General features: G+C 39.4%; 4 protein-coding genes and 1 non-coding gene across 9 annotated transcripts; 2 read left to right on the forward strand and 3 right to left on the reverse strand.

The window, feature by feature from the left end:
- Positions 1 to 409: 409 nt before the first annotated feature.
- SYNPO2 (synaptopodin 2) lies at positions 410 to 91849 on the reverse strand. 2 transcript variants are annotated; one of them, XM_063335308.1, is made up of 5 exons: positions 91679 to 91849; positions 30184 to 30335; positions 25044 to 25837; positions 19482 to 21661; positions 410 to 4767 (listed from the first exon to the last, which is right to left on the reverse strand). In XM_063335308.1, exons 1-5 carry the CDS (start codon positions 91805 to 91807, stop codon positions 4201 to 4203), a joined length of 3822 nt encoding a protein of 1273 aa, XP_063191378.1. In that variant the 5' UTR covers positions 91808 to 91849; the 3' UTR covers positions 410 to 4200. The 2 variants fall into 2 exon arrangements, with proteins under 2 accessions (XP_063191378.1, XP_063191379.1); XM_063335309.1 differs by lacking the exon at positions 410 to 4767 and adding an exon at positions 13902 to 13990.
- Positions 91850 to 91920: 71 nt separating this feature from the next.
- SEC24D (SEC24 homolog D, COPII coat complex component) lies at positions 91921 to 159429 on the forward strand. Of its 3 annotated transcripts, none has more exons than XM_063335312.1 (23): positions 91921 to 92028; positions 109348 to 109542; positions 111510 to 111636; positions 113735 to 113883; positions 115957 to 116226; positions 117013 to 117134; positions 120692 to 120803; positions 122162 to 122289; positions 139374 to 139512; positions 141228 to 141343; positions 144183 to 144307; positions 148019 to 148210; positions 148847 to 148940; positions 150947 to 151063; positions 151505 to 151675; positions 152433 to 152529; positions 153153 to 153298; positions 154179 to 154317; positions 154778 to 154896; positions 155876 to 156055; positions 156560 to 156751; positions 157259 to 157348; positions 157749 to 159429. In XM_063335312.1, the coding sequence occupies exons 2-23, from the start codon at positions 109392 to 109394 to the stop codon at positions 157887 to 157889; spliced, it is 3117 nt and encodes a 1038-aa protein (XP_063191382.1). In that variant the 5' UTR covers positions 91921 to 92028; positions 109348 to 109391; the 3' UTR covers positions 157890 to 159429. The 3 variants fall into 3 exon arrangements, with proteins under 3 accessions (XP_063191382.1, XP_063191383.1, XP_063191381.1); XM_063335313.1 differs by lacking the exon at positions 91921 to 92028 and adding an exon at positions 106605 to 106624; XM_063335311.1 differs by lacking the exon at positions 91921 to 92028 and adding an exon at positions 106640 to 106776.
- Positions 159430 to 163362: 3933 nt separating this feature from the next.
- On the reverse strand, positions 163363 to 187140 carry METTL14 (methyltransferase 14, N6-adenosine-methyltransferase subunit). Of its 2 annotated transcripts, none has more exons than XM_063335315.1 (11): positions 183885 to 187140; positions 183347 to 183435; positions 182563 to 182650; positions 178074 to 178154; positions 177590 to 177677; positions 175024 to 175114; positions 173274 to 173415; positions 170693 to 170785; positions 169150 to 169266; positions 166261 to 166471; positions 163363 to 164177 (listed from the first exon to the last, which is right to left on the reverse strand). In XM_063335315.1, exons 1-11 carry the CDS (start codon positions 183948 to 183950, stop codon positions 163936 to 163938), a joined length of 1308 nt encoding a protein of 435 aa, XP_063191385.1. In that variant the 5' UTR covers positions 183951 to 187140; the 3' UTR covers positions 163363 to 163935. The 2 variants fall into 2 exon arrangements, with proteins under 2 accessions (XP_063191385.1, XP_063191384.1); XM_063335314.1 differs by having other exon boundaries at positions 163363 to 164249; positions 183885 to 186371.
- A 10326-nt stretch (positions 187141 to 197466) lies between these two features.
- Positions 197467 to 241701, forward strand: PRSS12 (serine protease 12). The gene is made up of 13 exons (XM_063336497.1): positions 197467 to 197991; positions 206470 to 206608; positions 208787 to 208965; positions 211105 to 211255; positions 215793 to 215971; positions 216623 to 216764; positions 217730 to 217926; positions 221019 to 221160; positions 227172 to 227377; positions 228041 to 228119; positions 230038 to 230160; positions 236857 to 237137; positions 238797 to 241701. The coding sequence occupies exons 1-13, from the start codon at positions 197685 to 197687 to the stop codon at positions 239102 to 239104; spliced, it is 2433 nt and encodes an 810-aa protein (XP_063192567.1). The 5' UTR covers positions 197467 to 197684; the 3' UTR covers positions 239105 to 241701.
- Positions 241702 to 245393: 3692 nt separating this feature from the next.
- LOC134516779 (small nucleolar RNA SNORA24) lies at positions 245394 to 245524 on the reverse strand. Its single transcript, XR_010071434.1, has one exon. It is a non-coding gene; the product is annotated as a small nucleolar RNA SNORA24 (small nucleolar RNA).
- Positions 245525 to 247925: the final 2401 nt, after the last annotated feature.

Raw genomic sequence — 247925 nt, forward strand, 5'->3', positions numbered from 1 at the left:
TGCAGTCCTTATGAACAAATCTACAGGAACTAAACAGAGGTTAAGTGTAAGGTAGACAAGTAATTATAATACGTAGATGTTAATTGCACATTTTTACAGTGGGGATAAAAATGTTCAAACAATAAAAACTCCTCTGACCATGTTACTTTCCCTGGGTAGATCGTGCTTCACTGCATTTCCTTCCTCTGCTTAGTCAGTATGAAAATGAAATTCTACTGAATTTGACAAGTTGCCATTTGACCTGATGTTGATTTAAGCTTCCAGAAGCTCATATCAGCACGAGGTCACCGACAGGCAAAGTCAGTGAATCTAAAAATGGTACAGAAAAAAGAGATTAGGCTTTACTTGGGTTCAGATTATTTAAACAAACAGACAAGAATTTAGGGAAAACAAAATTATGTTTCTCATCTGATTGGTCAAATCACTTTATTAAATGATACAATTTACATCTCTGGCATGCGCTTTCCAATAAAGTGTCCTCTGCGGTGAGCAAAAAGTCTTTAGAAGTGAAAAGCCTTTTATAAAGATAATACAGCCTTTTGCGACTAGGCAGAAATGCAACGTGAATAGGTATTTGGTTGTGTTACAGCAAACCAAAAGGAAAACAAAATAGGAACAAGAGTTGTGAACATCATCATCTAACATAACTAAAGAAGCAAAATTTTCAGTTATATTGTGTATTCAAATACTCTGCATATTAACAAAGGCATCTCTGAGGTTGAACACAAACCCAACGTATTTAAAATATCAAGAGAATTTTTTCCTCACATTTACTGAGCAAATCTGTGCATTCAAAAACAAACATAAGAAATACTTGCATTTATATATTCAGAACTTACACATGACAGTCACAACTATTTGATAGAAAGATGCTTTGCTAGCGGAGTAACGGAATGAAGAACAGAAAGTGAACAATGCTGTGTGGTTCTTCATAAAGCTCTGTATGCATTAGTATTTCATTTAGTAGTCTGGGCCTGCTGCTTCCATTGAAACCGGTACATTGTCTCAGTCTGGTTTTAGCCTGATTTCCTTTGGAAACAAGGCTATATGATCTGTCTGCATGCCTGTGTGTGTAGCTGTTCTCCCATTAATAACTTTGAAAATGTTTATTTTGTTTCATTTCTACGTAGCAGTGGAATAGATCTCAAAGATAATCCATTGCCCACAGACTTTGTAAAAATAGACGGCTGGGTGGAGGACGGCTACGCTTACTAGTGTTGCTATTGAGGGAAATGCTGCAGTGTGAACTCATTCCTTATTAGATTTGAGAGAATCCATATGGGAAAGAGAGCCAGTAAATCCTCAGCAGGAGGAAAAAAAACCCTGTAGTCGATCATGTTGAACACCCAAATTAATCTATGATAAGATACAGAGCCACATGAAACTCAATGTCAGTAATTCTTATGTTCACAGAAGTGCTTAATGATGAATTCCTTCTTGTTATTAGAAAAAGAATTAAAAAGCTACACTATTTTTTTTTCTTGGGACATTGACAGAAAGTCAGTGATTCTGTCTGGAACTCTGATTCTGCCATTCTTACATGTTTCTTGCATATTTGGGAGGGGTGTTAAAGGTTGATCCTAGAGTATGTTTGTCTGTATCGTTATGTGATCACAGCTTTAAATCCTCTTTAATATCACTTTGTATCATAACTTTTTTTGTGATATCAAAATTTGAAAATACTTTTGGCAATTTTGAATTGCATCTACCTTAAAATTAAGCACACATTTCCTTCTGGTAGATGTACGACCTTAGAATTCACAACATTGGTTTCAATTAGAATTCAGAAGTTAGGTATCTGATTCTGAGAATTAAAATAATTGTATCGGGTAAAAACATGCCTTACTGCAAACTCATTAAGCTGGTTTCCTCTTTAACAATGTAAAGGATACAGTTCAAAACAGAAACCTGAACTTGGATACAGGGAATCGTTTTATTATGGTAATATGGACCACAGTTCAGCAAAATATGTAAGCCTTATATAATTTACAGAATATAGGTCTTCTGAGAAGTTCACGTGCACTAGTATTTATTGAATAGTTAAGGCCTTAATGACTTTGAATTATAAATTTCACTGAATTTCACTTTGAATTATAATTTCAATGAAATTAAGTGAAAAATTGACGCGTACTTCCAGGGAGATAGGCCTGAATCCAAAGACAAGCCCTTAAGGCTAATGGGACTACCACAGTCCCATTGGTTTCAGTGGGAATGTTCCCAGTCATGATAAAAGGGGACATTATGGGACTCTGCAGAAAAAAATGTATTTTTGCCTGTATGGTGGGAAAATTTGCTCTTGATTATGCGTGTGTATGACTCTGAGGTGCAAAGCTCATTTTCAGGCACATCATGGCAGCCTCGTTCATGTAATTTTTCTAAATCATCTTTTCTTTGCAACTTCATATTTTGTGAAATAAATTTGTAAGGTGCTATAGCAATATGATCCTAGTTTAAAGGTTTACAACTCCTGTGTCTTCATTTCCTGCTTGGTCAAAAGGATCAGTTGATTTCAGGGAGACTTCTGTTTGACTAGAGAATTACTGCCAACTAAAACTCATTAAAGGGAATATTTTTCATGTAATTATTTGCTCTTACGGGAAGTTCCATCTCAACTGAAATGGGGTTTAATTCTTCTCTTTCCTTTATTCCAATTATATTTTATAACTGCTATAGTGGAAAATTCTTTGCAGATGGGAATGTTTTTTAGTACATTCTTTCTTACTGCATATATGTTTTAGTTCTTTCTAATCTAATCACTTTACTCACAGCTGGCAACCTTACTGAAACTAAGGATAGTTAACAGTGCTTCTGCAGTAATCGTAGGGCTTGACAGATCCTTAAAGAACGCCCCACAAAATGAGCAGGATGCAGAGCACTTTGTAAAACTTGGGGTATTCATTTAATGCCTTAACAACATCTAAGCTACCCATAAGCTTGGAATACATATATTTTTAGCCACATATTTCTATTGTTTAAATAAGCTGTAAATGCAAGATATGTATCACCAGCAAAAATTATTTACCATCTCTTCAGATCCACCAAGACAGTTTGTTACCAACCGTCCAAATATTTGCTACTTGTACTAGACTCATACCATGTAACACATGTCATAAACCCTCTTTCACATACCAGTTTCTATGTAGAACAGGTATTGTTCTTGATAAACAACTTGTCTATGTCTTCCAAACTGAGAATACAAATCAAAAGCTTTCTAAACATGGAGCTACCTAGATACTAAGAAGAACTGCCCAGCCAGTCAGATTACCAGACACTGTAGCAGTAAATGTTCAACAAGTAGTGCATTTCACAGAGAAATAAAGGCTGTTCAGCCTCTGTCTTGTTTGATAGTTTATTACAAAATTAACTTGCAATCCAGTTTAAGTACACTCTAAATACTTTCCTCATCCATTTTGTTGTTCAGCTGTCATGGTCCTGATCTCTATTAATAACACCTTTCTTCCTGTTGTGTTCAGATTATGTGATTAATTACAATAGGTAAAACTTCTTCGAAACTGTCTTGAAATCCATCTGAAATGGATGGCTGCACAAGATGGCATATATCTACACATTGGAGGGATTCAGGTACCATGAGCACAGATGTATTTTAACTGTTGCCACAGTAAACATGTATATTGATTTACTTTGCTTAGCTCATTTTAAAAATGCAGTAAAGAAAACACATGGCAAATAAGCCAGTACTTCCAAGTGTTCCACTGCCATTGGAACTTTCCCAAGTCTGGTTATATCTAGTACCTTGGAACTCAGTTGTCAAACATACCCAGAAAACCTACAAGATCATGTAAAATACTTCTTGCCTTTAAAATGCCCTTATTTTACTTTTCCTTTTTTTTTTTTTTTCACATTAACTTAACTGCAAGCACTTGTGCTGTCTCTGTCTACATCCTTCCTAGATTTTCTATTGAGCACATTGGTTGCCCCACTTTCATCCCACCCCTCACCCGAAGAAATGTGTGGTTTTGCCTTTTGACGAACAGAACAATCTTAGGTTAAGCGTAAAACTGAGTCTATTCTAGAGGCTGCTAGCCCTGCAATCATGTGAAAACTGTGCTCCATTCAATTTTGCCTCCTCGTTTCTTTAGTTCAGAGGTGGTCAGGCCAGCAAGAAACTTTCCTTCCCCAACTCAAATCTAAGGCTTGTAAAGCTGGAAGAAGGGAAAATATTCCAGGCCCTTCAGCTGCTCATGTTGGACGCCTCCATCCCCTTGGCTGTGGGTTGTAGTTTGAATCAGCTGTTGACAAGCAATAGTCAGACCTGGAATCCACGGACATTATATCAGGATCTGTTCTGGACCGCTGACTGCAGTAAGGAGACTTCAGCTGAGAGCCAGCCCGTGTGGTGGCACCTGGGGCAGACAGGGAGCTTTTGGGGGGTGATACAATACCCGATTGCTTCCCTCCTAATAAGGCTACACTACCACTTGGGGCTGGAGGCTCATAAGAAACTTTTTGTTTCCATCCATCTGGTGGCTCAGGAAGGGTTTTCCTGCGAGCAGCTGATACTATGTTAGCAGCAATGGATTCCTGGATATTTTGGGGCCCAAAAGCTTCATCCACTAGGCCAAGAGGGGATCTTGCTGCTGCTTCCCAGGGAGTCGGTCTCTTGCCAGGCCTGTCGGCTGCTGTGTCTGGCTTGCTAAAGTAATCAGGAGCAGGCTGAAATATAAGAGGAGAAGTAGGAGACATGGCTCGAGAAATGAATGAAGAAGGTCTCCCAGGAAGTGATAATGAGCGTCCACTGCTTCTTTCCTAGGAAAACAAAATATGAAATACAGTTACAGTTATTAAACAACAAAAAAGGAAGCTCCTTCACTTCCAAACTGGAACACCAGACCCTGAAAACACGTGACATCCTGGCAATCCCTTTTTATGTGTATGGGTACTCTTTAGTACTTTAATTTAGTGGAAAGACAGGAAGTATTAAAAAGGAGACGGAGAAAGGAACAGGAACAAAGACAGAGCAAATTGAATTTTTAAGGAAAGTAAATAGACCAAAGGCAGGCTTTTACTGAAAAGGTACAATTGCGTCAGCAGTTGCGTGGCTTTTCCGCTACTTAGCTAGTGTGCCTTGTTCTGAAAAGACTGTTCTTAATAATGAAAAAGGAAGTCATGTTGTGACAGTTCTGTGTGTGTTTACAAGATTCTTTCTAACGTGCAGGCACAGCCTTATTTATTTGATAACAGGTTCTGTCTGGGACATCTGTCTGAGAATTTATCTTTGGCAATCTTGTTCTAAGAAAGGCATTTCTTACTCTAATATTATTAGACTTTTCCTAGGTTTTACTTTTCAGAGCACAAAAATGAAAACAAAAAATTGAAGAAGTTAGTGCAATCATTCACTTCGTACCCTTACAGGACACTACTTAACCTGACTTCTTTAAAAGGCAATGCCCCCAAAATTTCAGTACATTCCGACCCATTTATGGGAGCAATCCATTCATATTTGACAAATCCTAATCTTCTTAGTAATGCAGCACTTTGAAACAGAAACTGTGTTCATGACAAGGTTCTGCTGCAACAGTTGTTTGGCAGCATACGAAACAGGTACAGTATTTTTCCCAAGCCAGACATGTTCTTTGTGTTACACAGATAAATTACATTGTTCTTACCAAGTAGTCTCTATACATGTGGTTCCTAAACTCAGTGATTTACACCCACTCAGATCCTGAGGTTTAAATGCCTTTAAATCTGAAATCCGGTGTGAAATTCCAGGCTCTTTTGCCAGAGGCTTTGCTAGAATTTCATTCAAACAACATTGGCCTATGTTAGTTTTTCTAATTAGCTTCCAAAACTTAAAATACTGTGAACATGATCTAGATACCAACCAACAGGTATCTGATCATACAAGGAATAGCTTCTCTAGCAAGGATTCACATAGAAATGTTTTATAGTCTTTTCCATCACAGGATCTTGACACATTTAAGAAACTTAAAAGAGCTCTGCTTCACATACACTTTTAAGTTGTGTTTTAATGTCAGCCTTGTATATGAGAGATGGAAACTGAGAAGGAGACTGCCAAGTTCATTAGTTTCAGTCAGTTTGGTGGTGCTCAGTCTGAATCTCTTAAAAAGGTTTAGAGTGACACACAGAGGTCATGTGATGAGAGTTTTGACAGGTTTCACAACTAATGCTTTATAACAGGACTATCCTTTCACCTCTTAGCTATGACCAGCTATTCCCAGTTTGCAGTTCCAGATAGGAAACTCCCTACCATAATTAATCCTACCCCCACATACTTACGCCAAATTTTCATGAGGTTCTACTTCTATCCAGAAAAAAAGAATTCATTTTGGGCAACTTAGCTCAGTTAATTTTCAAGATTCCTCACTTAAACCTTGAGATGATCAAACATTAAAATGTGACTCATCAGAGCATCACATATAGACAGATCCCAACTGAGTACTCTAAGATGGTAGCATATAAAGTGAAAGAATTTTTTGGAAGGCCAGTGAATAAAAGAAAATATAGAACTTTTTGCCCATAGATGAAGTTAAATACTTTCAAGAATGGATTAAAGTTTCTTCATATTTTCACTGAATGGGCGGGATTTCTTTTTCTTACCTGGAAAATAACAGTCCAGGTAATAGATGATGCTTGGGGTCAATGAATGGCAGACCCAGATAGGCTGGTCAGAATACTGCTTCTTCCTCTAATGTGTTACAATTTCTTTCTTCACTGAATCCACAGAAAAGAGCTTATTCAGCAAGCCTGGTTAGTGCATTTTGTGTAAATTATTGGCAAGAATAATTTTTTTAAAAGTGCAAAATCAAAAGAGGTATGCAAAATGAGATGCAGTTTCCATTAGAAATTAATCTGATAACCTGAACCATGAAACTAAGAAGATAAGGTTTTACTGACGGATGAGAAAGTAGATCAAACAGTTTCACCTAGTTAGCCTACCTGTGGTAACTGCTCTCAGGAAGGTTCTAGAACATTGTCTGTGCTGAGTAGACAGAAGATTTCCCTTTTATTTAATGGAGATTCCAGTTCCAATCCCTGTGAGTACTTTGTAGGATTCCAGAGACACAGAGGGAAATGATACTGTTGAAAGAAGTGTCGTATAAAATATCTGATTTTTCAAGACAGTTGGATAAAGATACTGTTTAGTCTGTCGCATTTAGAGAAAAACTCCAGAGTTCATCAAGTTGCAGAGTTTAATCAGAGAATTATGAGTTATCAAGTGTATTTCACTATTCGTCTAACAAAATGGGCCATTCTACTATGTTACAAAGGCAGAAGTTTAACTTGTAAAAGCAGAAATAGTGTAGACAAAATTAAATCTTCACATTGTAGTGCATTCTACATTTTTTTTAGTACAGGTATTAGGTCAGACTCAACAGAAAATCAAGATCATTAATGGAAAATAAGATATTATTCTGTGATGATGGAAACTATTCTACCGATAGCTTTGTTATCATATAAGGCAAAGAAGGGGAACTGGCAGAAGAGAGCTAAAATGACCTCATAGAAAACAACCTCTCTATGAATCAAACAATGCGGTATACAGGAACTAGCACCGAGTTTTGACAACCAGATTTGGGGATGAGTGTTTTACTGGCTTAGAGAATCTCCTATGTCCTTAATTTGGAAGACCTCAATGAACAAGTGTTTGTACTTCAAATCTTATCTATCCACAGCACCTCTAATGCCGTGTAAATCATAAATTCAGCATGTAAGGGTTGTTGTAGAAAAAGGAGGATCTCAAATACTGATAATCTGGAGACTATTATTACACCTTCTGAACTGGTCCTTATGGGAAAAAATGCAATAATGCAAAATACTTTGGATATGGAAGATTTTAGTCTCACAGGCAACTAAAAATCTTTTCTCCATTTTGGTATGAGATTCTGCTCAGTTTATTAGCTTTTGTGCAGCACGGGTCTGTATTTGGCTAGAATGTTAGGCCTTGCAGGAAGATAGGCAGTCAGCAAACTGGAATATCAGTAGTGCCTTGGGAATGAGCTTTGTTATGCTAAAATTCCTTGTATTCATTTTTTGTTTTGTTTTTAACTTTAGTCAGGCTCTCAGGGATAAAATGACTAAGTTAGGAATCCGAATCGTTCATAATGTCTCATGAGGTGAAGAATGTTTCATTATGTAAGGATGGCTTTCCTTGGCTCTGAACAGGATTGCTCAGTGATCACTCTATTAGATGAAAACAGCTGTGTTAGATTTTTTCAGTGGAATTCAATTTGTGGACTGCCAGGTAACCTCCAGCAACTGTCACAATTTACCTGGCCAGGGAGAGATTGTACCAATTTATCTGGAAAAAAATATTGCCTTGAAAGTTGGTAAATATTATCCTTTTCTACCTCAGAACGCCAACGTAAGAATAGTTATTTCAAGTCTTGTCCATTTTGCCAAAGTACTATTTGAAAGCACTGGCTTTCAATTTGCCAGAGTAGCTTTTGCATTTTTTTTCATTGGTCTCCTGGATCATGCATATTTATGTACATTTCTAGACTTCATCTTAACAGCCATCATCTGAGAGACTTCATTCTAACAGAAGAACAGACTAGTTTATCCAGAGAATACCCCAGTGGACAGCTTTGTTAGGTGCTAAGTATCTTGTTTGGAGACTAGGTACATTGGGTACAGTGAACACATTCCGTAAGATCTGTATCACTGAAGATAATCAATGATTATTTCCTTCTGGATGATTGTTCAATCCACATTCAAATCACAGCAACAAAGTTCCTGCTGCAAGATCAAACTGTCGGCTGGATGATTTTCATTTCTAGGCAGTTCTTTAGCATACTTGGTCCTGTTTTGATATTCCAGGAGCAGTCAAATTCTTCTCCTTTTCCATTTGGTAGCTTGTATTTAGATACAATTATGATGATAGGCTGGTTTTTAACTTTAAAATTCTGAAATGTGAAATTGCATATCTATTTCCTCTAGATTTGGTAAAGCAAGGATTAGTCTCTCCTTCCATGAAGGAAGGGCTGAACAATCTTGTGTTTTTAACTAATTTTGGATTGTGAGAGGACAAAATTTACTACGGCAAATAGTGTTCCAGATGATTTACTTTGAAAAAGGCTGAAGTACTTTGTCCTTTCCATAAGGGTCTGAAGGAATTTGAGAAAAAAGTTAAGAGAGAGCCCCACTTACTTACTAATTTCCAGTTACAACGTTGTGTGTGGCTGTGCGACTTTTGACAATAAAGGCCTTTCTACTTGTCAAGTACTGGTAGAAGAGAAAAGTAAGATATTAGAATTAGGCCTTCGCTACTGCAAAATGACTATGTGGAAAAGTAACATAAGAATGCTGATAACCTGTCAGAAATTCAGTTAGCTCAGTTTGGAGCTGCATAAATGAGTGAAAATGAGTGTTTTCCATTATCATTTAATCTTTATCCGTATATGATTATCAAAATACAATACAGTTATGCCTATAAAAAGCAAATGGCTGAAACTGTTGGCCACAGGCACGTTACCTTTCTTTGGAATAGGCAGTGTATTTCTTCTGAGCAAGAATATTTGCTGCCACCTTCTGGACTTTCATATTGCACAGCTTGGAGGAAGGTCTTAGATGATGAAGCCTGGTGAGTGAACATTTGAAAAGCAAGTGCAAAGCTGGTCCTGGTTTCTGATCTTGCTATTTTGTATGAACAATGAACGGGTTTTAAATTGAGGCTTTACTTGAGAAAGTAAAGGTTAATGATATTTTTTCTAAAATTAAAGAAAATAAATATTAATTATATTGTAATACTTGAAGGTGGTGGCACTATTGTTGCTGAACATATCCAAACTAAAAGATAAATTATCCAGTTCCTTATAATTTTCTTATCAAATCTTTCGAACTGACATTTTCAGTCCTAGTTGTTTGGGGTATTTTATTTACTTAATCTCAAATGATCCAACCATTTCAGATGCATTTCAGCCAAATGAACCTGTATAGTTCAACCGTTTTAAAGTCAGATTACGGAAAAATAAATGTCAATGACAAACATTTCTAGCATCCTTTTCCATGAAAAGTGGTACCACTACATGCTTTAGAACTGGTTTGAGACTAGTCTTTGTATCCGAAGTGTCTCATATTTCCATGCAAACTTGCCTATGTATATTCAAGCTGAGAGCCTTAGACAGGCTCAATGAGAGCACCTTGCTTTTTACAGCTAGTTCCTGAGAACTCTGTTAGCAGCGATAATATTCTGTTAGGCAGGAGGATTTTATTCATTATTGCGGGTCTAAACTGCTGTAGGCTGTGATGTCTTTGGGCAGCACACAGGAAAACAAAGAGACTGTCCTTGTCCTTTCTCTGCCTGTGTAAACTGAGGCTATGTGTACCCCCATGGGCTGGAGAAGTCACTGGGGTGTTCCACAGCTGGGTGCACAGCTGGGTTTTCATTCACAAAAAAGTCGTGCATGCAGGCCTATGGTGCATACCCGTGTCTCTTCCCACCATCAGGTCCGGACCTGAGGCTGCGCACTCACTGATCAGGACTGAGATGCCCTGCAGAGCACAGCTTTCCCTTGGCAGAGGCCAAGACCTCCTGTCTGTGCCCAAGCGGCCTCAAAGGGAATGTCTGATTTGAATGCAGGGAGGCAAGAAGCAGACTTTCAACAGGGTAGAAGAAACAGACAAGGGAAGGACAGAGAAGAGACTGGACCAGAAAGCAAAACCAGAAGCTGGTAATGCTTGATACAGAAGGAAAATCTGTATTCAACACTGTCTTGGAGAGTGATGAGGCTGGGACCTGATGGCCAAGGCTCCTCAGCTTGGAGGAGAAGCTTAAGGAATGGAAAATTGACCTGTATTGCTCTCAATGAGGCTACGATGAAGAGACAAGGAAAAGAAAAAGATTAATAAATGGGGCAAGAAAAGTACGCTTAGGGAAGAGAACCTGTGCACACTACTGTGTACTTTTCTCCAGAGTTCCAGGGAAGTTTCTTCCCCAGAGAAATGGAGTTTGTCCTTCCTTGGAGTCCCTGCTGTCAGAAAAGACTGTGAATCCCTGTTGGAAACCCGTGTCATCCTCCCGGTGCTGATTTACAGGTGGGGTGTCAACATGTGTTTGCTGCCACTTACTGTAGCAACATGACAGCAGTTGTCTATTGTGGTTCAAGCCATGCTGGAGGAACCTCTTGGTTACAGTATGCTATATGATAGTATTCTGGTGTTTGGTTTGTTGTTCTTAGAAAGCCCTTGGGTCTGAAACACACAAAGCTACCTTGAAGCAATATTAGTGAAGTTGGAAGCTGAAGTATTCCAAAACTATGAAATGCAAGCCTTATTGCCCAGTGCATATGCATTTTGATTAAATTTCACAGCTTCTGCCCCATCCAATGCTGTTTTGGGGCTTCATTTAGGAAGTACTAGGATGATAGAGCAAAGGAGTATATTGTGCAAAAGGTGCTTTCACTGGATGGATTTCATAGCTCGTCAATGAGGATTCCCTTTCTGGGCTTCCAACTGGAGACCTGTGATCTGCTAACACTCACAGACTGATGTTAAGGACCACATGCTTTGATATGGTAACTAGTTCATGTGCTACCGGACTCAGGATTCTAAGTGTCTTGAACTGGATACCCAAGGCTACTGAGTGTCCTAAAATCAGTGCTGCACCCTTCATCCCTTATTTACTCATTTGTAGAATGCAATAGTGTCAAAATGAACTGTGGCTTCTGACTGACTTGGATACTAACAAAAAAAATTACGAGGAAATGATTCTGCATGAAGAACACACTTGGAAGAGTGTATATTAAGTAAGGAATAGTGCTAAGCATGGAACAAGGTCAAAACAAAACAGTGAAGAGCTGTTCATCAAGTGAACGGTACCATTCTGTGCCCTGAATTGCGTCCGGAGTTCTACAGAAAAAAAAAAAGAAGATGATGCGATGATTACGGATGTTTTAATCACACAAATGCCCAGGACGGTTGGGTTAACATTCATTCTAGGTGCCTCGTGTTTCAATCTAAGCAGTAGTGTATCATTTTGTTTTTATCATAATTACATAGGGTCAGGTGCTTGCTTCAGTACTGTACCTGTGGCAGTGCCAAGTCTGTCAAGTTTCTCTCCAAAACACCTCTCTGAAAGTAATCTTAGGATGGGAAAAGTTTGTAATTTTGTACGTCTGAAATGCCGACAGCTGTGCAATAGGGTACAGTGCAGGTGGAGATTTACATCACCATAAAAAGTTACGTTGCTGCCTCTCATTTTGTTTAATCTTTTTAATTTTTAATGGAACGCTATAATGAAAATTTTTGTCTCATTTGTCATACCTCTGCACTTTCTGACATCAGCCAAACAAGCAGCAAGGAAGTATGTGGAAACCTTTTCTGAAGAAGCTTAACAGCCCTGTTCGATTCATAAAAGATACTCAGGTAGCATGGCTAGGACTTGCAGAAATATCTGTACATATCTAAACCTGTTTACTTAACTAAAGAAAATTAAACTGCAGGCAGATTTTGAGGTTTTCTGCTCACCTCCTTAGGTTCCACTTTTAAGTTATAGTCCTGATGTGGGAAAATTACCAAGACTAGGAAAAAAACTAAGTGTACCCAGATGCCCATGCTTTGCTTTTGTTCACAGTAATAAAGCCAGGTACCAACAACAACCTGCACAGTGAGAGTATAAGAAGCATTTTTACAGATCGAAGAAAAAATCACTAGTGGTTATTAACTTCTTTTTTTAAAAAAGGGGTGGTCTTGCAAAAAAAAAATCTTTAAAAAATTGAAGATATTTGTCCATAGGTCATTACTGTATGGAAACTTCTGCTTCTAATGTAAATGTATTGAATTCTTTGCTTTGCAATCAGTTAAAGCTCATACTGAAATCAATGAGTGTTGTGATCCGTGTCACTCTTTGTAATCCAACATGTGTTACAGTATTTGGGAGTGAATTTTATTTCTGTAATGTTCCTCCTTTTCTTCTGTTTGTTGTGCATTTCTTAAATCAGTTACAGTCTATTGTTTCAGATATAGGTGGAAACATCAAGAGAAGCACTTCATCTGTTCAACAGTTTAGTCTTTACACCTGTTTAGAAATGACCAGCTTATCTGTGAATTGCCTGGAATTATGAAGGGACTCTGTTTTAAGATATCGGTCTTAAAGGCATACAAAAGAATCAAAGATTCTTCTTGTTTGAAAGCACTTACTATTGTCATATCGATTACCCCACAGGGGCAGCCTTCATCCAGATAGTCAATCTGTAAGCATGATTCAGTTATTTTTCTCATAGCTGAGTTTCCTCAGCCTAACGGAATGTGCAGTTATAACATACTACCACACAGGTTTGTGCAGGTTTCACATGCACTGAAATTAAGAACAGTTTGTCAAGGTCATTACAAACAGGAATAGATTTTTGCCTATTAATACCGCAGAGGATAACAGAGACTTGATTAGCATGCTATATAAAGATAAAGTCTTTTCCTGCCTTACTCAAGGAAGCAAATGTTAAAACCGTGGAACTATCATCATATGGTTAGTCTTAGCTTCTAAAGGAGGAGTTCAAGTCTGCTTCTGTAAAGATATTTCCAACATCGAATTTCACTGAGCTTCAGGATTTTTCCTACTTTTTAAATCATTTGATAAAAAACCTAAGCGCTTCCCGTAGTAAGCAACCGGCCTGAAGTGCTCTTGTAAGAACAGTCATTGTGGAGTTGTGACGGTGGCACCAAGTGTGCTATGAAATTACCAGGCTCATGTGTTTTCCCAAGAAATCTACCAGCAGTGAGTAATTCAGAGCCTCTGAATCCGCAGGTTTTTGAAGATCTTGTCAAGTTTCTTCTTTGTATAATGTTTCTATTGCAAGCTGAGTAGACTCATTATAAAATAACATTATGCCAAGCTGTGTAATTAAGGTTTGCACTTGCCATGCCGAACTGCCAAAGTGATCAGTGGAGTCCTGGGTGTTTGATTTCAGGCAAAGTTGTATCGTGTTTTGTTAAAAAGGCAAGACTGGAAGAGTGGATCTTTTTATAACCAATCGTTTTTTATTCTTAAAGCTACGGAATCTGGAAAAGGATCCTGGAAAAAGAGAGGAGAAAGATTTTGCAAATCGTTAGTTGCGAAGAGTGCTGTCGTTTCACTGGTATTTCCCTACCTCATAGTGAACAGAGGATTCCCTGCAGAAATGCTGGCGCAGCAGAGCATGATGGTAAGGCTGGTCCTTTGTTGAGTTGTCATCCTGGATACTTGATAAACAGTGCTTCTCCCAGATCGCGTCATCTGGTGTCAAGTTCTCTTTCTGATTGCTTATAATCTTCTATCAGAGTTCACCTTAGCATTTTTGACAACTCTTGTGTATAGGAGCTGTCTAGGATAATATGTTTGTAGATCTGCTGTCTCTCAGAGCAATAGTCTCTTGAGAGGGCCTGCTTTTATTTAAAGCTCACTTTTTTCTTTTTGCTGGGTATTAGCATTTCGGTTCTTTCACAATATCTTTTTGTAAATAGTAGAGGAAAAAAGTCAGGCCCAGTGATGTGAGCACTATGTCGTCCTAGAGTAATCTAAACAATTTCAACAAAAGGCTGGAAATAGTCAGCCATCTCTGTGCAGAATAATTAAACCCTTCTTGCTGATTGTTTTCTTTTCTTGTACCTTCAGTATTTCACGATCCTCCAATCGGTGTTTTATCCTGGGCGATCTCTGCTTTTTTGCTGGAGTTTCCTCCCCATTGCTTGGCTCTCTCTAATCCTAGTAGTTTTTTCTCTCAAAATTGCTGCTCTGCCCCTTAGCACTTATTTTCCTATCTGAACCACACACCAGCCCCTCACTTCCTAGCTTTTAGAGCCTGCCGATACCTCAACCTGTTAGTATTTCTTTGCTTCAAATACAAATTCGTGTGAATTCCCAACATTCATTTTAGTGTGAATAATAACAGCACACTGCCAAAACCAAAGGGAACTCATTGCCACACGATAGCTGTGGTGACAGCAAAATGGGTCACTGCAGTTTTAGGGCTGATTTTGTGCTGAGTCTTGAACGTCTCATATGAAATAAAATTAGGTATACAAAATAAAAAAAATAAAACTAGGTGTATAAAATGAGGGTGAGTGCAAGAAGACTTCAGACAAAATTTAACTGGAACCTCCTTCTGATGGCTGATCTCAAAATGGCGTTGGCTTGATCTCAAAGTGAATCGCCAGTGCTTCTAGGAGAGAATTGGGCATTCCCTGCTGCAGGGCTTGAGATGAGTGTGTTATAAAGTCCCACCCCATCAGCCAGGTGCTTTTGGAACCAAGCAGCTTAGTGTCACTGGATATTGTCACATGTCTTAGGACACTGGCAAAATTATTTCTTCCATAAAAGAGCAGAAAGAAAAAAAATTAGGCTTACTTTTCAGAGATGGTAATGTTTACTCTGTAAATTTTCCTGTAGAAAAAGAACATTGAAATATCTTTCTGTTTGTTTCATAATACGTTATTTTTTGCTGAGCAGGAACATTGTAAGAGTGGTTCCTCTAGAGAAGTGGGGAGACGTTAAGCAGTTCTTTGTTCAAGAACTAAATGTTGTCTTTTATTTTTGCAACAGAAATTTTAAATTTTGTCTAAAAGCTACTCATCTCAAAACCAAAACTTTTCAATTTAGGTTTTACAACAAGAGGTTTATAGCTGAATCAGAAATTGGAAGTATATAAACCCTTGATAGAGGTAGCTGTATGAAAAGGCTGTATAGAATGTGAGATCCAAACTGGTGCAGGGTAATACCTCCAGTATGTGCTGTAATTGAAAGTGCTAAAATCAACATAAAGCACTTCAATTTCTCTTTTAACGTGAACATACTGCAAGTATTGTTATTAGGGGTGGCCTAAAATTCACCGTTAAATGTGCTTACATCGTAGGCATAACAGTTGATCTTGGTAGCCTTGTCATATTATATTGAAATAATTCTAATAGCTTTTTCAGAAAACCATTTACAAAAGCTCACTGCCCTTTCAAAGTGAAACTTCAGATGGCTTCTCTCTACACAAACCGTTTATTTTCTTGACATTTCAGTTATGTTTGACACCATCGTTAGCTTTTAATTTGGACCCATGACGTTGAACAGCTCAACTTTCCTCTAAATATCTGCTTCACAAGAGATTACATTTTGGATAAAACTGCTACTTTATGTAGGCTAGCCTTCTGAAAAATTAATAAGAATTACAGACTTACCTGGTTAGTAAAAAGAGTCTTGAAGCCAAGTTGGATCCAAGCACTATGCACGTAGAATGACGTGTATATATGAAATTGAATTCAGAGTTGGACTTTGAATGGGATTTTCAAAAGATCTTAGCTGATTCAAGAGGACTAGTGTCACTGGGGCTTTTGCATTTAACTCTTACTGGTGCTTTCAAAAATCCTTCTGTCATTGCTATGGGCCATATGAAATACTTGTATTTGAATAACAGGAGAAAAATCCAAATGTGATCAAAATCCAAATTTTCAGCATACATGCACTTCCTTTTCCTTTGGATGAAGCAAAGAGAAGATAGGCTAATAGCTATATTTTATATTGCTATCACAGAAGTGGACTTTTTGCTTATTGCTGTAAACAGGCATATGATTTAGTTGAATTCGTAAGTGAATTTTTGGATTGTGCTGAAAATGAAAGAAAGAGCAAATTGATTTTAAAGATGACAATTACGCATTCCTGTCTTTCAGATGAATTTAGTTCTAGACAGATGACTTAGGAAACTGAAATGTTCCATTTCGTTCCGCAGCTCTCCTCTAGCTCCTGTTAACTTGACTTCTGTCTTTCTGGAGAGCTGATTTCCTTTGGATGAGAATGTATCACAGCCTTACCTCTTGTTTCTTCTGCTATAATTAGAATAATAATGCTTGTTATTTCGTTCTTGGGAAGTGGTATGTCATGTAGGCATATATAAACCTGGAAGTTGGATTTCAGTAATTTACGTATTTCGCACAGAATACTCAGTAGCTGGTGATGAATTCCAAAAGTTACTGACCTGAGACTGAAATGACCTAGGGGCCGTGCTGTGTAGGCTGCTTTATCTTGTTAGTAACCACATGCATCAACATCAACGCTTGTTGTACAAGTACAAAACTGCTAAAAATCTCCTCAATTAGGGAAATATTCTTGGGGTGGTAGGGTGAACAAGTGCAGAAGTGTGATTATAATTTAAAGCCATATTTTACAGGAGGAGACTGGCAGTAAAAACATATAAGGCAATGTGAGGCTGATTGGATTTCTGTGTATCTCTCTAGCAGCACTACTAATCTTTGGTAGGGTATCTCTATTCCAAGTAGATACTAGCATCTTAAACTTCTACCTAAAATAGTATAGGTAACTTCAGATAAAACTGAAGGAGGGAGGAAAGGAAAGGAGAAAAGGAAGGGGAAGGAGAAAAGGAAGGGAAAGAGAAGGGGAAAGGGAAGGGGAGGGACAAGATTTCGTATTAATGGGATAGCATAGAAAATAGATTTCCCCTGAAATACACTGTCAGTCTGTACATATAAGTGAAACAAAAAGATAGCAACCAAAGCAAAGAAAAAAAAAACCCAAACAGGCAGAGAAGAAAGGGACAAGTTTAATGATAGAAGAAAAATACAGATATTGACAGTGAAGAACAGATAGAAGGGAGATCTCCAAAGGATTAAAATATTGCTACTTTCTGTTTCCGGGTAAGTGCAGTGTAATTCTTTCTTGAACTTTCCAAACTATTTTTTCTTTCAGAATTTCCCATCATTCTCCTGAATTTTAGGAGGGAGATGGATCACTTGGTCATTTTCTTCTGACTGCAGTCAGTATCCCAATCCAAAATTTAAAGGGGAAAGTAAGATTTTGGAGGTCCAAAATTCAAAGGAGTGATTTTTATTGGCTTGATTAGACTTTGGTTCCGGTCTGCTTTCTGCATGTACAACCAAATGCATTCTTCTCAAGTTTGATTGCAGTTTAAGTTACCATCATGGGACCAAACTAAGGAGACGTTGTTCATTCTTGGGAATGTTTTCTTCATCAAGATAGATAGTTCTGCTAAAACCCCTATGATATAAAAGATCCGTAATCTGGTCTGTAGCTAGCTGGATGGTAGTTTAAACAAATATATTAACAGATTCTACCACCTTTATTCACAGGGTGATGCTTTAATCTTTAGCTTCACACTTGGGATGGATTTTAATACCCTTAGTTGTGTGAAACACCTTGTTTCAGACCTAGCACCACTAATGTTAACAGGACCGCTTACTGAAAAACGTGCTGAACTATTCAAATATAGCTCCTTGATTTCAGCAAGACTGTGTATTCACTGCAATATTGTACAGTAGGTTTCAAGACCACAGTCTCTTAAGAATTTTCTACAGTAGCAGTATTTCAATACGTAGGCCCTAATACGACAAGTAACAGGTGAAAGTATAAGACCAGAGTAAAAAGATTCAAAGTGGGAAAAAGCACTGAAAAGCCCCAAGTGAAAATAATAAAATGGGTACAGAGACCAATAGGAAGACATGGTCATATTTATGTTTTACTGTTAGGCGCTAATTTCTGTGGCATATACTCCTCTGGTTGCAAGATCAGTACTCTTGAATACACGTATCCCTTCAGTTCTCAGTCACTGTGCTTTCACAAGAAACTATTGCATTACCTTGCAGCTGCAAAACCCAGCCCACCTTTCTGACTGTTGAACAATTTTGATTTACTGGCTTCTATCTTACTTGCTGGATTCAAAGCAAACCTTGGCTAAAAATATGACTGCACTTGGGATGTCAAATTTCCCCAAAATGGGAAATCTCTTAACAATTTTTCCGGCTGTCTTAGCATCTCTTCTAGTCTTCAGAACACTCCATCATCTCTTATAGGACATTCTCTGTGAAATCACAGAGGCAATTCATGATTTTGGATCACAGCTGATCCACATAGCTTACAAACTAAGCCCCTGGCCGATCAACCAGATTTCTGTGGAAGGACCTCTGAGCCAGGACAGATTCTGACTGAACTCAGTGGGGCTCTGTGCAGGCCGAAGGTCTATCCGGTTGTATTCTGCTAGTGATCAGTCAGAGCCTAATACTGTATCTATTTTATGCTATGTTAGTAATACATATTACTAGTAATATAATTTAATAAGGCACTTCTTTAAAAAGAAAAAAAAAGTCCTCAAATCCCTAGGTCATTAGAACAAAGTTGGGGAGGGGAGCAGAAAGAAAGGTCTTCTCTATTCATTTGACATACCAGGAATATTGCTTACTGTTGTTTCTGTTGTGGTAGTCCTAAAGCAAAAACCTAGTGTCCTGCTTACGTAATACAATGGTATCTATTCATTTCAGGATGTTACGTGTATAAATCATCTGATAATATGCATAAATGTGCTAAAATTTGTATCTATTTTGATTCCTTAAAAAAGTTAAAATATTTTGGACCCAGATTTGAGGTGATACATCTGACGTTGTTAAGTAAGCTAAGGAATACTATTGGCACTGTTTCCATGCCAGGTTACCACTGCAAACAATTGGTTGCAAGCAAAATGGACACTAAGTTTTGGCTATAAGGTTTACTCTTCAATAATTGATGGCTTCCACACCTGTGCAGTGACGCCAGCTTTCTTTGCTGAAAATTTTGGCCTCGGAGCAGTAAACAAAGAAGATGTGGTGGTTTCTGGCTTAGAAAATGCAGAGTAGCTTGTAGGTGAATATGATTCATTTACTGGGAGAGAGGCATTTGACTGGAACGAAGGTTGCGAACTGTAGGCTGGCACGGAGTACACTGAAGATGCCCGGGCATTAGTAGGAGAGCCAGCACTAGGTGGTCTGAAAGGTAGAGCTTGCTTTGAAGGGGACAACTTCGACGTCTGCTTAATAGCAAGGCTTTCCTTATTACTAGGAGGTTGAAAAGTAAATAAAGATGCATCGAGCTGATAAGGTTGGTGTTTCATAATATCCAAAGCATTGAGACCTTTCTTAGGTTTTCTTTTTGTATTTTTGGTAGCAGCAGTGGACTTAGAGGAAGGCTTGGTAGCAGCAGGAGGATAAGATGGGCAGTGGATGGGATTATAAGCAACAGGTGGAGGTGCTCGGACATTAGATGAGTATTTCCAAGAGGCTGGTAAAGATGGAGTTGGAGATGAGGCTCGTGCCATGTTTGCCTGCACAGTCTCTGAATCTACCACGTACTTCTCCATTCGAGAGTGCCTTCTGGCAAATAACTGTGCTCCTTTTCCACTCATAGCTGGTGGCATCTCAAAGGGTGGCTTTGTTTCTCCAGCACTTGGTGTGACTGGTGTCTTGGGTGTGTGGTTTGGACTCGCTAGGGTTGCCTGAGGCCCTTTGAAAGGACCGGCTAGGTCGAGAGTACTTGGGGGGTGGACAGGAGAATGAGGATACTGTGGAGATTTGGGTGGTGCAGGATATGCTGCCTGAGGTGAGGCTGGTGCTGGGAAAGAAGGAGCCTTGTTAGAAGACACAGCTGGAGGTGACCAGACTGGTGACACTGGAGTACCAGCAGTAGGAGAGACCTTGAGTGAAGGCTTTGGAGCAACAGGGGGAGGGGCCTTTTGCTTAGACGCTTGAGTCTGCATGAAATTGCAAGCTTCTGCTCCCAAACTGAGGTAGTCTTCTTCAGGTCCGGACTCAAAACCAGCTCCAGTACCTTTTTTGCCCTCTGCATTGTGTACAAGGGACAACAGGGCAGGATTAGGACTTACTTTGGGTGCTTCCTTGAAAGTGAACATAGGTTTTGAAGTGCTTCTTCTCTTTGCCTCTTGCAGTATCCCAGTTCTTTTGGCTGGCACCGCAATCCTTTCATCTCTGGATGCTATGTGTTCTGCTGGCTCGGTGGGTGACCACACAGTTGGGGCAGCTCTGTTTGCCACAGGAGCTGAAACAGGTCTGTATAAAGCCTCAAGTGGTGGGCTAATAGAGCAGTAAGAAGGTGGTGCTGGTATATCTGAAAGAGGACTAGTGACATTTCTTACGGGTGAAAATGGTGCAGCTGCCCGGTTTTGAACTCCAGACGGGAAGGGTTTAGCTGTTTTATTCAAAGACGCTGCTTTTTGTCCTGCAGAGGACTGAAAAGAGAGGTTTGTGTCTGGTGCTAAGCCAAAGCCATTTTGTTGTACCATTTTGCTATGATTTTGGCTCACGTCTGTGTAGCTTTTGCTCACACAGGTCTGCTGTCTCGACATTTCTTCCTCTTTTGTTTGATAGACTGAAGAGCTTACTTTCTGGAAGTTCTCTGACATGGTGGCTTCCCTTCGTTCCTCTGTGTGCACTGTGCGTGCCTTCATCTCCTCTTGCTCAGCTGTAATCTGATCCATCCTCTGTCGCCTCTTGGCAAACATGAGTGCCCCTTTACCTGTGCTCTCTGGAAGCGTCTGCATCTCGTCTCCACTTTTTGTCTTCTTTTCAACCTCAAGTAAACCACTGTCCCAGTCAAATGTCACAATCTTACCGTCGTTGTCAATGTCAGAGAAGAAATCTTCATCTATTTCTGACTCACTTGTTGCAAGCAAACTCACTTCAAAAGTGTTTTCTTTGTCCCCCTCTTCACCTTCACCTTCTTCCCCCTCGTCTTCGTCACGTTCTAACTCCCCAGTACCGTAGCTAACTAAAGTATATTTCCTCGCCCTTTGACGACGCTTCTTGAACATCAACACCCCCTTGGAATTGGGATTGGGAGCTGCTGTCAGCAGCAATGCAATACTTTTACATTTAGATTTGGCTTCTTTGACCTGCTTCTCCGACAGACTCTCACTTCGCCGGAGCCCTGTGGAAAGAATTGAAGTGCACACTTAATTGCATGCAGCCCAGAAAAATACAAGGAAACTAATAACAAATAGTTCTGCATTTATCTCTACTGAAATTTACCCACTGTCCCCTTACCCCCTATTAAGACATCTATTTTCTTTTGCACGGAGAGGTCATCATAATTAAACTTTTCCCACAATATCAACCTTGTTGTAAATTCCATACCCAGCATTCCTTAGAGTCACACCCGTGCAAGTTCAAAGGCTACATCACTTTCTTTAGGACTTTCTTAGTTCAACAGGAACATTGCATGTGTCTTTACGTCTAGCGCTCTTGATTTTTATTCCCCTAAGTAATCTCAGCAGCAACAGGCAGATGATACTTTCTCATTTATTGAGTTTCTATGGTCTGGTATTTACCAACTGTTTGCTCACAATTCCTAGGCTTACGGTAGGCATTCCCAGCCAGGCAGGTCCATGACTGCTTAACACCCGAGACCAAATGAAACTGAGTGTGTTCTGTCTGACGGTGGCAGCAGCTCCTGCCATTTTTGCGTTTAGTTTGCTCATATGCATTACAAAATGTGTATAGTTGATAAAAGTCAGTACGTTTCTATGTATTAGCTATTTAAAAGCAAGTATACATCCAAAAAGCCTTACACAGATACCATTAACATTAACTTTCAGCCCCTTGGAAGACATGGGAGTTTGGCCAGGGTACACAATGAAAGCATGTTTCAGTCTTTTAACAAGCAGTACTTAGCAGAAACATAATCCAAAATCGTGTAGGATCTAACAGCTCCAGAATATTTATTTTTAAAATGTGGCAAGAATGAATACACATTTAAGAACTGAATGGAGGAGGCTCAACTAACTTCTCAAGAGTATTCACTAGCATATATCAATAACACATGTTTCTTAAAGCATAAATTACTGGTTTTCATCATGTCATGTGGAACAGGAATAGATGCAGCTGTAAAGCGGATAGATGCGCTGCACATCAGCATGACTGCTTCCTTGTTATGTGACATGGAGCATGTGCCTCATGGGACAACACTAGTCAGGTGGTGTTCCCGTTTCTTTCCCTTCCTTATATTCTACCACCGCATCTCATGAATGACAGCCTCAATAGCTTCTCCCTTTAAAAAAGCTAGAATTTAAAGCTGTTCCTGCCTAAATCAATGGTCCCCTTCCACTTAATTTCAAAAGGAAAAAGTGTGCCTCTCAGATATGAAAATAGAACAGTAAATTATTTAGTATATTTTTCTAGTGTAAGTAAAGCAAACTCATTAAAGAAAGCAATGTGATGTATTTTCTATTAGTGATCCTTTTAGCCATGTCAGTAGGTGGAGTCGGATACTTCTCCTATTAAAGACAATTGGAGTTTTGCCATTATGGCAGATGACAGCATGACTGGACCAATGGTTCTCACAACAACCCATAAAAGAGAAAAGAGCATAGTAACTGAACCAGCAATTTGTAATATTTTATGTTGAGAGGGCCAAATCACAAAATCCTTGGCTCAGTCCTTTGACAATCCAAATGCTTACAATAGTCATTTTCCAAAAGAATGGACTTTAGTGTTAGAGTGTCTCTGCAAACGGAAATGTTCTTTGCTTTCGAATAAGCTACTTGCATCAGCAGTGAGGGTTTTTCTAGGAAAGGGGTTCAGCAGGTACCTATACAGTTCTGTGAAAAGAAAAAATTGAAACTTTTCATTTTGTTAGCATATTTTTTCTTAATTCATCTGAATAGTAACTTAATCAATAGTTTCAGAAGATGGCTGAAGTAACGTTACCTGCTCGGGTAAATATAATCTGATTACTATTTACAGAGAAAATTTCTGCTAAAGAGATCAAACACCTAGAATCAATGTGCTTCTCTAGTTTAGGCTTAAATGCTGCCTTATGAGTTCTTATTTTACAAAAAACATGCATAGTATTTCCTGCGCACAGATTATTGCCCTGTGCTTGGCAATTTGTTTGTTCTAATGTGTAGATTGTGTTTTACAAATAATAATAATAATAATAATAATAATAATAATAATAATAATAGCAAACATTTTTCTAGATTAAATCGGTAGTTTCTAAGGATAATGATCTGCCAGTATATTAGAGGAAACTGAGATTGTCATAGTTGAGATGGGAAAAGGACAGAATCTACATCCTACTTGAAAGCAGAGTTTATCACGGAACACGTGGTTTGTTCTTTGTACTTTTGCCTTATGAGAGAGACACTGCAAGTAATTCCCTAAGAAAGACAGGCACAGTCCCACAGTTGGTTCTAAATTCGCAGCCAAAATGTAAAGCATGTGCACTTTTCTTTTATGCTTCATTTAATATGACAAAAATATGTGGATTGCATACAGACACTTAGGCATAAGTAACTGCTTAATCCACTTGCCAATAAGATACAAATGGTTATCATGCTAAAAATACGCTTACAGAGGAATTAGCAGTGGCTTAGCAGGCTAATTCCAACACTGCATATGAAATAGCTTGTTGCTACAGTATATCACTGCACACATTCAAGCACCTTTGACATACTGCTACTAAATCCCCAGACAGGATTCTTAACATTGTTGGGAAAGAGCAAGCAACCAATAGAAAGGTCCCCAATGAATAAAATAATAAATAAACAAACAAACAAATAAATAAATAGTACATATCTACACTCAATTAATATTGGATCCAGTTGCAAGTTTACTTTCATGTGAACTTCTTGGGCACGTTTTGAGGCTGACCTCTGGGCATGGGAGTCAGAAGAAATAGTGTGTTCACTTTACAGTCTAGAGAAGAGTGACAAAACTGAAAGGATCATGTAACAGTTATACACATGCTAGTGTCTGTCAAAATCTCTTCTGCAGGCAACATCAAGCTTTTCTACTAGGCTTTTTTATTAACTTTTAAGAGCAGTGGCATGGCTTTGATTTTAGATGATTCAAATGGCAATGCAAAATTTTTCCTATAAAAGGAGAAATCCACAGGATTCACTTAGATGTGCGCAAGCAACTTGCTTTTTTGCTTAATATTCTACAGATTGCCTCTGAATATACATTCGAAGACCAGTGGAATTCAGCCCTTTTTGGAGATGTAAGTATTTTTAGTTGGACAAAGTCATGAGTTAATTTCAAAGTAGAAGTCTACTAAGCAAAGTTATTCAGCACAGTGAAGGCATGGGTATATTCTTGGCTCATTACCAGGAGCATTGTATTGCCCTGAAAGAATACATAAAGCAAGAACAGAAACATCGTTTAAAATAAAAAGACGGAGGGAAAGTTAGAAAATTGCAGAAAAAACCTCTAAACATTTTTTTTCTAATGCAGTCTAAATTCTGAAATTATGGTTAAAGTTACAAAAGATACCCTCAGGCAGTGCAAATGAGTAGATGGGAGATACTTACTTGCGTGCCTCGCCCTGTGCTTGAGAGGTCTGTGATCCCTTTCAGAGTGCTGGTCGTCTTCTCCCTGCTCTGTGCCTTCTGATGAGATTGCAAAGGAGAGGAGGGAAGGAGGTGCTTCTGACTGCCCTCCTTCCACTTGAGAATCAACACACCCCCTTTCAGCTAGAGACCTGGGTGCTTCCTTCTCCCTGTCCGAACAGTCTAGGATCACCTCCACCCTGGGGAGCGATGGAGCCGCACCTTGGATCCTCTTGACCTCTTTGCCACTAGAAAACTGGACTACTTTGCTTGACCACTGGATGTTGCCCTCTTTCACACCCAGGGGAATTGCGATTACAGGGCTAGTCCCATCTTGTTGTACACTGGGTCCTCTTCCTGAAGAGGTGCATTTTTCTGCCCCTGAGAGAGTCACAGCAGGAGCACTGATGCCCTTGTGCACTTCATTTGAGAGGGATAACTGCAGCTCGACCATAGTACCTGGCCTTCTTTCTTCTGTCTTCCCTCTGAAAGCTGCCTCATCTGTCACGAGCACTTTGGAGGTGCCTATCACTTTAGGAGTAATTCTGTGGCTTTGTGTGGTCTCTTGTTTCGTTTCAGAAAAGTGTGTGTTGCTTTCTTCTGCTCCGTGGTGAGTCTCACTGTATATCTCTGTGATGCATAGATCTCCATGGGGAATCTCTTTCGCTGTATTAATTTGCAGTGTAGTACTCTCCCTGTAGTCCTCATTTTTTATGTTATCGTGCTTTCCATTTTCTCTTTCAGCGCTCAAGGTTTCATTTATTCCATTGGAGGATCTGCACATACATAAACAAGTAATTCAAGAAATTAAGCTGCTGTAAGCACAGCAATTGTAAGTACAGTTACAAAAGCAATTTCTGGATAGTATTTTTTCCCCTATATTAATTGTGGTACCTGCTAGCAGGTCCATTTAAGTGGAAGAATTTTCACAGAATGTAGAGGTCTTTAATTGAAGCATCTTTGTGTCTTTCAAAATTCTTCAACTTAACAGTTCATTAAGAGGGAAATGACACTACTGTGGTAGAACTATGATCTTACTACCATCCTTCTGCAATGTTGAATTATATCATTCCTAGCATCAGTATGCGATCACAGGCACATTTCTGCTGTAGTGTTTCCAGACAAATGCTGCTGAGACTTCTGGGACAATACTTCTTCATATTTCACATGTGCATGGGAAAATTAACTTTGCATGACACCAGAAGAGTGGTTAATTTTTGCCTCTGTGGCCACTACTGCAACTGTTTTAGGCACCATCCTCATATATAGTTCCTGTCCCAGATAATCTACTCTCTAAGGAATAGATAGTACTGGATGAGGATCAGAGGTGGGGGAATAAATACTTAAAATACACATTTAAAGAATTCCTGGGAGGATCACCATCCTTATATATCATGGAATAATTAAAACATTCTGGGCCTATTCCAGTGATCCAGTGAAAAAGGGTAGCAAACCCGTACATTATTTCCTAGTTATTCAAAAATATATATTTCTAACTGGCAAATGTTACTTTGACTTCCTGAAGCCTTCTGTATACCTCAGTGTAGCTCCCTTTTTTAAACTATTCGTTCCCCTGGTCCAGTTAGGCTGTTTTATTGATGTTAGGACTCCTAGTGTACCCTCTACCTTCTTCTTTCAGTACTCTGGGCCATACTAAGTACTATTAATTCAAGAAGAAACTTTTTCTGTACAGCAGGACTGCAGCATGTTATTTAGGCTTTCTGTTGACTAGAAGGTAGCAAAGCACTTTTTCAAATGAGGGAAGCGGTAGGTACCCTCAATAAAGTATTAATATCAAGTATTGTGGAGATTTCTGAAATCAAAAGCGGGTCCCAGGTATTCTGAAACTTTGGAACCCCCTACAAAGAAAGGCTGGAAGAAGCAACAGAAGAAATAAATCTGTCAGTGCACTGAAGAAACTTCGATATCACTTGCTTTTCTAGCCATGCAGCATACTATTTGTAGCAGTCTGGGTCTCTCTCAAATAGCGCAAATCGTGTAACAGCCATTAAACCACATATGGAGCTACATAAAGGTCAGACAGATTTTAATTTAGGGAGCTCCTTGTGAGTGCTGCCGGATTCCATCGTATTATGCTCTTTGGATGATCAATCGTACTGCTCTTAAGTACAGATAAATTACAGAAATCTGTAAACATTTCCTTCTAAGATATGAGACTAGGGGCTGGGACAGCTAAATGTTAGCCTTTATTGGTAGCTGAGTGATTGTGTGTATGTCTGAGAGAGAAGGATTTCCACCTTAAAAGGCCCTTGCTACTTATGGATATACTTCTACTCTATATAGACATAAATGCGTATCTGGGTGTCAAGAGACAGAGTACTGGGTCTGATCTCTTCTTTGTCATTTAAGATTCTGTTTTGTCAAATTATTATTTTTGTTTCAGGTCTTTCCAGCTCACCACAGGAACAACACCCCTGGTGTAATTCCAGGAAGGAAGCAGAACTCATGGAGTCAGCACGGCAGGGTTTGTCTCAGAGTCATGTTTTACTCCCTACATGGTGCATTTCATTTTGGTATGGGCTGAGCACACTCCCAACTCCCCCCTAGAAATTTTCTTTCTAGACTCAGCAGTAGCCCAAGAGTTGCTAACGCTGACGTGAAAAGGGCAGGCTGGCGTTTCTGTTTCTGTCCCCACTCTCGATGTTTCCTGGATACATCTGTTCAGCATTTGGCGGGAAGGTCAGTAAGATGCTCCCCCACATGGCATCTGGAGAGTGCCTGCCCTGCAGGGTGTCTCTTTCCTCTGATCTTGTAAACCAAAGATTTTGCGGGTAGTGCTGTTCAGTAACTGACTGTGGTTTACAGGGGATTGGGAAAACTTTTTGTAGACATCAAAGGCCAAGCGGCATTTTAAAAACTAATTTAAAAGCCTGTTTTTTCTCCCAGTAAGCTTAGTAAGAGCAAAATTAGGCCAACAATGAACGTCGATGAAAACCTCATCATTGATGCAAGTACTTCAGGAACAGTCAGAAGCTTCAGAAGGAGAAATATTCTTCCCTGCCAGCTTGGATGTAAAGATCACCATTGGAACACCACTTTAATTAGACATTATTCTTTCCTCATAATTTCCACTGCTAACAAGTGGCTACTCAGGAAAAGAAGGATTTGCTTCTCATTGTTCTTGGAGAATGATAAGGCACTTCCTGAAAAGTCCTTCTGGTGATAGTGCTGAGAGGGCTACTAGCCACAGAGGAGGAGGTGGCAGGGAAAGAGAAGTGTTTCGGTTAATTCCCCCATACCCTGGAAAATACTGGCAGCAGGGGCTGGGAGTTGGGGAAGATGAGCTGATGAGAAGAAATTCAAAGATTCTGACGGCGAATTCCTTTAGAACATTTTAGTCATTTTCACTGTTGAGCAACTGCAATTTTCTTAAAATTTCTAACAGACACAGTTTCATTCCATGAAATGCTGAATTACGTGGTCTAAGCACTATTTAGTTCTGATTTTCGGGACATGTCTTGCTGTTCACCATACATTCAGGCGGGGGCAATGGAGTGAATGAAAGATGTGCTTTCACCTTCAGCTAGAGCGTACTGTGGCCTTCAGACCAACTGAAACATCAGTTATAGCGCAGCAACAGGTAGGAGTCAAAGCATAGGGAGCTATTTCTTTGGCTGCAAAGAAGACAGCTGGTCAGCCACAAATATAGTTTTCACAAGTTCCAGTAGTTTCAATTCATGTTATGAATTGAAAACATAAGAATGCAGATGTCACATGAGGAGCATTCACATGGTACGCTGCTGAACCAGAAACAAGAGCTATGCACTATGGAGAAGGTAAGCTGTAATCCTCAGCTATTGCGCTTCCCCCAATCTCATCACATTGATCCATTACTCACCCCAAGACAACAAGCACAGCCAGGCCATGCAAAATGTCTGTTATAAATGAAATTAATACTCCTTGAGAGCATCTTGCTTTGAAGGCAGATTGTAACTTTGAACTACTAGACACTTGAGGAACAGTTCCTTCGCGCAGGTTGCAGAAACCACAGAGGAATTTCACATGCTGTTTAGACATCCCCGTAACCAGAGACAAGTGACTTCTTTGCACCAGAATCCTTTCAGAGTGACAAAGCCTTTCAGAGCCTGTCCAGTGACACTGCTCTGTTAGCTGTTCTGATGAATCCTGGCCCCTTCTGTCCTCCTGCTCCTGCCTGTGGGAGAGCAGACACAGGGAACTGCAGTAGCTCAGGGGGGAGCCATCATTCCTTACAAGGAGAGTGCTCAGGCCTTTTCTTCCTCGGCTTACCCACACTGAAGGCAATTCAGAGTTCATCTTGTCTGAATTCACAAAGTCTGGGGAGAATGTGCTTACTGTAGGTCGTTTTGAACCCAAGATTGTATACGTTACACTGATGACAACTGCAGAACAGTCATTAGAATAGACCGATGTGCAGTGAGCAGTAATACTGGCTTGCTTGCAAATTTACATGAAGATTGTCTACTCTAAGAAGCTCGAAGTATCTTCAAAGAAAACTGAAATTCACTATCGCTGTTTTATAAATGGAGAAGCTGAGACCCAGAGAGCTGTGACTTGCCCCACCTCATCTAGTGAAGCGTTAACAGATACAGAAATAGAATTCATGTTTTCCAGACCCTCTCCCCCTCCTGACTACTAACACATTTTACCACCCAAGAAGACCGTTTGCCATGTCATCGTCAAGGCGTATCTGTGTAACACGCTATCTCCATCTATACAGCCTTTGCTTTTTGTACGCCTCACTTCCCTATCTGTGGGGAATAACGGCACTTCACTACTTCAAAGGGGTGGAAAGAATAACTTAAGACTCTGCAGTATGCAGATATGGACACCTTGTAAGTATTAAGAATACTTAATGAGAAATAAAGTCCTTGCATTTGGAGACTGTACTCTTAATTCTGTGCCTGAACTCCACTGTTTGAATTATATACATTAATTCCTTCGGATCAAATACTCTGTCTTCCCTCCCTTTTCCATACAGACAAGCAGAGTTACAGACATAAGTAAGAGGACTATCAGAAGCTCACAGTGTACGTCTGCAAAATGAATGCATACAAAACCAGCATTTTCCACGTGGTTTACTGATCAGAATTGCGCCAAAGCATTTTGAGCATTCCTGTACCTCTTGACGAGCATCTGCAGGACGTCAGTCAGGCTTTCCATCAGAACGATAACTTCAGCATAGGTTAAGTCTCCACAAGGCTTGCCATTGATAGACACCACCTCATCTCCCTCACACAGTCCAGCCTTAGCTGCTTTGCTCTTGCTGCGAACCTACAAGGAGCCAAAAACAAATTCCAAATTGCACAATTAGCGTTCATTTGAGAACAGCAGCAGCCATGTCTTCAACTTACTTTTGTCTGTGCAAAAGAAAAAGGATCAGTATTACTAATCGTAAATCTCTAGTAACACAAAGTAATAACTTGTCCCAGTTGAGGTTAATGCTGTTCTGGCCAGTATTAACAAATACAAAAACTTCTGCTTCACCGAGCTTGTGAGCTAGATGTCAAACAGGCTGGAATTTGTTTTTAAAAACAAGGGAGACGTAGAAGTTTGGGACAACAATCAACTGATCAGAGTTTAGTAGAAATGCAAAAAATCTTATTAGTTTCTCCCCAAATGAAAGACTATTAGAGCTGAAATCTATGCCAAGATTTTAAAAGAAGAGTGTATATAACTTCAGGTTCCTCTCGGCAGAAGGTCGATACCTACATGCTGTTAGAGCTGTAGGTCTACAGACTGCTGGTATATTGGACACTTTTCCTTTCAGGCCGAGCTGTTGGTTTAGTTGCCAAACTATAAACATCTGAATCACTGGAGATCCTAGATCCATGTTTAGCATCCAAGTGCCCTGATTTATTAAATTTAAGACACGCCTGGTACAGTTTAACCTTCCCCGTTAAGTACTCATTCAAGAATCTTCTGCAGCTTGGTTTTTGGTGTTTCGGTTCTTTTTCCACTGGCAGCATGTTATAACTTATCATAGTCTTTGTATAACAAAACCTAGACAGCTTTAACACCACTCAAGGTATGCCATACAGTGGACTGCTATTTTTAAAGTACATATTTGGCAAACAGTGTGTTATATTAACCAGGATGCTTGCAGGAGTCTATTTTAGAATGACACATACTCATAAAAGGGCTGTCCTTGGGTTCTTTGCTCTCAGTCTTCTACCTGTTGCTGTGGGTGCTTTGGCCTTATAAGATATGCAGTTGGTGGTTGCTATGTTATCCTTATTAGTTCTTGTAGCATTTCCTTGAAAATTTTTAAAGAAGTAGTATAGTTCTACCACACTCGCAGCAGCAGAGTCAGTCCCCACTGACTCTCGGGAAGTTACTCCTGATGTACACCGGATTTGAGGGTGCAGCTGTCCCACAGAGCCACGGAATCACCCGTGATATGCTATCAGGCCACTGGTTTGGTACCTAAGACACATTTCTGGAGGCAATCTCGAAAAGTTTCTTGGAGTCAGGATGATTCATGGAGTAAAGAGTGAGACTGCACGTTTTTCTGTGGCAGGGCCATATATCTTTGTTGTTTCAATGTATACATACCCCTATGTCATATTATGGCTTTTAGGGCAGTGAAGAAACAGAAGCCTGGTGCATACAGAAGCCAGTTTCTACCTTGCAGAGTTAACATTTACAAATATGGAGTGGTATGCTGCTCTGTTTATCTCCCCTTAGGCAAGGGCATAAACATCCTTGTACTTTGGGAAGAAATGACAGTTTAAACAGTGTTTAAGAATGTTTCGCTTCATATATGCGCTAGGATTTGGGTTGAGGTTTTGTTATTGTATTTTTAAATAGGAGGGTATGCTATTAAAATTTTACAAGACATCTTAGGCCTGAATGTAAATATTTAATGTGGATGCTAGGAAGAGATCAGAGTGACTCTTTTTTCAAAAAAAAACATAAACAGCAATTATAGCAACATGTGAACTCGGAAATAGCATAACGTGATACCTTGATTGTGAGAAGAAAACTTGTTTTTCTTTCTTTCTTAAGTGAGAATTTTGAGTCAGTTCTGTCATAGATTACCATTACAGCTGTCTCAGGAGAGCAACTGTTACCCATTCCATAATTTCAGTGATTTCTGTCAAAAAGCAAAAGTCCATTTTGCTGCCTTGTGAACTGTCGAAAGATCACAACTGTGAGATATTTGGACCTTCGTACAAAAACTCAGCCCCAGAAATTACTGTAAGTCGCTATAGCTCACCCTCCGGTAGAATTTCAGTTCATACAGCACATCAGAGCAAATTTCCTCTCAGTATTATATATCCAGGTTTATCCACGTGAATCAAACCTTTAGCATGATTTTGCTATTGCAGGATCACACTGCACATGCTGTACGTATTAATGGTTCTCCTGACTGTATGCCAGCCTTTTTCCCAGCCTCCCCCAGAGGAACCTGTGCCTCCCAAATTTGAACAATGTCTATATAAAATCACCTCAGTATTATCCTTCTTTTTGTGTGTCTTTCTGTTGGGGGAATAAAAGGGAGGAGAGAGCACGGACCAAAAATGAGCAAGGGCAGGTTGTCAAGTAAATTATAGCAGGTTGCTGCTAGGGTAGAAGTAGACCATCATAATTTGTGTTATTTTAGCCGCAGGATATCATCGGGTCACTCAGCAGTATGTAGACTGCCTTGCCAGGCAAGCTGTAATTGTTTCTGGGTTTGTTTATTTGTCCTCACTGGAAACACAGAAAAATGAACAAATCCTTTACTCATGTAAACCAAAACTTTTCAGATTTCTGGGAAAAAAAATCAAGAAGATTTGTGGAAAGCAGGATTTTCCTCGTAAAATATGTGTTTAGTGGACAGTTTTCTCTCAAAGGAAGTTCTGGCTGAAAGCCTTTGACAAGCCCACTGGGAAACAAAAGCTGCCTTTGTTAGCAGAAATACAACTTGGTCACACAAGGGACAGTAAGAAACCTTTATCCAGTTCTTGGGAACTTATGGGCAAGGCATATTTGGTTGTAAAGCAGAAGAGATTCTTCAGAAACTAGCGATTGCTCTTGCCGTATAGCGCAGCCCAGGCCTCCTTGGTGACTCGTTTCTCCTATCTGCTTTGGCCTGGAGCATTCTTTAGAAAGAAAAAAGTGTTTTTTCCCGTAAAATTTGTGAATGGGATCTCATCACTAGAAAAACATGTTTGTAAAGATTTCCTTAGTTTTTCAATGCTTGCAATACCTGTGTAACGCCGCGAAGCTGCGACTGTACTGTTTGTGCTGAACCTGTCAAGACATCTGTCAAGACACCCCCTGCTCCTGGGGCATATTGAAGCGTTTTAGCCCATTTTGCCCTGGTGCTGCCTGTGTCGCTGCCTGTTTTCTGATCCCCCTCAGTCAGGACTCTTCCTTTTTATTCTCCAAGTTGTATATCATGCACTCAATTAGAATGCTTCAGTTTTCTTTCAGCCACAAAATTTCCAATGAAATGGCAATGGAAATATTTACTCTGAATTCCAAAAGTTTTAAGGAAATCATTGTACAAGGTGTACTGGCATTGCAGCAGTACTGACTAGTCAATGCAGTGCATGCTCTGCCCATAAGGAGTTTTAGATTTCTCAGTTCTTAACAGTATTAAAGTGTTGTATATAAATAGTTTTACATAAAGACTTCAGGTTATTCTGAGCCATTTGTTATAATAGTCTCTAATTTCAGTTGTTTAGATCGCTGTTGCTAGAGGGTGTGAAGAACAGTGCTGCATTACTTGGACAATTTACCTGAAGTATGTAATTTCTTTTTGTTCCCAGATTGCTCCTGTGCGCAGAATTTCCCACTGTCAGGAGTGCCCCTTGCTGCTTAAAATGTCAAGTGCTGAGCAATTCCTCGTCTCTACGGAGATGTTAATCTTAGGGGAAACTTCCTTGGTGAAGAACTTAGCCTGGATGCTGGCTGTTATCTGAGCACCACGGAGAAGTCGGGAGCCCTGTAAGCAGTGGAGCATGAGCCCGCACAAGCAGCAGCAGCAGCGCTGCTCCCTGGGACAGAAGGCTGGAGGAGCTGGTGAAGGGCTCCTCACCCCCTTACCTGGCACCTACTCACAAGCAGCTGCTGCAGCCAGGGGCTGGGGGCCGTCCCGAGGCTCTCCAGGAGGGTCTGCGAAGACTTGGGCTGGAAGCTGCGAGTGAGTAAGGTCTGGGTTCTGTGATGCACAAGTTGTGAGATCACATCCCAAAGGCACAGGCATGTGGGGGGAAAAGTGTGGGATAGTAACTCACTGTGGGTCGGTGGTAGCTGTGGGATGCTGCTGGGGCTGGGGTAGTCATGGGTGCCTGCAGCACATGGCAATTTCAGTAGCTTCTTAACCATTGGAAGATGGAATAAATTGAGGGATACACAGTGGCTGTGCTCGTACCCGTGTGGGGCAAAGGAGGGGTTTTGTAGAGAAAGCTAATGCTGGGTGCCCAGCCTTCGTGCTGTGTATGCTGTAGTGGTTTTACTTTAGACTTGCTCTGGTCTCGTTCTGTCAGCTGTGGACTCCTTGCCAGGTAGCAAGTATTAGATCTGCTTCTTGGATTTAATCTGAAAGCAGTTTAGTTTGTACAACATATGGTAAATCAGGATAATAGGGAAACTTGCTTCAAAAATGTAATCCCGATGAAGCTAAAAAGCTGAAGTAGATGCACCTGTTACTTGTTGTGGCTGCAAGTGGATGCACAGACAGCAACTGGGGCTCAGCTTACCACCTCATGATCTTGGTTGTGTGTCTGAGCCCTATAATAAGCAGATCAGAGAGTTGAGGTATGTTGAACCTGATAACAAGGTCAATGAGTTGGAATTTAAAGCCAGGCAAATGGACTTGAGGACGCTCTGCAGTCCTGGTCCTCCAATTGTGCAACTAAGAAATTGTTAGGATGTTTCATAGTCTTGCTTTACCAGTGACTTTTTGGAAGGATGATGTATATCTTATTCTGGTGTGCTGCCAGGAGTACACGCCTGTATCTGGGACATGCGTCTCAGTGAAGTACTTCAGATGTAGCCTGGCTGAGCAACCAGTCTGAGAAAATGAGAACCTGAGCATAAGCACAATCCATTTAGCCTAAACCTCTATGTATTAAACTAAGACTTCTGATGCTTTAAAATACACATATATTTGCACAGCAATATTCTCAATTCAAAGCAAGCTTTCCAAACCATGAGGTATTCTCCGAACTATTTACTGATCCTTTTTCAGTTTGCCAGCAGCTTTTAGGCAACAAAACAGAAAATATTGCCACTGGATGTAGTGGAAATGCACTTTCCTGCTATTTAAGGTCCCTTGCTTATACAGAGAGAGTTGTTTCTTTCATTGAGGGGCCACCTCTGGAAGAGGCTACTGAGTTGAATATCCTACTTGATTCCTGACGACTCCTCTGAAGTGTTGTATGGCCCTCAAGGCCTGAAGCTGGTCTCAGTGAACCTTGTTTACACATGTAAGCCCTCAGTGTTAGTCTTGAGTCTTTGATGGCTGGCCTTGTGTTTTGTTATGATGAAACATGTTGCCCAAAATAACATGGCTTACCAGGCAAACGGGACTTCTGCAGACCGGTTGTCTGCCTTCGTTATTGTTTACTACTTTAGTTATGTCAGCTGCAAACTTTACCAGCAGTGACTTTGTGTTTTCATTCAGACTGATGATTAAACATCAATAACAAAGGGTGAAGGGTGCTTAACAAGGATATGTCCTTTGACTACTGTTATGTCCCTGTAGAATAATGATTTACAGTTTAAGGTTACTTTCTCAGACCCGACAACCAGCCAGCTTTTAAAGCAGTATTTTTTACTGCAATAGCAAACTGTGCCCTTAGATAATCTTGCGGTGACCTGTTTTCTCTTTAGGTAAAAATAATAAGTCTAGGCCTTCCAATTATACAGAAATTGTGTAATACATTTTTATTCTAGAAGCAGCGTCTATTTACCTGCCACTTTACATGACTCTTCTGCATGTAACATTAAGATTTTAGTATCTCTCTTCAGCGATTGTCCACCAGGTAACTGAGTAACCATTAGCGGTTTTTTAGTATCAGGAGGTTTCTAAAGGCTTTTTTTTTTTTTCCTCTCCCCAGGTTATAGCATGTGATCCTTACACCAGCTTGAGGCGTGAATATGCAACTAGATGGTAAGCACCGGTAAAACCTCTCACGTGGTGTCAGTACACTGCTTCACGCTTGTGAGCCCAAGTATGAGTTTGTCTACTTGTGTTGAGAACTGCTTCTGGATACAGAAGTATCTTGTGAATGGAGTGAGTGTTTTAAGGGGGTTTTAGTCTTTCAGAAATAGTGATTCTTTTATTGTTGTAAAAAATACAGGTCTGAGCATAGAACAGGATGTCTGGTTTCTAAGAGACAACTGTTCAATTGTACTGTCAGAGAGATGAAAAGGGGAAAGAAGCAGAGATAATAGGTAACAGTATGTGAGAAAGGGGGAGTGGGGCTAGGAGTGTGGAGACACTGCCTCTTCTTTCTTGTTTCATAATAGCATTAAAGCAACGAGTGTTTGATGTACTCTTTTCATAAGTAATATTTTCCCTAAAAGAAACAACTTAACAGTTCTAATATGTGACACCCTGAATACAGATCTGATGTTTCTGAATCTAAAACGTTTGGGATGCAGTCAGACATTTTCACTTTAACAGAAGGTAAAATTAAAGTTAAAAATCAAAGTTAAATGGATTATATACCAGAAATAACAAGGAAGTCAACTGATGAATATGACTTAGTCTTGGCTGCAAAAGAGGTGGTGATTCAAAGTGATTCAAAACACAGTGGCAGTGATGAAATGATCCAAAATCTAAGCAATTAAACAAAGTTGTGTTCTGCTTGCTGACAAAGTGGCAAATAGTACTACATGTGGAAGTACACAAAGTGTATGTGGAACTCAGCTTTGTCACTTTGCTAAGTACAACGTAGTGTTGCCACAATTAAAGGCCTGCCTTTGTTGCTGCACTAAATTTAGATAGCTAATACGTTTCTTTTAAATATGTTTAAGGCCAGTATAAGTAAGCTAACGTGATCAATAGTTAGTTTAATTATGTCAGCCATTAGCTCATACTTTTCCAGAAGTTACTTTTCTCATTAATTGATTAGCTAGGTGTTAGTCATAAAGTTCGGGATCAGGCATCAGTGTTTCCTGTAGGCGGCATTAAAAGAAAACCAAACAAAAAAAGGCACTTCATCTTTTCTATTATAAACCCTACAGCAAAGGCAGTGGCCAGTAAATGTATTTAAATATATTTAAAAGTTACCTGTCACTCTAGTAAAATTAACAATGTGCAGTGCTTTATTATGGGCAGGAAGCAGAAGCATTGAGTGGCACAATTGTATAATACAAGAGTATTAGTGGTTTTAGTTGTATGAAATTAGGCAATTCAAAATTAAGTTACAAATGAACTGAATTCAGGCACAGTTTGTAAACTGGGACTCTAGGGCTTTTTTTACAATGTTTATGCACGCAGGAGTCCTTCAGACAAAAAAAGCAACCTTCAGTTAGGAAGCTTTTTGGGTTTTAGATATAAACGTCTGTACAGTAAGTTAAACCTACCTCATAATGTGTTTGGGTTTTTTAGGGATGTCTGTAGATACTTTAAGTAACTCAGAGACTTCAGGCTGATAAACGCTGGTATTGCTAAGTCAGAATCCCGGGTCTCAGCTCACAATTTAGTGCAAACCAGCATTTGCCAGTGCTTCTCAGTCCAGAGCACCAGCCCTTCCACCAAAGATGTTCTGAATCTTCCCAGGCAGGTGGTGGGACATGTGCGAGGTAATGGTAATCCATGGTCATGTAATCAAGAGAGGTGACACAGTGACAATCTCACATGCCTTCTTTTTGGTTGTGTTTTTTTTAAACTCAGGTTTACAATATTCTCATTGTTTACAAGGGTTAGGGTGCACAATAAGAACACCCAAATGTATTTCCATCTTAACGCTTTCTTCCGCATCCCCAGGCTTTGCCATCACAAGTTATAGTATGGGCTGTATAAACACAAGTCTTAAGAAAAAAGTGACCTGTTTCTTCTTTGCATATAGATATTAATACCCATCCAAAAATTCAGATATGAATTCTCTGTTCTCTGACTATGTAGCCATCTATTAAAAAATATAATCAGTGACACAAGCCTTTTTTGACCTTTCCAATCCATAAGGATCTAGTCTTTGCCTTCCATCTCTAAACCTGACGCTATTTAAAATTATACTTGTAGTTTTAAATGTCTGTGTTTTGTCAGCTCTGTCTGTAAAGAAACTGTCAGTTTCCAGCTTTAAATCAACACCTCTGGAAACAAAGATATGGCCTGTCAATCAGCCTGTAGATCCTGTTTCGTACAAGGAATCAAGGCCTTTGCTGGAATAACTCTATTTAAGATGCTTTGACCTGCATCATGGTTTGGAAGCTAAGTCATGACTGCAACTTGTAGGCTGTATGCTTAAAATAGTAGGGGAATCCGAAGAAAAAAGGCCAAAAAAACTAAACTCCAAACCTACTAAACCCATAATAAAGTTAGACCACTTATTTTACTGGTTGATAAATCTAGGCTTGAAGTTAGCATATTCTTGTGGATTATTTATGTCTATATACACATGCCATTCAGGTCTTGAGCTCACTCTGGGTTTTCAAGCGCATGGAATTAGTAGCCATACAACAGTTTATCATGCCTGGAATCTGTCTGTACAAGAGATAGCTTTCTGTTACATGGTTAACATGCAGCTCCTATGCTAACTCCAGAATTGGTGTCTTCAGCAAGAAAGCAAAAGTCTTCACAGCTATTACCTTGCCAGCTCTTCCACATACTTTGAGAAAAGTTTCCAACACTTCAGCTAAATTTGTCTAAAATTCATCTCTTTAATACTGTGTTTGTGAGGGTCATTGGTGACACACAGATATTGGAGATCATGACATACTTCAGACAAACAGCTGGGAAAAACCTAAGGTCAGAAAGTGTTTAATTTTCCTGGTCCACATATCAGGGTAACAAAACGGGACAAGCTGCAGCTGGTTGTCAGACCTGAGGAAAACTAAATGACCTTTGCATTCTCAGTTTCCTCTTTGAATATGTATATAAAGAGTAAGTAGTTGCCAGTAGATAGAAAGGTAGCAATGTGCAGACAGGAAAGAGCAATCAGATCTTCAGAAAAGGAATCTGAGCCATTCACAGATTTAACTGAGTAATGGTAGCATAACGTAGGAGTTCCTTGAACCATTTAATTAGGAAATGTTCCTGCCTAGAACTCCAGTCTGGGCTTTGTGTCCACATAAATTCATTGGAAATACCAGGTTCAGGACTAAACTGAAGACCCAGCATTTTTGGCAGGCCAGAGCTCAAGCTTAGGCATTAAATTTTAAGGAAGCTCAAAATCCATGACAGCTGTATATATTTTACTCTTATAAATTCTAGTCTGTTTTCATTAGCCATGCCTAAATTTGAGTATGAATCTGCTTCATTATGTGGTTCAAGCTATTTGCATCTGTGCTGCCTGGAGGTGAGTTAGCATCAAGCTGACACAAGTTCCCATCCTCTCGATACTGAATGTCTCCACCAGAAAAGCTAGTTTCCTTCAGACTCAGTCACATTAAAAGCCACAATATAAAACCTTCAGACAGGGCAGGTTCATCAGAGCGTGAGATCCAGCCCCTCCGTAGCTCCTCTGAATGCATAGGCATTCAGTAAGGAGCCTTGCCCCTAAAGCCTGTTAGATGCTAAAGCTGGAGTGCTGTGACTTTCGCTGGTATAAATATAGATAATATAATTAAAGTATAGTTTTCTGTGTTTTACCCTTAAAGTCTTTATGTCCCATTCTTTGGGGAATGTGTGTCAAATTTGCTCAGTAGGATTAGTGAGACCATCCGAATGACTGTTAATTAGGTGGGTTAAACAAGTATGCTTCTAAGCTATCTGCTGAATGCTTTTCATGAGAGGAAGCTTTGAATAATGAAGTATCTTTGGCTTGCAAAGTAAGAACAGAAATATTTCCTGTCGCCTCTTTGAGGTGACTTCTTCCCAGTAGCAGGATAATGGTATTGGGAATTTGGCAGTTCAGCACACACTTTTCTGCTTCTGGTCTTCAGGGAAGGCTCCTAGACACATCCACTGTTGTAGAGATGGGTTTCATGTCTGCCTGTAAAGCTAATTATATTTCCAAATGGGTTGCACACTACATGTGAAATCACACTTCTTGAGCGCACTGGTTCAGTTTGGTAACTCTTGTCTCCTCCTTCCCATAATGTTCTTTTCATAGTATATTCAACAAATGCAGTTTGGTACCACTTCTTGTACATACAGTTGTGGGAGGGTTAAAGAACATGTTTGACCATTTATATATTGACGGAGCTCTTGTGCCATTTGGAACCGGAGAGCAGACTGAGCTCAGTGAAAAGAAAAGCCTGCTCAAATTCCCAAAAGCTTTGCCTAATGGACTGGTGTATCATCTTGCTCGTGGTTGCCTTTCTCTGGCAGAAATCCAAAGTTAGCAGCTGAAGAAGGGATGAGATAATGACCTCTGAAATATTGATCTGGTATGCTGCAACGCAGCAGATTTCCCAATAGCAAGCTTGGGTACAGCACTTAAAGTTTGTTATTCATTTTGCCCAACACATCTAGCATATAGCCTGGCTACGGATTATTCTTTTTGGGGTGTACTACTGCACACTTGTAGTTGATGTGCCGAAACTAAAACGTTGTGCTGATTTTCTTTTTCACTAGTGCTGCTGGTGAATCGGTGAACATGTGACAAGGAGAGGAATGATGCCGTTGCCTCCCAATAGTGTGGCTATGCATTGACAGCTCTATTTCCATTCCCCTTTTCTCCTTGCCCTGCTTGAATAGTGACCGGCTATGTGCTTCCTGGCTTATTTTTAAATCCTAAGCAACTCTGATCTCTCTGTGAACCTTGTAGCTGCGTTTTCATTTCTTCTTTCCCACCACCCCCTGTGGTAATTACCTGAGGTAATTGAATTGCCAATGCTTCTTTGGGATTGAGAAAACAATTCATCTTTACTGAGTGCTTTAGTATATAGATAGCATCAAAAGTCTTTTAGCTACAGTATAGCTTATAGCCTGAAGAAAAGAATTTCCGTGATGATAAGCTTAAGGGAGAATAATATAGCCTAATACAGAGAAGAAATACAAATGTCTAGAGTAGCTGCTACCGAACAGTTCAAGGCAACGTTGGAAGTACTACAGTAGACAGTCCTTGTGGTAATCACATCCACTGCCTAATCTTGGGCTGAACTCTTGTCACTGATACAGCAGTGGAACTGCTGTATGCTTGCACAGCGTCTTCCCAGGAGAAAAACTGGCACATTTCTTACACCAAAACTGCAGTCAAAGGACAGGTAAATGAAAGGTGAAAAGCAAAAACTGCCATCTGAAAGTACTTATGTTCTGATGGTGCTAAGATAATAATAGGGTATGTGTACTCTGTTACAAAGAGAACAGCATTTCTAGCCTAGACTTGCGGCTGATGGTAGAAAGCAGCAAAGGTATGTGAGAAGTAACTAAAAATTTAAGCACTTTCAGACCTGCAATTCAATTTCTTGTGGAAAAAAAACCCAACAAAACGAAACAACCCCCTGGATTCTTTCTCTCCCCATAAATGAGAAGGAAGGGGGAAAAAGTGGCCATATGCTTCCTCTTTGTTTAACTGTGAGATACATGAGCCATGGTATATTTTAGTCCGTTCTGTTGAGTTTGTATCACATCATGCAGCGCTGTAAAGCAAAGATGTATGGGCTAGGTGCAGAACTCGAAAGTGGGATAACTGTATGAGGAAGATACTGAGCAGATATGCCTGAACCATGCCAGGAACTGCCATCCTCTAGGAAGAGGAGTTGCAGGTCTTTGGAGGCAAATGGAGGCAAAAAGAGAGGAGGCACACAAACAGAGGGGGGGTGCTGGAGTCAGGAGACTGTCTTTAGCTCTAAAATACATTCATATGGCTTTAACTGTAAACAAGAACAAACTGAGTACGTACTGTTAAGTGGTTTAGGAATGAGCTGTTCTCAATTTCTCAGGCAAAATCTGTGTTGCTATGGCAAGTCCTTAGAAAAAGCATGTTACATCAACATGATTACAGGTTTCCCTGACAGAGTTGGGAGAGAACTCGAATACACAATCTTCCATAATCATTAATTGCGTATTCCTGATTCTCTGAGTCACCATACTGACTCTTCCATTAATAGAGTCAGAGCTGATATCAGAACATATAATTCGTCGTGTTTATCCTTTTAAAATATTGATACAACACTTGATTTTTCTAGGCCTCTGACACAGAGCGCCATGTTCTGGCCTAATTAAAATCAACATTAGCTATCCAGAGGCCTGTTGAGACTTCTTTCCAAACTTCCAGATGTAACTTAAAGAGCGAAATCTCTTACTGCTTTTGCGGCATGCTCATGTGTGAAATGTGCTGATGTGGACGCAGTTACAGGTGACAGTGTGGAACTGAGGTTCCAGACTCAGACCAGCATTAGAAGAACAGCCCAAACTTGGGCATTTCTGTTGTGGTGACTAAGGATCAGGTGGCAAATAAGCACCATTCTGGGAGAGGGTTATGCTGGCAGAGCCCTGGGGCCTCGTGTGGGGTTAGTAAGCATGCTTGCTGTTTGCTGCGAGAGCAGCGTTCACGCTGAGCAAGCTTGCATTCAGCTATCATTAAATGGCTTCCAAACTGAATAGGTGCTTCCTTGCTTTGCCTGGACTGCCCTGGGCTTCTGTGAAGTTTGGAGTTGTCCTGAGGTTTGTCTCAGGAGGACTGAGGCGGGCTTATGAGTTTCAGCTGCAGCTAGTTTCCCCTACCTCTGATCTGTAAAATAAACTACATAATCTAGGATTAACTACCTTCTGAGAAGAGGTTTATGAATGAGATTTGAGGCAGATTTGCAAGTCCCAGCTATGACTGATTACAGAGCACGCAGAGCCATTAGGCTGAGTCTGGTAATTCGCAGTTTTCTGCTAGGACAGCTTTTGGCTGCCCTTTAGCACAGGCCTGAGCAATAGTAGAGGGTACATCGTCCCAGGAACATCACTGGGAGCTTCAGACCACTTTTGGCACCTTCCTTGCTGTGGGCCAAAGGTGGCAAGGAAGAAAAGAGAGTCTATTTGAATAAGAGAAAAGACTCTATTACCAGCTGCAAAGTTACCCAGCGCTGCAATAAGAGCAGTGCTGAGATGTGAAAATCTTTTGGTTTCGGTGGGAGAATGGTGAGTTTGGAGCGAAAGAGTTTTCTGGAGGTCTCTGTACTTTTCCTCAGTTTAGCCCAAAGCATGTTAGTGGAATCTGGTGGTTTGTGCTGTTACCTGCCTTTCAGACTAAGCAATGTTTGCAGGGGGACACAGAGGGTGTGTGGGGTTTTTGGGGTGGTGGTGGGGATGACTGGCTTCTTAATTAGTGAGATACAGGCCATAAATCCATCCTACTAGCAGGCAAATGAGCCACTCAGCTGCTAGTGTGCACTTTGTCAAACCCACTCATTCCTAGCTTCATATCCTGTATCAATTACTCTGTCCTGTGTGGCTCCCCGGTCTCATTTTCACTCCACTGGTCATCTGCCCAAATTCTCTTGAAGTGGGGGGACAGGGAACAGGCAGGGAGGGACGGAGGGTTCTCGTTACAGATCTGGATATGAGATGACACATTTAATCCTTAGAGCAAAACTACTCCAGTGACAGTTAAAATGAAATCGTTATTCAGTCTCCTCAGTCCGTTCCCAGAAATGGTATTGTTTATGACAATCCCTTAACGTTATGTCATGAGTTTGCAAATATACAAGCATGGCATATGATCATCCTCCCAAAAGGAATAGCGAAGGCAGCAAGAAGAAGCAAATGCCGTCTTGCAGGTTTCTGTTTCAGCGAGGGCTGTAGCTATCACTGTCAATGATGTCAAGGTTATACTGAAATGTGTGCCCAGGGATGTATTTCTTGCTACTTGCCTCACTGCCGAGGCAGCGGTTCAGTCAACACCAGAAGGATCATGAAGAGGTAACTAGAAGCTTTGCCTCACTTCCAATAGAGAAAGCGGTGGCACTGTGTTTATTATGAGAGCTTTCTGTGCGTACAATGCTCAGCACGGTTGGGCCAGATCTCAAATTACGGGGTAAGGGGGCGTTTGGGACTGCATTAGCACAAACGAATCGGATCGTTCAAAGAAGCCAACTAACACGAGCATCTGGTAAATGCGGCACCTAGATAATATACATCAAACAGTTATTGTATTGTGAACAAATAAAGCGGCCAATGCTGAATCGTCAAAGGAAAGCACAAAGCTCCAAGTCATTGGAGAAGTATGGATCAAAGAGTGGCCCAGGCTCAGCTGAGCGTTCAATACAGGAGCTAAGTTCCAGCTCCCGTTACTTGCAGTCATCTTTAGCTGGACTGCCCATCTAAATAAAACTTACAGTTATGGTAATAGTCCTCTGTGAAAGATGGATTTCACATTAAACTCCACCATGTTGTTCTCTCTTGAGCTATTTTTATTTCTTTCACTTCTCAAAATAATTCAGCTAGACTGAAGCTTCTCTACTTCCCTGGAAAGTTCTCTACTGGCCAAATTTCAGAACTGCCTATTTCACTGTCACCCAAATTTCACTCTTCCCTGACATTTCTCTACTTGCCCAATTCCTCATATCTTAGTTTATGGACAAATTTATATTGGCTAATGGCTTTAGCTATGACAGAGTTTCAGACAAATTTCCCAGGAGTCGCTATTTAAACAAACAAACAAACAAAAAGTATGCAAACTCAGTTATCAGTCTTCTAATTTACTTCGCATCCCTTACACTTAGCGTGTGATGTTTTGAAACAACTTTTTAAAACTGAGGGCAATACCAGCCCAGCCCACCTTGGAGCTTGGAAAGGAAAGCTCTGCCGAACTGGGTGAATGTTTGGTGAATGCCAGTACAATGGTTCATGTAGAGGCCTTCCAGTGTCACCTGGCTGCTGTCCTGGATGGCTCCTTTTTTGTGACTCATGAGGGAATTTGGCTGTTCAGAAGCCTCACCTCTCCCTGGTGGCTCAACTAGGGGTGGCCAGGAAAGCAGAAATAATGGCTGAGAGGGTGAATGCCCGCCAAGGATCTGCATGCTTCCCAGGGGAGGTCAGTGCTCTGCTTCTGGTTTGCTCTACCAACACAGGAGACAAGGTTTCTCTGCTTGTGCTGGAGGCCCTAGTGAGGGGGGAAACGGTGGCTGGAGACTCTCACGAGATGTTTCTGAAGCCTCCAAGGAAACGAGGAGGCAAAAATATTACCTCTGTGGACTTTGCCACTTGCCTGATAACAACACTGAGCAACTTATTTAGACCTGTGCTTTTAACTAAACAATTAATAATCTGCCATGAAGATTTCCCTATCTGGGTCGCAGTTTTTTAGGCTTAGAATATATTCAGAATTTACCTTAATTTAATTTGATCAAGCTTTAAGATAGTCATAGTTGAATTGATGCAAACATCACATAAAGTTCTTCCTTCTTTTTCAGTGGTTTAATCTGAAATGGCTTTAACTCAAAATAATTATAAAAGAAATAGGAATAAGCATGTCTATTGCAAAGACTTACTTTGTTGCCCCCTTAATCCTTTCTTGCGTAGGCAGTCTTTGAACCCATTTATCAATTTGTGCATGTTTCATAAAATTGACATGGGGATTTAGTATTCAGGAGCTGCCTTTCAGCTCTTAAATAAAATACTGTGTAAGGCACTGTATCAGAATTCCACTGTGGGGCCAACCAGAGTAAAAATGAAGTATCTTGCAGGCAGAGCATGAGACTTGCCCTGGAACTGAAGGCTGAAAAATCCTCTCTCAAGGTAGGCTAGAATCATATAGCCATCTCCTCATTCAGATTTTAAGATCAGGACTCACTTGTATTTGTTAATTTGGAAATAACAGCACTTTTTCAGTTTCATGTTAAATATGCTGCCAGGGGAATATTACAGTGATCGAAGCATAACTTTTTTGGCATGGCAAATGGATAGTTGTAGTCAGAACATGGAGGAAATACTGCTTTTCTCAGAGTGTAGCTGTGGAAGCTGAGTCAGATTTCTGGCTCCCACGTCAATAGTCCGTCTGCGGCTGTTGCCCTTGCACAGTCGTGTCTGAGCAAGTCTGATACAGAGGTGCTGAGCTCTGTTTAATACTCCTGGGCTCAGCGCTCTGAAGAATTGGACCGCCTATTCTTACAGTCTCCAATTCAGGCGTGCTGGCAGAGCTGGCTTTTTCTGTCCCTGACTTAATAAGAGTAAGTTGCCAGCATCTTCAAAAGCCGGACCGGGAGGATTTGTGTTCCCCCTGCCCCTTTCCTTTCTGTGTGTTCCCAAGAGGAGTGTCTGCCTGAGAATTGGAAAAACTGCCACACAGATGCGCGAGATTTCTGTTTGCTTGTTTTCATCTGTCCTTCTGTCCTCGGTGCAAGTGTTGGGCTTAACTCAGGGTATCTTGCCCAGTCAGGCCGTCTGGGAGAGGCCAGCCGTTGTGTATGAGGGCGGGGGGGGGGGGAAAGAAAGGGTGTTATTTTTGCAGAGCTGTAAATCCAGCACCTTTTGCCAGTGCTGCATTCTTTTTTTATTGCTTGTTTCTAAGAAACTATTGCTGCAACAGCACTGGCTGCAAACAAAATCTCATTTACTCAAAAGTTCATGACAGGACAGGTTGCGCATTTTGCACATTTGTGGGACACTTGTAAAGGAAATCCAGAGCGCGCTTTCCAAAAGCTTCAGCTTGAAATGCAACAGTTTCCATGCTGCCCGGAGCTTCAATGTCAAAGAGATTTCTATTTTTAGAGAGAGATTCTACTCAAAGAGCTATATAAGGCTGTGCTGGGAGACCATTACATTTTTATAATATATGAGAATGCTTGTTACTTGGTGGGAGAGAAAAATTCTGTGTAAAACTGGAAAACACAAAGATACTCTGGCTTGCATGTCTTCTAGGGGGTGAGGAAGTGAGAGGAGAACTGAAGACGCGGTATTTGGTTTTTAGTATTCCAATTTCTCTCACATTCTTGAAACAATTGCTTTAGCCATTAAAAATCTCAGGGAAGGCTCTTTATCACGAATGATGATCAAGAGGGAAGAGTTAGTTCCAAGCACAGTTTGGTGCCAAAAGACAACTTAGTACGCTAACAGATGACGACACTGGGAAAAACCAACAAATTACTGTCGTGTCCTTCATGGGAAACTAGGTAAAACTTGATGTTACAGGTTCAGTCTTTCCAACTACAGTGTTATTGGTTATCCAGAGTAAAAAGTGCACCTCAACTGATGGGGTGCTGTAGAAAAACAATCAGATAGAGTGGTCAGGTGGGGTAAGAATGGTATTCACAGTTAATGGCAGAAGAATGGAGCAGTGTCTGAAATGCCGGCTTGGTCGGGAACCATCTTCTGAAGCCTATTTTTTCCTCATATAGAATGATCCAGCAAACACGTAACTCTGTTACCCTTGATGCCTATTTTTGTATTAATAGATAGGAAAAAGGTCTGAACAGATTTGGTTAAGCCTGTATTCTCAATTAACTTTCTCAGTGTCATTTCTACTGCAGTTTTAAGAGGAACTGTTTGGCTTCCAGGGAATAATTTGTCTATGAAGCACAGGAGACTTTCTGGTCTGGTCGAACTTTCAGAGGCAGCCCAGGTAACATTGGTTTTAGCAGCTGTTGCCAATGTTAGCACAGCAGTTGGGGCCAATATGGTTTTGCTTGAAAATTGAGGACTAGATGAGGTAACAGAGCTAAATTAAGGACTCTGGGTCCGTTTCTGCTGTAGTCTGACACAGCTCCTGCGATGAATTTTAAATTGGAGGCAGAACTGAACTGATGCTGGTCTAAATTTGCCTTGGGTTTCTACTTCTGTTTTTATATTGTCTAGCTATCTGTGACGTAGCCTGTTTGGCTTCAGGTGAATAAAATTATGAAGAGCTAAACTATCTGAATTAGGGGTGAAAAACCACAGCAACTGGAAGTGATGTCTGCATTCCAGTAACATAAGGAAAGACAGCAGTCTTGTGTCATGCAGAAAATAAGACAGGGCAGACTAGTCGGTGGCAAAGCAAAAGCATCGGCAGCAATTGCTGAATAGTTTGAACTAGGGAAATTCCTTCATCCAGCCAATGCCCTGAAACAGGAATAGCAGGAGAAATAACACTCTCTATTTTGACATTTATTATTCAGAAGAAATATGATTATTGACATTGAAATGTGCATTTGGAATGCTGTGGAATACAGTGACATGCCAGTCCTGGCTTATTATTAAAAGTACGAGAAGCAGTTCAAGTATTTAGGGGAACTGCCCGCTCTAGCCAAACTATCGTGCACACTGGTACCCTTGCAGATTTATTGGTGAAATCAGCTTTATGTACTAACTATATTGCTTTTAAATATAGGGCAGGAACAGAACAGTTGTGGCATTCTGGCATTTTGTTAAGTTGTTAGTACAGGGGATAAATTCGAAAGAGCTGGGTTAGCTGAAGAGGGGGAGGTGAACTGTCCCAGTTCTCCGTGCCTTGCAACAAAGCAACAGTGCCCCGTAGCGGCAAATGGGCACAAATTTGAAGGCTGGTTTTAGTGCAAACGTGCCAGAACTGCGTTCTGTTCCTTTGGCATTAGAACATCTAGCAGCCGGATGCGAGCTATAAAAATTTGAAGATAATTGCAGGAATTGTAAGGGATTAATCATGATAAACTTAAGGAACTTGGTCGTAACTCTACCATATGGTTCTGCTCAAGGCCTTTCGCAATGTCATATTCATCCCTGGAGTAACGCCACAGAAGCCAGCTCCTCATCCTTCCTGGTCTGTGTTGAAGCACCTAACTCTGCTCTGAGTCGAAATTTTCTCCTCCCTCTCTCCTATGAAGTGCCTCTATATACCTGCCCTTGCCTCACTGAGAAAGCACCCGAGAAATCTTCCCATGGCAGTCCCTCTTCCTTCCTAAATGTCATCAGTACTGCTGGCTTACTCTGCAGCAAAGATATGTTCCTAATTTGATCCACTTTGCAGCTGTCTCAGACAGGAATCCCAGGCTGCCTCTCCCCAGTTCCTGAACAGTTTCCTTCTGGGATTAAACAAATCTCTCCACTGTTTCCCAACCAAGTAACTGGTTGAGATTTTAGAGGTTAATTCTGACTTCTGGTGGCCATGCATTCAGATGGTAGTGGACTTTATCCTTGTCATTTTTATTAATAAACCTAGCGATTTTTTGATACCGAAAAGACAGTTGTTAAAATGTTGTACATCTGATCAGTCAGTTGTCTTAATGTATTCTCAATTAACTTTCTCAGTGTGATTTCCACTGGAAGTTTCATGCTCTGCTTGTAAGATACTGTTCTACACTTGCGTTTATTTTCATTCCGTTAGCCGTCACACAGAGGGAGGTTAGAACTGGTAATTGCGAAATAAATAAAAACCTCCATTTGATCAACACTAACTTTTAAATAGTGACATAAATCTATCATATACAGTATTTCCCTTTGTAAAATGTACATACAAACGCATTAATATACAGATTCCTAGACCAAAGCAATAATAAAGGACTATAAGCTCCAAGGTTAACTTTTGGACCAGAGAAAGGGAAATCTTAACTGAGGTAGGCTCTTTTTGTGTTTGTTTACAGCAAGGTATACAAACTTGAATCCCTTGAACTTTTTCCCCTCCATCGGCTGGGTATGTTGAAGAAGAGTCGATAGAGCTGAAAACCGAGCAGACGTGACTTCAGACCTGAAATTTTAGTCATCATCGATTGATCATCTAAAATGGTGAGTGCAACGATACATATTTGATCATTCAAATTGGTTTATCTTTCTATTCTATTTACAAACTCTTATTTTATATTAACTTCAAAATTTGATGGAATGCCATTAGAAACTGACTCTGCAATTTTTTTCGTTAACTTTATTCTAATGTCTACCTCTCACACACCTCTAGGTAAGCACGCTTCTGTTTTCAGTGCCTAGTATTCTCCAGTCATGCCAAACAATAACATATGCTCCAAATTAAAAGGAAAAAAGTCTCTAAAAGGTATAGGGAGGGAGGTGGAAAGCCCAAGCTGTCCTTTAAGACTCTCTAAAAAAAGCAGCATCTTCTTACCGAAATGCTGCTGTAGGAGATAAATAAGATTAAGCAACACCATTATGCTGTAAACAAACACCATCAGTCTGTAAGTCGTGATTGTACAATGATTTCATCAGGCCTCCTCTAAATAGCTGAAGGTTAACTCAGCAGTACAAAATGCAGAATGTTCCAGAAAACAGCTGTGTTGTGTGTGTGTGTTTGTGTAAGCCTGAACTTACTTAAGGATAAAGATTTATTTGAAAAGTCACTAACTTCCAAAATATTTATAAACATATTACTTATCTTGAAGTCCTTTTGTGTAGCTGTTTTAGAAACATATTTGCCATAGTACTTGTTCTGAGAGTCCAGTACGAGAAGTAAAACAAACTGGGTGAAAGAAATGAGGCTGAGGGAAAATGCTAAATAATTATTTTTCCGTTAGGGTACTTCTAAGTTTGGAAAAAGCATCTGTATAGGCAATGCTTGTAATTCTTTTATTATTTATTCAATATTATGAAATTCAAGATACTAGAATGGTGGGAACAATGTAATGAGCATTTTAAAAAAAACACAAAAACAAACCCAAAACCAACCCAACAAGGGCGGTGGTCAATGCACAGTCCCCAGTAGGAGTTGTGTATATCCTGTTGTCTAGAAAGATGAAGCTCAAAACTTTCCGCAGTCACTCTGAATTAACAGCTCCTTTCACTTCTCAAGTATTCACCCTTTCAAAATTCTTGTCTCAGACTAAATAAAGATTTCTGTTAATTTCTTGAATAGTATGAAAATGTCTTTCAAGAAGAGCAGGAGTCTTTTGGGGTTTGTATCCTGGATTTCCCCCCCGCCTCCTCTTCTCTCCAATGCCAGACTTCAGTATTACCTTTAATGACTTCCTTTTGGTAATATGTGTTTGTATGGGATCATATGTGTTTGTCATTAAAACTTTATATGTAAACATATGTGGCGCAATCCTCATGGTGAGGAGTTTCCTCTATGTCTTTGAGAGCACCAAGATAATAATGGTACTAATGATTGCGTGTAGGTGATCATGGCCGTGGTGCCTTTGGCTACAAGAGGGTCACTGTGTATGATAATAATTTTATTTTTTTTTAAAGTGTCAGTATATAGATTTCCATGTTAGAGTTCTGGATGCAAACCACATGTATGCCGTAACTGACAGAGGACAAGAACTGATCTCGACTGGGTTCTTTAGGAGGTCTTGTGTCAAAATAAAAAGTAGTTGAAGTAGCTCATAGTGATGACAAAAAGAGCTGAAACTGTCATTCACCAGCCACATGTACAGCTAAGACACGGAGTAACGTCTAGGGAAGAGGCTGTGCATTTTACTAAAAAAGTAAAAATAGTATCAGGAGAGGGAGGAAAGACTGATAGCTACCTAGCAGGGAATGGGCGGCGTTCAATACGAGTGAGTAAAGACGGTTTTCCAAACGCAGTCTGAACGTGGCTGCTTAAGAAGCAGCATCAGTGAGGACTCTTCTAGAATACAGGGTATGATAGTTGCTTAAAATGAAAACTATTTTTACAAAAAATGCACAAAGCCAACCCTCAGTGTAGAGTACTTCCTGAGGATTAGTAATCAGCTGGTGTTAGCTGCCTCTCTTCCTTATCAGTTTCTCTTGGCAGGTTACGGTGATTCCCCAGAACATCTTAAGCTGCGGTGTGACACTACTTGTATATTTTGAACAGCGTGAGAAGTGCTCAGCAAGCTGTTGAATTGGGATTTGCGTATTGGCAATGTGAAATTACGCCATTGGAATAGGCGTGATGATATTATCACCAGCTGATAACTTGAGATAAAAATGTACTTGCCATTTTCACCTTGTTGCTGCCCTCGTTACTGTTGTTATACTTCTCATGAGTTCTACGACATAAGTACCATTACATTGTGCCGTTACATCTTACATACATGAAATATTTATATACAAGTCACAGGTTTTTTTCAGTAAAGTCCATGCTTTATTGAAAATCACCCTGTACACTAAACACAATTCAAAACCTGCTTGCACTTTTAAAATCTGGATCTATGTATCATGTTGATCGCCACCAGAAGGCCCAAATACCTCTTTGAACAAGCTAGCTTAGGTATTGAAAGTAGGATGGTGGGATTCCATATTGCCATTCAACCTGAAGTTATATTACCTTATAGTAAGGTGAGATGTTACACTATTTTAGTGGGTTTTGAAGAGCTTGTCCAGAGCTGGAAGATGTACTTTTCTTTGTATTATATGGACACACCCAAAGTCTTGGTTTCAGATGTCAACATCTGATTAGTTGTCTAAGTACCCTTATAGTCAAAGATGACTAAATCTCACTTTAAGTAAGCACCCGTGTTTCCTCAAATTATTGTATTGACTAGATCTTCATTTGCTGTTAGGTCTGAAGTCAGAGCGGGGTTTTAAACATAAAATGTTACTGAAGATCCAAGGCTCTACATGTCTCGATTTCTTGGTAATTACTGATTGTTTTACTTCTGTTGCTTGGGTGCACACACATACTGTGCCCTTCGTACAAAGCAGTATAATGCAGTTCAAAGATTTTATTTTAATGAGATAATAACAATCTAATTGCATGTTATTTTAACGGCAAGCTTTACTACTGGTACAAAGTTTAATTTTGCTGAAGAACCAGGTGAGACTACTATTTTCTTATTACAGGTTTTCCAAGTTGGGTTATGTTCCAGTTGCTTGTTGAGAGAAGTGCAGCTGTTCCTTAATGGCTTTGTTCTCATCTTAAGCAGTAGAGGGCAGTGAATCCTCTACACAGAAAAATAAAAATGTCTCATTGTAGGAAAATTATTATTCTCTTTCCTTACAATCACGCTTCCTAGTCATGCCCTATCAGAAATAGGCAGTGTAGGGCACATGCAAAGTACATTACAAATCTGTGCAGGTATCACGATTATTTTTTTTACTTCATAGACCCAATAAAGGCACAATTAGATAAACTGTCATTATTTTTTAAGTAACTTTACTTGCAGACCAGAGTACTGTTTGCTACCCTGCATAAGTAGTTTAAAACTATGAATTTTTAATTTGTGTCTTGATATGTAGCAAAAGGGAACAGAGAAACAAGGCAGAGGGAAAAAGAAAGGGAGATAAGGCCAAAATTAAAACTCAGGGAAAGCAGTACTGAGGACACCAAAAAATATATTATCTGCAGCTACAGTTCTAGGTGGCTTTTTTGTGATTTTCCGTATCTGATTGTTTTTTCACAGAAGTGAAATATGAACACTGCAAGTTGTTCGGTTAGGGTGAGGGGGGCTTAAAAAAAACCAAAACCAAAACCCAATCAATCAAAAAACCCCGAAGGCTTGGGACTTCTCCTCCTGAAAACACAGACATTCTCCCCGAAACTACTGAGTTTAAAAGTCAGTTTTCTAAAGAGGAATGTTTTGAAATATTCAAGCAGATATATTAAAAGCCATCCTAAAATAATTTCTGGTGGAGGTACAGCACATGCATATTGCATATTAAAAATATTGCTACTTATTCAGTCAGTACCATTTTCACATTTCTTAATATGATTTTTACAGTCTCTTTACGCTAACAGTAAGAATCAGAAGTTTGATCCAGCTGAGAGAGGGACATTTTATCTTGTCTTTTTTTTTCTTTTTTTGTCATCACTAAGTCTATTCTGATATGGCACTTTGGGGGCTTCTCTGTCTTCTCACATGTTATTTGATGTGGAGATATAAGGATTTTCACCAAATCTCTCTAAGCAGGAAAAAATCCCCATGAGTTTGAAAATTGGCTATTATCATTAATGACAGATCTCCTGAGAGTTTCTGTATTTCCTTACACAAAGCATACCACACTTTATTGCAACAAGATTCCGTCTTTGATTAGAAAACTATTAATGTTGTGCTCATAGACATCAGGGAAGGATTTTTCTTAGAAGCCCTTCAAGGCATTTGTCATTATTGTCTGGCTGCACTTTGCAAGGTTAGATCCTTTGGAAAACAGTATGGGTTTTTTTTAAAAGTAACATTCTACATTCAAACAGTGTTACAGGCTTATGACATGAATCTTCTTCTATGAGTTTTTTCATTAATTGTTAAGTGAAGCAAGATTATACACCTAAAATTGGCTAATGACAGCCCACGGGGTGTGATTGTTGGCGTTATAAAAGAGCCACGTTCAAAATGATCTGGAAAACGGAAGACAAAAAGTAAAAGGATACAATTCATTCAACTGCTCCACTTGGGAAAGAAAAATGGAATTTTTAAAAACAAGAAGTGTCTTGCTGACACCAGTTAAGCTGCAAAGGTTCCGGAGGACGTTTACTGTGTTTCTAAGCTAAATAAGGGAAGACTGGGGCAGGAGGTAGGTCATAGGGTTTTTTGTTGTGTGTTGGGTTTTTTTCCTTAACTAAAGAGGGAAATATGATCCTGGGCCATATTAATAGGATAACTCAATCTGTAGAACATGGGAGGTAATTATTCATCTTTATTTGGCACTGTGAGTACTCTGTCAAGTTCAGAAAGATGTGGGCAAATTGGAAAGGGTCCAAAGTAGATCAGCAAGTACGCTAAAAGAGTTAGAAAGCATGACCTATGAGGAAGCTGGGGAGGAATTTAGTGTATTCAGTCTTTCTCTTTTGGTAAAAAAAATCAACAAAACCAACTGTAGAGATGGGAGGGAGGACTTAACCTTTTCGTAGCAGGAAACTATTATAAAGAAGGCGATACAATTGTTCGTTCTTGTTTGTAGGCTAAAAACAGCAAGAAATCAACTTTATGGCAAAAAAAAATTAAGTTTACATATTTGATATTTCTGAGGACAATTAAAGACTTTGCTAAATTAGGGGTCCTGGAAACTCCTTCACTGGAGGATTTTAGAAGAGTTTAAGCAAATTTCTGTCAGGAATTGCCTAGGCTTATTTAATCCTCAGGGCTAGAAGCTGGTTTTTGGTGGTCCTCGAGTGAATTTTTACTCTGGCTACAAGTGCTAATTCATGATGACTGAGGTTTTGAGAAAGTCCATTTGCAAGAGGTCATAAGCGTAGTTCGTAGATATGGGGTGGCATCGGCTCAAATCAGTGGAGTATGTAATCTCTGAAGGTGCATGCGGCCCCACACATCTATCAGCAGTGCTGGCAACCAGCTAAATAACCTTATGGGAAAGGGGAAAACACAGCCAGGAAGCCAGGCTGCGGGACCTTAACGGATGCGTACTTGCCACAGTAAGTGAAAGGGCCTATACAAATACGTCTAGAACTGTACTCTAAACACAGCCTTGTTTCATCTTAGGCATATTTTTGAGAGAAAGAGTGCCTATAACATGAATCCTTGCAAACGAGAGCCTAAGCAGGACCACTTTACCTCTGTGTCTGAGAAAACAGCATAATAGAAGATAAACGCGTTCCTTTCTAGAATAATTTAGCACAGAGCTCCTTAGAGTCCACAAGGTCCCAACCGATTTTACAGAAGAGGGCAGCAACCACACAAGAGAGTGCATGATACAATCTCTCCCATTCTTCTGGGGTCAGTGCAGGAAGCTATATTCTGTGCTAGAGAGGATTCTGCCATCATCTTGAAAAGATTACTCCACTTGCATTAGCAAGCCTGTTGGTGACTATTACAAGGTCTGGTTATGAAAAATAATACTCATACAGCTCCCAGTGCCTTTATCAGTACCTTTCATCTAGCCTCATCTGGCAAAATTGATTACAGATCACTTTTTCTATTGGGAATGTAATTACCTTCTAAAGTATGGCTAAGATGAGTTAAGTGGCAGAATGATTCAATGAACAAGTGCTTCGTTGCTTTCCTGACCCAAGTTCATATCTAATATAGAGAATCTGGAGTGATTTTGACGTCAGCCTAATCCTCTGCAGATGCTTGTTCACCTTGCATTTGGAGAGCACTTCAGCATTATGAGTCATCTCTTTTGAAGAGGCCCTACACACTAAAAGCGCAGATCAAGACTGAAATATTGAGGCGAAAACAGGCACACACAAAAAAAACTTTTGGGAACTCTCTTCTTTGTACTGTATTTATGCAGTGAGATGTAAGAAGAAACCACAAACACTTCCTGGCATGGGTGACTCAAGGTCATTAACTGTTTCATTTAGCACTGCTGTCTATTCACGTGGTCAATTACTGCATCAAGACTGAGAAGCGTTGTGTCACAACAGCAGCACTAGCTTCATATTTAGATTGATTAGATTAGATTTCTAAAACACTAATGATACTTGTAGGTAGTCATTGCATATGTACAAACTACAGCTTCAGCTCTGAGGGGTAAGTTTGGGAATGTTATGTACTGCCCCCGCAAGCATATACACATACATGTGGACCATGAAATGCTAAATTCTTTCCCTGCAATTAATTATGACTAATGTAGAGATTTATGCTTCATCCAGCTCTGTTCTCCAGGTTTTCCTTAAACTCCTCTTACAGAAAGGTAACAGAATCTGTGTATTTAGAAGCAGCACAGCATGTAACAACAAGGGAGGGGGAGAATCCACTACGTACAAGATATGTTCTTATAAGGCACCACACTGTCTTTTAGCATTTGCTTGTAGTCCAGCTGGATATTTGTTATTAAAATGTCTTCTCAAAATCTCTTGTAATAAAGCAAGTAGAAATAAATCTTACTTAGATGGCTAACTTATTTAGATGAAGTTGGCTTAATTATGTCAGTTGCCATTACGAAGACGAGCAGTTTCAAACATGATGCATAAAAACTGAAACTGCTAACACTTGAAGATACACCAAAAAAAAGTAGTGGAATGGAAACGCAGTTTCCTGGCCAATTCTGACAGCAATTTTTTTTTAAATTTTTTTTCCCCCTTTCAAGGCAATTTCTTCTGTCCCTCTAGGCGTGATAGTAGCTCTGCATTCAGTGAAATCACCTTCCGAAGACCCTAATTATCTATTCTCATCAGAGAATCCTCTTGCTTTGTGATTATTCTGAATTATTGCTTTACCTTATGGTACATTACAAAAAGAGGAAACACCTGAAAGCATGCCATGTTCTATGGATTACATAGCCTTAATAAGGTTCATCTGCTTAAATTCACAGTCTGAGGAAGTTGAGGAAATCATCAACTAAGTTGAATGCACAGAAGGCACTGGAGCTCGCTATTTCTGACTGTTGCTGTTGATGATCTCCATCAGGTTCAAGGCCCTTAGACTTCTTCCTTCTATACCCCTGCTTCTCCTTTGTCTGTAACTCAGAGTTCATGATGAGTCACGCATCCACCTGACTTTCTGCAAATATCTTAGTTTCTAGACAAGCCTCCCCTTATGTACAAAATGGCAATTACTCAGTCATTTTTCAGTACCTGTTTTTACTCAGCGATATGGGGAGAGGAGGGGGGGCTGCTTTTAACCCAAATTCTAGGCAGAATTATTTAGTTGAGATTTTTCAGCTCCTCTCTTCCCACCCTGTTGGTCAACTTGAGCTCCGAAAATTATTCCAGTCTCAAATGCTGTGTATCAACAAGAAACAAATACCATCTAAAGAGGTTGCCCCTACATCTGTAATTCCGCAGTTCCTAGCATAGTTGTCACTGGAGTTCCTTCTAGAGATGATTTTCCACCACAGAAAAAAAATTGTCAAGGTATAGGAAAGGGTTCTAGCTTTGTTCTTTATTTCTGTGGGAAATGGGGAAGGGCACGAGGATAATGGCATCTCATTTTTTTCTGTCCATGCCTACATGCAACACACATGTATCTTGGACTTGCAGAAGCAAATGAGTAAGTTATGAGAGCAATGCCATGAACACAGTCACCCTATCATCAAATGTAGAATAAATTAGTATGCAGAAACTTTTCCATTCAAAGAACTAAGAATTTTTAATTTTAAATTATTCCAGTAATGTTCAAAGGAAATATGAGAAGTTCAAGCCAGTTTTGACTACTCTACAGTATTGTGCTTAGAAGGGCTGAGAGTGAGTTCTTCAGGTTCTGAACTGAAAAATTATTCCATTTTCTTCTGGAACAACATTTGCTCTCTGCACCTCATTCTTGTCTGTTTTCGCACTCAAATCAGATGAAGTGAGAAACCTTAAACACAGATATTAAGAAGTTTTCTTACATTTAATCACTCTGAATAAGAAGCATCTGGCTCTGAGTGAACTAAATTTATGGGAGAAATCAGAAATGAGATGACATCTTAGAGCAGGGCTATATCTTAACAGAAACAAATAACTCTCGTATTTCTTTTGGAACTCCGCTGTCCCAAGCCAGATATGAGAACAAACAAGACATTAGTTATATTTCCTAGTTTGAAAGTCCCTTAAAGCAGTCTACTGGGAAAAGTGGGTCTGAAAACCACTGGCATTGTCTCAGTCTAAGCTATTGGGGTTGTGATGAATTAAAAACGACAACATTCTAATTTTAGCAGATTTTTAAGTGGACTTGTGAGAACTCAAAAGAGGATCAAGCTTGCTTACTCATACAGAAATGACTATTAGTTGGGGGGGTTTTCCCCTTAGATTAGATGAATATCGATTAGGACACTGGCACACATCCCTTGGTCTTTTCTGCAGATGAGGAGATGATCAAAGAAGGGCAAAAGGTAGGTATTATCCCTTTCTGTCTCGCGGTACAGCCTGAGAGATGAGTTGCAAGTGCAGTTCCGGCAGGGAGCTTGGCAACCGTCATGATGATCCTATGGACAGTTTCCTTGCTACATATTTGTTCCTCCACAGCAGACTGCACCCAATAAGTAAATGAAAGCTCCTGCCCCATTCTCTCATCAGGAATTTATGTCAGAGTGTTAGAATGGAAAGGATAATAAGCTGAATTTGACAGGCAGCTGGAAAAGGCATTGGCTGTGGAAGCTATAAGCAACGCAGAAACCCAAGAAAAGGCAGGGCAAAATATCTTTTCGCTTACTATCTATGTAATGGCAACCATTAACAACTATCTATAGAAAAAAGTCCTTTACGTAGATTTTGCTCGCCAGCTCAAACATTTCCCTTGCTTTCCACTTAAGGCATCTCTAGCTATATTTTGTTGAATCAGCAGTATTTCCTTTGTTTAAAAGAAATGAGTCTACCCCATAACAAAACATTCCTCACTGTTTTTCCTTCTTCTGTTTAGCTGAAGTGTGCAGGCTTCTTCTGCAAGCACAGACTTCAGCATTTCCAAAAGCTAAAGGTCAGCCTGAAATCTCACAGCATACTTACTGTACAAAAGCCAAGCAAGGAAATGTTCAGAAAGTCTTTGGAGAGCGTTATCCTAAAATGTAAACTTACAGTCACTTCAATCCCATGTGTCTCATGGCCTGTATTTTTTTGTTTTTACAAAGGATGTTATTAATATGAATTTCTTCATATCCTGGAATCTCAGAATAAAACAGATTTAAGAAATCATTTTTCCAGTTCTTCCTTTTTCCACAAAGAATGGGAATACCGCTTTTTAGGTGGACATACACTGGCTGTTTTAAACACGTTGGGTTGTTGTTTTTATTTAATTAAGTTAGGTTTTTTTTCCTGAGACTATATTTTGCCCTCAAATGCCTTCTCTTGTGATGTGTTAAGGTAAACAGATGAGGTATTGAATACATCCTTGAATATTCTATAATTACAGTGGATGGTCTTAGCAGTGCTACCTGTCCGATGTAATTCTGTTATCAGGGAACACACTGGGATCTCCCTAGTCTCGAATAGGCGACTTACGCTGACGATAAAGATATTTATCGACTTTTTTGCTTGCTTATCACTGCCTAAAGCCATCGGGGAGAGTTCCTCTCCAAAGTAAGCATAGAAACATGTAACTGCATGGACACCCACACACATTTTCAGATGACTACAATTGTTGCTGAAAAGAAAATGCTTCCAACAAATCTGCTTATAATTGGACCTGAATCAGTGCTGATTCTTCCAAAGCTGGCTATGAAAATAGATACTAATTCCAATCAGAATTGCTCATATTCTGCTGTGAGAGAGTGGGACGTACTCTTACTATCAGTAAGTGGGACTTACTGTTTACTATCTGTAATATTCTCCACAAAAAGTTGAAAATAGTTGTGCAAACTGATAAAAGAAATATATTCCTTCAAGTAGGAAAATTGTACTGAATGCACCTCGGTAGTACTTGGGCAATGTTTGGTGAAATGGGAAACTGAACAAGAGAAAGACCCCCAGGAAAGTCTTGTCTAAATACGTCGCAAACAAATGGGATTCAGTTTGTTTGGAAGCCTTGTTCCTAGTGCTGCACTAAAGCTAAACAGCAGGAGGTGAATCAGTAAATCATGTCAAGGAGTAAAGCAAGTTGGAAAACTTTAAAGTCATTGTGTACAAAAGCCCTCATTAGCTTACTAGCTAATAGGTTTTTTGTTGGGTTTTTTTTTTTTCTCTCCAGATAAATCAGTTGTAAACAGACATGCAATAGGGGGAAAAGCTTGCAATGGCTACAACGGGAACAGAATCCACCCCGTATACAGCAGTTTCGCATTCTGTTTAGAGGCTGTAAACTCTTCTTTCCAAACTTTTGTATAACCTTCCATTCTGATGATTTTCAACGCTAAAACAACTGGAGTTAACATTGCTTCTTGCCTGTGTTTTCATATGTTACTCTGCCTTTTTGGTACTCAACATTAGAAACAGCAGCGCTGTAAGATCCTCTGAAAGGATTTATATCCTCAGCAACGCTCGACAGTTTGTGTGTGCAAAGGGCTGCTGAGCTTCAGCTCAAGCGCCAGGCTTTGGAGTTTCCATCAGTACTACTGTAAAAGATAAACTTACGATTGGCAACCAGACCATGCCGGCCCAGATCTGGGATGTACCGCTCTTGTAAATCCACAAGGAACTAAGACTCAGCCAGACACCAGGCTGCCAGACAGCAGGCCTGATTCTAGTTCACTTTGATGTAAAATCACTAGCTGAACTCTGCAGAAAGTGATACGTGTATAAGATTAAGGCAATAATTTTTAATGCTTTACATCTACATTGCGCTTTTAAAGTTTAACAAGACTCAGGTTTTTTTCTCTCCTTTTTTCAGTGATAGTGAGCCGTAGTTCCCTATGCAAGGCTAAGGTTATTAACTCTTGCCGTTTAAACATCATTCTATCATTTTACCTAGAGTCTCCTGCTGCTAGAAAGTCCTTCACTCAGCTCTATTTTCCTCTTTTTCCATATTTGTCTTTTATGTGGGTACATTCATTCCCAAGGTGTCTTGTTACCTATTTGCATATTCAACAGGATATCTTTTTTTTATTATTTTAACCTATGTCTCCTAGAAACAAAAAAAGAAAACAATCATGTCTACGTGTGGTCTAGAAGATGGGAGAAAATGACTGCGAGGTTTCTGAGCACAGAGTCTCTCGGTAGCTGATTTAGTCTAGCTTGGACTAAGTCTACACCAAAAAAAATGTTGCTGGCATAACTCGTTCGGATAAGATTGTTGAAAAAAAGAGCATGTTTCCTCCATGAGCTAAGAACACTAGGAAACTCCAATATAGATGTCACTATATTGTTCCAAACTTTCGTTCAGTAGCATAGTTTGAGCACTTCACAGAAGGTGCCACTATGCTACAGAGAAACTTGGAGATATCCGCTGGCACAGTTATGCTGAAAGAGCTGTGGGGGCAGAGCTCTTCTGCGTTAGAGACCCTAAATTTAGTGGCTGGTTACTGTCTGCCAGTCCTGGTAAAAGCATCTATCTCCATTTCTAAATCCTATGAATGGAAACCCAAACTCATGGCAGTGGTTACAACGCATCTGTACCTGACTGGCTCCAGATTTTAACTGCAGAAACCCACCTCTTCTGTTGTCAGTGGGACCCAGCATTTCCCCATTGGTCTCTACGAGGCTGCTGTGTGCTTCGTATTCTGCCCTGTTCTTTAGTATATACAGAAGCGTAACACTTGAAATCACTTTAGCAGATTAAATTTAGAATTCAAGTTATGATTTTCTTGCAAAAAGAAAAAAAAAAGGGGGGCCTTGTGTTTCAGATGCTGAGAGGGTGCGCTCTTTGGTATAAGAAATGCCACCGGTGTTCAGTTGTATGGTTTCATGTGGTCATATGAAATCATTCCGTTTTGCAGCAATAGAATCCATATAAAGAACTTTTGACTTCTGTTGGCTCTATTTGATGTTTCATTGTGTTCACCATTGCTGTTGTATACCTGTGCAAAGATGCTTGTTCTATAAACATAACTAATGCTAATGTTTAAGAAATCAAATATTATGATAAATTAATACTAGTAGCTTCATCCTTTACAGATGTTTAGACGAGAAAGATAGATACGATACTTGTCCTTCATTTAGTTACGAACTCTTAAATATGTAGCTTTTGCAGCTTCACATTTCGTAAGCATGGCTGTGAAAACTTAAGTTTTGCCTTCTGTGTATGTGGCCGTGTAAACAGCCTATCTGCTTGGAAATTCACAGTGGATTTCAATGAGCTAAAACAAATCTCCTTGCAAAACTCAATTAAAATTGCTGTGTTTCACTTGGTTCCACATGAAAACTGAAGAAACAACAAAGCAATTTCAGGCTCATTTGAAACCCAGCTAAGGTTCTCCTCGCTTGCTTATTTGTGAAAAGGTTGTGAAAAGCTTATTTGTGAAAAGGTACTATATGAAATGCAGTGCTGAAGTCTATTATGGATATTTGGCATTCCTTCAGGTGATCCCCACAGGAACATTTGCTTCCTACAGAAAGTGAAACCACAGTTTAAAAAACAGTATTAAATTACTTTTCTGTTTTTAAAGTGTTTTTTATATTTTTTTAATCTAGAATTTAATGCTTAGGCAAGGTTACAAGCTCTTTACACTGATGGGAAATTGGTAAGATTTAATTGCTTTCCAGGGCTCTTAGTGGGTTCCTGTCTCATAATTCAATGAAAAGAAGTATTTTTTCAGCTAGAATTTGAACTATTAGAGGATCAACTGATTTTATGCGCTGTATTGTAACTGTAATTATGCTTAGGATTTATTATATGAGGAATTTGCTTTTAGGCTTGGAGATAATTTGCACTTCACAACCACACACTTATGGACAGAAGGTAGATTAGAAAACGTGTTTTGGTTAGTGTTTTATCAGTTGAATCTTCCATCTGCATCTTCCGCTTTAAAGAAAAGACCTCCATGTCTGACAACGTTTTTGGGGGGAGATTAAGATAATTTCTGTGGCCATGCTTAATATATTCACAGCCTGAGATTTTACTCCATGTGCTGTAATTAATATACACCGGTTTGTAAGTGGAATATTATTGCAAGTAATCACCATTAGATATCTACTATGAAAGTCCCAAAAGGACATAACAGTACGTGACGCTCTCAAGTAAGAAAATAGCACTCAGCAGTAGGTTGATAACTGGGGGCCTGAAACAATTATGATAAATTAGGTATGATAAATTATGATAAAATACTGGAGGATCACTTGCACATTATTTCATATGTTTTATACTCACTCTGGATTCTTCTTGAAAGTACTGAACAGTAATGATTCTCTGATGGAGCTGGGGATCTGCTGAGACTTTAAACTTTAGAAATGCTTGATTTCTTTATTTGTTAAAAAGTTATGTGCTAGATAGGACTCTCTTTTTTCCCCAGGATGAGGAAAGATGGATAAAAAGATGTTAGTGTGGATATGGAAAGTAAAGGTAGCATTATTCATCGATTTCCATGAGTATCCCATTGGACTGAGTCACCTCCAGTGGGATTTCAAACACTTGAATCAATACAAGGCCTGTATTTGATCAGAACAGCTGCTTTAGAAGGAAGGAAAAGGGGTTTGGGAATTTGGATGGGAATCACAAAGCTATGATCATTAAAGATCTTGCCAACTTTTAATAAACTGTATGTGAAAGTCTGAGAAAGCAAGACAGGGACCGAACCAACAAGGTTTCTTTTGACCTCTACAGAAAAAGAAAACAGCAGTACTGAAGGTAGAGATGAGCCACAGGGAAAGAGAATTCACAAAGGGTGGTCTTTTGTTCGGGTTTAGGTGCTCTGTATCGCTACGATAATATGGCTAGGGCCATAGTTTGTCTTATGTTGAACAACCCTGTATCATATTTGTTGATCTTGTCTTAAAATGGGTACTAAATCCAGAGTAGTTCCTCATAGTTCCTTTTTAATGATTGTACAGTTACTAGTGGTGGCAGTTGTGTGTTGCCTTCATTTTTTTCTTTCTTTCTTTTTTCTTTTTTTTTATGACTCATCCAATTCCCCAAAGAGCTTTGTGGTTTTGCTCTTGCATTCTCTGTTCCTTTTTTTTCCCCTGCTCTCCCTCCTAGCCAGCTACTTTTGGGAGGGACAGGAATAGCCACTGACTTGAAGTGCATGATTTCATCTCCTTATAACTGCAAGGAAGGAAAAAGGCAGTTTACTTCTGAAGAAGAAGAGAGCAGGAGATCTTGTCTTATATGAAAAGATGGTTTTGGTCTTAGATTTAAAAGGAAAATGACTGCTCCTCATTCAGGAGGAATGCTTGTGATTGTAATAATTGTCCTCCTTGACAGCACATAGTTTTGATGTTGTGGGATAGCACAGAGGAAGATGTCTGCTTTTACAGAGGCAACACTGAAAGGTTCCTTCTTGCCTAACTCACAAGTCAGTAGTCAGACAAATCTTTACACAGGCTCCATGCTGTCTCCCCGGTATGATGGTCTTGTGTACGAAGTAAACCGAGAAAGAGCAAAGTGGACATTCTTTACTCCCGAGATACTGATTCTCACTCTATTTATAAATGCTAGGATTTTTCTGTTTTACTTAAAAATGTAGATAGATAGAATACATATACTATATAGATAGCACAAATGTCTCACAAAAGGGCTCTTTCTTAAAGGAATAAATGTGGCACTCCCTACTTCATTCTTGATTTTTGTCCCTGATCTAGCTGCTAGTGTACTTCACAATTGTGTACCTGGTTTGGGGCTTGAACTGTGATAGAGAGACAAAGTTTAAGAAAATGCGACCAACATAAAGATGAGTTAGTGTAGCCTTAGTAAAGGCTTCTTGTGTGTTTGAGGAAAGCAGGCAATATACTAGTGCAGGGTTACAAAGATGAACTTGTTTCATGTGGCTTTAATCAAATCTGGGATGTCTGGAATTAAGGGTCATCACCCTGCGAGGCACCTTGAGAAGAATTGCTGTTTCAAATAAGGCCATTGCTGACATGAATGTGGACTGAAAGTTATGCTTTGTTAGAAACCAGGCATAACAACCAAACCAAACAAAACCAGAAAGAAAACCCACATATCAACAGAATATCTCAATTTGTATTTTACAGTAATTTATAGTACATTAAAGAAGGAAGATTGTTTCATTGTCCAAGAAAACAAGAACTTTAACTTGTTCAAGAACATCTAATATATTATACAGTAATGATTCCCAACAGTTCGGCAGCCAAGCCATACTTGAAAAAATTGGCAAGATTTGTTCTCTATTATATCCACTTCATTGCAGCATCCTCCTTGCCTCTGCTGACTGCAGCAATAGCACTGAGCTTGGGCTAATAAATCCGCTTCCACCCGCCTGAACGTGTCCCAGTGGCTCCTGTATCCCTCCATTGTGCTCCCCAGTACTCCCAGTTCCAGGACTGTGATACAGGGGCGCATGAACCCTTACACTGAGCCACGCAGCCCGACACGCTTCGCACGGTGGGGCTCCACGGTGTGCCTGGCTTTGTCATATGCTAGACCCCCTGTGCAGAGCCACAGCTCGTCAGGCCCCACAAACTTCCTCGGCCAAAAGCTCGGTTCAGGTGGCTGATAGGCCATGGGTGCATTGCTCTCGATGTATTCGAATGGGGAGTAGATAAAGGTTAATCAAAACCGAATCTTCAGTTGATGGTAAAAGAAGCATGTATGAGTTAGGTATGCCAAGGGTCTGCAGGATTTGGATCAGAAGTTAAAGCTAGCGTTGTTTCTGTCAGTGATACTGGGTGATAGTGGTATTAATTTTTTGAAAAAAGAGATGAAGATAACATTAGAACCCCCAAATTCATATTTTTGGTCTAGATTTTGCATTCAATTTCATCTTCTGAAATAAAAAAAAAAAAAAGTTGGACATGTGCAGCTTAATACAGTGCAGTTTTACCAGGTCATGTCATGGGTAGTCGTTGCCCACTTGTTGCCTAGCTATCCTGAGTGCAATAAACAAACCATTCAAGGTAGGAATAGTTCTCTATGGTGGGAAGGGCGAAATGTTGTTCTGGAGGACTTAAATAAGCAGATGAAAATAGGTTCTGACACATTATACTGGGCTGTTCTGGCACAAAACTAGCCTTGGTTTTTGTCCAAAAAGTATATCAAAACTGTGTTAGGATTGAAAAAATAAAGTCATCCGTGGAAAAAAAAAAAAAAAGCTCAAAGATAAGACTGCAATAACATATGAGAGCCCTTCCATGTAATGCTTCCACCAAGCTCTACGGTGTGCGGTCACTTGTGAAAGAGGACTGTTCTGTGAGCACAGGAGCAGTCTCCCTCACAGTGAGCACAGGAGAACTAACAGCACAGCTACCAGTAGGTCTTTGTAAAGAAACTTCTATATGCTTTACCCGCTGCATCCTTGTGAGATTCAAATGCAAGTTTTACAGAGAACTGGAAGCCTGGAGTTTCCAGTAAACTCTCTTGACGTGAAAGATGTCATAATGAAGGAAGAAGATCAGAAAAAGGGAGGAGGGAAAGCAAATATCTAGATGTGGACAAAAGATAGTTACGCACTTAGGTTCATTTGAATCTGAATCTCTATTAACTTTAAACTGAACATCTAATTTTACCTTTCTGTAATGAGTGACACAGAGAAAATAGAAGGAAAATGGCAAACATCTTCCCAGTGTTTCCACTTATTTCCCATTGTAAGAGAGCTGTCATGCACAGTGTTGAGGAAGTCCCAGCCGTATCTGGGTGTTTGCTGTTTGCTAGGAATGAGGCAGCCGTTGCTGATGTCAGGCAGCTTGTCCAAACTGCTTTCCCTTCAGTGTGCACCACGGATGCTGTGGGCATATGAAAGCCCGTGGCCTGTGTCATGGGATAGCGTAGGCCTGACTTGTACTGAGTAGCGTAATGTTCTTGATACAAGCACAGAAACCAATGCAGAGCACATCTGAGGTCTCTGGCTTTCCACATTTAGCTGCACAGGAGGAACTGTAACTTTTTTTCCCCGAAGCATTGAATACAATCCAGCCCTTCCAAACTGCATGCTTAGAACATTTATGTTGTATGAGAATTTGATACGCTGTCTTGACATTTACGTACATTACTATGTTGTGTACAAATGTAATAAATCAGTAATACTGGCAAATTCTGTCTGAAAGGTAGCTGCCAACAGTCTGCTTTCTGTAACAGTCTAACAGGCCCTTCACAGTCCTCCTTATGGACAAGCAGTGAAGTAGCATCTGTGACTGCATTCTCATCCTGCACTTGCAATGAAGCTTATTGTCACTTTGGATCAGCTTGCAGTTACATTATCGAATACAAAGAAATCTAGACAGAAAAATTTCCTAAATAGGACAAGACGGTTACATCGGTTAATGCTGTAGAATTCAAAGTGCCGTGGATTGCCAGGATAAGAGTATATTTTGGTTTTTACTTCTCCCTGCCAAGCCTAGTTAAATACTGAAGCGTACCGTAATTGGATATTGCTATTTGCAAACAGCTATAGGTGATTTTCACTGGGAATTGGCAACTTTACTTCTGTATTTCATATCAGCACTTTGGAAGATGCGTTTGGCTGATGGTTGTTTGAATGCATAATACGTAAACTAATTCCATCTAATTTTTCATGTGTCTACTGTACTATTTTGTGACTTGAATGGTTCAGCAGTTTATGTGCTGGGCCATAAAAACTCTTACGTGATTTTCTGATGCTGTTTTCATTTGAGGGTGGTTTTTTTTTTTTTTGGTGTGAGGGGTAGAAGTGATATTAAGATTCTTTTAGAAAAGCCTTGAGCTTATTAAAAAAAAAATCCAACAAACCAAATTGGGCATATCTTCAAAGCTATCTCAACTGTACAGATGTGTTCTTGTTATGCAGTCCAAATAGTTTTCTTAGACCCCCCACCCGCTGGCTGAAGTAAACTTGCTCAGCTGCATAAATGAAAAGGAATGTCATACTGAGTATGTTTGAAGGCTTGTGAACCAAGTTTAATCCACTGTCATTATCATTTATATCTTCTTGTGCACCCAGTATTTGTAGCAAAGCAGTTAATACATTTAAATTACTGTTCTTCCGTGTTTGATAATCCTCACAATCCCAGACAGAACTGTAGTCTTCATCGCGTAACCTGGCTTCCCAGTACCTTTACCCCCAACAGCTTCCTTCAAATATGCCTGCTCGATTCTTTTCCTTAAAACACCTGACAGATGAAGGAATGAGAAATGTCAGGAAAGATGTGTATATGCCTGTAAAGTAAACAGAGGGAAGCACAAGAGAGCTGTTTCACGTGGTAAAGATTGCCAAAAAGAGGACCACGGATATTTGATACCTGTGGAGGGATAGAGGAAAAGGACCGAAAAGACAGGGGGAGACCAGAAGAAAGTAGGGGAACACCCAGTTTAGGAGGTACCCGAGCCTAAGCAATACAAGATATTTGAACACAAATTTTTAGGCAGAGTATTTAGAAGTGGCTTATTCAAGGACAGAAGTTGTATGCTCATGTCTCTGTGTGCAGAAGGGAATCAGAGCAGCACGCTGCAGGTGTTAGAGCCTGGGGAGGGATGAGGGAAAGGTGAGAGATTAGATGAGGCTCTGACTGCAAAATGCATTCAGAACTGATCCACTTTGTATCTCAACTATGACGAAAGGCAGGTTTGCATATAAAGAACAGTAGTTGGAAACTATTTCTGGTCATAAATATTTCCAGAAAAACCTGTTATCTGACTCAAGTTTATATCCTGGCCTGTAATGCTAAATGGACTACTCCGTGTGGGCTCTTAACTCATCCCGACCCCTCAGCAGCTCTTTCTATCTGCTGCAACAATCACTGGAACCAGCTCTTCCACTGCAGCTCTTCAGCATAATTCCATTGACATTAATCAGTTCTATTGATGACATTTATACAAAAGCTAAACGTTTTTCTAAAAAGAGTTTGCTGGAACAGTCCTGGGCCCAAGCTGAGAATTTGGTCCTGGCATCCAAACCCCTCAAAATCTCCAAGTGCAAAATTTTACAGCCATCTCACCCACGTTGCAGAAGTCTGAAAGGGGCTGAGATAGGGAACTTGAATATTATTTCTAACTTTTTGGTTTGGATTCCATCTTCAGCTCTTTGGAAGTACACAACTGGTCATACACTTCGATTATTAGTACCTATTGTCACTCTTGTTCTATGCATCGGGCTGGTTTTTGTCAGAAGTAATTACTGCAGTTATACAACAAGGTTTGAATCTAGCTGTGCTTTCTTCTGCAGTTTTAATTTTAGATATTCTAAGAAGCATGCTAAAAAATGGTGGTTTACAGATGTGGCCATATGTTGCATGTGTACTGTCAAAAATGGACTAGATAGATAGCCATGTAGTACTTCAGCTCCTGGCACGAACTAGGTATTTGTCAGCATCACTCGTCCATAACCAAAAAAGGTATTATTTGGGGGGGGGCAGTCTTTCAGACATTTTCAGTTTCTGTTTATCATTGCAAAAAAGCAAGCAAAAGAACATTTTAAATTGTAAGCATGGAAATTTTCCTCCAGCAGAATTAGCTGTTAGGTTTTCAATGATTGGTTTAAATCCTAGTGCTCAGGATGTTAACCTCTGCATAGGAATTCACATTTTAGAATGGAACGTGTTTAAGAGCATGTTTATATTTATTCATTTAAACTAACAGAAGTATTCTCAACTGTATTTTGTTCTCATGCATACTGAAATACATACTGAAAGCCTAGGACCGTTGTCATTGCTTTTCTAAATTGAAGTGTTTGGGCCTCCAAAATACACCAGGTTGGAGATCTGCTGGTGCTATCTGTAATTTTGCATTGCTCCGAGCTGCGGCTGCTAAATAACACATAGGAGAACTCAGAAACCTGTGGAATGGAGCACTAAGAGGAGGCAGCAACAGAGAAGGGACTACAGAATAGAACTTAACTTTCAAACTGGATGTTCAACCTCTGTCAGTCATTTGCTTTGCACTGGGAAAAATATAAACAAAACCACTGGCCTTTTGCAAACTTTGAGAACCTGCTTTGCATAAACTTGACATTTTGAACCTTTGAAGGAAAGGGGAACTCAACTGCAAGTTCCAGAACAGTTTGAGGTAACACTTTTTATAGACTACCACTACACTTTCTTTGGAGTATTTTTGTCTAGATGGAAAATGCATGCTGCTTCCTGCACAAACCTTTTTGAGAAGCTTGTTTCCTTTAGTTCTCTTCATTAACTTGGATTATCTTCATTATTCTTGTTTTTAAGCAGGAAATTATAATTCCAGAATACCACCCAAAAACAAAGATACTTTTTTATCTGACACTAATAAGTATCTGTGTTGTCTCTGTAGAACACTGTATTATTCTCCTGAATATACGACCTAACAATCTCTTGCAATATACGACCTCCTCTTAACTATCCTCACGTATCAATACATTTTTTCACTGCAAAGTCTAAGCAGTAGGAAAATATTCTCCTACATTGTTCAGAAGACCTACTTGTCTCAATTACAGGCAGTACGTTGTCACTTACACCCAGTTTCCGCCCAAATCTCTGGCTTTAGTATGAAGTGCAATGCCTGTTATAAATTAAAATCAGGTATTTGCTTGCTGATGAATACCTATACCACTGCTGAACAAATTAAATCTACAGTCTTCAGGAAATGCTCAGGTTGCTTCCTTTTAAATAAGACAATCTCTCTCAATAATCACGTAGTTGCTGCTTAGAGGAAAAATGATCCGGGGTATCTGAAGATATTAGTAGACTGCTGGGTTATTTCTACTGGATTAGGGTTATATCCTGGCCGATGGTTTGGTCAGGATATTTTAAAAATCTGGAGTCATTCTTCTAGAGCAACTACTGCCCTCTCTGCAGGTGTTCAGCAGGAGTCCTCAGCAGAAGTGGGAAGGAAAGGTTTGCTCACCATCCTGTTCTTCCATGTTGTTGTTTCTGCTTTGCTTTCATCCACAAACTAAGGCAGCAGCTCCTCAGTCTCTGTAGGAAATTAGTGCCTTGCTCCATCACTGCCTGCTATGGATCCTGAAAAATTACCAGTGTCAGGTGGGCCAACGCCACATGTTGCAGCCCTAAACATCATCATGTCCTGAGCATGTCTCCTACTGTGCAACGCAGCAGCTCATGTTAGAGAGCATTAATAACTCAATATACTGTAAAACAAGTCTGTGAAGACTCCAGTTTCTACGGTCATACGCATTTCTGATTTAGGGAGCCTGTTTATTTTAATAGTTCACTTAGTTCTACTGATGCACTCTAATTTAATTCAACTGAATTATTTCCCTGTCTGCTGCCAGCCTTATCCCTCCCGCAGCTCCCTGGCAACAAGGTCCAGGATAGGCCTTTAAAAGAAGCACAGACTCTCTTTTGCAGTCTTCTGCAGTATCACTCCCCTTGCTATCATGCAGAGCACTAGATAGGCAAGGAGGAGTCTCCTGTCCCATCTGGCCTCCCATTTCCAGCAGCAGAACCCCTTGCCCTCACCCCCCACCCCAAATACCAACCTTGCAGGTCCCCGCACTCAACAGCCCTGCGGCACGGTAGTAGCAGTAAAAGTTTCACCCATACATTTATTTAAATGTGAGATCTACAAAATATATATTTTCAAAAACCATTGAAAGTATCCAGATTCTAAAAATCTGTTTGTGCGCAGTCGACTGCAATGGTAAATTATGGCTGCAACCGTAGATCGCTCCTCGTCAAAGGTACCTCACAAAGCATCAGCAGTGCATGTCCTCCTGTACAGTATAGCCTGAGCTACACGGTAAAGCCTGAGCTGTCCTGTATAGCATAGAGTCATCTGAAGTTATGCAAGATTCTTGGGTTTGCAAAAAAACTGAGTGCTTGTGATACATCCATGAAGCTTGTTTGGCCAGGACATTCTCAACTGGCCAAACATTAGTAAGGTAGAAGCGGGATGGAAGGGGCTTTGAAGCATCTTTTCTTTTAAAATTTAGCTTTGAGGACTACAGGATATTCTACTTATATTCAGAAGAAGATTCAAATGCAGTTAGTCTCAGGACAGTTTGAAATGTTCAGCATTTTCCTGTAAACTTCCTAGGAATGGGAATTCAGATGCATGGACAGTCTTGCCAAAACACTGTTCTGGTTTTGCTTTCCGAATGTGAAACTCCCACTGAAATCTCTTGGTCGTTTTCTATTAACTTCAGCCTCAGTTGGAGCAATCTTAGGAGAAACACTCAGGGAAAAATTTCATAGTGCTACAAGCATGAGAAATTAAAAAAAAAAAATCCTAGCACTTTTGGAAACTTTAATTTATATAAATGGCCAACATTGAACATGCAGTTTCACATCAAAATGAAGCCACATAATAGTTTTATCCTTAAGGGAACACAGAATATGCCTTGACTAAAAGTGACGAATGCAGCGAATTCCTTTACAATATATGTGCAATAAGGACAAAATAAATTAAAATCTTGAAAAATATTAATACCTTTGTGTTGTGACTGACAAAGTATTGTCTTTGTTTAGAGTGGAAAAATTTTAAATTATTTATGCGTAGTAGTCTTAGGACTGCGCAGTAAGAAGTGTCTTGATCTGAAGCTGCTGACTTACCCTATGAAGTTTTATTCCTTTAGGGTGGCCTACAACTTTAAGGCAAAATGATGTTTTTCAGTATACTGTATTTCCCTCCAGATGGTTTCTACAGAATTTTGGCAGCCACATGCAACGATTAGCATGGTTGCCCTTCTAATCTCACACACTTTAAATAGACAAACCATATTCTTACAAAAACTATTACAGACTGTTCAGCAGATCCTTAACTATCAAACTGTGTTTGACTATCACAATAAATAGACTGTCCTGACCCTATTGCTTGGGGTTTAGATAAAAACATCTAAGCACTTAACTGTTTAAAGAGAGGATTATATAGCAGACTCTTACAGTTCATGGTACTGTGTACAAACTTCTCTTGCTAGAGTAGCGATATGTGAAGAGCTAGTGCTGAAGCTGAAAAAAACTTGCATTTCTCCATGTCTCACATGGAACGCTTGCGAAAGAGTCAGCATCTCTCACCCAGCTATTGCATCTTGAAAATACGTACACCAGCTAGCATGCACTTTTTTAATGCATACTCCTAGTATTAACAACCACAAATCCTATTAAAACTTAGCTTTTTGAGACATGACACCGGTGTCTCTCCCTTTTGTAAAGGAAATAGAGAATACTGCTGCACAGAAAAGCATAACTTTAAGTGGCACGTTGAAGACCTGATTTCATATATAAAACTGTAAAAACTAAGACAGGGATTGTAATGGAAGGGTAAAATGATGACTTGAGCACTGCCTCCTCCTTCCTGACCAGCCTCCCCTTTGAGCGGCACAGTGAGCAATAGCTAGAAGGTAGGAGACTACCTCTTTCGGGTCCTTATGTTACGCCAAAAGTTTCAAATGCTGAATCGTAAACAATAAGAGACATTTAAGAAGGAAAGGGCCTTTTTCTGTCCTAACTGTACTATTGTGTCCTTAAAGCCATTGGGGGGAAAGTAATGCAGGGAATAATACGATAATACTTACTTGTAACATTTGCAGTCTAATGCCCACAGCATAGCTGCTTATGTAGTTAATGTTTTATTTGAAATAATTTTATTATTGCGAACAGTTTGACTTACAGTGTCGGGGTTTTGAGGAATTTCCAAGTAGCTAAAGTACTCGCGGTGCAGTAGAAAAGTCACGTTGTCTGTGCATAGCTAAAGCAGTGAGGATTCCCGAGTTTGTTGTGTCTTTTTAGCAGTGATTTGCACTGGCGGGTGCAGGAGTTCACTTCCAGGCCAGACCAGAATAAAGTCACGGTAAAGTTTGCTTATGAAAGGTGATTTCTGTCTTATCTACAGAACTGAAACTAGGGGTAAATGTTTTATTCTTTCCTGACCTTTTCCCCCTTCCCTTTAAAACACTACAGTATTATGTTGATTTACAGCATTCTGAAAAAATTGGTATTTTTCTCTTTAAAGCTATCCTTATCGTGCCCAAAACAGAAGATGATTTGGTTTGGTTTTATTAAAATCCTTTCTGAACTTTTTACACTGTAGCTATTCTTCTGAAATGAGTCATACAATAACCATTCCCAGTTTGTAGCCAGTTCTCCAAAGAAGCAGAAGAAAAAAGAAACAACTTCCTTTTAAGGGAATGAGACCTGTTTGTGATGATAAACCTCTTTCCATTTCTATTTGAAGACATTCTCCATAACCCAAGAATTGATAGTTATAAAAACACTACCTACTTTATTTGGATTACAAAAACATTCATAGCTATGGAACATTGTTTAATGTTAGCCTAAAGCATCTGTATATACACTCACACATAGGGGTACTGTTGAAATTACACATGCGACATGTCAAACGAGCGGCTAGTTTACCAGAAATCTGTAAGAAACAGCTTGGAAATTGTTTAATTTCATTTTACTTACTATTTTAAATAAATGAGTTTAAACAAAGAAGTATTTAATATTTATGTGGAAAGAAAACAGTTCAAGAGTATGTAATTGTATAAGTAAGCTAACATAGCAATTTCTATTAAAGTGCTGTGTGATTCCCCAAACTCATCATACTGTTTGAATGCTAGAGTATCCACGTGTTCTTAGATATGGACACCTCCCACCAGACCAGGCTGCTCCAAGCCCTGTCCAGCCTGGCCTTGAACACCTCCAGGGATGGAGCCAGCTTCTCTGGGCAACCTGGGCCAGGGGCTCACCACCCTCACAGGAAAGAATTTCTTCCTTATGTCCAACCTAAACCTTTCCTCTTTCAGTTTAAAACTGTTCCCCCCTCATCCTATCGCTCTACTCCCTGATCCAGAGTCCCTCCCCAGCTTTCCTGTAGCCCCTTGAGGGACTGGAAGGGGCTGGAAGGTCTCCCCGGAGCCTTCTCTTCTCCAGGCTGAACCCCCCCAACTCTCTCAGCCTGTCCTCCCAGCAGAGGGGCTCCAGCCCTCCCAGCATCTTTGTGCCCCTCCTCCGGACCCTCTCCAGCAGGTCCATGTTCTTCCTGTGCTGGGGACTCCAGAGCTGGACACAGAATGAAGATACTCATTTTAAATGTGTAAAATTGGTGTTACTGCATACAAACTAAAATATTTCACTGGATGTGTTACTTAGATGGGAAATAAGAATAGACTTATAAACTAGCTAAGAGTTAAAGGGGGGAAAAAGGCAAAAGCAGAGATGAATTGTTTAAGTTGTATTGCCATCCATTTAGTTCTGAACCCCTGACAGTATAGTTTATTAGAGAGGTGGAGACAACAGAATTCTTTGTAGCACGGAGTTGTATTACCAGAGGAGCTACAGCAGACTACTTCTGTGTTGTTAAAATAAATTAATCAAAACCAGCAGGGGAGCGTCCTTGAATTACAATGGTTGCATTATTCAGAAACTGTAAAGATTGAATTTTCAAGGAAATCCAAATGGCATGTAGCTTGGGAAAGAGCCAGTTGTTTTTTAATGCTGCCATTTTTAACAATTCTTAATAGAAGAAATTGGAGTATTGTTTCAAGCAGATCTTTGGCAGACATTTTCTATGATTTTATTTAATTATATTCCTCTGAAGTATTATTATTATGTACTAACCCGAGCATAATATGGTATCTCTCATCCCAGATAGATTCTGAAGTACTTTAATGACCTTTGGCCAAAATCTGTGCCAGCTTTAAGACATGTTGGCTAAGTCAAGGACACAAGTTATATACACAGAAGGCTGCAGCCCACACATTGATGAAATTCAGCAAGCCTTAGTGGTTTTTATAATGGAAGAGCACATGTAGAAAGCTTTGTGTTTTTTAAAGACATCATAGTTCCTGTGCATTATGATTTAACTCAACTTCCTTGTCAATGTTAAAGCCCATTAGTGGGGACAAAAGCTAGGACAAAATCCTACTTGCTTAATTAGTTTAAATTAAGCCCCAGGTTTTGCTGCTATTGAACAGTCATGTTTTCAAAACGTAAAGATCTGAAAGCTGCAATAAGAGCACGATGGTTCTGAAGAATACCGCGTGACCCCAAATTGCAGTGATATTCTCCCATGTAACCTTTTTCTATTCCCCCTGAGCTTTGCTGAAAATGCACTCCAGTTCTAGCGTGGCTTCATCAGCTGCTGGAGAGTTATGCCACAGAGGTATGGCATTGTCTCTTCTTCCAAAACTATAAGTAATAGAAAGAAGGATTAAGAAAGATAACTGAAAAATGCTATGGGACTAAAATAAAAAAGATTTTCAAATGTTACTCAGATGTTAGAATAACAGTAAGTTTTAAAGAATTTCCTAAAAATAACAACAAAAGAAACAAGCACATGCAAATGAACAGGATAATCTTGGCTGTATCAAACATCTGGAAAATATAAGCTCACATAAAAGAGCTACTCATTTTAAGGATTTAATTTAATAACTCATCCTGTTCAAGAAGATTAACATGTGGCTATGAAATACCTACTTGCCATCAAAATATTTCACCCCAACATAGTCATAGAAACTTTTTGACAGGCCTAGTTAGATTAGTTTAGGACGACAGCGTTCCTTTTCATTTTGTGTGGCTACTGTTGCTCCACCTTTACTAAAAGATATCCTGCATATTTTTGAACTCTTAAATGATGTGTCTAACTCGGTTGCATTGTTATGGCCAAATGGAACCTCCAAGTAACTTTAGTACGTAGAGATCCAAAACTGTGCCAGATTTTCAGGACTTGATTTTCAGAGTGAGCGCTGCCTTTAATACATAAGAAAGCAACAAACTGTATCTTGTACTGAGTTAAGAGGCACTTTTTGCAAGTACTTCTGAAAGTAAGGCTGTGGCAGCTACAAAACAAAAATCCTCCATGTAGTATTCCCTTTTAGATCTATGGAAAGTGCTTCAGCCCCCAAAAAAGGTCAAATACTAGTTTAAAAACATGAGACACAAGCAGAAGAGGAAATGGAAATCACTGTGTCTTCTCCTCTCATACACATTGTGCTGCTTTCAGAGCTTATTCCTGAAAGAAAAAATAATCTGAAGGAACATCTGACAATATGACAGTATGGTATTCCTGAACGATTGCTTGAAAGAGTGTCAGGAAACCAGTGGTAATGGCAAAGTCAGCCCTGATCTGCGGCATTCTTCCAAATGTGAAGCACCAGATAAAGGGAGTGAAGGCTAGGAGGCACAGCTAGGAGCTGAAAAGACATTTATGTGCATCAGTTCTGTATTTTTGTATTCGTATCTTGAGCAAATGCCTCCCTAGGATTCACATTACTATATCCATTGGAAACTGATGGCTGGTGTAGCTCCTTATCTCATGGCGCTGTTTATAGCTGTCTGTTTAAGAAACCTTTATAGTCAGGCACAAATTTCAGCATATTGGTGATGTAAGAAGTCATTTCAAAATTAACTGAAGATCAAGAGTGGCATTTTAAGCAACTGAATAGGAACGTAGAAATCTACAGTGCTCTTTTTCACCTAAAACAAGATAATCTGAGTCAGATTGCCTCAGAAGACTTATAACTTTGCTGACATCTCTCCTGCTAATATAATGTTGAAGGAAAGGACCTGTTATACGAACTGCTAGTATCTTCTCAAGTTTCCTGGGAAGCACACGTTTTCGGGATTGCGTAGTCTTTAAACAGATGTCACAGGTCAGCACCTTCATAAATTAAATTCAGTGTCAGAATCAGTGTCCAGTTTCCTTTTCTCTTTATTATTTTGCCCTGAAACTTACCTTTTTTTTTATTAACTTAAGCCTAGTAATGAATTTAAAGAAAACACACAGCAAGAGCATTTTAATGTCACTGTATCAGAGGGGATTGCTTTCCAGTTCTTTTCTTTTTTGCATAGAAAAAACAGAAATCTGCACATTGAAGTAAACTCATCCTCTGTGCCTGAAGGAAGAAGCCTTGATGACAGAGGTTATTGTAATTTGTGAGAAGAAAGAGAAGACCAAGTCCAACCTCTTCCCCTTACCCCCCACCCCCTATTCCACACAGATTGTATTTTGCTCTGTGAAAGTGTTTATCCATGACTGACACCACAGGAGCGCAGCAAAGCTTTCTGCGTTAGAAAGGAGAGGAGTCCAGAGATGGAAGGGATGTTTCAACAGGGGCAACCTCGGCAGAACTGACAGACACATACTTGCTTCACAATAACTAATATTAGCTGAAGAATGGCGTTGGGGCCTGCTGCTGAGAGGATTTTGCCTTAAATACTCCTTATCTGTGTGCTCAGTCCAAGCAAAGCAGTCGTACAGATGTATTTCTGACCAGTCAAGTGCCGTTGTGGCAGGATCTGTATTGGAGACGCTGGTTTAGATTGTGACTAATTGTGTTAAAATGATGGAGAAACTCGAGGTACGCAAGGCCTGAGGGAGCCAAGTGAAATAGCCAAAATGAAACCTGAGCACATGTAAATAGCGTCTGGCCGGAGAGTATCTTACAAGTGTAACAATAGAGAAATCAAAAAAGTTCAAGGAAGCTTTTAAATGAAACTAAACTCACTTGGGCCGATGTGTAGGTTTTGCTCTAAGTGACATACAGGTATAACATGAGATTACGTGAATCCCTAAGGGAGAACACTGCTTTCCATAATGCTATGAAACCATAAAAACAGAGAGGACTTCGTAGCATATCATTTCCCCTCCCAGTAAAGAGAAATTCCTACAATATAAAAGGGACTGGCAATCACAAAGACACCTAGTCACACAGTGTTTCAACCGTGTGCGGACCAAAGATCTTCTCCAGATATTAAACTCGGTCCTACAATCTGTGGATTACTAAAGATACTATGCTCATTGGAAATCGTTGATGCCAGACAGCACAAGTCTCATTTGAGGGGCTTACTCATAATGATCTGACAGAAACCTGCTGGAAAAAGCTTTTTAGTTGGATAACAGACAAGCAAGAGGCACGGCATAGGACTGAGGCAACAGGCAACTCCTACAGCCATGACTGTCACTGTGTGTACATCTATCATGATTGATCCACTCGCTGAAATAGATTGTCTTCCTTGTTCTTGATGGAAAACACCTGCACATGTTCCATAAACATGGAACAACGGATATTTTCCAGCCTTTAAAAATTATTTGGGTCTAGAGCTGTAAAAAGTTTTCAGGAAAGATTTGATTTCGCTCTCATTTTAGGTGAGCTCAATTACCATCCCGTTGCCTAGAACACCCGAAAAGAAAGTATTTTTCGTCAGAGGAAGGGTTCCTTCCCACCCTTTCCAGTTTCAGCTAAGATTGTGCTAAAACGTGATCCTGTTTCTGCCTCTCTATTTTTATCCCAGGACCCAGCCGCTGATGAACCATGCCAGGCTTTAATTCTTCAGAGCTGGCTGATGCAGGAATCCAGAGGGCCTGAATTCAAGCCTGATTTGAACAGGCCAATGCATCTTCAGTTTTTGCTTGAGTCAATTAGCACCCAAGATCAATTTGTGCAAATTCCCACTCTCTGCAACTTTTCCAGGCCTCTTATGCAAATCAGGCCTGGAAGCAAACAAGTGAATGACCCCGAAGGCTGGTACGGGGCTGGGCACCATTGTTCTCAGGCCATGCAGTTCAGTGCTCCATTTGTTCATGTAGGAACACCAAAAAAAAAAATGACAAGCCACAAAGATAACTATCTCCCCAGGCTTAATTATCGTACCCTTTGTACTGTTCTTGCCAGTGTAGAAAAAGCAGCATTCATGGTCCTCTCACTAGGTTTAGATTCACTGGGCTGTTTTTCACCGTTCTGGTAAATATAAAGGAAGACAACTGTAACACAGAGTTTGTGAAATTTTTGCTTTTGTAGAATGAGAAGAGGTTTTGAAGCCAAATATGTTCTGTAGTCACAAATTGTGCCATGAAATCAGAAATCTTTTGGTAACATTATCCTGGTGATCGGGAAAATGACTTAAAAATGTAATTTAGGAGCTGAATCAGGGCCTTTCGAATAAAGATGGAAAAATGGAAAAATTAGTTGGATCACACCTGTACTCATCTGTTAATTTAAAACTATTTGAGTAAAAATGGGCTCAAGCTGCAAAACTCAGGTGTATTTCCAACACCCTAACTGTTCAAGGATGCATTCTTGGATTTGGTTTTGGTGTACTTCATGGGAGTCTATTCTTCATCAGATTAGTAAAATACCCTGGTTTTAGAAGAGCTAATATTACAGAATGAAGTCATGACTGAAAGTGAGGGCAGAGAAAGAAAAAGCACGATAATGACGAATTTAGAAAAACCACCATTTTAATATAGCTCAAAATTCGGTTTAAATTGGATACAAGACCTGGGAGACTTCTTACATCTCGAGGGCTCCCAGCCCTGTCTGCTCTGGCTGTTGTCAGATTGGGCTGGAAGAAACTGAGGTTTGGTATCATGTTGTTTGATACTCTTTTTTTATTACTATTTCACTACATGTATTCAATAGTTGTGTGTAATATTACTACCAAATGTTGATAATGTGCTGCAAAATAGCTGCAGAAATTTTTTTCTCTTTAAGGGATTATGATTGCCTCTTTCTTAAGGCCTTCTGAAATATTCCTTTTTAGTTAGTTAGTTTTTTAAAGATCAAAATGCGTCCTAATTATAGTGTTATGAAACCACAAATCAAACCCTAGTTCAAATTTATGGAGCCCTCCTTAAGGGGATTACATTATATTTGTATGCAGGGAATAACAAGTAGAAGTGAAAGGAAGATTTGGAGTGATTAATTTGATATTATGGAATTCTTCACTTGTTTTATGTACGTATTTATCTTGAAGACGTTAATTCCATACTTCGAAAGTATTTGAACTGGGAGACACTGAACTGAGAAATACTTAGCAGCTTCAGTAAGAAACCATTACAGCTAGCAACCAAAATTTCTCCAAGGTGTGCCTGTCTTTGCATTCACTTACCTATGATTTTGGGGACTGTGACTAAGAGCACCATCTAGTGAGAATCAATAATACGTCAGTATCATGAAAAGGTGATTATTCAGTCTGGTCATAAAGGCATACTGCTAATTCCCTTAGCAAAGGGATTTGGAGGCTTGAAAGGAAACAGTGTTCGAGTTGTGATTTCCAGCTTGGTTTAATGACTAGGATCTTCCCCTAGATATTCCTAAACATGCACAACGCAGCTAAAGGCTAAGTTTGGCAGACAGTATGGGTACCATGAGATAACGCTATGAAACTAACATTTTGTTTCATAAACCACTGATGTAATTTTATTATGTATTATTGTAACAAAGCCCTCCAAGTTTGTGAATGTCTCATTTTATATTGATCAGCATGACATACTTATTCCACGGACTGATAATTTAGGTGAAACCATTATCATTTCCTAGGTACCAAGTTTTTTGGAAAGCCAACAATTCTGAAACTTTGGGCTTTTTTCAGTTAAGGATGTCAAACAGCTCCTCCTCTGTAACTATCTTAGGCATTAAATAGTATTATATGTTAGAATTTGCTTAAAACATCCGTGCTTAATTATAGTTTTTTTCTAATTTGAAGAATTCTGTAAGTGGGTCTCACACTATCCATTCTGCAAGTATTATTTCACTGTGCGGGAAGATCGTTATGAATATATGATAATACATGAAGTTATTTATCCCTTTCAGATTATTTCCATATGCATCCTCTGTAATTAAATCAGTGGCTTATGGCAGCCAGTCTTTGAAGTGATGTCTGCAAAATAGGAAAATGTAATTTGTGGAACAAAACGCTGATCAGTCTATTCCAGCCACATCTGTTAAGCTGTAGTAGTTCAGAGATTTCTGTGATGAGAGAGTTCATGCAAAGCAGAAAGTTTCCTGGATTTCTTTCAGTCCAAGGAAAGTTCACTGGTAGTGATTGGCACTATTCTAATCAAGTAACAAGGTTTGAAGTCTGAGGCTTCGTTTGCCCACAGTTTTCACTGAATTCACTGAAACTGATGCTTAAGTAAGTAGCTGTACTTGCGGATTTAAATAAAAGTACTACTGAGAGAATGCTAAGAGAAAGCAGAGCAAGAATTTCTGGCAGAGAAGACAAGGATTTAGAGAGATAACGAGAGAGACGATCTCTTCAGGGGCACCAGTGGTGGTGTCTGAGTAAAACTAATGAAACCTGTGACACGATTCCCCTTGATTGCAGTGCACCTGCGGAACACCTGGTATTATACAGGTATAGACAACCATTGTAATTACCGTTGCACAATTCTCCATGTGGAAGAAAAGCAGGTTTTTTGCAGGACCCTTAGAGCCTTTCCAAAGTGGTATCAGTTGAACCGCTGAAGGTGCGCCTACAACAAGATGAGTGTGCCGGCACAAGGAGGTACTGTCTGACGTGTCCAGCCACAGCTGTGCTTGCCGCAGAGGCTGCCACCCGCAGCTGCTTGGCACTCCTCTCTCTTTCCTCCTCCCTGCCCTGGGGCTTTCTGCGCTTCAAATCTTACAGATGAGCTGCTCGTATGATTGTTCCCTGAGCTCTCGGGCAAAATGAGGTGAGTTAGCAAAGCCCTGATATCTAAATTGTTTTAAGAAATACCTGCTGGTTAACAACCAGCACAAGCCTGTCTATTTGCAATGTTGAAGAAAGCAAGAGGGCAGTTACAAGTGGGCTCTGCAAACAGTAAATGTTTGCAACTGAGAGATATGTCCACAGGCTGAATTTTTTCCTTAACTGATGCTGATAAATTATCAGTCCTTTAATAAATGGCCTCTAGTTTCTAGTAATGTCTGTCTAGTACCTATTATTAGCAACCATTTCACTCTCTTATAAATATGCAAACTGAAATGTCCTCAGCTCAAGTGACTACCTTTGTCCTTACAAAGATTTCCAAGACAGCTTGGAAATGAAATGTACAATTACCAAATAACTCGAAAAAAGTTACATTATTTAACAGTGTTGTTGGAATACTCCAAAGTCTAAGGTTTTTTGAAGGGAATGACTTCCGCTAGACACAGAAAATTGTAGTAAGTAGATCCCTAGCAAAAACTGCTACACCCTTCCCAATGAGGATTTTTCTTCATGATATCTGGTTCTAATTAAATAACTGCATTATATTATACACACTAAGGCCCAATCCTTTGCCCTTTGAAGTCAATGGCAAAGCTCCCATTGAGTTCATGGGAAAAAATGTAACTCCTTTGTTAAGGGTTCCTTTACAGCAATTTGAACTGTTAGTTTTTTAAAACAAAGATTCAGCTTTGCCACCTTTGCCTGCAGACAACAAGCAGTTCCTGATATTCCTTGTATTAGGCAGAGTACTGAGAAGGGGAAATTAGGTCTTGCTAAATTATGTTCCCATGTCATTCTATTTGTTTTTCTTTCTGTTACTGTAAAGTGCCACAATGGACATGTGATTGTCTTGCATTATCTTTATTTTAGAAACTTTCTTGAAATTCAATACTGTAGCAATTTATGCCATACGTGGCATGTTTATGCTATAGAGAACTTATCAAACGAAACCAGCAGTATAGAAAACCATAGCTTATCTACTTTCTTCATAGTTTTGACCCATCACCGGTTCATCTGCTAATGAATTGTAATATAAAACATGCTTACAAAAAAAAAAAAGCATCCAGCTTCCTAAATAGGACCATATTTCTAAAATATACTTTAAAAAGGCAAGTTTATAAAATCATGATTCTACAGCTAAGCAGTCCAGGATGACATAACTCTTTTGAAGCAAAAGGTTACCCATGCATTTGATGCCCCATCCCAGATGTAGGAAGGAGATGTCAAACAAAGGGAACTTAAAGAATTCAAAATGCATTTCTGTGGAAGCAGAAGGAAGACTTTTAGACAGTGTTTCCACGCTAAACAAGAAAAGACTATTCTGTGCTGTGCCCAGGACTGCAGCGCATGGTAGAGAGCTCAGCGTATAAGCCCATTGGCTCTGGCGAGCTTACAGCTAGGTTTTTGTTATAATTTACCTTCCCCATCAGCAACAAATAAAGCAGCCACTTCTTCACTGTTCTTAGCACCCCGCTGAGAGCAAGGTGCTGAGGTGTTTTGAAAATTTTGGCTTTCACGCTCAACACTGTATTATATTGGCAGGTAACCAAAAAATAGCACTTTGATTTTGGTGCAAGCTGAAGCGTTTCAGTCTAAATGTGCGTTGGTCTCATCCTAACATCCATGCTGACTATGGACTACAGATTCTAATGAAATGGGACAGATGGGAAAAATTACAGAAAAGGGAAAAGAAATCCACTGTGTAACTTGTGTACATTAGATCTGAAATTTAAAACCTTCAAGCTGATATCCAGGAGGTTTTTTTCCTGCCAGTTTCGTTCCAGCCAACAAACGGTGCTCGTAAGTACTGGTTGCAATCTAAATGTTATCATTTTTGTCCACAGTTAATTCCATCCACAGAATTTTTCCTCTTAAACTTGAAGCTATCTCTGCAAATCAGTCTCATTTTATGGAGTGCTAAGCATTTAACCCATGAAATAAGGTCCCTTACAGCGATTTCTGCTCTAAATATTTCTGTTGTAAACATGAAGAACACTGGGTTCTGTATTTGGAAGGAAGCCCTTCCATGATATGCATAAATTGCTAGCTGTATCCTCTCAAAAAATCTGACACAATCCTAAAGGGCTTTGTAAACAACAGTTCCTGTTGTGATATTTTAATGTGAACTTGGCCAAAAGTCTTACTATTACATTCACATTCACAATAAGAATGCAATGGCAGAAAATACGGAACAATGGACTATAATAATGTCATGCAGTGTATTTTAAACGGTTCCAGCAAAGAAACTAAAAAAATGAAGCAAAACTCTATACAAAGCAGCTAATCTAATTTACTAGGAATACACTGTTTGGTTTTTTTAGTTTGTTTAGTTTAAATCAATGTGAATTATGTTGTTCATTCTATTCCATTGAAAAGTCTCCTAGCATGGCAGTTGGAAAAGTATATATTGGAAACAAGCACGAATGAATACTACCATGTATCCAAAGCATGCTTGTATTTGCCTAAATACTGTGGAAAGCATGCCAAAGCCAGCTTGGTATGTAGTTCTGTGTATCCAAAACAGGGTATACAATCATGTGCTCGTTCGGCCTGCAGTTTTTAAACAACTAGATGGGAGTTTAGTACTAAACATTTCCACTGGCACAACAGCTGGAATGCAAAAGTTTGAAACTAGAAAACGCAGACCCCTAACCTTCGGAAGTACATCCAAAGCTTTGCTGGTAAAGGTGTATGAATTTTTTTTCCTCATTATTTTTCTAACTAGCTATGGCAGATTTTCAGGAACAGAGTTATTTAGCGGTGCTCTGTTTTAGTTAGATTTTGGGAACTTTCATTTGTTCCTTTGTTTTGCAAAATAAATTAACCTAACCTCTGTAAAGCCCAGCTTCTTCCCAGTTTGTCAATGGAAGTTTTGTCATTTACTTAAATAGAAGCTGAACTATGTCATCTAAACACGTGCAAAAATGTATTGGTTATTAAATTGGGTCAAAGCTCATAATGGAGTCAAAATCCTCTCCAGAAAAGATAGAAAAAACCCACAAGTTTCCCCGTAACTCCTTATGTGAACAAATCTGTAAATATGCCTTACAGGGTTTTCTGAATATCAGCCGGTATTTGCTGAACCGGCTGTGTCGGATGGTCTGAAGAGTGCATTTGAGAATAAGAGTTTGTCCAGGCTGCAAAAACAAACTATGTTTGGAAATGTATTAGCTAGCAAATTTAAACAACCAGTTTTAAATACACTCCAAGTAAGGCAAGTTGTGTTTAAAATCATGTGGGTTAACTCTAAACTCCCCTCCTTGGTGCCAAAGTTCAGCTAGCATGTTTTAAACATGGCTTGCTCTGTCTACATTAGCATGAAGTTGTATTCCAATTCTGTTTAACATGTCAATTGATACAAATAAGGAACTGTCAGCAGGGTCATGTTAGCTCCGTACTGAGCCTTTACAGCATGCTGAGCATCTTCATTTCAAACACAGTAGCGTATAGTAAGATCCTACCTGACTATGCATTAACGAGTATATTTTCAGAAGCAGATGGCATCAGAGCACCAACTCCGGCTCCGAGATGACTTGGGGTCATCTGGAGATGATCTGAAGCACAGCGGAGTCTCTTACCTTCATCTTACTAGGAGGATGGTGCTCCTAGGCCATCAGTGCCGAGGCACGCAGGGGAGCAAAAAACCACTGACGGTTTATACTCATCTGTGTGACTTAGCACTGAAATGAGCGAGGAGCACGGGTGTAACACAGCTATATTTATCATGTCTCAGCTAGAACGCAGTGGCCAGAATCTCAGCTTTTTCTAACCTAGATTTTCTGCCTAGAAATGTTAGCGTTTGCCGATGGTAACAATGTAAGAGAATGACAGGAACTTGAAGAAGTTTCCTTAAACCCAGCAGCTTTGAGGTACTTTGTGGATGGAGCATCTGCATGCTAACATACCTGTCCTATATGTGACAGCGACATGCTCTGCCTTACCTCGGGATCAAAAACATAACTGTGCTACCACGACTTATCCATTATTTTTTTTCGACTAGACTAAGTGTAAAGGTCAACTTGATGAAAGCCACTTGGGGTTGTTCTGCATATGTCAAGTATTTCAGATAAATGCAGGGAGAAAGTCAAACTACCAGGACAGAGCCCACCTCTGTACACATCCAGCATTAAGTAATCGTATTCAGACATCAGGTTTTCACACTGCTGGTTCAGGTTGTTCCCGAGCCTTTGAGTTTCACTTTCAGTTTCAGGTTCCAGTGAATCCAAAATGATGAAACTGAGACTTGAATTGAAATCTGAGCATTTTGATGGACAAGCGCGCAAGTCTGAAATGACCAGGCAGCCGGTTGTCACATGTCATTACTGAGCCATAGGTAAAACAGAATGTTTTATGTGCAGAAGCAGCAGAGCTATTTCAGAAACTGGCAAAATAGTCACAAACTGAGTAAGTTTTGCATGAGGCCTCGTTGAGGCCATTGGATTTGAACCCTGAATTACCAAAGTATCTCATAGGATTCATTAGGATTATAGTTAACACTTAACAAGACAATGGAAAATTGCATGATATTTGGCATATTTGGACATAAGAAAATGTCGGTAGTAGAGCAAAGATTTTCAGGGTGCAAAATCACATTGTTAAGAGTTTTAAAATATCCATTAAGTTCTTTCAAATAACTTGAAATTTTAGAGGATAGGCATTATAATTGTAGTTATGCACTGGTAAACTGGTGGGGTAGAAATTACAGGAAGAAAAATTTCTAAAAATTTAGTTGAAAAAAGTTGCTGAAAAAGTACATAAAATCTGTCAGCCCTAAAAAAACCCCACTGTGTGTTTCTCCATATGCAATCAGATGTTGTTCTGCCGCTGATGAATCAGGGAGAGATCAGGACGAATGCTCTCATAGATATAAAATACGACAACATGATCCCCTTTGAAGATATCTTTCTTGTTGAGGTTTATTATGTAGAAATATCTCTGTATATACTACATATAGGCCACGGAACTTGCCGCCCTTGAATACTAGAACTATTTGGTTAAGTTCCCAAACTTAAATTAGCAAGACTTTGACAGATACAAACAATGAGTTCATCAAACTGCTGTTTGGTGGAGGTAACAAATATGCTGAGAATAATGTACTTCTGTTGCAACCAGATAATTTAATGGAGTTACATCAAGGTTGAATTATAAATCTAAATCATCTATAGGACAACTCCAGTAAATTACCCGTTGCAAGAGAGATGCTTCTTAAAGGATATAGCTTTATTATGTATACATATATATGATGTGTGTTTATTTATATACACACATAGCTGGTATTGTTAAGTATTAGTGGAAGAACTCACAGGACTTTCAAATGCTAGTCCAGAAAATCATCCATTATTTTGTACATACGTTTTTTCTATATTTAAAATTAAAAACTGCAAAGAAATTTACAAGGAAAAAAATTATGATATCCATAAAAAAAGCATTCTTTCCTGTATCTCACAGTGGAAACGGAAAGCACATCACGTGTCTCTTTGCTCTTATATATCTTCAGTTCTTAGCCATCTAGGGTCACTGCTGTACTGAGATTTCCCAACCGTCTCCTGCTTCGGGCAAGCTTCCTACAGTACAATACTGACAGGCTTTAGTGTCGTGGCGCATACACAGCACACCTGATACAACCACTGTGTTCCTTAGCTTTGTACTTCCAGTTGTCTTTTTTTCTAAAATAACATTCATTTATTAGATACCTTTCCTACCACAATATGTATTTTGACAGAGTATTTAAAAAGACTTTATGTGGACATAAAGTGGACAGTATCTAGAATATGCAGATTTTTTTAACTGAAAAGAAGTTTTTATGAAGTATTTACAACATTAGTGGACATAACAAAGTAAGTCAACTCCAGGGTAGGGAGTAGGAGGGATGTTAAACAGCTTTTGTGCCTCTACAGAAAATGAGTCAAATGTGTTCAAAATTTGCATTTTGAATAAGAGTTAGAAGTGGATAAGCAAAATGATACTTTGTGATACTTTAAATAATTTGTTCCAATCTCACGTCTAACAAATTACTGATATATCTTGAATCTAATTAAATGGTTGTAAAATTATTTGCTGATTAAAATTGCCTATTTTAGGTGACGGTGAGAAAAAATACCAAGATATTTCTTGGGAAGGTAGAACGTTTGTCTCTAGCTCTCTGTTAACACTTTGCATGCTAATGGAAGACAATACTTTATACCACAGGAAAAACTCTCACTGGTTTTAGCAGGAATGCTACTCGCATATATGCTTTAAGAGCTAAGCAACAAACAACGGGGGGAGGATTTACATAATTTTGGGTAAATGTAATAAAACAATGTTTTAAAAGGCATAAAACAAATTGGGAAAAGTTGCTTGTGGATGTGAAATGCAGTGACTTCTTTCATTAGCTTTAAAACCAGTACGTTTCCTTTATCAAAAGGGTAGATAAATGGGAATTTGTATTTTTGTATCCTGCTGCATTTTCATGGATTATCTCATTTCCCTCCATTTCACATCCCTCTCCCCTTTAGACCTGTATCACAACCACCGCGCTGCTCCTGATGGGGGCCTGAGTGCACTTCCCTCTGCAGCAGTCCAGGGGGACACCGTGCTCCGGTTGTGTCGACAACCAGGCGAGTGACCCCTCTGCAGCTTTCCCAGCTCCTGCTGGGAGCTGAGCCACCGAAACCAGAAATACACACTTCGGACAAAATCTCGGTTAGTGTAAATTGTCAGTGACCCACTGGTTCCGTGGAGCTACATTAGTATGCACCAGTGGAGAAGCTGAACCTTGAACTGAAAAAAAAAAAAAAAAACACCAAAACCAACCAATTTTTTATTGTGTTTAGGAAACACAACCTTTGGATTTTGGAGCTAGTAGGAAAATTACTATGCATTAGTTGGGTAATTCTTTATTCTTTCATGAGTTATCAGATTCAGTTTTCACGGATAACAGAATAAAAGCTGAAAGCACTGCCTCTCCCCAAAAAGGATGACACACAGCGTAGCTGCGGACCCCCCACCGCCCCATGCCTCGACGTGACGGTGGTGCCTGACCTGGATACCCAGATCTGGACACCTCGGAGGGAGCCCGGGCTCCCTGGGGAGGAGGGTGAAGCTGCCGACAGCGTGAGTCCCAGGGCAAGCTGTGGCCTGTCAACTCTTAAGTTTCAGGTTTTCAGCCAGATACTAGCGTCCATTTTCAAATCACACTGATCCCCACCAACTCTTAAGCGCGGAGAAATGAATGATCTGGAACTCATAAAGCACCCAGTCCACCATGCGGGTAACACTTTCGGATGCTGATACGCACGTCCTCTTACAAAGGGAGTTCTGAAGTATTGAATTACATGGCCTTTTGATTGGGTTCATTTGCAAGAAAACAAACTCATGTTTCTTTGATTTTTTTTCTAAAAGCACATATTATTTTTCAAAATTTAGATATATTTTACTGATTGATTTTCTATTGGATGTAAGGCACAACTGTTACCGTGTAGCCAGTTCTCAAATCCCAGATTTTAGTGCTAAAGCAGAACCTAGATTTAAGTGCCACAATTTAGGATGTGAATAGGAAAAAAAAAAATTGGATAGCCCATTTTTATCAGGAAAACTAAAGCTTAATCACAATCTTGGGTTCAAACTACTGCGCTTTTTACTTTTGGTTTTATGTAATCAAGGCCACTTGCCTTTTACCGTTACTTACAATTTTTTAAGTTCTATCTACAAGTTTTCACTAGATGGCAGGGTTCCACTGTCATCTCTTATCAGTGTCTTTACTTGCAAAGCAACAGTTGCCAATCGGTAGGAAAAGAATTTAAACATGTTCAAATTTTGCAAAATATAAAAACAAACAAAAAACTCAACAGTAATGAGAAAAATTATACATGCACTCAATAAATCATAGCTCTGTTACCGAATATGGTTAATAATATGGGCTGGGAATCATTGAAAATAGTAGTGAAAGATGTTCTTTTCCTGACAGAGGAACTAAAAGGACCTTCTGTTATAAAATGAGGTAGACTTACTGTTTCTGCTATTTATGAAAAAGTTAACTGATGCAGTAAATTAAATTTAGCTAATTAATATATTGACAGCTTAAGAAAGTTAGAGCTCAAATAGCTTCACTACCGATCTAAAATACTATATCAAAGTACAAAAACCTTAACGCTTAATGTACTGGATTACCAAGATACTAAAAGGTGATAAGATACATTTTAATCTCTCTCCCTCAATTTAACGAGGCAGAATTGATTGTATGATGATCAGTCCCAGTATCCTTTCAGCCAGTGGTATTTTGCTGACCTCGGAGCTCTGGACAAAATTTGTCCCTCTTGTCTAGGAGAAGAGAATGCAGCTGCATACACTTCTATAAACCTTAATAACCGGGACAAATCTTCATTGTTGCACCAGGGGAGAAGCTGTTGCAATGAAGTGAGCACTGATTTTTAACAAAACTACTTTTTAACTATTGCTTTTGCAACTTGGAGTTACCAGGTCTTATTTTTATTTATTCTGAATTTCTACTGTCTGTTTTGCTCTCATTTTATACATGAAGATAATTTATGAAGTGTTCGGTAATTTTCAGTGTTGCTCATGAAATATAAGAGGAAATGTTTGGCATCTATTAAAGCTGCTTCTAAGACTGGATAACTTTCCAAAACCAGAGATAACTCAGTGTAATGCTTTCCAGGATTCCAAAAATAGTAGGAACATTTTCTCATGATAAAGCTGTATTTATTCTATGCCTAGAGTAGAAAAAGTATCATAAATAGATGACTGAAACAGCATTTCCTAATATGAGATTCAGTTTTGCGATATGCCCAGTGCATTCAAAAATACACAGCGAATCAAACAGGAGCTGAAAAGCATACATCATTTCACAAGCTCAAACCTTTAACATTTAAGAAAACGTTTGCAATATTTGCCAGCTACCAAAAAGTAATCGTTCCTTTTTATTGAAACAAACGTAATCAGCACCTGTAGAATCTCTGCAAAACACGTTAGCAAATTCAAACAAGCATCACACCGACCATTTCACTGGAAGCAGCATATACTTAAACAAACTATTCTCTGCACTCGTGTTCACAAAACACCGATAACATCTTTCTCTCATGATCCTACCTTGGCGATTTGCAAAGGCTGCTTTTGCTCCTTGCCACCTTGCAATCTAAAGCCCCAAGGCGCCCCTCCACTCATAGCAATGCAGAGATAATCCCCTGTGCCCATTTTCCCGGTGCGGTTAGGCAGCATTCATTTACAGAAGAACAAGAGAAATTTGTCTTGCAGATGTTCAGCGAGCCGGAGATTTGGCTGCCAGGCAGAGCTGGAGACCCAGAGCACCACACTGTTGCTGCTGCCGTGTACTGCACTAGCGAATGTAGTCATTCAGAAGAACGTAAGAGCTCCCTCGGATCGAGGGCACAGCCCACTCTTTCGTCAGATTTCTACGCTCGGCCCACCTTCAAAGGCAAGTAAGTAACGTTGAGGAAATGCACACAAAGAGACTCGGCCATGAGGCAGAAAAGGCTGTATTTAAACACGACTCTTGTGACAGCTAAATCAAAACAACGGCAAAAAGAAGTGTACATTTCCCAGTGACAATTTAGGATGTAAGTTTACTTTAGTAAATGGTGCCAGACGTTTTAGACTCTAATTTACCCATTTTTTCGCATTCATACTCCAAACAAAGAGGAAAGCAGAATCATGTACATCCTCTGAATAACTGATACACTTAGGTTGAACTAGGTTTACAACTTTCATCTCTACCCCACGTGCATTTTCTGCAGTACTGCAAGTATGAAAAAAAAAAAAGAAGAAAAACTTTATAATTTCCTTGTCTTGGAATTGTTTCTTTTGCTGGTTCTCTGTAACCTCAGTATAGTTTAACATGCACTGCTATTTAGCAGTGATCTGAATTATTATTGGACCCTAATAATACCTGTTCGTATGCAGCCCGTTGCCTTTCCTGCCAGAGAGGGGAAGAGGATTAGTGCAATGAAGTATCAGATCTCTCTACTGATGCTATCAATGGATGATTTGCATTGTGTCATTAAAGGGGAACCTTACTGTAAGCATGAAAAAAAATGAAGATTCAGCGGGAACATAATTTGCCAGTGCCTTACAAGACCTGGGTTCAATTCTGTTCCCCGTTGCTGACCGGGGGTAATGAGGACTGTAAACAGCTGAGCGCCTGCAGTTGGAGTGGTTTTAGAGGTGACTGCTCTTCAGCAAGGGATGAATATTCCTCTAGCTGAGTGTGAACAACCGACAGTGTAAGCGCTCCTGCTCGCCTCAGCACAAAGTCAGTTAGCTTGGCTTGCATCACGTTGCATTTTGAACGAAGCTGGTTCTAAAGGAGAGCGTTCAGCAGGTGGGCTGGAAGATCTTTAACAGCTAGACTAGTTTCTGAAACAAACACCTCTTGCTTCGAGACCCAGGTTGCTGGGGGTTGATGTCAGACTCCCACAGCCTAAATTCCACCAAGGTCCCTGAATGAAGTGTTTTCAGTTGGCTGGTTCTAGGTCTTCAGAGATGTCAGGGCAACAGGAAACACTCAGCATTTAAGGTACGTGACTGGAGCTGGTAATTGTTGAGGCTTTAAGCCTGTGTGTCTTCAATTTAATGTCCCTGGAGTGGTGCTTCTTTACACTAAGCAATGTTATTTAAAGAACATTAGGCAAAATATCGAGGTAGAGACAGGATCTTCTGTTAAACTGAAATATTAGGGCTGGAAAAAGTAGACAGGCTTTTAGGTGCTTGAGCTCTTCGTCAGGCCTCTGAAGGCACTAAGGTATCCCAAAGACTGAGTGGAGACAAGCTCCTTACTCAAACAGAGGAAAATGTCGACCTCTAAATATCAGGATTTAGTAGGAGGAAGAGTACTTGCTTTATTGACTACAAGTGAGAGGCTCTGGAGAAGCAAAACAAGAACAGCTTGCCATATAATTAAATACTTAAGAAACACACTACCAGAGAAGCCATACTCAGAAAGGGAATGGGCTTTAAAGGAACTTTGCTAGGCCACCTCTGAGTGAAGTCACCTCGTTTAAAATAACTCAGTTCAAGGTGTCTAACTGCTTCTTACTGTATTGTGCAATGTTGAGTTGTTGCTATAGCAGACAGTTTTTTAGTCTTTCCCCAAAAGAATCTTGCTTTAGACAAAATTCTCTCCTTTTTGCTTAATGATGCACATTTTTATAGATACTTTTCTGGCAATAAAATTCTTAAGAATATAGCTGGAAAAAATACCTTATGACACTCTGGTAAATAATAAAGTAAAAAAATATAAGGAAAATTAATCGCATAATTATCAGCCCTTCAAATGTCATAGATTTATGATTAAATTTTTATGTTTAATTACTGTTAGGGTGTTTTGAGCTTCTGTTAGGCTCTCTTTTTTCACTTTGGTAAAAAGGAATAATCACATCTGATCTCTGTTTCCGAACTTCTTCATATACTTAGTCTAGAAAACAAACTAATGAGAAACCCCTCCGCATTTGGACGGTCATATATATTTGATGGGAATTTGTACTAGACGTAGAAGCTTCTATCTCCTTTGACCATATAACAGAACTGTGTAAAATGATAGAACAATCTTATTAGTCATTGCTCAGCTGAAAAAACAACCAGTCAGAACACCAGGATCTATTTAATTTTGTTATATGACACAGATGAAATGTCTCCGTACAACTGCTGAAGTATCAGTAGTTGGTGTTCCTTGAAGTTAATTCCCTACCACCTATTTGATGTCTTAAGGCAAAAAAGCAGAGGGAGGCACTTTAAATTTGATTGTGTCATAGCAAAAGACATAGCAAAATCATGCCAGTGGTTTTGGCTAAAGTCACTGTTTAAAACATTGGAGAAATTTCTTTTAAAAGCAAAATTAACAGTTGTCTACAACATTGTGAGCTAGGTTTTTGTATCCTTAAAGTTGAATACTTTAGTGTTTGTTTAATATTCTCCTGGCTTCTAATCTGTGAAATCTACATGGCCCTCTAGAAGTTAAATCATCTTGTGGAAGTAACGGCAACAATAGATAACATCACTGGTGCTTTTAGATCTCTGCTCTCCAAAGAAATATTTTTTTTGCTGCTGAGTTTGTATATATATCGTGTAGTACTAATTACTCCAGAACAAGTTGTGAAAAGAATGTAATATTTAAGAAAAGAAAAAAAAAAAGAAAAAAAAAACAAACAAAAAAAACCAAAAACAAACAAAAAAGCCAAAAACCTTTACACTAAGAGTAGCCCAGTATAACGAGAAAGCTTTGTGGACATTTAAACCTGGTACGTTTAAAGTGATATAGGACTCTGCTTGGACTGGCAAGAATTGTGGTCCTGACAGGAGAACAAAGGTAGGAAAAATAACTTTTTTCCAGTCAGTATGTTGAAGGGGTCTTATAACAACAATTCCAAACACTGCTGCTTTTTTTCTTCTGAGAGAGAATCTGTTGCTTGTTCCATGGTAAGAAAAACGTTTGAAATCTGTAACTAAACTATTCCCATGATGGGGAGACCCAAAGCTTCCTATGTCCTAATCTAACAAATAATACTCCATAGGCATTAACAACTCCCATTTGCCTTGTATGACTTTCTTAAATGCTTATGCCGCAGTATATCTTGCTTTTTAATACTAGTCTTATCTTGTGGAACATTCTCTGCGTCCTTTGGGATTTCTAAATGCTGGTCAGAAACTGGACATGATGATAAAAGTGGAGTCACTCACGGGGTTTATTACATTTCGGTCTCTGCGGTCTCTATAGCATAAATGCATTGCATAAATTCTGAGATAATTTTGGAAATCCACTGAAAAGTTTAAAGCTAATGGCAAGCACAACCACTTAACCACTGCCACCATCTCCATCATTTCACTGAAACCTAAAGATCCAATTCTAGGCAACAACTGATAAAAATGTTATGTCACAAAAAATAACTTTTTAAACTCAGCGAATGACAAATGCCAGAACGCACCCAAAACCCATCTGTGCCCAAATACAGGTAAAACTTTAACTTGAATCTGATCTTCTATGATGAGATCTGTAGGACAAAAATTTCCAGATCAGACCCCTGCCTGCTCATCTGCTTTCAAGAACTGACAGTTAAAAAATCTAGCATATTAGCCTTGATGAGCTCTGATAAACTAAGAATATATTTAGACCAAAGTGAGGCCATCTACCCTAAAATGTTGTCTTTGATACATTCCAGTGTTGGAAACACCCCATTCCAGGGGGTGGAAAATGGTTGCTTAGGGAAAAGAATAAGAACATGGAAAATGCACACTGCTTTCCTCAGGTGGCCTTCAGTGACTTCCACTCAAAAACTTCCTCGGCTGGATGCAGTTCCTCTGTACTTAGTAACAGTTATGAAGTTCTCTTCCAGAACCTTTCCATGGGGTTTCCTCTTGAGCCCACGGAGATTTTAGTAGCTATAGCTTATCGTAGGAAGTCACCCCTAACTACATTGTGACGTAAAGAATCACCTCTTCTTCTCTGAATCTGGATCCTACAGATTCATTCGATGTCCCCTCCTTCTTGGATCAGAGGAAACTGTGACCAATCAATCCCCAGCCACACATTCCAGGCACTTATTTTACAGACCTCTTACATATCCATCTCAGTCATCTTTTTTCAAGGGAAGAAGAATGGAATAATTAGTCATTCTTTATACAGAAGCTGTCTTGTACCTTCCATTATCCTTGTTGCCTTTCTCTCCATCCTCTGCAGTTCTATACCCTTTTTGAGATGGGGGCCTGGAACGCCACACAGTCTTCAGACTGCAGACAAAGTTGGGATTTATACAGTAACATGATGATACCATCTATTTTGTTCTCTAGTTGCAAGCCCCAACGTTGCTAACCCCTGATTTGCTTTAAAGATGCTGCTGAGTTGGTGTTTTCATGGAACTATCTTTTAAAATCTTAAAATCTTGTCTGATGATAGTTCAAAGCTCATTGTTTTATTTGTGAATTAATGGCTTTTTCCACAATGTGTATCACTTATACTTCTAAGCCACGTTATGGTATGGCTGCTTAGTTTTCTTAAAAGCCTTTGGTGAAGGAATTTGCTGAAAGCCTTTTGTAAATCCAAGATCAATCAGATCACCCTTATCCACGTGTTTTTTGATCCCCTCAAAGGACTGCCTTAGGTCTGTGAGGCAGGACTTCCTTTTATGAAAACCTTTTTAACTCTTCCTGGATAAGTCATATTTATCCAGATGTCCACTGTTCCGTAGTCTAGTTTCCACCTATTTGTTTTGTACAGATATCGGGCTGACAGGCTTGCTGTTTTCTGAATCCCTCTTGGAACACTTTTGATAAAAAATGGCACTCTGTAATCTCAGGTAACAGTTTTAAGTAGGAGTCAGCTATTTTAGCCTTGACTTCCTTTAAAGCTCTATGTGGTCTTGCTGACCACTCAAATTTTATTTGCCTCATCTCCTGTCTGGTCCATATATTTTCTTTTCTTATTGTAATAATAATTTATGATTCTGAACAGTTTTACAGTAAGTCGATTTATCTAAAATCTAATTTAAATCAAGTAGTTCTGTAGCTGAGTTCAGAAGACATTCTACAAATGCGAGAAGAAATAAGAAGTGTGTTTGTCTTTCGTTCAGCAGTAAAAGAAAAGCTGTCATTTCACCTACAGTTTCCTACAATAGTATCCTTGGTCTGTGGATTCTTTAACAATGCAAACCTTTCCACCCATTCCTTAGTAATGAGGAAGAGAGAGAGGGAAAGGGGATATCGTGATCTCTAATTTACGGGCAACATTTTACTGCTGTAAATACCCAGATGCCTGATTTCCTCCTTTTTATGCATTTCATTTTCTTCTCCTATCTGATTTTTTCCACATAAAATCAACATAAGCTAGTTCCCTAAAAATGCCTATTTTAACTGCTTTCTAGTAGATTCCAACTGTATCATCTGTAAACAATTTAATAAACTACCCAATTTATTTTAGGATGTGATTTTAGCCAAATGGGAGAATCAGCAGGGGGGAAAAAAGAGGAAAAAAAATCGACAGTGCTTTTTTGTTTGTTTGTTTATTAATTTCATGGGAAAAAAACCAACACTTGTAAATACATAGTTAGTTTAATGGAACAAAAGATAAAATCACAGCCATGCCACTTAAGTCCTGCTTTGTTTTTTTTCCCCCAACTACAAGACTCCAAATGAGCAGAGAAATGTACTGAATCTGCTTCTGGTGTGCGAAACCACTTTCTCAGAAACATAAAATAAATCCGATCATGTTTTAGAACCTGAGAGAATTCTTTCTCTAAGTGGAAATGCAAAGGGTTGCACTGTCATGTTCTGAAAAACTGGTAAGTCTGCAATCTGCCAAGTGTAAGGGGTAATGCAGGGCAGCGCTCAAGCAAGCTTCTCTTGAAGGGGGAAAATAATTTGCTGTTGTTCTCTGCTGGAAACAAACTACCTCACCTCCATGCCAGCTCAGCGAAGGTTAACAAAGTTTTAGACATTGAGGAAGAGTCCAGCTTTTGCCTGTTCATCTTGCCCCTACCTCTTTGTTCCCTTTGGTTAGTGGGTGTCATCTGAGATGCTTGTAATGGCTTTATCGTTACGGTTTTAGGATCTATTTTGGGGGAAAAGAAAAAAGGAAAAAAAAAAACAGGTGAAAGAAGCCACTTTCCTCCAAAACACAGAAACAACGATATCCTTGAGCATCACTAATTGATAACACAATAAATAGAAATTCATGTAGAGGGAATTCCCCTGTAACTCTACAATTCACCGTGTCAGGATGTAGATTAATGAAGATCTGTTCCTAAGCTTATGCTTATTAGGTGGCAACGTATTACAGGCCCTCTGTAGCCAAAGACCTGTCACCATTAAATACAGTGAGTAAAAATGTATGGGTAACTCGAGTAAGGAGCCAAGAGTTTGGAGAAGAGAATTCTGATGTTTCTTTGGTGTTTGTCCTACCTGTTCCTATCACAGCCAGTCCCAGATACTCAGGAAATACCTTCCCGAACTACTGGCGGAAGAGAAAGAGACTTTGTTTTTTCTTCCTGGACTCTCAAAGTCTTTTGCGAACAGTTTTGAGATTACAGGTGTGCATACATGGCCCCACCACGTCCCAGCTACACACCTCCACAGGAGCTTCCTTTTGTTCTCCCACTCCTTTGTATGGACCAGGCAATTTGGAAGTACAGGTGGTGTGAAAGCACCCGAGGGTCTTGGGAAAGGGGCCAGTAAGATATACGAAAAGACAAGGATTTCAGAATCCTTCATTTCAGAATCCAGTGTCCAAGAATCAATAGCAAAATAGCTACAAAGGCTCCCCAGGATTTCGTTGTGAGGAAAAAGTAAAACACATTCACTGCAAGATTTGTGAACATGCAAAAAATGTTTGTGACGCTGGAATAAATACCTGTTTCTTGTTAACCTTGAAGTAAGGGTTTTGGCTAGAATTCATGTTTCCAGGTGTCATTCCACTGCTGTTTTTACTTATCGCTGTGTTTTAGCAAGCAAGAACTAATTTTTTGTTGGGACTTGGGAGGACTCTTAGGTATCTATCTCCATTTCATTTTGATTCCCAGGAGAGGGGCTGACTACATTTTTGGCTTCAGTTGGGAAAATTCTGATAAAAGCTTCTACAGTACAAAGAAGACTATTTATGTGGTATTTTCTTTCTGGTTTTGGCAGGGAAAGGTTGCATCCCGTTCTTCTTAATAGAGCCTATGGGAATCAAAATTTATCTTCTGTGCAAAAGCTTTTGAGTCTTGAATGGAACATGCATGTAAGCAGGTGTTCTGTGTTCCTCACTTCTGCTGTAATGCTTCACCCTGCTCTTTGAATTGTCATTTAAAGGTGGCACTTAAGTAACACAACACCTTTTCTCTATCTGTTCATCGTAGACGGTCAGCTTTTATGATCTTCCCTCTTCCTACTGAAAGAACCTGGTGCAAACATTTCATGCCTACTTACTGGGCTAAACAAATAGACCATGCTAAACTCTCTTCCGATGTGCTACAGTGAAATGAATCGAGTGACCGTATCATGTTCAGTTAGAAAATATATTTTAATTATAGCTGAGCTATGAACTAGGCCCAAATAGTCTACTAAATTTTGAAATGATGGTTTACTGTGGAACTAAAGATTGAAGGGATCTTGAAGATACAACATTAGTCTGATGAATCCTCACCTGCATCAAATTCCATCTTCTAAATTTTGTTTCCTGTTAGCTAGCATAAAAGTGATTAACTCCCTTTGTCTTGTTGCTTTTAAAGAGCTCAATAGCTGACGACGTGCATGGCTGCAGTCCAGCATAAAAATCAACTATTTTTGCATTGCAGATTGAAGCAGGTATTGGTTGTCACTTGGAAGGCTCATTAAGATTGAATTTATCAGTACTGAAAAACAGAATGGGAGAAGCAGAGGAGCGTTTGAGTTATAAAACAGTGTGGGTCTCTGCGAGCTTGGGTTCTATTTTTACACTCGCAAATCCACATTTAGTTTTTGGTCTGGGCCTGTAAAATGGGGAAAATAGCCACTACACAGTGTAACCTTGAGAAATCTGCTTGAACTTCTGGAAATCTCCGTTTGTAGTTTGATAGTTTGAATCCTCCTGTAGTACCCTGTTCTTCACTCTTTCCTCTGCACTACAAAATAAGCTGTAAGATTTGTAAAGCAGTTTCTAACACTCGCTTCACAAATACAGCGAGTGCCTGCCCCAGTGGGTGCGATGCTGGTGGTTTGAACTACAGCATCCAGCAAAAGGGCAGCGCGTGAAAAGTTGCTATGGCATCGAGTTACCCCTGCGTAAGGCAAAGAGCATTGCTCCCTCTTGGCATCTGGATGGTTCTGTTTAGATTTTTGCCAGAGAAACAGTAACAACAAAGATGATACGACAAGGACCTCCCTGCATGAAATCTTACCCCCCGTGCAAATAACTGCAATAGATTAAAAAGTAATCCAGGTATCTTCACTCCTGGCTACAGGAACAAGAATTCCAACTCTCTGCTTTGGTAACTAATTTCTTTCCAAATGCAGCAGACGGTATTAGAAAAGTCTGCCCTCCAAAACCACCTTGATGTTTAACCCCTGCTGATCCTACATCCTTGCTTGTTGCGCTGCATCTGCTTGCCAGGAGCCAGTTTCCAGACTTCTCAGCTCCTTCTGTCCTTGGTACAGGCTTCTGCTTTTGGCAATAGACTACTGCGTAGCTGGTGTTGGCATGGACCTGCCGGATGTCCAGACAACTGCCAATGTCTGCAAATCCTGAACAAGTGTTTTTTATGCCTCCACAGAGCAACTCGCGTGCTGTGACACCAAGCGTGATGCAGAATTTTGCTCCCGTCCTTTGTTATTTTCATGCCAGCGGCATTTCCAGTCCCTGTGTTGCATGTATCATATACAAGTAATGTGATGGATTTTTAAAAATGTAATTCTGATTTCCTTTGATTTGATTCTGATGTTTATTTTTGTTGATGATGGGGGAAGGCATCAATCAGTTAATACTACAGGCATCCAAATAGCACAAAACCAGTATTTTGAAAAATACTCTTGTAATCAATACTGATATTTTTACAAATGACAGAGATGCTTTACTGGTATGTAGTACCTCTATTATTGCAATAGATTCATTTAACAGTTATGCGTATTTGTCAGTAGAAGCAAACAGAAACCAGCTTACCCTGCTTGTGATATCAACTGATCAGAGAAAGGAAATAATATCATGAGCCGCAGTAGACAATCAATTACGTGGAACAAATATGACTTACTAACAGTAGGACTATAATCACAGTGTGTTGAATGATCACTAGAACTGGCTAAAATACACCTGTATTATTAACTGGACAAACAGAAAAAAACAGACTGTAAATTCATCCCGTGTTTTCCAATGAGAAAACCAAGTAAATCAATCAAACAAACAGGTAGTTTGCTATGAAGAGTTTGCCTGCTTCTTACTCAAACGGTTACTTTTTTTGAATTTAATGATAGTGAGCTTATTTGAGTACTCTTATATAGCAATACTCCACTAACGCATCTGAAATTTTATACATGAGCAGGAAATGTAAAATGAAACCAATGAAAGCAAAGCTACTTCAGATGCTTTTGAATGTAAACGCGAAATATATCTAAGTTTGAGAAATTCCATACATTCAGCAAGCAAACACAGAAAGGATCGCATAACTTTCTGCTGTCCTTTCTCAGACTGATGGCTTAGTGTTTATTCACCACGCTTTATATATCATACATTATTCATCAGATTCTAATGAGACGTTCTCATCTTTGTTTTTATGTTATGGTTTGTTATGTAGCAATTACGGCGGGGTAATCAAGTCTTAGGTTTTTTTCTTTAAGAACTGGTAGTGCAATGTTCACTCTCATGCATCTGAGACAGTAGTAAATTAATTTAAAAAGATAATTGAAATTCCCCAACTGAAACATCACAGCAGTTTTCTCAGAACACCCTATCTGTCTCCTGTAAATGTTCCAGATCGAGTTGCCAGAATGTTGATTTCATTAGAAAACCAAAATAGCAACAATCGGTGAGAGTAAGCAGAGGAGCCCCACAGTTCGCAGAGACTGAAAAATCCAGTGGCTTGAACTAGCTGGAAAGTCTTTTTTAAAGAAAGCAGACACAGTCAGTTTTCTAAAGCACATTCGCTTTTGTAATGCGTGACTTGCACAGAACTTAGCATAGAGCATTTTATAAGAATTCTGTTTTACTGAGTTTCGGGGAAAGAAAAGTAGCTTTGGCTAAAGGGACCAAACGAACAAGAAATAAGGAACCTTGGCTTTAAGGCAAGTGCCCTTCTCACAATTAAATACTCTTTCACTTGCATATAATTTTTTTTCCCTAAATATAATTTTTTTGCTTTGCAAATATGCCAGTAAACTTTACCAACACTCTCCAAGGTAGGCAAGGAATGCCCTCTGTGGCAGCTGATTTTTGCCTTCTATTTGGGGGAGTTAGGGACCATGAAGACAAAAGGGTCTATCGTTGTGGACTTGCCAGTGATGTTAAAAGGGCTGGTGCAGGGAAGGAGTGACACGCTCCCAGTCCTTCTCTCCTCTGCAGGGTATAACAAAACGCAGCCATTTCTAGGGCGGAACAATGCAGCTGGTCAAAAGCTACCAGCAACTGTACAAGTGCAGCAAAATCATCCAGTTCACAGCAGGTAATCGAGAGTAATATTCAGTCTAAATGAATTTGCCGATGAATTCAGACAGACAGACTGTAACTTTATGAATTGAAATTGGACTTACACTCCTCCTCATCTAAAAATATTGGAAACTTTAGTGGGTGCAAGGTGTCCCGACCTCTTTGTGTATGGCATGCCGAAAGCAGCCTGAGAGGGAGAACAGCCTTTACCATCCCTGCGGAGCAGGGGGTCGGTCCTGAGCAGGAAGGAAAACGGAGAATCACTGGCATGATCCGTGTGCTCAGCAATCCCTCATTGCGTCCCAGTGCTCCCTCTGATGGGCCAGGCCCGACGTTGGTTCTGGGTACCCTGACTCGCCACCTGCTCAATTAGTGTCTGATCTCGCAAAAAAAAAAAAAAAAAAGGGTAAGGAATTAATTTTTTCTTTATTGTGGCCGTGTGCCTGAGCTGAAACAGGACTAGGTGATAGTGGATAGTCACTGTAGGAAGTATCTGTTAACACTGATTACTTATGAGAAAATATATGCGCAGGATTTTAACATTCCTGTATTATTTTCCCTGAACAGCAGCTACGTCAGTCTAATATTCTGAAAACCCTTTGCCCTCTGTTTTCATTTTATGTAGGGCAGTGTTTAAAGGGTGCACTCCAATAGTATTTTCTAACTGCCACTGCATTGTTTAATCAAAACATCAGTGTTCGCTTCTGTTGTACCCTTATTTATATTTCTATTGTGCTTAGGTTTTTATATTAGAAATGTAACTGAGTCACGACACTGATGTATTTCTTCTTACAGTAGTGTTCTGTTTCCTGAAATAGTACATCTTTCCTTCTTCTTCATGTAGCATTTCTTCATCTCACCTCACAGTCACACTGCTTTTTTTTCCCCAGAAAAACATAATCCCTTCAAAATTTGATTGCTTCTGTTTTACCAAAGTCTTTGCTTTCATTTTAAATAAATACAACCTTTGTAAATATTAATTTCCATTTTGCTTGTAAGGGCTTTACACTAAACTGTAAACTGTTTTCCATAGATCGTAACTATACAGTAGACAAAACATTAAAGAAGATTTTGGTGATTACATGTAAGCAAGACAGGAAAAGAAAGTAATCTTTTTATGTAAACAGCTTTTAGGACCCTTCTGATGTTGTTCAAAAGCAAACCTGTTGCTTTGTCTGCAGGACATACACATGAAATTAAAAGGAGAAAAACAGTTTCAACAAAAAAAGCCTTTTAAAATGTAGACTCTTTGGAGTTTTATGAGCTATTCCTTGGGATGAAATAGTCTTCTCTTTAAAGAACATACGCAATATTGCCCACATCTTCCCCTAGAGAATGGTTTAGAATATATTTTAATTTTTAAAAAAATCATATAGCACTGAACTACAGATATTTGTCTTGTCACAGCTATGTGTTAAAGCAAGCAATGTGAACTGCTACAAAAGCTGTACTATCACCATGATTGTGAGAAATACGTGCCCGTAGCTCCGATGCGCCGCAGTGTTGTTCTGGCTCTTCCTGGCAGCTTGTGCTAAGGCCGTATTTTAAGGACATCCTCTAAATGAAAAGGTTAGGTTAGGATTTAGGTTTCCCGGAATCACACATTGTCTTAATGCAATGTGCTATGAGATAAAGACATGGAGTTCTGCAGTTTGTCCCTGAGGGGCTTCCAGTAATAACTTCAGGGAACAGGTCAATCTGTTGATTAATTTAAAAATATTATTATTATCATCATCATCATCATTGTCATTATCATCATTATTATTATTATTATCATCATCATTATTAATATTGGTACTTGAAAGATTTGAGTCAGCCTTCTACAGAGCCTGTATTGGTTCTGTATCCAATAATGTCCCAAGCTGATGGATGACTGTGTGTTTTCTTTGTTTCAGAACTAATAGGAAAAATTTGAGGAAGAACTTTAAAAGTGAGATTTTAAAGGCAGAGGATTTGCTATTTTTTACTACAGATGAAAAAAAGCACATAGATTTAGACAAATTCTTCCATTTACTTCACCAGTACTAACTCCAAATTAGGTCTGAAATATATGAAATCACATTAGTTTCCAGCAGCATTGGATAGGTGCAACTTCAGGACAAATTCATTGTTAAGAAAGGTAATTTAACCTACAAGATCTTCATTATTGATAATGATAGAGAAGAACCCAGTCCGATTCTCAGATTTTATGATACAGTTTAGTTAAAATGATTTAATTAAAATGAAGTGACAACAGTTTAGCAATACTGCAATCTCATTTTTATGAAATTACTTTCCAGACCAGGAATGCACTTAAATCTTTAATGATGTTTCCACATTTCTGAAATTGAAAACCTTAAATTACTTTTAATGTTATAGGTAGAAACTGTAGATAAATACTACTTGTAGCTTCAAAACATCCAGACTGTGATTGTCTCTGTTCCAGGCTAACGGACAATGCAAGCGAAGCTGCATCCTCCAAAAAAGAGGCATCTTGATGCATTTCCAGAGCAGGCCTGACGCAGGGGAAGGACTGACACAGCCATAGCTTCTCCTTCCTGTCTTTTGCTGATCTCATCTTTCAGTTTCACTCGAGCTGATTTCAGGGAGGAGAAATCTGATAGCAAGTATTCAGTGGCCAAGTAAGTGCGGGGTTCTTCAGTGCTGAATTATCCACAGCCGCTGACTGTTAATAGCTAGGAGCTAGACACAACAGCACCGGTGGGTCTCCACAACAGAACGGGGAACGTCCAAACGTAAAGCCGTTATTTTCCTCAGTGGCATGGTATTTCAAAAGAGTTTTGCATAACTGAAGGTAATTTTATGTGTGCGTATAACCAGGAAAAGACATGGGGACAGCGGGCGAAACTGCAGCACGGCAACGATGAAAGGCGTCGGTTTGTACCCTGCTTGTGAAAGAGTCGCTGATACTCCGCAGCCAAAACCACAGCCGGTTTAAGTGAGCTTAGTCACCTTGCCGACTAAATTTTCCATTCTGATGAGGCAGTTGGGAGAGATTTGGAAGGTTTTAGATTTTCTCTGACATACCCAACAGCGTTGGCTCCGATAACGTGCAGAAAGCCAGCTTTTATTATTTGGTGGTGAATCCAGCTCTGGATAGCGAGCGTGAAGACAGGTCAGGACTGGTTCTTGCCCCCTCTGTTCTGGGCTGACGCTTATTGCGCGTCCTTCGCATGAAGGATGCCCCTGCGTACCTTCATTTTGACATCTGTTTCAAAGGCACGGGGATTGTTTTCGGAATTATTTTCTACAGGTACAAATGCTTTTGACAGCCTTGAGGTCGCCGTTACAGAGATTTAGCAGCAGGTAAAACCGTTCGCTGCTTTCAAAAGCTTTATTAGTGTTATAGAGCGAACACTCAAAGGCTAAGAAAGCCTGCGGAGCCAGAATTCCAGGTGCATATGGGTCTTTGAGCGATGACTTCTTTTCTTTTTGCTAATCCTCTGCCACTTTATTTATTTTTTTACTATAAGACCAATGACTATTTGTTTTTTGACTGGGAGGAACTCCGTAGCACTTTACCAATCCATCTTTTCTCATGTTACTCCCACGTTTCTACTCGGTTAATTAGGAAAGCATTGGCTATCCTGTAAGCGAGGCGGCGCTTTTAAATGAACAGTAACTAAAACCACAGTGCGCAAAGAGGTAAAGGAACTGCATCCCATTTCACTCTAGATACCCAGATGATATAACTTTACATAAATACAGATGTTGCCACAGATAAAAACGTGTTCTCAAAGCACCTACGAGGAAAAGCACCGCGTTCTCAGGGCGGCGGCTCTTCCCGGCGGCCCGGCCGGGCCTGGCCTCGCTGCCGCCACGGCCTCGGCCTCGCTGCCGCCACTGCGCAGGCGCCGCCGGCGTGGTCCGGGGCGCGCGCTCCCGGCCGGGGGGGGAGCGGGACGCGGTGGCGCGCGGGCAGGCTCAGACGTGGCAGTCGGGTGAGCGCGTGTCCCCGGGCGGAGGCGCGCGCCGCGCCCCCCCCCACCCCCCGGTAACGGTCCTAACGGCCGCCGCGAGCCCCTCGGGCCGCCGCCACAGCCCCGCGGGTGCAGCGGCGGGGATCGGGCACCGGCGGCGGGGCAGCGCCCGGGTGAGCAGCCGCGGAGGTCGGGCGGGGAAAAGCCGGCAGTGGCCGGCGGAGGGGAGGGGGAGCCGCGCCGAGCCGGGGAGCCGGCGCCGGGGGCAGGCACGGGTACTGCCGGCGTGATAGCGCCGACAGAGGGGTGAGACCTGTTGCGGTGTTAGAGCGACTTGAAATTCTTAGTGAGTGGGGACAGAAATGTTAACGCTTCGCAGGTTTTGTACTGAATTGGAGTAAGTTTAAGCTTCTGCTTGCATAGGTTGTTCAAAAATGTGTTCTTAAACAAAAAATACGAAGTGTAACGCGTGTAGCTGTATTCCATTCTGTGTGTATGTGTGTGGAGGGACACTCACACGCACCAAAGATCGTTTGCCGGGTTGAGATTGCAGCGTGCCTCGGGGAGGGACAGCACCTCTTTTGAGGTGGCAGGTTACCTCACACGGTGTCTCTGAAGAAACACACGGTTAATGGTTCGCCCGCAGTTAGCCAAGAACGTGATGATTTTTGATCCCGTTATGCTACTTCTGCATGCACGTCGTGGAGTTTTACATCTTCACAGAGAGATGGGTGCAGTAGAGCATTGCATGGGTATGGAAAAAAGGGTCACAACCTGTTCTGTAATAGCAGTAAATTAAATTGTGGAGAAGTGCTTGTATTAGTGTTTTTCCTGGAGTAATGTTAAGAGAGACAGGGAGAAAAAAGTTTTCATGTCCTTCTGTGTAGTGACATTGTAGTAAAGAATCCCAGGGAAAGGTCTGGGTTTGGGACATCTCTGGTCTTTCTGATGCAATTTCCAGAGTGAATCTGTGTGTCTCTTGTTAGAACCCGACTGCTAAAACCTTAGGTGATTGGTTTCTATTGGTATTTTGTGTGTTGCCTCCAAACTATTTCCATCATCTGTTCATATATGTATACATACCTTGAGAAGGGATTAAACACGCTCAATGTTAACTAGGATCTGTGTTCAGCAAACATATATTATTTTGCTTATGGTTAGAGTTCCTGTCTCTTCAGCACAACCTCTGTGTTTATGCTGTCTGTGGGAAGTTTGACGTGGCAGGATTCTGTGTGAGTGAGTAAGCGGTGGAGGAAGTCGTTTCCCCTGGATGCTGTCGCAGCTAAAGGTGTTGGCTGTTGCAGATGCCTCAAAGTTAAAATCTCTTCCTTTATATATATATATATATATATATATATATATATATATATATGTATAATTTATAGATGTCTGTGCCAGTGTGCAGGTAATTTAGTGCTGACTTACTGTCTTCTGGAGCAATGAAAGTTCACGCTGCCACGTCTTTTCTGATGGGGGCGGGGGAGGGAAGAAAGTACGTCTGGCAGCACGAAGCCTCTCAGTTTAAACATTTTTATTTTTTTTTTCTTCTTCATGTGTTTACCTTGTTATCTAAAAAATAGAAGACAACTCCCTAAGGTTACCTGTCTGAAGCAGTTTAATACTGCAACTGAGAAATCTTCTGGCACAATGAGGAGTGTGGTTTAGAGGGTGGCACAGGTAATGTGTGAGGAGGGCTAGGCCCTGTACCCAGCTCAAAGTGATTTCTTGTCTGATGTGGAAGATTGTGGGTGTTTTTCAGAAAAGTATATTTAATATGAGAAGCCTAGAGAAGTTTTCTGATAGGGATAGCTTTTCTCTTACTGGCATGTGCCAAAGCAGCATGAATTTGTCTGTTGTGATCTTGAAGCTATGTGTAATTTTGAGGTGCCTTTGTGAGTGCACAATTCCTGATTTGCTTTCATCCAGTTTGCGTACTCAAAGATCACTCTATGGCTCAAGCCTAAGAGTTGAAATAAAATGAAAGTTCTTTCAAAAGAACACTTAACATCTAAAATGCAAGTTTGTATCATGTACCGTTAGCGCTTTGGGGATGCCTGACTTGGGACTCTGCAGAAGTAGTAGGTTCTCAATCAGGGTTTGGATCCTCAGCGTTTCTCAAAACAGTTTTAATTTGGGCATGAAGAAATTTGGTGGGATTCTGCTTTTGTTAATGTCAATATGAAGTCAAAATAAAAGATTCTGTCTTACATGGAAAAGAGGAAGCTAGCTATCAAAGCTAAGTGTACAACTTCGATAACTTTTCAAATCTCGTGGCAAGCGCACTGTATCTGAAAACTAGTCTTAGGAAATACAATCGTCTGGTTTAGTAATGCAGAAATTTTCAGATTTTCTGGCTCTGATCTTAGATTATTGCAATTATCAGGATACTCTTTCCTGAAAGTTTCCTAGGAGTTTATTTCATCTTTCTTGACAAAATCTGACTGCAAGAAAGAAATTAAATGTCTTGTGAATGCTCTCATCATTAGAAAACTTTTTTTTGGATTGCATTTAATAAAATTTTGGGGTTTTTTTGGTTTTTGGTGTTGTTTTTTTTTTTTTTCCTTCTTTAACAACAACAGAATCAAGATGTGAAGGCTTAGGAAAAGGTGCCTCATAATAGCAAGGATGACAAGGTCTCTCTTTGTGTCAGATGTGGCTGTCGTCTTTTTGGGAATGCAGTTCACAGCCTTTTAAAACACACAAAGCATGAAGAGTAGTAGCAGGTGTCATTTTCTCTTTTGCAGATTCTTAAAGAGGACGCAATACTTGGAATGAGAATATTGCCATCATGAGTCAACAAGGCTATGTTGCAACTCCTCCATATTCCCAATCCCAGCCAGGAATAGGAGGCTTTTCTGCAGGTTTTGGACCACCTAATTCTTCACTTCATTATGGGCATTACGGGGACCCTAACTCCTCACACTCAGCACCTCAACCAGGTATGAAATTGGCTTAAAATATGTTTTTAGAGTCTGCTTTTCTATGAAGGTCTTTCGCATCTCCTTTTTCTTACTCATGTCACCACAGAATACTCAATTTTACACCGCTACTGCGACAGGATCCTGCACTAGCTTTGTCTGTGTTATTGTTGGTGTAAGATGGGTATCTGACCTTCCTGGGTGAATTCCATTGTCCAGGAAGCAATAAGCACCAGTGCTTAATGCTGTATTATGAGTAACACCTAATACAGACAAATGCAGAAGGGGTGATTTCTGGGAACAGAGAAATATTCTCAACTTGTGTTAATGGCAAGCGAGCTCTCAGAAATTGATTGTATTCTTAACAGTAGGACCCCTGTCCTACTGAATTCTAGAGCTCAAACTTGACTACGAGTGTGAGTCAGTGTTCTGCTTAAGCTTGCTTACCGGGTGATGTATTTGGATAATGAGTGGTAAGCAGAGCCCATCTGCTTTATAGCCACTCAGGAGACAGTTGCTTTCTGTGAGGAGGGGCACCTTGGGTACAAGCAAATTACAAGCAAAAGGGGATATTTGCTTTATTTCTACCCGCATAATCAGCTACAGCTAATGTAATTGACATCCAGCAGATAAACACGACCATCTTTGTCTCTCCTTTGCTTTCTATTAATTTTAACTTACTGATGTGTGGCTTCAGATCTTTCAATAACTATATACTACATGAGTATATGGTGGCTGAAGCCTGAAAAAAAAAAATCATTTGAGAGCATGGAATTCAAGGCTGTTTTGCTGTATGTAAGTTACGCTGGTCCAATTTCAATAGAGTCAAAGTGGGCATGCTAGCCTAGTGAATTGGGGCTGTGGAAAATATCCAAAGAGGAAGGTTTCCTTTTCCCTCTCTAAGTTTACTAATATACATGGCCAAGATAGGGAGACAGGAAGAGGGACCATCTCAGTATTTTGCCTGATATCACAGGGGAAAATCAGGTAAAATAGTAAAGATGTCTGAAGTATCCTCTAAAGCTGCTTAAAAAAGGATTTGTTAAAATTTTAATAACATTTAGGTTATGATAAGCTACATTAAATTTAGTATTTGAGATGATGGAGTAGGGTAATGGCAGAACTAAGTACCCAAGTATATTGAGGTTTTTTAAATAGTCTGGGATGTCCTTGATTTTTTGAGTTATCACAAAAACAGAAAAAATAAGTTGTTTTACCCAGTTTCTCTAAAACTTCTTATAAAGACAGCAGAAGTTGTGTTACCTTAATCAGATGCTGAATAAAGTCAGAAGATAGAACTACCTCTGGTAATTGGCTTATTAGAATACTTGGGAAAAATACCAGTTTTGGTACCAAACAAATTTTTGATGTTAGAGTTATTTAAAGGAAAAGGATTCAAGAAATACAGGTTGAAGGGGTGTTTATTCAGCACTGCTGTTTACATAAATTGTAGTCCCTTCACAGTCACTGTTCTTGATCTGAATTAAGAACCGTTTTTACCCTAGGGTTACAGGTTCTACATATGGAAGTGTGTTTTGGTATTTTTTTTTTAAAGGTTGTTCCAGCTTTTCTTTCTGACTGAAATCAAAGGGACTTCTTGCTTCTACCTGTAAAGATAACTGGGTGACAGGGAATTACCAGCATACCAGGTTGAATTGCAGGGTCTGTTCCTTCTTGCTTCTTTCTTACTGTTCCTTTTGGGTTCTTTTGCTGGAAAGTTACCAGCTACTATTTGCTTCCATTTTACTATCTGTTCTGTTTCGTATCTGCTTCTATAGCTGACCAAAACTTTTTCCTTGCTTATGGAATCACAGACTGACTGAGGTTGGAAGGAACCTCTGCAGGTCATCTAGTTCAACTCCCCTGCTCAAGCAGGGTCACCTAGAGCTGGTGTTCTTATTGCTAGAGCAGGGGTGTACACTTGCATTTCTTGGTGATCTTGTGCTTTCTTACAGGGTTCTTACATAAAACTACTTAATCTTTTGCAGGTGTGTCGAAATCAACTGTGCCTTTTGGAACTCCGGCTCCTGTTGGGCCTCCACCACCTGGTACACATCAATTCAGCCAGACCAACTTGCAAAATGGGCCCAGTACACCAGGGCAGCAGACACACAGGTGACAAGAATTAATACATGAGGTCTAAGCTGTCTGACCTCTGTTACCTCTCTTTGGCTGCTTCACTGACATTTAAGTATGGCATCCCTTCTATCTTCAGCGTTTCTGACTTACTCCAATTCTGAATTGGATCTTCTGGTTCGGTTCCCTGAGGTGTTAAACTGCCAGATCATACAGTGTGATCTATAGTCTCCTTAAGTTCCATTTTATAGCAAGTCAGGTCTTTATCATGTGTTGTTTTGTTTTTAATTATTCTTTCTTCTTGATCTTAGACCCATTGCTTCAAAGCAGCAGTAAGGTGTTGTAAGTGCTGTTTGATATAAAAATAGCTTTCTTTTATTTTTGTTCACTTTCTGATGTCTTAATTCTCCTTTGTTGTGAGGTACCAAGAAGTTGTTATTTACAAACTAATAGTTGGCAGCAAGTTTTGACTAGAAGCTGGTGCATGTCTCTGTATATGTAGTTCCGCAACCACCTTGTTAGAATGTCTTTGCTTGATTGTTGTGGGATCACAGCCAAGGCTCCATAGGGTACTTTAAAGGCATTTTATAATAAAGTTCTGTTATACCCTCTCAGATGGATGACTGCTACTCTTTTGCTTCGATCTGAGACTGACTATGAAGAGTTTATTTGAAGTGCTGTTATGCTGCCTCCAGAGCTCACAGGAAGAAGTGAAGGAGACGGGAGTGGGGAAGGGAGAAAATAGGGACAGGTGGAAGCTGTAAAAAGAACTCTTGGAAAAATGATTGTACAAGGGGACAGACAAGCTTTACACAGTAGTTATATTGCAGGTAGTTATAAGTGGGTAAATATGGTTAGCTCTTTTCTTTAATTCTGTCAAATGTCAATTATTTTCCTCACCTGGCACCATGGCAAAACTAGTTTGTGTACCTGTAGCTGTTTTGGTGAACTTGATGCTGTTTCACAACGTTCTTCATTCTTGTTTTAGTTGTTTAGTCTTCATCTGCTTCTGTGCTTTTTAGTTGCCGCACAGTTATTTGTGTTCAAAAAAAAAAAAAAAAAGTCATGTATATGTTTTATTATGCATCAAAATAGGTAAGCCTGTTTGTCTGTATGCTTTTGCTGTGTAAAGGAGGACCCAAAGAGTCTGGTGATCAATTGTAAAAGACAATGTACTAATGCATAGGGAGAAGTGGTTGTTGTCCTGAAGGTGCAACAACAAGGTGGACAGACTCAAGTTGACATGACCAACCCAGCAAAATACTGATTCTCTTTCCTAGATTCCAGTCATTGCCTGGGCAGCTGCACGTCTACTGTTTTTTACCTGATCTTATTTTATTCCCAAATTACTGAGAGGTGCTGTTCTAGGCGGGGAAATTTTCACATCAAAATTTCAAGGAAAGTGAGTTCTACTTTTGATATAGCTAGGCCCCTCCTCGGTTTTTGAAGTGGTTGTAAGAAAATCAGTGTAGATCTTCTTTGGGAGATAGCCTGAGATCTTATTTTTCCAGAGTGAAATAGTCTGGTAGAAAATACCTTTATAAGCCACATATGTGTTACCTCTTTCTTTTTTTTTAGCTGTTTTTCTTGCATTCATGTTTTTCCATATCTGATAATCATGAAGCAGTTTTTCCCTACCTGCATCTTCTTTTTTCTTCTCCTACAGAAAACTCCTTAATGGTTTCTCACTTAATTTTCTTCTCTTCGCAGAGTTTTCTCCTAATCTTCTTCACCCATCCCTGGTAGGGAATCTTCCTTTACAAGCACAGAAAGGGAATCGAGTGATGTGATATGTTCAAAAGCTTGTGTTTCTTAATCTTCAAGCTTTCATATAATTATTACCACTCTCTCTTTTCCATGGCATACTCCCTCTTCCTTGTTTCTAACAAGTATGCAAGTAAACATCTACTGTCTTCCTTTTTTTTTTTTTTTAAACAAATGCGCATTCTCTCTGTGCTTCATGACTATTTTAACAGAAGTACATGTTTTCTGAGCAGAACATGAACAAACTCTCTTAAGAGAATTTGTCTGTCCCAATTAATTGTTTTGGCACCACCATTGACAAGATATAAGACCTTCTAGAATTGTGATTGGTTGATGTAATTTTTTGTGTAACTGCACGAATTTTTCCCTTTAGGTTTCAAGGCCCTCCACCTCCAAGCAATACAGGACCTTCCTATCCTCCCTACAGTCATCAGTCACAGCCAGCCTACCCAAATACTGCACCCACTTCATCTACAGCACAACTTGCTAACCAGCTCAACAGCATGCAGATAAATAGCTATGGTAATCATTTTTATCTGATCTGATTAACTTTTTCTTGGTTAAAGCTATTAAGACTATGGTAATTAGAAACTTACTGAACTTCTACATAAACAGAAAATGCAATCTTTCACCACTGTCATTTGCTCAAGTTCTTAGATTTTTTTTTTTTCAATCTTATCCTATTCCTTAAATCAATATTCTTGGGTTAATTTTGAACTGATGTTTGATGAACCTTCTGTGAAAGTCAGCTGTCTTCTCAGTCACTTCTCAAATTACTTGTTAATCCCGTTGGTAACAGCCAAGGCGTGAGCAATGATATGCAGACAGGATTTCATTTTTCTTAGCTTTTTAGAGTTTCTCTCCGTTTCGAAACTGTCTTGTTCTTTTTTGTCCAAATCTTATAGTTTAGTTTTTCATCTAAATTTATTTGCATTTATTTTGAAGTTAAAACATCTCAAACCTAAGCCATGAGCTAAAGATGTGATCATGTGATTCTTACATGTAAATTACTTCCCACCAATTTTCTGTTTGCTTATATCTGCCTTTCCTGAGTATTTCCTAGTGAAATTTATGATTTCATTTAAGAGGAGTGGAATTTAGTTAGCATCTTGTTTTGCTGAGGCCAGTGTGTTTAGGAGGATGAGTTTTTTAAATGAGAATCACCCTAGTGGTTGATATCTTCGTAAAATATGTGCAAAGGTGAACCTGCATTGATACTATGTCACTGTTCCTACCCTGGCTTTATGGTTTGCTGATTCGACTTGTATGAAACCTGCATAACTACCGTAGGTCTGACCCTCTGTTTGTACAACCCTTGTGAAAACTTACACCTTCTTCACCTTAGAAAAATTAATTTAGACTCGAATTCGACTTTGAGGTACTGAACTGCAAGTGCACAATTAACTCAGACCTTTTTATACAGGATGATGAGGTGTGGCCCAGCACTTCATGTATAGCAACTCATATTATTTAGAGCAAAAATATTTTTTTCCTTCCTGCCTTCATTATATTGCCTTCAGCAATAATTAAGTAAAATATAATGTTCTTGCTTCTCATGTTACATGCTGGTAGAGATACCCTTCAGACCACTGAAGACATAGATTCTTTACAACTCTGCCTCTGTGTTGTGTATTGTTCTTCTGTTTTTTCCTTAGCTGTAAGTGTAAGTTGGTGGAGCTTGACGGAGTGATGAAATTCACAGCTTGGAAAGCTACTGGGGCAATGTTTGTACCAGATGAGAACCTGAGCTTGTGTTTTGCATGTGAATTTTTTTTTTTTTTTCAGTTAACATGTCTGACAGAAGATGCATTTCAATATTTGTATATTAACACATTGGTCCTTTTGCTCCAAACCCAAGTTTGGTTATTTTTTTTTAGCTTTTTTGAAATTTATTTTGCTGTACGTCTTTGGGGAGAAGTTTGACTAAAAAAAAGTAGGTTTTGTAAAGTAGTAAGTATTTACAGACTGTAAGTTTAAGAAAAAAAAAAAAGTACTTCAAGGGTCCCCTTAATTCTAATTGGAATCTGGATCTTATAAACAACAAACTGTTTTTCACTAGCGTGTACAAAATAATTCCCACATGTTTCATCTTTTAGCATCAAGACCAGAAGATGGTTGTAAACCAGATAAAATGAGTGGATTTATCTTCCATCAAACTTGTCATGGTGAAATGCAAATAGCAGATTAACAAAAACATGCCACATAAGAGGAACTGAATATTAAGCAAAAAGAATGTTGTTTCACATTATGAAATAAAATATTATTTCAAGAGCAAATAGTGAATTATATGTATTCTCATCAAGAACTGTCGAAGGCTGGCTTCCCTCTCTCTTTTCCCATCCGCTCCAGCTGCATGGTTTTATTGAAAATAGAGCCAAAAGAAATAAAATTGAATGTCTGAATCAGTTGAGACTGAAACTATGAGGTCAGATTTATTATGTGAACAGGCATTCAGGATCCCCCTAATGCATCATTGTCAGTATGGGATACAATATTGCAAATATGTTGTAAATGTATTGAACGAAAATAGACTACCTTCCACACAGAGTTAGTAGGTTATCATTTTTGACTCAGCTGACATAATTTCTTAATCAGGTCCTGGCACTACTCCAAGCTCTCGCATGTCTTCTGGGCACCCGGCATCTTTTCAGGGTCCACAACTGCCGCCACCAAACCAGCAGCAAATTGCTTTACCACCTGGATCACAGGTTCCTCCACCAGCAAATAGTGTTAATGGCCTTTGTGCTCAACCGTCATTGCCTCCTATGGCCAGACAAGATGGAATCCCTGGACCTGTCCCCCCAAATCCTAACTTGCAGCAACTTTCAGGACAGCCTCCAGGGCCTGGATATCATCCTCAGCAAAGTAAGGAAGGATCTTTGTTACGTAATTGAAAAGAAAACATGCGCGGAGAGTGACTGGTGGAACTGCGACCATTCGCAGTTGATGTTCTTTCTGCTGACTTGGGAAAAGGAAGTCAGCGGAAAAATCTCGTTTTGTAGAACGGAAAGATTTGCCTTGTCAATCAGTATGCTCAAGGCAGGTCATGCTTTTGCTCAAAAGTTTAGCATTCTATTGAGACTGTAATATGAAAAAGGAGATCAATTTGGATCAGGAACAGAATTATTTATTAGTATATTATTGGTAATGGGTAAAGGCACAACTTACTACAGAAAGGAATTTTTCTTATACTCTGTCAAGGTATAGATTGCTGTCTGTCATAAGCAGCTTTCAAAAATGCTTTACTATAGCAATAAAGAGTTTAACTGAATACAATTAAAACAGTCAGTAAAACAGTTATTTTGACAATGAAAAAGCCAGCTAACTAGACCAGTTTGCATTGACTGATGTTAGGGGAGAGATTCTGACTAATGTAATGGCCTGGTTTGAATAGCTGTGGTAATCTCTACTAACTGTCCTACTTGACGTATGCCTGAAGACTTTGGAGCCAAAGTTGTCACACCTGGTCTCATGCTTACCTTTAAAACACAGACTGCATGAGCCAAAGTAATCCATCTCTCTTACTTGCTGAAAACAGAAGGAGAAGTTGTGTTTAGCTGAGTAAGAATGAGCTGTATGGCAAAAGTTGATGTTAAAACTTGCTAATGCAACTTAAATACTTTAAAGGAATTTTCATTTGTAACTCTGCAGCAAACTATGGCCCTCAGATGGCAGGATCTCAGCTGTCTTATCCTGGTGCTTTTCCTGGGGGTCCAGCACAGCTCGCAGGTCCGCAGCAGAAGAAACTCGATCCTGACTCTATTCCAAGCCCAGTAAGTAATGCGGCACTAATTTTTTATGACAATAAATTTCTGCTCCGTTTAAGATAAAGGATTGGCGATGCTAATATTATATTTATTTTAGTTGGTGGGGTTTTCTTGCAGTGTAAAATTGCACTTACATGACTTGGTTTACATGTTCCAGTTCTTGCAGTTTCTTAATTACGTGCGATTTTGTACTCTGTGCTGTGAGTTTTGGATAAATTAGTGCATAGCATTAGGTTTAGTACTGAAGAGGCTTTATAATTTTACCTAATGTGGGAACTGCCTATGACTCCAAATACTTTAATAGGAATTCTCAACAGGAGTCTTAGTATGACAGTGAGCAGTACGGAAGGATTACTTGCATTCAATGCAGCTTATCACCTTTCCTTTTCACTCTGGAAAGTTTGAAGGCTTAAACTTATCAGCAGATAGACACCTAAAGTAGGATTTGTGTGAACTCTAAAACTGCAATCCTGGAAATGTTGAGAAGTCTGATGCCCAAAAGCCACCTCATTGTTTGATTTCAGGAGTTGCCTAGGCAACTAGAATTGTTTGCCTGAGCATCCTTCCAGTTGCTGCAGCCTTGTAAAGATTTCAGTACCTTGGAATATACTTTAATATTATACTTAATAAGCTTCATAGAGGTTGAAGAGGCTCAGCTGTTGAAGCATACTCAAACATGCACTGGTGGGACAGTGTCCCTTCTTAAAAAGGTGTTAGAGAAAGAGAAAACAAGGTTGTGGTTGTGTCCATGTGTCTTAATTTCTTAAGTAGGCTAAATGTTAAGCAAAGCAATAGCTAGTCAGATGCAGGCTTCATTTAACTTCTTTATTGAGAAGAGCTGATTGAAATAGAGGGAGAAAACGTGCTGAACTCATGGGGAAAACACATTCTGATGCACGCACTTGTACTGGTTCTGGCAATCATCCAAACAGGTCAAAAGGTCCTCAGAGAGTCAGGATTTTCAAAGCAGGCTGTGTCCTGCAGCTTTGATCTGACCTAGAACATAAAAAAAAATATATTAACCGCTACGCTGTAAGCTAGCCTGGGTATAGGACTCTTCCACTTCTCTGCTGAGGCAGTATTGCTGTACAGGAAGGAATTTGTGTTTCACCTCTAGACAAGAGGGAAAAGCATTTGTGTAAAAGCCTGACACTATCTAGTAGGGAGCAGCCCTGCTTCCTTAAATTGGGATATCCTTTTGTCCTTCTAGAAAAGATTATTTGTTTTATGCAGTGATGGTTTTGATGTAAAATCCACAGAGTTTTGGAAAAAATACTTGTTGATAATCACCGAGAGGTTAATATAACAACTGCAGTTGCCTCTGCTAAAGGCAATTTTCAAGTTAAATGTAACTGAAAACTCTTGTGTAAAAAAAAAAAAAAAAAAAAAAAAAAAAAAAACAACCACAAACCACCTGAAGTGAGTGTCTGTATAATTAACAAATGCCCTCAATTGGTCAGTCATTCCTAGTGTTTCAGTATGGTGCTTTCTACATAAGATGGAGAAAATGGTCTTGTCTAATTAAAAAAAAAAAAAAAAAAAAGGGGAGGGGGGAGAAGTAAGTCTTGCATGAAAGCATGGGCTGATGTCTTGTTTCAATTACAGATGTAGAATAAACAGTCTTGACTATGACAACGATGTTAAAATAGGTTAAAAGGTTTGTTTAAGCAGTACAGAGAGGATCAAAATGACATGTTTAAAAGAAACATGATCTGGGTCAACGTCTGTAAAGGGCAAAAAGCTAATTCAGAATGAGGAATAAGTATGACCATGTGTACTTCTCTTGTTATATTTACGTTATATAATTACAGTAGTGTTGCCAGATAAATTTACTTCTTATCTGTAGCCGTTGTTGATTTATATTTTCTTACATATGTTAGAGGTTGATATGTGCTCTGACAACATCTATGAAAACTAGCATCTGGGCTTTGTCAACAATTATTTCCAAGAACAATGATATATTTAGGTCAGTTAACTGCAGAATACCATGGTACGTTGATCCTTTGCAGAGCTAAATCTGAAAGTGGTTTGCTTTCTTCAGCCAGTGGACTTTTTCTAGAGCAAAACCTCTTTCCTTCTAATGCAAGAGTTAGCAATAAGTGTACAAGCCAAGGAGGCAGGGAAAAGTAATCAAGCGGAAGATATAACAAGCTGTCTGAGGAATGTATTGTATATTTAAATTGCAATACAAAAACTTTATTGGGGGAAAAAAAAAAGGTTCCAGGCCCCAGATTATTTCCAGTGTGTTAGGAAATCCCTTTTGGACAACGATCAATAGACTATGCAACTCATTTTGGTTTTCTTCTGTTTGCTTTCCAACAGAGGCTTCTGAACTTCCCTAGCTATTATTAGAAATTCATAGGCAGTGTAAAGATACCATTCCATGGGACACCAACAGCAGTGGCAAAGCCAGGTTCAGAAATTCCCTGTCTCGTTCCTCTTGCCTCTCACAGCTGTTCAGCTGCACTCTAAACCAGATTGCTGAACGGATAGCTGCTTTGTGGGGGGAGGAGGAATAACGCTATTGTTTCAGTGACACTGTTTATGGTGTGGAACAAAATACAACTTCAAGTAACTTCAGTTATATCCTGAAAAGTATCAAACTGAAACAGTGGTGAGGGACTGTGCAGAAGTGACAGGGAAGGAAGCATATGGGAGAGAAATTTGTTCAGTAGTAAAGCCAGCTTCATGAGCATTTCACGACATTACACTGTAAATTGCAATAAACTAGGCTTCAACCAGAGTAAATCTGTACGTGATCAGAGCTGCCTCACTTTAATAAAAGTTTTCTGTGATTGCTCTCCTTTACTTTCTTTCGAGGAGGAAGCTCATGACATAGTCTGACCTAGAGAATGAAAACGCTGAGCTCCAGTGTTGAGATACTACCTAATGGACAGCAAGGCTTTTCTCAGGAATTTAAATTGCTGCTTTCTAAATGGCAGTGCAGAAATATAGCTCAGCTAGGAAGGTCATATACTAATTTTTTTTCTTAACCACCCTGTGCATAGAGCCTAGTCAGGAGGAACGAGGGCTAAACCCTCCCACCATTGCAATCTCATTGCATAATTTATGATGAACAGCAGCTGGCACAGCTGTGGTATTAGAAAAGATAACCTGCTGTGTATGGCATCTGTATAAGGTGATGCAACCGTGCACTTTGGTTTGATCTGGGAGAATGGAACGCCACATTCAGTAACGAGGACTTATTTACACCACCGTTCCCCTGGCTAGCCTCTCTTGAAAAGGTCTGTCCTCCTAGCTGTCAGTATACTTACTCTAAAAAGCTCATTTGTTCACTGAATATAGGTCTTATCCACCCTGACATGTAGCGTTACCCCTGAGTTTCAAGAGGCAACTGCAGTTGTAAAGGAGTTATACTGCTCAGCTGTGTGTAGTTTTCTAGTTAAGTGTCCCAGAAGCCTGGATTATGATAGATTTATAGCACCTCGGTATAAGACAGTGTCAGAAGCTTTATTTGGTGTAGATGTTAGCATAATGGTTTATGAATGGAACTGAATACATGGCTTACCTTTCTCATGCTGTTCTTTCTTCTTATTCATCAGATTCAAGTAATTGAAAATGATAAGGCTTCTAGGGGAGGGCAGATCTACGCTACAAACACAAGAGGACAGGTTCCTCCTCTTGTTACCACAGACTGCGTAATCCAAGACCAAGGTAACTGTCCTTGTTACTGATTTGGGAGTCTTTCTAGGTGAAATCAAATTTAAAAAAAAAAAGAAAAAAAAAAAGACTAAATCCTCAAATTTCTCATCTGAAAATTATGCTCCTTACTCTAAATTAAACATGAAATAGGAAACTCTTTTTAAAGGAAAAAAAAAAAAAAGGGGGCGGGGTGGGGTGTGGCAAGAAGTGAGAGTGGAATTCTTGCACCTTGGGTTGACACCTCTTGTACTCTTCCTGACCTTTAAAATAAATATGAATAGTTGAGACAACTTTTCTTTTTAAATTAATTTTTTTAAATGTCAAGTTGAAAGTTTTAGATTCTGAAATTTTAAAAGATGGACACTAGAAGAAGAATGAGACTAACACTGTTGTGTTTTAAGATATGAATTTTGGAAAATTCTATCCAAGCAATAGGGGCAGCGTACAAGCTGTCTACTTGACTTAGTTTTTTCCTTTGTCCAGTGTATCTGCCTTTGCCTCTGCCTAGAGCCTGAAGGTACAATATTCCATGTGCTGCTCTTGACAGTAGACTTGATATTTTAATACAGGTTAAACTGATGGTATCGCTTAGTCCAGCATCAATTCAGCGGTGCTTGGATAAACTGTAGAAAACGTACAAGCACATCAGGATTTTTTGCCATTATCTGAGAGTGGGGTTGATTATTATTATTCTGATGAACAAAGAAATTCCTTTCAAGAAACTGAGCAGAGCTGCAGCTTGATGGTTAAAAAAGGAGCATAAGTAAGCCGATTTCTGAACTCCTGTTGCCTTTCAGTGCTCTTGTCTACAGTGCACAGCACAGTTTCTCATTGAGGGAACTGATCTCAGTGTGTTACAAGAAGTGTTGTCGTGATTTTAGCACGCTGTATTTCGCAAGGTAAATGAGCATGGTGATTTTAACACAGCTATACTACTTTCTGAATGAGAGCTAGCTCATTAGAGCAGTCTTAACAGTAGGTATCAGTGTGGAGCGTTTCATTATGTACAATGGTGGTATTTCCATTGGGGATTTCATCCATATTATTTTAAGTTCTTAGATACCATAGGTTTCAAACTAATCTCTATTGGGATTCTTATTGCAAATAACTGTGGTGTTTTTCTTGATACGCTTAATCTCTGCTTTAAAGTCAAACAGCAAGAAAAGATTTACCCACAGGGAGGGGCAATGGGCTGACAGATAAAGGTGAAAGATGGTCAGAAGCTTGAATGTGAGGAAAAGAAATGTGTATTTCATTTAGCGTACGCCCTTGTTGCTTCATTTGTTGTCTTGATTTTTCTGGTTTGTGTTTGGGACAAGTGGTTTGCTTTTAACAGTCTTTCATTCGGTATGGTGTGTTGGGTGTTTTAGGCCATGCCAGCCCTCGTTATATCCGATGTACTACCTACTGCTTCCCATCATCTTCAGATATGGCCAAACAGGCTCGCATTCCACTGGCAGCTGTCATCCAGCCTTTTGCTATTGTTCCACCAAATGAGGTAAGGACAAACTGAATGTTAGTGCCATGTGGTTTTGTCTCCTAAATATTACAGACTTGTTCTTGGTTCTTGACTGGGTTGGGATTGGGGGTGTTTTACCTCTTGACTAGGAGGGAATAAGAGAGTAGAGAGGTGGCGAGGTGGCAGAAGACTATGAGATGCACTTGGGTCATGATGCAACTTCAAGGGATAAAAATCTTTGTTTAGAAAAGGTACAAGAGTGATCTGAACCACTAGGTTCCTGGTGTTCCCCCAGCCGCCTTTGGTTTATGCCAGCTTTGTCAGTTGCTTGCTCTGCTGGAGCTCCATAGGTGTAGGCAAAGACATTAAAAGAGGATGACCACAAACTGTATCAAGTTGGTTTTAAGATGTGGATAATTACATTTTAAAAATGGCATTTTTCCATTTAGTTCTTTACAAAATAATTTAATTTCACAGCAGACTGAGAAGATAATGGTATTTTCTACTTGGATGAGCTGAGTCATAGAAAGAAGGCTAATGTAGCCACCCATTTTTGGCACTCATTTGGAGGCACTAACCTAATCAGTTCCTTTTCTCGTATTACCATCTCTAATAGCCCTTCATATTCTGAACGTATCCCTAGTTTGTCTGCAAAGTGTTTCTACAGATTGGCAGTATCGTATCCTGTGGTCTTAAGACAGTTACCCAGATTTCGTGGCATCTCCAAAGGATTGTATTCGTAGCAGGGATAAAACTACTTCTCAAGAGCAGTGTTTAGCTGCATCATTTATCTGTAGGATCATATTTCTTGTTCTTCAGCTCCTGCTTCCTCCATTGCACAGCTTCTAAATTCTGCAGCAAATGTCTGCAGAATGCATTTCCTTTTCATGTGCTGCACTAATTTACTTTCAGAGCACTGTTTGCTGGGAAAAAAACAAGGATTTCATGGAAGTTGTAGTATGTGATTGTGTCTTCAAAAACTCCTCATAAAATGCATGCAGAGAAAAGCCTAATTAAAATTGCAAAGACGTTCAGCACTGGGTTTTGCAATCTTTGGGTTTTCTTTCTTTGTTTTATTACTTGTAAATTCTTAGGGTTTTTTTGAAAAACATGTTGGAAAAAAGCAGATGTTGTTCTTTATCAGGATGGATAACTTCCAATCCAACAGATCTCTGTAGTTTGAATGAGGAGTATTATTTTAGCAGGGTAGGATGCAGTTATCTTCTCTCTGGTCCACAGGGAAATAGGATGTATTACTTATGGTTCTGCAGATACCGAGTCTCACTATTTGTCTGCTAGACAGCAATTTTGGGTTTCATTCCAGTTCTTGAGGAGAATGTGCAGACTTGGCTTGTTGCCCCCTCCCCCCCCCCCCCCCATTTTCTCCTAGGTGAAACTCCTGCTGTTGCTTCTCCACCTCTTCACTTTACCAGCCAACCCTTACCCCTTACTACCCTTTATCCCAGTTTCTGTGCCCACGTAGCACTTATGATTCCGCTTTCATGTCGGCTCTTCATTTGTGCATCTTTCAGTCTGCCTCTAGTTATTTATGTTCCCCATGCATGGCTTCCCTGTCTTCTGCATAGTGTTTGGGTGGGGTGAGCAATGAGTTGCTAAAATCTAAATCTCTTCTGCATATGTAAATTAGCAGTATGTACAAACACTTGTACTTGACCAAGTTCAGGATGGTTTTCCCAGGGTTGGTAAAAAGACGTACTTAGTGACCCACCAGTTCTGAAGTGTTAGTGCTCTCAAGCTGTTGGAAAGGTCAGTGGAATTCATTAATCTGTAGAGAGTAGTGTATTATTCCCTGCCCGCTTTCTTGGAAGAGGCTAAAAAACTCTGAAAAATGTCTCTCAAAATTGGCAAAAGTCCAGCGTGGAAAATTTTAGTATGAACAGTTACAGCTTGGTAAAGTTATAAGAACTGAAGAGATGGTGCTGTAGTAAGAAGTGCTGGGCAGTTATTAGCCGAGGCAGTTTTTCCAAAGCTTGCCTGTGCCCTTTGTCTTTGCTGCTGCTGCCAAAATAAGATCTTGCTCTTAAGATCTTCCAATAAAATGGTCTTCTGTATGGGATTTATAACCACTTTAATTCTGAAAAGCCACTTAATTTGAAAGAACTGTGCTTTTTATAGAGGTGAAATACGTTCAGGGGTTTATTTGTGTTTCTCAGTTTCCTAGTATGGTGCATACTGCCTGGAACTAGCGACTGCAAGGCACAGAATGTTCATTGTTTCAGAATATCTAGCCTATCTTATGGATGCTTTAAAGTGCATTTTAACAATGCCTACAGGTGATGCTCATCACATGTTACAGGGCTCAGTACAAAGTGGGAATCTGTCTAATCACTTTATCTCTTGATAAGCAGCAGGTTGTACCTAGTAACTGTTTAAAATAATGATATTTTTTTCCTGGCCTTTCAATTGAATAGTTTGCCTTCATTCGTCTGTGTTGCAGCTTTAGCTGCAGTTCTCTCTCTGTTTCTGCGGTTTTTAATATACTCAGTGTTAGCGCACGGGGAATTCCAGCTCTGTTTTTTTCTGGTGTTTTTCAAAGGAGGGGGAGGAAGAAAAGCAACGGCTGCAAGGGTTTAGTGGACCATGGATGTGAAATGGCCACAAATGGTTTGTGCAGCTGGTAATATGGTTAGGAACAGCTGAGAAACGGAGCTATCTCACCTGAACTGTAAGGACTTTAGCAAATCTATACAGTATACGTAATCCGTTCTGATGCATATTGTGTAGACCATGCTTTTCTGTGTTAGGAAAGCCCTATGAAAAAAGCTATGGGCTATCGGGGTCATTCAGGTCATTGATAGACTTATGAGTGTTCCATAAATATAATTCTTTATTAATTGGTATTTTGCTTTGATCGTCACTTAGAGTTGAGGATTAACTTAAAATAGTATATAAAATATATTTGTGTTTTCAGTGGTCTTTTGCCATAGGATTCATGCCTGTCTTTTTTTCTTATGCCATTACTGTGCTAATGCAGAAACAAAGGATTTCAGCACGTCTGAAAGGCAGATTTAAGTTCATTAGTCACATTTTTGGGGAAAGTGGAGTGTCTGCACCCAGGAGCTGGTGTCCTGTCTCTGGAAGTGGAAGTGGGAATGTTAGCATACAAAGTGAATAAAAAAGTGTTTTAATTAAGTCTGGCAAAAAAACTGTCAGAAGCTGAGAAATATACAAACTTTTAACAGGGGCATCTTTTGAAGACGCGTACAACAGGTGTCTCCATTTCCAGTAAAGAATGGGATACAAATTCTCCCTATGGGAGAATATAAGAAGACAAAGTAAAATCATCATGGTGCTAGATAAGGATGTTAAATGAAAAGATCTCATGCATGTCCTTGAATAAGTGTAATGTGTCTTGTGGGGGGGAAACCCAAAAACAAAAAAAGTTTGCCCCTGCAGTGAGAAAGAACAAATGTAAAATTACAGAAATGTAGTGGAATGAAAAGATGACGATGCTGTTGCCTTATACCCTGCTAAAAACTTCCCAGGCAATTGAGACCCACTGGACTAATACTGGGTCTGAGAAGTTCCATAGCATCTAGAAGTCTGGTGGAAATTCTGAGTTAAGAGGACACAAAGCCAATATAAGCGAATACAAAAGAAGATATAAAAATACACCTATACCAGTAGGCTGCAATATCAGTCCTCACATCAAGAGAGGAAAGCTCAACTCCACAACAATTTAGGGTTGAAAGGGTAAGAAAGATAAATGCAGGTAAGATGCAGGATTTCAGGTGCTTACACGTAAGCTGGTAAAACTGCACAATGAGAACATTCTAGAGAAACCATTATAAAAATTTAAATAGTAAAACTGGCCACTGAAGAAAAGTTCACAAAGGAGACTTTACTTCAGTAACGTTAAATCACAAGTGAGAGCAGATTAAGGATGTAAGTAGAGACCTTTGAATAGAGATCGTTGTAGGCTTGCGTTTGCTATCCCAAGAGCTGCTAAGTTAGCAACACCTGGCATATATACCGAGCGTCAGAAGAGTGGAGCAAGTGAAATGGGTTTATTCAGAAAAGCTCTCAAGTTAGAGGGGCAAAATCCATGGAGTCTTCCAAAGATTACTGAAAAAAAAAAACCCTACAGCCAATCTAGAAATTTATAAACTAGTGAACATTGTATGTATGCTATATATCATTTGAAACAAAGGCTGTTAAAACATTCATGCCTTACCCCCCCGCAGTGTCTGAACAGCTCTAGACATTTCTGAATCTTATCTTTACCAAGTCCTCATCTATTATTTTTCAAAAGAAACAGTTCATTTTCACTCTCCTGATTTGGATGATCTATGGAAAGTATTTGTTTGTTATAGATTGAGAATACAGTATCATTGTTTGACAGAACTTATTTTTAGTCCACCAGTGCTTTAGCAACAGTCTATAAAAATAAACTCGCTCTCACCGTTATCATCATAGAGCAAGCCCTGCATGAATTTGTTTTGGAGATGTATGAATGTTTCCAGAGCCCGAATAAACCATGTGATCTTCATTTAACATTTCATACTACTTGCTAACAAAAGGTAATTAAAAGAGTATTTCGTGTTGGAAAAGCAAATATAAACAACTCCAAATACTTATCTATAGTTTTAAATATTTAAATATCTAATTACCACCTTCTTTGCTCCTTAGTAGTTTTGTGTCATCATTCTCTACCATGTTCTTTCCTATATATTTGAATTTATTTTTTTTTTTAAATAGTCATGGGTGGGACTTCAGTATTTCACTTCTCACTTTCTCCTCAGTTAATTAACGAGTTAAAAGATAAAAGTGGAATGGAATTTATTTCTCAGAAATGCTGGTGTTCATGAGCTAAAAGCCATTTAGGCTTTTCAGGATAGCAGACTCTGATAATGACCAGTGCAGCTGGGCTATTTGGAAAGCCGTGGCTTTTACCATTTTTTTGTTTTTGTTTTTTTTTTGTTTGTTTGTTTCAAGAACAAAGTCAAGTACCAGAGTGTGAATTTTTCTTTTAGGCCTCAAGTCTCCTCTTTTTGGTTTTAAATAAGTCATTCAAATGTTAAACAAACACGAAGAATTAGGGAAATCCCAACACTCCTGCGATGTCCCCTGGACTCAGTGGGGACTCGGCTTCTGCTGTCCCTATCCTGTAGCTAGTAAGAAGGGTGAGCAGGCTGTAGCTCTAGTTTGAAGAATATTGTTATGTAGACACATGCATTTATTAGTGGTTACGTGTTCACGCAGAACTTTGCTTTGAGGGGAGTGAGGAACGCTTAGTTTGCAGGCAGTAGGAAATAATTCAAATTAAATATCTTACTGGCTGCTCCTTTCTATTAGGGATGTGTTAAAAAGCCCAGACTGTGGAACAGATCCTTGAGGTGCTTGCTGATGGTATCTACCCACTGTAAAAAGCTGTTTTTTTTATTTTACCCTTTGATTTCTTTTATTTAGTTACTTATTTGCATGGGCCCCTCCCCCATATTGCAGGAGAGCTTAGCTAATTTAAGAGCTTTGGATGATGGGTTCTATCAAAAGACTTTTTTCAAAAGGAATACATTATATCAACTAGGTCATGCTTATCTGCATGGGGGCTGACTCTTGACAGAACTCAATAGATCTGTATGTCATGACATCCCTCATCGAAAACGACATCAGCTCTTCCTCTGTATTATCCTATTTATCTGTGTGTCTTTTAATGTTCTCCTCCACTGTAGTATCTACCAATTTGCTTTCTGTGGAAGTGGGACTTGCAGGTCTAGCTGTGAGATCACCCAAAAGTTCTTTGTAAAGTTTGGTTTTATATTGCTGCTTTCTTCCCTTTTGGGTACCGAAGCTTAGGTAAGCAATTGAGGGTTTTGTACAGTTCAGTGATTTTACACTGTGAGTCTTCTTAGTCAGGAATGCATGGTTAGACAGTAAAATTGTCCACACTGCTAGTAAGCTTTTTTTAACTATCAAAAGATTATAATTTTAAGAGAACCTTTTTTTCAAAAAGTTTTGAAAGAGAGATTGGCCACAGTTTTGTCCTGTTGTGTGTTTTGAAATGTCTCACCCGTCTCAATGTTGGCTTGTGACTTTGTAATCCACATACGTACTTGGAACTTGAACTCCTCTTCATATTCCCAACTACTGGAAATGAAATATCAGAGCTCGCTGAACGTTTAACATTTTCCTTTGTGTGGACTTCAGGTGACCCTTTATATCTAGGTTATTCAGAATTGCTTCATGTCTGTTCACAATTCTGGACTTCTCTCCAGTGTAGGTAACAAAAGCTTCCTCATTTCGAATGAGTGCTCCACAGCAAAACCAGCAGGTGTTGACCAGTGAGGAGATAATATTTTGCTATCTCTGAATTGTAAGTGGGATAGATTGTTTTGTATGCTCAGCAGTTCTGGTCTCTGGATTGTCCGAGATCCAGCAGAGACTGATTTTGTCAATGTCTTTGGCACCCACTATCAACGTAATCTATACTATTTGGCATGTTTGTCTGAAACACGGTGAGAGTAGAAGCCCTGGACATGTGATAAACTGAATACTTAGGGCATTTTGTCTGATGGTGTAGAAACGCTTCTTCACCCTCCAGGAAAGAGGTCTGATCACCAAGTCTATTGCCCAGTTTGTACAAAAGAGTTTGTTGCCTCCATTTAAACTTCCACAGATGGAAGCTGGTGGACCAGAAGGAGAGCATGTGTACCACTACCACGCTGCAGATTACAACTAGGCCAGTTAGTTTAGGGATAGGGCCGTGCTACCAGACATTTCCTCCTCGTTCTTAGGACTGTGTTGGTATTCTTGCAACCAATCCATTGTCGAGCTATTTGGAACAATCAATCCATATAGAGATTGTCCAGGTAGCATAAACTTGTATCTTGAACTCATTGCTGTATACCATGCTGGTACGTGTGAGTCAAAGCACTACAGTTTCTTCCATTTTCTAGCTATTAAAATAAAACAAGTTCCAAAGCATCCTTATTGATGCCTTCTTATGGGAGAGAACTGTGAGACTGATCTCACAGTTCAGAGTCTGCCTAGTCTATGGAGCAGGATGGGTATTTGACAATCTATGTTGCCCCGTCAATGCTATTTTATTTTAATTTTTTTTAACTAGCTAGCGCCAGGTTAATGTCTGGGGTTTTTTGCGTAGCTCCTTTCCCATGCGTGGTATGGAGAGCCCAGAACTCTCAAGCGTCTCCAGGTGCCTCACCCAGAAAGTTTTATATCACTCTGGAGGCCAGTGCCTGTAAGCTAGGTTTCACAATGCCTAATTTAGGTGCATAAATCCTGTATTAGATGAGGCTTTCCTTATGGAGCATGCCCTGTGCTAGTCTGCATTTGGTAGTAAAGCATTTGAAATTGGACTGCTTCCCAAGACTTCATCATCTAGGAGAAGGCTTTTTGTTAGCCTGTTGGGCTGTAATTACACTCTGTAACTAGAATGAACTTTCAGAGCCAAATTTAGCAAAGGCTTTGGCAGCAAAGCTTTTCCTAATTCAAGTAAATTTTCCAATTTATTTTTTTTCTGCCTTTTTGCTTTTAGGGTGCATTTCAAAATACTCTTAAAGTGTACTCTTTAGAATACTTCTGTAGTATGTTGTTCCATGCACCATTGTTGTTACAATAAGGAGGTAATTCTGAAAAAAAAATGGTGCCAGTGACTTGGAAACTTGATGGTTTTGTAAATTTTATTCATATTGTAATCAGAGTTCCTGATTAATTATTTACAAATTTGAAATTTAGACTGGTGAAACGCCTTTATAAAGATGTCATTAGTTCCTGATAAATTGGAGACTGTGTCTGCTCTTCAGAATGGTAATAGAAGAAGAAAAACCTGACTAAGCAACAGTACAGGTAGAAGGGAAATAAAAAGTAACGTTCATATGCACTTAATTAGCTGGCCAACAATATTGATAATTTGTTTTGCCAACAGAAATGGCACTCGAGAAAAATTACTTTGGCTATTGCTAGATACCTCTGTAACTCAAAATAGCAGCTTGAATGGCACCTGCTATTCTGCCTGTGTGTTTTCCTCTACAGACTGCGTGTTGCTCTCCCAAAATGGTGTTTGTCTCCTCTTATGCACTGGCCAAAGCTGATCGTAGCAACAGCAGTAAATTAAACATTGTAAGACTGCGCAAGCTCTAACTGTAAGCTGTCAGAGATGTTACTCAGTTACCTTGGAAACTTCAAGAGTCAGAACACGCTGGTATTTAGGAAGTTCAGGAGGAAAAGTTTGTGCTTTGCTTTTTAAACTGAAGTTGGTATTGCATTTTCAGTTTATATATATTTTACTTACCTGTCTGTGTGAGTGCAGTATTTTATTTTGGTTGCAACCATGTAAAGCGTGTAATTATGTAGAAAACCTGTTATTTAAAGTTGAATAGGTAGCTGATGCTGGGTGGGGAGGCTGTGGTTGAATGGTTTGGTTTTGTTTCTTTCGTATCAAACAAACATTGCAACAGGTTATGTCTGGGGCCCAATCACAGCGGGCTCAAATGCTGTCCGCAGAAAAACAGGAGAGACAAAGCCTTCTTTTGCAGAATGTCCCTTCGTTGATTCGGTGGGAGGGGAAGCTCCTCCTCTTGTAGGACAGGAAATAGGTGGAGGGAGCTGCTTTTGCTTACGGTCTCTAGCAGCATTAGGTAATCCATGCGTGCTGAAGAGAGGCATAGATTACCTCCTCAGCCCTAGAGTAAAGGAGCAATAAAACAGGTCTGCGTCCTTTGCAGGTTGCTTAGCTCGTACCTCAGTTCCACACAGCCCCTTACTTGTGACATTCAGCTATAGCTCAGTGTTAATAAAAGAGAGGTGGGTAGTTGCGTACAAACATTATTAATGTTTGGAGGTTCTGGAGTCATCCCAGAAGCATCCCAGTTACTGTAGAAGCAAAAGTATTCATGGAAGAGAGACTTGGAGTATGAACATTCCTGCCTGATGTGGTATTTCTAAAGTAAGAGCTAGTTTTGCTATTGACCTTCAAAACTAACATCATAGAAAGGACTTGGCTTTTAAAAAGTGTATTACACTCATCCCAAATAGCCTTGCTTCAGAGGTGAAGATGTTCAGTGCTGCTTTTTGTTCACGTAACAAAATTTCTCCTAGTACTTTCTAAGTACTCCTGTGGCAATTGGCTAGCTGTAGTTGGCTTGTGAATGCAGCATGACGCTTTAAGTGTGCCCAGTTCTTTCTGATTTCAGTGGAATTAATTAGCCTTAGAGGCATGTTTACTAATAAACATTGTTTAAGAAGGCCTGCAGGTAAGCAGAAGTATCTTATCCACCTCCAATTAAAACAGTCTTAAACTTGTCTATGCCTTTTTTCTAATGAAAGCTTCTTTCTTTAATATGTTTGGCTGTGCAAAAATAGGAACAAAAGAGTTCCTATTGTAGAAAGTTCTCAGGAATGCAACCATGAGTAGTAAGTTTAAAAAGTCACAGTAATGCCTTCTAGCAAAAGAGAAACAACTCCAGGTTTTTGAGAAGGAAGGAAGGAAGCCCTCCGTTGATCAGACTTTCGGGCGTGATCTTAAGTCAGTAATTGCTTTTTTCTCAAATGTTGAAAAATATTGTGTGTATATATATATATCTACACACATGCACACATACAGACACATCTGTCTATCCACCTATATGTGTTTGTGTATGTATAAAAAGAAAAAAACCCACATATTTGGTCTCTAAAGTTGACGATAGCCCAGCAGGCCAGAATGGTCCTGAAATCCAAAGTTTGGTTTTGGTTTTGTTCTTCCTACAATGGCATGAGTAACATCAATAACGTTCTTTGGATGCAGAATTTCATCTAGGAAAAGTGTTGCTTCAGAAATCACTACACTACGTTTAGATTTATTTACAAACTTAAAGATTTATTCCCTAAACCTAGAGCTGCATGTTCCACGAGTACTATTTGGAGTGTTGCTTGATTTGCTATCCTAAGGATATTCTAGAGCATGTTAGACATGGTGGCAGCGTTGGTCTTTGACCTTCTAAAACAGAATTGATAGGCCAGTTTACCCATTATCTGTGTATGTTATAGACTGGGCCCGTGTTTTAAACTGTGGTGTTAGATTTGTCATTTATTTAGTGATCTTGGAAATTTTTGTGAGGGTAAACTAATACGGATGTGACCATACAACGCATGCAAGAGACTGGTCCTGTCAAGAAGTCGTCAGTAGTATTTGGAGCCCAAATTTTGTCTGCTATTTTGAAGATCCTCTAGAGCTCTCCTGCAGTGATCTGCAAAAAATAAAAATGATGCCGGAATGAGGTGTCTTTAAGAGTTCTATTTACTTCTGTAAAATATGTTGCTAAATATCTTTTATTTGGTTCTGTGCGGAATGAATTCAAACCAGACGGAGAACAAATCACTGAAAAAATCACACTTCTATTTTTATTGTGAAACTCCTATGATCAATAAAGCTAGACAACCTTCCTTGTCATTATTACTTAAGCATTTTTGTAAAGAAGCCTCCTAAAACTTGCCTGTCTTATTTTTCAGTGGTTTTACAGCTAGTGTAACAATCATGCCTAAAAATCTCAGCCAAGGACCACAGTGCTGGACCATCTGTGATACAGATACGCGGGAAGTGGAGCTGTAGATTAGTACATGAACCTGAGTCCTTTCATGTGATTGCGTGTGTGCATATCGCCCTCAGGGGTGCTAACAGGAAGGGGGGGGAGAATGATATGACGACGACAGCACTGTCCTAGGGTAGTTCTGTTTGACTCTCACACCTTCCCCAGCTCCCCCAGTTGCTAGGATGAGTACAGGCTGGACTGAGGCAGGTCTTGCTTGAGATCTGATTGTTTTAAAGTGCTAACATTTTGAAAGTCTGTTGTTCAGCACAGTTTCTTGATTATCCAATTTCACGCTCCCGCTTATATCATGAGTTAATCCTGGCTGCTGACCTTCACTTGAGATACAGCATGTCCGTACATCCAAATAACAGTCAGCGCTTCAAAGCTGAGAAGTGCTGGAGAGAGCTGACTTGTTAATGCTTGGTATTCCTGGTCTGGGATCGTGACTGGGAGAACTTATGGTGCCTCTCCTAAACATGGATAGTAAACTTTTTTCCTTTTTTTGCCTTCCCCCTCCCTCTGACCCCTTGCCCCCACCTTTTGTCACCTATATGATACGGAAGTTATAAAGCTAATTAATTTTGGTGTCTCTTTACATCGAAATTTGATCATTATTACATGTTTTTCCCCCATCCTCAAACTTCTTAAAATCCTTCTCATGTTGAATAGAGTAGCCTGTGTTTACGGTCTTCATGCTGCCAACTCTGGTTAGTTGCAATGCTTCCCTTAGAAAGGGAATGCTGAGTAAGGATTTCAAGGACAGCCTGAGGTATGATCCACCGAAATCAGTAACTCATTTTCTGTTTATTTTAATACGCACTGGATCATATCTTATGTGCAGTGTTAACTTGAAATTCAGCTGCCACGCCGTGGTACTTTCCACACTGCTGGGTACGCAGGGAAATACTCAGGCTGGGTCTGAGGGGGCGTTGAGCAAGAAGGTTTGAACATGCTGCTTGTGTTCTCATGTGGCCTGTAAAAATCGGGATAGAGCCAAGAGATACTGCATTATGTGGTTGATGCTTTAGCCGTGCTGCAGTTATGCCGAACAAAGAAAATAGATTAAAAAGGACTGGGTTGCAAAAAATACTTGAACCTGCTGTGAACCCTGCAGAGGAGATAGTCCAAATTGGCTTGAGTCATCAGCTGAGGAGGCTGACAGTGTTCAACATCTAAAAACCAAGAACAGGCAAAATAATTTCTGTCTTCAGAGGGAATGGCTTCTGATAAAAGACAGTAAGAACATCACAAAGGGAAATGCTTTCTTGACATTTTAATGCGAATCAGTAAAGCAACTCTAAACCAAGGGATTATTTGTAGACTGGTTAATCTTTCTCAAAAGCAATCTATGATAGTATAATAAAAGAAAACAAACCCCTTCAATAGTCCTAGGAAACAGAGACAGTTTGGTTCATGACCTAGTTTGTTTTCCAGAAACATCAGTGCTATGTTTCAAAATTCTCTTCGATTATCCAGAGGAGTTTTTTCCTCATCTCTTTACTGTGCTAATTAAACGCAGGATTTACTCTGGGCGGTGGTACCACGCTTGGTCAACAGCCTTCTCCTCTGTTCATTAGAAGGTTCTGTTGTATAGTGTATCTTTAAATTCTCAGGTGAATATTTTAATAATTAGACTTGCAGCAATGTCAGTGTAAATAATGACTGCAGAAACACTGCCTTTCTGAACTTGTTGCCCTGGCAAACTGTACAGCTTGTCTGTTTAATGGACTGTATGGATGAATAGTTGGCAGGTTTTGTGTCTTTTGTTCTGTTAAATCAGCCATGCAAATACAGTGTTCGCTGTAGATCAGAAGTATAAAATATTTTATCTGCTGTAGTACTACTGATCACGGAGTACAATTTTAAGTCATATGGGAAGTCATCAGGAGTTATGTATCTGTGCAGCTCTCCAAACCTGTGAGATATTCTTCTTTTTGAAACGAATAGCTCTCATCGAAACATGTCCTGAAATATTGGATCCCCTAAATCTGGGGGTTTCATACGGTGTGCTTTCAGAATCGTTTGCCCCTGAGATAATTTGTAGTTGAAGAGGCAACTTGTCATGTGTAGTAGGCAGTGTTACATTGTGTAGGGCGACCCTCTGTGTCTTCCAGCAGTAGTGTTCTTCAAAAGCGTATAGAAGAGCTGGTGACAAGTTCCTCTTGTGGGGGTGAGTGCGGGTGTGATAGAGGCACTGACCTAACTGAAAACTGCGCTCATAGAAAGAGGTTTTGTGTTCTTGGATGTAACCAAATTTCACAAGCCGTGTTGGGCCTCTCCAACACGATAGCATTCCTGCTGTTTCAGTGCTGAATGTTAAATGCACCTAAACGATGGTAGAGTCAAATTAAGGGCAAAAACGTAGTTTCTAATGTAGACTTGTCACTGTACTGGTAGGGTCTATGTCAAGGAGTGGATAGGAATCTGCCTTAGATGCGGTAGGTAGGAAAAGGCAAAGATAAGGTGTGATCCCGTCACATGTGGACGTTTGTCTTCAGCACAGGTACAAAATATTTCTTGCAGCCCAGACTGTATGCCAGTCTGGCAATGAAAGCAGGTGCTGTATAGATTTTATTTTGTTGTGCGATAAACGGCTAGTTTTCTTCAGTGTTTGCATATGCCTTGTTCCCCAGAGGTTCTTTCTCTCTTAGGATTTTTCTCTTCAGACACCTTTCCAGAGATGTGCCATGACCATCTTGAGCTTCATCACAGTCCTTACTCCTACACTTATCCTTTCCAGCTGTGGCCCTGATCCTGCAATGTGAATCCAGTGATACTTTGCAGGCATCCCAGGGAACCCTCAGGAGTGTGTCAGGGCTTCAGTTTTATAGCAAGCAATAGTAATTCAGCTTTCTCAGACTTTAAAGCCCAGGTTACAGTCCCTTTGGAAATTTTTATGGATGTATTTCATCTTGGAGCTGTGCCACCAATGTCTATCTATTTCTTTGTGATATTATTCTGACTCCTGAGAGATGTTCTTGCTGAAATATTTCCAAAATAAAACTCTTGCTGTCACAGCTATATTTGGACTAATAGTGGGATAAGTTATGGTTTATCAGATCGGCTTTCAGGACTTGCACTCCAGCAGGGCCCTGAGGTTCCAGAGAAGGGAAAGTTTATGCAGGTCTCCTACAGCATTTCCCATCTCTTCTGCCCAATCCTCCTTTGCTTTAAATTAAAACTATAATATTCTGCCTCTCCACTCTTTCAGCTTACGTAAAAGGAATCACTTTTATGTGTCCCGTTCAGATTTAGGCTGCCAAGTATTAGTTTAGTCATTGGTTTTGAGAAGTATTTATATTTTGATAGTGCTGCAACACCAACAATCAATACCTAAGTGTTCCTTTTGGTGAGGTCCCTCTCTGTTCTCGATTAGGTGGTCCAAATAGGCAAATGGGACAAAGGTTTGTGAAGAGATGAGGGGGAAGAGAAGTGTCAGGCCCGTAACAAGTCCACAAGCGTAGCAAATGTCTAAATAGTTCTGGTAGGTATCTAACTTTATTCACTTATTATTGGTAGAGATTGGAGAAGAGAGAAAGAAAACACCGATACTTTATAGTAGAAAGGCACAAGGAGTATTGCATTTGTTTAAAAAAACAAAACAAAAACAAAAAAAGTTGTGGTTTTGTTTTTGGTTTTTTTTTTTTTTTTGTCTTATTCCCCTCCTATGAGAGTTTGCCACCGACTTCCATGGGACCATGAACAGATCTGTGCTTTATCTTCTGGTGCACAGTGACATCTACAGAGAGTGGAGCACATCAGACAAGGCTTTCCCATTTAGTATTGTGTCTTTTTCTGACTGTTTTTCTTTCATGTATTCATTAGTTTAAACTTATTACTTTCTGTTATGCTTTTAAGTGCATTTACGATATTTTTTATCTTTGTACATTCCCATGGAAACGTACCTATTATTTTAAAAAAACTTGCTTCACCCTGACAGAAGTTATTTTGACCGTTGGAAATGCAATAGCAGTTTACATACCCAAACAGAAATTACTTTCTCGTGATGGGTAGAATGTCTAGTCTTACAGTATAGCGCCCTGGAAAGTTTCAGCTTTTTTGAGGTAAAATTTCTTTCACAACTGTGTTGTTCACATCAAGAAGTGAGTTTTTGATGTTTTCCATCTGGGTGCTTGTTCTGAAACTATCATACAGATAGCTTTATTATTAGGTGTGTTCATTATTGATAATAATGTTTTAAATTATTTAGAGAAAATACTAAAATGTAAATTCCATTTAATTTCAAAAAATTCCAATTGAATAAATCAATAAAGGTAAATGTAGGGCTTTTTTGCAGGATTTTTCTTTGTTAGACAAAGTCCTTAATTCTGTTGTGTGCATTTTTGGTTGGTTTGGCTTCATTAATTTATTTTCCTTCCCTTTAATTTTACTTTTTTTTTAAGTTCCTGCAAGCTTATTAGGAAGGAAAAAATAGCTAGCTTCTGCAGTGTGATTTTATTGGTGTTTCATCCTTTGCTTCTCTGGGCAAAACAAAACAGAATCCAGGCTAGTATACATTTACAGAAGGTGGCCTGTGGATACTGTTTTCCCAAGGCCTGAACACGTGTTTTAACCGCATGCACTGCGGATAGTCTCAGTAGCTTCAAGACAACCGTTTAATGCATAAAGTTGAACATGCATGTAGATCTTTGCAAACATAGCCCTTAGGCTACTGAGGTTCTAACCCCACATTTTAAAAAGGACTGTTTTTTTTAAAAGGAAGTTAAAGGGAGGGGAAAACTAAAATTTCCACTCCAAATATGAAAAGACAAGGCAAAAAGACATTACTTTTATTTCTGCTGTCTTTAAAAAGGTAATTTATTAAGTGTGTGTAAGAATGTAGACACTTAGGCTCTGAGCTTCACGGCATTTATTTTTTGATTGTTCTTGTTCATGTTTTTAATGTAAAGGTCTTAATTTGGTATTTCAAAATATGATCATTTGGGGGTGATTTTTCTTTGCTCTTGGATAATATTAAGTGTTTCAAAACAAGTTTTAATGTATAAATGCACCAGGACTTGTCTCAGTCTTGTTTTTTCCCCTACCGGGTCAGATACTATAATAATAATAATTGCAAACCAGATCCAGGCCTCATTAAACTAATACAGCAGAATGATAATCAGAAAATTGCCAAGTAATGAACAAAACCCAGAAGTTTTAAAACTTATTAAGCGATTGTGGGTGATGAGCGGGTTTTATAGCCAAGGCTTTCAAGTCTGAAAAATGACCCTGATAGTTTGGCAGCTGACATTATTGGTTAATTTGTGTTAAACTCAATTTTCGTAGAAGAAAGAACACAATGTAAAATAGCATCTCAGTGGAGCAGGAGGGAGTACTTAAAACCCATGTAGTAAAAATGTACTCATATGTATAAAAACCTTGGCAAAAAGCATTAAACCCTTTGGAGAAATAAATGAGTAAAATAGCCTCTGTAAAACGTAAACAAACAATAAAATACGTGTAAGCAGTGAATGCTAGAAGGACATGAATGATTTTCTAGGTATTCAAAGGCTCTTATGCTCCAATAAAAGATAAAGCGTATGACAGATAAACTATGTCCATTCCTGAAGGAGAGACAGAATAATTAAAAAAAAAAGTGAATACGTGAGTGGTAAAGTTTTAGCATTCAAAGGCTGTCAGCATTTTTCCTCTTGTAGAGATCTGTTATGTGTCCAAACTCTGGATTTCTCTTCTTATGCTCAGAGTTTTTTCTTTAGGATTGAAGGCAGTAAGAAAAAACGGAAAAATAGAAAACATAGAGTTTCACAAATAATTGAGCGAACTTCCATTTTTATAGTGATTTCAAGTTTGACTTTTCTAACATGAAGTATAATCGCAGGAATCTTTCAATTGCTGCACAGTTATTACTGAAAGAGGCATCTGGACAATGTCTTCCATTAGCCGTGGGTTTTGGCTGAGGCTATAAGCCAGCATGGTCACTGTAATTAAACTGACAAGTGCTTGAGATACTGTATTTGTTTGCTGTATGTACTTCCCTTCAATAAATATCAGTATTTCTTCTGAATCTCTTACTCTAGCTGGTGACCCTGACAACGTTGAAACGGTAGTGTAGCCTGATGCAACATGGCAGCATTGCGGGGGCAGCATTTAGGACAAAATATTCAAAGCTTTCTTAACAAAGACCTATTTGAGAAACCATTTGCAATAGAGGAGCAGAAATAGATTTCTTCAGGAAAAACTCAATCTGACAAGGCAAAATACCTGACTCCAGCAGCTTTCTCTTAATGAGCTGTAAGAACCCTTTGCTGGAGAAAATCAGCCTGGAGCCCTAAATGTCCAATGTTTTCAAACTTTGTAGGCTTTTGGTGTGAATCCTTACTCTCTTTCTGATCAATGGCAGAATATGCCTCTGAACTTGCAAATTTAGCCCCTCAGGGGATCAGTGGGCTTGAGCCAACCGTGCTCCAGATCTTGGGTTAATGCTGAACAACGAATGATGTCTTGATCAGGTCATCTCTAACCGGAGTTAAGTCAGGCAGTAGCTTTCTAGCCCACTTTATTTGGTTTCAAGTTTGCATTGTTTTTTATAACTTCATCTACCTCTTCATCTAGACACCTCTTTATGTTGTAAACCATGGTGAGACTGGACCAATCCGATGCAACCGATGCAAGGCTTATATGTGTCCCTTCATGCAGTTTATTGAAGGTGGAAGAAGATACCAGTGTGGATTTTGCAATTGTATAAATGATGGTGAGTGATGTTTCTCTGATCTGTGATTCATACAAATTCCCTAAAACATAAAAGAAACTATACCCCTAACATTATTTTCTTGACTTGCTGACTTGATGAGAAAATAGTTTAGTGAGGTGCGGTAGCTAAGCCTATTTCACAAGTCAAAAAAATACTACCCAAGAAAAAACAGGTAGAAACACTTGTTCGGTAGAATATAAAAAAAAAAAAGAAATACATGAAAAATAACGCTGACTCATGAAGTCCAGTCTGATACGATGAAAACTTTATTTAAAAATAGTATGTCAACACAGGATACAAAGCGGCTTGTATTGCTAACTGAAAGCAACTTTTGTGTGGAAAAAATTAATTTCTTTAAGAAATCTAAATGTCCAGCAAGAACCAAATATTTAGAACCATGTTAGCCTGGTCCTGTCCATGACTGTGGATGCAATAGTTAAATAACCTATTAATCTTACTGTGACAAGTGTTGGTTTTCACAGAAGATACCATGCCATATTTGTTCAAGCGTGCTGCATGTGACTCATAACTGTTCTTGTGCTCTTGGCTAAATCCCAAATCTTTGCCTGAACTAGCCTTTCTAGACATTTGTATCAAGTTGGATTTCCTCCGCTGGATCACAGCAGTATAGTGCTTTCCCTAATACAGTAATCTCTTCAACTCTGAAACGCGAACCTTTACAGACTCGCTCCAACTTCTTTTCTGCCTGGTGTTCAAACGTCCGTGCAAGCCTAGCAGATAACAGATTTCATCGTTTGTTAGCAATTTAAACTCTCATAAAGAGAAATTTAAATGCGTTGTGAGCGTTTTAAGAAAGACATTTAAGTTGCAGTGTCATTTTAAATCATGCTTTGTATTACTACAGTGTCTTTTATCCAAGTCAGAAAGCACTTAAAAAAAAAAGTCTTAATGAGGACTAAAAATGGCCAGTAGACTAGGTAGCTATTCCACCCACTCACACACACACATACACTTTACAGGCAAAAGTGTGAAAAATAAGCATTCTAAATGTATATTGATTGAGGAAAGAGGACCTAAAATCCAGAGGTGACTCTTCCCCAGGGTGACCCTAAACGTTAGACTAGCTGTATATAAATGGTTGGTGGCAAACCCACTTGATTTCTTAACGCCTTCGAGTTCTGCACCTTTTATCTGTAGCCGCAAAAGGCTCCTGATATAATAGACCCAATGCGCTTTGCTGTACAGTAGGCCGGCATTGGGAACCTTGGAGAACTATTTCCAGTGGAATGGTATCTTTGGATAACGCAGTACAGGACTGAGGAAAAGTGCTGGTTTTACCACTGTCCCTCTGTAGGGTTCTGGCTCCAGTGGTTTGAATTAAGCTGTGAGTAGGCTGCATCCAGTATCCAAATAGTCACTGTTAAGTCTGTATCCTGAGGGTAACAGACTCCTGCGTGTAGAAATGACCTGGGTCAGTTTTACCTACTCAAGCCTGGCAGTGTAGAAGTGGAAGAATATGCTCCAACTACAAAAGGAGCTGGCATTACTGGAATGTTGTGGGTTTTTGTTTGTTTGGCGTTTTTTAAGCCAATGCTGGGGGCAAAAACCCACCATTGCAACCTGGATAAGTGTTTAAACTCTTCCCTTGATCAGTAACAAAGGAGCCTGCACCAGTACATTGAAAGCAGTTGTTGTGTTGTTCCCCTCCTCTCCAAAATATAAATGGTTTTTCCTGCTCTTGTGTTGGCTTTTAGTCCCTCCATTCTTCTTTCAACATCTGGACCACATTGGCCGACGGGTAGACCACTATGAAAGGCCCGAGCTATCTCTGGGATCTTATGAATACGTTGCTACTTTGGATTATTGCCGAGTGAGTATTTCCAGTATGCAAACTAATTTTTTATGTCAAAACAAACAAAATCCTTTTAATACCTACAGTAAACGCGCTTGTAAACTGAATATCAGAGTACAGGAACATTCTAGAAAATGTAGATAGATGTGGAGAATTTGAGCTTACCGTATTTTGTACTTTTGTGCTGCAAGTAAGAGTAACAAATAGCGCCGCAAAGTCATGGATCGTCAGTCTTTAACTGGGGCATTCGTTGGGTCCCATCTAGCATGTTGTGCTGTTTAGAGGATATACTTGGCATTCTGGTGCAGCACTGCATTTTAGATGCGTGTCTTCTGTTGATTTTGAAGACAGACACACGCCTAAATTGCCTTCCCAATAGTGAAAACCTTAACTGGATTCTTGTAATCCTTTCCTGGCAAGAGTGGTTTTAGTATTCTGACCGCTAAGTGATTTACATTGGAGTGGGTTCTCTCTCCTAATATTAACTCACTGAAGAACTCAATCCAAAGCCCACTCAAGCCACTGTAAGTAATTGTAATTGTTTTTATTAGAGAACTGTATTTGATACTTCTGAAAGCTTAAGTTACTTAAACTTCTCAAACTTTAGCTCATTCTACAAAACTGCAAGCGTGACTTCAGCTGTCCACAGTGTGGATGTATTTTTCTGTTCCTGCTGGAATCAGCAGATTTTTTTTCATGTCAGTAGAACTGAGGTCATGATAAGGTTAGGAAAGGCAACTGGATCCTACAAAGTCTTGAAGTAGGTACCAGTAACTTCCTCAGACCGTCAAATTATTGCTGGTATGAAGAAAACAGGTTTAATTCTGCTTTCTTCCAAAAGCTAGTGAAATCCCTGAGACGACCTATATAGATTTTACTGAAATCTGTGTTAAACGCCAGAACAGGAGAGAATTGTAGTGAGGCATTACAGAAATACAGTACGGGATCCTCAGTGTATATCCAGTGTAGCTCCATCAAATTTGGTTAAGCTTTGCTGGTTTCTGGCAGCTAAACTTTTGAAAACTCATGTGTACCGAATGGCTCTGGGCCGTTTTCTCAGTTCTTTTTCTCTGCCCTGGAGTGTGACCCTGTGGGATGCAGTCATCGTCACAATGCATCTTCCAGTGCAGTGGCTTTTGCCATATAGCTTAAATCAAGGAGTTTCCTTGATAAAAGTCATCCGGCGTGGTCTGTCGTCTTGTTGCAAAGACCCCTCCATAGACTTACTCGAGCGTTACCAAAAAAGAAATCTCTTACGAAATTAACACTTAACACTGGAAATGCTGAGTCATTAAATTCTGCAGAAGTGAATACTATTTGATAACTCATTTTTCATTTTCCTCCAAGTTGCAAAGGTCCAATTCTTTTATAAATCCAGTTTAAGACCAGAACTGAAAAGTCATTTCCTTTTGTGCTTATCAAATGACAAGGATGAACAGCTACAAAAAATGTTAACAAATAACAGCTGTTTTGCATTATTGCACTCCTGCTAAGCGGATGTGGCACGAGCAGAACTCCTCGTTTCTACCATATATTTGTCAGAAATTACACAGGGATTCTTTATAAAGAATACAAGAGTGTAGAAGTAGTGTTTGATACAGTTTTTGAAGCTAGAATCCAAGTGCAGTGAACAGAACAGCTTCTAAAACTACCGCCTGGTTTTAGTTCACAGGAATTAATCCTGATTTACATGACTCAAATGAAGTGAGATCAAGGCTATAATGTTCACTTTAAAGTGTGCCACAGATTATGAATAAATTGTAATTCAAGGGTTAGATGATTTTTGTCTTAAATGGCTTTTTCTGAGGTTTAGTTTAACAAGCATAATTTGCTTAAGTGGTCAGAACTCTGTATACGAAGGCGGTGAAACAGCGTGATGGAAAAGCTGACCTAAATTTGACATCAAGTAATGGCCACTACTCATCTTAATGGGAATTAGGAAAACTGATCTTAGGGAGTATGATGATCATTGTTGCTATGTTCATTTTATATGATCGTTTTCCTGGGTACATCTCTAAGCATTACATTGCTTTATTTGGAAACAAAAAAACCCCTTCATGTTAGCTTACTTTTTCTTACTTACAGAAACTCGGGTCAGTAGGGTAGGTCACAATTTGAGTGACACTTAAATTACGACTAAGAGGAATTCCCAAAGGAATCCAGACCAGCCCAAGTCACTGCTGTGTATGCAGCAGTGACATACGTTGAGTGTTCCACTCTCCTGCTTTGATTATCTTACAGAAAGTCAGCTTATTCCTGAAGGTACAGTTCAGCTGTCCGGAATGCACTGGATCCTCAGCCAGCAAGACAGACAGACAGGATGCGGATGTCCACCACTTAGTACTGCCGAAATTCTTTAATTCTGGTTCAGTACTGAAGGTGTATTTTCTGTTTCCAGATTGGTTAGAAATAACTTAAGGGTCGTTAGAAGCAAACGCTAACAAAAACTGAATTTAAACATTCGTGTTAACAGAACGGTATTGCATATTGATACAGGGAATGCCGAACAAGTATGGGTACAGAAAAAAGCCAGAAGGCAATTTTGTTTAAACACTTGTATTCCAGCAGAACGTGTTTGTGTTTCATCTTATCTAATAAACTGTTACCCTTTACATATTTTATTCCATTAGGATGCTATTTTCCAGTAATAGTGTTTTATTCCAGGGGTGGACTTTACCCAATACGTGTCAGCTTTCTGCAGTAGTTACTCTTCATGATCCATAGTATTTTTCAAACAGCTACACACTGTATTTAGATTGCCTTACGCTACCACCTGTGAATTTTTTCGACGTAACAGTACGCTGTCTGATTTTTCCCTGGGAATGGTCTTTTTTTTTTTTTTCTTTTTTTTCTGTAGAACAACAAGCCTCCAAAGCCACCAGCTTATATCTTCATGATCGATGTATCGTACAGAAACATAAACAGTGGCCTTGTTAAACTCATATGTGACGAACTGAAGACTCTGCTAGATAAACTTCCAAGGTAAAGAAACATAAGCATGCTTTGCTTAACTCAACTACGCTGCAGTTTTCACGCAGCTTTGCATGTTGAGAGGTAAAAACAAGCTACCGAAAACGTCAGAATTTACAGTAGAGTCATCTTTGGGGTGACAGTGACCAAATGTTAATTCTAATGCTGCTGGCAGTTCTTAGACTTTAATGTCTGGGCTTACTATATGAATGGAAAGAATCTGTTATGCTAATTGCACATGTAGCTTGCATTCTTTTCCTTTCTTGTAGTGAACTCTAGTGGTGTTAAGGGCTAAGTCCCAGCCTGTAGGTTTGACTTGCCCTGCTGTAGCTCAGTTTACGGCAATGTTGCTTTTCTCATTAAACCGAACAGGGAAATACCAAAAACGGAATACTCAAGAATTGCAAATCTCTAAAGCCATAAAGTTGGTGATTTGTATCTTCAGCTATTATTGTTAATTATCAGAACTTCTAAAGCTACTTGCTGTGCTGTGATACTTCTCTGTCCTGGTACGTATCTGAGAGGAGAACAAATCTTCTAGGCAACAAACATTTTACGAAATATAGCACATCCGTTTGTGAGCATTAAGCACACAGTAGTAGTATTTCTGCGGATCAATATTAATGACAGAATATTATTTTAGTGTCGTTTAGTACAGTTTTTAGTACAGTATATTAGTATAGTTTTCATTAGTTTAAATAATGCAGACACACATAGTTAAATGAGAGCAGTGACAGACTGAGAAATGAAGTAGACAAGATGTTTCTCAGCCAAGGCATATAAAAGTATTGAAGAAAATGCAGAAAGAAAACGCGTTCCAACTAACAATACTTGCAGAGGGAGAACAGACTTAAGAAATTAACGTATTTAGGAACTGAGGAAGTGAATTAGGAAGTTCGGAAGTTAAGACGTACGTAAATACTTAGGAAGTGAGTAAAGAAGGAAGTAAGGATCTTCCTGTCTTACTTCCCAAGTTCCTAACTTACTTCCTCCGTCACTATATAGGTTGTCAATTCCTCACTTCCTGTCTTACTTCCCAAGTTCCTAACTTACTTCCTCCGTCACTATATAGGTTGTCAATTCCTCACTTCCTGTCTTACTTCCCAAGTTCCTAACTTACTTCCTCCGTCACTATATAGGTTGTCAATTCCTCACTTCCTGTCTTACTTCCTAAGTTTCTAACTTACTTCCTCCGTCGCTATACCTGTCGTCACTTCCTCACTTCCTACGTTACTTCCTAACTTGCAAACTTACTTCCTCCATTGCTCTGTAGGTCGTCACTTCCTCACTTCCTACGTTACTTCCTAAGTTACTTCCAAACTTGCAAACTTAATTCCTCCGTTGCTATATAGGTCGTCACTTCGTCACCTACTAAGTTACTTCCTGTCTTACTTCCTACCATGCAGTCGCACTTCCTCCGTCGCTATATAGGGCGCCACTTCCTCCCGTCCTAAGTTACTTCCTGTCTCACTTCCTAACATGCAGTTGCACTTCCTCCCTCGCTATATAAGTCATCACTTCCTCAAGTCCTACGTTACTTCCTCCCGTCCCAAGTTAATTCCTGTCGCACTTCCTCCCTCGCTATATAGGGCGCCACTTCCTGGTGTTCGAAGTTACTTCCTCCCGTCCCGAGTTACTTCCTGGCGCACTTCCTGGCGCGCAGTCACACTTCCTCCCTCGCTATATAGGGCGCCACTTCCTCGTCTCCGAAGTTACTTCCTGTCGCACTTCCTGGCGCGCAGTCGCACTTCCTGCCTCGCTATATAGGGAGCCACTTCCTCGTCTCCGAAGTTACTTCCTCCCGTCCCGAGTTACTTCCTGTCTCACTTCCTGGCGCGCAGTCGCACTTCCTCCCTCGCTATATAGTGCGCCACTTCCTGGTCGCCCAAGTTACTTCCTCCCGTCCTGAGTTACTTCCTGTCCCACTTCCTGGCGCGCAGTCGCACTTCCTCCCTCGCTATAGAGGTCGTCACTTCCTCACTTCCTGACTTATTTCCTGTCTCACTTCCTGCCCTCCCAGCTTACCTGTTACTGAAGAGCAGTTACGGCCCCTCTGGAGTTTGCCCCGGTGCTGCGGCTGTTGGTGCGCTGCTGAGCTGCCGTGTGTCGGTTGCTGTGCAGAGGGTGGGTGCTGGGTGCTGCCATTGATTTTGGCGGGGCCAAGGCTTTTTCACTGCCCCGGCTGAGGAGCGTGTTCCCACCCTGGCTGCTCTGCTGCGGTGAGGGCCGAGGTGACTGTTAACAGTCCTTTGTTTCTTCTGAGGTTAAACAGCCGATTGTTTTGCGCTATGGGGGCAGTAATTGGGAATACAGTGGTCGGGCGCCTCTGTTAAAGTCTCCGGGTTCGGTAGTAACATCTGTAGGAGCCTGTGTACGTTGTTACCCTGTTTGTCGATAAGCATATTTCTTTGTGTTAAATTTTTTACAACTATAACCTTCCATGAGTGATGACTTCTATAAACTAAAGAAAGTACAATCAGCTCGGCTATTTCTGTGGTTCCTATTGCTGCAGTCTCAAAGAACTTTGTGGTATAGAGTTATACATCCTGGTGAGATTAAACAGTAATTCTTGCTGTTCACTTTCTACAAATTTAAACCCAGGCGTTAACTGGGCGTTATTTAATTAGAAATTAAATCATTTCCTCTTAGGTTATAGGTTAGATCAGTGGCATAGCTGGGATTTCCGTTTCAGTGCTTTGAATATGCAAGTTCCAAACGTGCAAAACGTGTGAAAGCATTTACGCGCAGACTGGCTATTGGGCGGCTTTGCGAGGCCTCACCACTGGTCGGGTGGCTGCTGAAACGGTCAGTGCTGCCGTACGGAGCACACGGGCTGACCCATAGTCACTGCACGTACCACAGCCTTCCTCTCTGGCACTTCTTGTGCTGAAGGCTTTGGGTTGCCATTTACGAGAGGAACACCCTGCTGTAAGAAGGGGCTATTTTATTAGTAATTAAGACCGATTTTTTGAATAGGACTGCCTTTTAGGGAAAAGCTCGCTAAATTTAGGACCGCAAACCTGGTAAGGTCTGCTAGTACCGGCGGCTGCTACCGATGGCAGAGCGGGCTGCCGCGTGGAGCTGCCTCTCTAAGCGGAGGTCGAGCCTGCTGCCGGCACTGCCCCTGCAGGCGCAGCTCACAGCGCCCACGTGCCGGCTTCGGTTGGCCTGCAAACTTACTAGCAATAAAGAGCAATTTCTACAGCGCATTTTATGCGCGATACACAGCTATGGAGGATCTAACAGCTTTTGTTAGTCCAGCTCAAGCAGAAGATGGACCCACCAAAGTCACCAGACGGTATTCAAGCCTAAATGCTGTTCTTACTAGGCATCAGTCATCAGTGTCACAGAATTACAATGTCTTCTAAATAAAGCTGCTTTTCTGATTATATCTTGTAACTAATTGTCCTGTTCTTTCTTTTCCATGTTTTGAGGACAACATGGTTTATACTTTATCTGAGGGACTTTTGACTGCTTGGATAGGATGCACAGCTGATAGCGTTGACATAAATACATATTTTTTTAAAAACTAAATAATACAGCAGTTGATTTTATCAGTGTTTTAATTTGACCTAAGGCAAAGATTACATCGGCTTGGTTTTGTTTGCTTTGTTGCTCCCAGTACAGATAATGATCTGAAAACAGCCTTGTATTTCAAAGGAATGCTTTTATTGGAAGGTCAGAATTTTAGATCTGTAAGCATTGTTTTTGTTTTTCTTACAGAGAAGAGCAAGAAGAATCCTCAGCAATTCAAGTTGGTTTTGTCACTTACAACAAAGTCCTCCACTTCTTTAATGTAAAAAGCAGCTTAGCTCAGCCTCAGATGATGGTGGTCTCAGATGTTGGAGAAGTTTTCGTTCCTTTGCTGGATGGTTTCCTTGTTAACTTTCAGGAATCGCGATCTGTTGTTACCAAGTAAAGTACAATTATTCCCTATGTGAATAAGGTCTGAATGCTTAGGATATGCGTTATGCCCTTTAGTCCGTTGTGTTATTGGGTTTGGGGAGGTACGTGGATTTATTGAAATACTTTAGAAGCCAGCAGATGCTTCGGGTCATCCATTTCCACCTTTGAGGCAAAGAAAAAGTGATTTCGACACCCGCCCAGTGCTGAATGTGAAAGCGTATTTAGCCCAGGTGTAAATCTCGCATCTTCAGCTGTGTTTCCTCAAAAATGGGAGGGGGGTTGCAGCTGTGCGCCGTGGTGCACGTATTTTCCCTTGCGATGCCATGATGCACACCTGGATGTGATCTAAGGACTCTGAAGTCCTTACAGCACACTAAACTTCATTTTTAGCTATTTTTTATTTACTGCTTGTTCCTTTATGTTACCAGCTTTGAAATAATGCATCTCATAGAATTTAAAAAAATCATATTTTGTTTTACTCTGGCTGGAATCCTGTGAAATTGAGCAATCAAAATTAATTTTTTTTAATATAAATTTGCATGGAAAACGTCTTCCTGTGTGAAGACTTGGTATGTTACAAGGTATGTTTGGGGATTCTCCCAAATATGCTAACCGGTTGAAATGCTGTCCTTTTGTCTTTCATAGCTTGTTGGACCAGATTCCAGAGATGTTTGCAGACACTAACGAGAGCGAGACCATCTTTGCTCCTGTAATCCAGGCTGGCATGGAGGCGCTAAAGGTTAGAATGTTGCTCTCTGTAAGAGAAGCAGCACTTTAATGAGAATAAGACTTGATAAACTGCAGAAATTCCATTTGCTAGAAACCAGTCCCAAATCCCCCTATAAATCCCAATGGGAAATTAGAAAAAAAAAAATCGCTGATTGCTTCCAGCACTAATGTTCCGTTATTCTAACAGTGTGTCCGAACTGCTCTAGTCAAAATGAGAACACTGACATGCATCGCATCTGTTTCCAGATTTTGCTTATCGAGGGAAACCATTCCCTAGAGTCTGTTCCACGTAGGACGGGTGTTTAGGAGAGGATGAGGAGCAGGAGTCGGATTCTCATTAAGCATTTGAGAGAAATAAAGAAGAGTTTAGTTACTGCAACAGAACAAACAGATGCTCTGGATGTTTGCACAGACACCCAGTCCTTGCACACGCGAAGGGCAGGAAAAGAGCCAGCATAAGGTCCGATTTTGCCCTGCCTGTTCTCCCGCTCTGCTCGCTGCTTGTGCAAAGCGAGATCTTTGTGACTATTTATGACTGAATCGGGTCGGGGGCTGGAGGGTTTCCACTTAACTGACAGGTTCTCACAGCTTGAATACAGATGAAAACGAATCCACAGGTCGAGGTGCACCCCCAGTTGCTTTCCATATGTCCCGGACATCCCCGAAAGTGCTGACATTTCCACGGAGCACTCCCAATTAGGAGAATGCCACCGTAGTTCCCCACGAGATTTCTAGGGGCAGAAGACAGCCAGTGGCGTGACAAAACAGTTGATGTATCTGCGAGCTGTGTATAAGTAAAGCGTGAACTTTGAGTAGATAAATTAGTTGAACTGAAAATGCACAGTTCTCAAATCTGTTTCTTAAATAGTATTTAATTAATACCTGTTTTCGTGTTATTTATTCATGCTGCCAGAAGGTATGTGTACAAAACATACATTTGGTTACAGCTTCCGTCAGAATGCTCTTATCTTCCCTGAGACTTGACTTCTACAAAACAAACTTAAGGGCCATAATTGTAAATTTCCTTTGATGTTGGCTATAAAGGGAAGCAGCTCTTAATTAAGCTTTTTATTTAGCTCAATATTCTTAAGTTGTAATTTGTGAGGACTTTCACTATGAATTATTAACATGCATATATATGTCCTCAATATACGTTCCTATTGGAGATTAATTTTAATAACTTTTGGTCAGCCGCGACGTGGACTAGATGATCGTTGTAGATCCCTTCCAACTGAAATACTTTATTCTGTTCTGTTCGTTGTCATCAGCTGTCTCACTAGTAAGAGTAAGTGATAAACCGGATTTTCTAAATTTTGGTGGGAAAGCTTGTTAATAGTGCAAAGATGCCTCCAGTATTGCTACTGTTGTTACTCTCTCCTTTGGAATGTAGGGTTTTCTGTCAGTAGTTTGTCATCGCAGTAAAAATGATGTGGAAAAAAAAAAAGTTCTAAATAAGAATAGAAAACTGGAATAAAACTGGCAGTTACTTACTTTGTTAGTGGCAAGAGGAATTGTTCATCACAAGTTTCGATAGTCCTGGATTTTAAGGTAGATTTGAATGTGGAATCTAGTACAGGAAGTCTCTAAAAATGTAGTGAACACGAGTGTGCCTGAACTGAAAGAAATAATTGCTGTTAAATTACATTTCCTTCTAATTTTATCCAATTTAGTATTTGCACTTTTGACACTTGTTGCATAATGCTTGTATCCAATTGGAAAGTCTTCAAGAGAGGTACTCCTAGCTGCGCCCACCAAGATTTTAGATTCCTCTGCAGAAATCACTGTAACGGTGCATCAGCCAACAGCTCTCTGCGCTGGACTGGTATTTATTGACCTAGAATTCCCAGTTTGTTTCAGGATTGATTTCTATCAAATTTTGAGTCTCTAAATGAATTATTTAGCTCTGAGAAACTTGCGGAAAGTTGACACTGTTCTCTGAGATAACCACAATGTATGACAATCAGGCTTGCTTATCTTAGCAGTAATAAATATGCCAATACCATGTCTTTGAAACAGGCTGCAGAATGTGCTGGAAAACTGTTTATCTTCCATTCTTCATTGCCAACTGCGGAAGCACCAGGGAAGCTGAGAAACAGAGATGACAAAAAACTACTAAATACAGATAAAGAAAAGGTATTTCCTACGCTGAGTTAACAAGGGTCTGCTGTTATGCTGAATTTCCCTAATAGAGCCTTGATCTTTTTTCATTTATTTCCTTTTACGAAGATGTGCTCTTTAGTGATAGAATACTCCCGTTCTCACTGTGCCCCGATGGCGTAGGTATATTGTTACGGGTCAGACTGGGGGGGGGCAGCCGTTCCCATCAATGAAGGAAATCCCTCCACCCATCAAGAGCCCGTGCTACCACCTGGTCAGTGATTTAGTTCTCCGAGAACGTGCCGAGTTGGTTCCCTGCACACGCTTCTGTGGGCAGGGGCAACATCATGTTAATGGAATCCAGGCCTAGCTTAAAACTTCCACTTCGTCTTGTTTTCCTCCAGCGGGCATTTGGATTGTGGTTGGCTACCACTGGTATCGCATGTTATGACATCTGTATTTTTTAATTCCGTGCAGACACTCTTCCAGCCCCAGGTAAATTCTTACGAGGCGTTAGCCAGGGATTGTGTGGCTAATGGCTGCTGCGTGAATTTGTTCCTCTTCCCAAATCAGTATGTGGACGTAGCCTCCATGGGTCTCGTCACAATGTACACTGGAGGAACTTTGTACAAGTACAACAATTTCCAGGTAAGTGATGCGGCTTCCTGCCTTTCAAATAAATAGTAACACCTGGGGAGCTGTTGTTTCTCTTTTCATTTTAACACGTGCTTTGACCTTTAACATAAAAGTAGAGTGACTCTAGAAAACTTTAAAGTATAAACTCCAGGGGATAACATTCAAACTTAGAAATGACAGACCAGGCTAAAATACGTATCTTGAAACAGTAATAAGCTGGTTGGTATCTTAAAATTAAATTCACTTACTTAAATATGCTGGCATCTGAGCAGGGAAGTCAATTACTCCTGTATATACAGATAAAAATGCTTTTGATAGAGACCCCAAAAAAACTGTAACAAACACTCGTTTAAAACTTCGTGAGAATCTCTCTGGGGAGCGGGGGACTCTCTGTGGCAGGAGCTAACCTGCAAAAGCATTTCTTGCGAAGGCAGCAAGGCCACTCTGGAATTCCTTAGGCCGTGCCATAAAACCCGAGCTAAGCTGCAAGGCTAAGTGCAGGAACGGATGCTCCTGGAGATCGTTTGATGGAATACAAATTCCTGATGTCCAAGGCTAGTGATGAATTGGTGGACACGTGCGTATATACGTTTCCCTTAACACAACGACCATCGACATGGTTTATCTCTTTTAAAAGGAAATGAGAGACATTAAATGTGAGAAGAACAGATGAGAGGCCGAGGGGGAGCGAGAGGGAGCGCTGGGTTCCTGCTGTGCTGCTGACACCCAGTGGTGAACTGCAACTTGTGCTTTTGCTTTGTGTTTCTAGCTCGATGCTGACAGCCCACAGTTCTTAAGTGACCTCAGGAGGGACATAGAAAAAAAGACGGGATTTGACGCAATAATGAGGGTTCGGACAAGCACAGGTAACGGTACCCATTGGGATTGAAAATAAACATGAATGCATGTGACAATATAGAATTTCATATAATATAGTGCTGTGCAGACCACCGGTAAGCTCAGGCTAACTGGTTTATCTTCATTAAAGACTGATAAAACGCAGGAACGTCCTTCCTGTATATCCCTCCATAATCATTAATTTTCAAATATGAGCAAGGCTTCTGCTCATTATGCATGCATCTTGCAATCCAAGTTGTATAAAAAAGTGTTGCTGCTGGACGCTTACACATTCCTTCATTTTCATCCTTCCAATGACGTTACTGTGCCTGCTTTCCACGTATTCATTCTTACTTCAAATGCAAGCGTTTGAGAAACAGACACACACAAAGTGGCCAAGCCAACAGCGCAGAAGGTTCTGGGTGGTCTCAGAGTCACAGTGCAGCTCCGTGGCCCGTCAGCTTTCCCTCTCGCCCAACAGGCAAAAAATGCTATCGGCAGGGACAGCTGGTGGGGGCCCGGGGGCTGCAAATCCCCGAGGGAAACCGGTTCCTGTTTCAGTAAGCAAAATTGACTGACCATAAAAAGAAAGTCAAATTTATTTGCCATTTTTAAATAAAATGTTTGTGGTTTTTTTTTAATCTGGCTGTAGGCTTCAGGGCAACAGACTTCTTTGGTGCTATTTACATGAACAACACCACAGATGTGGAGATGGCAGCAGTTGACTGTGACAAGGCAGTGACAGTGGAGTTCAAGCATGATGACAAACTGAATGAAGACAGTGGCGCCTTAATTCAGGTAAAAAAAGCTTAATTACGTGTAATGTCATGAAATGGTGAGCAAGAACTTCTGCAGCCCTAACAGGAAAAAAGTGATGGTGTAGGACTGATGGGAGGCAAGGCATGGCTTGCACAGACTCTGGTGACATTATACCACTAACGAAATAAGGTTTTAATCTATAGCCAAAGGTTGCGTCTTACCTCAAAAGCACAAACAACGCCCCTTGTTTCCCCTGCAGGCTTTGGATCTTACGTTATATTGACGTATCAACATTATATTGAAGTAGAATTGGAGTCATAAGGAAATTCTTACATTACACCCTACATTTTTATCATCTAAACCCAGGGTAGGTGCAGGATACAGGGGTTAGCAGGACCTCTCGTTTCACATCATAAGCAACTTATGTAAGAAGAGAAGAACCACGCAGCTTTTCAAGATTAGGAAGTTTTTCTGTGTTGCTTTTGCCAAGAGATGAAGCGACGGGCAGAGCACTTCTCAGCAAGTGGCTCTTCACTTGTGTGGTGTCTTTTCAGGTGCATTTGAACTGTTCAAATATTACACAACTACAAAGTATGATTTACAAACTTAAAATTGGTGGCCTCTTGTTTTCAGGTGATACCATCACTGTGTAACAAATTAGAGTAATAAGCCTTTCAATCAGTCACATTACCATTTTTTACAGTTTTAAGATTAGTAACTTTTATAATGTCTAATATAATTCCATAAAAATACAGGTATGTTGGTTCATAGACAACAGAATCCCTGAAGCAGCACTGCAAGGCTAGGCTGTCTTTAGAATTGATTATATGCCTTTTATGCACAAAGTAGGCAGCTATTGCATGATGGAAACCTTTTGGTTTAAAACAAAAATCAATGGCAATTTGCTCCTCTGTTGCAGTGTGCTGTCCTTTACACATCAATAAGCGGGCAAAGACGACTCCGCATACACAATATAGGTTTAAATTGTAGCTCCCAGTTAGCTGATGTCTACAAGACTTGCGAGACTGATGCCCTTATCAACTTCTTTGCTAAGTCAGGTAAAGTTATAACAGACCATTTTTGTTTCCGTTTTTACTTTGGGGTGGAGGAAGGGGAAGGAAAGGGAGTTGATGTGATTACCTAGTGGGAAATCATGTTTTGTAACTTGCTGCTCCGAGCCTGAGCCACTCTTGAAGTATTGTAATATTGAAAAGACAAATAAATCACATATTTTAGACATACTGCCGTAAAAGTAATGCCTGTGAAGGCAGAGAGAAATATGTAACGCACAAAACTGTATAGGCACAGTAGTAGAAACGGGCATGCTATCATTGGAGCACTGGAGGCTTGGTGGGGCATTTTGGGCAAAGATGAATAAACGTCCTCCAAGACACTGTATGTAAACAAGACTAAAAGCAGCCATAGACCTCAGGTCAGTAAAATTAGAAGCTAGAATACAGACATTTTAAAAGTACGGCCCCATCTTTAGCACACTCTTTTGTTCTTCCCTGTTTGCAGCTTTTAAAGCCATTCTAAGCCAACCGCTGAAGACGGTCAGAGAGATCCTGGTGAATCAGACAGCTCACATGCTGGCCTGTTACAGGAAGAACTGTGCCAGCCCATCGGCAGTCAGCCAGGTAAAACCCACCCAAACTCTGTTCCCCCCGCCAGGCCTTGCGGGAGATGAACGACCACCCCTGCAACATCAGCACTGCCTGAAAGGAAAATTTCAGGACAGACTTTTCCCTTTTCTTTCAAATATAATTAATGACAGGTGGGATTCAATGGTAGCATTTACCATACGCAGGGGCTGTTGTTCCAGAACAAATGGCTTTGATTTTTTCTTCTTGGGATGTTAAAAGATTTTAGTAGTCTAATTTTTGACAAATAAGACTGTTACTGTCAAAAAAAGGAACATATGTATCTTAGTAAACAATCTGAATTTGCACATAGGTACCTCAGGTGTGCTAGAATGATAAATACCTTTATTTTCCAATTTTTTCTTCTAGACTATAATGTATAGATTAGCATTATTAGCACATCCTAATTGTATGACTTAAAATTCAACGCTCCAATAAAAGCAACAGTTGTTTGCTTTTAAATTACTTGCCCTCATGTCCTGGCAGTTCAACTTGAGAGAAAGACTAAGGCGTCTCACATACCATGCGATGCTTCCAATAATCAAAAGCCTGGGCAATTAATTGTTTAATGTTAATCAGGACCAAATACGTTAGAAAGAATACCGAAGAGACACTTGCTGTGGACCTTTATTTCACTCCTAAATTGTTCAGAGAAAAAAACCACCCACTTCTCCTATGTGACACCCCTTTAATTTAATACCCAAAAATAAGCATGGGTTAGAGGGAGATGATAGCATCGAAGATGACAACTACAGTCTAGAGGGCAAATAATTTCTGTTGGATTCTTATTAACTGTATTAACCATTCAGAGCTGTCACATCTGGTTTGAAACAGCACATATAAAAAAGGTTTTCTAGGTTTTTTTTCCTCTTTAATGAAAGGAAACGAGCAGTGGGTTATTTAAATGTTTGAAAGCCCAGCTCTCATGCCCCAGCATGTGGGATATATGAAATAACAAGCCATCTCTGCCTCTCAGCTCATCCTTCCGGATGCAATGAAGGTGCTGCCAGTGTACATGAACTGCCTGTTGAAGAGCTGCGTGCTGGCTGGCAGACCAGAAATTCCAACCGACGAGAGAGCTTTCCATCGGCAGCTGGTCATGTCTATGGGGGTAGCGGACACCCAGTTGTTTTTCTATCCCCAGCTTCTGCCAATTGTGAGTATGTTGCTTGCACATCTTCCTTTTCATTTCAGTCAAACTGTTTTCAGTATGCTGTGGTTTTATGATTGTGCAGATGCAGAAAAGATTCTGGCTGCTGGGCGAGTGTTACACTGCCACGCTGGATTACATTTTTGTTGCTAGTTGAACTAACATGAGGAGGGAAGGCAGAACCCTTAGTTTAACGGAAAGTGGGCAAGTAACATTATCAGTCAGTGACATTAGCATCCTCCAAGAATGTCACTGTACTTTTAGCAAGGTTTTTTGCCCAGGCTAATGAAAGATGCCCGCTTTAGTGAAGATCAGCACTGGTGGCAGGTCTTCCTTTGCACACAGTGCAGTACCTGAAAAAGAAGAGGTTGGATTTCTAATTCCTATAATCTGGAAAGGAACCACGAAGATGTACTAAACCTTTCTGGAGTTACTTTTCAGCACCTAATGTGAGCTTTAGTCACATTGAAGGCACCAGGTCTACAACTCTTGTGTATTTTTGCCCCCCAGCACAGCCTGGATCTGAAGAGTGATGCTGTCCCAGCTGCCGTCCGCTGCTCTGAGGAACGTCTCTCAGAAGGAGGGGCCTTCCTGCTGGCCAACGGTCTGAGTATGTTCCTGTGGCTGGGGGTCAGCGCGCCCCCAGAGCTCATCCAAGGGCTCTTCAACGTGCCGTCCTTCGCACACATCAGCACGGAGGCTGTGAGTAGATGGACACTAGTCCCTTTTTCAGAATTTATCACTTAGTAAGTAAGACCAGACTGCTAATCAGTGAAACAAGCAGAAAGAGGGGACCAGCAGAAGGTGTTAGGACACCAGGAGTGTCCCAACATACACAAAACTTTAACAAGCTTTTAACACTCTACACACTTACAGGAAAGGAGCTTTCGCAACATTTTTAAACCTTCTTAAGCTTTTGCTGTTGCAGATAAAGCCTTATTGAATGTGTATTGCTAAAATTGGAACAAAACACTTTGCAACAGTTAAAGTTTCTCCTGATAATGAATTTTCATATAGTGTTCTTTCAAGATGAGACATTTTGGTGAAGGAGATGGCTTTTCCCAGCTTAGAATGAAATTGTAGAACGTAGACTGAAGTTAGAATAGAATGCAAAGTAATTTGCATTATACATACCAGCAGCTAGTCTTGTATGAATTCCTAAGGGATGGGACTGGAATATAACAACCTGCCATGCTTTCACGCTAACAGACATCGCTGCCTGACCTGGACAATCCATTTTCTAAGAAACTTAAGTCAATACTGGAGCATATCCAGAGCCAAAAGCCCTACACTATGAAGGTAAGACTTCTCTCTGCCTCAACTTATTCCCCATTCCTGTTCAAAAGAACACTGCTGGCTTTGGCAAAACTTAGTGGTAGCTGTAAAAGATTTTACATATCAGGAATTTTCCTGCATGTTAGTGAGTTCCACCATGCGTTACAGGCAGAAGCATCTCAAGTGTGCTTAATTCTTAAAAGAGAATTTCAGAGACAGTGAAGTCTAAAGGTTACTATTTTATTCTGCAAACCTTAATTCACACTAGTCTCTCTCCCCTGTGTTCATAAATGCAGCTACTGAAATGCGGAGATTTATTAGTTTGGGGATCTTTTTCTTCCTCAACAGCATACAGTAATAGATACAGGGAAAACATAGTGCCAGTTGGTATGATTGTATCCTAAATACATGTATCTGTTTTCAGATGATTATAGTGAAACAGCGGGAGCAGCCAGAGATGCTTTTCCGACAGTTCCTAGTAGAAGACAAGAATATTTATGGAGGAGCTTCTTACGTGGATTTCCTATGCTGTGTTCACAAAGAGATCTGCCAGATGCTCAGTTAAGGAAACTCAAGCATAGGTATAAGTCAGGTTCTTTTTGATTTTGCAAGAGGGACAGTGATGGGTGCCCGAAGGCTGGCCCACAGCTCCACTATACCCAGGCATTCTGCTGTGCTCTTCTCTGTGCTCTTTTTGTACAGTTTCGTTTCACACCCCCTCTCACTGAGTATTTACCTTACTTATTAAGCTGTAGAATAGGAAGTTCTGCACTCAGGTATTAATCTTCTGTGAGTCCTGACTGTTTCTCCAAGTGAATTGCCAGATTCCAAACTGTCAAGGCTTAAGAGCATATGGTATGCATTTATTGAAATATAATTTAGAAAAATCTTTAATCATTCATTTTGCTAGTCGTAAGTTGTACAAGAGCCAGGAAAGATGCTAAAAATCTATGCAGAAAAGGGAAAAAAATACAAAACGTAGCTTTTTCTAAATGAGGGCATATAGCTGAATCAGATTTGCAGTAATCACGTAGTTCAATGAGTACTTCAAAGACCTTCCTGTAAAGCTAATACCTACAAAATAATCCCCTTTCTCCTGGAAGGGACAAGCATTACTTTCTACAGAAACAGAGCTCTGGGTAGCCTTCCACACCTGGGGTTATCCGGGAACCAAAATGCCTCAGTTTATAACTGGACTTGGGTAAGTTTAACAACAATGGACCACAGGAAGAACAGTAGTCAGACAATCCTTTTGCTAAGTTTGGTCGATAATATCACACAATTATGGTACAATTCTGTTAATTAAATTAGCACAGTATTTAATTACATTTTCAAAATTGAACACGTTAGGGTTTATTTACTGCATTTGCTAACTGGAATATTCCCAATACAACTTAGATACATCTGTCCCTCAAAAATTCAGTGGCAGGTCAACTGTAAGACAGTTGACGCATTAACCAAAGGTTATTTGTGGTGCTATAAAAAGAAAGCCTCTTGTTTAGTTCCAGTTCTATTACAGTAACCTCCTCTCACATGACTGATTTATTCAACAGTCATGGCTTTAAAAAATAAGCCTCTGCTAATATCAATATTTAAGGTAGAATTTAGAAAGCCCAGAGTCTTTGGAAGAGCTGTTTACCTCAGATACTTCATCAGCCTGTTTGTATCTTTAGGACCAATGCCTCTGCATGTGAGGTTTGAACTTTTCCAAACTTGAAATGCTATTGTTACAAAAACCAGTGTTTCAAAGAAAGTAAAAAACCCTCAAAAGTAAGGATAAGAGTTGGGCCTCATTAAAAAAAAAAAAGTGCCTTTGAACATGTTAGTGTTGCTTCTTAGTGTTAATCATTTTAATATCCAAGACAAGCAGTCAAGATGCGTATTTCTGGTTTGACAGCTTATCAAAACAGTTGTATCCCTGTGCAGCGACTGAGAGCTCTTAAAATAAGTGTCTATATTACAAAAGGATCAGCTGCCAAGACAAGCACTTTTTAGCTGAAGACTTTATCCTGTAAAAAGTATTTGTTGCCATTCCAAATCAGTGTACTTTGTAAAATGACACCAGCAACTCTATGTGTAAAGAAATAAGCAATTATTAATTATAATCATGTGTATGTTTATTCTTTCATATACCAAGTTCTCCAAGTTTTTTATGCTATCAGCCTCTGACAAAAGCTATCCAACACCTCTTAAACAGTAGCACCTAAATCTAGTACCCCAGGTCACTACAGAGGACGGTTTAGGGCAACTAGCAATGGAAACTCCCTTCGGGGTTCATGCACCTCTTCCCCCTGCCTGTCCCTGTACACACAGCAAGACAACATCAAGAGTTCGTTATGCTGATTCAGGAGCCAGGGAGCATGGCAAAGTTAAATTAACAACAATAATTCCTACAGAGCGTAAATGAAGCCACGCAGCCAGCAATTAGTAAAGACCACTCTAGGTCACCTTCTCCTACTCGTGACTTTAAAGACAGCAAGCTTATCTGGCCCCACAGAATTTTCAGCGTGCTTCCGCTGTTGGCATCACCCAACAAGAAGGAGGTAGCTTCCTTCCCCTCAGAGGTAGGAAGCTAGTGAGCTGCTCCCCCAGCCACGCTTGCTCATTTCCTTACCTTATTCCATGGAGTTTGTCGATGGGCAGATGATCATGTCTGTACCACAACCACGCGCATCTTCTGCTTGGTCAGTTCAGGCCACGCAAGCACCACTGACCAACTGCTCTACAGCCCAGTTTACACCTAGAATTCTGATGCAAAGTGTACACGTCCCTTACCTGTGCGCTGGCAGAGCCTACGGAGAGCAGGATTTCAGGCACGGAGGTGTAGTAAGACAAAGCTGTTTATACTTGCATAGCAAATTCATCAGAGCTCTAGCATTTCACATACAGCTAATTTTTCCTACATACCATATTGGCTAAACGAGCACCGAGATATAGACACACGTTGATACAGCAGCTCTTGCAGCAATCACTAACAGTTATCACACAGACATATCACAAGTACAGTTTCTGTCTCCAGCATGACAGGCAGGGCTGTAATATTCAACTCATATTTACAGTAGTTAGGCCTTTTTTTTTTCCTTTTTAATTGCTGCAATAGTTATACTCAAAATTATGTCATGTTTCACCACAGAACTTACCTACTGCTTGCTTTTTGACCCATGAGAATAACCCTATTTATCTCCGTGTTATTAAGTTGACCTTCATCCCTACACTACAGCAATAAAGTTGCCACCAATTTTGGAAGGAGAAATCATTTTTTCTACTATATACAGAAACAGTGGGTCTCATCCTCTATCACTTTCAGTTACTCAATGTATTCCATAAAAAGACTCGTTCAAGAAACAAGACTTAGAGATGTCTTCAGGTGTTCATTTATTCTTTTCTAGAGTGCATTCTGGATATTTCTATTCCCTGCCAAGGATTTTAAAACATCTCAGTATTCTAAAATTAACCCCTTGACTTGATGCCATTTAACTTCCATTGTCAGATCGAAATTGTTCTTTAGTTTGTAGCCGAAACTCTAGTCCACTGCGCAATTCATTATCCACAAACATAGGCAATGAGCCTGTGTCCGTGACACCGCAGTGGGGAAGAGCGTCAAAGCCCCAGGAGCATTGCCCACTGACCTACACAGCACATCCGGCACTTCACCAGCTGCTTAGAACCAGCCGTGTTCCAAAGCGGGAAGAATTCTTAAACTGATAGCTGGATTTACACTCAATGATTTACAGTGACCAATGTCTTAAAATCCCTTTGAAGCTAAATGCTAAGACATCCTGACTATCTCGTCAGTGCAACTGTCAAATCCATCAGTTAACTCATATAGGGTGTAAGATATTTAAAGTACTATAAGCCTCTTCCAGAATGGAAAGACATGACAAGATCTAGACAGGCATCCCAAATCAGACTGGTGGCATTATGCACTTAAAAAAATTGGAAAGGAAGAAACTTATTAAGCTTTTTATCTTCAAGGACAGCGTGCTCAAATTGTGGTAAATGAAATATTCATCAATTCACTGATTACGAGCAATAGCCTCCTCCTTCTGTTAAAGCGTTACAACTGAAAAATTAACTGACAACCAGTAATCGAATTAAAAGCTTTTCATCTCTAGGCATTGCTTTAGATATGGTCCAAATCAACAGTGATTAAAATATATCCAGATGTTTTTACTGTATAATTGGGGTGGGGCTGAGGAACAGTGTGTCACCACAATATTTTCTAAGTATCATCTCCACAAGCATGCAACACCAAGCCTTTGGGTACACACAGCCACGCGCTACTGTCTTACCTTTACAGGCAACCTATCACTGTTGAACCACCGCCTTCAGATTATGACCAGCAGGTATCTTTCTTCATAGAGGACATGTAGAAAGTTCTATTTCCTTGTCCATTAACCTCAATTAAAAAATTACGGTCAGTTGCTTGTTAAAAATATGTACATTACGCTTCCCTGATAGATCTAATCTAACACTCTCTGGAGCTGTATTCTTTTTTCCTTACACTACTGTAGCTATTTCAGCTTTGAGGGGAAAGAGTGAGAAACCTAACTCTTCATGCTCAAGAGGGATATATTTGGTAGATTTTTTTTTTTTTTTTTTTTACAAGACCAAGTGCAAGTAATTTCCCAAGTCACCAAAGTCTTGAGCAGCACCCCAACTTCAGCAAACTGATATAGATGCACATCTCAACCAGTTATTTCTGAGTCTCCTCTTCAGTGTAGCCTAACCTAACATATAGCCCCTAACCTTATTTATATTAAGAGTAGCCAACACATTGAACTATCAGCTATGGACATATAATTAAAGAGGGGAAATGGGAATTAACATTTTCTACTAATTGAGAAACAAAGAAAAAGAAGATTTGTCACTGTCACAAAAGCAACCTTCCTAAGGTTTTAAGTGTCTCCAGTATTTACTTTTTGAATAGGAAGATGGTTGTAGCAAAATCAGGAAAGTTTTCTTACTGCGGCACATAACTTCTATCAAATGCTGTTCCAAGTAGTGTTTGGCAGATTCCACCAACAATCGAACGAGCACTACCCTTAAAACACCCCCTCCCCAAATACAGTCCCTCTTCAGACGCGTGACTGTTAACACAGGAAAAAACAAGATGTAAACGACAGGTGAGTTTCATTTGCACTTTAGCTGTCCCTTAGTAAGCACACCACCAAGGCCACAAAGTTCACCAGACCCTAAAAATATCCGCTAACCTTTCACGCGCCAAAAGAACAGTTACTGCCTGCTCCTTTACAGCAATGGGGAGGAAACCAGAGTAAAACTGAGTAATTCCAAAACCTCAAGGAGAACAAACCCACAAAATATTAAGAAAAATATTTCAACGTTAGCTTTGATAAACAAGTTTAATAATACACTACTTGACAGGACAGTTATTTAAAAACTGGGCTTCAACAGAGAAACACTGTAAGATTTAAAAGCCAATTTTCCAACACCTAAACTTTTGAGACTTCAACAGCCAGGTTTGTTCAGTCTACCAACTATTGACCAAGAAGTTCAGAGCTGTGGTTTTGCTAAAAACAAATATTGTACATACCACAGTGAATCGCTTTCTTTCACACCGTACTCTGGAGCCGATCACCAACAGTCCACTTCGAATGCGTGTAACGTCCACAGGCAAAGCCAAACGCTTGGTTGGATTACTGTGCCCTCATTACCCAGGTGATTAGTTTCAGGAAGCGCTCACTCTTACGACATTTGCAATACGATCTCCAGCGAGGTCTTTCTACTACTTACATTGCAATTGCTCTGCAATAAAACTGGTTTTCCTTACCAAAGAACAAGGCTATTATGAGCAGACACTGGGTGAAAATCCCTACTCGAGTAGCAAATCCAGACCTACATGGAAGTTCTGGACTCCATATAAACACACAACTTCTTGCTTTCCATGAAGCACAACACAACTGCACAGAATTACCACCCTTCCCACTACAGACATGGAAAGTGAGTGTATATACACCACAAATGAAAAATAAACTTGTTCCCTATTCCCAGGAATAATTTGGGAAATTTAAACCAAATAAGAAAAAATAGAACTCTATTTATTCAAGTTGCTCCTTGGTTTCAGAGAAGTTAAAATAGGTGTCGATACAGACACAGCACTTTTTCTTCCATGAGTAAGAGAGTAAGCCTGCTATGGCCATGCAATTCAGAACTGCATTTCATGCCCCCTCCACCCTATTAATCCAATTCAGTCCAAACCTGAACCTCCGAAGAAGGAAGAGGAATCCGTGTTGTGGAGAAAACGACAGTTAATAAAGCCCACAACTTGCAAGTTTCATAAGGGAAGAGCAAGTGTTTCACTGCAATCGTATCCGTGGTTTTAAGAGCTGGTGCTCTCTGTTTTGACAAACAGAAGCCGGCAGGAGGCTGAGTTTGGTGCTGTCAGGTGCAGGACCCTGCCTGCCAAATACGGGGATGTGCCGGGCCGGTCTCTGGAAGGCAGACTATCTGTAATGGCTTGCACCAAAAAAAATTTTAAAAGTCATCTAACTTTAGTCCCCAGAATAACTCGCTTTAGCAAAAACAAGACCAAGAAAAAGATTCAGAGAAGAGGCATAGGACCGGGGGAAGAAGCAACTACCCAACAGTCATCAGCGGGTGGGGAAGCCTCCTCTATGGGTACCTCCACGTCCCCCTCTGAAGCCACCCCTCTCACCCCGAAAGTTAGTTCTGTTCCTCTCTCTGCCCCTTTCTCCTCGGCCTGCTGAAGTCCCTCCTCTTCCTCCTCCCCTGGGAGCACCACCTCCCCGGTCAGACTTGGACTTGGGTGGTGGTGACTTGGGCCGAAGTCTCTCAATCTCTTCGGTACAGCCGGTCAGGTGAGAATTAGGAGCTGTGAAGTATGAAGAATACGTTTCTGCATTGAAATTGCTGTTTGTGAGGGTGGGTCCTACAGTCAGCCAACCTATAGAACAAAACCAGAGTCAGCAAAAGCAAGAACAAACTCCACGCTTCAAGGCCATTATTGTCTCTTTCCTAGTAAATGAAGACTCAAGTGATAGGGACTTACCTACATGTCACCTGTACTGAAAGGAATTAAAAGGTCACCTCTGAGAAAAACCAGACTAGTTGAAAAGTTAAGATTTTAGTTTGATATTTTCTTTCCTGTTTTTTGGAGGGCTTTTTGGTGGGTTTTTTTTTTTTAGATTACACATGGCTATGGGAACATTCACACTGTGGTTTCACTAGACCCCTTTCTCTTCCTCTTTCCTACTTGTTCTTACACCACGTTTTCCAACCTTTCTGGAACCAAACTAAACCAGATCAGTAAAATCATCTAGTTTAAAAATAACATCCTCCTCCTCCTTCTTCCCTTTTTAAACTTCAATCAGATAATTCTGTCTCCAGAAATCAGTTGTGACAGTGCAGCCAGAAGCACAGCACGCTGGAAACACATATCTGAAAACACAATAAAATAACAATTCTGTTGAAGCACACATGATAGGAAAATAGAGCTTAAAGAGTTAAATTAACCTTTTTACACACAAACATTCAGTGGGCACTTCAGCTTCACCAAATGAATCAAGGCAGGCAGACATTCAAAACAAGCACATTCCTATTTTTTTCGTATTATGAGCTAAAGTAGCATTCGGACCTAAAATGGGGCTCAGACCGCTTAAAAATGTCAGTGTGAATTTAATTTTTGGTTGTATTATATATTAATGAAGAAAAATGTAGTTCAGTGATATCAACAACATGCTTAAAAGGAAAACGAGAATAAAAACCCCCAAGATCAGTTCTTTAACACCATTCTCTTTACCCTGGGAATGTACATAGCATTTACCTTGCTTCCTGCACATTAAAAAAAAAAAAAAAAAAAAAAAAAAAAAGAGAGAGAGAGGTTACGTTTTCATACTTCACAGAGCACTGTGAGGATCTGTGCTGACTATAGGATTTAAAGCACGCGATGCAATTCCAGGGTAACCACCCAATTTTAAAAAAACGACAGTTGAAGCAGACTAACATGGCCTTGTGGGACATCAACAAATAAGAATTCACCTACAACAGCAATGAAGTAATACCCAATAACGTCATTCTGCAAAACAAAACAGGCACCCTCCACACACCAGTAACCAACAGAATTAAGACTGACACTATCATTAAAATTCAAGCCAAAGGCCCGTCAAAGAATAGGAATGGCCAATAATCACTACTTCATAGTCACATAAGCAAGAGAGAAACACCACCTTGAAATTTATTTAGGTAACTTACTGCTTGCAGACTGTATACTGATATACCTCCTATGCCAATTGCAGTAAAAAATAAGCAACTTTTTTTTTCAATATCAAAAGTATTAGCATTCAATTCACATGCAGCAAACCAGGTCATGGATGGACTTGCCAGAAACCTAACTGTAATATCACTTAGTAGGGTCCTGTGTGATGCTCCTGCAACACAGGCGGAGGATTCACCCCAAGACAGACATTCTTGCTAAGAAAATACACATGTGAGACCTTCAGTTCTAGCAACATTTTCTGCTATTTGATCATGAAGGACAGAACGTTAATTAGAGCAGAAGTCACTTTGGTACTGTCCCAGTACTGGAAAACCTGTTAAGTGATGCCACAATCCTTCTGTTGCTGAATAGAAGGCTCGTTAGTTATCTGAACGGGAGGGTAGAAAACCTGGGAAATTTCTCCATCCAGTACATTTTCTCTCTCCTGACTACATTTCCACTATGCAGAAGTCACCAAAAAGCTCATCTGGCTTTCTGTGGTATCATAATCCCATGGCAGGGAAAATGGGGTTATATGCAGAAATGCATACATACTCAGCTAATGCAAGTCCTGGCAGAAGAACTGACCATTATTGTCTCAGCTTCCATCAGAACTCATCAGCTGGCCTCAGATGATGGAAGACTGTTATTAAAATAAATTAAAATTTATCTATGTGACAAAAATAAACATAACAGTTACCTGGTCGAATTGTACTGTCCCTTCCAAAAAGATGAAGACGTCGTCGTCCAAGGCAGAAATGCTCAATGATGTGAAAAATCTCTACAGGTTTTTCTATGTTGCCAATTTCAGGCTCTTCTGTGATGATTAGGTCAATATCAACATTAGCATGGATGAAGTCACCATCTGTACTGCGACGCACAGTTCCTTTAATGCCCATGAGGCAGTGCTCCTACACACACAGAAGAGTATCTGTCACACGCCACACATACGACTACAGCACAGACATCCATGATTTGAGCACAACGGAGAGAAAAGGAAATTCTGTGCAGAGCGGATGCTATTCTTATACAGGGAAAAGTCCGAAGCACGAACTAGAAGAGCAGAACAAGATGGAGCTACCAAAAGAGCCTTTTGAAAACAAAGCAGAGTGTAGTGTAAGCTCTCTGGCTTGATGAACTGCACTACGAAGTGGTAAAACTCAAATAGAGGCCGAGATAAGATATTTGGACTTCTTCAATTACAGCAAAGTTAGAGTCTAAAGTTGGAAATGCTGAGAAATCATGACAAAGGGAGAAAGCACAAGCTGATGGCAAGAGTAAGGGGATAGTTATTAATTATGATTAATACTTGTATCAGCATTCTGATCTTTCTTCATACAAATCATTTTCAAAGTTCTCAGTCATAAAACAGCCAGTCAGTGAAAATAAGATGTACTTCTTCATATTGTACCTGCTAGAAAAGCAGCCTTCACCCTCAGATTCCTTTCTAGAGGGTATCACTGCATCAAGAAAGTAAAACCACTATCAAACTATCAAACTGTCAATGCACTCTCAGTCAAGCCCATCAGCATTAAAAGTGTTCTTTAATTGTAACATGCATTGCTTTGCTTTCCTCTAAAACACCGTAGATCAATTTAAGTGACTAGTATGTAGAATCTATGAATGAGGAATCACCATAATTGGTACAGGATGAAAAGAGGGTTCTACATACTCATTTCAGAGTTCTGTTTCTGGGAATATTAAGCTCAGATGAGCGATTTTCCCCAGTATCATAAAACACTGATTCACTAAGCACCACCAGATGGCTCTAAAAAAGTTGCAGACAAGAGTATGTAATCATTTCCAGATTTTTGGCACGGGTTTTAAGAGTTAGTGAATAAATGTAAAAGGCACAATATGTGACCTACCATATCTATGCAGTTGGTCAACTGTACCTAAGCTACAGGGGTTTTGCACCTTAAATTTAACTAAATAAAAGGGCAGAATACTGCTAAGCAAATTACCCATCAAGCACAGGCCTGTAAATCTAGTCATTAGGAGGACTATCCAAAACATTTTATTTTCATAACACGTGGAATGTCATTCATTAGTACCTTAGACACTATAACAGGTGGCACAGCGTAAAGCATTTGTCTAGAGACGTGCCTAAACTAAACATAATAGGATAGCATTTGCTTTTTTAATCATTGGTAAATACATCTTGCACAACAGACTATTTATTTAGTCAGAATAAGCTAGCTCAGTTTTCAATGTTTATTATAAATAGTGACCTCAGCCCAATAAACAGAGAAATTCTCCAATACCAGAAACTATTCTCCTCCATTAAACAAAGACATAAAGTCCCCCCCGAATCTTCCTGTGTTAGTTTTAACCTCTCCCTCAAGAGCAAGCTGCAAATATTTGCAATACTATATGCAATAAACATACAATATTTATACTTAGGAATATTTATAACTAATACAACACATTTTCAAACAAACTTCAGCTTAATGTAAATGCAAGTCAAACAAGGATTCCAGATATCTCAAAGGGAAGTTTAGACTCCTAAACAATGGCAAATCTGAGACAGAGTTGAGGATGTTTTGTACTAACAAATGACTAATGAATGTGGAATGAGTCCTGAGGTTAATGATACTTTAAATTATTAAACTGTCAGCCAACTCTCTATATACGGTAAAACTGCCACAGTCACACCCACATATAGCAAAAACATCCTTTATTAATCCTATCTACATTATTCTAAGTTTCTGAGTAACACACATTTGAGTTTATCAAATCAGAATACTCTTTTTTCCTCTGTACCTTCTTCAGTGCACATCCTCCACAACACATCCCTAAGAAACTGTTCAATTTAAACCAAGCTGACCAATTCTGTCACTTCAGGAAGCCTGGAGACGCTGACTGAGCTGTGGTCCCTAACAGCCCTCCATCTGCTTCAAGCTCTGGGCACATACCTGCACGTGTGTATTTAGAACCATTAGCCAGTCTTCCAGAGTTATTTTATATGACCACATCCATTTATAATCTACAGTTTTAAAGGCTTCTTTTGACATGAAATTTAGTCAAATTCTACAGCTAAGTTTGGTCCCATTTAAAAAGTGTTCCCCCACCAGCAAGTTTTCTCCTCTAATATGGAAAGGAGCTTGCGTTTTACACAAAAGGTATTGCTAATAGACTAACTGCTTATTTACCATTCACCTATAACCAAAACGACTCAGAAGTCAAAAACATTGAAGCGTACAGTAACATTTACTATTCAGTTTCCACTTTCCCTCCCAGGATTTCATTCTTGTTCCATCAGTCTGTGAACCCTCCCCAGCTACCTGCATTTCAACAAGGCTCAAATGAGTATCACATTCAGAGGACTATAACAGAAATTTACCAAGCAGTGTTAAATGTAGATTAACCTTCCATACCTCACACTGACTAAAGTCAAGAAAGGACAGAAGCTCATCATTCATCCTATGAATATGTTTATTCCCATATAATGTACTGTGCAGGACACAACTCTGAAGTCCTCGTGTCTGCTTTCCTGAACACGTGTCACCAACCGCCGTGGAGCACCAGGTGTTTCATTAGCATGAAGAGACAGGATGGGAACAGAGGAGAAATTGAGCCAAACCTTTACCTTGGTCCTTTGGAAAACAGCCTTAGGGTCAAGAGTCTTGGTCTTCCCAGGATTGTTCTTATTCGTTTTAATCCAACAGATGTCCTCACATCTTCTGTAACCCCATTTGCGTAGACACTAAGTATTACAGACAGATAAAACAGTTCACGCTATACCAAAAACTTAAGTAGCCTAAACTGAACACTCATATAGGTACTTGACTTTTCTTACAGCATAGCTGGAAAAGAAATCTGTCACAGGTGAATAAAACAGTTTACTGGCACGACTGTACTATGTTTTGTCAAGTTACACACCCCTCCCCCCCTCAAAAGAAAACCTCCGAGAGGCTCAATTGCACATCGACTTGTCTACATATCACCCTTCTTTTTTTTTTTTTTTTTTATTTTAAAATAACTGCACAGATCCCCTGTGGAACTCTGCCTCGTGACACTTAAATCAAAACCAGCCTGAAGAACATAATGACCAGCTGTCTTGGCCCCATATTAACGAATACGTGCACTCTGGTGGTTTTTCATATCAATGTAGAATTCTATAAACAAGATGATAAATAGCCAAAAGCCTTTGCTACCATGTTGTGGCTTTTCCTGTATCTGTTAAATAAATAAATAGAAACTTACATGACTTTTTAATCCTTAACTCGTGTAAGCGTAGTCTTGGAAAGGGAAGAAATCGGGCACTAAAGACTCTAGCTTATTTGCTTTTATTGCTTGAGTAATAGCAATTTGCTATTTCTGCATTCAAGAACTGTCCAGCTACTACGAATATGTCTATGACCAAAATCAATCTATCCAAAATGGCCACTCTAACCAAACTCAGAATGAAAAGCAGTTAAAGCAAACAGACTAGTAACCACATGTTGTCCTTTAACAAATGCCACGTTATTTTGATAGAAAGCACTGCTCAAACTAAGCAAACAACATTTCAGCAGAGCAAGAGCCAACGGAAATTCTTGTTCCACCATCCCCAACACCAGCAGTGCTACCCTGGCATACAGAAAGATTGCCAACGAAACTCCAAGATCTTATAGGGAAGTAAAACTTCATACAGCTCACTAAGAGTAAACCTACTTAAACTCCAGGTGTTTTCTGAAAACAAGCAGTACTACGTACTACGCAGTACTTGCGTACTACGCACACAATTTTATCTCACTTTATGAAATAGAAGCACCTTTCTACTAGCATGAATATTTCTGGCAGAAAATTGTTAAGACTTCTGTTAGGAAAAAGATCATGTTGTAAACACACTCAACGTGGCAACCTGCTCCTATGGCAGCACGCATACATCAAAACAAAGACAGCAGTTCAGCTTTCTAGACCCTACAGAATTATGCTTCCTCACATAGGCACAGCGACTCATCTGGAAAATAGCAGTATCTAAACAGTTAATGCCAGATACACTTAAATTTAGTTAATCCACTTAAAATCACCACAGTAACAAAACATCTCTCAGCAGTTACAGTTGAGAATTCTATACGGAAAAAGTCAACGATAAAAATAAACTCTTAAGCCTGTCCCTGATAAATTGAATTAAAACATCATCTTACCACTCGGCCAAGATCCAGACCCTCGCCTGAACCGCACCATAGAAACACAAATGACCTTGGGGCTGCAATTTCTTCAATTTCCAATTTCATGATCTAATAATAATAATAGTAACAGAAGTGTTTCTGAATTCAGTATAAATCACCAATTATATCAGGAAGAATACTTATTAAGTGTTGAAGCATTATCACAAAAAACATCAGGAAGCACTTTTATTAAAGATACTATTCTGTATACCATTCACAGCCATCTTCTTAAAATTGTTTTCCAGAAAGTATGTTGTAAAAGTTACCTTATCAGTACTCAAGTCCATGTTTTCAACACAGCTTATGACCAGCTTAATTATTCTTTTTAACAGAAATTCTATCTCTATAGAAAATTCTAGACTTAAAACACTAATACAACCCACATGATTTTTTTTCCCCCTAAATTTCTGCTTCATTTTACCATTCCATTGGTAGCAAAAAGATTTAATAACAGAGCAATAGTGCTCTGTTTCTTTTCAGCCCTGGAGTTACTTATGTGAACCCTGTAAAGAAACATTATTAAAAGATGTGCTTAATTCCTATTACTATATGGGAAAGACATTCTCTCCGTTTTCACTTTCAGGAAAGATGCAGCAAGAATTTATCAGGACAGCGGTTCAACAGTGACAGATGAGTAACGTTCAGGATGAAATGACTTCAGATGCAAAGCATCTGCTACTCATTACAAGTTGAAAAGATTCAGCTGTAATTTGCTAACACATCGAATCAAGCTTCATTCAGTGCCATTGTGAAGAAAAAGAATGCAGTAGAAGCCACTCTAAAAGGATATAACTTCAACACTTCCAGTTTTCCTGTTAGGACAGAATGTTTTTTTTCCACACAACGCTGCCAGGCACCACTTTTGCCTGATGTAACAGAATGGCTAACACAGAAGCTACCTACTCCTTAACATGTAGTTACCTCTTACTTGTTTTCAAATTCATGCCTTAAAGGTGGATTGAATTTTATTTTGTTCTCATGACCCTTTAGTTTGACCTGATTCAATTCTGAAGTTATGCATATGCAGGTTCCAGCCTAAGGACAAACTAAATCTAGTTTAAATACTGCCATCACCTCCCCACCCCTACCCCCCCAAAACTGCACAGAACACAGATAAGAAAATCTCAGCAACAACTGCTTCAATCCTGTGATTCACTCATATTATGACAAATTTGCTGCTAATGCAGACATAGTGCTGCATACTTTTCAAATGGGGCCTCTAAATAATAGGTATTTGTTAGTTGCATATTCCCACTCATATGCCTGAACCTCAGAACTCCTGACATGGGTATGCAAACGTTTATTTAATCAGCTACTCCTCTCTACTACAGATTATCTGTTTTGTTGTGAGGGTGGGGTGATTTGGGTGGCTTTCTCGGCTTGGGTTTTTTTGTGGGTTTGTTGTTTTGGGGGGGGGTTTTTGGTTTTTTTGGTTTTTTTTTTTTTTTAAATGAGTAAAGCATAGCTATGTAGAGTAAAGCCAATTTATCACTATTTGATATTAGCATTACAAGTTTTTTTATTCAATGCCCAAGATGAAGGAATTCTCCAGTTCAACCTTGACGGACAGGGCAACTTGGCAGCAGGCTTTGTGTCATCAAATTGTTACGCTTAATGACATCCAGCACTTCATAGCTTCCAGCCCTCACCTTGCTTTTCCAGAGCTGACTTTATTGAAAAGGGAAATAAACGGAATGGAGTTACTTATCAATACAGCTCAAGCGTTTCCTTCTTCACAAGCATCTACGTGCATTACTACAGAAAGAACTTTAAAATCTTTTCCTCTAACTCAATTCTCTGAATTTTCACTACAGCACAGTAAAGGAAGAGCAGCAACAGCGATCTTGAAAAAGATTACATCTTGCACATTAAGATTTCTCCTTTTTCCCAAAAATGGATCAGAAATCACCACGGCTTCAAAAAAACCCTTTCGCATGACTAAACAGTAAGGGAATACATAAAAACAAGAACAATATTCCACAAGTAAGGTTTATCTATTTTGTTAGGCTTCTCAGGATTACAATTAGTTTGACTGTTAGAATTTCCTACCTAATCAATACTTTGGAGAAAGGAGGTATGTCAGTGAAGCACATTCCTCTGCTTTTTTGACTAGATGACCAACGTATTAAAAAGCACACCTTAAAAATCTCTTTGAGAATTTCAAGAAACAAGGAAATATTTACAATGGATATTGTGAATTTCAACAGCAAAAACCAAACAGAAAAGAAAACTCATGGAATTTGAGGGCAGGGAGAAACCGCACTATTATTATATTTAAGTTTTCAACAGGCTCAGGGAGAACAAAAAGGTATGTTTAATTCTTTAAGCTCCTCAAAAAAAAAAAAGCCTTTAACAGAAATAGCATAGACATGCATACAATATAAAACTTAGTTTTTCTAAGAATCTAGACTTTTCTTTAAAAAAAAAAATAACAAAAAACATATCACATTTTTCCTTAAAAACACATCTCTCAACCATTTTGATACCAAATTAAATCCTCAAACTATTTGGTTAAATACGTGTACGAAATCTTCTTCACAGCAAGAAAAATACTTACATCATCCCAGGTCCAGCATTTCTCATTGGCAGTAATGCCAGTCTCTCGGTAGTATTCTTCCAGTGGTGGTTCCAGAAGAATCACATCAAATTTAGACTTCAGTTCCCTAATGTCAAAAGCTTCCAAGTCTGCTTGTAAGTACCTGTTCAAACAAAAGATCATAGATTGCTTGGATAAGTTTTAACAGTGGTTTGAGAATTACACTCCACACAGCACTTCTGTGTAGCCAGTTAAGAGTAGGGTCTCCTGTGTAGTTCACATAGCTCAAATGCACTAAATCCACAGGAGATGCATAATGCATTCTCACTTAACCTAGGCTGGGTGCTGTAGCATTAGATTTTTATTTTTTTTTAAAAGTAGTCTTTCTCTCAATAAACAGTTTTTAGGATTCTAATTTGGCAAGCAGGAAACAGATGCCCGCACAGACTGTACAACAGTATCTAGTACTGAATCACTGAATTTTCTGTACATCCATGGACTATACAGGAGAAAACATCAACACTTAAGAAGCAAACATTCACTGCCTGGCTAACAGACTTTTTGCTTCTATTTTGCTTCACTTTAGGGAAAGGGACATAATTTTAGAAACGCCATTTATTATGTTATGTTCAGAAGACCCTGAATACTGGAAATGTGGTTACTTTTCGTATAGTAGAAATGTATTTCTCTATCCCTATAACAAAAGCATAATTCCCCACACACTGATTTCATTAAATACACACAACAGCACTCTTACGGTCGGCCTCCACACCTGCCCACCGCCCACTGCTGTATCACTATCAAAAAAATCACACTGCCCCCCCTCAATATCTTTAACCTTAAAAAAAAAAAAAAAAGATGACTAGCAGACCGTCACCTCCCCCTATCTAAGAAAGTGTCTGGAAGAGATTTTTATTCTATAAGTGTATTTCGTGTTATCAAATCAGCATTTGATTATTATTTTCCCCCACTTTGTGCTTTAAGGCTAAGAATGCAAAAACTCATTGAACTTCAAAACAGCAAGTTGAGTTTTGCAGTTTGTAGCTTAGTTGTTCAGACAACTATTTCAGAGCTTTTCGTGTAACTATCATGAAATAATGCTATTTTACTCAGTACAGATTTGGACTACAGTATATTAAAAGCATTAGGTTCACATTCAGATAGCTTCAGATTCCACGGAGTAACATGCTGCTTGCTTATACTGCGTCTAACATTCAGCAAAAACTGAGAGGTAATTCAAAGTTAATAGGACAAATCGCCTCCAGCCAGCCTAAACTTTTTTTGGTCTTAAACTACAAAGTAACATCTGATTAATGGATACTAAGATAATAGCTGAACATTATACAGAAAGAGATGTTACAAGAACAACTAAGGTTATATTAAGAGGCGAATTTTTTAAAGCTTTTCTTGTTATTGTAAACTGCATGATATCATTAGATTCATGATCATACGATGTTCTTCTGGTTCCCTAATTAAAGCCTGCAGCCCAATCAGTTGACAGTTCGGTTTTAAAAACCAAAGCTTTAGCTACTTTAAAATAATCACACACTGGAAAGAAAAACCAGTTTATATACTATATTAAACATCTAGATTAAACTAGTAAAACCAAACTGATTTTATTCTTCTGAAGTTTCAATTGATTAATTTGTATATACAAACAGAAACAGAAAATGTAAATTCTGAGCAGGTGCTAAAGATAGAGATTTGCAAAGCAGACAGCTAACTTCAAACAGGTCTGGAGAAGAAAGGCATTTTCCACAAGAACACTTACATGGGAGGAGTGTTAGATTTAGATATCAGCTCATCCTTCAATCTGATGAGCTCTCTAAGTTTTGGGTATTCTTCAAACCTATCTGCTAAGCCTAAGAAGAAGAAAACATGAAGTTAACAACTACTTAGAGAGCAAATTTCTATCAATTAAGCATCGTCCAGTATTCTGAATAGGTCCAAATGTTAATACTTAGCCTCATTTTAATTTTTGTTAGAACAAACCAAACCCTTCAAAGCAGTTTTTTATTCAGTACTTCAGAAAAGCCTCCTGCCTTCCCCCCATTAATTATGTCTGTACTGAATGTGCTCTAATCTTCTTTAGAGCACTACACTATAAAAGGAGTTCCCAACTCATTTTATCAGAAGGAAACAAACTTGCATTTAAACTAGAAGTGCCAGAATAATGAGAGAAAGTTATTTTGTTATCCCCCCATCCATAAGTTTATATTAAGATCTCATTAACATTCACTTACAGAATACTCTTATTTAACCTTTGAAGACAATTCTAAGGAGGCGACTGGTTCCTTTAGGCACCCCTTTTATTGAGATTTGGCACTCTGGTGTCAGTCATGAAGATTTGAATACACATGTATTTATTTACTGGGTTCCTAGACTTAACTTTACGACGTTAATTTTCAAACCTTTCATATGTACAGAATGCAAAAGGGAGAACCCTAATTAGGTTTTCTGCAGAAAACTTTTTTTAAAAGAAAACAAAAACAAGAAACTTTTCAGTATATTACATTCCCCCTTCAAAAAAGTAAGTAGAGACAGTGGTTTTGTTATTGCTAGCAGTAGACTCAGCACAAACCAAAAAGGTATCATTCCCACCTCCCAAGCAAGATCAGTTCACCTTTAGTAGCAGTTATTTACAAAGCTTCCTGTTCATTTAAGTTTACAACTTTAAATGACCCTAATCCATGGGGGGAAAAAACAACCCCACCCAAACCCACAAACCCCACAACCCTTAATTCCTCTCCTTATTTTAATTCAAACTTCTGAAACCCCAACCCTAGTATCACCCTGGTAAAAGCAAATTCTCATTATCTAGCCTTATCTCTTATGACATGTGCATAAAACACACAAAAGTTATTTTATTTTTCTTCCAATTTCTGCTGCTGCGTTGCTTCGAGCCAGTGCAAGTCAAATACTCCTGACCAGCAGAAACAGAAGACAGTTATCAGCAGCTAAGCAACAGATTTTAAAAGAATTTTCAATCAAGATGACTTCACTTGTTTTTTAAAAAACCCCAACAAACAAACCAAAACAAAACCCACAGGTCTCTCCTTCTCTTCCAAGAGCAACATCAAGAAGATGTAACTGGGTGTTCTGGAACCACTAGATCCCTACAGCTTTGTGTAGGGTCACATCCAATTACAAAGTAGCACCTAAGCAGAGTTTTGATGGTCAAGTAGAAAATGTATGCTAACCTATACACAACTTGACATACTTCATCTCTAATAAGGGGTCTAGACTAGCTGCTGCTGACACATTCATTTCCATATTCACACTTGCATAACAATTTGTCTTATCCCTTCCCAACTCTATATATGCAGCAGTGAAATCAGAGTGAGTAACATGGGGTATTTCTTCGTACTCATTGTATTTCAAAGAACGGTGTATAACTACTCCAACTACAAAACTGTGAAGCCTAGATGCTTTTCAGATAAACATATAACTGAGTCAAAATAGTCCATTTTTCATACTCAACATCAAGATGTGTTTTACAGAAACATTCACAAAACACAGAGAAGAAACAAACTACCTGCCTCAATAAGCAAACAAAACCTCCATGGTCTGGCATCTATAAACACAATCCACTTGCCCTGACCATATTAAATTTGACAAAATACAGAGTACTGTTGCAGAAAGCTGCAGAGAGAGATGTACTGATTTTTCTAGAAACCAAGTAACTACCAGGCACCCATTCTGGAAAACAGGATCAAACCGCACCTCAGTAATGATTTGATTCATCCGTAATAAAATTCAGGCCTAATAAAGTAAGATTTCAATGGTAAGTTCTGTGATGGATGGATGAACGTGAACTTTAAAAGTAACACCCTCTAAACTCAATAATGTGTTGGGCCTTCTAATGAGTTGTCAGCAGTTACATAATTTAGCTGGTAGATATTATCCATATTGCTTACTGACTTAAATCTAAGTATTTTCCATGCCTTATATGCTAAATGCATTCTTGGAGGCAACACAGTCCAGGAAACAGCTGAACTGTAAGTCAGTTTTTCAAACTTCCAAAGGTTTCGAGATCTGCTCACTAGACTCACCTACTTTGCGGAACCAAAAGATTTTAATTTTGAAAAAATCTTCCTGGTTAAATAATTTCAAATAAAACTAAGAGTAAGAAGAGCCTTGGTAGTAATCACCTCCTAACTGATTAAAATCATTCATATAAATTTATATCTTGATATGTATGCACACAGAGAGACAAAACTACGAAGTATGTGTGTATCTACATTTCCCAGTAACTGTAAGGAATTAAAAAAGGGACAAAAAAGAAGTGCTATGGAATAAAATGAGTTATCTTCAAACAGTTACTGACTGTGACGTACCAACATCTCTGATGAAGTTCTGGGGTCTGTGTCCTGTATCCACAAAGTGTTGGCAGTAATCGTTGTGTGGATTTAAGCTCTGCGTACCCTGGAGAACAAAACGGAGTTCAGTGAGTGCAATAGGGAGATAACTGGACTTACATACACATACCACATGTGTTAGTCTAACAAATAAGAAAGTAACAGATTTTTTCTTCTTTTCAACATGCCTTTATAAGCCACACTAGTCAAGAGCGCCATTGTGGTTTTAGTTCCAAATTAGGCCCACCATTACTATGGCTCATTGTAAATTGACCCAGATTTTTAGTCAGATTAATGTAAACACTAGTTTCAGTCATACCTTTCACAGCAAGCTTCCGTACTTTTGAATTCCAGTCCATTACTTCAGCCTTTAAAGCTGTATTTCAAATACCATCAATTGCAGAAATAGTTTAACACAACTATGCCAGCTTTGACTAGACTTCTAACTGCAAAAGCAGCTTACCTTAAGAAAGGTACTGGAATCCTTGTAAATCTCTTCTTCATAGGGCAGGTTCTCTTCATCTTGCTGCAGCTCTACTTCATCCTTGGAAATAAAGCAGATATTACAAGTATGCAAGATGATGCTATTTCTCTTCTCATGATTCTGCTTCTTAAGGAAAGAAGTGGGATGTCTACAAACAGAAGTCTCCTAAAACAGCCTCCATTTTGGAGGGGGAAAAAATTATCTATTCCCAGAAAGGTCTGCCTCTCTCTCATTGAAAGTTACTGATAAAGGCCTCTGAAAGAAGAATAAATACAAACCCCTTCATTTCTAGACCCTGACAGTGTAGGCAGTGCTTTACAAGGTATAGAACTTTTAATTTTTGTCCCCCCAAAATTTCGCTCCTTAGACTAAAGCAAATGATATATTTTGTTGAAGGCTTTCTGTAGTAGAACCTTTGTACATTTATATCCACTCGGTCATCTCTAATGTTCCAACCTGAGCAGCTGAAACCATCTTCTCTATATAAACCTTTTAAAAAGTCCACACTCTGCAGAAACAGCATATAGTATGAGTCAATATTTCATTTGGACTGTCCTTAAAAGTAACTTTAAAATTCCTGTGTTGTAGTCTCAAAATTTATAGAAAACAGGAATTATATTGCAATCTTTTTCCCCAGTTAGTGTGTCAGCAACAGACAGATTACTGGAATTCAGAGATCTGTGACACTGACATACTCTGAACATCCAACATAGAACAGAAACAGAGAGACTCGCTTCTTCATGTCACTTTCTGTTTTCCATTGATCTTGAAATAATCCAGTATATACAGTACATATAGTGTATGTACACTTTAATACCACTAAATAAAGTGATCTACCATGTTTTAGTAGGATGCATATGCTCTTTCATACTTTACTGATTACAACATAAATCTCAATCAGTTAATATAGTGCTTCATGTGATGAGAAAAGCAGTCTCAAAAAAGAGAAAGATTACTATCAGAAACAGTAACAGCATTTACAGGGAAAAGGAATAAACAGCAGACAAGTAGCAGCAAGTGTTATTCAGGCAAAAAAAAAAAAAAGCTGAAAGCTTGAGTTTTACTAAAAACTGCTTATGCCATCACAAGCTTACACCTGTTTCTCCTCTTCCATCTTCCTCTAAATCTTAGCCTTCTGCTGATAAGCTCTTGTTAGATACCTACTTCTGAGTCATCCCAGTTCTTTTTATGCCTTCTTAAGTTATTAAAAAAAAAAAAAAAAGTCAAGTCTTGGGGCCACAAACAGAAAGCCCATACCACCAACTTTCAAAGGGAAAAGGACACAAGTCAAAGCAGAGACAGAATAAAAATTCACAATAATGCAAGATATTAGGTTCTTGTACATTAAGCATCCTTGTTTCCTGAGTCCAGTATATTGTTGCTGAGTTAGGTAAACAAAAACCACCCACAATATTCAAGCATATAGTTTTTTCAAATGGCTAGAGATACATTAAGCAGAATAGCGGCATGAAGTGTTCCAAGCTTACAGGCCACTGCTTGCAGAAACAAAGTTAAAAAAAAGGGCTGTACCAAATTAGGGTGGCAGAGAGCAAATGGTATTTTTGTATTTCAGACAAAACTCTCTGCCACAAAACACTGTTGATACCAGACATTTATACAGATCCAAACAACTGAGTAAATTCACCTAGGGAAGGGGAGAGATGGAGCAGCAATCACAACTCTCAGAAGGTGATGAAAAGCCTGGGCGTGGCAACAGATAGTCTAGTCCCATTATCCGTCACTTCCAAATACAGACCAGGGAGCTCAACTAACCCTAGTACAACTGTTCAGTTCCACAAAAACAAGAGTACTGTAGAAGATCTTCAGAACCACAATTCAATGTTCTGACCTTAAAATACCCATTATTCATTTTTCCCAATAATGCATCTGTTCCCATATCTCCCACCTCTATGGTTTGCAATGCAGAGTCGTGCTCCAAGACAGAAGTCAAGCTGCCAGCACGGAAGCTTAACAAGCAGCCTTGCTGCCCTTTATTTTCGTATCAGCCTGATGCTCATTAAGAACTGTCACTATAAATTTACAATTATTGTACACAAAAAAAAAAAACAAAAACAAAAAAAAACAACCAAAACCAACCAAACAAAAAACTCCCCAAAACAAACAAAAAAAAACCCCATGGCCTTTTTTCTGCATCAGATGTTCCTAAATGGCTGAGAGATTAACATACTTAATCTTTCATCTCAAAAACTGCTCTCACACTTCCCCTGTATAACGAAAGAGTCAATGTCACTGTTCAGGCTTCTCTTAAAACATCAGCGTAAGGTATTTAGGTGTCATCAGCTCACTTCACTTTCCATTTGGAACACTAGAAACTGATAGAAATCCTCTGAATTACCCAACTATGTTTGTTTAAAAGTTACATGCCCACATCCACACATTCTACACCTGTAGACCTTGTGCCATCACACTACACTGCAGTAAAAACAATGTTGTATCTTCACAGTAACCCGTCTTCACCAGTGATTACAGCTCAATGCTCAGGCTCCAGCTAGAGCAGTTAATGTTTGAGGACACATTCATTTACACCAAATCTGAAGTCAGGGCACAAATATTTTAGACACTTCAGGACAATTAACTGATACCATCACGTAGAACCCAACACTGCAAGTCAGAGTTTGAGAGATATACGAGCAACTTTATATCGGAAACACCTCTAATTTTCCTATCAAAACTGACAAACTAGCAGTATTTGTCTGTAACACTGACAGTTAAGTCTATTATTACTTTTGTCTACAGAGTACTGAACGCAATCCAATAGGACTTGATACCATAAGGATCTAAATTTTTGTATCAGTTCATATTATGAGACTCAATTTAGACAGGCTCAAAGTACTAATGAAAAAGTTACATAAATACAGATGGGATTTTATGAAGTTCTTATCTTCTTGCCAATAGGAAATTAGCAATGTCTACAGAAAATAGCTGATGACTCCACTACAGATGTTCTACTTGGGGGTTTCAAGTTTCTTAAATCCATTAATCTGTTCAACTGAAGTTGGTCCGAGCTAGTACTACTAAAATATTCTACAATTTCAACAATATAGCAAGAGTCTGGACACTTCCAAGTGGTTACAGCCCACCTCAGGGTAAGTCTTCTCCCCATACTAATAAAGAAAATGTCAATGATAAGATTCGTATGCTTTGCCAACTGAAGTGACTTATCCACATATATTTCACAGAAAAAAAAATAAAGTTGTTGTTTAACCACATACTCAGTGAAGGAGTGAAATAAACTGATGAGAACTGATCACTAAAGTGAACATAAAAACCTCAGTTCACAAACAATGCACGTACTCTGTAAATCCCTTCGAGATGGTGACTTATTTGGTTTGCTAAACAAGATGTACAGAGTAACACTTCGCGTGTTAAAAAGAATGTCTGTCCACTTACAGATAGACTTTAAAGATTAATCATCAAAAAATGTCCTGTCATACATTAACTTTTTGGTTTAGTAAGAGAGAAGTAAAATAGACGTTATTACAGAACACAAATGTAACGCTACCAAGGCCTCATATTTCAAAAATTACTATTTTTAGCATCCAAGAGAACAGCAGACACTGTGTTATTTCATAAATGCACTGAGCTTGATTCTGCTTAATCACAGAAGCAAGGTCATTAGAACAAGGGAAAAAGAGAGAAAGGGAAGATATATGCTGCAACAAGATCACAAAGCAAATCAGAAAGACAGCTGTATCATAATCACGCCTTTAACCTCCTTTCTCTACCACTCATCTTGGACAACGCTCTTGGATGAGCATTTGAAAAATGAACGGCATGAGAGTTTGACAACAACTCATCCTCCAGTGACCATGGAGGTATTTTATTTTGGTTTTTTAAACTGAACTTTTCCTGGATATTTTGGATATTTAAAGCATACCCCAAACCAAGCCTCTTACTTCCATTTCCTTAGAATCCCTTATTTCTTCCATTCTTCCAGAACTGCATTCCTTTGCACTTAACAGGCAGGCTGGAAGGCACCCTCAGCCTCCCTGTATCTCATCCAATGGCCTGTGCCTCGTGCTAAACACAAGCTTTTTTTCTGACACAAAAAAATTCTGGTCAGGATTTTTTTTTTTGCATACCCAAACACATTTTACCACTTCTTCTCACACAAGACAGCCAGTCATGGCACACTACCATTTCCTGTAGGCACTATCGCCTATGCCTACCCTTCTCCTAGGAGAAGCAGTAAATTAAGCCTCCAAACATTGGGTTCTGGTGAGAGTAGAGTTCAGTGCACCTAAGCCATGTCTGAAGATACCACTAAGTGTCTATGCCCCCTCTCTTAGATCTTTGCAGTGGAAGATATCAAGGAAGATGCCACTCAGGGACAAATATTTTAAAGTATCTATATGTATTGCATTTATTTTTATTTATAAAATACGTGTGCATGCATATAACTCCCTCAGAGACACATGGACATCAGAGAAAAAGTTTCTTAAATTACCTTATACTCTTCGATCTCTTCCTCATCAGCTTCTCCCTCATCTGGGTATTTGCGTTTTGCATTTGGTGCAGAAGTATCATAAGCAGCCCTATAAACATCCCAAAAAAATCCTCATATGAAACAGAGAACACTTCAGAAATCTCCGATTATCTGCCTGGACTAGACCTATCTGTTACAAGTTTGAAATTATTTTGAAACTTTGTATATAAGAAGTTGCTCCTCTCTCCTATATTTGAGACCAGCACAACTTTTTAAGGACAGGACTCCTGAAAACAGATACTTCCCTTCCTCATTTTTCTGTTCTAAAAGGTACAGTTTATTTTAACCAAAGCAGTGCATCTACAAGATTAAATCTGGTCACACAAGAAAATTACTATTACATGTGAGAATTAATAAGCACTAGCTACTCTGCCCTAGAGATGTCTATTGTTCTATAAGAACTTTTGAACTAAGTTTCCCTGTACCTGGTCTTAGTAAAAGTCTAAAGGCTCTAGGACAATGCTGATGGCATACTCTAAATTAAGACCTCGGTTTTGCTCCACGGTAGCTTTTCAACACAGGAAGAAAAGTTAGCCTTGATTTCCAAACCGCTACTAGAAGTGAATAACCTAACCCTACTCACATTATTCAAAGTTCAGAGTTGCATTATTAAAGCATTTTTATCCACTGAATAGTATGCTTTTAAATAACCGGAAAGATTTGAGTGCAATCTCATCCTATTTCAAAGGCTGGTATAGCTATTAAATCCCCTAATTTCTAACAGAAGCCGTGCACTGGTACTGACCGACACGTTTCTCTGGTTTCGGCGATCTCCCGCTGGTCATCCTTGCTGTTGAGCACGGCACCGATGCTGTCTGCGTTCTCGGCTCCCAACTGAACAAGGGGCAAGGCACGTTCAACCCACAGCTGCCACTGATTACAGCCCCCCACACAGCTGCAACCGGGAAGCCCAAGGGCCGCCCTCTGAACTCCACACGCCCTCCGAACTCCACACGCCCCACCCCCCGCCACCAGCCAGGCCCGGCTGCAGGCCCCCGCCAGCGACCACCCCCCCAACCGGAGCTGCGCGGCCAAACCGAGCGGCCCCCCGGGGCTCGCCGCTTCCCCCTGTCCCCCCGCCAGGCACCCGGGGCCAGCGGCAGCACCGCGCTCCCCCGTGACCGACGATCGGCCGCCACAAAGCCGCCTCCCCCGCCGTTAGGGGAACCGTTGCACCTGAGGCGGCGCGCGCCCGCTGCCCCCTCCCCGCGGGGAAAGGGCGGGGGCCAGGCGCCCGCGCGCCCGCCGGCGGGGCGGGACCCGGCCCCGCCGCCGCCCGCTACCTGCTGCGCCAAGAGCTGCCGCCGTAGCTTCTGCCGCTCCCGGATCTCCTGCAGGCGGCTGTTCATTGCCGCGCTGCCGGCCTCCGCCGCCCCGCAGCACCGGGCTCCCGCCGCTGCGTCACTTCCGTCCCCTCTTCCAATGGGGCGGCTGCGGCGGCCGCCTGACGCGCCGGTGGCGGCGCGGCCATGTTGGCTGCGGGCGGCGGCGGCCGGGACCGGCGGCGGCCGGGGGGCTGCCCCGCGGGGTCCGAGGCAGCGCTCCCCTGGACGGCGGCGGCGTGCCGTGCGTGGGGGCGACCGGCGGGGGAGCGGGGTGGCCGAGCTGAGGAGAGGATAGCCGTGACCCGCAGATGAACCCGTTCCACGGCGTGGCGTGAATTCTGTAGCCCCCAGCGCGATGGCAGTCCGGTGTCCGGGCTCCTCGGGAGTCGCTGAGCAGACCGCACGCCTGCTTTGATACGCTTTGTTTTTCAAGTATAGATGTTAAGTTCATTGTCACTGAGAGCTTTGGAGAGCTCTTCCCTGCAGGGCTCCTTCCCCTGGGCGTCTCACAGCCGCCACAGATTACCGCGAGTTGTTACATTTCGGACCCAGATCTTAGTTTTACATACAATGGTTTTTCTTTGTTTTTCTCTCTTGAGGCCAGACCGCTCCTTCTCTCCGGCACGCCTCCCGCCCTAGTACATCCTTTACATCCAGTTTCAATATCCAGTGGAGTTATTTGTAGGTTATGTTTTGCCTCCATTTTTCTGATTGTTTGAAAAGTTCCAGTTTGAGGGAGTTTTGCAAAATTTTTAAAGCATTTTTCATCTGAAATTTGGTCTCTTTCCTGATTCCTCCTTCCCCCCCCATTGTCTGTGAATGTACGTAATTTATATTGCATGCTGATTTTCATACTGAGAGCTATTCATATTACAAGAATGAAGACTGAAATAAAGGTCTGCAGTCTGGATTCAAAAGTTGAGCAATAAACTTTAGTTCCTAGTATCTCACAAAAGGAAACTTAACAAATAATAACAAAACATTACAAATCATCTCAGCAGTTAAAATTAATGCTGTTTGTTCTCTTAAAATACACCAGATTTTCCTGGAACTTTCAGACCCAAAAATATGGACAACAAGAGCTGAAAAGTGACATTCAGCTCTGGTGTTCCTCTGCTGGTATCTTAGTGCAGTTACCATCACGCTTTGTGAGACAAGCCGTTATTATCTTTTTTTTTTTTTGATGTGGTGTATATGGTATACATGTCGATGACATTATCCAGGTAAAACTTAAAACCGAGAAAGACACATGAAGAGAAGGAAATCCGAGCAGGGCAGACTAATGCAGAAATAAACTATTTCTAGCTATTCACATTTCTCAGTGACAGAGCATCCTAGAAAGACGATGGAGCTTTTAAACATTAAAATCCCAAAATACCAGGAGGTGATGCTTTATCTCCCTAGGGAATACATTACTAGTTACACTGACCTCTATGGAAATGTTACAGAAAAAGAAATGCTATCTCATACTACTGGACACTTCTTTGATGTTGTTGGCTGTAATGAATACAGTAGAAGCCCCTGCACAGTAACAAAATCACTTCCTCCTGGATGCGATACGATGAAGTTTGTGTGAGCCTGGACTCTGTTTTTAGAACTGGTTGCTAAGACAAAGTAATCTTTACAAACGCTAATGGCTATGAAAGATGTTACGCTATATCCATACACTGTTTCAAAACAAAAAGGCTGTATTTTTGCAGAATGCTCCTTGCCTTTCTTCTCTTCTTCTTCAGCAGGGAGTAACATCACACTTCCTATTTCATGTCCCTTTTCTCCATGCTTCTAGTCAAGCACCTGGATCTGCCTCCTGTTTTAAAAAATACCTTTGAAAGTTGTTAATCTCAGCTTTGGGGCCTATTTGGAATAAATAATAGCATCCACAACACCCAGTGATTGTGGCTGCCCATGCTTTTCCACCGCTGCCTTAGGCTGTGTCCCTACAAAACAGCAAATCTGGCTTCATGAGCATACTGCAAAAACACTACAACCGTGAATCTGTACAAACCCACTGCAGTAGTTCAAATTTTGTTTAAAAATCTCATAAAAGGAACTTAATAGCAGCAGAACTTTTACTAGGCCAGTACTGATTGTCCTTAGTAAGCCAACATACAGCTGAAATAGAGCCTTCATCCACGCCGTATGCTCTGGATAATTTGACAGACATGTTCTGCGATTTCAAACCATCTAGATCAAATTTCACTGCCATCTGATGCAGTATTGTACACGTGCTTTGTAATGGACACGAAGCCTTGATGTTGCGTGTTGCTCACAGCGTGAGACCGCTGCCTCTGGACCAACTCCTTACTAACCTGGAGGTGACTACTGAAAGCAATTTTGAAAGAGATTATTTAACTTATTTGCTTTTCCATAACATTGTATTTCATTCTACTTTGTCAGCAAGAATAAGTAACTTGCACACAAATGTTTAAAAAATTATAAAAATATTTCTAATTTCCTTACAGGAATAAACTCATTTAGTTTCTTAAATATTCTGAGCAGAACATGGTTCTGGCTTCTTCAAGCAGCGTCCAACATTGCCAGATGAGCAGCAGTACTGGAGTAGAGCTAAAAAAGCTTTTAGAACCAAACTTTGTTTTGCTGAAAAACATCAATGCGTCAAGAGAGCATTTTAAGAACTTGCATTGAATTTGTTAAGTTGCTGGGAAGGAAAATTATTCCCACTTCTAAAAATTCCTCTGATCAACATGTTTTCTAGAAATGTCACAAACTACCAAAGATATAAAATATATTCTTAATTCAAGACATCCTATTTACAACTCTTTAGACTGGACATAAGGAAGCATTTCTTTAGCAAGAACAGGAAGGTAAAAAACCCTGGAACAGGCTCCCGTGCCTGGCGGTGTCCAAGAGGCGTTTGGAGAAGGCCCCGAACAACTTGCTGTAACTTCTGCTCAGCCCTGAAGCGGTCAGGCAGTTGGACCAGGTGGTCCTTGTAGGTCCCTGCCCACTGAAATAGTTTAGTTTAGTTTAGTCCTATCCTACCCCACCCTACCCTACAAATTCATTGCATTTCTATACCAAAAGGTAAGATTTAGCCTTTTAATTTGGGGTGGGGAAAAGAGCAAGCTGTTTTATATTTTTTCTTTTACCCATTGCAGAAACTTACTTGGCACTGTCCACATACTCCAAGGTAAACCATACGCAGCAGTGGAACTCAGAACTGAGAATTTTTTAATGAATTAAAAATAAATAATTAATTAATTTACTTAATTGACAATCCTCCCTCTAAATGAGTAAAAAAAAAAATTAGGCAAAACAGTCCTTGAGCCCCCAAGTCCCACTGCACTAGGAGATCAACCATTATTGGCTTCCCATGAGGTTCAGAGATTGTGTTAAAATACAACCGATGTTTTAACTGAAATGCCTGTATATGCATCAAAAAACAGAACACAAGGAGGGGATGGAGTGCAGCTTTATGTTGTATTGCATCTAGCCCTGTATTTACTCCTTCTCATTTTAACACTGCCCCCAAACTGGCCCCCTTTTTCATTTTAACACTGCCCCTGTAGAGAGGCAGGACCAAATCTCTAGCAACTATTTGAACTTCAGTTGTATTTTTTGTTCTATCGCTGAGCTGAATTTGATCCACTCCCCTCAAGGGCAGTACAAATCTAATTACATGACATCTGCTGGCTTTATTGTTATAAACCAAAGTGTTAAAGAAGTGTGAATTTGTTATGCTTTGAATAACAAAGAAACGTATTTCCACGCACCTCACTGAGATCAGAAAATATATATATCGCTTTCCTCCTTTCCCTATGTTTCTCACACAAGATAGTAAAATTATACTGCCAGTTGTATCTCACAGACAGGAATTGTGTCCTATTATGCTTGCAAAACAAAGCCATACATTTTTATGTTTAAATACGGTACTTGTGCATATTTTATGTGATAATAGTACCCTTACTTTGTCTCAGAGCTGTTTCGTTTGCACTAAATAGCAATAAAGGTGACTAGATAATGATACTATACAGAACGTTACAGTATATGGTATCTTTGTATACTGAAAACCTCCTATGTCTGAAGTCTTTGTATTCCAGAAAACTCATCCCTGCGTATTACCTCATTTACTCAGTCCTTTTCCATTTTAAATTTGTTTCCAATATTATTTAATGTTTTCCTAGATACCTCCACAGAAAATTAGGTGGAGTTTAACATGTATCGGCATGTTATTTGCACAGAATATTTCAAAACATACCCCTGCATTCATTGTTTCTCTTCTTTTCCTGGTCTCCCATTTACATGTTTTCCAGAGCATTTACAGTGTTACCAGTTAACTGTGGCTTCAATGAATACTCCATTTTTCAATAGCTACATCTTAATGCTTTCTTTTTTAAGTTTATAGCGTACTAAGTTAAACAGCTCCTAGATCTGCCACTTACTTCTACATTCATGCCAGTTCACTATCCATTGTGTTTTCCGTGTGGCTGTGCAATAAATCAGGTCAGGAAAAAGATCTAGCTGATCTTTTAACCGAGTTTGGATTATTTTGCAGCAAATGTGCAACCACAGCTTCAGAAGCACCAGAAATACAGACAGAAGGCAATAAAGAAATACAAGAAGTGTTACTCCAGAAGATGGCTTGTAGTTAAATCCTAGAAAAAAGAAGTTATTCTGCTGCTTTTTACATTTCCTGGGTTCTAGGAAATTCAGAAAGAAGCTTCAGGAAGAAAAATCTATGCATACAGAAAAAAAAAAAGGTGGACATACGGACTACCCATGATCCACATTGCAAGTCCATGTCCTACAGCTCCAAGCAGAAGTTATTTATTTGAGTTCTAAGGGCCAAATGAAGGTTCTGTTGAAACTAATAGCAAAACTCTGAGACCTGTTTCCAAAATAGGATAATAACCATAATAAAAAACAATGAGATGTTTTGAGATTTTACAATTCATCAACTTAGCAGTACTTCTGGTTAATATAACCTAGGTATTTGGTCTAGCAGGATTTAGTTATACACTATTAGAATGGATTGGGTAAAATAACAATGTTTAGAAGTCTAAAGTACAAAAAGTAGTGTGTACTGTAACACAGTGCTCATTTGCAGAAATAAATGGCATGCTAAGCAGATCAACACAAAAAGAGGACAAGTCCCTATATATATTTTGTATAGTTATATCCATGGCAAAAATCCATGGCTTTTCATAATCCAATGGGTTTCACTTTTACTTTTTTAGATGAGATGACTAAATACGAAAACAGTAAATTGGAATGTGTAATTCCACATGACCATTACATTATAAAAAAATAGCAATGGGGAAATCATAACGATGGGACAAGAGGGATCAGAAGAGATAAGAAAGGGACATCAGCCAGAAGTCAAGAAAGAATAAGGGATGATTAAGCCAACAATGCCAATTATAAGCAAGCAGTTTGGTTTGGCAACAGTTACAGCAGTGGATCTTGCCTTCTTTACCCGCTTTCTTCGTCCATCGCCCTTCTCCCTGCCCTTCCCACAGCTCCTGACAGACGTTTTCTACATTCTGTGGGAATGAAGGCAATCTGAGGGCAATGTCTGTCACAGGTCTGCACAATGCCAGTGCTGTTCAAACTACAGGGGCCATAGTTCAACAGTGCAATGTCAACTCTGATCCTATCTTGCACAGAATCTCCTCGCAATTGTAGAGGGTATCCTCACCTTATTTATTTTAAAGCGTATGTAGCTGCGTTTTTAGAATTTTGACTAAAACGTCAAAAGGAGGCATAAATAGCAAGTACATCTTTGTGCATCACTTTATATTAATAAATGTGAAATGCTTGCTGCAGCTCTGTATATATTTGTGAAAGCAAGCTAGGAACTACTGAGATTTATATTTTTTTAAATGGTAACAATATGGACAAACTAATGCTTGTATTCATAATGCACAAAATCTATTCACTAACATGAGAAGACTCACTGATTTGATAAAATTATTAACCAAAACAGCCAATAGGATATGGTTTATAAACACTCAACAATATACTCCCCTCCTTAACAGCTAAACTTTTCAACTGATTGAAACTGCAAGTAAAGCAAAAAATATTTTACAATTAGTCCTAGTGCTTCCAATACAATCCCAAAAGAGAACATATAAAGATCATGTGTTATGAACATGTGCTGATGACTTCCAAGAGATCTTACCCTTATGAGGTAAGAACTAACATCTCTTAAACCCCTTCTTGGTAGCACAGCATTCAGTTGCTTCAGGTAATTATAAATCCCAGCCTCCTTAAATCAAATAAGTATAAACTGCTTTTTTAGCTTTCCTGTCATTAACTATAAGAATGTGTTCCTTTGAAACAATAATGACATTCTTATCCAAAACTATTACTAACGATAAGAGAATGCAGCTTTCATGATTTCTTCTCAAAAAAAAAGGCACTTGAAATTTTACTTGCATTATCCAACAAATTCAGGTTGTTATATATGTTTTTTAAAAAAAGGATAAAAATAGATAGAACTAAATGTTCACCAAACACCTGTTTCAGTGTGTAGTCAAGAGTATGCAACACCTAGCAGAAAGGACATATGAACATCTCCACAATAGTTCTGGTCTCTCTTTTTAATCTTAGTAGAGAATTGTGACTGCAAATGAGAAGTAGCAAAATCCTGCTTGCTTTTTGTTCTAACTTTGTGAGACATTGCTTTCAAGCTCATATACCATAAACTTCTCAAGTAGTATACAATTGTGAAATCTTAAAAATCTATGAATCCGAAGTGCTTGCTGCTTTTCAAGATTAAAAACATCTAGAAATTCAAAGTCTATAATATGTTAAACATGGCTTCATGGATAAACTATTTCCACTCCAACAAGTATTAATCTTTTTTTTTCTCTTTTTATGCTTATTTTACATGTTCGAATAAGCTGTCATTATATTTTAATAATTGTGTAGTATGTGCTTGCATTATGCATAACTGTAAAAATACAGCTGTAACTCACTTTATCCTTTCTCATTCCCGGTAACAGAATCTTATGTTAATGAAGATAAATCAAATACTTGACAGGTCATTGCACATATATAGCTCAGCACTAAAATAATTCCTGCATCCCTCTGAAACTCTCGGGAAAAAAAGTCTAATTTCCACATTGTACATACATCACTGTTGGATTTTGTGCAGGACATTGAGAAATTCCTGCAGGAAATGCCTTGTTCCATTGCTGCTAATGGGAAGGTGACACTTGGCTTAAGTGGAAGACGTCCTGGTTTGAACCAATTTTCTTTTCAGTAATTTTACTTTTCAGTTAAGTTTCTTCTAACACAAACCAACCCTGCTTGACTTATATTTCTGTAGTTTGTGATTTTCATTGCACTTACACTTAGCAACAATGAAATGCATCATTCTGAAATAGATATTATTGAGAAGTGTTTTCAGAAGATTAACTCAGAACAAAGAGAAGACACCTGCTACCATTCCAGACATAAATAATTGGAAGAGGACCACCTGGATTATTTGTGAGAGAAGAACTTATTTAACCAACTACATTTATAAAGCATTGTTTACCCCAGGGAACCTTCTACACCATGAATGTCAGAGGAAATTGTAGAAGGTCATATATCTCAGCTCTATGAACCAGTTGTCTTCACTGACAGTGGATGTTTTGAATAAATAAGGCTTCATCCTGCTCTGTGGCAGGCTTACCTAATGTTGACTGATTTGTAAAGGCCACTTCCTACATGAAAAAGAGTCCAAAATGTATGTCTTATGATGAAGACATTAAATTTGTTTTTCACCTTTTCTCTCTTAGATCTAAACCAAAATGTTAAACATTTAGTACAGAGGTGTAGCCTGCCCATTGGTATCTTTTTTTCTTTTTTTTGGAGTGGGTTGTTTCTCCAGCATGAGCACAGAATGAGTCATATACAGGGCTTGCCTTAAAGGACAGACTCAGTGAATCAAGTACCAAAAACCATATACCCAAGTTACTCAGGTTCGGAACTAAAGTTCCATTTCTTAGCAAAACTTTGTTAAGATTGTTTGTTAACAAATACCATTTCCCATTCCATTTCTTCAGAATATTCTCTTGGGCATATTCTTGCCTCTTTAAATAGGCTTATTTATAGAATGGCTACACAAACTCACCTTTCACCTACTTAACAGGCTGCAACATATGTGATGCCATGTTGACTTCCTATTCTAAGCATCAGGACATAAAGCGGCACCTCGGCTGTATTTTCACAGCCATGCTGGGGCACTGCTGCTCTCACACTTGAGTCTTGCTCCCCACTCAGCCACATGGCATTGCACACGTGGGATCTGCTAAATGGTCCTTCTGGGAGAGGAACATAAAGGAGTGCTTGGAGGTTGCTCATGGAAACAATATAAAACACAGCCTCAAACTCCATCCCATTGCGACTGTGTGACCAAGACTGTATGTTGTACTAGGTGCATGTTCACGGGTGTTGCTGTAATAGTAGCAACAGCCTGAACAAATCATGTCTCCAGTCCTCCAAAGTTTTACACAGGTACTGATGTAACCTACTTTACACATGGAGACATCGCAGTATGCAGATGTGTATATACTGAGAATGAGGATACATATTTGTGGAACTGGAGCCTTTACTGAATGCAGGGCTTTTTTTTGTTTGCTTTTAAAAACCCCTTTTTCAAACAAATATCCCCACATTTCATTGTTATTAAAAATCCTTTTTTTTTCCTGTGCAAAAGTGTGATAGTTTTTAAATGATGTATCATTACTTTGGATACATCAAAACTATCTCAGTTGAAATGGCAATTTTTCCACTCACGGTATTAAACAAAAAGTGTTCACCAGTTTTGCATGATTCGGTTTACCTTTCAGTTTTAAATGCAATTATTTCATCATGTCTGTATAACCCAGTGTTAGGCACTTATGCACCTATGTATTGAATTGCTCCAGGAAATCAAGTTTCTTATTGCCTTGTTCCAGGAAATTGGGTTTCTTATTGCCTTATAATATGAACTCAGCTTGTTGTACAAAAAAGTAGTTAACACTTTAAAAAAGGTTTTCTATGATCTCATTACTGTGCACACTGTGTTATGTGGTAATGGAAACCTCATCAATTACAGGCTGTTCAGTTACATCCTGTGTAATGCAGGGTCACCCTATGGAGCTTATATATAATTACAGACAAAAGGCCTATTCTCTTCCATATAAGCACAAACCCAAATTAATTTTGAGTCAGACTTGGCAGGATTTCAAATTTCTGCTGCTCGTGTTTGTGAAAAAGAATGAGATTAATGAATAAAATTATTTTATAAGAGCGCTGACTTACATCCTAAAAATGTTGACTCATAACGGCACCCATTCTGTGGCGCATTTTGCACATGGAAGTCTCCTTTGTGTGAAGCCTTGCCTCCTCTCCTTCTAGTCCTGATTTCAGACCCTGTCTGGTGCTGTTTGATCTCACTTGCTGCCCACTAGGTCATGTGCGTAAGTTTTTCCATTGATTCCAGCGGTTGATCTATTGGCCCCAGCATACTTAATTATGTGAAGAAACAATAGGATGAAATTATAGTCTGAAAATCATTTCAGTGCAATGTGTTGTGCCTGGCTGTTCGGCTACATTCTCTCTGCTTTGTACTTGTACTTATTTCCTGGGGGAATTTCTCATGTATCTCATTGCCTGAAGTCAACCCTTGCTCTGATCTGTCACATCTTCATTGCTGTTTGAGTCTAACCTGGTCAGGAAGGAACACAAGAGAGAATTCCCTGGTTTAGGGCTATCAGTGGCAATAAGATGGGACTGACACAGGGCTTCACTTGTCAATAGCATTTTAACTGAATACCACCAACAGCTGGAAGTGCTCAGCTTTTCCCAAATCTATGCTGACAGCGTAGTGTATGAGCTACTCAAAAATAAAGGTAAGCAGCTTTACTGTGCACAGGAAGAGGCTAATCAGTGAATTTTTCTATTGATTTAAATGGGAGCAGAATTGATTCTCCAGCAGAATTTTAAATGCTTGGTATTAAATGTTTGCGCAATGCAGGACTACTATTTTTGGCATATATAACCCACACATCAGATACCTTCACCTATTCACAAGAACTATTTATTGAAAGTTAGTGCTACGATAACCTGTGTCCTCACACAATTCATGCAAAAGCAGAGTCAGCAAAAGGGAAGAACTATCAAGTGCTTTTAGAAAGCTATTAGGATAAAGGAAGCTCTTGTGTAAGTTTCCTTTTAAGCCTTGCATATATAAAAAGCCCATGCTGCTGCTGCATTAAGCGAGTATTTCTAATATTTCCATTTCTCAGGTAACCTGAGGAATCTATGCACAGAAATATGGGGGCGGGGATGGAGTGGTGAGATCAGTTCATATCTATGAATTATTAATTTTTCTTTGTTTTATCAACAGTTTGGTATTGGGGCTGTCAAATATCAGGAGAGCAAAAAGCAGCCAACCCTGTGGAATTGTACAGAAATTAAGATCTATTCTAGCAGATGATTTCCTACAACTGATCTCACGGAAGCTGTCAGATATGCAGCACAGATTTGCTAACTTTGGTTACGAGTGTTGTTCCATGGACTTCCATGGGGCTGCTGTCAATAGGTGCTACCTCTGCGCACAGGAGGTGTGCACATAGAATTAAGTATTGAAAATGTTTTGCAAAAGGGAAAATTGCTATGTACTTCAGCTGGGGCCAGTTCACCCGCTGTAATGTCAGCTTAATGGATTATTTTCTCTACTAATCCAGAAAGACCAAAACAAGCCTTACTTTTCACATAAAAATGCAGGCCTTGTTAAACACAGATTACTAACCTTAAATGCCATAGTGCTGCTGCAGGAGTATAACTGGCACAGTTTCCAAAGAGTTATTATTTTTGCAACATTTTGTGACAATTTTTTTCTGAAAAGTTGGATACTGTAATTTCAGAATCAAAATTGTATGTGATGCCCAGATACACTGAGACCACTGGAGGTTTCCAAAGATCTACTTGTTTATCACCCTAATTGAGCAAACATAATTTTTTTCTTTTTTTTTTAATTTCTAATTCAATTTGTGAATGAGTTTTCATCAGTTTTGTACAGTAGAGACAAAACTTTTAAGGCAACCAAATGCACTAAGAACATCTCACGTTTGGCATCTTTTTGAAGCTATATCAGAGTAATAAGCCTTTGTTTCTTGTTTATAAACATGTGAAGGTAAAGTCCACCCTTAAAGCATAGCGCAGTGTCATTTTAGGCACACACGTAATCCTTAATGTTATTTTAAGTGCGATGTGAAAAGAATCACGGTTCTCAAAATCGCACGGTCTGTCCATGTAACTGTTGCTTTGTCTTTGCTCTTCCCACTAACTTTTAACCGATTGTGAGAAATGTGACAGAGGTGAAAGTCACATAGATAATGAGCCTCCTACAAGCGCAGTGAAAGTAGTCAAGCAGATGAGAGTGATTTTATACATGGCACCTGTAAGTGGCACAGCCAAAAGAAAAACTGCAACATGAGCTCCCACAGTTCAAACACAAGAGAAACCATATGGGGGAGACACTCGTAAATGCTCTAGCCAAGACAGAAGCTGCAAGCAAAGTGCAAAGCATACATCCTGGCAAAACAAACTGCATCAGTTCCAGTAGTTCTTAGAAAAGGGACCCTCGTACTTACAGTGAAACTATTATCAATGTCTTGAATGGAAGCCAGACCAAGTCCCTAATTTGTAAATTCTAAGAAAAGCATTATTTCCTGTAGCGTTAACAGACCTCACATCATAGTGAAAGCTAATTTACAGTTATTAAAGCAAATTAAGTCTCATTCTCCTTATTTGATTATAGCAAAAATAACAATTGTGATAAAAATTAAAATGATCAAGACTGAATCTGTACATATGGATCACTTGATTAAACCCGAACCCTGTCTTGGGGAGGGAATCATTATGACAATTGCTTTTTTCTTCTTGATCCTTCTTCTATAATTCTAGTTACTTCCAAACCTTTTTCCCTGTGTAGTCCCCCTCTTCCCCCCACCAACTCCTGCTCCCCCATTTTGCAACCTCAAGCACAAACACCTCTACCCTACATAGGCAAAGATGGTTCACTGCATGTAAAATTCCTGCTGGCCCACACACCTAGGGGATACAAATGAAATCAGAATACATGAGTAAGTACCAGGCTCAAAGCTTTGCCTGAAGTGTTTTGCAAGATTCATCATACTCATCTGTTCTCTTCTTCCACGCTGATCAGCAGAACCCTTCCACTTCCAGGCTAGAGGGGGAAAAAAGAGCTTAAGTCAGGGAAAATGAAATATTGCTGTTATTGTGATGCCAAAAAGTGTTTACTAGGCAATGAAGGAAGCCTTAACCAGCTAGGCTGAGCATGCTTTTAATCCATCCTTCCAAAGGATAAAAGCAACCACCTTGTCATGACAGCAACAAATCTTCAGACAATTTAAAAATGGCCATAATGAGTTTCTTTCAGGTTAACGCCTTGTATATATTCAAATATTTTGAAAACAAATTAAACTCTTGCCAGTCCTGACAGTTTCTAAACTAATGCATACACATATCCCTAGAAGAAACCTCCAAGAGAAAGAACAATCTGGGCGCTTATATCCACAAAAAGTGCAGCAGACGCATGTGATAGCACAGTTATCATGTTGCTGTAGAAACCCCAGCCGAGTATCCTTTACCTTCGTGTATGATTAAGATACTAACTATAATGTTGCAATAATAAATTAATCAGAGATGAGCAGAACCAAAATTAATATAGGTAATACCAAACACTGTAGGACCTGCTTTTCCTTAGCACTGGAACTCTTTTGTTCTTATAAACAAAAGCTTAGATTGGTAAAGTTGCATTTTGCACCTTTTGAACACTTTAGAGCCTGTTAAAGGAAGACCCCTGTTTACTGGAGATACCTGGGATCCTGCATGGAAAGCAGAAAGCACGCTTTCTCTTCCTCTTTTAGATTCTAGTCACAACGCAAAGAAATACTGATGCGCTCATCCAGAAACCAGATTAACACTTCTCAGTCAAAAAAATTAGAAAGGGAAAAAGATCCTGTGGATGGAGAGGTGTATCTACAGACTCACACTTACAGACGAATTGCCTGTGTGCTCCATCAGGCAGAGGTGGACTTTGCCAAATATGAACAGCATAGATTAAAAACAGTGATAAATTAAAAAATAACAACTGACCCAAGCTAACAACTAAACAATATGAGACAAAGAGGCAAAACTAACTGACAGTCACCCTGGCAGAAAAAGGAAACCAGAGATGATCAGGTCATGCAGAACTCTGCAGCGTTTGGGAATAAGCAGATTACTATTCAGAGCACATGGGGCTGGGATAAAGCTAAACCCTCGAAGACATTTCTCTTCACGGCATTTGTTTCTAGCCCCTTTGTTTCCCGCAGACACGTCTGGGGCTCTCTCCATCCTTCTGCCGCCCCAGCCGCCGGGCGGGTCCGTTTTCTCCCTCTCTCCACGGCTCTGCCCCGGCTCCTTTTGCTCTTTGTGAGGCTGGCGGAGGGGCCGGGGCAGCCGCAGCTGCGGGGGCGAGGGCAGAGAAGGTGGCGGCTGGTAGGGGAGAAGCGGGGCGGGGGGGCGAGTTTGCGGGGCTGCAGCGGGACCGCGGGCAGGGACGAACCCGGGGGGCGGCCGGGGAGGTCCAGGGGTGGCGGCGGCGCCCGGGGCCGGCGGGGGAGCGGGAGGGAGGGAGGGCGGCAGGGGTGTGCGGCGTGGGGGATTAGTGGGACGCCGCGGCCCCGCCTTCCCCCTTCGCATCCCGGGCGCGATGAGAGGGGGAGATGGACCCGAGCCGGCGGGACTGGCACCATGACATTCGCCGGCTTCGTGGTGGCGCTGGTGATCGGGACGATCCCCGGCGCCCGCGGGCTGGGGCAGGTCCCCGCCAGCCTCCCGGCCGCCCGCCACCCGCAGCTCCCCGCCCCGGCCCCGCCGCCGACCCCCGCCGGCTGCCCCGCCGGGGGCTTGCCCGTGGCCCGGCGCCCCTGGCCACCGGCGGCGGCCACCCTCCCGCGGCGGGGGACGTCGGGCCGGGCGCCGCGGGGCCGCCGCAGCTCCTGCGCCCTCGGGAGCGGCCGGGGCCGGGCGGAGCGGGGCCGCCCTGACTGCGAGCGAGGTGAGCGGGGCCGGGGCGCCGGGCGCTGCGGGGGGTGCGCGGCGGCTTCGCGGGTCTTGGGTGCCTTTGCCGGGCAGGAGTCCTCCGTGTCGCCGAGCCGGTTCCCTGTTGCGGGAGGGAACGGGGGGCCAGAGACCTTCTGCCAAAGTGACAGCAAGGTTTTTCTGAGAGGAGAGTTTAAACTTCTACATCAGCAGATGCATTGGAAAAACGAAGGTCCTGCCTGGTTTTATTCCGACGCTGTTTTAATAGTAGGTAAATCGCGTTAAAAAGCCGTGCCATAAGCATTCAGTAGGTTCGGTTAGCCTACTGAATTCCCCTTTTTGCAATCGGGTGCTCTTCTCTGGGAAGCCCGTGGTCCACAGAAGTGAAGTGGCAGGAGGAAAAGCAGGAGGGTGCCTTGCTCTAAACACGAACTGCTCACATGGTATCTCTTGCTTTCTGATTTTTTCCCACATCTTGGGAAAATGGGGTCTGCAAGCGAGCGCTGGTGCTTGAGGACATCTGTGAACCCAGCCAAGAGACCTGTGCTCCCCCCCGCCTTAGCAAAACCGCCAATGGCTTCAGTGGAAGTTTTCAGTGCATAAGAACTGAACAGCAATTTCAGCATTCAGCCCTGGAGCAGTTGATCAGCTTTACATTTCATCAGTGCTGGCACCCCTCCACAGGCTTAAATATATTTATGTACAGACTGGTTTTGAATGACTTCACGTTTTCTCCTCCATCTCTCTGGTATTATCTCCTACCTAAATAAGAATTATGTCCTATCTATACCTATACTAAAAATGATCAAGCATAATTGTTGTAACAAAAATAAAAAATCCCTTCTTTGTTGCCTTTCCTTTTACGTATTTTGTAATATCACAAGGTCAGCAAGGAAGGTGATGATTAATATTATTACTAATAATTTTGTTCTTGTGGAAATTGGTTTTGGATTGGTTTTTATTGATTTACTTTCAGATCTCTGAAGAGACTTGTTATTTTTCTCATCCAACAGCCTAGAAGGTGTGTGAAAAAAAGATGATAATTTGAACAACGTGTAATTATACATATTGGTATAAAATATCACATGAAGAGCATATGGAGGCACCAAAGTCCATATTGATCATTTAAGTATTTTAAAAAATGCAGCTTCCCAAGCTGTGTTCCAAGTCAAATCTTCAGGAAGATAGAATGATATTATGCATTACAGATGTTTCCCTGGAAAGAATACCAGGCAGCTGATGCCACGGAGGAGAAAACAGATAACTAGACACAGATAAAAAAAAACCCAGAAGACTTCATACCCTCTAACTGGTCTTAGTTTGGGAAAGAGTCCCACAGTTTCTTCTTTGATTTAGCCCATCACATTTATAGCTTTTTTCAGAATTCTTCAGACTGTTTCCCAAAATACTTTGTGAGGACTTGGTCTAATTTGTTACAGTGAAGAACGTGGCGTTTTACTGCTAAGAACAGAGTCTTGCACTGACTAAAGTAAATTCCTGAATCCCCTAGAAGTTCAGCACGAACGTGATTTAACTAAAAAAATGCCAAAAATACTACATGGTCTGGGTTTAGCTGCGTTTCTTCAGGCTTTTCAGAATGCTGGGTTTTTTTCCCCAGAAAAAGGAAATCCAGGTTAGCCCTTATTAAGCGGGAGGACACAGCTAATGAACATTAGGCAATACTTCCTAATTGACAGGGCATCTGCTTCTGCTGGACTCAGTGGTAAACTCTCAGTGACATCAGCAGGGCAAACGTCCGTCCAAAAGCCCTTGTGGAGGCAATATGCAAGAATTAGAGAGGGTGTGAGACGGCCTAAGGTGGAACATGGAAATATATTAGGCCATTTGCCCAGAAATAAACATTGTTCTAACATTCATCTTGAGGTATGTTCGTTTCTTACAAGAGGCAAAGAAATGCAAGTATGGCAATGTTATGATGCAGTTTATAGCTAGAGGAGGACAGACTATTCAGAGACAAACTCACTGCATGTGTTGCTTTAGTACATGTGCTATGGAAGCCCATACTCAGTTATTAAGCACCTGCAATAACTGAATACAATACCATGTTCAAAGCCTTCAATCTCCCAGCTTTTCTACCTTAAATATTAATACGTAGCTCCAAAGTTATTTGGCTAAACTTTGTGCGTGTGTATGTATTAAACTGCTTTATATTTAAACATTAACAATTAAAAATTCAAGGAAAGCAGCACCTTTGCAATTATACTATGTGTACCAGTCTAAAATTAGTTTTATAATTTAAAATAATAGATTTTGGCATTTCATTTCCTTCCTTCTAAAATGAGAGACGTCACGGTAATATTATTTATTCATGCCTTGAAAGCAAGTAGACGAAATACAAATATATATAAATTATCATGATTAACCGAGGAAATCATAGAGGAAAATAAACGAGTACGAAAGTACTCTGTACTCAGAGCCAGCAGAAGTCCAGCAGAATTTACTGTTTTAGTTACTGCTAATAACAACTTACCTGTGATGTACTCATGCTTCAAAAAAAGAGGCCTACCTCAGTCATTAGAAACAACTGCTGCCACACAATGTGTCTGTGGCATATAGTTACAGTATTCTGCATGATATGTTGTTCATGCTGTGTTGTTACATACCTAATATAAAGCTCTTTAAGTAAAGCGGGTTAACTATTTTCCTTTATTTTACAAAGGGGAAACAATAGAAGAGAGGGTAAGTGTCTGCCCAGAGGTCACACTACCAATCAGTGGCAGAACTGGAAATAAAATACACATTTCCAGAATGGCCAGATTTAGAGTCTTTCTATTTAAATTGCTTTTATCACATAGTAATTCCACTAATGCCAACCAAATAATGCTCCCTAAACTTTTGTGAGAGAAGAATCAAGCCTCGGGCTCATTGTCTAAACACTGGATTATTCTCCCTACCTGTTATACGATAGTCCAGGCAGTTGATGGAAGGTCTTTTGGGGTTTTGGTTTTTTTAATAGCATAGGATTAAAGGAAAAAAAACATGAATGTCTGTATTTTCGTTCTAAGAAGCAGCTCTTCTCGAACCATTCTTATTACAGCTGCACAGCATAAGACCCCTTATTTTCTGCAGCTCTGTACCACAGAAGACAACTGCAGTCCTTTAGAGCCCCTTACATTACTAACACTTCAGTTTATGTTTTCAGAGCCTTAAGCTATTGATCATTGACATGATGAATCTCACTGCTGCAGAGGAACCAATTCAGCACATTACACACTCAATATATACAATATTTATGAAACTTCTAATATAAGGATCCTTGAGTGTGCAATACTGCTATCTGCTACAGTTCTCAAAGTAGTTCTTAAAAAGTAGTTCTGATGGATGCACCCCTTTTTCAAGGTTAAAATACCAAGAGAAAATAGTTATAATTTTAGACTAAGAGCAGTGCTCAGGAAGGTGATGGACAACAGCATTCATTGATTGCAGTGAGCGTCATCCATAGCTTTGCTGAAGTCAACAGGATTAAATTCTTTGATTTTAGCCAGGCCTGATCCTGGCAGGAAGGAAAAGATTCCATTGATTTGAACTGGTGTTAGTTTTGACCTATACTACAGGTAGCGTCTTGCAAGTACCTCATACAAACTGATGAATTAGTTTCATTCTGAAACTGGGATAGACTCTTTTGTTGTATTATGAATTATCCACTAGTGTTCTGAAATATTGGGAGTTACATGGGATATACAGCATGTATCAATGGGAGACCCTCACAATTAATGTCAATTTGGACTTACCCAACTGGGTCCAAGGCAACAGAGATGAATTATGAGTGCAGGGCCTTTCTGTGGCACTGTCCCATGTTGGAACACCTTGGAAACGAAAGCAGAAATAAAAATATTTGTTGTTTTTACAGATTTCCAAAATTCAAAATACTTATTTTACTTTGCTTTAAGTCTGCAATTTCAGAGCACCCAGCACCAGGGTGAAAGGCGCAGGCAACTTCTACTTCTGATCCCTTTTTTCCAAATCTACGTTTACAGACAAATTCCAAGCCTTTGGACACAGGTGTTTACAAAGAAACTGCTGGCACACCTTTATCCAACACCATAAACCCCACTGCTGTGTCACTTAGACGTACAGCAGAAATGGAAGTGATTCCCATTCTATTTGCAATTCAGCCGCACACAGTAACAATGCTTGTTCTCAGTGAGATGTAGAAAATAAAATAGGGCTTGAAGTTACACAGCATCTCTGGATGTGAGAGTGGTATAGCAAAAGAGGCCAAGCACAACAGCACAATTCCTTTGAAGCTCTTCTGCTTTTTGGAGTTAATTAAAAGTTGGCTGAGAGGTTTTCCTCTCCCTTTTTTCCTGTGTGTCTCATCTTGAGCCTAAATGGCAGGTGTTGCAGAGCAAGTCTCGGCAGCACCCACTGGATACCCTTACTTCCTTGCATTTGCAAGTATAACTTAATCTCTTTTAAACAGTGATAGCAGATAGGAAAGACTCTGACTTGGGCAGATACCAGGGCAACTAAAATTACCAGACTGTATGTAAACAACATGAATTGACCGTCAGTACCCTCAGCTAGAACATAATTAGAAGAAATGCATACATATTTTTGAGTTTATATAAATGAAGGAGTTTCTGTCAAGACAGTAGGTTTGTATTCTTCATACAGGGCTGAATTAAGTCCATTTTAAGACCACAGTATGTGTCCTAGAGCTGCCTAGTTTGTGGTCCTGTGCCCTTGTTTCTAACTCTCGTGGGGTCAGTTCACCTCTCCTCATCCTTCCTCTTCCTGACCAGTGCTGAGGAGGGCACTGAGAGCCATGGGCAGGATCCCTGTACTCGTGTTCCCTGCTGTTGAGCTTGGTGTTGAGGCAGCAAAGGTTTGGTAAGCCCTTTAAGCAGAGGCTTGGTGGAGAGGGGAGAGAGTCTGAGTTTCTCAGAGCACTGCATAAAAGCCAGAGCAGATATTACTGCATTAGCCCTACTCCCAACATGTTTAGTTTTCTTCAGCAACTAAAAGAGCTGAAAACTTGTAGCTTAAAAAATTCAGATCATATCATACCAAGACTCCAGAAACCTAGAGCCTCCAACGCAAACGCTTAAGCCAGAACTGTCTTCCAAGAACTAACTCAGACGCTCTTCTGCAGAGCTTCTTGGCCCCAGGGGGAGCACACAGCAGGAAGCCCCTTGGCCAGATGTGGTGGGGTGCAGCATGGGCCTGAGGTGTTATAATCTAACAGTAGAAGACTTAACGACTGAAATTAAGAATTAACCAGTATCCTTTTAATCATGCTGTATTAGATTTCTTGCTGCGTGTGAAGTGGAAGAGTTTTTCCTGGTCATTTCAACAATGCAAACACTGATAATCTTGCAATTAAGATCTTAACACATTCTTAAAAACAAAGACTGAATCATGAGTAATAAATAGATACTTGGTAATACAGCGTAAACATACATGATGGCAGATAATGTTGGTCATCATGCAATTTCCTATGATCAATTTACACATGGAGCACAAATCTGTGTTTAATTATGAAGTAAAAGTTTTATCTATTGGAAAGAAAAAATAAGCTACTGAAAAGAAAGTCTGTATTTTAAAGTTCTGTTCTATGAGGTATCCAAGTTACTGTAACTAATATATCTCTTGATCCAGTAAAATAACTATTAGGGGTCTGAACACCTCAACATTTTGAGTGAACAACAAAGAAATAATTTTCTCATTAGTGTGCTCTCTGATTTGTTTGCTACGTAATCATGACTTGTCATATGACATAGGTTGATACATACTTCAAAGTGCATATGAAACAATAAAATATTACTGTATCATTTTAGTTTTGATGCATACAGTGCTGAAATACTGAGCTAGAAACACTTATAGACTGGACTTAGAAAAGTACGTTAAGAGGTATTAACCTTTCAGATGTTTTTCAATTCTGACTTCTCTTTTTAAAAAAATGGGTTTACTTATTGTTTTGCTTGAGGAGAGAATGCTGGGTTTTGCCCTGAATGGTTTAGGTTAATCATAGCTGTAGATATCAATACTGTCCTATGAGAAGAGTAGTGAGTCAATGCAACCCACAAGTTAGAATTTTTATACCATATATTTGGTTAACTCTATTAAACAATAGGCATAATAAAAGGTTTAATATTAGTTGCATGTAAAAGCAGGCTTTCTTTGTATTTCTTTCTATATTAACTTATCCGGTGAAAATCAAGAATATTTTAAATTTGTTACAAAATCACCTTTAACAATCATCATCTGTGTTTTCTATATGACAGAAGCTGGTTCTCTGTCATGTTTTCTTGTGGTTTTCTTGCGTTTGTTATGAATGCTATTACCCTTCATAAAACATTGGTGTTCCTATATGCAGCTGTAAATCTATAGGAAAAAGAAAAACCAAAATATTTTGTTGAGATATTAGATGACTTTTTTTAAAAATCCCCCACTCATTGTTTTAATCTATGATGAAAACAGGCACATGGAAATAAGGCACTGTCCCTTTCAGTCATCTTCCCTTCCTTACCAGCTGATACCAGTAGTGTGTTTTCCCACTTCAACAGGGACCGGATGTCATCAGGGGTTCTTTAGGGGAGTGGGTGGCAAGGGAAAGGTTTAAAGGCACACATCCACCGTGAGAACTCTGTGCTTTTCAAACTTCTCTCCCAAGGCTTCTACCGGAGATGCAAAGGATTTCAGATTTCTTTCCTTTTTAATTGTTGGGAAAAATTTTTCTGATGTGCAAAAGTTATCTCTTGTGCTATCTTTTGCTCTGTGTACGTGAATAAATTCTTCCACTGTTGTCGTTGGGAATTCTGTAAATACAGAAAAAGAAGTGAGCCAGATTCCGCCATGGAGACCTTAGAAAAGAATTTTATTCTTCGAGTACTCCTTTATTCAAATATTTGAATAGAAATATTGTGTAATGTGTACTCAGGAAACACTGTATTGATTTCAGTAGGTGTCATGCAGGACTGTAAGCAATCATGTATAAAAATAAACTTATTTTTGGAGATGACATCTTCAAAATTGCTTTCTGGTATGTCAGGAATCACTTTGCTATGACTGCAGTTGATGTTTCAAGTGAAAATAATAGTCTGTACAAAAGTCTGGTGAAGAGCAAAAATAAATAAAGAAAATTCCAGACTCTGTCAGTATGAGAAAAAAAAATACAAAGAGAAAAATTATAAAGACAGATAAACAATGTGCCATTTGTCCACAGTATTATTATACTTAACTCATTAATAATCCTCTATTCGGAATGATAGCTCACTCTGTAACATGAGTTGAATAAGTTTTGTTTGTAATTTACTGCACAGTAAGTTACTGCTGAGAAAGTAAATAGGATGCAAATAGGAACACACAAAACCAAGATTGAGGTTAATTAATTCCTCAAGTTATTTGGCAGTCATTTGGCTTCGTGGTTTTATAAAATACACTGAACTAAATTAAAACCAGGACACAATATGAGTGAAAGCTGCAAGAAAAACTGGATCTACCTTTTTTTTCTTCACATACATGAACATGTATACAATGAAATGCAGGCACAAACATTGACTGTTTTCTCCCATTGCTAAAACCCCTGTAAACTGGATGATGGTGTAGCTTCTGATTTTAAGTAGATCACAGGATCCAGAGTGATCCGTAGAGACGGATGAATTAAGTAAGATTTCAGGCAACGCTGATGCATACAATTAGGCTATGTTTGATAATTTAACAGATATGTATTCTTCCTTGTCGAATTACTGCTCTGTTACGACTCTTTGTTCTGCTTCTGTAGAGTTATACCTATGACCAGCTTCTTCCCACCTCTAGTTCCCAAGGCACTTGGCTACCTTCAACTGCAGATGCATCTGGCATCTCAACTAAAACTACTGTAATTTAAAAAAAGCTTGTTTTGTCTGAGAATTTGGTAAAGATCTCTCAAGAATTAAGAGAATTACATCCAGTGTTTTTCTGTCTGAGAACAAGTATGAACAAATGCATTCTTTGGCTAAAATAAACGGCTGACATCGATGACATGCATAAAGTTACATGGGTCAGAGCAAAAGCTATGCAATCCATGTGGTTGTTTTCTGATTCCCTTATGATGGATAGAATTATGTGGAAGATAACAGTATAGCACTCATATATATATACACTTTTTGCTCATTTGGATAGAGGTAACCACATTTAAATAATTTTATGTAGTCAATACATGCTTTTTTTCTTTTGTTAGATCTTTAACTAAGTTGTAGTATCAGAAGAATCAGAAATGTGATGTAATTTCAGTATAAGAAGCATAATATTTCCTCATGTAAAAAATAAGGTTATCTCCTTTTGTGTATCACTGTTTCAGAACGTAACATGTGCCCGCGTGCTTCTTAGACGCCGCTCATCCAAAGAGGCCAGAGATGGTAATAGATGAAACAGAAACTCTTTCTCTGCAGTAGGAAAATCAGTTTCGGAGTCTTTTGTGTGGGATACATTAATTGAGCAATGGAATATCTTGAAGGCTTAGTTTTAATTTTTAAATTTTTTTAACTAGGGTCAGTGAGACTCCAGGGTGGCAAGAATGAGTTTGAAGGTACAGTGGAGGTTTATTTGAATGGAATCTGGGGAACAATCTGTGGGAGCCATTGGGACAATAATGATGCAACAGTCATATGTCGACAGCTTGCGCTTGGGTAAGTTTCAGTCTGAGTGAAAATCAGTAAACTTATTTTAATGATGTTTCAGTATAAAAGACAATCTATTTTGCAAATCCTGAGGGCTTTTTGTGTTTGATGATTGTTTTTTCTGTTTGAAAGTTGTTGAATGCTGAAGCTGTTCTTCCCAGAATCCTTCACTTCCTTTGATTGCTTTTTACTTCAAAAAGGTTGCTGTGAGAATCAGTATTTCATTTGAAAGCTGCATACGGGATCTGGAGAGGAGCAGAGGAGGATAGATGCTCTGGGCAGAAATAGGAGGTCTGATTCCGGTCTCGCTTATGTAAATGTCAACTAAGAACAGCCCCAGTGAGGTTACTAAATCTACAAAAACATAAATGTGGCCAGAATTAGAGTCTGCATGGACCCTAATCATAGGAAAATTCCTAGTTTTCCGGAGCATGCGGTTATCCTGGTAATCATCCATTCTATCCTTCTGAAAAATATCTGGGACTTATCCTAGGTTTTTGGAAAATGTGGTATTTTTGTTGTGTGCATCTTCATCTAGCTAGATAATTTGTATGGATTACTTTCAGAGTTGCACATTGATAACAAAACCCCAAACCAGACAAGTTTTGCAGCTTTACATTTTCATGGAAGCATTTTACAGAGTTATAGCAATATTGGACAGGTTGAAAGTCCCTGCATCGTCCTCATTGACCAGTACTTCCCACTGCTGTCAGAATGGAGTTAATCAACAGGAGCCTTTAACATAATTTGGTCATTAAACTCTAGATAATGCCTATAGTGATACTGCAATTGCAATAGTAAGATAAAAGTGAGGTAAGGAAGAAAATGCCCATATCAAAACGCGGTTTTAAAAATGAAATGCAATTTCAGCTTCTAAAAAATCAATGCTGTTCAAGTTGGCAACCAAATTACTTGAATATTCCCCCTTAGCACCCCATTCAGTTTGCACTTTCTCGATGAGCTGCAAAGTATAGCTGGCTTTATTGCCTTTCTAACAGTTCTTTCAGTCACATACCAAAGCAGTGATTTTGTTTGCTACAAGCAGTAAGGGGCTTTTATAGCATACTTGCACTGTGACATTCCTAATGATTATTCCACTTTTTAAGACTGCTAGCCAGAATTAAATCTAAGCTGTTTTATAATGTTCAATACTAATCTGGACACACCATGCCAACTTAGAAAAATATGAGGATTAAATGAGATAAAAGTTCAGCCATCTGGAGGCCGTGATTTTGCTCATGACTTCAGCTGTCTATGTGCAATGTCTCCTTTCCTCATTTTCATGTACCTTCTTTTTGCCTTCCATACCCTAAACATTTCAGTTGAACAAGACTGCCATTAGTAAAAGTAGTTCAGTGATACGGGTGAATGGTTTGGTCTTTTGAACAGAAGTGGCTTAAATCTGAATCCAGGCCAAAAAGCCCCAAGCAAACAAGTAGCTGAAAGTTTCTGCTATCGTGAGCGTTTGGCAGAAATTTGTACCGGTATACCACAAGGTGAACTCACTAGGTATTACTGGTGCTTCTCAGGTGCTTCCATCTGCTTCCATCTGTTCCTTTGATTTTACAATATTTGGGCTTTGTTTTTAATTTAATTTTGCTGGGCATTATATGGAAGAAAAGATGGCTCAATAATTGTCGCTTTAGATTCAGTATGGGAGGGAAAGGAAGCTGTTTATAAATGTTCTGGATGGATGGGAATGGCTGAACAGAGAATAATGGACATGGGCCTGATCTAATAGAGTATGAAGTGGTTTCACCGTCCCATGGTCACAGCCATATTACATGACATGTGCATGGGCAGAGCACTGGTATGTTTTAATGGGGTCAAGGAGAGGGTAAGAGTGAAAGCCCGGTTAGCACCACCTCTCCTAGAACTGTAACTGCAGTGGGTACTGTAGATTCACCTATGGACTGTGGACTCTGTGTTGATTTTTGTAGTTAAGAACTGGGAGAACAGGAATGTAGCTGGCCCTGCAGCAACACAGGCCATTGTACTAAAATATCCCACAACAAAATGGTGAAAACTGGGTCACATCTGTTACTTTTCTTGTAGACAATGCTGAACTGTATGAAAATGTGATGAATTTACACTGCTGAAGTTTCTACTCCAAGATTTATATATGAGAAAATGTTCCACTTCCCCTCTTCCCACTTTAACGTGCTATCCTGATTATTCTTCTTACAGTGAAAAAGGTACAGCAAAACACATACCATTTTCTGGACTGGGCCTTATTCCTGTTTACTGGAGTGAAGTGCGTTGTCGTGGTGATGAAGAAAGTATACTGTTATGTGAAAAAGACATCTGGCAAGATGGAACATGTCCTCAAAAAATGGCAGCTGCTGTCACATGTAGCTCTTCTCTGGGTAAAAAAAAATACATATGGTTTGGTTAACTCCTTACCTTATTCAAATAGAAGTAGTAATAATTACTCATTATTAAATTAGAAAAAAATACTAAGACTTCTCGGAACAGGAAATTAAACAGGTTGAATCATCGCATCATGAACTGTTTCAAATCCCTCTATGCTGTGCAAGCAGTGACCAGCTGAACCACTTTTAGCCTTTCTATAATCAACAAGAAAATGATAATCAACAAGCAAATTATTGCTTTGAGATGTAGGTTGTGAGAAAGGGTGAAGCAGCAGGGATCCCTGGCTTTAAAAGTAGTATTGTTTCCCCCCACATTTTTTTAAAAGTATTTATTTATTAATGTATTTGTCTAATTGGAGGTTGTCTTTGGTAGCTACATATGCTACATGTCAATTTGTTAGTTTTTCTTAAACAGTAGGGAGGAACAGCAATTTCATAAACGGGTTATGCCGCCTTCTTTGCTACAGCAGTGTTGGGATGACATTCTTTACTGTGAACATGGATGACATCGCACAAGGAACTGCAAAGTTTTTCCCGTATTCTGCATATGTTTAAAACAGGTCCAAGTCTTCCTAGCTGAAGATTGCTACTTCACACATCACTCACACAAATCAAAACGATATTAATATTTTAAAGATATTTCAGATTATTTTAATGAACGCGGTAAACGGCAACTAAATGGGCAGTTATGCCATCAGATATAAGATATTGCTGACCTTGAGAAAGGCTAGACTGGCAGTGCTGAGGAACTGGCAGTAGCAATCTTTTCAGTTGTAACCAAAACATGTATGGCCACAGCCAGCCTGCCTTTCCTCTCCTGCCTACATTCCTATCCAGAGACAGCTATATTTTCATCCTAAAGCTCTGCTATTCGTGGGGAATATTTTGATAAATGACTTTTAAAAAAATCATTTTGGTCTTAATTTAGAAAACTATAGTGTAGAGGGAAGGGAGAATCTTTTTAAGCTAGGAGACAAGTTGAAGGACCAAAGCAAGAGAAATACTTTTGCCTGAAGAAACTGAAAACTAAAAATTTGCAAATTACACTTTTAGATCATAAGGTTTTCCTTCTGTTTATATACATTTTCACCAGAAAACTTTGTTTTACTTAGATAAATTTATTGAAGGATTTTTGTCTGTTTCAATAATGCTAACAGGAAGTTTATCGGTAATTTAGAGTCCATGATATCTGAAATGAATTAAATTCATCCTGAGTTTTGGCAGATTAGATGAAGCTTTCATGTTTTGCAGATTCTACTGCAATTAGCCTTTTTAAATAATTCCAAAGAAACCCAGATTTCGTACCTGTGAAATAGTAAGATGAAATTGGAGAAATGCCCTCAATTTTCTTTTTTTAAGCCAAGAAATAGGTGAAATAGTAGCATTAATTGGTTACAAGGCCTACACAAAAATTAATCACATTTTAAATAGTTCAGATGTTAGATACGTTGAAACTTTAAAATAACCTTTTAAATACTAGAGCGATTGGTTTTTTTCTATGGTTTCAAGGTGTTTCCATTATTATAGCTTTATGCAGAAGTGATGCTTTCAAGACAATTTATTGCTGGACCAGAAAGGGGCTAATGATTTGAAAAGACCAACAATCAAACTGTATCCCAGAACTGGGAAGGGAACAATACTTCCACAATTAAAGCGAGGCTCCACAGTCAATGAGATTTCAGTGCTCTGAGTGGAGCAGCGTAAGGAGAAAACATGAGGATGAATTTCTACTTCTGTGGCAAGGAAAGAATTTTTGCCTCTTTGAATTTTACCCTCTGGGACCAAGCCTATACAGAGACAATTTTGCTCTTACTGTTAGAAAGGCAGCTCTACTGACTGACTGTAGTATTTGGCCTTACAGCCCTAAGTATCTTGGAACGCTCTGACACTTAAATAACTCAAGATCAGTATGGCTACTTGTCTGCGTAATATTCTTCAGCTACTGAGGGCGGAGCTTAGGGGAACTCATTTCTAAGAAGTTTAATTTCAGGTTTTCCATCTACCTAGAAAAAATAAAGTGTGGTTCTTGAATAATGTCAGAGAAACCATTAAGCCATCTTCTTTTTTCTTTACTATCAGAATAACATTTTGGGAAAGAAATGACCTTTTCCTATACTCTATGTTTGATCACAGCCCCTGGCTTTACTCCGATCCGTCTGGCTGGTGGGAACAACGCTCATGAAGGAAGAGTAGAAGTCTACCATGCTGGCCAGTGGGGGACTGTCTGTGATGATCAGTGGGATGATGCAGATGCTGAAGTTGTCTGTCGGCAGCTTGGCCTTGGGTTTGTTTTTCTATGTATTTTCTACTCCAACAGCAAAGCAAAGGAGAGTTAATCAGATACATAGCTTGGAGTTGTCAAAAGATGTTCCTTTAAAATTGCGCTAATACTGTGAAGCAGTAACTAAGTTTATTTATAGAAGGTTCAGGTACAGCACCATTACGATCCAGTTTTCAGTGTCATATGATAGGGGCGATTTTGTCTGTAGGACAGGCAAAGGATGTGTCTCAGAATAAATGCTGACTTTTTAGTGAAAGCTCACTACAATTTTGGTAAAGTTTCAATCAAAAACTATAGGTGAAGAAAAGGAAGTTGCTTTGACTGTTAAAATCCTTACATCCATTTTACTAAAGAGTCTAACAGCCTCCTTGCTTTGGAGTAAGAGCACTGCTTTGTCAGAAAGGATATGCTTTTTTTGGCATGCCTGTGAGAATCTCTGAAGATTTGTTTAAGTCATGAGTCTCTGAAGATTGTCAGTTTGCTTATACAGAGTAGAGATCTGTTTGAAGTTTTGACAGTTAAGCTTGTCAGCGATTCTGTCTGAACTAAGCATGGTCCATCATGCAGTCACAGCAGCAGAACAGGATTTTCTTGCTCCTCTTCTGAACAGCCGGGGGTGATTTTGATACCACACAGAAGATGAGTATTCAGTATCTGAGGAAAGATGCTGCAGAAGTGGGAGGCGAAAAGGAGAACTGCTGGATCAGAGAGGAAGGAGATGGGGACAATTGGGATGAAAGGCCAGATGGGTTGAACTAGGAGCAAGATGCAGAGAAGATACTAAGATGTAAACCCAAGGAGGAGAAGAGGATTACGTCTGAGACAGACTGGATGAGAACTAAGCAGGTCAGTGCAGAGGAGACTGGAACAGAACTCGCCTGTTCAACCCTGCTGGGATTATGAATTAAAAGAAGTGGCACTGAAGGTAGCAAGCTTTGTGGCATTAATGGGTGGCCCCCAGAGTGTTTTGTAACGTGAAACTGAGGCCTTGGACTGCTGGTGCCATCCGAATTAGCTCAAAAGGATGAGAACTGTGCAGTACTTAAAAAGCTTCTAGATCTCCTAGGGAGACATGGGAATCAACATGCTCCTCTGACACTGGATTTTCATTTTCCCCCCAGTTTATTTTATGTTATATTTCTATATCCTGTACATTTTCACTTGGGAATGCCTAATAGAAAGTCTGTCTTCGTACAAGCTTTCTCTGCTTTTGAATTGTGCCACTATAATAACTTGGGGGAGTTACTAAGCTATGCATTACATTTCTGTATACTAAAGACAAATGTCATGCTCTTAACCTGCTTCCTTACTGATTACACTAAAACATTTGATTACTTATATTTAATGTTCAGAAACAGCAGTTCTGAGATACTTCTAATTTGATTAATTTTTCCGAGTAAACAAATTGTATTAATATCGTGCTAAATCTTTTTGAAATATGTGTAGGGATTTACAGAATTTCTCAAGTAATCAAGATGTCTTGACAAATGTGCTCATTACTTCAAAGCAAAATTTTACCAACAGTGGCAGTAGACAGGTTATGAAGTTATAAAAATAATCTAAATTTGCATACTGTTAATCCATTTGGAAACCTGCCACAAATCGTAAAACTAAAGCAACTCAGTAAGTAGCTTCCCACACCCTTTCAATTTTTCTGTAACACTCCTATAAAACTCCAGAATATTAATCTACCATTAATAGGTGAAAAATAATTATTTTATTATTTGGTTTCAGAAAGACAAATTGCCCTTTTTATAGCAATGGGATGTTCTGTCTTTGGATCTCCAGAGAATCTTACTAGGTTATGGTATAATTTGATTTGAACATTCAGAGTAGTCAAGCATTATCTCTTTGATTTCAGCCAGCTTCTTAATGAATAAGGGTTTTTTCCTAACACTTTCTATGCACTTTTACCAGCATCACAATTAAAAAAATACAAGAAACAGAAGCTCTGTATGAGAATTTTCTTTTTGTGTAAAGTTTGTAGATATGCAAATACTACTCAATAAAATTAAATGAACATAATCTCTCTTATACATACAAAATATGAATATAAAAGTAAAATTACCTTAAAAACTACCACTAAACCAGGCTTTCTGTAATAAGCCTATAATGTATTTAGGGTAATATTAATAAAAATAGGTATCCTGAAAGTAGGCTCTTCAGTCCATATTATAAGAATAGCATGAAGTGCTGAGAACTCAGAGAGCCTACCGTGGTACCTCAGAAAGACACACTGGAAAACCAGGACATTTTTATTTCTTTAGGTGCTTAAATACAAATGGGATACCTAGATTTGAAATAAGTATTACCCTTAGTGTATCCTATGGATTATATTTTCTTAGTTTACTATGTAGTCATTCACAATTTCAACCATTTTGAAAAGCAGTTTTTAATGAAATGTAAGAGATGGAGGACTTGGCTCTTTTTCCCATTACCAGCATTGCAAAATACAAGTGTTCAGTAAATGAATGCTATATATAAAAATGTATGGTTACTTAATAAACTAAATTAAATAAGAGTAAGGCCAATCAGGAAATGTTTGCAAATCTCAGAGAAACATATGATTTCAAATCTATTAAAATTCTTCTTGGCATTGCTGAAGGAAAAAAAAAATTAGAGCAAGATACCTGTTAATATGTTATTTGGAATTAGGAAGTTCATTCAGAAGAAAAGGTAATGTCTAATTTAAAAAGCTCTCTCAAAAATAAGGTACTAACTTATGAATAATGCTATGTGTTTTGCTAAAATGTTGCCTGCTGAGTTTTTGAGGATATTTTTTGTTTACTTACCTGCTTCTTGAGGCAATCGCCGATTGTAACTTTTCTCCCTACTGAGTAAGTAAGACCTGCTTTTTGATATTTCCCCATATTCTCCACCACGTGAAGAAGGCCTCTGGTGATCAAAGAAGCAGTCTGAAAATTAACAGTGCATTTTCAAGATTCATGAAGCATATTAGCTTGAAAATATTAAAAACAAATTGATTTTAAGCAAAATGAAAATGCAAAACACAGATTATTTAATTTACCTTTCTTGTGTGTGCTTTTATTTACTGAACACTACCATTTACACAGTGTCTACCATGAATTTCCATATCCTTCCTTTTTACAGAACTTTTTCCTCATCCTAATTGAATTTTTATAAGCCTCTTACTGTTGTTATTTTTCCCATACCCTTTTACTGTTTACCAAGAATTTGTATGATTGCTAATTGTAAATTTAGTATTGTTTTCCTTTAAAAAAAAAGAACAGAAATTGTTATGTATTTATACAAAGCACTAGAAATGAAATCCACATCTACCTAAATCCATACACGGATTAATGACTCAGTGCCTTAAAAACATGAACTACTGCAATTTACATTAAAAAAAGAAAAATCATAGCAATGTACTATTCTGACACACAGTCGCAAAAGCCAATTAAGAGTTTGAATGATTACATCCTGAAACAAAATATTCAAGGCCTGTCATGTTTTCAGTATAAGCTGAACATGCCATTCCTGTTAGATGTTACGTGACAATATATGGCTGGTAGTGGAAAACTCTCTTTAAAGCAAATTAATAATTAGTATAGAGCCCTGCACCCAAACTGTATGCTAATTAGTTTAAACTAATCCTTTAGATAGGTAATTCGTTATGGTAAAAAATTTAGATAGACATTTCAATCTTACCAGTTGAAAAAGACAACGGATACTGAGCATACTCCTATAAAAACTAGACTGGATATATGAACAGAGAAGCTATTGAGTAGAAAGAAACCAAACCATGAAAATAATTTACATATGAAAGATATGGTATCTTAAATAGAATTGGAAAAATCCTGATAGATCATCAACTGTTAAACACTGCATAATTTCTATAACGCTGAAACAATGGAGTGTTTTCAATTTATGTAGGTTTTTCTGCTCAAAATCCTCTGTGCTGACATAAAGAATGTAACACAGCAAGGCTAGTCATTGGTCTGCTTTCTGTTCTTTCTACCACTGACTGTTGATGTGACGTTGTCAAGTCACTTAAGATCTCTTTGTCACGGTTTTTACATGACTAAAGGGGGAACAATCACTTTTATCTGCCTCATCTGGGTATTTGAGCTTTGATGCATGTGCTTTGAGGACAACAGATGAAAGTCACTGTAGAAATATATATCGGATTATTTTTACTACACATAAACATTAATTGAAAACTAAAATTAGAATCCTAATACCTAAGCAATACACCTACAATCTCTTCTAGGAAAGTTATGCTTAAGAATCAAAAGGGACAGAAACGGAAAAACTCATAGATACAAAACAACAGAAACTGATGTTCTAAATATATTCGAACTGTGGAAACTCTATGTTTAAGTCACTCCATAGCCTCAGCTGAGAGTGAAGCTGACTGTGGAACCACATCCTAATGTGGGCTGCACTGTCGGTTATCAATGCAGCAGCAGTCCCATCTGCTATTTTAGAAGTTGGATATACAATATTTTAGCTCTTCTCAGTGAGTCCCAGACTCTTCAGCTTGCTTGTTCCTGACTGGATTTTGGTTATACTTCGACAGGGGTGTTGCCAAGGCGTGGAGCCAGGCTCACTTTGGGGAAGGCTCAGGCCCCGTGTTGCTCGATGAAGTGCGGTGCACGGGAAATGAACTATCCATAGAACAGTGTCCAAAAAGCTCATGGCGAGAACACAACTGCGGCCACAAAGAAGATGCTGGCGTTTCCTGCAGGCCTCTCACAGGTACTTCAATTACCAATAATCACACAGGAAAATAGAGATAAAGGCAGAGTTCACAGCTCTGGAAAGAGAATTTTCAAAGTTTGCAGATGCATAAAACCCCACAGTAATAAAGTGTTCTGGCAGTATCAAAATGAACCAGCTGTTGGCAATAGAAATTTTACAGGTACAGAAAATCTCCTTATACAACATAAATCCGTGGTTCCTCAGTAACGTGCTAACTGCCACTTACTATGTGGGGCAATGACTTAGCTGTGTATCACATCTATCATTGGCAGTAAGCATTTCAGCATAAAAGCAATGGGAAATAATATATGAAGAAAAAGATAAGATAAAAGATATAGTGAAATCATGTAATCAGAGCTCACTCCTGCAGACTTGGCATCTAATAAGGGCTTGGGGGGGGTCAATATCTTGTGCCATTTCTCTTGCACTTAAGCACTGCATTATCCAACACTTCAAGCTGACCGGGTGCATTATGGCATTTATTTCATCTTAATAAATGACACCTAGTGCTCAGCACTTGATTTAGTAGTATAATATTCTGATCAGAAGCAGTAACCACAATGTTACTAATTTTGTTTTAGAACAATAATTGGACCTAAGAAAAAACTGATTCTTGTTTTTGTTTTTCCTTACTTGTTAATGACACAGATGGTGCATTAAGACTAACAAGTGGGAAAGGCAGTCATGAGGGACGCCTGGAGGTCTATTATACTGGGCAGTGGGGCACAGTCTGCGATGATGGGTGGACAGAGCTGAATACACAGGTGGTTTGCCGGCAGCTGGGATTTAAGTAAGATTACTTGATATTAGATATCTGACTCTCTGACTTGACAATGATAACAGACATTTACATGAACTCTACATTATTCAAGAGTCTGGTTTCTTAATATTAGCTGAGTGCTTCATATAAACTACTGAGTTAAAATCCATTAAAGCCTGCCTCCCTCAGTCTCAAAGAGACGTTTATGGCCTCAGTTTAGGTAGAAGACAAAGCTTCAGCTGAGGTTGTAATTCAACAGCCTTTATTCACCGAGTTCCTTCCCATCATCTTTTTGGATAACTGAGATCAATCAAAGCATATGCTATAGAGAAAAACTGATTTGTTGTATTTTTTTTGCCTATAAAAGTTTGATTCTTCAAAATCTTTGTCGAACAGTCATTAAAACCACAGACATTTTTGAGATAGAAGTCCTTCTGGGTCTCGCTCAGAAAAACCTAGAGTGTGGCCCTGGAACACTGTTATGTATTGAAAAGCATATTTTAGAAAAAATTCCATTAGAGCTTTTATTTTTCCTACTGACTGTGGCTACAAAGATATGTTCTCACTAGGCAATTGTTGTCGTGTGTTCAGATTATAACAGCTCACATTCAAAAAATAATTTTGACTCATTTTCCCCCAGACCGTGACATTTAAATTTATATATAATACTAAGACCATGCTTTAAGTCTGAAAGTCAATGAGAAAGCCATATGCTTGGTTGAAGGGAGGCCTTAATCAAAAGTATTAGATTCTCAAGTTTGTATTAATGCAACAGTAATTCCTTAAAAAAACATTACCAAAGAAGCAGCATATGGTGCTCTCATTGAATTTAACGTTAACTAAATCTGCTCTGTCACGGTTAACTCTGTTTATTGTTATTACTTGAGAAACCTTTATTTCTTCACAAATAATTTATTTCCATTCTAGTTCTTAAGTATCACATGCTCTCTGATCCCTGTGGACCAAAACGGTATGTGTATGTATGTGTTATGCAGGTATGGAAAAAGTGCACCCGAGAGCTACTCAGAAGGAAGCTCTGGGCCCATCTGGTTGGATGATGTCAGCTGCTCGGGGAAGGAGACAAACCTTCTGCAGTGCTCAAGGAGAGAGTGGGGAAAGCATGACTGCAACCATCAGGAGGATGTCAGACTCATTTGCCATCCAGATCACGACAGCCACAAACTCTCACTTGGTAAGGCATCTCTTTACCAAAGTCACAGAATGAGCATTGTGGTGCATGCAGATCCGAGCAGAGTATACTTGAGGATGCTCAAAATCTTAGTATGGGTGCAAAGAAGGAACAGGAAGGGAAAAAAGCTCACTTTTCTCTGGAAGATAATAGGAAGTAATCAAGCTTTGTTTAAAGGAACGTAAACATTAAAGATCAACACAAATTCGTAAGGTAACAGTCAGATTCCAGAGATTCTGTTCTCTCAGTCTTCACCAGATTTGAGACCTATTCAGCATTTCCTAATGGTATACCGCATTTCAACCAGCACTCTCCAAGTTCTAAGTAACTGTCTCATGCTATCAAAAGTTGGAGATATACTCGAGCACTGAGGAATATAAATCAATAGTATGGCCTTACATACAGAAGATATGGAAAAAAAGATATGGAGAAAGAGGGTAAGTTCAGGGATAGCAAGAAGGAAGGGTGAGAAGCACGAAATTATTTCTGTATTACTGTTGCCTATCATTTATATTGTGCCAGGGTGAACAGACCCCACTAGCTGACCAGGATAGAATGATACTACAAACACAGATCAAAGAGCCAGTTCTAATGTCAAAAAGCCTACAAACTGGTACGAAATAATAATAATAATAATAAAAAAAAGTCAGGTGAGAAATAAGAAAAAAATACTGATTGCATAGTGACATTGTAGAACAAAATATATACAAATGAATTCCAAGGATTCCTAAATCAACATGTAGATAATTAAAGAAGAATTCTGGCTATCAGATATGCACAGTAAAAATTAGAGGGGAACAATGGGTTGCTCAGCAATTCTGAAAAACAGTTTCATTTTTAAAATTTGCTGCATACAAAGTTTGTAGTTTGTCAGCAGGTAGTCTTTTACAAAACTGTTGCCAATATTCTTTAGTTTACCCAAGTATATTTTAGTCCATTTTGAAATTAGAATTAGAACTAGTGGAGTTCGAGTCACATCTTCTACTGAAACATAATGGATTTGTATGCCTGGGTGCCTGAAGTTCTCTGGAAATTACAGACTGAAGGTCTATCCTGCAAACTAAGAAATGGATTTACTGTACGACATTTCTACCTGTTATAACAACATTCAGCACTTTCACACATACTTTTCTAGTCTCTCCCTCTTTAGAATCTTTTTCTTTATAGCCTTTTGATCTCCCACAATCCAATGAATGTTTTATGTTGCAGTACAGTTCCATTATGTGTAGATGATGTCAAATCATATTTGGTAGAAAGAATTTTCTCAGACCAAAAATAACAGGAATTCAAATCATGATGCTGTCTTTACAGATGCAAACCATCTGTGCTGCTTTGCTCAAATTCCTATAAAATATAATCTTAGCTGAAAGAGGTCTGGTTCAGTTAAATGTATCCATATGGTAACATTCTCACATCCCCCATTACCAAAAAGCTATATTAATTTTGTGCTCATAAATATTTTTTTTTTCTAAAACACAAGAAGATGAGGTAAGAATAAAAAAGCTATACTGTATTATTAATATGCCATGCCTCTGGCTGGGTAATATAAGTACAATTTTCACCTTAATCATATTCTTGCAGAATAGCACATAATTTAAACAAGAAAATGAAGATAGTGTGTCTGACGTTTCCTACAAGATTTCTGACTGGAAAGCGGACAGGGACTCTATTGTTACCATTTACTTCCCAGGATTTGAAAAAGCCTTTTTTCTCCCTCTAAGGATGAATTCAGTGGAAAAATATGAGAAATTAGTAGATGATATGACTTGGGGAAATACAGACATTAAGGAATACTAAAAATGAGATAGAATACACTACAATAACTACAAAATTTGTTTAGTATGTAAGATCATGACAATGTAGCTAAACAGGAAGTTGGTGAAGTTAATTCATGTAACTGTCCAGATGGTATGAACTCCAGTATAAACGATATGCTTTAAATGACATTTGAAGCAAACAGACTTTAATTAATGAATTAGGCCAGATTTAAGTAGCTCTGATCCAGAGTAAGGTTTGCTACACAGAAGTTATTCAGCCCCTAAAAAAATCCAAATTAAATAACAAATTCAAATGTCTGAAATTACTTCTTTATTTAAGAACACAATTAAGTAATTTCTCATCCTTACAGACTGGGAAAAGATTAGGAACAGGTTAGAAGAATGAGGAACAGTCTTTCCAATTATTTTAATAAGAAACTCTCATCAGTGTATTAAGGATTATGAAGTATGACATACTAAAAGATTTAGAAGGTGATTCTCACTAAAACATTATAAAGAGGCCTCAGAGGATTTCGTAACTGTTTTAAAGGTACTTGTATTGCTTGTATAGCAGTTTCAACATAAGTGAGAATCAAATATGTACTTTGCCTAATGATTCAAAATTTAACCACCAGCCAAGCACTGAATGAAACATGATTAATTAAGTCTGACTAATCCACATAAGTGAGAGTTTGTATCATGAACATATCCAAATAAGCAATCAATTTAAATTGCTAGTAAAATAATCACTCATTAGTCTAGAATAACATGCTGTAAAACATTATGCTATCACAAAAAATACTTTACAGAACAGCATGCATAACGATAAGTAATAACTGAAGTTCAACACAATGCTGCACTTTTTTGCTGAGATACTGGTTAAGAGGAGTGGTAGCAACCAGTCTGAGAATGGATTTATGGATCGAGATGATAGAGTTAAATTCACCCATAAAGTTTCAGCAAGGAAAACATGTCCAGCTTGTTGTATGGGTATGGTATCAAAGAGATAGATATCTTGGGTGTTTTCTGCCTTTAGCGGGAGAATTGTTTTGTGCCCATTGTAGTAAAATTCTGAGCTATGTCAGAGAGTTGTATGAAATGAAGGAACCAGATGAACTCTGAAGTTCAAAATACATTAATATTTCATATTTGTCTTGTCATTTGTACTAACTGTTTCCTTTTGCCAACCAGGAAAAATGTGACTAGCTTAACAGCTGATTTTAGGCATGTTCAACACAAACATCAGTTGACCCTATATACTGAACGTGATGAAAATGGCTTAAAAGCACTAGTTCTTGCTTCTGCTGTTGTGAGTTGACAGCAGTAATTTATTCCCAGGTCCTCCCATCAGGCTGATGGATGGTGAGAATAAGAAGGAAGGACGTGTAGAGATTTTTATCAATGGCCAGTGGGGCACAATTTGTGATGATGGATGGTCTGATAAGGATGCAGCTGTAGTCTGTCGACAGCTTGGCTACAAGTAAGAAAACTCATTAAGCTGTTTCTCGAGTTATCTGTTTGCCGTATCTAAAAATGTTAAGTTTCTGCAACCAAATAGCACCAACATATGTCTGATAACATAATATATGTCTTTTAAATATTGTCTGTCATTCTTTTAGAAGGGTGTATTTATACTACTCATAGAAGAAGTAGTAAGGCTATGTCTTCAAAAGGAGTATTAATTAACTATCATAACTGGGAAAAGGAATTTTATTATTCAAAGGCATATCACAGTATAACTGGCAACTGAAAGGCAAGTAAATGCTAATAATTAAATATTTTTTTAGAGGTTAAATGTTCCAAATTACTAAGCTATTGACTAAATACTGTATTTTATTTGCCACTTATGGTGATACATGCCTATAGGACATAAACATATTACACGCATTTTTTATCTTTCTTTTTAATACACTTAGTTGCACTAAGATAACTGGGAAGTTGATTTAGTGTCTGCTCTGTTCTCTTTGCCACTTGAACTGTTCTTAATTTACTTCTTTCATTTTGGTTTTCAGATTTCTAAACATTTTTTAAAAGTTAGAGTGAAATTTCTGATGTGGAAAAAATGGGGGAAACTTGTATTAACATCTAGAATAGCACAGATGATTACATATTCTGTGAACTATGTAGATTCTCTGTTTTTGTGTCTGATGTTGTGTGAGAGCTCTGTGTTTCACCATACTTAAGTGACCATTTTAATTCATATCACAATTTTTATATTGAGTCATCTTGAGTCAACACAGAAAAATTTAAGGAACCAAAATTCTAGTGCTTTTGTGATTTAATGTAACAGTATACATAGAAAAACCCTGGGGAATTTGAAATGCCTTTTTCATTATATTAGCAAAGAAAATACAAATATTCAGAACTTAGACTTGGTTTACCACAGTTTACTGAAATTGTCTGGAATTGGGCTACAATTTTAGGAGTAATGGCTGTATTGTTTCAAAAAGCTCTTGATCTGTTTTCATTGAAAGGTATAATTTTGCTTATTATTAATACTTATCTTTTGTGAACCTTAATGATGACTTTGAAATCCTTATAGGTTCTAAAATAACTGTTAAAATTTTTAATGGAATCTATCAACAGGTCAGTGTCCACTGTCACAAGGTGTGGATATGAAATCTACAGATTCAGATGTAAGGACACCAGCTACTGAATTCCTAGTTTCATGGGGTTTTTTCCTTCATTTACTGATCTGGTTTGACTCAATGTAGCTTGGAGATTCGATAAAACTGTTATACAAAGGATTATGGCTTCAGCCTGCGTGATAGTAATTTGAATAAGCTTCTTTTAATATAGGAATACACCTGACAGGACAAAACCACCCTCTCATTAAAAAAACCACCGTCTGTACAGTATATGCGTCACTTTTGAACTAAGTTGCTTAATCAGGCTTACATCATTCATAGGCAATTTTTTTCTTGATACCTAAGAGCAGTAAAGATACAACAACTATAGGGCAGACATATAAATAGCAGAACTAATATGAGCTGAAAAATATCCAGAACACTAGTGAAATACAAGAGGAAACTAGCGAAATGTCTTCTCTGAGTGTATCTGTAAAGAAATCTGAGCTTAAGAAATACATATCACGTTATCCGTTTGCTGTATCTAACAATGTTAACTTTGTGCAATTGGATATCATCAAATTATGTCTGAACACATAATATATGCCTTTTAAAAACTGTATGGTATTTGTTTAGTAAAGCATATTTATAAGTAGCAGTAGAGTATGGCTTCAAAACTACAAAACTTAGCTTGTATTATCTCCCACTGAATCACTCATTTAGTCTGCTTCATCCTCAGCCTCTCCGGCCTTTTATAGATCTCCCTCAGATGATCAAATTCAACCGCTTATCCCCTCCTTCTGTTTTTAAATCTCTGCAAGGGCAGACAGTTGGCTGGATTCTCAATTTGTGTCATGTCAGAATGGGGGTTTAAGATTATGGGATACAACAGAGCACATGTTTCCTGAAGGATTAGGGACAGACACATTTTAGAAATCTAAAATTAGGTTCCAGAAATTGGGAGAGCTTGTCGGAAATGCTGGATCTTGGTGACCCTATGTCTAGACAGTTGCATTCCACAAACCTGACTGTGCCATTACATGCACTGATGAGCTGGAATAGCTTCTGGGCCTAGGAGTTCATGCACAGATCTTTTTGCTGAAGTTCAAATTATATTTAGTGGTTACTTAACTGTTCCAAAGAAAGGATGGGGGCTTCTGGGTTCATGCATCTGAGCTTGAGGGTTGATGAATGTTGTTTCTTTAGCAATAAACACATTATGACCTTCTCCTGAGAGGAATTCAAAAAGCACCTAATACTGACGTTGACATTGGTTTTCATTAAAACTGATCTCAGAACTAAAAAGACTCATTCAACTCCCTTTAAAATGCTAGGTTTAATTCTCAAGTCTTTCCTACTGGGGAATTACATTCCTTGGGACACCACCGCCCCCCCCCCCCCCCCCCATTATTATTACAAATGGCAGAAAAGACTGCCTTAAAAAGGAAGACTTGTGTTAACCAAGGATAAACCCTGAGAAAATCGACTGAGTTTTTCCTGCATAGATTATTCATATTGTCAATGCTTATTTGTACATTTATTTTATTAAATCCTGCTTTGGAACATTCTCAGCCATCTACTAGGGTTCATTCTGAGACTGAAATAAGAAAATCCCTCAGTTGGCAAAATCACTAGCAATACTAGTTTTAAAGATGTTTCGTTAAGCCAGTTTGTCAAATCCATGATTAACGTTAGAAAAACATAATATAGAGAACATTAGAAAACAGCCCTATTAATTGGCAAAAATCCGTCATAAAAATAATTAATAGCACCCTAATTAAAGTATATATGTAGCAAGATAAACACTAAGAGATCACACACCTTTTCCGAAGTACTATCTACTATGTGATTGGTTTTAACATACGAAAGTATTTTGATAGAATAAGTAAAAAGCAAAAGACTGTTTTAGAAGCTCTTGCATTTTAGTGAATTAAGTGGCCCAGTAGAATTGCACCCCTTTCATTTAGGACAGGCTTATAAGAATGCACGTGCACACTCCACCCCCTCAAATGAACACATACTCTGCCATTAGGGCTCCAAAAATTCTCTGCTACAGGGAAAATAAAAAGTCCTAGGGTAGTAGTTGGCCATCTAGAATAAGCCAGTTTTTTCCTGATTAACAGTATTACGAATAATGGTAATACTGCATCCGAAGAGCTCAGCATGTTATTGTGTCTGAGAAAAGCTAGGGGATAAGACCTGAAGCCGCCCTTCTCTCTAGGGGCAGATCTGAGCAAGCAAAAAGGTTGTTTCTCTGATGGTCATCTGTGCATAAATAGCTGGCCTAGAAAGCAACAATTAAGGGACACATATACCTTGGTTAAGGGTGGACTAAGACCAGTTGTAAGAGCACATTCCAGCATGTAACAAACACATAAGACTTAACACTTTTACATTTAGGGATCTCCCCATTACATGAAATAATTTTCTCTATTAAGATTCACTCCTCACTCTAGAGCATCACAATTTTTACGTTTGTTTCCTGATATTTGTTCTATTTAAATAGTGGGGTTTTTTTTGTTAAGGGTGGGTATGTACACACCTTTCATAGCAGTTACCAGCAAACTGAGAGATTACTCAGGCACAGTAAGAGATAGATAGCTTTCACAGAAAGGTATGAAGAGTCTCTGCAGTCCAAGTCCCATGATTCAGTTCATGTCAATGCACGACTGCAATCCATACATACTAAGTTCCCTCTTTCATCTTTGTCTCCTTACATTTCTTTTCACCTGAAATATTTACATATGTGAGCTCATAGATGTCAGAGTATTCTTTGAGATTTATCTGGTAAGCCAATGGAGGCAATGCCCTTATTAAGTAGCCGGTAAGAGTCTGCAGAGACAATTCTACGCTAAACTGCAATAAATACTTCTCTGGGAAAGGTTAACAATACTATGGTGATTCACAGCCAAGTTGTTTTCAATATCCTAAGGAACTTTACACCACAGCCCTAAAGCAGAAACTTTGTTTTTTGACATAGAGATACCAAAAGCAGGTAAGATTTTGCAAGAGTGCCTGTACTGTCTCACTATTTTGTAATAGCATACATGGACACATCAGCTGCCCACAGTTATCAGAGAGCTGGACGTTTTTTGTAGTTATCTGTAATCAGAGTATCATTCACCAAAGAAAAATATTTGGAGCAAGAACAGACACGTTGCTTGTGACTGACAAGTTAAATCATAATAAAGTCATTAGGCAAAGATTGTCCTATACTGGTTCCAAAGTCATTTAAGGCTTTGGATTATCTGGTAAATACCTACTAGCCATGGAAATTAAAAATGTATAAGGACAGTTGACCTTGGGGTATCATCTCTGTCCAACGTTTTACATGCTTCTCTTTCCCGGCTTTTTACAGTTCATGTATTCTAACCAACACTCCCTACTTAGAAAACCTGCCTGCCCTTCAGTACGTGGTAGAAAAATCCAAACAAGCAAGGCTTTCTGTGTGCAAGTTTGAAAAAGGAAGAAGCTTGTATGGTTTACTTTCACATTTCAATTATATGAATATGGGCAACTGAGGGCTGGAGCCTTTGAGTTTGACCCAGCCACACTTCCAGCATGACGAAGTTTTGAAAATGCTATGACAAATCAAAATTCTCCCCAACAGACAATCCCTAGATGATGAAGGAACACAAACTGTTTAGGCCATGCTCATCTTCCTCAGCACTGCAGGTATTGAGAGAGGTATAAAAAGAGGTGTAAAGCGAGAGAAATACTTTCTTGGCCAATACATTTTAATTGTTAAACTCTCTTTCTCTACTCCACCGTTTCATTGTACATGCAGTTACTCTTTTGAATACATGGAAGTACTGTCCTTTACAATATGCAATTATAACATATCCTTTAAAATGGAAACCCATGATATAGTGCAGCATTTTAGCTATCTAGAATTCATTGTATTCTTATCACCATAAAATATCAGTAAACTGCTCTTAACTGATTATGTAAACTTGTAGTTCAGATGCATCTAGACGTGGGTTGTGGCTTCCTGCCCCACTTCTCTGTATAGCTGTGTGGGTGGTCTCCCGTTCGTAATTCTTTCTGACTCTTAAACCATGCACAACAAAACATCTATTTATATATTAAGAAGCATTACCCTAAGTAATTAAAAGTAAAAATCTATCACAAAGTTACCAAATGAGAGGCTTACATGCACAACTCATGCTGTTTTTTATTGCGTTTGTTCATCCACTCCCTCATTTGGGAAAATAGTTCACCATTCAAAAGAGGTCCTTCACACAGCCAACACTGCGGTCATTGCTGAAGCTGCACGGCACTACATACAAGCTATAAGGATCAGGACTTCAAATCCTAATAAAATGTCCCAAGTCTGACATTTAAATACTTAGGTTTGATACTTATACAAGCATAGGATTATCATACTGACCTTCTTTGTAAAGTGCCTTGAGGCCTATGAACGACAATGCCACACAAGCATGAAGTATGGGGAAAACGTGGGTGCTGAGGCTGAACTGGGTTCAGTCTTTCTGCAATTGCATTGTATTTTACTGGCCTGTCTTTCTGAAGGAAATCAGACCGTAACAAATTATTTTTAGCATTCACAGATGCTGATTTTATATGAGGATTAAAGAGATTATGAAAAAGCAGCTTTCGCATATTTTGCTTTATAGATATTTGTAATGCCATTACAATGTACAATGCTTTGCATAGTGCCTTCTAACTAGATACATAAAAGCACTTTTTAAACATTAATGAACTGTAGCAATTTTGTTGCACTTTTTTTTCCTACTTATCAGAGTAACAGAGGCCATGAGAAGAAAATTTGTCATCAAGCAATTCAGCAACAGGACTTGGAATAAAACATCAGTGTCTTTCACTACTCACTCTGAAATATTTCAGTTGAGTAACATCTAGAAAAATGCCTCAAAATGTCTAATAAAAAAATACGCTCTGTTTCCAGAGGTCCAGCTAGAGCAAGGACAATGGCGTATTTTGGGGAGGGCAAAGGCCCGATCCATGTGGATAACGTGAAATGTACAGGAAACGAAAGATCCTTGGCAGACTGCATTAAGCAGGACATTGGGATGCACAACTGCCGTCACAGCGAGGACGCGGGGGTGATCTGTGACCACCTGAGCAAGAAGGCCCCTGGGAACAGCAATAAAGGTGAAGCCCCATTGTGAGTGGCAGACCAACAGGTTGGGATGGGGAACTGTCATGGTAGGAAGAGATGGATGTAAACAATCCCACCTCACAGAGGAAACGGTTATATCAAAAGAACTATCGAAACAAAAGTGGTGGGAAATCCTCTCCGCTTACACTGAGTGATCTTATCGCTGTGCCCGCTGCACAAAGGAGTCATAAAGACTATTCAAATGATACAGGGTAATTGTCTACCATAGCTTACAGCAGCCATGTTTCTTAAGTTGTATGAGGGACGCGAAAATGCCTAAACCTAGATGGCTACTTTCAGCTTTTTAAGGATATAGGTTATCTTCAGCTGAGGACTGAGACCTATGTGGTATGCCAAGCTCTACTTCCACTTACATGAAGTAAGGAAGAACCCTATAAAAAAATCCTACACTTGAGAAGCAAAGCACAAATGTGTAAATTGCTCTGTGATCACAATCAAAAGATCTCAGCTAAAAAGAATTTCTGAGTCTGAGAGAATTCATTGCATTTTCCCCAAGCAAAATTTGGTTGTTAAAAACTACCATGAAACACAGAGTAACTTCAGCCTTTGCGGGTTCTTTTTAGTTAACTCTCATTGAAGACTGGCTACTTTTCATTTTGAGTTTAATGCTGTCTACGTCTCCCTTTCTGGTTTAGATTCTCTTGCTTCTGTTTGCGGACTGAGGTTACTACATCGTCGACAAAAACGAATAATTGGTGGGAAAAATTCTTTACGGTAAGTATTTGGTAAAGACAAGTAATTTTGAATATAAAGCTTCTAAGACATGCATTTGCCACGAGCGGTTTGCCTAATTTATGGTTTTATTGTAGGTTTGTTGTTTTTCTTTTGACTTGTCATGAGGTAGAAGCAGAAATATACTCAAAGCAAACTTCGTAGGAAACTAAAAAATATTCATTGATAAATACTTGCAGCAGTAGTTGAAAATCTGTTGCTGCTTATGGGTTTAGTCCTTGATTGGGTTAAATTTTTTACTTTCAAAATAGCCATTTTACTTTTTTCCAAAGGGTATCTTGGTATCAGAATGTGAGCTATATGAAGAGAGCTATGAATATAGTACAAGGTTTTAAATGGTACCTACGCTGAAAAAAAGACCTGGGTATGATTTACTGCCTAAGACCTGATTTTCCTTCACAAAATAAGCCTTGATGATGACACAGCTATCAACCCAGGCTTTTTGTTAACACTTTGTTGTTAGCTTTTAATGGCATGTTTACATTTTGTTACCATAAAGAGATTAACTGAACACTACTACTACTACTACCACTGCCTAAGTGGAGGAGCTTCAGAGAACAGTAACAAGAGGGAGCCCAGAATAACATTTAAGTGCAGTCAGACAGAGAAAAGTAGGATTACTTACCTTATTAAAGAGATAAATGAGAATAATAAATAATACATTGCACAGATAAAGAAGATTGAGAATTATTGTCTCAGAATATGTGTACAAAGGACACTGGATGAAATTAAACAGTGACAAATAATGGACTGCACAATTAAGTCAGAGCAATAAACTTGATCATATAATAAAAAAGCATAGGGACATCAGATGAAACAAAAAGGTGAGAGAAATCCAATAGTGCACTTAGAAATGCTTCAAAATCAAGAAAATATGAACAATATCAGAAAAGCACTCACTGTCACAAAAAGCGATTAAGACAAAGAACTTGACAAAGGTCAAAAAGGAACTGGATACTTAAATACATACCGGGAAATCCAAAGCTGTCCAAATTACCCCATTTTGGAAAGATATTAAATCACACCTTCCAAAACTAAAAAAGTCTAAATTGTTTTATAATTTATGGGAAGTCAGTTCTTCCACCTTACTTCAAAACATTTGGCACTGGCAACTCTGAGATAGGATGCTGGACTAGATGATCCTGGGCAGCTCTTATATTCCAGCACACCTATTCAACTTGACAGCAGGCAGAAAACACCTAAGCCTACGTGTTGCTCATTCTTGGATGCTGCTGTTGCTTACAGGAGCATCTCTCTCCCTCTCCCTCCTCTCTGATTCCATATTTTGCCAATCTATTAAACCGGTGAAAAATAATCCACCCTATCTTCAGAGGCCTGCAAATATGTATCCCAGATCTACTATAGAAAACAGATGATCGCAGCCTGAAAAAAGGTGCTAATCTATTATTTGTGGTTTCTATAGTTGCTTTAGACCTCTTGGTTTGCCAGCTTCCCTTTTCAAACAGCTCAGAACTGACAAAGATATTAATGCAGACAGGAAAGGATGCTGGGTTAAGCTTTTCAAGAAATTCCCTTCTTTTCCCTCTCCAGTTGACAGGAAATTTCTGGTTTGTTGACTTGGACGGTATTTGGCAAGGAATGTATTTTTGGCACAATGAATGCAATTTGAGAAGGGAAAATTAAAATAACTGACAGGGGGAGGAAGCACTGAGCGTGCTGGATGCCCAAAAAATATGTAAAGTAATCCTGACCATTGTTAAATGGAATTCTGAATCCTGCAGGAATATAAAGGTATTCTCAACTGTTACTCAATAACAAACATGGTTTGCAAGCTATGTCAGTCAAAGAAACTAAACAGGATTTACATTCAAGGTGACTGACAAGCTACCTTACTTTTCCATTGTTGTACCCTGAATGCAATGTCTTACGTCCTCTGCAGGGGCGGCTGGCCATGGCAGGTTGCACTCCGACTGAAATCTTCTCATGGTGATGGAAGACTCTTGTGTGGTGCTACTCTCATCAGCAGCTGCTGGGTCCTCACTGCTGCACACTGCTTTAAAAGGTAGGTCTCTCTTCAATAGTGAAGTGTATTTTCAAACTATTTTGTTGTTCTGGGTATAGGCAAAACCATTCCAGTTCAAGCCCACTGAAAACTGTCCCAAAGAGTTGGCCTTTGGTTTAAAAAAACGCCTACCAACCAACCTCCTTTCCTGCCAAATAAAAACAAACAAAAAACCCTAATACATTGAAATTATTCTGGGTGTCATCATTCACGAGATTTATATTCACAACTTCAGCATTTCCTTGAAAAAATACAGACAATGCTTCTGACATTTTAACACAGCTTTCTCTTACGACAAAACTGCAGCTTATGGCTTTCAGGTTTGCTCAGACAACTGAGCAAACATCAAACACAGGGACTATAATATATCAGATTATTTTTGGTAATGATAGATCCTGGCAGTGGTAGACATTTTTACTGTAACACTGCAGTGACTAGATGAACTAGTCCCCTCAAACCCATTTTAGGGTAAAGCAATATTATGTATTTGCTGAGTCTAATAGGATAGTCAATCTGTACACCTTAGCTCTAAGTTGACATTGGACAGACTGGGCTGAAATTCCTACTGATCTCTGAGTGATTTTAAGGGGCTAGGTTTCAAAGAGCTATCTATAGATCAAGAGCCTTCTTCACATATTTTCCACAGACAGACAAGAGAAAGGCCAGTATACCATTTCTTATATCCTGGAAATTTGAACACTGCTTAAGTAAAAAAAGTGGGCTCATCTGTACTATGGATAAAAATTAAACACAATTTTATGCATGATGATTATAATTGTTCGCCAGTAGTATAGCAGTATTACTGGTTTCTGTAATGTCATAGACACATAATTTAAGATCAAAAATTGTTTGAAGCTATTTTTCCTTTAATAACCCACCCACCTTACTAGCAAGTTTTGTCCTGAGTGGTTCTGCTGGGTATAGGGAATTTGCAGGTCTATACATAAAAAAATATTAACTTTGGATAATTAGAAATATGAGGCATAGGAAAAAAAGGAAATTATATTCACCAGGATGTCATTTTAGGAAATAATGTATTACTTGAACATTGCACCTTTCTAATAATATCACTTTTATGTAAGTGCTTCTTTAGCATTCCCGAATGCCCGTGTATACTTCAACATGGTCCTGGTAAATTAATTAATAAGGAACTAGGGACCTAGAGGCACAGTGGAGCCAAATACCTAGTGAGACAGCAGAAACCAATGCAGACACCAGAATTAAAATTCAGTTTCCTCAAATTTAGCATAAATGGTGAAATGAATTCAGGTATGCCTTCAATGTCAGTACACTACTTGACTGGCAGCAGGATGATATTAGCACGGTGGCTGATTACTAAACCATCCTCCAGTTGGCTGGGAAATAAACCTTCTAGGAGATGCTAAGGTGAACATTGCCAGGCTGCACTGGAGCTTAAAGGCATGCCCAGCCCAGCCATCCAACAGAGGGGTAACACCCTGAAAACAGCATTATTTTCCACTCATGAAGCACTCCCAGACTCCTCCTATGCCTCGGCTCTTCAAATGTGATGCATGTGATGGTTCTCTGCCATTTCATAGGTGGCGAAGACTGGACACCCCTGAGCTAGAGTACTTTGCTTTTTCATGTACTGATGCTCAATTACAATGTTTCCATGTTTGGCAAATACCAGCTACTACAGGGGAAGAAATATAATTGTCTACAGATGAAAAAATCAGTTTAAGAAAGCCTTATGTGTGTGAATGTGCACAAAAATATGGTAAATCTATGCAAAGACTGCTCATTAAGCTTCTCACAAGAAGCCCTGTAGCTATTAAAGTTTCATACATTTGCATGAGAAGCAGCACTTCTCATTCTATTAAGTGTTCAAAATCAGTACTTTTAATTAAGATAAGCTTTCCTGGATCTCCTTTCTTCATTATTCTGCTATAAATGACCACCATCCATAACACAGAAAATCAGCAGGAACCTATTAAAGGGAACACTGTTCCTTTTGTCAGAATCCAGGATGTAACATTAAATAGAAGCAGCAAGTTTTCTACTATACTATCCCATACATGCCTGACAGGAGAGCACTCGTTATCACTAGTCATAAACAACTTTCCTTCACCCTTAGGCTTACAAATCAAAATAAACAATTAAAAATCAAGTTCCTTTGACTATTAAACCAGGTTAGGAGGGAAGTGCGTTCATTTCTCATCTAAATTACAAACACCTAATACATTTATGACTCTGCAGTACTCTGACTTCCATGAGGTTTAAAAAAGAAAAAAGAAAAAACCACACAACCCCTTCCCCCCTTCAAATTGCATTTGAATAGAGTATACTGTAAATCCTATAACTGACATTGTGGATAAGACCTATAAAGTAAAATGCAGAGACACCCATTACATTTAAAAAGAAAATAAAGAAGAAAGATTTATACCATGTAAAATCACCTTTCTCTACTTGAGAGCGAGATTTCCATTGCACCACTGACAATGCACATCTACAAAGTACTGTAATTGTGTTCCTTTATATATACAAAACCTTTATGTCAGTGTACACAAGGGTTAACTTAGATGGGCAAATATTTATTGACAGCAAAAAACCTTCCATAATCCAGAAACTATCTGCATAGCACTAATAGTGGTTTGCTGCACAGAGCCAAAAATGTATCTATAAATTATGAGAGAGTATTTTCAGTGACCTTTTGGAAATGTTTTTGGCAGATTATGTCAGGCAAATATATATTTAATGCTAATGACCTTGTATTTGTATTCCAATATGACACTGAGACATGCACCAAAAATTGTTAAAATATTACTTTCAAACATTCAAAGATCATATCTAGCAATGCATTCTAGGGTACAGAATCTTTTTTATGATAGGTTTTAAAGGAAACAAGACCAACAGTTAAAAACAATCGCTGTAGCAGAAATTATTAAACTATTTAATATTGCTTAACTGGCAAAGAAAACAGCGTAATTTTATTTAACTTACTGGTCTCAGTTGCTATATCATTTAGATTCTTAAGTGGAACGTCATCACGCAGTTATGAAATTTGAGCAGAAAAATATATCTGAGATGTCAGTAACAAAATGAACTCTCCCAATTACTTTAGTGGTTTTTTTTCATGTAAGTTAAGAGTAATTCAAATGAAAATAATAAAGCCATTTTACTGCAATAGTAACTAAAGTACTTTCTGTATCAGCTTCCTTTTCTAATTTACTCTGAGGAAAATAAATCCTACAAAGTTGGCTAGTGCATCAGCCAAGATTGTAATCTCGGCCTGGGCAAGACATTGGATAACTCATCCCAGTGTTACTGCACGCTTTACGTTCTAAGCATTCCATCTATTCTGTAAATAGATTTTGTAAAAGTGAAAATGTTTGATACTGCACAGCCTGACCATTCAGCTACTTGCCTCTACACTCACCTTGTCCACTCTGGAGAGGGGCACAGGAGTTGCACTGTCAGTGTGTTGGGTGTTCTGTTTTACGAGTTTCACAGAGGACCAATGCACTGATTAGCTTACATAATAAAAGGAGCTGCCACGGTCTGTCAGTGTGGTTTTCATAGTGTATCCAAATTGCTTTATATATCATAGTAGCATGCTTTCTGTCAAACAATCAATATTATGGGTACTTCCGTGAAAAAGATGGCCAAAGTGATAGATACACTTGCCCTTGATTTAGTAGTTTCTCTTGCTGCAACCAATTCAGAAATCTTTAAGCTGTAGTTCTAGGAAATACACTACCTATGAGGTTATATAGCTTCCATGTGAAGAGACAAATGACCACTTTATATATATAAATACGGAACTGCAGATGCAATTTTCTACAGAACACAAGATTAAACTAAGGAATCAGAGTAATGTCCCTACCAATATTTTTCATAACTAGAGGAGTAAAAAATACTTTCTCCCCTAATTTGTAGATTTATATAAAAAATATGTTTCTAACTTTGAATGCTATGGTTTTGCCAATGCATTACTGGAAATTTTTGCACATGGGCCAGGAAAATTTGCTTTCAAGTCTATGTATATGTAACCATGCTAAATTGAACTCTGAATTACAGTTTCTAAAAATTCCGAGAAGCAATAGCAAGCAAATAAATAAAACCTATGCAGTATAAACTGGTACTGCAATGTACCAAGCATTTTACTGTAAAGATGCACAACTTATTCATAAAAAAGTCACCTTCACAGAAATAATACTAGAAGAAAGCTGTGTTAAGTAACGCCTGTACTATACAGTATTTTAATGTACTGAAGATGTGTGTAGCCTTACACCTTGCTGTATGGAGGAAAGACAAATAGATGGCAGAAGAAAAAACAAAGAAACTCATCCAAGGTCACAGATCAGTTCACAGCACTGCTGTAAAAAACCACAATGTTTTCTAGCCAATGCCAGATTATACTTTTAATGGTTCCCACATCATAGCTCAGAGTAATAACAATAATAGAAGTTTAGACTGACAATAGTATACTAAGTGTCTTGGCAAAGTATGGTAAGATTAGCCTTTCTGATGTAAGATGTGTGGCAACAGTGATCCGGGAGGGGATTCATCAGTGTCAGAGCAGAAATTCTTGGCAGGCAGCAGACGGCAAGGATTTGACAGACAATCTATAGGGATGCAGAATTTAGGATTTCACTGATGTCATACTTCAGATGGCCAAATACAGATGGAGATCCAAAAACTAGTTAAGACCTAACTAGATGCAGAGCCACAAGCTAGTTAAGGCCTAACAGCCTTTCTTACTCTGAATAATCTCCTTAAAGGCAACAAAAGTAAAACCAATACATCAGGTGCTAACCCTACTTTAGTGGAATTTTGACATTTATTTTAGCAGGAAAAGAATCAACTGTGAAGTCTTAGTGAGCTTTTAAAACTGGCAAAAGCAAACAAGATGATCTAGAAATTAGAAAGTGAGATCTAGTGCAAGATAAAAAGAGAAACAAGTATTTGTTTTATAAAAAAAGCTTACAAAGAAATACCTTTATTATAGAAACCTCAAGGGACTGGAGTCAGAACATCTGGAGAGCCAGGATTCACGTTTCTGCCTTTTCTCATGTTCTTTTCCTGTTCATGCTCTCATTTCTTAATAGAAAAATTCCTAATGAAAATTGATTCAGTGACAAGTTATAAAATACTAGCACTTTTGTGGTCAAAACAGAAAGATCAGTAATGTGACACATACAAATAGAAGCTTTTTTCTTAAATATCTTTGAGATAAACATACTGATCCACAAATTAAAAAAGCTCTTGAGCTACCTTTTCAGGGAGGAAGTAAGTAATGTATTTGGTAGAATACACAACTCAATTTTTCTCAGCTCTCCCTCTGAGACTAAAATCAGTATGAATCCTTTTTTAAACACCCCTGTAAACTTTAGAAAGTCTGCATCAGTTGCATCTCTTCATTTGCAGCTGCTATAGAATTTTGATTTCCAACCTCAAGGAAAATGCAGTATCTGGAGAGTGTTTGACACAGACTACTACAGAGGAGAGCCTGGAAAAAGTTTAATGGTAGACAAGTTACTTCATTTTTCCTATACAAAAGGTCATCTTCAGATGAACAGATGTTTGGTCATAGCCTGCAACTCTCTCTCCTCGCAAGTCTAGAAGTGAAATTTTGCTCATAGAAGACCTGAAGATGTGCAGAATTTGACAAAGAAAGCTTTGCAGGCAACCAGGAATGCAACCCTCAACTAGAAGATGTATTCAGTGGTACGGCTGTGTATTGTTCAGAAGAAACCTGTAATGTTCCTGCTTTGTCTGCTGCTCCTCAAGCAGGCTTTAGTAAGCTATGGAGATCAGTACATTGCTAGAGGGTATAAAAAGAACAAGTATAGGTTAGAAGGTGAGGAACACTGTAGGGTGTTTTCTGTACACGTATTACAAATTTCCTGTTGAAGGCTATGAGGGCAAAGGAGAAGTCAAAGGAAAAATATTTGGGTTAGCTTAGCCAGATTTTAAAATAAATAAATGTACCCAACAGTACTCCCTTGTTTGCATCTTCCTGAGAAGGGCTGTGTGCCCTGTAATCCAAAAATATCCAAAGGCATGTACAGAAAATTGTTATTTCAGCCACAGTAATCATCTCTAAGGCATGTACCATTTAGTCTATGATGTGAAAGAAACTGGAGTCATATTAGATGCAAAGCAAGTCTAAGATGTGCAGCCCTTCTGTCACTTTGACAATAGGTGCTTGTGATGCACGTATGCTTTGTTTTCCCTATTATAACTTCAGTTAACTTAAGAGGTTTTTATCAAGTTATCTAAGCCTCTAGAATTTCTCAACCAACCTACAAAGCAAGCTTGACCACTGTTTTCTTTTCAATAATTATTTGGAGCATCACAATGATGTCAGTACTCGCATTTTCATTATAATTACTGGCAGTTTGCGTTACCCTTACTAAATACATTTAGAATGCACACCTTGCTTGCACCTTTGAAATAAGTGCCAGTCGTGGCAGATGGTCATAAGAAACCTTGCCTGTCAAAATATACAAAAAGGAGCACAGCCCAACCTGAAACTTTAGGAAAAGGTTTTTGATATTCTTTAGGATACACTTGAATGTCAATTTAAACATTTGAAAAAGAATTTTTGCTCTTTAAAAAACACTTTTGGTATCATTATTTATATGAGCAATAAAGACCCTGATCAAATCTGTTTGTATGCTTAGGATCTGACTTTGCATGAGCCAGCCCTACTTGTTTTCACCTCAATCTTAGGTATGGCAACAACACTCGGAACTATGCTGTGCGAGTTGGAGACTATCACACACTGGTACCAGAAGAGTACGAGGAAGAAATTGGAGTCCAACAGATTGTGATGCATAAAGACTACAGGCCTGACAGCAGTGACTACGACATTGCACTGGTGAGGCTACAGGGGCCAGAGGAACAGTGTGCCAGATTCAGTACCCATGTCTTACCTGCTTGTTTGCCATTAAGGAGAGAGAGACCACAGAAAACTGCTCCCAACTGTTACATCACCGGATGGGGTGACACAGGTAAAAATGTTTTAATGATTTCCACCCACCAATCTCATTACCTGAGGCTGCTTATTTAAAAAAAAAAAAAAAAGAAAGTCTCAGATACTTAAGAAAATGCTCAAAAGGGAACAAATTTACTCTTTTTATATAGGGAAATATTTTCTCACTTGATCCTTAAACAGGAATGACAACGCTTTGTTTATTGAATTTAGTTTGTGTTTGAAAAGTGACAATTAACCATGTCACTCTAAATCAGAGAATGAGACAGTAAAATGGCCTCATTAAGATTGACAAGCATGAATGAAAAGCTTATTTGTTGCTAGGCACACCCTGCGCAGCAGCTTATCACCCCCTGCCTCAGAGCATTACTAACAGCTCTAATATATTTAAGGTTTTTAACGTAAGTACAATGAATATTTTAGAAAGGTTATTTAAATTACACTACTTCAATAGAAAAATGTATAGAAAATATAAACGTAATAGAATTTCAAATAACATTTTTAGTCTCCCTTGTTACCAAGGGGGTAACATTTTCAATCATCAGTTAGATGTAAATAAGAGAACATTGTTCTAAAATTTGCAAGAGCCACCAGTCAGTCAAAGATTCTTCCTCTTCAAAGGTCTTTGTCCTTTAAATGTTTTACAATAACCATGTTTTACTTTCACGTGTTTATGATACTGAATACAGAGCAAGACAGCAACCACACTTGAGCCTTTGTTCCACTGACTCATTTAAACTGGCAAGGAGACAAGGCAGCAAGGCCAAATATCAGTTCTTTCTCTTTACATGCCTTAATCGGTGTGCACAGATGTCTGGGTCACTGTACTACAATAAAGGAGATAGACTTGTAGGGTGAGGTTTTTTGCTAAAAACAACTGCTATTTCATTGCCTAGCTCTGTCTAGCTTTTTACATAATTCACTGAAAGTTCTGCAATACTGTTAATTTAGGACATCTATTTAAGCAAACATTAACCGCTACAATAATTGACTTTAATTATGGTAAGAAATTACATCTTTGCACTACTTCAGTTGAAATTTCACACTTACTATATGAATCATAATTACAAGCATTAAGATTTTACTTAAAAAAAAAAAAAAAAACAAAAAACAAAAAAACCCAAACCCCCCAACAAACAACACTGGCTTTAATTTCCCATGTTTCCAACTGAAAAAGAGGTGCAAGCTACAGAAAAAAGCCAAATGATTTAAATCTTGATATTTTATAAGCAGAGCACTGCTTATACAATGCGGGATTCACTACATATAAAGAAAACCAAAGGACAGGTTCTGGTCACCCCCACAAAATGAAGACTAGTCCCTTTAGCAGTCTGGTACATAGAAGGCACATGTTCTTGTAGAAGACACAGAAAGTGTGTTTGGAACAAAACCAACACCAGCCTTGGAAAGGTCCAGTGAACACGAGGGAGAATTAACACGAAGTTAATTCTCAAATTTTAAACTTTTTAAAAGCATCTATATTCCATATTTACAATATCCCCATAGTATTTCAGTATTATATTTAATGGACAGATTTTTCAGTATTTAGTGTTGTTTTCAGTAATTTTATTTAATGACAAAGAGTGTGAAGGACTGACAGCAAAAATTGGATTAAATTGTATCTATGTTTCCAAGACCAAGCATCATAATGAGACAATAATTTGGGTCCTCTTTTCAGGAAGGGCTTATTCAAGAACATTACAACAGGCTGCTATCCCCTTACTTCCCAAGAGGGTATGTGAAGAGCGTTACAAAAGAAGATTCACAGGAAGAATGCTCTGTGCTGGAAATGTCCAGGAGCAGAAACGTGTTGATAGCTGTCAAGGAGACAGTGGCGGACCACTGATGTGTGAACGTCCAGGGGAAAGCTGGGTTGTGTATGGTGTGACCTCCTGGGGCTACGGCTGTGGAGTGAAAGATTCACCAGGTGTCTACACAAAAGTATCATCTTTTGTACCCTGGATAAAAAGTGTGACCAAACTGTGAATGTCCATACTGAAAACCAAACTTTATTAACAAAGTTTGAGGCAGGACAACTTGAACAGCATAGACAGTGCACAGCTGGGGCCCACAGTGGGTGGAAACAGGCACATTTTCCTGATTCGTGTTTTTGTTAAACCCAAGCTGTATACACACAGCCTTTCCAGTTAGGGATTACTATCCAAACAAAACCCCTCTGTGTTAAGGAAGTTTATATATTGCATGAACAAGTTACAATGTATCTAAGATAAGGAGAAAAGTGATAGCCAGCTTAGAGTAACACTGGAGCAGGACAGCTGGAGAGTTCACCCTGAGATTCACTGCCCACAGGGAGACTCTAGTAGCTCCAAGCTTCCCTAGAATTAGTTACAGACCTTAGTCTAGTTTATTTAATCAGTTCTTGACTGTTTTCCTATTATTCCTACGATCTTACTACGCTCAGCCCTTAATTTTGACTTATGTTTCATTAGCTAATGAGACCATTAGCAGGTTGATTTTTGGGAAGTAATTCCCAGTATTAAACATTAGAAGGAAAATAATTGTCACTGTATTATCAGATGTTCAGCTATTCTGGCAATTCTCTCAGCTTAGTGCACAAAGTACATTCCCAAGTAAAACAGGCAGTACACTGGAAATTAGTTGCCCTGCAAACATCCTGCACAGCCGCAAGAGCTACATCAAAAACAAATGACCTCTTATTTTCTTTCCTCTAGATAAATATCATTTGTCTTCTTTCCGAAACTCATAATTTTTAGTACATACAGCATTTCAGAGAGAATTTACTTTTCCTATTTGCCACTAGCTGTCAGTACTGCATCAGACAAACATCCCAATTCTCTCATTGCTGGTTTTGGAGTGGCTTTACTCAAGTAACACTAAGAGCTTCTGTCAATCTTACAAGAGAAAGTTATAAGTACATGCAATGCAAATACTGGAGATGTTGACTCAAAACCTGTCTGGAAAGATCTATAAAGTCTTAAACTACTATTTTTTACAAGACGATATTTAGACAATTCTCTCCTGCTTAGTTGCAACACTGGTTTAGACTGATCTGACAGTAAAGCTGAGAGCTAGTTAGTTTGCAGCGACTTCTGAAGAATTGCTGTATTTTAATTCCATTTAATTCCTTTTACAGATACTGTCTCCCACACTATGAAAACATTAATGGTTTATTATAAAAATGCACTGATAAAAAAAGTTACTCTTGATGTACACGACAAATACAAACCAACTTACTATCCTTTTAGAAGGGGCCACCCCACTGCTTACCACTCATCACACAAGCAGTAATCACCATCTTAGGGCGACACTAATGAGCATGGGGCTTGAAAATACCCGAGATTAACCACAGTCAAGAGGGAGACAGGAAAGTTCAGCGCTACCTCTACAACCCCTGCTGAAGGCAATTCTGACTATCTGCAAGTATGCTCTACCTACTACATTAACAAACATGCTTCTTAAAAAGAAGGAATGAAAGCTCTGTGGGCCTTGGAACACTCCAGTATGACAAGCGTGGCAGATGTACGTCACCACATTGTGATTGTGCAAACTGTGACTAACAGTGACTGTTATCCTGTTTCCTATCCCCAAACACTCTGTCTACCACAGTGTTGTGTGGCCTTTTGTGAACAAAGTGGGATGCTTGTATTCATGTTGTAAGTGGACAATCGTTCCTTTTTGTATGGTTCTGTGTCTCTCTGGTGTTGTAACAAATATCCAATCCAATTCAACTTGCATACAAAAGCAGCAGCGATGTTGCAGAAGCCCATGAGATTGATGACTTGGACATTAATTTCTCTCTGACCTCAAACTTAAGTTTTCAAGGGTCACTAGTTTAAATATCTTGTTGGAACCGGTGCTAAACTAGTACATGAGGTGCTTTAATATATTTTAGTTTTCTCTAATTCCACAGTATTTGAAATAGTGTGAAAAATTTTATTTAAAAACATGTAAAAAGTCATTGTACCGTGACCACCTACTGTTAGACCTACGTGAAACACTCGGCTAGTGAACTTTAAGACCATTTATGTTTTTACTTATTATACGTAGCCCTTTTAATTAAAGGGGAAGTAAATCTGTCAAAATATCTCTCCTTGTACCTTGTATAGCTTTGCTACACAAGACCCATTATTTTGAGACTCATGGTGAAGTAGGCTATATAGTGCAATACATGTGTTGTGTACAGGGGAAATAGTTTTCTTTTAGAAGTTGCACCACAGAAATACAATACTTGTGGGGAAAAAAATAATCAAGTCTGTATAGTAAATGTAGTAAACGTTTTGGTTTAGTACAGTAGTTCTGCTCTTTTAATAGGATGCTTTATTAGACTTTAAAATGTTGCACTATCATTTCCATGCAGAAAGCATGCCTTTTCAGTTTCTAACATAAAATTGTCTTTGTCATGCCATTCTAATTTTTGTTCAATGAGCCTGATGATGTAACTGTATACAGTAAAAACTGCCACACTGACTACAACTTTTATGTGTTAATCCTCTGTATAATGTACAAGCACATGCTGCAGGAACATCAGCTGGGGAAACTTCATGCGAGCTTTCTTAAGTGAAAAAGGGTGCTCTTGAAAATATTTTCTTCAAAACATGTAAGCTTTGGTCCGTTTTCTCAGCAACAGAAGTTTATTCTGTATGATGGAATTCCTAGTGCTTTGTGTGCTTTCACTTAGTCCAGTCAGGTTGCCATAAATAAGTTTATCTTACAGTCTTAAAATTAAGCTTAAGAATTTTTTTGACCCTTGCTGCTCTCCCCTTTGTTCAACATTTTTCATACATACAAGGTTGTAGAAAAACCTGCTCTTCGGCCTACACTAAGGGGTTTTTGTATTAACTAGGTTGGTCGGTGTTAATGGTAGCATAAACTAAGAAAACACTCATCACTGCCAGATCAGATGACCATTTTAAACACTGATATGTAAGCTACCCAAGTTCCCCAACATTGTGAAAATTCATGATTAGATGTAGTCCCCTTGAACTTCACAGGTTTTTGTCCATTTTCCACAGAATATACAAATACGATAAACAGCAGAAATATTACTGCAACTGACACACAAAGCCTATTCAACAAGCATTTACCTCAACCCCGAACAACTTCCCAAAGGGGCGCATATCTCTAAATCGTAGATAAACCAAGATCCCGTTTTATGATCGTTATATGCAGAGTATGTATAACCTCAGCTGTTTCACTTCCGCACAAATTCACAGCACTACAATAATTTACAAGTCAGTCCTGAATCAACGTTCTCCACCATTTTCAGTGTTACTGCAACTATTTCACACTTTCAAGTGATAGAATATTTATACTCAAGATTTTAATGCTGTTATGATTTCAGAGTGGCAATCACAGACTGTAACGTATGAGGCAGCTAAAACCATCAGGCTCAAGCAGCAGATCCCAGTAGAAGAAACCACCCAGAAAAAATAAAGTTGTTTGTGGCATCAGAGGAGAAAAATGGGGTGTGATTGTGCTCCAAGCTGATAGGTAACAGCAAATGCAGTTAACCGAAGTAGTAGAGAGCAGACCTACCTCATACACATTAGAGTTAGATACCAGCTCACATGCACTAGTTCCTATTCCATTTATTTAGCATGGAACACAGAAACTGACCATGTAACTTCCTGCAAGTGCAACACCAAAAAATTGATCTAAAACCTAAGAAAGCCACTCTGCATCAGGGTGCCTGCCGGAACAGCAACCATACAGTGGTAGCACTTTCCCACCCACACCTTGTCCCTGGGATAGCGGCAGCTCTCTGCTGGCCACAGTCTGCCTAGCATTTTCTCATGTAAGATAAGCAAGTAACTGCCCTTACACGTGTTAACTTATTTTCTGAAAGCACTGAGGTTACTATAGAAGTCCACTTTTTTTGGAGAAAAGTAAATTCACAGTATGCATGCATCACTCTTGCCTACCAGGCCTGGTAGCCACAAACTTGGAATCCTAAGCAGTAAAGATGTGATATGATAGGGTTGTAGGCAGAGCTGTTTAAAGCAAAGAGTAATCACACACCACCACTAAACAGGTGTAGTACCACTTATTATAGCTCCACACAGAATATACATTCACCCATGCTTCAGCAATGGCAGGAAACATACATGCCTTAAAAAAAAAAGCCAACCAAGTTTCCTGTGACAGTTCCCTAATCTCCCTACCAACCTAGTCCAAAGTGTGACTAACATGACCATCGGAAGTCATTTCCTCAGATCTAATCCATGTTGTAACTGAAGTCCACAGTTCCGCCCCCATCCACTTCAAATAGGAATCTCCCCCTGCTTCAGCTGCCAACTACTTAGCAGTAATTGCACTGCCTACTGATCTCAGTTCTAGCTTCACAGATTTTGCTTCCCAGTCCTTTCAAAGACCTCCTTTCCCCATAACTTCTCAGTTTGCAATGATTTGCACAAAAAAATTCCTTATTAACTGGAAAATATTCCACAAAAGATTGTGCCAGCACAGGTGGTATTAGCTACGATAGCAAATTTAAGTAAAACATGTATCTTGTCCGATTCTGCAATGATTCACCATCTGTGAGGCTCCATATATTCCTTTCTTGAATATGGATTAAATAAAAGATCCTTCAGCAACTGAAATGGAAGCAGCAGCTACATTCCAAGTCACTGTTTCTCCCCTGTAGCAGTAACCTCTCATTAAAACCCTGTGACTTCTGGAACAGCACCCAGACAAGGCATCAACCACAGTCACTGCTCTGCCCTGAAACGAGTCACAAATATAAGGCCCAAAGCTGTATCCCCACTAAAGGCAGATCTGGCATGTATCAGTACTTTCAAGTAACACATACAGGTCTAGTCTTGGTTATTAGTAAGTCTTGTAAGGAAGAAGCGACACTTCAGTGAAAATTGATGTATCTTTATTAACTTGTTCATACATTTGAATGCTTTACATTGTCACATATAATAATAAAAATACAATTGTAAATTTCACATTCATTTTCTAGACTTCACAGACTTACCTTCAGCTTATGCAGTTCACGTACACTCCTTGCAACCACCTTTCTAACACACTTTAACAGAAGAGCCACCACTGAAGGTGCACGTCATCAGATTTAGTAATACTGCAGTATGGTCAGCCACGTGGCGGAGTGCAGCACAGCCACTAAACTACCAAGAGCATTATTAGAATTGCTTAAGACTTGGTGACAGCCCAAAGACAGGAGCAGCAGAGGATCCGGGAAAGCAGCACAAAATGAGCTAGTCTACATACTTGTATAGAAGTAGTCAAGGCTAATTTTAGGCACAGCAAGCTATCTTCCAGACCCGCTTTGTAAAGACAATAGATGGACTGCATAACACCTCATCCAGGCTCCAAGTCTGAACGTTGTTTAAAAAAGCTCATTTTGTTAAGACTAAAGCAAGATTTAAGACCTAGCCTAGAATGAACTTTTGCCAGCCCTGCCTGAAAGTTTAGTCACAGCTACACACAGAATTCACATGTAGATATTTAGCCCCATCTTCTTCTGTCATCACAACTCAAGAGTGTTTTTCCCCTGTAAAAACAAGTTTGAGGCAGTTTAATATTGCTACCAGAAAACACATACAAGACAGCAAACACCACTGAACAGTATGATGCCCTCCTAGGAGTTGCGAACTGCACTGAAACAAAACTATTAGTATCAACTTGACACCTCCCTCTGCTCCTGCAGTTTCAGACTACTTAGTACTCACTTCATGAAATCAAAAACGCGTTTATGAAGAAAGATATTCCTCTCGCACAGGCATCCCTGAGAAATACATGGATTCGGATGCCTTCAGCTTGGCAGGCAAAGTTCTGGCAACACACGTTTTATCATAATCCAGTATTCCTAGTAGATGTAATACAACTACACCCAAACCCAATTCTTCTTAGTCAGACTAACTTACACACTTGATTATTTTTTTTCTGTCAATAAAACACACACGCGAACGATGCATGCCTTAAAACCAAAACACCAAGCCTATACCTCGATTTCCACAAACAAATATCAGTAGTTTAGTCGCTAAACATAAGTTATCAAATCAGTATTATTCCCGCCCAAACCCTGACTTCTCTCACAGCTTATTACGTAACACGTACCCAGTCACGTTTGTGGAGCAGAGGATCTTCAACGGCAATAGATACGTCTCAGGACTTTCAGCTTCTGCGCTCCCAAGAATAAAAAAGAAAAGAAATACGTTTAAAAACTAGCCTCTAACCACTTATTAAAACAAAAAAAAGGTAGAAAACCAAACAAAAACACAAAAGGGGTGAGGCGGCCAATCCCGCGGCGCTGCACACCTCGGCCGACTCGTCCTGTTACTTGCCACAGTCAACGACTAATGCCCACAAAAGGGTAAAAGTTTTGCCAATTAGCAAGGAACTGCTCTTCCATGCCTAGGAAGGGAGACAGCCACGGTCGGCAGCCCCCATGGAGTCATGGATCACCCGTCCTCGCCGCCCGCCACGTGGCGGCCGCCATTTTCTCTCCCTCCCTCCCTCCCTCCCTGCCCCCGGCCCGGGCCCCGCCGCCGCCTAACGCCTCCGGCCCACCCTTCACCTCACCTCGGCGCCCACCCTCCGCTCCTCCGCCGCGGCTGCTCCGCTCCGCTGGGGCTCGACCAACCGCGCCTGTGGACAGGATAGCGCCGCGGTGCCTCACGCCTCCCCGGCCCGCCGCCTCAGCGCCAACGGCCGCCCCGCGCGCCCGCCAACGGCCGCCGCCTCAGCGCCAACGGCCGCCGCCTCAGCGCCAACGGCCGCCCCGCGCGCCCGCCAACGGCCGCCGCCGCACAGCCAACGGCCGCCCCGCGCGCCCGCCAACCGCCGCCAACAGCTCTGAGAGATCTCGCTACGCAGCCGCCGCCGCGCGCACCGCCAGGAACTGGGCGCTGCCGGGGCGGGGGCTCCACCCACGGGGTGGGAGGGGCAGCCCCCCCCCTGCGCGCGGAGTGGGCGGGGCGGTGGGCGGGGCGGTGGGCGGGGCAGCGGTCGCGGGTCCGCGGGTTCGGGACCGGACGTTCCGGCTGGTGCGGCCACCGACCACCCTCTCGGTAAAGACGCGGTTCCTCACGTCAAGCCTAAAGCTCCCCCAGTTACCACGCCTTTTACACCACAGCATCCCAATATAAGCATTTTTACAGTCCCTTCGGTGCAGGGAAGGGCAGTTTTTTAAAGGCCAGGCACAGGCGGCTTCTCACCTCAAAGGTGAGCTCGTCTTCCGTGCACGGGCGCGCTGGAAGGACGAGGCAGGCGATTTTGGCCTTTGCAGGCCAGACGCCAGGCAACTGACACACCAGGGGACTGAAACGCTGGCTCAGTCAGCTACAGAGGACTTTGTATTTGAATTGTCAGGGAGGTTCTTGGAGAGGCTGGAAGCCATGACGGGTGCAGCGCAGGTAGCCCCATATTCATTACCTTTTTTCCCTCTGAAAAAGATAGGAAATTATTTAAGGCATAGCTGTTGGGTGTTTTTCGTCGTTTTCAGACAATGGTGATGCTGCTTCAAATTTATGACTATCGGGCAGCGTTGTGAAATCAAGAAACTGCTGCAAGGATTGTAGAAAAGTGCGGAGACGAACTGCAGCCCTGCCGCCGGTCCCACCCGCGCCATCGGCTAAGTCTCAGCTGTTCCGACCTTGCACCGTTCGTGTTCAGGAATTTTATTTCCACTCTTGTCACCTGCATAGAAGAGCTGGCCTTTAGCTCACAATATTGTCCTTCCAGAGTTCTGTAACTAAAATGTATGTACTGTGTTTGTATACAAAGTTATGCAAAAAAGTATTTTCTGTTTTGTTGTTGTTTGGGCTTTTTTTTTGTACACGAGTAAATCTGTTCAGAATTTAGCTGAAGAAAGGAGCTTTACTGGGAGACGTAATAGGACAGACAGTCTTGAGATAACTGAGGAGACAACGGTAAGATTTCTTTTCAGCCAAAAAAGGCCCATTTTTCTGATCTGCATAACACAGGTGATAGTATTTAAAGTAGTAATCCCGAACCAAGGCCTATGTAACTGTTGAACTAGGCTATTTCTGTGTCATACCTTTTGCAACAGCTCCGATAGTGGGCTCTCCTAGGCAGACAGACATTTCAGCAATTAAAAGTACAGGAGCCTTATTTCCCATCTGAATTTCTCAAGAGAAAGAGAGGTTCAGAACAGAAAAAGGGAAACGAAGAAAGAAAATACTGTATTAAAAAAGAAAGAAAGAAGCAACCTGACAGAAAACAGAGTGGTGAGAGTCAAGCTCACTATATGCTTTTCAAATGTACCCCCCTTGATTTGTCTAAATTCCTGCTCCATTCACGTTTCCCTAGCCCCTGGTTTCAGCTGTTAATTACTTTCCTGGTCCTGTGATTTGTCCTTTGATAACCGACTGTTGTGTTTTCTTCATCCATGTGGTCCACAGAGACAAAAAGGTGCCTTGTGCCTTTGAGCTCTAAGAATTTTGGGATTGGAAGAACTGAAAAGAAACATTAAATGAAAGCAGATAAATTGGAGAGGTCGGTCAGGCAAGGATCTTTTCCCTTTGCTTAGTACCTTTCTGTTATTACTTCACTGTTCCACTTTTGTTATTCCTAAGAGATTATAGAGAGGGGTATCACAAAAGAAGCTTAGACTTCTAAATACAGGTCGCATCATTTCTCGGTAATGAACAACGTATTTTGTTAACAAGGTTTCCTGTCTTCTACATCTCTATAGAGATGATTCTATCTCAGCTTTTGCCCAGCCAGATAGTATACTTTTCTATTCTGTGCTGAATTTGTTGGTAACAGTGAATTCTCCTTTGGACACTCATATCATCTTTAGAGGTTTCTCCTATGAAAGGTTTTCTCATGTCTGTGTGGG

Source organism: Chroicocephalus ridibundus, chromosome 5, assembly GCF_963924245.1.
Source record: "Chroicocephalus ridibundus chromosome 5, bChrRid1.1, whole genome shotgun sequence".
Classification (NCBI taxonomy): Eukaryota; Metazoa; Chordata; class Aves; order Charadriiformes; family Laridae; genus Chroicocephalus; species Chroicocephalus ridibundus.

Excerpts from the sequence above, each read along its gene's own strand:
- PRSS12 (XM_063336497.1), top strand. The coding sequence starts at position 197,685 with ATGACATTCGCCGGCTTCGTGGTGGCGCTGGTGATCGGGACGATCCCC. Across the intron at positions 211,256-215,792 it reads TGTCGGCAGCTTGGCCTTGG|GGGTGTTGCCAAGGCGTGGA; the intron begins GTTTGTTTTTCT and ends ATACTTCGACAG. Across the intron at positions 217,927-221,018 it reads CAGCCACAAACTCTCACTTG|GTCCTCCCATCAGGCTGATG; the intron begins GTAAGGCATCTC and ends ATTTATTCCCAG.
- METTL14 (XM_063335314.1), bottom strand. The coding sequence starts at position 183,950 with ATGAACAGCCGCCTGCAGGAGATCCGGGAGCGGCAGAAGCTACGGCGG. Across the intron at positions 182,651-183,346 it reads GAAACCAGAGAAACGTGTCG|GGCTGCTTATGATACTTCTG; the intron begins GTCAGTACCAGT and ends GGATGTTTATAG. Across the intron at positions 169,267-170,692 it reads GTCTGGATCTTGGCCGAGTG|TGTCTACGCAAATGGGGTTA; the intron begins GTAAGATGATGT and ends TGTAATACTTAG.
- SYNPO2 (XM_063335308.1), bottom strand. The coding sequence starts at position 91,807 with ATGCTGCCTAACCGCACCGGGAAAATGGGCACAGGGGATTATCTCTGC. Across the intron at positions 25,838-30,183 it reads CTGCAGATGCTCGTCAAGAG|ATCCTCCAATGGAATAAATG; the intron begins GTACAGGAATGC and ends ATGTATGTGCAG. Across the intron at positions 4,768-19,481 it reads AAGCTGGCGTCACTGCACAG|GAAAGAAGCAGTGGACGCTC; the intron begins GTGTGGAAGCCA and ends TTGTTTTCCTAG.
- SEC24D (XM_063335312.1), top strand. The coding sequence starts at position 109,392 with ATGAGTCAACAAGGCTATGTTGCAACTCCTCCATATTCCCAATCCCAG. Across the intron at positions 116,227-117,012 it reads TGGATATCATCCTCAGCAAA|CAAACTATGGCCCTCAGATG; the intron begins GTAAGGAAGGAT and ends GTAACTCTGCAG. Across the intron at positions 148,941-150,946 it reads CTGGCATGGAGGCGCTAAAG|GCTGCAGAATGTGCTGGAAA; the intron begins GTTAGAATGTTG and ends TCTTTGAAACAG.